Source organism: Spea bombifrons, chromosome 4 (genome assembly GCF_027358695.1).
Source record: "Spea bombifrons isolate aSpeBom1 chromosome 4, aSpeBom1.2.pri, whole genome shotgun sequence".
Classification (NCBI taxonomy): Eukaryota; Metazoa; Chordata; class Amphibia; order Anura; family Pelobatidae; genus Spea; species Spea bombifrons.
In genome coordinates this window covers 35371183-35659540 of record NC_071090.1, presented here as the reverse complement: position 1 = coordinate 35659540, position 288358 = coordinate 35371183, and the positions used below count along the sequence as shown (strand labels likewise).

General features: G+C 40.3%; 11 protein-coding genes and 2 long non-coding RNA genes across 15 annotated transcripts; 5 read left to right on the top strand and 8 right to left on the bottom strand.

Annotated features, from left to right (window-relative positions):
* Positions 1-31700: 31700 nt before the first annotated feature.
* On the bottom strand, positions 31701-33519 carry LOC128490140 (alpha-2Db adrenergic receptor-like). Its single transcript, XM_053461884.1, has one exon. It carries the CDS (start codon positions 32901-32903, stop codon positions 31716-31718), a length of 1188 nt encoding a protein of 395 aa, XP_053317859.1. The 5' UTR covers positions 32904-33519; the 3' UTR covers positions 31701-31715.
* Positions 33520-46905: 13386 nt separating this feature from the next.
* On the bottom strand, positions 46906-54270 carry LOC128492311 (amiloride-sensitive sodium channel subunit beta-like). The gene is made up of 10 exons (XM_053464814.1): positions 53918-54270; positions 53581-53717; positions 52782-52945; positions 52027-52131; positions 51262-51382; positions 51105-51177; positions 50393-50450; positions 49469-49527; positions 48848-48923; positions 46906-47380 (listed from the first exon to the last, which is right to left on the bottom strand). Exons 1-10 carry the CDS (start codon positions 54253-54255, stop codon positions 47072-47074), a joined length of 1440 nt encoding a protein of 479 aa, XP_053320789.1. The 5' UTR covers positions 54256-54270; the 3' UTR covers positions 46906-47071.
* Positions 54271-55428: 1158 nt separating this feature from the next.
* On the bottom strand, positions 55429-80677 carry SLC34A1 (solute carrier family 34 member 1). Its single transcript, XM_053465058.1, has 13 exons — positions 80556-80677; positions 75873-75990; positions 73384-73581; positions 71949-72077; positions 70509-70652; positions 69966-70077; positions 68289-68484; positions 67480-67575; positions 63368-63470; positions 62996-63163; positions 61147-61263; positions 56940-57064; positions 55429-56848 (listed from the first exon to the last, which is right to left on the bottom strand). The coding sequence occupies exons 2-13, from the start codon at positions 75976-75978 to the stop codon at positions 56276-56278; spliced, it is 2067 nt and encodes a 688-aa protein (XP_053321033.1). The 5' UTR covers positions 75979-75990; positions 80556-80677; the 3' UTR covers positions 55429-56275.
* Positions 80678-108926: 28249 nt separating this feature from the next.
* LOC128490624 (uncharacterized) lies at positions 108927-112852 on the bottom strand. Its single transcript, XR_008353966.1, has 5 exons — positions 112732-112852; positions 110805-110909; positions 109929-110000; positions 109792-109848; positions 108927-109215 (listed from the first exon to the last, which is right to left on the bottom strand). It is a non-coding gene; the product is annotated as an uncharacterized LOC128490624 (long non-coding RNA).
* Positions 112853-130622: 17770 nt separating this feature from the next.
* On the bottom strand, positions 130623-167868 carry RGS14 (regulator of G protein signaling 14). 2 transcript variants are annotated; one of them, XM_053462972.1, is made up of 16 exons: positions 167793-167868; positions 164153-164281; positions 156762-156783; positions 153614-153774; positions 152974-153066; positions 151803-151946; positions 151055-151219; positions 146036-146165; positions 143740-143846; positions 142934-143137; positions 138825-138901; positions 137939-138065; positions 133311-133389; positions 132780-132832; positions 131961-132096; positions 130623-131214 (listed from the first exon to the last, which is right to left on the bottom strand). In XM_053462972.1, exons 1-16 carry the CDS (start codon positions 167814-167816, stop codon positions 130784-130786), a joined length of 2082 nt encoding a protein of 693 aa, XP_053318947.1. In that variant the 5' UTR covers positions 167817-167868; the 3' UTR covers positions 130623-130783. The 2 variants fall into 2 exon arrangements, with proteins under 2 accessions (XP_053318947.1, XP_053318948.1); XM_053462973.1 differs by lacking the exons at positions 164153-164281; positions 167793-167868 and adding an exon at positions 160835-160959.
* Positions 167869-173298: 5430 nt separating this feature from the next.
* Positions 173299-185641, top strand: LOC128491337 (dynein assembly factor with WDR repeat domains 1-like). The gene is made up of 12 exons (XM_053463652.1): positions 173299-173441; positions 174158-174336; positions 175556-175761; positions 176249-176386; positions 176607-176790; positions 178952-178971; positions 182880-183021; positions 183746-183836; positions 184164-184258; positions 184496-184650; positions 184819-185002; positions 185478-185641. Exons 1-12 carry the CDS (start codon positions 173339-173341, stop codon positions 185592-185594), a joined length of 1614 nt encoding a protein of 537 aa, XP_053319627.1. The 5' UTR covers positions 173299-173338; the 3' UTR covers positions 185595-185641.
* On the top strand, positions 177542-179253 carry LOC128490877 (uncharacterized). The gene is made up of 3 exons (XR_008353984.1): positions 177542-177604; positions 178952-179050; positions 179162-179253. It is a non-coding gene; the product is annotated as an uncharacterized LOC128490877 (long non-coding RNA).
* Positions 185642-188494: 2853 nt separating the features above from the next.
* Positions 188495-193816, top strand: LOC128490869 (ADP-ribosylation factor-like protein 3). Its single transcript, XM_053462980.1, has 6 exons — positions 188495-188635; positions 190427-190579; positions 191379-191495; positions 192465-192515; positions 192755-192940; positions 193658-193816. Exons 1-6 carry the CDS (start codon positions 188618-188620, stop codon positions 193697-193699), a joined length of 567 nt encoding a protein of 188 aa, XP_053318955.1. The 5' UTR covers positions 188495-188617; the 3' UTR covers positions 193700-193816.
* Positions 193817-195954: 2138 nt separating this feature from the next.
* On the top strand, positions 195955-200100 carry NOP16 (NOP16 nucleolar protein). The gene is made up of 5 exons (XM_053462981.1): positions 195955-196155; positions 196995-197103; positions 198516-198573; positions 199057-199163; positions 199594-200100. The coding sequence occupies exons 1-5, from the start codon at positions 196049-196051 to the stop codon at positions 199720-199722; spliced, it is 510 nt and encodes a 169-aa protein (XP_053318956.1). The 5' UTR covers positions 195955-196048; the 3' UTR covers positions 199723-200100.
* Positions 200101-200120: 20 nt separating this feature from the next.
* On the bottom strand, positions 200121-203915 carry ARL10 (ADP ribosylation factor like GTPase 10). The gene is made up of 4 exons (XM_053462987.1): positions 203685-203915; positions 201582-201750; positions 200926-201101; positions 200121-200587 (listed from the first exon to the last, which is right to left on the bottom strand). The coding sequence occupies exons 1-4, from the start codon at positions 203823-203825 to the stop codon at positions 200351-200353; spliced, it is 723 nt and encodes a 240-aa protein (XP_053318962.1). The 5' UTR covers positions 203826-203915; the 3' UTR covers positions 200121-200350.
* Positions 203916-206111: 2196 nt separating this feature from the next.
* On the bottom strand, positions 206112-229290 carry CFAP43 (cilia and flagella associated protein 43). The gene is made up of 38 exons (XM_053462985.1): positions 229155-229290; positions 227869-228122; positions 226952-227048; positions 226419-226586; positions 225445-225592; positions 224828-224978; positions 223915-223997; positions 223634-223765; positions 223139-223255; positions 222976-223056; positions 222037-222185; positions 221553-221656; positions 221126-221284; positions 220886-221046; positions 220126-220281; positions 219773-219903; positions 219188-219344; positions 218099-218197; positions 217849-217926; positions 217264-217389; positions 216833-216937; positions 216046-216162; positions 215215-215418; positions 214875-215081; positions 214571-214660; positions 213471-213551; positions 212914-213039; positions 212466-212585; positions 211839-211946; positions 211122-211208; positions 210958-211046; positions 210556-210763; positions 209853-209965; positions 209279-209438; positions 208722-208886; positions 208317-208397; positions 207443-207596; positions 206112-206818 (listed from the first exon to the last, which is right to left on the bottom strand). The coding sequence occupies exons 1-38, from the start codon at positions 229184-229186 to the stop codon at positions 206646-206648; spliced, it is 4971 nt and encodes a 1656-aa protein (XP_053318960.1). The 5' UTR covers positions 229187-229290; the 3' UTR covers positions 206112-206645.
* A 219-nt stretch (positions 229291-229509) lies between these two features.
* Positions 229510-238445, top strand: KIAA1191 (KIAA1191 ortholog). Of its 2 annotated transcripts, XM_053462978.1 has the most exons (9): positions 229510-229665; positions 231503-231610; positions 231744-231829; positions 232678-232868; positions 234464-234581; positions 236099-236223; positions 237570-237673; positions 237951-238078; positions 238221-238445. In XM_053462978.1, the coding sequence occupies exons 3-9, from the start codon at positions 231802-231804 to the stop codon at positions 238430-238432; spliced, it is 906 nt and encodes a 301-aa protein (XP_053318953.1). In that variant the 5' UTR covers positions 229510-229665; positions 231503-231610; positions 231744-231801; the 3' UTR covers positions 238433-238445. The 2 variants fall into 2 exon arrangements, with proteins under 2 accessions (XP_053318953.1, XP_053318954.1); XM_053462979.1 differs by lacking the exon at positions 231744-231829.
* A 1450-nt stretch (positions 238446-239895) lies between these two features.
* SIMC1 (SUMO interacting motifs containing 1) lies at positions 239896-251203 on the bottom strand. The gene is made up of 10 exons (XM_053462975.1): positions 250735-251203; positions 244736-245413; positions 244042-244250; positions 243512-243581; positions 242736-242878; positions 242374-242466; positions 242161-242289; positions 241471-241627; positions 240635-240719; positions 239896-240134 (listed from the first exon to the last, which is right to left on the bottom strand). Exons 1-10 carry the CDS (start codon positions 250888-250890, stop codon positions 239920-239922), a joined length of 1935 nt encoding a protein of 644 aa, XP_053318950.1. The 5' UTR covers positions 250891-251203; the 3' UTR covers positions 239896-239919.
* Positions 251204-288358: the final 37155 nt, after the last annotated feature.

Genomic DNA, 288358 nt, shown 5'->3' with positions numbered 1-288358 from the left:
AGGTGACACCACCCGCCAATCAGGAGGCTAGGGCTGAGGGGCAGCCCCTGATTGGCTGAGCCTAGTCAGCTGACTCCAGCAACCAATCAGCAGCCAGGGCCGGTTCGCCTCTCCCTGATTGGTCAGCCCTGGTCAGGTGACACCACCCACCAATCAGGAGGCTAGGGCTGAGGGGCAGCCCCTGATTGGCTGAGCCTAGTCAGCTGACTCCAGCAACCAATCAGCAGCCAGGGCCGGTTCGCCTCTCCCTGATTGGTCAGCCCTGGTCAGGTGACACCACCCACCAATCAGGAGGCTAGGGCTGAGGGGCAGCCCCTGATTGGCTGAGCCTAGTCAGCTGACTCCAGCAACCAATTAGCAGCCAGCCCAGGTTCTCCTCTCCCTGATTGGTCAGCCCTGGTCAGGTGACACCACCCGCCAATCAGGAGGCTAGGGCTGATAGGCAGCCCCTGATTGGCTGAGCCTAGTCAGCTGACTCCAGCAACCAATCAGCAGCCAGCCCAGGTTCGCCTCTCCCTGATTGGTCAGCCCTGGTCAGGTGACACCACCCACCAATCAGGAGGCTAGGGCTGAGGGGCAGCCCCTGATTGGCTGAGCCTAGTCAGCTGACTCCAGCAACCAATCAGCAGCCAGCCCAGGTTCGCCTCTCCCTAATTGGTCAGACCTGGTCAGGTGACACCACCCGCCAATCAGGAGGCTAGGGCTGATAGGCAGCCCCTGATTGGCTGAGCCTAGTCAGCTGACTCCAGCAACCAATCAGCAGCCAGCCCAGGTTCGCCTCTCCCTCATTGGGGGAGTGTTGGTGACACTCACATATTTATCAGTGTATAAACCATACAATGGTTCAAATTTGATCTAACATGGTACTTACGGGCATTTTGGATTTTCTTATGTTTCAAATCTGTACTTTGATTACATACCTATGCTATACTGAACAAAACATTGTATAATTATTAATAAACGATAAATAAATATAAATATTAATAAACGAAAGAAGGGTAGCATGTACACTACAGACACTAGCAAACCTGTCCACTGCAAACAATCCATTGGTTTTTTACTTCATTGCAATCTTCTAGCTTGCCTTCCTCCCAAACAAACACACCAAATAAATCAATTGGAGTGAATTAAACCCAGAACCTCAAAAACAAAATCCAACATCTCAACCATTGCACCACAAAGAACAGGTATAAGGCCCTACAGAAACAATCCTTTAGTTTTTACAGTCCTTTAGTTAGCCTGACTCCCGAACAAATGCACTAAATAAAGAAGGGTGGCTTGTAAGGGCAAAGACAAGATGGCTTATGTTTTGGTCTATGTGCTTACTTAAAAACAAAAAAAAAAACAGACACAGACACAGCCTAAGGGAATTGAACTTAAGACCTCAAGTCCAACACCTTAACCATTAGGCTACATAGACAGGGCATAAGGGGTGGAGAAAAATAATCTGTTAGTTTTTCACCCCAATACGGTGCTTTAGCTGGTCAGACTTCCAAACAAATACACTAAATAAACTAAAGAATGGTGGCTTGTAGGGGTAGAGACAAGATGGCTTAAATCTTGGACTACGTGGTAATTCACGTAAAAAATAAACCTTAGTGAATCTATGTGCTTCCTTAAAAACAAAACAGACAGCTTAGGGGAATTGAAGTCAGGACCTCAAGACACGAAGCTCAACAATTTAGCCATTAGGCCACAGAGACAGGGCATAAGGGGTGGTGAAAAATAATCTGTTAGTTTTTCACCCCAATACGGTGCTTTAGCTGGTCAGACTTCCAAACAAATACACTAAATAAACTAAAGAATGGTGGCTTGTAGGGGTGGAGACAAGATGGCTTAAATTTTGGTCTACATGGTAATTCACGTAAAAAATAAGCCTTAACGAATCTATGTACTTACTTAAAAACAAAACAGTCACAGTTGGAGCCTCGGGGAATTGAACTCATGTCCTCGAGACACCAAGCCAAACACCTTAGCCATTAGGCTACAGAGACCAGACATATGCGGGTCAGAAAAATAATCATTTAGTTTTTCACCCCAGTCCTATAGCTGGCCTGACTTCCAAACAAACACACTAAATAAACAAAAGAATGGTGGCTTGTACGGGCAGAGACAAGATGGTCTACGTGGTGAGCCTTAGGGTAATCATCTCTGACCTGGAGTAGTGGTTAAGGTGTTGGACTTCCATTCCGTTGTTCGTGAGTTCAAATCCGGCTACAGCCATGGCAAAACGGGTGGTAACCAACCATGTTGCAATTACATTGTTGCCCAAAAATTCAACTCATTATTAATGATTCCTTTAACAGTTTAATAATTCATAATAATTAATAAATAATAATAAAGTGCCAATAAATCTCCCTGATTGGTGTCAGCTGAGGGGCAGCCCCTGATTGGCTGAGCCTAGTCAGCTGACTCCAGCAACCAATCAGCAGCCAGCCCAGGAGGCTAGGGCTGAGGAGCAGCCCCTGATTGGCTGAGCCTAGTCAGCTGACTCCAGCAACCAATCAGCAGCCAGCCCAGGTTCGCCTCTCCCTGATTGGTCAGCCCTGGTCAGGTGACACCACCCGCCAATCAGGAGGCTAGGGCTGAGGGGCAGCCCCTGATTGGCTGAGCCTAGTCAGCTGACTCCAGCAACCAATCAGCAGCCAGCTCAGGTTCGCCTCTCTCTGATTGGTCAGCCCTGGTCAGGTGACACCATCTGCCAATCAGGAGGCTAGGGCTGAGGGGCAGCCCCTGATTGGCTGAGCCTAGTCAGCTGACTCCAGCAACCAATCAGCAGCCAGCCCAGGTTCGCCTCTCCCTGATTGGTCAGCCCTGGTCAGGTGACACCACCCGCCAATCAGGAGGCTAGGGCTGAGGGGCAGCCCCTGATTGGCTGAGCCTAGTCAGCTGACTCCAGCAACCAATCAAAAGCCAGGGCCGGTTCGCCTCTCCCTGATTGGTCAGCCCTGGTCAGGTGACACCATCTGCCAATCAGGAGGCTAGGGCTGAGGGGCAGCCCCTGATTGGCTGAGCCTAGTCAGCTGACTCCAGCAACCAATCAGCAGCCAGCTCAGGTTCGCCTCTCTCTGATTGGTCAGGCCTGGTCAGGTGACACCACCCACCAATCAGGAGGCTAGGGCTGAGGGGCAGCCCCTGATTGGCTGAGCCTAGTCAGCTGACTCCAGCAACCAATCAGCAGCCAGGCCCGGTTCGCCTCTCCCTGATTGGTCAGCCCTGGTCAGTTGACACCACCCACCAATCAGGAGGCTAGGGCTGAGGGGCAGCCCCTGATTGGCTGAGCCTAGTCAGCTGACTCCAGCAACCAATCAGCAGCCAGCCCAGGTTCTCCTCTCCCTGATTGGTCAGCCCTGGTCAGGTGACACCACCCGCCAATCAGGAGGCTAGGGCTGATAGGCAGCCCCTGATTGGCTGAGCCTAGTCAGCTGACTCCAGCAACCAATCAGCAGCCAGCCCAGGTTCGCCTCTCCCTCATTGGGGGAGTGTTGGTGACACTCACATATTTATCAGTGTATAAACCATACAATGGTTCAAATTTGATCTAACATGGTACTTACGGGCATTTTGGATTTTCTTATGTTTCAAATCTGTACTTTGATTACATACCTATGCTATACTGAACAAAACATTGTATAATTATTAATAAACGATAAATAAATATAAATATTAATAAACGAAAGAAGGGTAGCATGTACACTACAGACACTAGCAAACCTGTCCCCTGCAAACAATCCATTGGTTTTTTACTTCATTGCAATCTTCTAGCTTGCCTTCCTCCCAAACAAACACACCAAATAAATCAATTGGAGTGAATTAAACCCAGAACCTCAAAAACAAAATCCAACATCTCAACCATTGCACCACAAAGAACAGGTATAAGGCCCTACAGAAACAATCCTTTAGTTTTTACAGTCCTTTAGTTAGCCTGACTCCCGAACAAATGCACTAAATAAAGAAGGGTGGCTTGTAAGGGCAAAGACAAGATGGCTTATGTTTTGGTCTATGTGCTTACTTAAAAACAAAAAAAAAAACAGACACAGACACAGCCTAAGGGAATTGAACTTAAGACCTCAAGTCCAACACCTTAACCATTAGGCTACATAGACAGGGCATAAGGGGTGGAGAAAAATAATCTGTTAGTTTTTCACCCCAATACGGTGCTTTAGCTGGTCAGACTTCCAAACAAATACACTAAATAAACTAAAGAATGGTGGCTTGTAGGGGTAGAGACAAGATGGCTTAAATCTTGGACTACGTGGTAATTCACGTAAAAAATAAACCTTAGTGAATCTATGTGCTTCCTTAAAAACAAAACAGACAGCTTAGGGGAATTGAAGTCAGGACCTCAAGACACGAAGCTCAACAATTTAGCCATTAGGCCACAGAGACAGGGCAAAAGGGGTGGTGAAAAATAATCTGTTAGTTTTTCACCCCAATACGGTGCTTTAGCTGGTCAGACTTCCAAACAAATACACTAAATAAACTAAAGAATGGTGGCTTGTAGGGGTGGAGACAAGATGGCTTAAATTTTGGTCTACATGGTAATTCACGTAAAAAATAAGCCTTAACGAATCTATGTACTTACTTAAAAACAAAACAGTCACAGTTGGAGCCTCGGGGAATTGAACTCATGTCCTCAAGACACCAAGACAAACACCTTAGCCATTAGGCTACAGAGACCAGACATGTGTGGGTCTGAAAAATAATCATTTAGTTTTTCACCCCAGTCCTATAGCTGGCCTGACTTCCAAACAAACACACTAAATAAACAAAAGAATGGTGGCTTGTACGGGCAGAGACAAGATGGTCTACGTGGTGAGCCTTAGGGTAATCATCTCTGACCTGGAGTAGTGGTTAAGGTGTTGGACTTCCATTCCGTTGTTCGTGAGTTCAAATCCGGCTACAGCCATGGCAAAACGGGTGGTAACCAACCATGTTGCAATTACATTGTTGCCCAAAAATTCAACTCATTATTAATGATTCCTTTAACAGTTTAATAATTCATAATAATTAATAAATAATAATAAAGTGCCAATAAATCTCCCTGATTGGTGTCAGCTGAGGGGCAGCCCCTGATTGGCTGAGCCTAGTCAGCTGACTCCAGCAACCAATCAGCAGCCAGCCCAGGTTCGCCTCTCCCTGATTGGTCAGCCCTGGTCAGGTGACACCACCCGCAAATCAGGAGGCTAGGGCTGAGGGGCAGCCCCTGATTGGCTGAGCCTAGTCAGCTGACTCCAGCAACCAATCAGCAGCCAGCCCAGGTTCGCCTCTCTCTGATTGGTCAGCCCTGGTCAGGTGACACCATCTGCCAATCAGGAGGCTAGGGCTGAGGTGCAGCCCCTGATTGGCTGAGCCTAGTCAGCTGACTCCAGCAACCAATCAGCAGCCAGCCCAGGTTCGCCTCTCCCTGATTGGTCAGCCCTGGTCAGGTGACACCACCCACCAATCAGGAGGCTAGGGCTGAGGGGCAGCCCCTGATTGGCTGAGCCTAGTCAGCTGACTCCAGCAACCAATCAAAAGCCAGGGCCGGTTCGCCTCTCCCTGATTGGTCAGCCCTGGTCAGGTGACACCACCCGCCAATCAGGAGGCTAGGGCTGAGGGGCAGCCCCTGATTGGCTGAGCCTAGTCAGCTGACTCCAGCAACCAATCAGCAGCCAGCTCAGGTTCGCCTCTCTCTGATTGGTCAGGCCTGGTCAGGTGACACCACCCACCAATCAGGAGGCTAGGGCTGAGGGGCAGCCCCTGATTGGCTGAGCCTAGTCAGCTGACTCCAGCAACCAATCAGCAGCCAGGCCCGGTTCGCCTCTCCCTGATTGGTCAGCCCTGGTCAGGTGACACCACCCACCAATCAGGAGGCTAGGGCTGAGGGGCAGCCCCTGATTGGCTGAGCCTAGTCAGCTGACTTCAGCAGCCAGCCCAGGTTCTCCTCTCCCTGATTGGTCAGCCCTGGTCAGGTGACACCACCCGCCAATCAGGAGGCTAGGGTTGATAGGCAGCCCCTGATTGGCTGAGCCTAGTCAGCTGACTCCAGCAACCAATCAGCAGCCAGCCCAGGTTCGCCTCTCCCTCATTGGGGGAGTGTTGGTGACACTCACATATTTATCAGTGTATAAACCATACAATGGTTCAAATTTGATCTAACATGGTACTTACGGGCATTTTGGATTTTCTTATGTTTCAAATCTGTACTTTGATTACATACCTATGCTATACTGAACAAAACATTGTATAATTATTAATAAACGATAAATAAATATAAATATTAATAAACGAAAGAAGGGTAGCATGTACACTACAGACACTAGCAAACCTGTCCACTGCAAACAATCCATTGGTTTTTTACTTCATTGCAATCTTCTAGCTTGCCTTCCTCCCAAACAAACACACCAAATAAATCAATTGGAGTGAATTAAACCCAGAACCTCAAAAACAAAATCCAACATCTCAACCATTGCACCACAAAGAACAGGTATAAGGCCCTACAGAAACAATCCTTTAGTTTTTACAGTCCTTTAGTTAGCCTGACTCCCGAACAAATGCACTAAATAAAGAAGGGTGGCTTGTAAGGGCAAAGACAAGATGGCTTATGTTTTGGTCTATGTGCTTACTTAAAAACAAAAAAAAAACAGACACAGACACAGCCTAAGGGAATTGAACTTAAGACCTCAAGTCCAAAATCTGAACCATTAGGCTACATAGACAGGGCATAAGGGGTGGAGAAAAATAATCTGTTAGTTTTTCACCCCAATACGGTGCTTTAGCTGGTCAGACTTCCAAACAAATACACTAAATAAACTAAAGAATGGTGGCTTGTAGGGGTAGAGACAAGATGGCTTAAATCTTGGACTACGTGGTAATTCACGTAAAAAATAAACCTTAGTGAATCTATGTGCTTCCTTAAAAACAAAACAGACAGCTTAGGGGAATTGAACTCAGGACCTCAAGACACGAAGCTCAACAATTTAGCCATTAGGCCACAGAGACAGGGCATAAGGGGTGGTGAAAAATAATCTGTTAGTTTTTCACCCCAATACGGTGCTTTAGCTGGTCAGACTTCCAAACAAATACACTAAATAAACTAAAGAATGGTGGCTTGTAGGGGTAGAGACAAGATGGCTTAAATTTTGGTCTACATGGTAATTCACGTAAAAAATAAGCCTTAACGAATCTATGTACTTACTTAAAAACAAAACAGTCACAGTTGGAGCCTCGGGGAATTGAACTCATGTCCTCAAGACACCAAGCCAAACACCTTAGCCATTAGGCTACAGAGACCGGACATATGTGGGTCAGAAAAATAATCATTTAGTTTTTCACCCCAGTCCTATAGCTGGCCTGACTTCCAAACAAACACACTAAATAAACAAAAGAATGGTGGCTTGTACGGGCAGAGACAAGATGGTCTACGTGGTGAGCCTTAGGATAATCATCTCTGACCTGGAGTAGTGGATAAGGTGTTGGGCTTCCATTCCGTTGTTCGTGAGTTCAAATCCGTCTACAGCCATGGCAAAACGGGTGGTAACCAACCATGTTGCAATTACATTGTTGCCCATAAATTCAACTTATTATTAATGATTCCTTTAATAATTCATAATAATTAATAAATAATAATAAAGTACCAATAAATCTCCCTGATTGGTGTCAGCTGAGGGCAGCCCCTGATTGGCTGAGCCTAGTCAGCTGACTCCAGCAACCAATCAGCAGCCAGCCCAGGTTCGCCTCTCCCTGATTGGTCAGCCCTGGTCAGGTGACACCACCCGCCAATCAGGAGGCTAGGGCTCAGGGGCAGCCCCTGATTGGCTGAGCCTAGTCAGCTGACTCCAGCAACCAATCAAAAGCCAGGGCCGGATCGCCTCTCCCTGATTGGTCAGCCCTGGTCAGGTGACACCACCCACCAATCAGGAGGCTAGGGCTGAGGGGCAGCCCCTGATTGGCTGAGCCTAGTCAGCTGACTCCAGCAACCAATCAAAAGCCAGGGCCGGTTCGCCTCTCCCTGATTGGTCAGCCCTGGTCAGGTGACACCACCCACCAATCAGGAGGCTAGGGCTGAGGGGCAGCCCCTGATTGGCTGAGCCTAGTCAGCTGACTCCAGCAACCAATCAAAAGCCAGGGCCGGCTTGCCTCTCCCTGATTGGTCAGCCCTGGTCAGGTGACACCATCTGCCAATCAGGAGGCTAGGGCTGAGGGGCAGCCCCTGATTGGCTGAGCCTAGTCAGCTGACTCCAGCAACCAATCAGGCCAGCCCAGGTTCGCCTCTCCCTGATTGGTCAGCCCTGGTCAGGTGACACCACCCACCAATCAGGAGGCTAGGGCTGAGGGGCAGCCCCTGATTGGCTGAGCCTAGTCAGCTGACTCCAGCAACCAATCAAAAGCCAGGGCCGGTTCGCCTCTCCCTGATTGGTCAGCCCTGGTCAGGTGACACCACCCGCCAATCAGGAGGCTAGGGCTGAGGGGCAGCCCCTGATTGGCTGAGCCTAGTCAGCTGACTCCAGCAACCAATCAGCAGCCAGCCCAGGTTCGCCTCTCCCTGATTGGCCAGCCCTGGTCAGGTGACACCACCCACCAATCAGGAGGCTAGGGCTGAGGGGCAGCCCCTGATTGGCTGAGCCTAGTCAGCTGACTCCAGCAACCAATCAAAAGCTAGGGCCGGTTCGCCTCTCCCTGATTGGTCAGCCCTGGTCAGGTGACACCACCCACCAATCAGGAGGCTAGGGCTGAGGGGCAGCCCCTGATTGGCTGAGCCTAGTCAGCTGACTCCAGCAACCAATCAGCAGCCAGCCCAGGTTCTCCTCTCCCTGATTGGTCAGCCCTGGTCAGGTGACACCACCCGCCAATCAGGAGGCTAGGGCTGATAGGCAGCCCCTGATTGGCTGAGCCTAGTCAGCTGACTCCAGCAACCAATCAAAAGCCAGGGCCGGTTCGCCTCTCCCTGATTGGTCAGCCCTGGTCAGGTGACACCACCCGCCAATCAGGAGGCTAGGGCTGAGGGGCAGCCCCTGATTGGCTGAGCCTAGTCAGCTGACTCCAGCAACCAATCAGCAGCCAGCCCAGGTTCGCCTCTCCCTGATTGGCCAGCCCTGGTCAGGTGACACCACCCACCAATCAGGAGGCTAGGGCTGAGGGGCAGCCCCTGATTGGCTGAGCCTAGTCAGCTGACTCCAGCAACCAATCAAAAGCTAGGGCCGGTTCGCCTCTCCCTGATTGGTCAGCCCTGGTCAGGTGACACCACCCACCAATCAGGAGGCTAGGGCTGAGGGGCAGCCCCTGATTGGCTGAGCCTAGTCAGCTGACTCCAGCAACCAATCAGCAGCCAGCCCAGGTTCTCCTCTCCCTGATTGGTCAGCCCTGGTCAGGTGACACCACCCGCCAATCAGGAGGCTAGGGCTGATAGGCAGCCCCTGATTGGCTGAGCCTAGTCAGCTGACTCCAGCAACCAATCAGCAGCCAGCCCAGGTTCGCCTCTCCCTGATTGGTCAGCCCTGGTCAGGTGACACCATCTGCCAAACCAGAGATTATGGGTAATAGGAGGAAAACAATGAGAGAGGATAGGCTAGAAGAGTAAGATACCGGCCTTGGGAAAAAGGAGGAAGACAATGGTGAAAAGAAAAAAAAAAGTAAAGAAGAAAAAAAAAAAAAGGAGAGAGAGAAACGCTGAAACGGCAACCAGGGGGTCTGAAGCACAGGGGACACATTGGTAAGTCTGGGGAGCAGAGTGGCATATCGGGGGCAGTGGCATATAGGGGTATAAGACATATCAGGGTGGCAGAGTGCCAAATAGGGGGTATAAGGCATATCTGGGGGGCAGAGTGGCATATAGGGGATATAAGGCATATCTGTGTGGCAGAGTGGCAAGGAAGGGGGCAGATGTGCATAACTGGGGGCAGGGCGGCAAATATATGGAAATAAAAACATGAAATGCATTTTTCTCAATCATAGTTTGTATTAAGTATGAAAAAAATAGTTTACATGTGAATTAATATTTACTAGTAAAACTTTTTTGCTATAGGGTAGCCTTTTATTCAGACTTTTAATTCTAAATTAATATTTAAATTGTGAAGTCGTCTTATAATCAGGATCGTTTTATAATCGAGCAAATGCGGTAATCTCATTGGGTATTTGCTGCTGGTCAACGAAATATGACCAGTTAATGCAAAGTATATGCATGTAAAAGTCAGCCCTAACATGACACTAGATTGGTGATATGCAAATGACCCTTGTACTTAAACTAGATTACATACTTATTATATTTTGCATGTTAAAAAGGCTATGTGGTGCTTTTTTGTGAGGGTAAAGATTTAAAAAAATCATATGCAGGGCGCCAGGCTCATCAAAGTCAGTCATTATGTCACATCTGCTATTAATCTGCATTGAAATACACAAAAAGGCATACAATTGACGTCTTTAGTTTTGTGTATTTATAGCTCAAAAGAGAAGGGAATAATTACACTCCCCCCCTCCAGCCAAGAAAGCATTAATCCCACAGCAGGGGTCTAAATCTATTCTATCCACAGCAAAAGCAACAGGCGTAAAATACGCACTTCTTTCAGAGAAGGTCTGCTGCATTGTAAACAGGCAGCAGAATTCAGTGGCTGGAAAAGCACAACTGTATCAGAGAACAGTTGCCCAAATACTTTTCATGAAGGAATCAGCGCACGTTTTAAACATATCTGCACAGGTCACTACTTCAGTGCTTTGTATTGTACCATTTGTGAAATAATTTGCTTAATGTATTTACTAAGTCTTCCGTCAATGCAACTAACATGTAATATTTGAAGATTACAAGAGCAGGACTATCTTTTTCATGTTTGTCAGTATCTCCCAATTAGGGCCGGGTTAGGGATTAAATATAGCCCTGGCACTATAAAACTATCAGTCAATACAAGGAAATAGACACAGTCACATGCTCATAAACTTTTGCAGCCTGCTACTATGCACCTAAGGTTAAGATATGCTACAGGAGTTGCAATAAAGAGTTGTGGGAAAAGCTATGAGGGACCAACTTGCCAGACACAGAGACATGCGTAAAACAGTTATGGTGTCCACGTAGAGAGAGATCTTCATCTATGCCTTTCTTCTTCATTTCAGCCTTCATAAGTAGGATGCAGTTGATACCTCTCTAGGGACATCTGTTATTCTTAGTCCCTAGAATTTTCCAAAAGAACAAAAATGGATAAAAAGTGTGACTAGTGCAGCCGAGAACAGAAAACATTTAAATAGCTTATTCTAAAGTGAGTCCCTAGGGAGTGTCTGAAGATTTCTTTCCACCAGAGATGGGCTAGGCTTGCACTCTCTCAGGTTACTGTTGAAGCAAGTAGACCCATAGACACAGGCTGTCGTGGATGGCCATTGGGGAAGGGGATTTATGTATGCAACATGGGTGTTCAGTTTACGGTGCATTGCGGCAGAGGAAACTTTACCACATTTGTTATGGCAGTGACGAGGGGTGCATTAACGACGTGGCAAATGAGGCAAGGGGGTTACTTGGAGTGTCACGTATGTACAGTTGTGAGAAAAAGAAAGTACACCCTCTTTGAAATCTATGGCTTTACATATCAGGACAAAGTAACAATCTGTTCCTTAGCAGGTCTAGAAATTAGGTCAATACAACAACACATGACATATTACATGATGTCATGATTTATTAAAAAAAATAAAGCCAAAATGGAGAAGCCATGTGTGAAAAACAAAGTACACCCTTACTGCTTGCATAGGAGATTAAGAAGTAACAGCCAGGTGCTGCTAATCAAATGTCCTTGATTGTTACTGCCCATCAATCTGAGAAGGGTTATAAGGCAATCATTCTACAATGAGAAAGATTATTCAAGTGGAAACCATTCAAGGCAGTTGCCAATCTCCCCATGAGTGGATGTCCCAGCAAACTTACCCCAAGGTCAGACTGTGCATCATGTTAAATGTTAAAGTTCATGACAGTACAATTAGAAAAATGTTGATCAAGTATGGTTTGTTTGGAAGGGTTGCCAGGAGAAAGCCTCTTCTCTCTAAAAAGAACATTGCAGTAAGGCTTAGGTTTGCATCTGAACAAACCACACTTCTGGAACAAGACCAAAGTGGAGATCTTTGGCCATAATGCACAGCGCCACGTTTGACAAAAACCAAACACAGCATATCAGCACAAACACCTCATACCAGCTGTCAAGCACGTGGTGGAGGGGTGATGATTTGGGCTTGTTGGAAACCTTGCAGTCATTGAGCTGTCCATGAACTCATCTATATACCCAAGTATTCTAGAGTCAAATGTGAGGCCATCTGTCTGACAGCTAACGCTTGGCCAAAATTGGGTCATGTAACAGGACAATGATTCCAGGCACAGCAATGACTGACAAAAAAAAACAAGATGCTGGCACAGACCTCAACCTGAATTAAATGCTGTGGCAGGACCTTAAGAGAGCTGTGCATAAACAAATGCCTGCAAACCTCAATGAACGGAAGTATCGTTGTAATGAACCGTGGTAAAATTCTACCACAACGATGTGAGAGACTGATAAACTCATCCAGAAAAAGATTACTTCAAGTTATTTCTGATAAAGGTGCTTCTACAAGCTATTGAATCATAAGGTGTACTTAGTTTTTCACACATGCTTTCTCCATTTTGGCTTTATTGTTGAATAAATCATGACACAGTGTAATATGTCATGTGAGGTTGTATTTACCTAATTTTTACACCTGCCAAAGACCCAGACTGATTATGGGCACCAGTGATAGCATAGTCAGCTTTCTACTTCCTGTCATGTGGCAGGATTGGCCCATAAAAAAACTCCTTCTGTGGCCCCATTTTGCAGTGTGTCAATGGAAGCTGCACGGCTCTCTGTAAGGAAAATGGAAGGGTGAGAAAATTTTTGCTTAAGGTCATGCTACATATCAGTCTTATTCAAGTCAAGGCTTTGACCAGGCCACTTTTCCACCTTCATTTTGTTTCTTCTGAGCCATTTAAAGTTGGACTTGCTTGTGTGGTTAGGATCATTGTCCTGCTCATAACCCAACTGGGCTTGAGCTTTAGGTCACAAACTGATGGCCAGACATTGTAATGGTATCATGTTCTTATTCTGGAATTCTACGTTAGCTTTACGCCAGATATAAAGGGACCAATTTCTTATAAAAATTTCAAGTTTTGACTCATCAATTCACAGAAAATTATTCCAAAAGTCTTGTGGGTCGTCAAGATGATTTTTGGTAAATGTAAGCCAAGCCTTTGTGTTCTTTTTAGTCAGCAGTGGTTTTCATCTTGTAGTTCTCCCATGGATGCCATTTTTGCACAGTTTCTTTCTTATTGTGGAATCATGAACACTGAGATTAACTGAGGTAAGTGAGGCATGCAGTACTTTACATGTTACTCTGCTTTCTCTTGTGACTTCCTGGATGAGATGTCAGTGCGCTCTCTGAAAAAAAATTGTAGGCTGCCACTCCTGAGAAGCTTCAACGCTGTTCCAAGTTTTGTCTATTTGTAGATAATGGTTCTCGCTGTGGTTTGCTAGAGTCCCAGAGCCTTAGAAATAGCTTTGTAACCCATCCCAGACTTACCGTATTGGCTCGAATATAGGCCGCACTTTTTCCCCCCACTTTAAGTCTTTAAAGTGGGGGTGCGGCCTATATTCGGGGTCTAGCGCCTGACGCCCGGGACATGCAGTCCCGGGCGCCGGGCTGGCAGCGGGGTTAGGATACAGATCCCCCGCAGCAGTGCAGGGGACCTGCATCCTACTCCCCGATAAGCTCAGACAGCCTCCCCTGCCAGCACTTCCCACGGGGGGGGGGGTGCCGGCACGGGAGGTTGTCTAAGCGCATCGTGCGGACCGTCCGCACGATGCGTTTTACCTCTGCCCACCCCCGACTTACCGGAGCAGAATCCCGGGTGTCTTGAGGGGCCGGCGGGGGACATCTACGCAATACGCGTATACAACTTCCGGTGCCGGGAGTCTGCTCCGGTAAGTCGGGGGGGGGCAGAGGAGGACAGTGGCAGCATATCTCGGGGGGGGGGGAGGAGGACAGTGGCAGCATATCTGGGGGGGGAGGAGGACAGTGGCAGCAAATCTCGGGGGGGGGGGGAGGAGGAGGACAGTGGCAGCATATCTCGGGGGGAGAGGAGGACAGTGGTAGCATATCTCGGGGAGGGAGGACAGTGGCAGCATATCTCGGGGGGGACAGAGTGGCAGCATGTTTTTTTTGGTGCTTTTTTAAAGAAAAAAACTTTTTCTTTAAAAAAGCACCAAACTTTTAGGGTGCGGCCTATATATGGGGGCGGCCTATATCCGAGCCAATACGGTATATATTTCAATTACTTCTCATCTGTTCTCATCTCATTTCTTTAGATTGCAGCTTCAAGTGCTGTTTTTGAGACCTTTTAGCCTTTCTCACTTTGTAAGTTCAAATCTAAGTACACTTTGGTTTGAGATATATATATACGTATCTTAGCTTTCTTCCCCTTCTCCTAGCTTCAGCAAATTAGAGCTTATTTAAAGCTGATAACTCTAATTTTAACAAATCTACCCTTTGATAAATCTCCCAAATTGCCATATTTTTTGTTGGTGTTTTGTTTCAAATACATATATCCATTTAGCAAATTAAGATGATGACCAGGCAGGTCTACAGACAAATAAGGCATACTGAATCTTTTAAACCATGTGACTCAATTTTCTAAATCTGCATGTCTTAAAATCAGATCTCTATCTTATTTTGCTCCAAATTCAATCTGTACTTTTCACTGACCCCTTCAGATGTCATTACTGACATTGGAGGCATTTGTCTTCACATATAATGTGAACTGAATAATAATCCTGATACAGTTTCCTTATAAGGATAAATCAGGAGAGAACATCATAACACAATTACTGCGTAGCCCTCTACAGCAATAAGGATACAATTTCTCATTAAGTTGAGAATCTGTGTCTTAACTTTGGAAATGTATTTTCCTTCTTTTTTCATTGTTTGATTGTCTAGTGTTTGCCTGACTATATTCTGTATATGCAGTAATGGGACTCAGATGTCAGTCTGCACGTTTTGTGCACAGACCTGTGATACAATGGTCACCTATAAATATATCAGTGGTGTCTACCTTTTGGATGGGGTTCTTTGTAACCTGAATGGTGCTTTAGGTTGGGAAAACCCGAATAAAGTGCTAAGTACTGTCACAGCCACTAATTTCCATTGCTTTGTAGGATTGTTACATGTGACGTTGCATTGTGACTGCACTAAGTCACTAAACAAATCTACTGAGTAAACATGTACCCTCTACTCGATGTCTACTCATAGGTACTTGCACAGTGTTCACACCTACATGGACACAGGAGGGGTTAGCCTAGGGTTAGTGGCACTTGGGTGCAGAATTTCTTTGGTGCTCCCACCGGTAACTAGCACACTCACACACCATAAAGACCCTTGGCATAACTTCCTCCCTGTCCTTCCCATGCCCTACCCTGCGTGTGTGAGCTTCCGCCCTATTACCTTGTGGTCACATAACATTGGCGTTACGTGACGTGGTTACGTGGTTACTGGGCATCTGGATGCCATGCATCTGCATCGTGCCCCTGGGATATAGGAAGATGATGCTCAAGATCAGCTTCTGCTGAATCAATGTGGGCAAATTTATACAGAACAATATTGTTGTAAACTGGTAAAAGTGTTGTAGTCACCAATGGATACAGTGGAATGTTCATGCTGAATTTAAAGTTAGATATTTTTGGTATGTGTTACTTTAGTGTCCACCAATGCTAGAGTTTTTTGTTTTGCAATAGTCCTGGATAATGCAATAGTTCATAGAATATCCATTATTTTACCATTGATCTATGGGGCCAATAACGTGACCAAAACTATTGTAAAAATCTTTAGTGAGGTAGTGGTGCTCTGCAGCATGTGTCCATCCACTAGTAGTATTGATCGTTTTTGTTGGGGGGTTATTTAAATTGGACCATTGTATTGGTTGGCATGGTGATAATGACACTTTTCACCATTTCAACAGAATGAGTTTTTACATATAACCCTCCTTTTTCCTGTAGCACCTATACCTTTGTGTGGCTACTGTTAAATAGCATTGCATTAGCAAAATATATCAAACTGGTGCTCATTACAGTTAAATTTGCTTGCTGAAGATTATTTGTTAGTAAATTCTGATATGCTATCAGTAATATTAACCTGTATCACAAAGTTAAACGTTCTGTTATTTGACAATTGATACTTTCTGTGAAACAGTTTCAGCCTTTGTTTACTTTTTATTGTGATACTCTTCTTGATGTCTTCATAGTAATGCAGAACCTAAACTCTAAATAAAAAAAGTGCTTAATGCTATATGATCAACACCAGCTGAGGGCGCCAACAGTTAATTCTTAACATACTCAAACATACTGTATATCTCTGATCCTGAACTTATTAGAATTTTCAAAAAGGACACTTCTACGCAAACTCACAAAAAAGCTAAATGTCCAATTCTATACAGTAATATATGTGACTGATGCAAAAGATTGAGGGGTCTTTCTATTTATATATATTTGAGAATACATTACTCAATGTGACCAATATAATATGTGTATATGAGCATGGGTGGCATTGGGTCGGGTGTATTTGCTAAACTGGTTGTTTAGTAAGTTAAATATGTTTGATATTGTCATGCATCATATAGCACCAGTCCCCGTGTAATGCACTCACTGGGTTTGTCCAATCATAATTGATAGTGAGTTCAAGGGGTTAACATTTTCAATGCATATGTAAAATCATTCACATCTCAGCTTAATTGGGGTTGCTGCCCATAACCCTGGCTCTTCAAAGGTACAATTACTGTAGCTGTCTCTGATGAAAGAGAGTTCAATGTGAAATACTGATAAAAAAAAATACTTTGTTAAAACCTGCGGTAGTCATAGATTCGGGTGGAGGAAATAACAGGAAACCTACCTAAAAATGAATTTTTTAGCTCATAACCCATTTTAGATATGCTGTTGCAAAGGTGGACAGATTATCAGACTTGCATCATATTATCACAAGGAGGGCCATGTTTATGTGTATAGTAAACACCAAAAAGAATGAATCTCTGAGCTGTCTTTAAATTGACCTGTAATTCACAATTATTTCCTGAGTGAATGCAGAACCCTGTCAGTCACCTTTATGTGAACTACTTATTTTTCCAGATAACAACCCTCCCATCTTTGGGGGCCCTTCTTCCTAGACAGCGGGGAGTAGTAGGACAACACAGATAATTTGTGAGGTCAAGCATCCAGACCCGTCCTCTAGGCGATAAGAACTATTTAGAATGTCACAGGAAAGATTTCCTGTGTTGCTGCATCTGGGACCCTAATCCTTCTGTATAGTGCACATTCTCCAACCAGCCGCCATGGATCATCTAGAGCTTGTAAATGAACACAGCTAGCACATTCTTTACCACCAGTAACACGTTCTTGGCTAAATGATATAGTACTATATAATAAAGCCCATGGCATTGGGGACATGATGGTATAGAATGTTTTACTTAAGAGAACCAAGAAACTCTCAGTGAAAGTATGAAGATTTTTCCAAAAATATATTCAGGCTTTGTACCACGGTAAATTCAGGTCCAGGTTTTTTTATAACCTAGGGACTTTTGTCATTTTTACCATATGTTCGTTAAATCTTGATTTCCCTTTTCCATACTTGATGAACCCACATAAATTATTCATCATTTTGTCAATGACTCTAGAAATGCATGAAACATAATAATTATTAGTGAAAATACATTAAAAAACTAGAGCAAGTGAAGAATGCTCCTTGAGCTCAGATTAAGAGCCGCTTCTGAGAAGGCACTCCCAATGGAGACCCCCCCCCCATTCCTTCCCTCCCAGACATTAGCCTGACGGAGGGACGGATCTTCTTGTCCATCCTCCTAACGCAAGGAGGAGGACCACTGTAACCTTCAGGAAGAGGTGAGAGCCACAAGGCCCACTAAAAAGCAGGGATCTGGCTTCACTGCGACATTTCCAGTACACACACAAGGTGCAATTGTGAGGTAAATTTAAAAAAAAAACATTTAAGGCACAAGCCCTTCAGCCAGTATAAAATGTTTCCTCACAAGGCACAGAGGGCCTTTTGGGTGATCTTCATGCATATATTTGCTCCACACACTGAATCAGAACTGTGAGTGCGCCCAGGAAACAGCACTGGGGGTTTGAAGAAGGCACCTTAGGCTTCTGGCTTCCTCTGCCTTAAGGCCAGAGAACCAAGCTTTCCACCGTCACAGGTACCCACTTGATCTTAGCCAAGAAAATGTTCTTCTATACTGTAGGTGACATAGCTGAACAATGACCCAATTTATGTTCAACAACAGCTCCTGATTGCAGTCATATACCACATACATATCTTTTTATGTTCAAGAGGGCTACATATCTTTAATACTATTGGCCTAAGGGTTTTTGTTTTAAAATAATTTTTTTAACCTTTAGTGGAAGGGCACTTTTAGATTTTAGAACTTTTAAAATTGTATTTATTTTATTATTTTCCATTTTTGTTGCTTGCACTGTTCCTAGTGCAGTAAGGCTCAAGATGCCTTTGAGGATTTCTTATGCATTTTTATTTTAAATGGTGCTTACTCATAAGACTGGAAGATCGCAAATTTCATAGAAGTTCTCTGCTTTGAACAAGCCACACTTGTTTGGGCAAAATGTGTTGCAAATGTTGGATTCCAAAGGCACTGGGGAAAGGAAGACAGACACCAACCTAGAAACCTAGAAAAAAAAGTCCCAAAAAAGGTCCATAGTTGACCTTGATTTGATTTGAGGAATGTATGGTTGTCATTTTGGGTCTTTGAGGTTCTCGTCCATTAACCTACTGTAAAAGGCTGTAAAGAGATGTGGTGGGATGGAATTCGACATAGACATCTGTTTGCACTGTCTCTTGCTTTGTGCAGTATCCAAAGAAAGCTTTTTAAATCTATCCTCAGAGGTATTTTTTGTCCCTTCTCATGCCATAAGACTTTTTTCCACTGACTAATCCAGTAGGACTGGAAGCTGTGTATTACTTTGTATATAATATCACACATGTAAGAGTGGCAAACAGTTTCCTCTAGGGTGAAGATACCACCCAATATTTAAAACTGTATTGTATCCCTTAAAACTTAAAATTTAGGATCTCATGACAGATGGGGACATTCCCAAAGCTAACAGTGTGTAATGGTTCCAACTTCTTTTTTTTAAATGAGATAATAAAATAAATATTTATGGAAATTAGGAAATCAGAAAAAAGTATTTTATCGATTTAAACAATTTGTAAACGAACATACAGTGATTGTGTCTCATTGCTGTGGATCATTTGATCTTAGCTCCTAGACAGACACCAGCATAGCGAATATAAGCAGCCAAAATTATTTCCTAAAGGGCAAATGTTTAAGCAAAATAGGCGTACACTGGGGCATGACGTGCTCTTTGATAAAATATTTAATGATTTCTTCTTTACAAAATACTGAAAGCTAGTAATAACCAATATAATGAGATTAACCTAAGTGTCAGGAGACCAAGATAATACACTCCAAAGGTTACTGGATTACTCAATAGAACATAACACAACATTTTACATTAATAAATATGCCTGGTGTGTGAAGCTCAGTGTCTTTCATTGGAACCATTTTATAAGAAGAGACAGGAGATGGAGTATATGGATTGGGTTTACCAGCAATAAATTGTTCCATGGGAAGCGGAAGCTGAGAAGAAAGAAAGCAAGCAGATGAACTCTCTAAGGAGAGGTGATGTATCATTTCCTGTTGCAGTCTATATGACCCTGGCCTGAGAACTATTTCCAATAAATCCTAATACAAAGTAAATGGTAAAACAGAACAAACCTCATACCAGCTGCACCTCATATAATGGGAACCCACCAGTATCTACAGATCACTTCTCCAGTGTATTTGTTTATCCGATACATGTTACTGTACCAGGCCAGATTCACATGCTTCACAGCAGTGCATGTTCTTCTACTTTTAACTGTTTAATAGCTGGGGGAGTTGTACATCAATTTGTTACATAGACTATGTCTAAAGCAATGATAAATTCAGGCTAAATACTCTAAAACATTGACTAAGCAATGCTAGGACTATGGCTGTGAGGAAGAAAAATGGGCTCTACAATGGTGAACATGTGGAGTGATTCAATGCGTGTGTCCTCTAAATTGGTAAATTGGTTAGTAAATAGATTAATGACAGATTCCCATGCTCCCCATGTACACCCTTCCTAACTATGTAAGCTCTAATCATTGGCTATGTCTAGATCCGCAAGCAAATTAGATAATAATAATTATTTATTTATAGTTTTATATAGCGCCATCAAATTCCACAATGCTGTACAATGGGTAGACAGGACATAACAAGTAGCATGTAACATAACAATATGATTTACAGAAACAACAGGTGAGGAGGGCCCTGCTCAAAGGAGCTTACAATCTAGAGGGAGTTTGGGTGTATTACACAACAGGTAAAAGGTAAACGTGTCAATGTTAGGGATGGACCAGCTACACTAGTGTATGTATTGCAGGAGAGGGACTAGAAAAAGGTGAGCTAAAGGAATATGGGAGGGCGTCAATGTGTAATGTTATAAGCCTCCTTAAAGAAGTGGGTCTTGAGGGATTTTTTGAAGGACCAAAGGCAGGGGCAGAGACGGATAGACGAGGGGAGGGCAATCCAGAGGATAGGGGCATCCCTGGAGAAAGTGTGCATGAGAGCTAGAAATCAGAGGAGAGGATAGAAGGAGATCATTGGATGAGCACAGAGATCGGTTAGGAGTGTATTTAGAGATGAGTGAGGAGATGTAGGTAGGGGAACCGCTGTGAAGGGCTTTGAAAGTTAGAGTCAGGATCTTGAAATGAATCCTGAAGCGCACAGGTAGCCAGTGAAGAGACTGACAGAGGGGAGAGATGTTAGTAAAGCGATGTGAGATGAAGATACTTCTGGCAGCAGCATTCATGGTGGATTGTAGAGGGGTGAGACAGTTAAGAGGAAGGCCAGCTAAAACAGAGTTACAATAATCTAGGCGCGAGATGATAAGGGCACAAGAGCCTTAGTGGCATCCTGTGTTAGGAAGTGTCAGGGTTTCGGCCTACCTGCACTGGCTTTCCTCCTCATGGCTCTCTGTTTGTTAGGCCGCGCCCCCTTCCTCTTCCAACTTTATGTCCAAGTTAACCCCTCCTCTTCCTGCAGGCCTCGACTATATTAACCAGCTAGTTCAGTTGCTGGTTGCCCTTTCGTGGTTCCGCACCTGTGAGTGCGTGCTTCCTTCCAGTGTTTGATTCTTGTGTATGACCCGGCCGGTCTGACTCCCATTCTGGTGCTGACTCCTGCCTGCTTTTGGACTACGTGGATTTCTGGACTCCTGACCTTGGCTCGTATGACTACCCGTTCTGGCTCCTGACCTTGGCTTGTTCTACGACCACCCGCTTGTCTTATGTTTTGGATTCTTGTTATTATTTTATTTTAATAAACATTTTGACCAGTACCTTTTTGCCTCCGTCCTGATTCACTGGTACCCTGACAGGAAGGGACGGATGCGGGCAATATTTTTAAGATGGAGACGGCAGTTTTAAGAGACAGACTGAATGTGGGGGGTGAATGAAAGGTTGGAGTCAAGGTTGACACCAAGGCAGCGAGCATGAGGGGATGGAGAGATGATAGCACCATTAACATTGAGGGAGTCTTAGCATTGGAGAAAGATGAGAAGTTCAGTTTTGAAGAGATTGAGTTTCAGGAAACATGCAGACATCCAGGTAGAGACAGAGGCGAGACAGTTAGTTACATGATCTAAGACAGAGGGAAAGAGATTAGGAGAGGATAGATAGGTCTGGGTGTCATCAGCATACAGGTGGTATTGAAAGCCATTGAAAGGATGAGATTAGTTTGCCAAGTGAGGAAGTGTAAAGAGAGAACAGAAGGGGTCCTAGAACTGAGCCTTGGGGTACCCTGACTAAGAGGGGGAGGAAGGGGAAGTGTTATTGGAGACAGAGACGCTGAAGGTACGATCAGAGAGGTAGGAAGTGAACCAGGAGAGTACAGAATCACGGAGACCAAGACCATGAAGAGTTTGAAGGAGAAGACGGTGGTCCACAGTGTTGAAAGCAGCATAAAGGTCCAGTAGGATTAGCATGGAGTAGTGGCCCTTGGATTTAGCAGTGAGTAGGTCATTAGTAACTTTAGTAAGGGCAGTCTCAATGGAATGTCGAGGGCAAAAAGCAGATTGAATAGAGTCAAGTAGGGAGTTGGAATCAAGAAACTTAGTTAATTGGGTATAAACAATTACTTTAAGAAGCTTGTAGGTGAGAGAAAATAGGGAGATGGGACAGTAATTAGACACAACAGTCGGGAGTCAAGGGAGGGATTTTTCAAGATTGGATTAATAGTAGCATGCTTGAAGGAGGATGGGACAGTAATGAGGGAGAGGTTGAATATGTGAGCTAGAGTAGGGACAAGAGTAGATGAATAAGCCTGGGTGAGATGGGAAGGGATCAGGTCAAGGGGGCATGTGGTTGGACAAGAAGAAAGAAGAGCATGTACCTCCTCTTCAGTGACAGCAGAGAATTGATTTAATGTAGTGAAGAGAGAAGAGGTCAGTGGGTAGGAGGGCGCAAAGTCAGAGGGAGGGTGAGGGCAGGGTTTTTACTGTGCAGATATGTCATATCTGATAGTTTCGATTTTATTATTGAAGTATGTGGCAAAGTCAGAGGCATTAAGGTTAGTGGAAGGGGTAGTAGGGATAGGTCGAAGAAGGGAGTTGAAAGTGCTAAAGAGTCGTTTAGGGTTGTGAGAAAGGGAGGATATGAGGGAGGTGAAGTAGGTTTCTTTAACAAGGTTGAGAGCAGAGTAATAGGAATGTAGCATTAATTTATAGTGCAGAAAGTTAGACATGGAATGAGACTTCTGCCAACTACGTTCAGCAGTGGGGGAACAATGTCGTAGGTGTTGAGTTACTGTTGTGTGCCAGGGTTGGAAACGTGAACGACGTGAAGAGCGAGTAGTAACTGGGGCTACAGGCTCAAGAGCAGATAAGAGAGTAGTTAAAGAGAGAGGTAGCGTTGTTAGGGCACAACATGTTTGTGATACGAGAGAGAAGAGGGAGTGAATTGGTTAAGAATTTCTGAAGGTTAAAAGAGCTGAGATCTCTGGTTAGGCGAGGTTGAGGTGCAAGGGCATAAGTAGGAGCAGGGCCGGCCCGACAATGGAGCCGAGTGGGGCAACCGCTCCAGGCAGCTCTTTTGAAGGGGCGGCACTTCGCCACCCCAAGCCCTTTTTTTTTTTTTAGCGAAAGAGAGAGAAAGGGGCGCCGAGTGGTCAGTACCCGCTCGGTGCCCCTCTCTCCTTTGCGGAGAGTCTCCCTGTTCGGTCTCCGTGCCGGCTTGTAATGCTGAGTGCCGGAAGATTTCCGGCGCTCAGCATTACAAGCCGGCACCGAGACCGAACAGGGAGACTCGCCGCTGGACTGCTGAAAGGTAAGTACAAGGGGGGGAGGGTAGATAATGGGGGGGGTGGCAGGGACGGAGGGTGAGGAAGGGTAGATGGGGGGGTGGCATTTTAAAATTCGCCCCAGGCGGCATTTTGCCTTGGGCCGGCCCTGAGTAGGAGACAAGGTTAGAGAGCAGAATAGGAAGTGGTGGTCAGAGAGGGGGAATTAGAGAAGTTAGTGAGAGAGCACATGCTAGAAAAAATAAGGTTCAGGGTGTGACCATCGTCATAAGTAGGGGAGTTAATATGTTGTTTAAGATCGAAAGAGGAGGTTATAGAAATAAATTTCGAAGCCATGGGACTGAATAGGCTGTCAACTGGGATGTTAAAGTTCCCAAGGATAACAGAAGGAACATCAGAGTAAGAGAAGAAGCCATGAGGAGAAGTGGTCAAGAAAGATTTTAGCCGGGCCAGGGGGACGGTATATAACTGCAATGCTTAAGGAGATGGAATTAAATAGTCGGATACATAAAGTCTGTAAATTTAAAGACGCTAGACTAGGTGGTCTAGAAATATTAGCATATTGTACTGCAACTGGAACAAACTAATGTCAATGTGATTTGACTTGTAATTTATCTGCACAATGGCTATATCTCTACATCTCTATATCGGATTGGATTTATTTCCTGCTTGATGAATCCTATTAGTCTACTTGGAGGAGTACTCCTGTGGGAACGGATATGCAAAACTGTTCTGTTTTTTTATTTGCTCGATTATTGGGTTAAAATTATAGATTATGTTTAGTGCATTAAAATCCCTTTAGGAAATGATGAATATTAACCAGTTTTAAGCATGATCACTTGAAAAGGTCAACGAATTGACTGCCCCATGTGTGCCGTCCAAACCACACACTCCATGAGCATGTGTTTCTTCTGTTACTGCGGTTGCAGAATGTATAAACAGTTAGAAAACCATGCAAGAGCAAAATGCAGGGAATAGGACCAAAAGCAATAGACACTGAAAGAATTTTAAGAGAGAGAAATATAGTAATTGTCAGAAACATTCTATAATTCCCTTTTACTAGGTTAATATAAAACTTTACATAACAATACATTTGCTAGATGTAATGCAGCATGTATAATTTTAAAGCAACACCTTGATAATAATATAACTCGTCTTTATTAAAATATATATTAACTTCCTGTTTGTGTTTTCTGCTTTTCTTTGACTTTCATAATTAGATTGGAAATATCATGTTGCAAAATGCTAAACAATGTTTCTTGTTTAAAGCAGACAGCTATCTACTTATCAAACAATAAGAACTAGCTATTTTATTACAACAAAAGTTGTAACTATTGGTACTAACCCATTGTTTATAAAAAAGATGAGATAATATTTGCTCATGCTTTATGGGCTGTGACATTTGCTTTATGGGATGTGACAGTAATGTCTCTTTAACATATATATATATATATATATATATATATATACACAGACACATAGTTGTGTGAAAAAGAAAGTACACCCTCTTTGAATTCTATGGTTTTACAAATCAGGAAATAACACAAAGTATCTGTTCCTTACCAGGTCTGAAAATTAGGTAAATACAACATCAGATGAACAACAACACATGCCATATTATACCATGTCATTATTTATTCAACAACGATAAAGCCAAAATGGAGAAGCCATGTGTAGAAAGCAAAGTACTTACTGCTTCCATAGGAATTAAGATGTTACATAGTAGACAGGTGCTGCTAATCAAATGCTCTTGATAGTTGTACCTACTATGTCCGCCTGCATGTGGAACAATAAAACCATCTGGATGAATCCATTTATACTTACATGTAGTGAAACATGCGTATTCTATATATCCCCTGAAGCAGAATTTATTAACAAATTTATCATGTCAGGTATTCAGGGGTCAACATGTTCTATGACTCAATGGGTAGATGCTTTGTAGTAACATGGTGGTAGATGAGGCCAGGGCTTACCTAGAAATGGTCCAACCTTTCAAACCATAGCTTGGGTAGGCTAGTGGGAGGAAGCAGGGAGATCTGATTCCTCTCACACTATGCCATTCTGTTACAAGGCATCCTCATTACTATGTCTACATAGCCTTTCCAGTGTGGTCCATACATACATACATGCGATTTGCTGCTGCTACTCCTATTCTAAAAGGGACTCCAATTCACATAAAATCATCAATGTATAAAACTATAAAAAGAATGATTCATACTGTCACATTTAAAGCTCTGCTTGTGTGAGACTGAGAAGCAGGGTGATCAATGGAAGGAATATAAACCAAATGTAACATACAATTATTGGGGACTAGAGCTGGCAGAGAGGCCTTTCAATAAATATTATGGTGTGACTGGAGTATGATGAAAGGTGCATTAGGGCAATCACTACCTAATGTTGGGCTTAAGAAGTCTAAAGAAGTTACAAATTAACTCATTTAATATCATTTGAAAGCTGGCATAACAGCAAATAAATCTAAACTTAAAAAATAGTTTTAAATAATCCAATATAAATGTAACTAACATCTTTTATCGTTACACATGGACCCTGCTGGCATTCCCAGGTACCAAATGATGCAGTAAGAAAGTAGAGCAGTGTAGCTGAAGTACTGGAGTGTATAACTGACTTTGTATGCTAGAGCAACTGAACACCTCCAGGCAGGGGCGTAACTAGAAACCATGGGGCCCTGGTGTGAAAAATTGTCCTGGGTCCCCAAACTTTAACAGCTGATCTGTGCCATCATTGCCGTCACACAACTGGTCTGTGTCTTCTTTGCATATTGCCCCCCCCTCCAACATATTTAAACACACTTACACAAATTAAACACACTTACTCATACTGACACACACTCCATCTCACCCATCTTACACAATTACACATCCATGCTCACACACACATACAGTTACACATCAATGCTCACACATACACACGCAAGTATATGTATGTGTCTATATATATATATATATATATATATATATATACATATATATATATATGCCAAGGGCGTCCAACATGTGGCCAGCAGGCCAAATGCGGTCTGCCGGACCTTGAGAGATCTGCAGCCAGGGCAACCAGGATCGCAAGGGCCCTGCTGCTTACCTGTGAATTTACGTCACATCACATGACTCTGCTCCATTCCTGCTTCAACGCAGAGGGAAGCAGCGGCCCCTGCGGAAGTCTGCAAGCGACACCGAGAGAGCTGAAGTGCAGGTAAGGGGTGGGGGAGGGTGTATGAATGAGTATGTGTGATTGTGGGAATGAATCTGTGAATGGATGAATATATGAATGAGTGTGTATGTGTGATAGCATGGATGTGTAAGTGGGGGGGCATGGCACAGGGAGGCTGTAAGTGATGTGCAGACCCCATACTGCTGGCAGCATCAATACACAAGGGGAACAACTAGCCAGGCTTCAGCATGTACTGGCTGACTTGGCATGACAGGAGTGTGATTTCTAACAGCAATCACAGTCCTATCATGCCCAGGTTCCAGCATTTACTGGTTGCCTGGGTATGATAGGAGTGTAACTGCTGTTAACAATCATACTCCTATCATGCCAAGTCAGCCAGTACATACTGGAACCTGGGTATGCCTGGGAATGACAGGAGTGTGATTGCTGTTAACAATCATATATATATATTTATATTAATATTGTTATTTAATTTTTGTCCAATTTTGGTGTGTTAACCACACTTTTATTAAAAGTAACACACTAAAATTGGACAGAAAATTGGTGAGAAAAAGTGCTACTGGAATGAGGATAATTCATAATATTCATCATACTGTGTCCAGCTTGGAAAAAACCTGGAGGTCCCTGGAAAACACTCACCGGTGTCAACCAAAAGTCCATAACGGTTACTTTTACTTTATTAAAAACATCAGAATGCACAAGTTCTATCTTATAAAAGTGCTAGAAGTACAATTGCAACATGGTGTCTGAGTACTGAGAAACAACTTTATAGAGTTTTAATTTTATTCAAAATACTAGGACTAGGACTCACTACCTGACTGAAGTGTGTATTACTGCCTTGAAGAGTTGAAAAGTTCCTTGGGAATTCCTTGTTAACAGCGTTTTGTGTTAAATATTATTTTAACTACCCCTTAAAACTTTCTAGTCTTTCTTGTCAAACACATTTCCATGCACATGATACACTGATAAGATTCCAGCCTGCAGCGATTCCTGAGCAGTTCTGGAGCTAACCGGCAGTAAGTATGTTTCAATGGGAGCACCTTCCTGCCACTGATTTTTCATTAGTAGGGGTGTCAGGGACAGTAAACTATTAATTTAATGCTGTGTAACCGCATGACTGATAAATGTAGCTATGCATTACGCATGAGAAACTTGTCAGCGTTAGCTCTTAATAATGTATAGTGAAGTCAGTGAATTGAAAACAAACTCTGCTGGAAACTCCTGCTTTAGGAAATTAACTATTTAAAACTATTTTTATTTAAACTATTATGATTTTTTTTTTGTTAAATCAAAAATGGTACACACGTCTTGAAAAATATATAAATATATATATTTTATTTCATTAGTTCATCTTAAACGAACAGCTGTAAATGAAAGCTGCTTAAATTGCCTTTTTAAGGTACATGCCCGAATAAAAAAAGCACGTGTGATTTGCAGGTAGTTTCATGTTCTAATAAAATCATCATTTTTATCCTCCTTCCTTCATACCCAGCTTTATGCTTTTGTTTCGCTGACTCCATGTCAAATATTCTATATCCGCTAATAATAGGAGTAGCTCTTCAAAGAGGAACTTCCACAAATCTTAATTACCGTATTTGCTCGATTATAAGACGACCCTGATTATAAGACGACCCCAAAGGAAAAAAGTTTTACCAGTAAATGTTAATTCATGTAAACTATTTTTTTTAATAAAAGCTATGATTGAGAAAAATATTTTTTTTGTTTTTATTTCTTGTATTTTCCAACCTGTCCCCCAGTTACGCACATCTGCCCCCAGGCTTGCCACTCCAATATGGCACTGTGGCCCATGATATGCCTTTTAACCCTCTATATGCCACTGTGCCCCATGGTATGCCTTTTGACCCCCTATGTGCCACTCTTCCTCCAGAAAAGCCTTATACCCCTATATCCCATTCTGGCATTTAGGGGGTTAAAATGCATATTATGGGGCAGAGTGGCATATAGGGAGGTATAAGGCATTTCAGGAGGCTGAGTGGCATTAAGGGAGTTAAAAGGCATTGTATAGAGCACTCTGCCTCCAGAAATGCCTTATACCCCTATATGCCACTCTGGCATTTAGGGGGTTAAAAGGCATATTATGGGGCAGAGTGCCATATAGATAGGTATAAGGCATTTCAGGAGGCAGAGTGCTCTATTAAATGCCCCCTTAACGCCACTCCAGAAATGCCCTATGCCCTCATTTAACACACACCGCACACCCTATACTCCCATTTAACTAACACACACTCTCTCTCTCACCCCTCTCTGCCCTCTTTCTCCCCTCTCAGCCCTCTCTTACCGGTGCTTCCAGCCGGGGCAGCGGGTTGACGTCGCCTTCCGCTGCAGCCGGAAGGAGGTGGAGTTGGCACCGGGGGTTTGTATGCGTCCGTCGCGTAGACCTTCCCCGACTGTCAGAGATCAAAGCTCCCCGCACCGGTGCGGCACCGGTGCGGGGAGCTTTGATCTCTGACAGTCGGGGAAGGTCTACGCGACGGACGCAGACAACCCCCGCTGCTAGCCACACCTCCTTCCGGCTGCAGCGGACGTTGTCTACGCGGATCGCGTAGACGTCAACCCGCTGCCCCGGCAACACAGCAGGAAGCACCGGTAAGTGTGTGTATGATGGGGGGGGGTGAGACAGGAGGATCCAGGTCCCCTGCAGCGGTGCGGGGGATCTGGATTTTAGTCTCCTAATCAGACCTCTATTTGAGGTCTGATTAGAAGACGACCCCGATTAGAAGACGAGAGGTATTTTTCAGAGCATTTGCTCAGAAAAAAACCTCGTCTTATAATCGAGCAAATACGGTATTTAATGGTATGAAACACATGATAAATCTGCCCCAAAGTAACTATTAACTACACTAAGTATACAGAATGGACCCACCATTAGCCTGGGGCATGTTATCATTAGGGACAGACCACAGCATTGCACCTTCCCTGACCGTGCAACTGCACACTCTCTCCTTCCACTAATTTTCTTTTATTAAATTGCAAGAAAAGAAAATATGTGTGATGATCTTAAATTGGCACTCAATATTCGATTAGCTTTACTGTTGACTATTTGGTACGCTCTGTTAACAGGGTTTATTAATTTATTAATTATTTTTTGAACAGAACTACTAAAGATTGTACCTGTTCCAACATGTTTTAATGCCTTATCTATAGTCCTCTTAGAAACAACTAATGCAATGTTAATTGCAGACTGCACATTCCAGGAATTAACCTCTCCATGTGTCTGAATTTTAACACACACAACATTACAATTTTATCACTACAGTGTGTTTTGTATAAAAATGTTTTCAAAGAGTAATATGTTGTGTGACGATGTTGAGAATGCTTTAATCTATTTGTCTAGCATTGCTTATGCTATGCATGATGACAAGACCATGATCTTTTAAATACACAGTGCGCACAGCAAATGCACACAAGGCAAGTAATTAACACAGTATGATGAAGAAAACAAATACATTTTCTACGGTTGACAGCGGCTTTCAAAATCAGCTTTTAGTGATGCAACATGTGGGCTGTTCCTTAAGGTGGCAGACTGTACTGCCTGGCTATTTGCCTATTATTAAGTGCATAATCTGGACCAGGTTTTGGAGGCGACCTGTCATGCACCCAGGTGCATCAGAAGAGTGAGTCAAGTTTGGAGTTTCCAAAAGAGAGGGTGTCCTGTATAGTGAATTCCTGTCCTGAAGAAGGAATGACAGAAGACCCATGACCAGGCAGAGCTGGACTGCCATTAACAGTAATGCTCATCATAAGGTAGCAAGTGGATTAGATGCCCATCTTGTTAGTAAGGGCTTAAAGTTGAGTCAGGCTCCATGGGAGCATAGCTATTTGTTATTTTTGTTTCTGATGGTTTGTTTTGTTTATTAAATTCATTTAAATGGAAACAGAATGTGCAATTGTCTGTGCCCCTATGCTATAGCATCTAGCCCATGTGTTAAAATATTGCTATTGAGAGCCTCAGAGGTCACATTTACAGGTCATTAAAGGATCACATAGTGCACTCATGGAAAAGTTGACAGCCACAGTGGGTAATTATTTGGGAGACACTTAAAAGTTTACTTCATGCAAGCAGAGATTGGTGGCAGCCTGTAGGAGAATCAACATCAATGTCCTGTCCTGAAGTTTTCCTCCTTTTCCTCACATCCATACTATGGCTGTCTGAACCAATCAAAAACAAGCACCAACTTAATAAGAATCATGTACATCCTGACAGCAGGATATAGTCTGTTTATTCGCATATGTAAAAACATTTGTCTAATGTATTGAACTGTAAAATTTAGGATTTGGGGAAAATGAGTAAACTGCTTTAATAATAAATCCTAGAACAGTGTGTCCCACAGTCTCTACGTGATCAGTTTCGTCTTAAAATATTCTCTGGGGAAACCTTAAAGCATTAGGGCTTTTGAAAAACCCTGAATGGATCACCTGTGCTCAAGGAGGGACCCAGATATGGCTTAAATGATGTATTATGCTTAAATAAATGGTGGTTCATAAATTAGTAATAAAGACAATTCTAAATTTAAGTAAATCTAAGTAAACAGCTGTGCCACGTGTATTGGTATATCGTGTTCTAGTCTAAACAAAAATATTAGAATTAAAAATAAATCTGTTCTCCTTCAGAAAGTGTGAAATTTGCTTCAAATTACCAGCCACAAAATGATAAGTACCAATAAATCATTTGCCGCAAACTATTTCAGTAGTTATTTGGAAACAGATCAGGATTTCTGTATATGCTGCTTGAGAGAGAATTTGGAATGACGGACACATCTTTACCCACCTGTAGCCAAGCAAAGTACAGGGAAATGATCTTTGTGATCCTGGAGTCTGACACAATTTCATGAATAATGCCAATATTTAAAGCCTTATTTATAAAATCAAAAATAAAAATTGTTGGAGAGACCAATGTCACAGGAGTTCTGACCACATTAAACATCCGAATTTCAGTTCCCACAGCACCCTCCCAATAAACATGTCCATATTTTACAAATGAAGTAGGCCATTTCTGAAGTAAAATAAAACTAAGCAAGATATATGTCACGTGGTATAAAAAGACATATATATACACTAAGGTGAACATTAATCTCAAGTTTCAGGTTCCCATGTTTTGTCACATGTTACTTTTATGACCTCGTGTGAGGAGCTTCCTGAAGGCTTTTCGGAAGTCCCTATTAAATGCGGTGTATATGACAGGATTCAGGCTGCTATTGCAATATCCAATCCAAAAGAAGAAGTTGAAAAGACCAGCAGAGATGCCACATTTCTCTTTACAAACGGAGTCTAAGCTATAAGTGAAGAAAAATGGAAACCAGCAGATGACGAAGCCACCAATCACCACAGCTAGAACAAAGGTTAATCTCTTCTCTCGTAGCTGCGTCAAACGAGACTGAGAGATGGAGATCGACCTATCTCTCTTTTGATGCCCTCGGTTTAGGCTCCACGACAGCTTTGTTTTGGTGCAATTGGCAAATTCAGCCACTGTTTTTTGGGGTGGGTCTGAAGACTTGTGAATTGAAGATGTGCTCTCTTCCATATCTAATTCCTCTACCTCGTGTTTGTTGTGTCCATGCTTTATAGACTCTTGGTGGGAACAGGTACTAGCTGGCACATTGTTGCAATCGTTCATACCGTTTCTGAGATTAGGCACCGTAGAGACCCGATGCTTGGCTACGTGGTAAATTCGGCAATATAGCAGGATCATGATGAGACATGGAGCAAAGAAGGATACTGTGCTCGAAAACAGTACATACCACATTTCGTCGTTCAGGTTGCAGTGCCACTCTTTATGGTTGCTTTTCAGCAGTGGAGGTAATGAAGTTATGGCGGACACCACCCAGATGACCGCTATCATACTCTTTATCCTTTTGGGAGTGCGCTTCAGATTGTACTTGACTGCTTTGGTTACAGACCAATAACGGTCAATACTGATGGCACACAGGTGGACAATAGAAGAAGTGCAGAATAAAATATCCAGTGCCAAGTACATGCTGCACCACAAACTCCCAAAGTACCAGTAGCCCATAACTTCTTTTGCCAAAGAGAAAGGGATGATTAATGCGCCCACCAGGATGTCTGCTGCTGCAAGTGATACCAGAAACAGGTTCTGTGGGGCTCGCAGAGCACGACTGGTGAAGATTGCCAAAACCACAAGAATGTTGCCTACCACGGTTGACACAATAATGGAAACAACGGCAAAGATAATTAGGGAGCACTCCAAGGCAGTGTATGGCCAGATCTTCAGCTCCTCCTGAGTAGAGTCATTATAAATACCAGGGGGAGGAAAACTTGTTACCTCCATCTCAGTTGCATGTTGCACAACCTGAGCAGGTAACCAGGCAGTTCTGTGTGTGGTCACTCAAGTAAGACAAGCAGTATAAGATGAGGCAGGAGATCAGCTAATGCTGAGTGAGGATCTGAGGGTCAGGGCTGTAAAGCTCCATGATGGGGCATGATTAAGTCCAAAAGCGAGGACAGTGATCATGTTCTACTCACAGTCCAAACGGGCACTCCGCGTTTTCCCCTAGTTAAGGCAGGATACATGTCAGGAGCTGAGCCATCTCCAGCAGCTCATCCAGCAGAGCCTTATCTTGCAGACGAAAGTCACGTTGAAATTCCCTCTGTAGAGTGGATGTGACATGCCTCGGGAGGCTGCTTTCTGTTTGCCTGTCCTACTTGGCTGCAGTCTGAGTACATTTCCCTTTGCGCTTGAGTCAGGAGCTGGAGGGGAGGGTGCAAGAGCCTGAAGTTTTTAAATCTCCAGATCTGAGCTACTGAGTGCAGCACCTCTCACCGCAGCCTCTCCCCACCCATGAAGAGGGGCTTTACATACGGGACTCTTCCCCCACCCTGCTCAGATACCACCAATCCCACCAATACAGGCTCAGAGTAACCCCTTGATTGCTGGAGAGAAGGGCTGCACACAGGTGAGCTCTGGCAAGTCTGAGCAGAGTCAGGAGCATCTCATAAGAAATCATCAGGTGCCTGTTATGGGAAGGAATACTCTAAAAGGTGTTTAGGATAGACAGGGGCATAATCAGATGCCAGGAAGAATTTATGCAATAGGCTTATGTTTTATTACATTGGTTTAAGGTAATTTAAGGCTTTTCTCCATTCTGTCATGATCACCATTCCCTTCTACAGTAATGTCTATAGACCATATCAGAGGAAAATGCCTCTAGGGAAATCCGGGGAAATAATTCTCTGCAGAATAATTTATATCATCACTGTATGCATACGATGATAATCTTTATGGGTTTCCTCCTTAGTGATGTTTAGGGTATATCATGCACCATCAAAAGTATATTTTTACATTTTCTAAAAGTATGTAAGGAAAGAGGTCAGCAGCAAAACATGAATTTATTTTCTGTAGCCATGCAATATACAGTATAATATCTAATAAAGTGCAATAATTCTGCATGTATCTAAAAAACACATTACAATTTTCCATCTGCTATGTGGACTAATATATATATATATATATATATATATACAGGAAAACAAATGTTATTAAGAATACTTGAAAGATAATTAAAATAAACATTGGTTATTTACATTTGTGTGTATGTTTCTGGACAATAGGTTAATAGGTTTCTGGCTGCCTTTATGACTTGATTAGCCACATTTAAAGTAACTCCTAAAATGTGTCCATGATGATCCCAAGTCTTCTGGGTCTTTATTTCTTTCCTGTAGATTATTTGTTGTTGAATACGAACAGCAGAAAACTTACTGGCTGCCCAGTGCCAGAAGCTACAAGTTATAAAGAGCATGTACACTCCAGTTTTCCATATTGTGCTATGTAGGAAGCTTAAATCTGAGACTCAGGGGGCTTAAGGTCTTCAAGAGGTCTTTCTAGAGGTTGGGAGCAGATAATCTCCACTTACCATGCTTTCCTTTTGCCCCAAACAGATTTGAGCAACTATTAAGTACAGCTTTGGGAAAAAAAGATAGATACCTTGCTGCTTTTTCAGTGACTGAGGAGTTAGCACCTTTCTTTTTATGATGTGTCCGCAGAACAGATTTTACCAAGGATTTTTAAAGTGAATGCATAACCCAGTAAATGCTACTTTATACTTATTATGGAGCGCTGTGTTACATTCATATACATAGAAAATCCAAAACTCCTTGAAAACAGATACTGAAACATAATAGGGGCTGGATGATTTGGAACCCATAAAGGGACTGCCTCTCCAAATCAGGAATATTTGGAAGGTTTGTAGACTTTAAGGCACTGCTTTAAGTTTTTTGCTAGATTACTACACCTATAATCCTCAGCTAATACCCATCGCTGTCATTATATATTTGTTAGAATCTCAGTAATAAAAGAGAGAGTTAAAAGTATCAGTCATACAGAGGAATATATATATATATATATATATATATATATATATATATAAATATATCACAGACATGGAAAATGGAAGCAGAAATGGAAAATGCTACCTTTGGAAAACATCTGTGTGCAGATGGAAAACAGTATTCAGAACACATCTTTGTAAATAAATGTTAGTTCCAGTCTGGTAACACTGTGGTGCATGAGTCAGTCATTTAGGACGTGTATAACAATCCATTGTCTTTGCCAACTAGTGCCAAACTAGTGCCAGACCCCTGTATACAATGTGTACACACACCATGCCTCCCACTGCTCTCAATATACATGTAGCAGCTGGGAGTCTAAAGGTTGGCTTCCTATAGCTGCACAGGGCATTGATACTTCAGAGAGAAGGTCTGGTTGAATTATCTTTTTTGCCTTACACATATAGTACGTTACCTTTGTGTCGGTAACCCAGGAACATGACATCTCCAGGCTAGTAAGGTATACATAATTAGATGAGTGGAAACTTGGCGATGATTATGATATCAAACCATGAATGTATTAGCTAGACAATTGATGAGGGTGTGCAGTAGAGGACTTATCTAGAAGTTAATACTCATTATTATCACTTTGAATATGTAAATATAATGTGGCATTAGATGTTTAATAAATCCTTATTGAAATCATGTGACATTAATGTCTTCTTTAAAGAACGGTGTATAATTTGAATCACTTCAAGCAAAGTTGTCCGATGAAGATCTTCTTGACATTGGTCCAATCCTGCACCCAGTAGCATCAGCCAATACGCTGGGAATGTAGGTGAGTCATTTCAGACCTTTTCAAGGTACTACCAACAATAAACCATTACTTCTTTTATCTTTACCACTAATAATGACCTTTTGAAAAAACTGTTAATTTATGAATACCTTTGCCAGGGACTAATGCTTGAATGGCTTGGCCTATGCGACACTGGAGAGTCTAATATTTTAGCTTATTTGTGTAATTGCACAGTTTCCTGCAGAATAAACTTGCCTTGCCTTTTATTTCTAGGCTAAGCTCAAATTTGAGACTCTACTGAGTGGAGATTTACTGTGAGCAAACTTTATAAGAGATGTCGACCCTTAGCTGTTAGTCCTTTTTTATACACCGTTTAAATAACAGAGCAGTATTATTGTGATTGTTGTTTCTTTTATTTTTGTCTGTTCATTTATAAACTGATAGCTTGTGTTGATTTTAGATTTCTAGCTACAGTTATTTAGTTATAGTTATTTAAATCGCTTAATTTTCACAATCATCCGACGATGTACTGGTGAGCAAATATCACGGTATGCATTGTTTTTTTAGCAGGGCTATCAGAGTCCGTAAATTTTCCATTTAAAGTCAGCAGTCATGCTCTGTGAACTTTATTCCGCAATCACCTTGTGAGCTCCATTTGGAGACCACAAAGATAAACACCAAAGTCCTAAAAAAAACTTTACCGCTTTTTTCAGATCTTAATTCAGATGTAAGAACAATGTAATAAGTCAGTGATCGTATGTAGTTAGGAAGAGTGACGCTAGGTCAAGGAGCATTTGAGGATTCTCGCAGTTATGTATTAACTCGTGCTAATTCAACATTGAATTGTAGGCAGGAGCTAATCTCACAAGAGTGTGAAACCGAGTAACCACTAACATAATGTTAAGATGTTACAGACACGATTAAAGTACATTTTGTTTCCCTGAATCCTATTTTTATGCCTTTCAAATAGTACTTTACTAATTCACCACATGATCAAGAAAATAGTGAAGTTGGTGACTATAAGAGCTTTATATACCACATCATATTATCATGGCCTTCTACTAACTCGCTTTATGGTCACTTTGTGGAACAAGAGCAAATGGTTTCAATCAAAGTGTCTGACCTCTGCATTTCCAATATCATCTTGCTCTCTCTCATGGACTCTACATGTGAATCTTTTTTATATCCCCCCACCCCCCCGTTGTACAAAGTGTTCCACTTGCTTACAGAACACGTCCCAATTGTCCTCTGGAGCTGGGACTGAAGTACATAGAATAGGAATAAGAATCAAAACACAGTATCAATACTGGTAAATATATCAAATAATCAGAACTAAAACAGAATAAATAAGAGCGGCAATGGAAAGACACCAGGCATACTAACCTAGCGTTTTGGCAAGTAACAGCGTGTAATGGCACAGTCTGTCCTTCCCATCCTTTGAAGGGTCTAAGAGAAATATTATGTTTTGCTTATACAGTACTAATCCAAGGCTACATCTCCCCTGACTGATTGTGCAAAACTGCGGGTTATTCTAACAATCATATAATAGAATTTTTAAGGTGCCACTTTTTGTAAGCTGTTCTGGTTCTTAGTAAGAAAGGCGCAAAGAATGGGAGTACCAAATCTTGTACATGTTAACAATCGCATTTACATAGCTCGGGGTAGCCATGATAGTCCAGTAGTGTAAATAAAAAAAAAAAAAGATTGCTGCAATATCAAATAATACCTTTTTATTGGGGTAACGTTCCATTTTAAGGACAACATTTTGCTGCTGACTTGATAAAGGGACGTTGACACCCTCGAAAGCTTGTCCTGAAAATGGAACCTTACTCTAAGAAAAAGGGTATTATTTTACATTGCAGTACACATTTTACTTTTTTAAAAAAACTATTTATGAAGGAATGTTTTTGAACATTAGTTGTACTAATATAATAGCCTGTTTTAATACTGAGGTAATATTTTCATATTTAAATTTACAAGCAGGACTGCTGAGTAAAAGAACATCTTTGTGAAATTGTACATAGCAATTAATGATTTGGAAAGTGGTTGTTTTGTTTTTGGTACGTAGGACATGGAATATTTCTGTATCAGTAAATATATCTGTACTTTTGGAGGGATCAGAGGGCTACCCCGACTGGCCCACTGAGCTGTGAAATACATAGGGGTCTGTGCTTTTCTATGCAATTCACTAAGTTTGCCAAGCATTATGAAAGCCCAACTCAAGAATCTGTTTATAAACAACCATGTTTTTTTATTTATTTCACAAGAAACAATATTCCCAAAGGACACGGTAGGCCTTGAATAGATCCTGAGACCAGAACCAGTCGTTCTGAACTCTCCTCCAGTTCCCTGGGCATCCACACAATCAATATAAAATGCCTCTCCTCTAAAAATAGATTTAAAGTGAGGCTTTCTGCTTGCTTTCATGATCGGCTATCTGATCGTTTTCTAGAGGGCTTACTGAATGATACACAAATCACACTTACTCAACCTGTAAGTAGGGATATTGTTTGGCTATTTCTCTGATGGTTCCTCTAGTTCCTGGAAACAAAAAACACACAATCATCCATTAAACAATATTTATCAACCTCCATTTATCATTTTGTAAATATAATGTGAGGTTATGTTGTGAAGCATTCCAGAGACAGACACAAAATCATTCAACGGTAAACACGTTATATTCTAGAAGATGTTGTAGCTGAACACGCAGAAGAACAAGATATGAATTATCCATATTTGTCACAATAGCTAAAGTCCTCATTGCTTATGTATCTTGACAAAGTATATTTTGGGAATAATGATGTTGACCAGATATTGAAGTAGATTTATGTCTTCTGTTCGTTTTCTTTCCTTCCTCTGTCTTTTGCTATGTTGTCTTCTTTGTACTAGTTTTTTTTCTGGGAATTCATTCTTGTAATTGCTTGTAAAACATGGTTCATATGTCTGTTGCAGGAAGATAGAATGTATTTTCTAGTTTCATGCTTCCTGGAGCAGATCTTAGTGTTTGCGTTAACAAGTACACATACATCCCTGTTACCATGTAGGGTTAACTGTGCCTTCATATTACATATGTGTGCACTTCTATGTTTCTGTATGTGTTATATGTGTGGAAAGCACAACATCAGCTGATATGTCAGGGTGCTGGTATGTGGCTGCTCAACCCAGTTGCCCTGCATCAGGCCCTGTCCAACTCCTCTACTGCACTATACCTCCTGAACACAATCTTTGGGCCCTCTGGGTCTTTACAGTCGTCTGCTTTGAAAAAACTAAAATGACTTTAGAATCTATTTCTTCTATCTCTTAAGAAGCTAGGCTCTGAAGTGATATATCTCATTGTGTCCCTCGGATTACTTAAGCTGCGTGACAACAGCCGTTCTAGTATATGCTATGGGATAAAAACGGTTTGGGACTGCATGAATCATGCAAATACAATCAGATCTGGGGAACAAATAATAACTGAAATCCAGTCAAGATGGATGCACACTGCGAGGCTTGGGGAATGTTTCACGTCCTATCCACTTAAGTGGGGATCACTATATACCGTTTTACATGCAATGATGAATATTAAGTTGTAAGAGGAAAGAGGTTAATTTGCATCCTGAAGGTCACCCCTGGTGTAGGTCCTAGCAAAGAAGTTATATTTATTAGTACAAGAATTGAGGTTGTTGGCTCCTCATCTGGTTGCAGCTTGCTGTCCAGGGGTTAATAGGGAGGAGGTTTAATTGCACCTCCCCCAACACATTAATAAGGTTTTGGTAGCAGTATAAACTGCTTTGTGTGCCCACTATGTAGGAGGTGAGAGTAGGTTCTCACCCTATTGCGAGTGTGCCTTGACGCTGCGGGTGAGCTTAATTATGCTTTGGCCAATTCATATAACCAAAACCTCTCATTTATATTATGTTTATATATTTGTTGCCAACTTTATTAGGGTAAGAAGCGCAGACAGTTTTTGTTTCTTGTATACATTGTACAGCCAATACACTGTTTCTTGCAGCATGCTTCCACCTGTTTGGTAGGCCTCGTATTACACATTTGTATTATTTGAGCCTGAGACTAGCTTAGCGCACCGACATTTTTTCTTTTCTATATTTATTATGTTACCGAATTTGCCTGAATGAAAGGTAAATTGATAATCGGCCAATCCAGCAAACTTTTAACTCAAAAAATAGCAAAAATGACAGAATATTAGGCAACCCCCAGAAATTGGTGGTATGACTCCTACGCGTACAGTTCTCCAGAATGTGGCTGGGATTTGCCACCCGCACATCTCTGTCTATTAATGCATGTCAAAAGTTAATGTGCATGTTGCCGCATCTGTACGTGTGGCTAATCGTTCAGGGACACGAGCTGAAGCTTTGACATGAAAATCCACGCAGGATTAATAGAATCTAATTTACTTAACCCTTTAAGTGATAAAGGGATATGCACTGCTCACCAATCTATGTCTAGAACGGTAAGTCGATTGTTGGCAGGAATGATTTTGTTGGCTGTGTTTGCGGTATTGTAGGCGGAATAACGTTATGATATATGCATTTTACATATGTTTCCTCTTGATAGCAGTTACAGCCGGCATCTTGTGTATTTTCACCCTTCCTAATCAGATCTTTCTTTTCTAAATAACTAAGTAAACCATACATGTAACGTAAATAGCTTATGGAAGCCATTGTGATGAGTTTGAATATTTATTTGCATTCATATGGTGATTAGGTTGCAAAAATGTGCAGAAAGTCTGGATTTTATGTAAAGATAGCATACACTAAACAAAACAAGAAACAATAAACTGGTTACAGGTGGTACAAAAGCACATCTTAACTAAATAAATAAATAAAATTAATCAAGACACAGCTGGAAGTAACAGTATACTGGAAGGGCTGCAGTTTCATTAGCCATGAGATCTTCAAATTAGTAAGAGTGAATATGTCGAGATCAACACGTTAATCTAATTTTACGCTTATCATATTGCAAATAACAAAGCTTTCTGCGTTTTGTCAATGAGAGGGGAGACACTTGATCCTCTGGTTAAGTCTGGATGAGGTCAGAGGTGCTTCTGAGCCCCATGGAGGTCCTGCTTGGGCAAACTCTTTTTGTGAGGGGTACACTGTTTCACTATACTTCAGAGCTGCAGATAATCCTACAGAGCACTTTTGAACACTTCAGCTACACCTTTTATTTTCCTCACCACCACTGGCTAGTGGAGGTTACCAGACAGGGGTTAGGGTGAGAAATGGCAATTTTTTCCTCACAAATTGCATTTTGCATATGTGCTTCTAAGTTGTTTTATTTTCACATGTAGATGAAGTATGTTGCATGAATGCACTGAAAGTGCCACAGTGGAGCAGGGTCCCTGACGATTTGGGTTTTTAGTGGAGAAAGTGGGCTGGTCTTTCAACTGGGGAGAAAAAGAGGGAATTGCACATTCCTTCAGGACGTGCAATTCCACAATAATCAAATATTTGGGAATATGAATGACAAGTGATATATAGTGCATGTATATGATCTTAAAATTGTATATATATATATATTTTTTTGGAGGGATACCAATGTAGAAATATTTTATAGAGTGTAGGGCTATCTATACATTACAGGGCCCGGTACATCCCTCAACCCCATGGAACCTCCACTCGGCCCAACCGTACTTGTGCACATGAATGTGGACATCTGTGTATCCCCTGGCACAAGTAAGAGCTGAAGGAGCAAAGTGTCATTATAGGAGCAGAGTGCTTGTCCTTAGGATGTACACAACTTCATCGATGTCACTATTTCTTGCATCACACAGCACCCGGGAGAAAGAGACCCACTAAATGCAGCATACAAGTGGCAACACAGACCAAGCCTTCTCTGTTTTGCTACAGATAGTCTAGTCTGCAAGTGGCTATCTATAGTCCATTACCATGATAAAGCTAGTACGAGTAAGATCTGCTAAATGTTACTTCACACTCTGCCCCTTTGTTTCTTCTGTACATTGTCAAGAGACAGATGGTGCTGGTATACATCTTTGGGAACAATACAATGCGCCATAATGAAATAAAGTATCTTCTCATAGCTGATGACGAATGGATTGTGCTAATGACTACTGGAGAAGTGTACAGTTAGAAGTGTAGTGAAAGATGTTATTATGAGAGTGTTAACGGCCAGCATTTTAGCATGGTTGTTTGTCCACCTGGATAAGAAATTCGATTAGCAGAGGCATAAGTAATTGCTTTCTAAAACAATTTCCCATTCACAAGGCTTTTCCTGGCAACATCTCTAAACTAACTCCCACATGCAGCGAGTGTTTGTGTACCTTCTACTGTTTTTAAACAGGCTTTGGAAAATTTACGGTTTTATTACACGATCATAAGTAGGTTAACATTAAACATACACCATCAGAAGTTAACAAATCCAAATACGTAGTGTGGTTTTCTTTTTCTTGGAAACCTGTGGTTTTCTTTCAACAATAACAACCTTTTTTAAGGAGCTATCAGGGCCGGCCGAAGACTTAACGCCGCCTGGGGCGAAGTTTAAAATGCCGCCGCCCCCCTCACCGAGGGGGGGGGGGGGCGGCGGCATTTTAAACTTCGCCGACGCCATTATCTACCCCCCCGGTACTTACCTTTTAACAGTCCTGCGGCGAGTCTCCCTGCTCTGCCACGGTGCCGGCTTGTAATGCTGAGCGCCGGAAATTCACGTCACTTCCGGCGCTCTGCATTACAAGCCGGCACCGAGACCGAACAGGGAGACTCGCCGCAGAGGAGAGAGAGAGAAAGGGCGCCGAGCGGGTAAGCAAAAACCACTCGGTGCCCCTCTCTCTCTCCTCCGCTTCAAAACAAACAAACAAAACCCGCTTGGGGCGGCAAAGTGCCGCCCCTTCTAAAGTGCCACCTGGGGCAATTGCCCCAGTCGGCTCCATTGTAGGGCCGGCCCTGGGAGCTATGATGTTGTACATTATTGTATAAAACATTTCCTAAATATATCTTCTGCATGAATATGCTACTGGTTTAAATATAGATGACTAAAATCTGAACGTTAAGGTCAACTTTAAAAACAGGATTTAACTTCCTTTTCCAAATTAAATGGAAAGTTACTAGTTGTTAGCACGGATCTCTTCATGCGTCGGGGTCTAGCTGAGGATAATGGTAGCTGATTTGCATTTCTTGGAACACCAGTGGTCGATTATCCATGTATTTGTGTGTCCTGGGATCTTATCAGTGAAGTTTAGTACTTACTAAAGCTATGTTTGGAGAAATATGAATGTCTGTAGCTGAACAGATTCAACCTTGGCTCTGAGCACAGATTCCATTCAGCATTGCTTGAATGCTGCGTTACCGCATTTTGTGTGTTGGATTACCCCCCCTGTCCAGCGTGCCTCCTGTGTGTCTGCTTGATAGTATCTCTGCTGCCCTTAAGTTTGGATCCTAACTCTTGGTGTCACTGCCACCTGCATTCCAGCTCAGTGGTGCAGAAACAGATAAGTGACAAGTGATGGGAAGGTAAATATTAATAGGCATTTCCAATTCTCTGGAGAGGATATAGAGACCAAAATATGCAAATACCAAGTAATATGCCAAGAACAAAATCCATACGTTTTGGGCATATTGCCATGCACTGGAAATGTTCTCATAAATTCTGAGCATGTTTACTTCTTAATTTATTTGGCAGATGTATTCCGGTGTGGTAGATGTTTAATTCTGTTTAAATATTAGAGTATGAGAAGCCAAATATATTTAATTCTCTCTGTGTGTATATATATGTATATATATATCTATATCTATATCTATATATATATAGATATAGATATATATATATACAGGGCAGCAGGTCGCCATGTTGATAACAAGTCCCCTCCGGGCACCTAGAGTTTTTCTGGACATTCTCCAGGAGTGTGGGTAAAAAGGCAAGTCCCAACTGCCAGACAGAGGTGGCCCTTACGTGGGTCTCTGTGGCTCCATGGGACTCAGGCATGTTGGGCTGCATTTGGGGTGCTGTAGACTTGTGCATTAGGATTTGTACAAATTGTGTCTGTTTTTTTTAAACTCAGATGAATGGGGGACAGCACTTCATCCTTGGACCCAGGAAGCAAAATGTCTTGGCTGGCACAGCTGCCTCTTTTATGTCCCTGATTTCAAGGAGAAGGTGGGGTCACATAATGTTGTGTTGCGTGACACTGCTTCCGAGGGTAAGAGAATTGCGTGTGTATTGTGTGTCTGGGGATATTAGTGTTAGGAGCTAAGGTGTAGCACTAAAGGACAGGAATGCACCTAACTTCGTTTGGTGACTACTAATGCAGGCAATTGGTTAATCCAAAAGACAGTCAATATAGCAGGCAGCTGGCAAAAGGTTAAGCCAAAGGCAATCCAAGTTTCAGCAGCAGAGAAACAAAGGGACAGGAACACAGAGGTAGGGACACAATGTAGCCCACAGTGAACATCAGAATATCTGAGCCCCATTAACAGGGAGTTTGTAGGCTTTATATGGCTTCTGGACGTGACCTCATGTATGACGTCCAGACTCCAACGTCTTGAACATCCATCTAGATCTCGATGTCAGGGGAAAATGTCCTGCCGACCCCAACGCATTTTGCTTTTTGGGACCTGTGACCCCCACCCGACATGATTCTGGGAGTGAAGAATTTGATGGCGGAAGTGGTGAAGGCATAGGGTGGTCACTTTAAATATTGATTTGATTTGGATTTTTGTTCTTTCCACTCACTTTGCATTTTGTTAAATTGCATTACAGTGTTGTCTCACACCTGCCTAAAACTTTTGCACAGTACTATATATATGTGTATATATATATATATATATATATATATATATATATATATATATATATATATATATACACATATATATATATATATATATATACACATATATATATATATATATAATTTTAAAAAAGGACAAGAAATTAAACAAATGAAAACTGTTTGTCACGAATGATAACATGAATTGTGAAGATATTGTACATATCCTGTAAAGCAATTGTTGTGAAACGAGTAATAGACCTTGGTACTCTAGTTCTTGAATACCTATGTTCTTGAATACCTCCTTCCTGGTACCATTGAATGTTTAAACCCCTCCTAGAAGTAATTCTTCAGTTATGTAGGGATTTTATAATGTTTCCATGAGGACCTAGGCAACATCCCCCAAGAAATAACTTAAGCCATTTCTCTGTAATTGTACATGCAAGCTAAAACATTGTGGACGCACTATAGTTGTTCTCAAATCTTTTACCATTGAAAGAGGATGTGTGATCACCTTCCCCATTTATATTTTTTTCTTCAGTCTCCACAGAAAACCCACCTTACATTTGCAGAATGTTTCTGAACAAACAAGCTGAAATCATTTGCAGTTACTTCTGTTTTATGATTTTGTTACGTTATATTTTTTCCAATGTATCATGTACAATTGATGTAGTTCTGTTTTCAAGATTCTGCATGATTCCTCCCCATTAACTTACCTCACTAACATAAGGTAAAATGTCCTTTGCATTCAATAGCAAAGAAACAAATAATAAATCCTTCTTTGATTTATTTGTGAAATATATTGTTATAGTGTGTTACTCTCTTTCAGTCCCAGGAAAGTTCTATATTTAGTCACTACTTCTTACACATGGAGTCAATAAACAAGTAGATGCTACGTCATTTCTTTAAAAATAGCTATTGTTGATCGTAATCTCTTTAAATGTGCTTTTATGGTTAGTTGTGTATTGTAGAAATCAGTATATAACCTGGAATGGCACGCTTGATTAAGTTCCCATCTTTTTTTATAGGTATATGCTGTTTATTGTAATCAGGGTAATCAGTGCTATTATCTGTGACTTTGCCATTACCTTCTCAGCCATTGTTATGTTTTTTGTTTGCAGAATTGTTGTTCTGTCCTGTTTTTAACCCCTTAATGACAAAGCCCATACATGTACGGGCTCAAAATGCATTGTTTTCAATCCCACTGTCCTTAAGGGGTTAAAATTAGAGGACATATTTATGTGAATGGTCTGTTATATAAGTCAGGGTGAACTGTGGTGCAGCCAAGACACAAAATGGAAATATTTATTATTAAAACTTCACTTTTATTAATTTGCAACTTAAATAATGTAACTAGAATGTAAGAGGGGAAACAACCAAAATACACAAGAGATGTTCTCTATACGCTATGGTTTCCATAGAAACTAGGGATAGAACCCAACGCAGTATATTTCCCTTCCTTTATGGGCGCACCACAATTTGCATGTTTCTGACACAGCTATTGTTAGTTTTGTCAGTTTGTTCCACAGGTTGCCTGATAGGGTAGGTGTTACGTTCAAGCCAGGGTTTGGCTGGAGGTGGAGGGCAGTTAGGTGGGGTTAGGAAAGCATATATTGGCTCCATTATTCTTTTTAGTTTTGGTGCAGGTGGTCGAGGGGGCTACGAGAGGCTTTCCTTGTGGGTGCTGGTTATCTTCAAGCAGCCAGTTGACAACAAGCTTGCAGGGGTTCTTGCTTGGTTTTTCCCACCTGTGGTGTCACTGCGGAGACTTTGTCGGTTGGAGTTGTGCCAGGATCACAAAAGCATGGGAAATCCAATATGTCTATATTTATAGTGTTTGGAAGTTTATATCAATTTAAACATGCTTAATACAACACCCTTGCCTTTAAATCCCACCAATGACTCTGCCACTCCTTTTATGACCAAGATGAACGAGCAGATGAATGGTGCCATGTCATGTGTGTCTTTGTGTTATATAGTTTGCATTTTGCTTTTTTGATACTATGAGTTTGCATATTACAAGAAATGTTATTAAAAGTGGCCATAACTAATTGGTGATATTATTGCTCAGAAGTCTGGGTTACTGCTTACTTTGTGCTAGTACTGGAAGGTGCTATAAGTAGTAAGGCATGTAGTGTTGTATAGCGATACAGAACGTGTCATCCTTCTGAATACACACAATATAGGTCAAAAGTGTAGACTTGGGTTTTCATTAGTTTGTGCTAAACTTTTTGGTAACTCATGTCACGTTCAGGGATGCTGTCACTCAGAGTACTGGGAAATTCAACATACAAGAGAAGCTCCCAGCATGATGCCTAATTTGCCCAGGGGTTAAAAATCAGAAGAGCTAAACTGGTTTCCTTTGGGTTTTCCAATGAGGTCAGAAGTTTTTATTTTGGGATCATTCTCTGGCAGTGTCAATCAATGATATTGAGTTAAAGTATTATGATCATCTTTTTACATACTGACAACCTTTATGTTTTTGTTTTTCTCATCTTAATGTTTCTTGTATCCCAGTATTTTTATCTAAAAAGTTAAACCCAAGTTGCTTTGTATACCCCCAAACACCGGAGCTCTGCAGTATCTTCTACGTTTTGAACTCCCAAAGTTTATATCTAATGTATGTAATTTTTGGCAGTGCACAGCATTCTGTTCATACATCGTAAAACTCGTATGGGTTGTTCATGCTCTGGTTGTCCTCAGAGTGTTCTCCCAGTAGACTAGATATATCATCAATAGTATCCCATGCCAAACTTTGATTTGTTGGAGATACAAGAGAACATGCCTCAGGTTGTGGAATTATGTATGGATTTTCAGGTGACTCCCGATCTCTTTTTGGGATTTGATGAATGACAAATGTCAAAAGGTTCAGTATCAGCTCGAAAAACTCTGCTACTGTGCAGACAGAGACTCCGATCCAGAGACCAACCAAGCCTCCAATACTAGAAAATAAGTCCACCAGCTGCAGGAAAACAAAATGACATGAATATAGACAGGCCACCTTCATATGAACTTGCTTTTTCCAACAAAGTTAACTAAACTAAGTATAGTGTTAACTATGTTTAAAAATACTACACTTGACCTAGAGATACCATTGTAACATGCACATATTGTCACAGTGTGCTGTGGTTAAAACATGGCTTCTAAGACAAAGTATATTTGTGGTTTTCAGATCAAAGTGTTGTCCTGGAAGCTGTGGCAGTTGCAGCTAATGTCCTCCTGGGCAGGTATATCTTGCTCCCTCATGTGACAGCATGAGAAAGTTGATGTCAATAAAGAAGAATGCCTATACCTATATTTTATAGCCCTGGGTTAAAACGTTTTTATTAAAAACATTTAAAAAAACAGCTTGCACCATTTTAAAAAATATGAACTTTTCCAATGTCATTTTATGTGTTGTTGGTAAGCGCTAACATTTTCAGCTAACTTAGTTTGACTGACATAACTCAACAATAGAAAGTATACAGAGGTGTATTTAAGCCCATATGTATTTCTGTCTTATAATTGTCCCTGAAACAAAGGTATGCATCTTAGCAATGCCTAACCTTTACCCTCCATTCTTTGGTCAAATGGTCAAAAATATGAAAAAACCCTGTGGGCCCTCCAAACTTACAACTGCTGTGGGCCCATAAGGAAAGACGGTGCTTGGGCCGATGCCCCATTTCCCCATGGTAAAGAAGGCCTTATCAGCCAGTCAATAGCCATTTGAAACATCATTAGATGTTAGAAAGACTTCTTGCCATATACAGTATACACTACATGGACAAAATTACGGGGGTACCAACAGGGACTTTTATGACATTGCATCCTAAATACATAAACTACATAGACATTAAAATGTAGTTGGACTCCCTTTGCATCTCTAACAGCTTCCACTATTCTGGAACAGTTTTCCACAAGGGTTTGGAATATTTCTGGGAACATTGGATGAGAAGGCCTGGCTTGCAATCTTCGTTCCAGTTCATCCCAAAGGTGTTCGATGGGGTTGAGGTCAGGGCATTGTCCAAAATGTCTTGGCATGCTAAAGACATTTTGTACAATGCTATGCTCCCAACTTTGTGGGAACAGTTTGGGGAAAGCCCTTTTCTATTCCAGCATGACTGTTCCCCAGTGCACAAAGCAAGGTCCATAAAGACATGGTTGGATGAGTTTGGTGTAGAAGAACTAGGCTGGCCCACATAGAGCCCTGACCTCAACCTCATTGAACACCTTCGGAATGAACTGAAACAGAGATCGCGTGCTAGGAGTTCTTGTGGAAAGGCTACTGAGAAGAGAGGAAGCTGTAATAGGTGCAAAGGGGGGAACTAACTACATATTAATGTCTGTATTTAGAATGCGATGTCATAAAAGTCCTGCTTGGTGTTATAGTCAGGTGTCCCAATATTTTTGTCCGTAAAGTGTTTATGTATATATATCTTATTGGGCTTACCTGCATGGAAGGGACTTCTTCTATTAGCTCATAGTTCAGCTGCTGATAATAAACCACAACTTTAACGACATTGTCTCTGAGAAATAAGAAATTATAACACAGATTAAATTATATTACATACAACTAGCGTATCTAAAAGGCTCTCCATTTGGGACACGTTGCTAGACAGTAGCGATAAAGGTATCTGTTAGCCTCCATTGCACAGTATTAGTATTATAGATTGTTTTGTTTTGCATAACTACACATATTAGCTGCTGAATCACCATTTACTTAGTATTTTAGACATTTATTTCCAAAGACTTCTATGATTTGCTTAGGCAAATTATTTTGCATACATATAAATAGGAAATATATATATTGCTTCATGTAAAATAATTACGCTAATAGGTTAGTCTTAGTGTGTGTATATATACATATATATATATATATATTATGTTCCTTAGCAGGTCTAAAAATTAGTTAAATTCAACCTCAGATGAACAAAAATACTTGACATATTACACTGAATAATAATGAAATTATTGGACTTACATGCATTTTCATCCTATATAAGCTATGTAGCATGGAACTGAGTTATTTCCATTTAGCTCTAGAGATATGCATCATATTTATCTGTTTTACCTAATAGTTTGCATACGCTGAGATCCTTTTTTGCTGCGGAGACGCTTAGCGAAAGAGTCCTAAAAATATAAAATGAGACATTCAAATATGAAAAGCAAACTTTGGATGTAGGTGCATGGCGTGAGGGTGGTTGGTAAAGATACATCCAAAACATATCTAAGTCTTTTTATCATTTATACTAATCGTTGCTTTATCATATCCCCTTTGTGTTCTTTCTGCCGTTTCCATTGTATGCAAATGGAATAATTCTGAAAGTGGATATGTATACCGCAGACCAACAAATGTATTATGTTTCTTATGCTAAGGCCTCTAAAGTGCATCATGAAATAGCTGTGCATACTAGCAACTAACGTCACACAACATGCACACGGTTATGGAATCAAGCTTTTTTGTTTTTACACATAAAAACACATTTTAACCGGGAAAGTATCAGGAATCAGGGTCTCAGGATAAAATTAGCATCATTAACTATAATGAGATGACAACCCATCACCTGTTTGGCTTTGGGATTTCAAGGATGAACAGGAAACATCTCCTCTTGGGGCTTTATCCCTTACGAAAAATTACTGCAGTTTTTCTGAAGTAATACTGCAGTTTTTTGGACATGAAAAAACTGTAATACTGCTCCCGGGGCCCTTTTACTGTTTTAGGATGGGGTTCTGAACAATAAATTCTTCCCCTTAGCTGTTAAACACTTTATTAAGCATGGTGTTGTTAGCTCATTTGCCAAATTGTTATGCATGTAGCTTTAAATGGCCATTCATGCCTAAATACTGGTCTGTATTATTTTCTTCTGACTTAGATGGCATCCGGTCCCTATTCTGGATGAATTTTTCACTTTGTTCCTGCCATTTTGTATTTTGTATTTTAGCTTTATGTTGATATTTATTCTGTTCCTTGTTTGCGATAGATAGCAAGGCTTACCAAGTACATGCTGCTAGGCCACTGTGATGAAGACATAGTGAGTTCAAAGTTCTCTTCCCTGGTTGGAAAAAGACAGTGAAAGGAACATCTGTTAAGCGCAAACCAGGCGGTTGTCTAAAGCACGAATGATATAATGGAATGGTTAAATGCTGGCACCTGTATTTAATATCTAAGATTTCCACATTTTCAACTAATGCCCATTTTATACCTCCCCACCATTTAAATAAAAACAGTACTCTGCAGTAATGGTTATCATCACCAAGATGATACGAAAAATGTATGGTAAAAGATGAAAAGAATGGCAAAATGGTGAACTCAACAAAAATGTAAGTAGTATAGCGCTAACCCAGGCTTGATTTGGCATGTTTATTTAGCAAATTAGTCATTGCTTCCCATAAAATATCACACTTAAGGAGATAAGTAAAGGAGATAAGCTAGAATTATATGGGTAGCCCACTGTAGAACTATTTGGTTCATATTTTCATTAAAACGTTTTAGGTTATGAAAGGGATAGTTTTTTCCAGTTTTTCTGTGAGATTTATAATCCTAGGCGTTATCCTACAATTTTTTACTTCACCAAATAATACACTTATAAGAGAAGAATCATAATAATAATGATAATAAAAAAAATGTACCTACCAGTTGTGGGGCTTTAGGCATTTATGGGTATAAGGAAAGAATATAGATCTATTACATGATTGCAGATACTCACTCACACTGCAGTGGACATTGACATTTGAGTTGATCGTGGGATAGTTTATATTCATACATTTCCACACAGGTATCTGCCAATAGAGTAGATAGGGCACCAGTTGTTAGGAAAACGAATAGGAATGGGATGAGCTGGATTGGCAGATTGGCACACTTACTAACGGATGGTTCACTGATGTTACACAGAGGGACATCAAGCCCTGGAGGAGCTGGAAACTCCCACATTCTGCAACCACAGTTCTTGATCATTTTAGCTTGGGCACAGCTCTTCTTACAAGCGTGGGAGAAAGTCACATACGCTATATTAACTACCCCTTAAATTTTATATTTCATACACGAACTTATGTATTTCATATGGCTGCCTTGACATGGTTGCCACAGTGGGACTTTTATCTTAATGATGCCTCTGAACTCCAGAAAAGACAGAATCATCTGCATTATTTTAAATAGATCTCAGGTAAGAGAAAATCTTAATATGTATATGGATATATCAGGTAGATTTCTATCAAAAACACAAAACAGCTAGCGGAAACATTTGTTACGGGTGATACTTAATTCATTTTTATGCCAGGAGAAACTATTCTGTGTCTGAAATGCTGAGGCATGCCTTTTATGGTATTATTATTCTCTGAAGGGGTATGGAAAAGGCTATTATTTTGGACACTAACCAGATGTCTGATCTGAGTAAGAAGTGAAGGAGGTTATCTGGATACAAGGGATATCTCTGATCTCTTCAACCAGCCTATTGAAACTATGGAGGACTGTGCATATTGCTATTAGCATTCCATTTTAATGAAATGGTAGGAGAAAAAACAAAATATTCAGATGTGCATTGAGTGCAAACAAAGATACATGATGACGTTTAAATGATGCATCTCCATGATACGTTCCAAAAGCTTACGGTGAATGTACAAAGTGCACACCTCTCGGCTGTAGTCTGTCCCATATACATCTGCATAATAATTCCTGATGTTCTCCCCACTGCTACACCTGCTATTATAGGGTTTCGCCAGCCGCTTGACATGAACCTGGAACAAATGCATATTTACATAATGCATACATCATATTCAAAAAACATTAATAATGGATATATTTTGGGCTACATCCTTTTTACTGATATGCAGACTATGTATATATCTATATCTATTCTGTCTATCTATCTATCTAGATACATAAGGAGCACTGTCTTATTGTCAAAAGCTCAGTCTAGTTCCATTATTTACTTTTTTAAATTACAATTTAATTGTGCCAATTTCTGAACGGTAACCTGTACATAAACAGATTTTTAGAAAGGTTTATTATTTAACAGAGGAGAAGCAGAGGAGCTGATGGTGATATTGGGGGGTTTACAATTTTCTAATACAAGAAATTCTTGCTCTAGGGCTTTTCCAGTTCTTATATATGGGAGGTATGCATTTTGCATAAGCTTTGTTGGAAGGCTGTCCTCTGGGTTTATGGGGCCAGCGGGGTTTGCGGGGCTCCTTTGTCCTTAGGAACGGTCCCTGCATTTTTAAGAGAATCAGGGCGCTGGAATCTGGCATAATAATCTCTAGCATGAGAGTGAGTGATAGGAAGCAGCACTGTGGGGCCCTCCTAATTGTTGGGCCCATATGGGAGCCATAATTGTTGTTTTTCAGGGGATCTGGTCAAGTGATATTGAATAATGGGCTTATACTACCTTCACTACTCCAATGTCTGACTCCTGACCAGGTGGAACATTCACTCCTTCATCTTCTGGGAACGGCATCTTCCCTTGTCCATGCAGTACCACCCTTAGCCCAGCTGCAGTACTTAGACTACTGATATACTCATTCTGCTCTATGAATAGCTCCATCGTAAGTCCTGTTGGGAAAAATAAGAGATAAGTCAATCCTGTGCAAAAAAGAGAATGAGGATAATCACTTCATATTGATGAAAAAATATGCAGAGATAATTACTGCAAACCATGTATTGGAGAAATAAAAACCAACTAGTTAATTTATGTTCTTTTAATCTAGAGTGTGCCTTGTAGTTTAAGGGGAAAATCAAATAGTAATTTAGCAGTGGTTTATAGTTATGGAATATTTCTATCTCTCCTCCAGCCTTGTTCATATTAGTAGGTGGACTCATCTAATGTAGAAACGGGCACACCTAGAAGGTTACTGGGGGCAGCAATCTTGTGGAGTAAGGTTATTTTTAACAGTGTACCATTTAATATTATAAATAATACCTTCATATATACCAAACATACCTTATGAATTAAGAAAGTAGTGTAAAACCAGGGATCTTATAGCAATGATCCCCCAGCGATATAAATACAAATATGTTACTTCTTAATTAATTTTGTTTTGCAAGGCAACTACAACAGAGTGATTTGATCCCATTAAGTGCTAAATGGTTTACTGCAAACACAGCTTAGCACTTATATTCACCGGCTATTATAAAGTATTACTGCATTACTTATGTTTTGGTTAAGTTATAATGAGAATGAAAATCACCATAACTAAATCCAGCTTTGGTAGCATTCAGGACAGCCGCTGGCTTCACAGATGATGTGTCCTGGAGACTTCTGTGTCTCAGCCCGTTAAAGGTGTAACAGCTTCCAAGTTTAGGGTTTAAGAAAGGTGTAAAAAAGCTGAAATAAAAGGGATAGGTTACCCTGATTCTCCACAGCGACAACACCGTCCTAAACAAAGAGTAAAAAGAAGAATGCGAGTTCTTATAGTTAGAATGGACAAAATGAATTAACTTTCCATGTTTTACACTCAATGGCATGATCTTTAACCACACACTATTCAATACTACTCTATGTAAAATCTAAATAGAAGAACTCACCTTTCATCACAGACTTCATCATGAAAGACACAGGATATCAGCATGTCCTGTAGTTGGTGCCCCAGGGACATTTGTTCCTCTGCACTTAACTGAGAGAGTGCAAAAGCTAAGTACCTTTCTCTTGCATCATTCTTAGGAGTGTCCTCATCACTACCCTCGGATAGGTGGTTAGCTAGAGATTGATACTTGGAGGCATTCAACTGAGACATACGAGCGCGGTTGAGGTTGCATAATGTGATGGCTGGGAAAGGTAGTCTAGCACTATTAACCAATGTTACCCTCTCCTGTGTGGGGTATTGTAGATAGGTGGCCGTCAGCTGGCTACACTGCCAGATCATGCAGCACAGCACCAGCAACACGAATGCCGACCAGAAACAGCTCCTCCATCGACTCTTAGAGTGTATTATGTTGGGCACTCCATGTGCGCTTGTATGACGCAGAGTGCGGCTGCAGATTGTACGCAAAGAAACTTTCTGTTGGAAGCTCATGGGTGTTAGCTCAGACTTTCCCTGTCTGCTCCTGTCTGCTCTTACACATAGCTTTTCTTCTTTCAAGGTATATGGCGTGTAGCTGCTTTTACACCTAGTTTCAGAGTGGAGTTTCCAGCCTCGTCAGTGTATTGAGATGAGCAGAAGCTTTGGTTTATATAGGCCAAGTACTTCACTTAATATCCCATGAGAGGCTACCATGTGCTTAATTAGCAGGAAAATAATTAACACTCAGGGGTGCCAGCTTTAAATTATCCTTTACGTTGCCTTTGTTCGGCCAGGGATAGATAGACTCAAGTTGTCCAGCTGCTTTTTTTTTTACCATAATTCTCATTGTGATTACTCAGCATCTGGTGAAACAGAGAGTGCTTCTTCAAGGGTACTGGATAACTATAATGTAGGGGCAATAATGCAGATTGTGAGCAAACAGGTCTTACAAGTTGTACTTACCACACCACCCCCAAACCAGGGTGTATATGCCACCCAGTTTAGGCAAATCCAGTAAATTTCCAAGAACTTAAATAAGAACGCAAGTGTTGTCCACCTTGCTTCCTAGCAGTTAAGCATGCATCTAACAGGATACATAGCGATGGGATAGAAAACAAAACCCTTTTCAGGTTACACATCATAACATAATTGTAATAATCATGCTGATATATGCTGGAAACCTTCTATAATTCTCCACAGAATCTTAAAACTGCAGCGCAGGAAGAAACATGTAAATATACAGTACATATGGGTTAAACTAGTACATGGATATGTGTCTTCAATATGTTCATATGTGTCAATTTGATGTGAAAATGTATATTAATGATATTCACTTCAATATTATTTGTCTAGTTTTTCTTTTTTTTCCACTGTGTTTTTCTGCTTTACCAATGCAGCGTTTTTATTTTCTTTAAATAATATTGACTTTAGTTCCTTATTATACCAAACAGTATGCTCTTTTTGTGTCCCTCTGCATGTTTCTCGAAATAAACCAAATGTATAAAGACATAAAAAATAATACGTATGAAAAGAAAATGTCAAACAATAACTTGTTGATGTCTTTATTAATTCATTAGCTCTTAGACCTTATTGGAGAGATGCTAAGCGCACAGTAATACTAATGCATAGACAAAGACCTGGCTTTAAAAATTGCACATACAATTACATATACATATACATTTTTTTTTACAGTCAGCACCATCGGTTTGAATTATGAATTCTTTACATGTACATTTACCACCAGAACTGCTACTAAACATGTTCCTTACGCAGCTCTCAATTCTGCATGAGAGAAAGTGGATTCATCTAGTCATACAACAAATCTAATCCTTTTCACTGTATATAATCCCTGTGTGCTGATGGATTAAGAAAACCGTGAGCTCCCACACCTTTACAGAGAGCATTTTACATCTCTTTCCTAATTAGTACAATATCTATCAGGGTTAATCCACATAAGATTGTTTCTTCCCAGAGTCAAAGACTGCTACCCAGTGAACAAATGACACGTGGGATATCATTCATCAAGTGCCTGCAACTGTTAAACCATTTATTCTCCTTCAAAGCATGAGTGAGATATATACTACTTGTTTTATTGTTTATAACTTCAGGCTAGGATAAAGCTGATTTACACAAAAAATAATACGCTGTCGCTTACTTGTAGGTTTCCATAGGCACATCCAGTAACATTTCACAGATGCACACTACATTCTATACATACTTGAATGAAATGTATAGCCAACTTTTTTTTTAATTATGCTATAAGAGAACAAGGTTCTTCCTCTGACATGTATGACAGTGAAGAGGATTCTGACGTGAGCCTTGGAGATAGCCGAGTCTATTATGGTACCCCAGTGACTTCTATAAGTACTTGCTTTAAATGAAACTATAACTGTGTAACACTCTGGAATTGGATATCACCCCTTATCACAGGTGGTATGGAGATCGGGGCCTCATCAATGTAAGATATAGCTGGATTATCATAGCCCGTCCTGGCTTTTGGTTTTGGAGATCTGTCAGGTCCAAAGATAGAGTCAGTATCTTCCTGTTTCTGTGAACAGGTGCAGTGGTCAGTACAGCACAAAGTGGCACTGGTTATGATGGTATCCATAGGCTTTAAAGAGTGCATCCATGCTGGGAGGAAATCCCACGTCTGCAGCCTTTTTGGCAGGCGGCCTGGGCTGTGGATTTGCAGTAAGTTGACAGCACCGATGAAGAACAGCATACCTAGAAAGGGTGCCCCAACACCTACAAGGACCTGCCAACCAGCCATGGAAATGCCAAAAATCAGGGATGGCAGCAGCAAGAAACAAATGATCAAGTAGAGAACAGCAAACCAGCGGTATTTGGCTGTACGCTTTCCAAGGGTCTTCGCCATGCGAATAGGGAGTCGCGTAAAGGGTAAGGGATACCACAGTAAGATGCCAGAGATGTTGAAGAAGAAATGGCACAAAGCAATCTGTGGGTTAAATGGAAATTGGTTAATTTGCTTTCAATTTCCTGTGCAAAAAAAAAAAAACATGGGACACAAACTATATAATACAGATTACCTGGAAGGCACTGGCTAGTTTGTCACCCGGGCTTGCGAGAGCTGCCAGTATAGCTGTTGTGGTTGTACCAATGTTAGAACCGAGTGTGAGAGGATATGCTCGTTCAATACTAATGACTCCAATTCCTAACGAAATCAAAGACGGTATACATTTTATTGTAAGGCATAACAAATAAAATCAATTAAAATTATATTGGCACATGGTATTAATTATACATAATTCTACATACCACATTTAGTGTATTCATAGGTCTTCTGTCTGAAATGACAGATCTGGTCACTGTGCCTACATAGTTTTTTATTGTCACATGTCAAAGTACACTAACAGCATGAGGCATTCTACTTAATGAGGAACATCCACTGTAAAAACCATAATTGGGGCTGAACATCACCTTTCGCGTGTGTTATTTTTATTTAATGTTACATTTTGAGTTCCACAAAATTTTCTTGACATTGAGGAAAGGCATAGTCTCTCCCACTTTATTTCTAACAATAGATGGTACATGGAAGTCCTCTCATCAATTAACCAAAGGAACATGGCCAGCTCAGCCCTTCTTCAGGAAAAGCTCACTGGGGTTGGCCACTCAAAATGAATATTAAAGCGGGGGAGTTACAATATTCAACTGAGAAAACATCCCTTTTGCGATGCACTTGAATGCACAGTAAGCTGCTCTTTGTATATTGTATAAGCACAAGTCTTTTCTTGAGTTTCTCTAATGTACAATCTAATATATGGCCCTATGAAGTTGGCAAATAATAATAATAATGATAATTTGTACATTACATGTCATAGACTAGGGATAAGAAGCACAGGAGCTGTATGCAGCCAAAAGCAGATGGAATGCTTACCATCCTTATCTTTCATTGCGTGCTTGGTGTCCTATTTTAAAACACTTACATATGTATAACTGTAGATTTTGACGTATAAATTGATTAGTTGTCAGAAGAGTGGTTGTAATGTAAACTATGTTTTTGTCAAAGATACATACAACTAGATTTCCTAGAATATGAAGCGCCATATGGTTAGTAACATTTGTAAGTTTACAAATATAATAAAACAACATCGTGACACATGATTTATGAAAGAGGCATGGCAGATATAATAGCTGCTTAGTCAAATAAACATTCTTCTTTACTTCCACACGCTGTTATGCTTCCCATCTTGGGTGGACAACAGGATGTAGTAGTACTCACAACAACATAATCTGGACTGCTGACCAGACCCTTCGTGGCATTGAGCAATTGACACGGACCATCGTAAACTCAGGCCTTGCACAAATACACCATATGGGGGGACATATAAGGGGACAAATGAGGGTGTGAGAGAGAGTCAGTAAGAGAGCATGAGTGTATGAGAGTATGTGAGTAAGAGTGAGTGAGAGTGAAAAAATAAAGAAATGCAAATGAAAATTTAGAGCTCTCTGCTTGGTTTTTGTTTGTTTTGTTGGCGTTCCTCGTTCTTTGCAGAGCCCCCAGACCACCTACCAATCTCCCTGGAGCCCATTTTGGGACCTCTACAACTGGGTTTTTATACCAATGAGGGTTCTGGTTTGATGACACTTGATTTTTCCACATTTAAATTTCCACTCACATGCTTTATGTTGAAAATTCCAATGTGCATTTACCTTATTTAGTGAAATAACCCAAATATGGAAAGAGCTGACGCGCCTGAATATCTCTGTGCAGTTATATGCCATCATAGAAAAACAATAAAACCTTTAGTATCTTTCTATAATCTTTTGCCTCTTTGTGTACTTACAGTACTGTATTACAACTCATCGGTAAAGCAAAGCACACATATAGGTTTACAACCAGGAGACATTTGGCAGATATAGCCACCTGTAGAGGAACGTTATAGTCTCCGACAGAGTGTTATTGGCCTAAGGCGTAATGTGAAGCCAAATTGTCCTTGTTTAGCACGAAATTCCAGTTTCTTCCTGTGGTTCCTATGCTAATACTGAATACTTTCATCTTGATGCGGAATACTTTTCAACCTGTACCCACTATGTTCCTAGCTGCCATACGTGATTTAAGTGCTTTTAAACACACAAAACTGCCAATCTAAACAGTTTGGGACATATGATGATATAAAAATAATTCCCTTTAACATAAGTGTGCCACTACAACACTTATAGTATATAGTATAGCGGTTATAGTGAATAATGGATGTTTTATTCTGTTAGTACTACCTTTTACATTTTGCTACTTAAGAAGTAAACTATCCAGTTTGATTGTTTATATACAAGACAAGTATGCATAACGGTTGCTCTGTATTTTATTGCTAAAAGACAAACATTGTTCATTAATCTTGGCATAAATTAGCCCACCTAATTCCTCCGTGCCTGTGGCGTGATGCCACTTTTGTGGAGGCTGGACCCAAACCTCAGGTGGCTGAAAAGAATTCCTCATATAAAACCACAGATTCATATACACTTTAATGTTAATGAATTTTGCCTAACTCGAGCATTTGTATGAAACTGAAAATAAGGAGGGATCTCCAACGAAACAAAACGAAAAAGAAACCTCCGAATATACTAGTTTTGGTGCTCTTTCAGAGTAAAAACTGAAAAAGGGTTGTGTGTAGGAGGGTACAAAATAAGTGATTCATAGATAGTAGCCAACATAATCCTGACATGAAGTGCCGTCAGCTCATCTCCCATACTACTATTAGTGTAAGTGTACACTTTGGCTCTCTGCGGCAGCCAAAGAAGCCATTTCTTCAAATACTGTTGCTATATTACAAAACCAGTAAAGCTTCACATTTTTCTAGAGCACAACATAAGTTTGTGCTGTTGTGCTGTTATTACGGCAAGCTGAAGCAAGTGGTTGTGCCTGTGTAGTGTGTCTAAGCGGTCCTTTAGCTGTACTGTTGTCTGCAGTTTTGTGCACTAATTCAAGTTTTGGCAGGCATGTACAACAAAGCAGTCAGCTGAACCCTGGTACACCAGCCCCAACTAGACAGAAGCCTTCTTACATCAAAAGCACTACCAGCTGCATACAGCAGCAGTCCTAGTCCTAGTGGTAAAATCTTCTCCACCCTACCAAAGTAAGGTGCAATTTTAGTTACTACCAAGGCATCACAAATAGGACATGTATTGGTGACTTGGCAAATTCAGAGGCGAAGATTGCTTGTAATCTATTCTATGGGGAAGTTAAAGGTGACGTACAGATTAAATCTACTACCAGTGCCATCACAACCACTGCTGGTGCCACCACTTCCTCAAGTACTGTTAGTCCTGTAATGTATCCAACTCCCCAGAGCAAAAACAGGACGGTACCAGTGGATGATAACAGTAGATCTAAGGCCAGAAGACAGTGAGGAAGAAGAGGGAAGGTCTAATCTTGCAGCAGAAGTAGGCCTTACTCCTACCTCTGCCAAAGTAAAAAAAGTACATGGTCATCAAAGACATCAATGGCAACAACCTGAATGTAGATTTTGAGCCAGAGAAAAACAAGTGACTCATCTAATAATTTGTCTGTTAGACCACCACCACTCACCATGTAAAAAAAAACAAAAAACACTACTACCTCACCTGGTCTACACCATCATAGTAAAGTGTGGGATCATTTTGAGAGTGTGGGAGATGAGAGCACTGCAAGTTAGAAATTGTGTCATAAGGGAGTGAGCCGGGGTAATGAGGTAGGACCTCTCACCTATTCACCTATTCTTGTATGAACCAGCATCTACACATCCACCACAGTGTAGTTTTGTTTCAGGGGCAAACTGGCAACACTGCCACCAACAGGAGGGCAAGAGAATATTCTTGCCTGGAATGCCACTTTGTCCAGGATTGGCCCAGGTGGCAGAAATTATATTTAGGTTTTCAATATTTTCTAGTTCTGATTGCCATTTGTCGCAAACTATCAAATGTGTTAGGGTAAGTCAGCCATTGATTCAATAATATAAAAAGGAACTGAGCTAATGAGCTTTTTTCATTAAACTTTTTCAAGGAAAACATGGTTAATATGTAGCTGTAAATATGCAGATGTAATTATTAAAGTTATGTAGAATGAATAAAAAGGTAGAATGACATCCTGTAGAATGATCTGAAATTTGACTTTTTCCCTTCAAGGAATTGGCCTTTTTTAGACTTACATATACATATATTGACAAGCATGTATTTTATTCATTTTAATGAAGCATCCTAATGAAATATGGTCCTTAGAGTGTGAATTTACCATTACAAACGTATCATACCAGTACTCACCAATTAAAGGTGTAATTGCAGAGGTGAACACAGAGCTGCTTTGTACAACAAAAGTCATCCCAGCGCCAATAACCATTGCAAAATAACCCGTTAACCATGTAAACGGATAAGGGAAATCTGAAAGCAGATACAATTAGTTCAGTATATGTTCCTATTTACTTTTCTTCTAAGAACTACGATATGTACTCAAAATGTTGTACCAAATCAGGAGTTAGTATGTTACCCCACTATTCTGTCCTGCTGTGAATTTCCATATTGTTTTCTGTATGCCAGTATTAATAAAAAAACATTAGTAGTAAGTATCAAAAACCTTTCACGGTGCGCTTTGCTGGAAAGGTATCTATGTAAATTACAAGAAGACCTTCGGCTAGTGGCGTTCTTGGGGGGGGTTGTCTGCCCTGATGCCACTCATTGGGAGGGAATGCCACAGCCAGCACAAAATTGTTCACAAAGAGTCATACCAGCCATTTCTGAACAATTGCACCTCAGTGAGATAAATGAGGTATGAGAGGGTAATGGAGAAGTGAAAGTATATAATTATTTGTGTGTAAGTGTGTATGTATGTGAGCATGTATATATGTGTGTGTGTGTGTGTGTGTGTGTGTGTGTACATTTGTGAGCATTGATATGTATGTGTATTTGTCTGTGAGCATGTTTAAGTGTGTAAGAATGAATGTGTGTGTAAGCATGGATGTGTAAGTATATGTGAGCATGGGTGTTTATGTGTCAGTGCGTGTGAGCATGGATTTGTATGTCTAAGTGTGTGATAACCGATGTGTGTGAGCATGGATGTAGATGTGTAAGTGAGTGTAAGCACGGGTGTGTATGTGTGTGTAAGCATGGATGTTTATGTGTATAGATGTGTAAGCATGGATGTGCACATATAAGCAGGGCCGCCCCTACAATGGAGCCGACTGGGGCAATTGCCCCAGGCGGCACTTTAGAAGGGGCGTTTTTTTTGGTTGTTTGATTTGAAGTGGAGGAGAGAGAGAGAGGCGCCGAGTGGTTTTCGCTTACCCGCTCGGCGCCCCTCTCTCTCTCCTCTGCGGCGCGTCTCCCTGTTCAGTCCCGGTGCCGGCTTGTAATGATGAGCGCCGGAAGTGGCGTCAATTTCCGGCGCTCAGCATTACAAACCGGCACCGTGGCAGAGCAGGGAGACTCGCCGGCAGGACTCTTTAAAGGTAAGCACCGGGGGGGGGCGGCGGCATCTTAAACTTCGCCCCAGGCGGCGTTAAGTCTTCGGCCGGCCCTGCGTATAAGTGTGTGAGTATTTGTGTATGTGAGCATGAATGCGTGTGTGTGAGCATGGGTGTGTATATGTAAGTGGGTGATAATGGATGTGTTCTTTTGAGCAATGTGTTTGTGCGAGCATGCATGTGTAAGTGTTTGAGAGCGTGAATGTGTATGTGAGAATGGATGTATATGTGTAAGTGCATGTTAACATGAGGGTGCAAGTGTGTGTTAGTGAGTATGTGTGTGTGCATATGTGTTAGCATGAGTGTGAGTGAGTATGTGCAAAGCGACAGTGTGTGAAAAATGTGAGCCAGCGCATATGTTAGTTACCAGGGGGGGCAAGGGGCCAATGGGGGTGCCAAATGAGGGCCTGCCAAATACTCTAGGGCCCCTGCTTTTACAGTAAAAAAAACACTTGTTTTAAATAACACTTGTGATGCTGGCACCTTTTTACATGTTTAATACTAATTAAATGCAGGCTGACCCACCCCTACTGTACAAAAATTACAAAATCTGAAATCAAACTATTGATTGAGACTAGCCTTCCAGATTAGCTTTCCAGCACTATGCCTTTGCATTGTTACTTTCGATGTGCACCCGTAACATGTGCACTCACCAGTATTAATCACTTTCTTGATGGCTTTGGCAACATGTCCCTTTAAGACAGAGTTGAGAATTTTGACCAGCATTACCAGACAGGTACATAGTATCACCAGGGATCCAGCCAATAAAATCAGTCCAACAGCCAAGTCAGGCAAGCTTGAATTAACAAATAAATGGTTACCTAGAAATCAAAATAGACATAAGCAATTGTGAAGACGTCAGTGATATTATTAGAAGCCCAGAATTTCATTACATCAAATGCAAATTACCGGTACTCTGTGTATAGATATGCCCATTGTTCTATACCGGAAGTAACGCGTTTGGCATTATCCCAAGGTACTGAGCATATTGGCTGATTATTTTATAAAGGTACATATTCACTTACATTTTTCTGTCTCATGGTTGAATGATGTGTTAGCCACTTCCTGCCAGCATTGCCCGGAGGTATTACAGTTCTGAATATTTTCCTCGGAGGCATTCGTGAAAATCTAAATGGAATGTGAATTTATATATGTTAAGAATGAAACAATAAAGGCCTTTTACCTGAACCAGTATGGTCAGTTCACTTTTAGGAAAACGTGGTTCCTGGTACAACTTGGTAATTTAAAGAAATCAGAAACCAGGAAAGTTTTTGTTAGCTATATGAGAGTTTTCTATTATATTCAGGCCTGGATTGACCGGGGAGCACACGGAGCAATTGCTCCAGAGGCCCTGGGCGTTCTGACAGTCCGAACATGTCCCATGAAGCAGTGGTCTGTTCGAGTCCTGTGACGTGCGGCACTCATCCTCCCTCACTGACACTGCGCACCCGGAAATGACATCACTTCTCAGTTCGTAGTGAGTCGGTGAGGGAGGATGGTTGCTCACAGGACCCATTTGGATCGCTGCAGGCAACAAGGAACATACAAGAGGGAATTGGAGTATTGTGTGTAAATACATTGGGGGAAAGCAGAGAAAGGGTCCTTCCTGTATAACTGCTCCAAGGCCCTAAACTCCTTAATCTAGCCTTGCTTGTATCATTATGTTCTCACAAAGTGTTTGTACAGTAAGATACAGCAGTTCTATTAGGCTGGTTATTGTCTGCATTTCTTCTACCATCTATGCAGTAATATTGATGGTTACTATAATGCCGACTATAATGATGAAAAGGCTTTGCCACAGGCAGGGCCGGACTGGCCCACCGGGATACTGGGAAATTTCCCGGTGGGCCGGCAGATCCATAGGACGGGTGGCTGCCCGAAATCTAATCTAAACGGCCGCTGCGGTCGGCGCTACTTCAATTCTTTTTTTATTAAAGTATTAATGCAGCGCCGGCCAGCGGCATCACCACTCAGTGGCCGTGTGCAATGGCCGCCTACTGATGGGAGCAGCGTGAGGGGAGAAAGCTCCGACCCCCTTGCACGGACCTTTCACCCCTCACGCTGCTCCCATCACTATGCGGCCATCAGAGTAATGGAAATGTAATCTAAACGGCCGGTGCGTGCTGATGCCGCCGGCCGGAGCTACTTTAATACTTTTTTTATTTTACATTATATGGCAAGCCGACCCGGCATATTAAATAATAAAAAAAAAGTATTAAAGTAGCTCCGGCCGGCGGCATCAGCACGCAGCAGCCGTTTAGATTACATTTCCATTACTCTGATGGCCGCATAGTGATGGGAGCAGCGTGAGGGATGGAAGCTCCGCCCTCTCGCACTCAGACTGCTAGAGCACCGGATGTCGCATCACTGACATCCTGTATACATAGAAAACGGCGGCCTGCAGCTACCAGAGGACGGAGGCCAGGATAAAAAAGCCCCAAAGTGGAAGAAGTAGAAGGTCAGTAAACAAATGTATTTTTTGAACAAACTGTATAATATTTTTTATATAAAAGCCTTATACCCCCCCATATGCCACTCTGCCTCCCTGATAGGCCTTATGCCCCCCTATATGCCACTCTGCCTCCCTGATATGCCTTATACCCTCCTGTATGCCACTCTCCCTCCAGAAATGCCTTATACCCCCTATATGCCACTCTGTTCCATGATATGCCTTTTAACCCCCTAAATGCCAGAGTGGCATATAGGGGTATAAGGCATTTCTGGAGTTGGAGTAGCACATAGGAGCTACAAGGCCTTTCTGGAGGCAAAGTGGCATATAGGAGGTTAAAATGCATATCATGGGGCAGAGTGGCATATAGGAGGGTATAAGGTATATCAGGGAGGCAGAGTGGCATATGGGGGGGCATAAGGCTTTTCTAGAGGCAGAGTGCCCCATGGTATGCCTTTTAACCCCCTTTATGCCACTCTGTCTCCAGAAATGCCTTTTAACCCCCTATATGCCACTGTGCCTCTATAAATGCCTTTTAACCCCCTATATGCCACTCTGCCTCCAGAAATGCCTTTTAACCCCCTATATGGCATATAGGGGGTATAAGGCATTTCTGGAGGCAGAGGGGCATATAGTGAGTTAAAAGGGGGCAGAGTGGCAAGCCTGGGGCAGATGTCTGGCACTCCACCAGAATTGATCTGTGTTTTTTTCTGGATGTACCCTGCAAGACGAAAAGACATCAGATTCTACTAACTTAATCAGATTCTATTAACTTAAGTAATGGAAAGCTCCTTGACATGGGGCTCTGTGCAAAAGAAAATAAAAAGGGGGTAGAAGGGGCTGTTGGTAACCCTATTAGAGGAAGGGAAAGATTGCATCAGGTTCTGGGCAACAGCGACTCTGTCCTGTGATATGCCTTTTAACCCCCTATATGGCAGAGTGGAATATAAGGGGTATAGGGCATTTCTGGAGGCAGAGGGGCATATAGGGGGTTAAAAGGGGGCAGAGTGGCAAGTCTGGGGCAGATGTGCATAACTGGGGGGGCAGGTTGGCAAATAAAAGGAAATAAAAACAAAAACCAAAAATGTCTCAATCATAGCTTTTATTAAATAGGAAAAAATAGTTTACATGAATTAATAAAGAAATAAAATTTTCTTACAAGAATATCGTGAAGAATAATGTGATCGCTGTTTTGTTCCACTGAATAAAATGGAACTTTTTCATCTAAAAATGTTTGCAGTAGTAAATGTTTTGATTCTATTATGTGTAATATATTTCATTTATTATGGCCTTTTAACACTTTCTGGTATTTTACTATAAATAATATGATAAAAAGAATGTTTTATAGTTATTTGTTTGGTAAATAGTGTGACTCGGGTATGTATAAGGGGTGTGTGTGGATATAAGAGCTTCACCGTGAGATAAACTATATGGGGCTGCTCTCCAAATGTTTCCAGGGCTGCTTTTCAGTCCCAGTCCGGCCCTGGCCACAGGACACATAAAAATATCAGAATTCACCCACTTGCACCCTATTGTCAGTACAGCATTAACAAGGAATTCAGATTAAAGATCAATAGAAATTGTAATGTCCATATAAGGATTTGAAAGGACGTTTTAAGGAGTCTATGACTAGATTGACCCCATTCAGTCTGTCACACTTATAATACAAATCTTACATCTGGAAAATTGGTTGCACATGATGAAAACAAGTATGTTGTTGTCATGGTGCAATTTTGCCTTAGGCTGTGTAAAAGCCCTTTAACTCATGAGGATTGACCAAACATGGCTATAGCTGCCTACACATGTTTCTGTTCATACTCTCAGATCTATAACTATGTTACTACATCATTTTATTTTCTTTTTTTTGTTGGAGGAGGTTAAAAAAACTACTTAAGCAAGCAAGGTAACGTGGATCTAGATGAAAATATGATTGCGTTGGAGTCAAGAAGGATTTTTCTTGCCTTGTTTTGGGACAATATATGATTAAAGTCTGTCTCCTTATGGATGAACAGATAAAGGTACTTGGAAGAGTTGAACATTATAGACTTTATGTCTTTTTCAACTGTTTCAAGTTTGTGGATGTAGATCAAGGATGCAAAGTATGGTTAATATGCCAGTGACAAGGTAATAAAGGGGAAATCCAAAAGCAATAAATAGTCCACTAAAGGTAGCAGGAAAACGGAATCCAGGAATAACCTACAGGATACAAATCTTCACCAGGACTGAAGTATAGGACAATATGAGCAAAAGTCTTGGTTCAGGTAGGCTTATGTGCCGTCCAAAGAGGGAGCAGGTAGTGGTGCTAATTGGGATGACTAGCAGGTGTGTTACCACAGGTGCAGCAGGCCAGGAACAGCAGGATGGATATTAAATAGTGCGGAAAGAAGGCTGCAGCATATGACGTGCTGGTGGCAGATAGACAGGGAGTCTCCACACAACCCAGAGTGAACCTGGTTTAAGACCTAGCCTGACATCAACCTACCTATTTATGCAACTATGAATATCCAGGGTGAGTGCAATTAAGGGTTCATGCACTATTTGCCGGTAATTGAATTTAGTGCATGGGAAAGATAAACATTGTGAACAGTGAAAAAAAAAACCCCAACAGATCAATGCACCTGTAAAGCCCAAGATCAACATGTTTGCTTAATGCATGCTACCGATCTCAGCTTCACTGGCATGTCTTACCTGGGTAATCTTCTCTTTGCATATGACTCTGATCAGGCTTTTATTACGCAGACTTTCATCTCCAGTGGCAATGCCTGTGATTACAGTCTTGTCAAGCTGAGTGTGGAAACAGTTATTTGTCAAATCATATTCTTTTTTTTTGAGTGGAAGCAAAATGTAAAAAAAAGAGACCTGAAATATTATGAAAATCCAGTATGCTAAAGTTTTTGTTTTGTTTTCTTTTTGAAGATTGGGTATGCCTCAAGCCTACCTTCAAAATCAAGATGGGTTACGTTCGCCATATTTTCTTAAATAAAAAAATAGCAATTTGTTTAAATTGAATTAATACTGGTCACAGGCTAGGTGGTAACATTTTGGAGGTACCATAAGACTTTTTTCATTTCACTTCATTCCACCACTGCTCAATCCACAAACTTTTTAGTTTATATTTCTTTAAATATAATAAGTAAATAACAACCAACTCAATGTCTTTTGTCTAGCCTTTTTTTAACATGACCATATGAGCTTTCATAGTTTTTGCATATACAATTATATATTTGAGTGAAGAGGACATTGTCTTAAGGAGATACCTACTGAAGGATTTGGTTATTTACAACTCTTGGGACTGCTTATTTTGTATTGAGTATTATATATATATATATATATATATATATATATATATATATATACTGTATACAGTATATTGGATATATTTACATATTAATTTAAATTGTTGTGCTCGACACTTAGGATACTTAGTATTAACTACCTTGTGTCTGTGAAAATTAGATTACGTACTGACCTGTAATTCACTGGTTTCGGAAACTCACCTGAATAATTAGCTTGGTAAATGGTTCTGTGATAATGGTAAGAAGAGCAGGAGCATCTCTACCACTTTGGATCTTGAAAGAGGCCACAACAATTTTGGTTACTTGATGTAAGTAGCCAGTGGCTACCTCCAGTGGCAACAAAACAAGCACTGAAAGCCAATTAAAGCAGTCATGCACTGTAGCGCCTGCAAATGCCCTGGAAAACAACAAAAAAATCCTAATATGTACATAACAAGATCTTCTACAGACCCTGTCTTGTAATTTGGGGATATTCCCCTGCCTCTATCTCTTTGATTCCTTACCCTGGGCTGTCCATGTATGAAAGGTTGCATATATGCCCCATTTTCTTTAATAACTTTATTATGGTTATCAAACTCTGGGTGTAATTTCTAGAATTATTATGTGCAGGATCTGTTTATATTATATTTTCATAGCACAGTCTTTACATTTAGATGGGAAAAGCTATTACATAGGTTTTTCTTTTTTAAATCATTTTTCTTTTACCTTTTTTTCTTTACAATTAGAAGATTAATTTCATTTCATTAGTTTCATTATTGGCGGTTCTGTGGAACCCCATGCTGTATCAAGTTCTAGGTGTATGCCAAGTGCTCCTTAACTTCCTGCTAATTGGGATATACTGATATAGGTAGATATGCAATGATTTGAAAATGAAGCATCCCATGTAATACACAATGAATCTTTGTGCCTTTTAAGAGTATTAAGTTATTTTAGAAATTAATTGTTTTCTGTAAGATCACTCTATTGCTTGCCCAGAAGCCCAAGAAGAAAGTCAGGAGCAGGAATGCAGGCAAGAGAGATGGCAGGGAGAATGTGTCCTATGACACGGGTCTTGGTGTAGAGCTACACCTCTCATGAGTAGGAGCTAGACAGGACTGTTAAGGAATTTGACACTTAATGTCATAAATAATTAGGGCAGAGCTCTAATCATACGTCAGGAAATCCTGATTTTCTGTTACAGAAAATTAGATGAAAGGTTAAAATAAGGAACTGCCCTGCAATGTGATCTGTCCTCATTGTAACTAGGATTAGCATTTTGCCACCCAAAAAATTAACTCATTTCTAGCCCAAACTTTGTTAACCTTTTCAAAATATTAATTCCATAAATGTATATGTAGACCTTGATGTTATAGTTTTGAGCTTAGAGATGGGCTCATTAAATGTTTTAAGGCAAGAATGCATCATGGATATTTGGAAACGCCTGATCATCTGAGTGGACATTCCCTTTGTTATCCCTGTGAGTAAAAAGAAGATTCTGGATGCGGCAATCCAGGAGGATCTTATTCAATTTCTATGTATATGTTATGCTATATCATGCTTTGTAGAAGCGAGAGGATTGTCCAGTGTGAATTTTGGGGACTTGCATGTGCAAAGTATGCTTTTCATGGTTATTTTGTTACCAATATGCCCATTGGAATGTAGGCTAATAAAAGCTTAACTAGCATACAACATGCAGGAACATAAGGCATTTTGGTTATCAGGTTTTCTATATATTGGGCTAACACAACAATATCACATTTACCTGGGGGTAAACACAATTCCTGCAGTATTGATAAATTGCTGAAGGATATATTTTATATCAACATGCCATTACAGTGAGCATGCGCCTGATAGCATTCAGTCGATTATACAAAATGCATGTTATGTACAATCGCTTACCTTTTAAACTCATTCCTGTCACCAGCCTGCATCAGTGCAACAATGGTATTTGTGACTGATGTGCCAATGTTGGAGCCCATGATAATGGGGATAGCTGATTGCACACCCAGCACTAAAGGAAAAAGAAAGCACATAATCACATATGGTGCTAACATTTAACATTTAACATTTAATTTTCTCTTTCTTTTGCATCTTTGTTGAACCTCAATTTGACATTATATCGAATATTGATAGGGTTAATCCAAAACCCCAGTTCTGCCCAGCCTGTCTTGCATTTTTTTGCTATATAATAATCTTCTTATAGTTCAATATTGCCATTTTTTTGTTTTAAATGGTAAGACTTCAAAACATGTACTGTATGCTGCCTTCTTGGTCTACTCTTACTTTCTTGACATAATCTAACCTTCCAAGACAAGCCTCTGTTCAACCAGTAAATTGCCTATAAACATTGAGCTTTGTCACTAAACAGAATACTTAGGATTTGACTTTTTTTCTTGACTTAGTCATTAAAGCACGTATATTATTTCTACTGCTGACACTTACATCCAGATGATACCATACTGACAATGATTGAAGTGGAGGTACTGGAGCTCTGAACGAGTACGGTGACCAAGATGCCCACAACAAGGCCAGCCACGGGATTTGATAGGATTGCATTGTCCTTGAAAATGTCACCAGCCACCTTTCCTACCAAAGAAGAAAATTGGTCTGTTAGTCCCATAAATTATAGAAATCAATCCAAAGAGCTTTAATCTTGGTATGTAGATTTAAATTCAGTAATAAAATTACATTTTATTTATACAGCACCAATAGATTTTGTAGTTCTATTACAATAGGGTAACAGTAAAAAAACAATACAATTGCTAATATACAATTTCACGATAAGATTAACTGGTAGAGAAGGAGAAGAAGACCCTGACATTTTACACAACAATCTGCAAAATCTTATACACAGTAACTTTTTAATAAATATTTATTGTATTTTGTTAGTGACATTGTTGTACAGCTCTACAAAATATATTGGTGACATATCATTAATAATGATATGAATCCAATAATTTTAATGCATATGTTTCAAACCAGTTCATCAAACTTAAATTGAAATGTTAAATTAACTTGTTTCACTGCAACCAATGGATCCATGTGGTAGATTTTGTAGGACCTATAAACTGTAATCATTGAATCCAGGAATCCAGTGGTGTATTGTTGGGAGTCTCTACCTAAGGTCTTACCCAGGGAAGCACCCCCAGGTACCCCATGACCTACCTCTAGAGGGGTCTCTTGTTATTTATCCTCTGTTATTGTTATTTACCATTGCACTGCCTCCAAAGTACATGCAAGGGAAGAGATACTACATATGCCGTGCTGTCTAGGCACATTCCTCCATAGTATTAAAGGAAATTTATGATCTTTCCAACCGGGCCACCTGCCCCTGTAATGTAGCATGTTCAGCCGGTGCCATAACACACTGCTGAGGTGCATGGTAATATAATTTTACCTTTATGCTTATTATATCTTTTTATCTATAAACGTACTCATAATTGAACTAGCACGGTGTGTAGATAACATTTTATACCAAAAAGAACTGGTCACCCACATCATTTTGGATTCTACGTCCACTTAAAGTAACACAATCCATACACTCTGTAAGATAGTATTAACTTATATTGAATGGTGAAGTTTCTGCAAAACCTTTCTAGCATCCAAATATAAACGTATTCAGAAATTACCAACAAATTCAGCACTGCTGTAAATTTTGAAGATATAAAATACAACTAGTTGGGGGCATTAAATGGGCTAAACAATATAAAGTTTGTTCATCCCTGCATAAATTTTTTTATAGTTGACATACATATACTATCGTTAACACTGGTGCAGTTAGAAAAAGATCTCTGTTTATAATTATAACAGCTCTGTTTGTTAATGTCATGAGTAATTAAAGAGAGCAGAAGTAGAAGTTCAATCCTAACATGTGAATGTTACCTCCAGCCAGCTGGAAGGCCGAGCTGAGCACGTCAAGAGAGCAGACAAACAGATAAAGGAACCCAAAGAGCATTGGAATCTTCAGCGCAGACATGCTCATAGACTTGACCCTCTCCCAGCTTCCACGCTCTGCAAAAAGGGTCAGACATTCCAAAAAAGAAAAAAATTACAAAAAACACATTGTCTGATTTACTGACACTTTCTGCACTCTTAACGCTACATATATGGTTACATTTTTTTAAAAAAAGAAGACACCTAAGCATCTTTCATAGGCTTTTATGCTGCAGGCAGATGCTGAGTACATGGGGACACATATCGCTGTGTCCCTGACAATTAACATGTGCAGTTGTTTATTACATATGAAATAAATAGTTCTCATATACTATTCGCATAGGATATTACCTAAAGGCCACTCCATCAAATGGCAAAGTAGGGGGTCTTGCTGTGTGTCCTTAGTTTGATACTCTACATAGGGCATTTGGATCCTCACAGCAAAACGAATGAAGTAACAGGCTACCCTGGAAACAACTGAGGGGAATGACAGCATGACCAGGCTAGACAGTGAGCGAATAGGGTTAATAAAAGCAAGAGAGGTTTCCTTAGAGGGGGTTGTGAGGTCAATTGGGCCACAAGGAAAGCGGTGAACACTTCCACCGACCTTCCCATTCTATTGGTAGGTGATTTTGGTAGGTGATTTCTGCCACAGTAGTGGGGTGAGCAGATGTGGCAGGTGAGAGACCTGAAATTTGGAACAACCTCCACACAGAAGCAGTCAGCATCCTCCAGGCAAGTTGCTCCCATGACTTCAGCTTAATGTGTGTGTCATGTGCCGGGGGTGACTTGTGAGGTCTCATTTGAAGTGGGACTGTTTGCGGACATTGGCCTCAACTGCAAAGTGTTAAGGGACATCTGTTCTTCCACAGACATGGCAGCTGGTTTATGGTTGATGGGTGAATTAATCCGGCACTCAGTAGCTTCTGGTACTTGGTCATCGTATATAATGGTATAGAGGAATTTTGAGATGTTTTTAAGGACACTGGAAATTCAGCATGGGATGAACCTAAGGAGGACATGTTTTTGTGGTATGTAGGTCAATCATATACTGAGGGCATTTCGCATGCAGCTTTGTTAAGGAGGATAACGGCTGTGCCAAGTAAATATCTCTCTTATATAGGCAATCTCTGGTTGGAAAATGGTAAGCCAGGGGTTAAGGACAGACAATTACCCAGTAAAATGTGTGACAAATATTGCAAAAACATATGTGGTGAAAATTACATACACAAATATGGTCACATCACAAAATATACAATTTTCCATATTTCTTACTAGATTCCGTTTTCATGCAAAATCCGAGATATATGAATTATCCTGGATCAGAGACACTACTTTCTTTGGATTTGGAAAACATGATCCCATTTCTCAGTATTCCTCTTACCAGATTTTGGGGAATCCTCCAGTGGCTGCAGGGGATTCTGCCATGTCTTGCCAGGAAGCGTATCTATTTCAAATCTTTCTCCTCTATCAGGTCTCCTTACTGCTGGAGAGCCAGAGCATAAGCAGCACAGGTCTGCCTGCGTCATTGCTTCTAGTGTGTTGAGGGTATACGGCATGACACCCGGGACACTATGCACACCTAACAGAACAGAATAATGAAATGCAGAGTGTGTCTGTTAGAGACATAATGTTTTATTTATATGTAGATCAGTTGTGTAAAAGTGACCTTATTGCCATAGCATCCAATGGCATGTTCCTGTTGGGTAGACCATTCCATTGGTTGCTCTGGTGAGAAAGCAGAAAGAAATAATGAGGCAACACAATGCTATTTGATATAGAGAAGAATAGTGCCATACCTCCAAAGACTCTACATGGCCAGAGAGGAACACTTCTGTAATAGGGGAATTGCCCTGGCGTAGGGCTTTGCGAGGCCTGCACTGGCATCTGGCACACTGAGCAAATGCAGATGGCCTCATGTGTATTATATGGCGACCACTGGCCTTAAAGTGCCAGGTCATTTAGCCGTCCCTACTCTGTATTGTAAGATGTATTTCATTCATATGTTTGGGTACACATTAATGTGATTGTAAGGGTTGTAGAACAATATGATTCACATCTGGGGGCAACAGGGAACCTGTCCCCACTGAGAAAGGCAGAATACTCCAGTCCTATACATAAAGAGGTAAATCCTGGGTAAATCTGGACTCCCCTCTTTATTCCCTAATTTCAAGAAGGAGGTCACGTCAATTTGTGTGACCTTGCGGTGTTAGCGTGGCACCTTGCACTGTGTGTGAGCTGCAGTAAGGACAGGCTGAGGCTTCTCCATGATAAGTGAGTTGTGTGTAACTGTGTGTCTGGGTATGTTAGTGACTGTGTGTCTGGGTATGTTAGTGTGTATGTGTTTGTGTATGCTAGTGTGTGTCTGCTTATGTTTGTGTGTGTGTGCGTATGTGTGTGTGTCTGAGTATGTTAGTGTGTGTCTGTCTGGGTATGTTAGTGTATGTATGCTTATGTGCATATGTTTTGGAATGTGAGTGTGTGGGGTGGTGTATGTAAGTGTGGTGACCGTCTGTGTCTAGATATGTTAGTGTGTGTGTCTGAGTATGTTAGTTTGTGTGTTTGTCTATGTTTTGGTATGTTAGTGTGTGTCTGCTTATGTGTGTAACATACCCACACACACACATATACACACGCTAGCATACTCACACATACAGTAACATATCCAGATACACCGATGTGTGAGTGTATGTGTCCAGTTGTCTTAGTGTCAGTGTATGTGTTAATATGTCTGGTTGTGTATATATGTTAGCTGTGCATGGCCGGTATGTTAGTGTGTGTGCCTAGGTGCATGTGTGTCACTATTGAGTGTCTGTGTTAGTGTCAGTTTCTGCGTGTACGTGAGTGAATGTTGTGTTAGTGTCTGGTGGTGTTAGTGTGAGTGCCCTTCCCTAGAGCAGACTCTGGATCTGCCCATGGTGTTACGCTTATACTCAGCAAACATTCTGAGCTCCAAGAAAAGTGGAACATCGTGGAACAGAGTGATTTCTCCATTCCAAATAGCAAGTAAGACTTGACTTCTTAGTATATTTTTCTTCAGAGACATGTTTCCTTTCATATTCTCATGATTAATATGCACAGGGCATGCATAATCAGCCTTTTATAGTAATACAGCTGCTCTATTTAATATTCACTAATTCATTGATGACATCTGGAAGGAATATAGAAGCCACTTTTTGTGTGTTTTAAAATAAGAGTAGCGGATGTGACCCTATATATATATATAAAAACATTTAGAAAACATATGTACCGTATGTCTAAACAAATGTCATATGTATTTCATTGCTTAAAATAATATAATTTGGTCCCAGTGGAGAGTTATTGTAAGTCATAAATACTGTTAAGCCATGCAATGACACACGTATCTCTTTGGTCTGCGGGTGAAATGTATACATTCTTTTATGTCATGGTATTGCAGCGAGAGGATGGAGGATTTATGCTTTTTAATTAAAGGACGGTGGTGCCCATTTGTTGAAGGAATCTATACTGTTCAGTTATGTGTCTTCCAGCTGCTTCCTCCTAAGCCAGAGAGGTGCACTGGGTATCTCCTTGTATTCACCTGCCCCCTGTGTCTATGCACAGACTTTGGACTTTATGACTTCTAATAACATCCGCCTCAAACTATCCACGCAAAAGCCCCAAAGTAGGGAAATGGCTTCCAATTTCATCCAAAAACGCCACTTGATAGTCATACAAATTATATATTTAATATCTCGAAATCAAATAGAGAGCTAAATTTGCTAAATGGTATAATGTATTCCATTATATTATTGGTATTCACCCCCATGTAGTGCCTTAGCAGCTCCACCCTTCCTATATTAATTTGGGCAAAAGTTACAAATATTTTTTATTAAATATTTAATAGTGTCCCACCGGTGAATCCAGGGGAAGAACCAGGGTGTGTTCCATGTAGGACTCTTCCTCTTGCTCCTGCAGGAATGTGTGATGGGCCATACAGCCTGTCTTCGTAGAACTTCATTACTTCTCAAATCTGAAAGCACAATGACAAGCACAAAGTCACCAACATTCCCTGCCTTTATTCCACTTGGTTTGGTTGCATACTGAAGGCTCATTAGGAAGCACAAGAGGATGGGTCTGATTAGTGAAGGTAGGGTGTTGTAGGGTGTTGTAGGCTGAAAGCAGGTGAAAGTTTGTGACATATCTGACATAGTTGATTGTTCCTCCCGGAGATAGATAATGAAGGCAGTCAAATCATGTCAGATGCTTGACGTTACCGCCTTTAATGTGATTCTGTTCGTGGAAATTGTGCATTGCTGCTGTTTATATGGATAATGATAATTCTATCTGGTTATAACATGATGGGATTTATGGGGTTTCACCTAGCAGGTAGAATGTTTCTATATGTTCTGGGAAGTAAGAGTGCAATACAATAATTGATATATATATACTATGGTATGAAGTGGGTGAATATCTATTTCTGTTACTGTATCTGCAAATGCTGAAAATGTCCACATCAGGCCTTACTTAAAAATGTGTTCTGTGTTAACTAAGTGGGGTATATTTGATAAGTAAGAAGTTTGCAGGAGAGTTATATGGGAGTTGAAATGTACATCACATATCACAAGTATTATGAAGGGCAAACTCCAATGAGCTTCTCCTGCAAGAAGGTGTCTGACCTTGTTTCTTAATGCATAGTTATTGTTGGATTTTTCTTAAGAATATATATATATATATATATATATATATATATATATATATACACATAAATATGATATAAACATAAACAACATCAATATTTGGTTGGGTAACGTTTTCTCTTGTGATCACTCGTTGCAAAGCAATTTGTGTCCTTAAATGATGAAGAATTATTTGCCAATCTAAATAATCTGCATTATTTTAAAGTCCCTTATAATGTTGTCATTACACACATTTCAACTGTCAGCAAACAGGTTCTATTACGTGATCAATGGTCTAGAATGGTACAATGTTGTCCATTTTGTGGAGGATACCATGCCAATCAGATGCATTGGTTTGGGTCCGAGATAAGCAGATACTGATGTAGTGGGTGCAAGACACCATTGCCCAGAGATAACATGGCCCACTTATAATGTGTTGCTTTCAAGTTATTCATGCAACATGATGCTGTATGGTACAGTTCCATCACTTTAGACAATATAAAATTAGAAGCCATTGACATATTAAGGTCAATATTCTCTATATTGTTTAAAGTGCTTTTCAATGTTTCTGTAATTTAGTTTATGTGATCGTCTATGTTTCTATCCAAATAATGGCTCTTACGTTGCATTTTCACCTCTTTGGTATTTTTTCCTGTAACTGTATCCATGGTTGAATGTTTGTTGAGTTCCATCGTGTACTATATGTAATTAGCATTGAGTAAAAGACAAATAAAACATTCACAATAGCCAAAAAATACAGAGCCAAAATTCCGTTCTCACTACCAAATATGAACAACAGAAAGGGGCCTCAGAATAAAAAAACTAGAATGTTGTTTGACATTGTCTTAGAAAACTGTCCTTCTGAATACAGGATCAAAATCTAGATATATCTTTTTGAGGATATATATTTTTTCTATTTTGTGCTACATGAGAAAAAAAAAAGATTTTTCCCATCAACAATTCAAACTAATCAACCAGTCATATTTTGTAGCTGGAAATGACACGATATTTCCATTCCATACCATTTCAATACATATGGGATCTGCAGCTTCATAATGATAAACACATTGCTTCAAAATAAGACTCAACGTTTGGCCAACAAAGTTTCTCAAACTAAAATCGTTTTTTTTTTGTTTAACATCACTGCCAGAAGATTTGTTATTTTTAACAAAATAACATAATTGTCAAACCTGTATAAATATTGCAGAGTGCAGTATAACAATGTGGGGTTGGTATCAATCAAAATCATATAATGCAAGAAATAATTTCTACATATGGGGATGTCAATATTTGGGATCTCAATGTACAGATTGGAGAAGAGAGATGGGATAGAAACTTTGAAATACATAGAGGGGCTTGACAAAATACAGGAAGGAAGTAAATTTCAAAGGAGGTGAAATGCCATAAAGACCATAAACTAAAACATGAGGCTTAGATGTAATGTTACTGAGTGGGTGGTAAATAAGTTGGACAACTTCCCAGTCACAGTCTCATAGGAATTTGTACATGCATAGGATAAGCTCATGACTATCCTGAATAAAAGACAAGGCCGATGACTTTACAGTCTTTACAGCTAAAGTAACAGGCAGGCTAGGTAGACTGAGTGGTTCTTATCTAGGGTTGCCACCTGTCCAATTGGACAGTCCCACAATGAAGTGGGTAAGTACCAAGTTACCTCTTGTCCAAGAGATACTAGCCTAGTGGCCATATTAATCCACATTTTGCAGTGACTCCAGCAATATACACAGTATACACAAAACACACACTCACATACTACCATCTCCCTCCCGCTGGACGCCTGCAACACTGCTGCCTGTCTTCACCCATTGTGAATCTTGCGCCCTATGTATTAATGTGGGGGCACAGTGAAGTCACTTTCCCTTAGGAAAGTATTGAGTGTCAGATTCACAATGGCAGCTCTGGCCAGTTTTTACTCCCTTGACATGCAAAACCCTGGCCGCCATGAAGCGGTTTCCAGTTGCTATGGTGGCCAGCGCCAAGGGTTTGTCGATGCCAGAATTAGGGAACTAAGTAGACTAGACAGTGAGCCATTCATAATACACATAGAAATGGAAATAAGAGGGTGAAAATGCAAAATATTAAACTTTAACCTCTGCAAGTTAATATAAAATTACAGTCTCAATAATCTTCGTAAAATGGGATCCAGCATCTGTTACAAGTGGCAACCCCATTCTTATCTGCTGTCAATTTGGTATTCTTGCTCTAAAACAGCTTTAGAGCTGCCACCTCTTTTTGTTCTTTTACACATTATTCGGTTTTGTGCTATATTTTATGGTATATAATCCGTCAATTTTATAAAAGCTACAAATTAACATTTCTTATAACAATTTGTGTAATAACAAATCTGGTGAATAAAAATATATACAGTATATTTTGACATCCTGTCAAATGTTTGTTTCTCATATTTTTTATTTTTCACTATTTCTCCCTTTTTGACTTTGAGCACCGGTTCTGCTGGTCACACAGTGATTAGTAAACATTGCTCCATTGCCCTGCTGATCGTAGTGCCTGTGAGGTCTCAGGTTAGTCTGGCAGACCCTCTGGGAACCTTTTTACTGTGAATGTTGTTTCTGAGTGTCGTGACATTCTCTGCTATTATGGTGTAATTGACGCTTGCGTCAAAGGCCGTAACATAAGATCAGTAAGCAGGAAGTGCAGAAACGTGCAATTATGTCCTTGTCACCTAGGGCTTGTAATAGAAGTTCCTAAGGGTCACAAATGAAACACATGTATATAGTAAAGTTACATGTGCCAATATGTTGTCATGTTGTCTTCTGATACAAGTTTCATTAAATACTTCCATTTACTGTGACTGTCTGACCTAGGGTATAAATTATGACCACTAGCAGTAATGCAGCAAGAAAATTAATATTACCATTGTATTAATAACACAAGAATATCACTCACATGCATTTGTACACTGTCTCTTTGTTCTGTAGTAAAAAACACCTCTGCTAACCTTCATGATTACTACCAAACCCCCAAACATAGCTGGAGGAAGTCTCATCATCATCCCTACCCCACACTGTCATTCCCCCTGTGTCACTATTGACCACAAAAAGTCATCCACCTGCTCATATTACCTCTATTTCAATAAACTGCCACCTGCATCTTAAAAACATTGCCCAAACTTGCCCATTCCAAACTAGTTGCAACCAAAGCCCTTGTTCATGCGTTCATCATCTTTTGTCCTGGCTATTGCAACTCTGTCTTAGCTGGTCTCCCTTATACCCATCTTGCCCCATTACAATCTGTCATGAATGCTGCTGTCATGCTCATCTTCCTTACCCACTACTCTAACGCTTCTCTCCATAATCTCTTCACTTGCTGCTATACACTTTAGAATTTAATTTAAAATCCTTACTCTCACCTAGCTATTACATCTCACCACGTATTTCCAAATATACACCTAACCAGTCCCTTCAATGATCTTTGCCTGTCCTCTTCTCCAGTCTTCACCTTTCATGCTTGTATACCAGACTTCTAAAGGGTCCTTTGAAATTCCCAACCTTGGCTTATCAGACCTTCCTATAATTTCCAGTCCTTCGAAAAATTCTTAAGATCCACCTTTTAAGGAAAGCATATCAACTGACACTCCTGCTGTGGGGCATCTCCCATTGTACCTTCTTACTCTCCATTGATTTTTTATGTATGCCATGTAATAATTTTGATTTGTTGAAAGTGGGATGCAGTTTTGTGGCTGATTCATTTCAAACATTTGCACTTTAACATGCTAGTGCAATATACCACTGCTCCCTATAGCTCGTTTGAACAGGGCTCTCCACGCCTATTGTTTCTGTGGGTCCAAATTGATAGTTTCCACACTACTTTTTATGTCCATTTTACCCATTGTACAGAACTGCAATATATGATAAATAAGAATAATAATATAATTTACCTTTAGGATGGACGTTCAAATATGGTTTGAGGCAGAGTTTGTCCTGGTTAAAATGTAGGAGAAAGACGCAAAGGGCATTTTATACCCACTTACAACGAGCAAAGTCTGGACATGAAGCTAGTTATTCTTCCCCTAATAATATACATCAGTGACTCTATGTGGAATTTCTGTCAGTTAATTTATAACTATCCTGTTTTCCAATAGAAAACGTTGTGGCAAAGAGTTTAGGAAAACTTTAAAAAAAAAAGCTAAATTTGTCTACTAACTTGATTTCAGTGATTCTCTAAATTAACATTTTTTTTAACAAAGTTTTTTTTAAGCATAGCTATGTAAGTGTTTGCAAGTTTTTCTTTGAAGTTTCATATGAACATTGGCTTTAAACTATTAAAACACTTTAAACTTTTAAACACTACCTGCTTGGATCATCAATGTCTTTAAACATTTGAACTATTAGTAGATACTGTAAAATGACAAAGTGTTTACATTGTAGTTTTTGTTCCTTGGCAGGAGAACAGTTTCCATTCTGTATATAAACCATTAGTTTTATAAAATTTTCAAGAATTTTATACAGAGATATCTTAAATGTTCCATTTTTGGGGGTGCACATTTTGTCTCTGTGTTTTAGCATTATTGGCCTAGGCATGGGTCTATAACAAAGTGTTTGTCTCTGGGTCCCAGGGCAGAGCAGTAGGGGGGCAGCCGGTGCAAGGCTCCGGGGCCCACACCCATATGGAGACCGGTGAAAGAGATCATAGGATCCCTCTCCACGGGCCTCACTTGGGTAATAGAGGTCACTGCATTGTGGGTGCCCTGCCAAGCAGGGGCATCCAATGACAGGGCTCAGACTCAGTGAGGTAGACCGAGAAAGTCCGAGAAAGAGGCGAGAGAGCTGTTAGCAAAGTTAGTGGTGTGTATAAGTATGTTAGTGTGGTAAGTATGTTAGTGTGTGTGTGTAAGTATAAAGATGTGTTCGTATACATGCTTATATAGGTATGTGTGTATGTAAAAGTGAATTTGTTAATATGTATATGTGTGTGTCTAATTGTGTATATTTTGAATTACTGTGTATGTTTAGGTTAGTGTATAAAATAATGTAAGCAAGGGTGAAAGAAAACAGTTTACAATACAGGGGATGGGGAGGAGGCAATACAGGGGCTGGGGAAAAGGTAACTAGGAGGTGGGGGTTATGATACAGGCCTGAGGAACAAGCATATAACAGGGACAAGGTATTTGACAGGAGGCTGGGGCAAGGAATATGCTGGGGAAAAAGGAATCTGACAGGGTGGGAAAATGACACAAGGGAGATGTGTGGTATAAAACATGGAGGCGATGTAATGGTGAAGGCTAAACCAAGACTAAAAGAGCAGGGCAGGTTCATAAAAAATGAAAGGATGAGACATGAAGGAGGGAACTAATTTTGCGATTCTCTTGCACGTCCCTTGAAATTCTCACCAATTTACCAATAGATGTGAGAGTGTTTTATGTTTTCAAGTTATCTTGCGCCAAGGCCCTTAGCTCACCAGTTCCGCCATCACTAGAACCAGATCATAACTGGATTAATTTTGTTAGTATGTGTTTAACAGTACAGAGTGAATTTTTACAGTTATGTGCCCAAATATTTTAGGGTAATTGTCACATCTTAATCACATTTGAAATGTGTATGTCAAGACCCCCATTATAGGCTTTGTTTTAGGTACACAGAGTCAGGGGATATATTGGGATAAGAAGGGCCTGACACATATTGCTTATAATCGAAATTAATCATTAAATCAATGTATTACTACCTACAGGGAGTTAGTCTTTAGGCTATCAGTGTAGCTATTAGAGTAAATTAGTTTAGAAGTTAAAGATTATTTAATGTCAGCAGAGCTAAATTTGGAGGATAAAAACCTTTATATAACTAATTATACCCCCTCCCTTTAATTTGTCTTTCTAAGGCTGTAAGAACCAGCTTCCACAAAAGAGAATAATAATTCCTATGAGAAATATTTTTTTTATAGAGCCCGTGGTCCGTGCTCTTTGTCATCTACTGCCGTCCGTGTGAAAACATGGTGATCCGTGCTCCAAAACTTTGTAGGGTCACAGTGGAGGCGAGCCCCTTCCTTCCAACCCCGGCAGAAGCCTTGAGTGGGCCGGATCCTCTAGGGTTTTCACTCCACATCAACAAACGAAAGTTGTCAGGACTCAGTTCCACTGTGACTGTATGTGACCCAATGCTACTTAACTCACTACCGAAACCTATAATCACATGTGCTCTAAACCGTAAAAAAACTGAAAAAAAATTCTAGTGCAAATCAAGTGCAAGTGAAAATATCCACAGGCCCCAGCCATTGGCTGGTAGAATAAAAAATTCCCCCCTCTACCACCAGCCATAGGTCAGGTCAAATTAAGGGTGAGTGCCTTAATGAGTGAAAAAAAATGTGCCCCCCCCCCACACCTCTCAAAGTGCCGATTGTCCAAGCGGATCCATGCCAGGGGACACTATAACAACCTCGGACTCTCTGACGCTTTTCCCAGCCCTAAGGCTAGAGGACCAAGTTTTCCCTCTCTCACAGGTATTTACTTGATCTTGGCAAAAGGTCCTGGCAAATTTAATTTTACTTGCCCAGTGGGGTCCATGCAGCAATATAAGGTGAAAAGTAACTGTAAACATGCATGATTGGTTCTGCACACTGAGGAATACAATTGCCTTCTATATGTTAATGTAATCAATATTTGCATTGCTATTTATCCGGTCAGGGCTAATATGAGCTATCAGCAGTGTTCCAGTGATCACTAATCAATCCCATTTAAAGACACGACATACCTGGCATGAAACAAACCCAAGACTAGGGGAAGACTTTGTGAATAAGGTAAACAGCGCTGAGAGCAGTGGCTACTATGGTTTACAAATGTGCAATAGTCTTCTTCTTGGTTGGTGACCCCAATAGGGTTACAATGTAACACACAGAGGGGTGTACCAACTCATCATGTTTTTTTTAAACTTATTAGCAGTGGTATATTTACTTTTGGGCCTGAGAGGGACTGCTGCCACCCTGGACCTGCCGCCCTGGGCCTATTCGACCTAGGTTGGGATACATCACTGCTTATTAGGTAACCTATTTGGAACTCCAAAGCAAAATTCTTCATCCAAATACGGAGGCAAGGGTTGTTTTTTGACATAAAGTAGAACATTGTAATCAAGGCAAATATACTTTAATAACTCATCCATAAATAGCATAAAAAAGGTAATTTGTGTCAAGTATTTGAGCATGTTTTTCCAATACAGTTGAAATCAGAAAAATGGAAATATACCTTATTTAGACATTCTGTACCATAAAAATGAAAAAGTAACATGCAATCAAGATGCTTCCTGTGTTTTAATGTAACTGTGTGTGCTGATAGCTATGGTATTCAGTTTCACCGGAGATATAAAAACATTAACTGAGACATATTATTATTCATATACAGAAATGAACCTTAAATTAGGGCACATTTTTGGGGGGTTTGCAGATATTAAAAAAATTCTTGCTATATCTGGTATACACATATACACTTATCTCTCTTTATTTGGCTCACATTCAGTATCACTGATGACATAACTGTTCCTAATTGTACGGGATAGTCCACCAGAAGCACTTATGACCTCTGGCTGTGTCTCTCAATTGTTGAGTCTGGGCAGGAAATGGGTGGGGTGGAAAAACATTGGTAGGTATTATGACAATACCTACCATTGGTAGGTATTATGACAATACCTACCAATTCTATATATCCTTATACAATATTTACCGGTGTATATTTAACAAGGCAAAAAATATACACCGGTAAATATTGTATAAGGATATATAGAATTGAATTGGAAAAACACCAAAAGTTGGCTGCATAAGTGCACTAGGAAAAAGGTGCATGTCTCCTTTTTTGCGCAATATAATCACACCTGGGAACTCTCAAGGTTTCGCCTAGATACACAGAGAGAAGCACTGCTTCTTCGGGTCAACACCTGTATCCTCTTGGTCACAGGAGTGGGGGCCAATTAAATGGGGGTTATTTCCTGTGATATCAGCTGGAACACCTACTGATGGTGACAGGAAAGCCCACTGATGTCAGTGGCCGCATCCCGCAAGGGTAGGCTCCGGGTAGCCAGAGCCTAAAAGCTCCCAAGCATGAATATAATTACCTTGGTTTAGCAGCATATGTGACAGACACAGTACCCAATTGGACACATTTTACTGTGATTGTAAAATCAAAGGGTTAAAGCTTCTTCAATTCTTTGATTTACAAAAGAATAAAAAAAACTTGGTGGTGTTCTTAGCTGAAAACCATGTTCAGCATTCTTCTTTGCTTTAACTTTGGCTTTGTTAGAGCTCTTGGCCATCTTCTATCAGAGCCTGCTGCATGTTTTGGTAAAGAGAAGTAACACATTACTAACAGAAACAATAATGCTTTCTATATTCTTCATTAGGTCTGTCGTTTAGTAAGCTCATTGTAACTGGATGCATTCAAATCACCTACAACCAAATTGAATGGAAATAGATAGTGAGTGGATTAAATAATCAAGTTAGCGTAAATTTATAGAGGGAACAGAGAACACAGATACCATTATTAGATTATTAATATTAGGGCTGAAACAACGAATCGATAAAATCGATAATAATCGATAACGGAAATCGTTGTCGACGATTTCCGTTATCGATTAATCGAGTGATCGATTCGTTGTTGGAGCACTCGGCTCCATTCACACAGAGCGGTTCGCTCTGTGCGAGTGGCTCCATTCGCACAGAGCGGTTCGCTCTGTGCGAGTGGCTCCATTCGCACAGAGCGGTTCGCTCTGTGCGAGTGGCTCCATTCGCACAGAGCGGTTCGCTCTGTGCGAGTGGCTCCATTCGCACAGAGCGATTCGCGGGGGTGGGGGTCCACGGCGGGGTGGGGGTGGGGTTTCAGGGGATGCAGGGCAGGGTGTGAGTGGGGGTGCAGGGCAGGAGACTGGGTGCAGGGCAGAGTGGGGGTGGGGATGCAGGGTGTGAGTGTGGGTGCAGGGCAGAGTGGGAGACTGGGTGCAGGGCAGAGTGGGGGTGGGGATGCAGGGCAGGGTGTGAGTGTGGGTGCAGGGCAGAGTGGGAGACTGGGTGCAGGGCAGAGTGGGGGTGGGGATGCAGGGCAGGGTGTGAGTGTGGGTGCAGGGCAGAGTGTGGGGGCAGGGCAGAATGTGGGGGCAGGGCTGGGTGCAGGGCAGAGTTGGAGACTGGGTGCAGGGGCACAGTGCAAAGTGCCAGTGCTGGGTGCAAAGTGCCAGTGCTGGGTGCAAAGTGCCAGGGCTGGCTGCAAAGTGCCAGGGCTGGGTGCAAAGTGCCAGGGCTGGGGCAAAGTGCTGGGTGCAAAGTGCTGGGTGCAAAGTGCTGAGTACAAAGTGCTGGGTGCAAAGTGCCAGGGCTGGGTGCAAAGTGCAAAGTGCTGGTGCAAAGTGCTGAGTGCTGGGTGCAAAGTGCTGGATGCAAAGTGCCAGGGCTGGGGCAAAGTGCTGGGTGCAAAGTGCTGGGTGCAAAGTGCTGGGTGCAAAGTGCCAGGGCTGGGTGCAAAGTGCTGGGTGGAAAGTGCAAAGTGCTGGGTGCAAAGTGCTGGGTGCAAAGTGCCAGGGCTGGGTGCAAAGTGCTGGGGGCAAAGTGCTGGGTGGAAAGTGCAAAGTGCTGGGTGCAAAGTGCTGGGTGCAAAGTGCCAGGGCTGGGGCAAAGTTTCTTGAACAGTAATAGTCCACCTCTTTTCAGAATGTTTGGGGTTATTTTGTTTCATAAATATTGTGTTTGGGTTCTTGTACTTTGAAAATATTGTTTTTTATTACATCATAACAAAATAAGAATGTTAATGTAAATTTTAAGTTGTTTTTTAACATCCAGTTCATTAAATTATTTTAAATAAACGAAAAATTTGCATATTGTTTTTTTATCCGATTAATCGATTAATCGAAAAAATAATCGGCCAACTAATCGATTATTAAAATAATCGTTAGTTGCAGCCCTAATTAATATATTTTATCATTTATTGTATGAAAAGCTATAAAAAACTATTTTTATAGTCATAGGATTCCAAATTTGTCACGTAAGTTTCTAAAATTTCTGCCCTTCTAGATGTGCTAGACTGTAAGGCCTATTATTGTGAGGTGGAAGTTTCTAGGAGTAACAACAGTTGAGCCACGAATTGGTAGACCACGCACCCCCACAGAGCGGGGATGCCAAGTGCTGAAGCATTAATCTTGTAAAAATCACCTGTCCTCTGTAGCATCACACACTACAGAGTTCCAAACTATCTCTGGAAGCAACATCAGTACAAGCACTGTGTGTCAGGCGCTTCATGAAATGGGTTTCTATGGCAAGTAGCTGCACTACTATACACGATTTCAAGCATTGGCTGGAATGGCATGAAGCACACCACCACTGGACTCTGGAATGGTAGGCAATTCTGGTTGGAAGAGGGGTTTTCAACTATGAGCTATGGAAGGATACTTCAAGCTTGACAAAGGCCCTGTTTGGCCGAAACTTTGCTTTTTTTGTTTTGCTTTCTCTAAATAAAGTAACCTAAGGATTGGAAGCTGTTTGGAGTGCTGGGATTCTTTTCTGTGTTATTATGTATGGTGTGACTTGATAAAACATGGCCAGTGCAAGGGTCATGAAAGATGTGTAATGTTAAAGTAAGAAAAATATAAAAATGCAGATGATATGTAGATTTTATGGTCAATAAAGAAATGCATGTCAAGGAATGAGTAAAAATGTTTGTATTAATGTAGGTCTTATATATAATAAGTTTTAATACTTTAATTGGAAGTGCAGAAGTGTGTTACAAAGTCAGAAAATACTTTTAAATGGTGAAATGTAATCCTATTTAAGTACCAGTCTTTATTTAAGTTAAAGCTTTAATGCCCTTGAAAAGGTTATAGATAATGTATCTTTTCTTTCATTAACCCAAATGCAATAGACCCCAGTGTAGATTCATGCATATGACCAGGGGCGTAACTAGACGCGTCAGGGCCCGGGTGCGAGAATCTGTTAAGGGCCCCCCCACCCCCCCTCAACAAATTCAATTTACATATTGAATCATATCTGTAAAAAAATCAAAGAAAAAGGGGCGCATGTACAAAGGGCATAATCCAGGGGTGTCCAAGTTTTTTCTGCAGTGGGCCACGTCATCAGAATTGTATACGTGCGCGGGCCGCACTCATTTTTCACTGTGACAAAAAATATGGCATTTAATAAAATATGCAGATTAAAATAAAGTAAAATGACACAAAACCTTTATTCTTCCTCTCACTGATTTCTGGGCCTAGAAAGTTTTGCGACTACAAATTCAGGATTCCCTAGAAAATTCTGGACCAAAACATTCAGGGTTCACTTAGCCAAAACCGAAAATGACCCCCACCTTTAAAAATAATAATAAAAACTCACATTTTTAATAAAAGTAGGTAACACAATTGGACAAAATTAGCACTATGACTTGGCATGATAGGCGTGTGATTGCTAACAGCAATCACACTCCTATCATACCCAGGCAACCAGTAAATGCTGGTACCTAGGCATGATGGGACTGTGCTCGCTGTGATTGCTGTTAGCAATCACACTCCTATCATGCCAAGTCAGCCAGTACATGCTGGTACAGGGTGGCTGTAAGTGATGTGCAGACCCCATACTGCTGGCAGCATCACTACACAAGGGGGGCAGCTAGCTAGGTTTCAGCATGTACTGGCTGACTTGGCATGATAGGAGTGTGATTGCTAACAGTAGTCACAGTCCCATCATGCCTAGGTTCCAGCACTTACACATCCATCCAGTAAATGCTGGAACCTAGGCATGATGGGACTGTGATTGCTGTTAGCAATCACACTCCTATCATGCCAAGTCAGCCAATACACGCTGGTACAGGGTGGCTGTAAGTGATGTGCAGACCCCATACTGCTGGCAGCCTCAATACACAAGGGGGGCAGCTAGCCAGGTTTCAGCATGTACTGGCTGACTTGGCATGATAGGAGTGTGATTGCTAACAGCAATCACAGTCCCATCATGCCTAGGTTCCAGCACTTACACATCCATCCAGTAAATGCTGGAACCTAGGCATTATGGGACTGTGATTGCTGTGGGAAAATCTGCCCACCTTGGGTAATTCATTAGAAAATGAATGTTTCTTTAAGGGATTTCTAACTTAGTGGTCATATGATATGACCACTAAGTTAGAAATCCCTTAAAGAAACATTCATTTTCTAACGAATTACCCAAGGTGGGCAGATTTTCAAATGTTTTACATTTGTTTCAACAGCACTGTCTTTGAATGCAGTTTACCACATGTTACATCCATCCACTATGGCAAAGTCATCTTGAGATGGATTCCAGAATTTCAAATAAAAGCAACATTCCGCACTATTGCATTTTATGAATGTCCCTTTATATATCCCTGAATTCAGTAATCAATTTCCTGTACAAGGACCTGCGTAAACCCAAGGTGGTATAAAACGGCAATTTGGAGTACTGCACCAGTTACACTGTGGAGCAAGAGTATTTTGTACCGCGTGAGGAACATTCAGAGCCCTATTTACTTTGTGACCAGAAACAGTTACAGCACCTTGTGCTGTGTAATAAAGCATGTAAAGTGCCAAATGAAATATGAGGAGGAACATTCAGAGAACGATATACTGTGTTACATGCATTCAGTGCACCACGTACTCCATGAGGATCATTTAGAGCACCAACTGCTATATGAATATATATGAATGAATATTCAGCACAGCATATACTTTATAAGAAAGAACATCTATGTGCTACATGAAGAACATTCAGAACACCGAGTGTGCTGTGTGTGAAGGAGCCTTCAGTGCACCAAGTGATATTTAAGAAGGAATTTTCAGAGCACTAAAAACTGTTTAGGAAAGAATATTCAGAGCACCATGTATTGTATAAGAAAGAACATTCAAAGCACCTAGTGCTTTTTGTGAAGTACTAAGAGCACAATGTGCAATGTAAGAAGGAACACTCAGAACACCATGCACTGTATATGAAGGACCAAAGGGAACATTAAGAGCATTTGGTGCTGTATGAGAAAAAATATATTTGGAGTTCTAAGTGCTGAATGAGGAACATTTAGAGTACCATGTGCTATACGATAAGGAACATCCAGAGCACCATGTGCTGTATAAGAAGGAGCTTTCAGAGGACAATACACTGTATTACTCGGTGCTGTACGAGAAGGAATATTTGGAGGTCCAAGTGTTGAACAAGGAACATTCATAGTACCGGTTGCTGTGTAAGAAAGAAAATTCAGAGCAATGTGTACTCTATGAGAAGGAACATCCAGAACACGATGTACTACATGATGAATGATTATCCTTATTTTTTATGTATGTGGAAAATTCTGAGCACCATCCACAGTACATTTGGATTTCAAAGTGCTATGCACCATGGAGTGAACAATCTGAGTGCCATGCACCATACACGACTGCGGGACCATCTATAGGCCTTCCTCTAAATGAAACACAGACACCAACATAACATTTTTGTAAAGAATGGGTGCCAATATGCCCCCCCCCCAGTATCCTCATCCCACCACTTAAAGGGCCCTGCCTATCCAAACAGGCTGCCAATCCACCCAGAGTTAACCCTTTACAACTCCAAATTCCACCCCTTCCAGGGCTCCTCTGTATGTGCTATGTACTGTACAGTGACCATTCTAAGCATAATGTAGTGAACACAGAAATTCCTGGGCACCAAACAAAGTGTTATTCATTTATTTAATAATAGAAAAACAGAAGTGTGAGTTAAATGCATGAACAACTCACTAATGACATAAGGTGTCAGTGTGTTAAAGAAAGATTGACTTGTTACGTAAATAGCAACAGAGGTCACTGAGGGTAAATCTATAATGATACCAGCAATAATCAGGACAAATATAACCCCCCCATACATACATACACCCCCTTTTATATAGATGTGTATTGGTCTTTGCTCGCATGGAGCACTGGGAAATGTCATGTTACTACATCCTGCAGTAGGGTATAATGATTGCCTCTAGTGATAGCATACATTCGTGACAAAATGATTAACCCAATAAGGGCCAATCTTTAGAGATTCTCTGATTTGTCCAAGCACCCTACTGGACCACAAGCCTATCGGTGGGAACCTGAATGGATTTACAAAGGCCGGCCCTGGTAAACTACCACTTTGGCTGGTTGAATTACAGTTGAATTTTTACATTCTGTTCTATACTTTGTAGCCAAGTCACAGATTTCAGTGGTCTGGAGGTCTGGGCTAGTCAATTGTACTGAAGCGATAAAATGCAAGACAAGCTTAGCATTTTTTTTTAAAAGTAAAAAACAAATAAGTGAATGTAATACAATACGGTATACCTGATGATGTGAAAGGTATATGCTAGTGCAGTAACATACACTTTCCCTCTGATTGAACTCTATCTTTCCACTTGTGATGAGTTTACTTTGGATGAGTGCACTGCATTGTTGTGCCAAAGTGTTGTGTTAGGCAAAGGGCCTAGAGATTATAGGGTACATCAACAATTTTTGTTTTTACATTTTACCATTACCAATTACAAATAATCTAGACAGGAATACACCAAAATTTAACCATTTCAAATCAAAAGACAGAGGGTGAGAATGACAAATAAGGAGTTCAGAAGCAGATGATAAATAGAGGGTGAGAGCATGAAATAAAGGATTTATATATATATATATAAATATATATATATATATATAAATGCTGTGAAAAATACCCCTCGTCTTATAATCAGGGTCGTCTTATAATCAGACCTCAAATAGGTCTGATTATGAGACAAAGATCCAGATCTCCCGCAGCGATGCAGGGGACCTGCATCCTCCTGTGTTATGCCCCCCCCTCCAACTTACCGGTGCTTCTGAGTCCCCGGTGCTTAGTCCGGGCAGCGTGTAGAGCTCTACGCGATTCGCGTGGAGCTCTACATGCTGCCCGGACTAAGCACCGGGGGCTCAGATGCAGGGGACCTGGATCCTCCTGTGGTATGCGCCCCCCCCAACTCAGAAGCACCGGTAAGTTTGGAGGAGGGAGGGAGAGTGTTAAATGGGGGGTGTAAGGCATTTCTGGAGGCAGAGTGCTCTGTGAAATGCTTTTTAACCCGTTTAATGCCACTCTGCCTCCTGAAATGCCTTTTACCTCCCTATATGCCACTCTGCCCCATAATATGCCTTTTAACCCCCTAAATGCCAGAGTGGCATATAGGGGTATAAGGCATTTCTGGAGGCAGAGTGGCACATAGGGGGTCAAAAGGCATATCATGGGGCACAGTGGCATATAGAGGGTTAAAAGGTGTATCATGGGGCACAGTGGCATTTAGAGGGTTAAAAGGCATATCATGGGACACAGTGGCATATATGGGGTATAAGGCATTTCTGGGGCAGAGTGGCAAGCCTGGGGGCAGATGTGCATAACTGGGGGGGCAGGTTGAAAAAAAAAAAAGGAAATAAAAACAAAATATTTTTCTCAATCATAGCTTGATTAACAAACAATTGTTAACATAGTTTACATGAACGAACATTTACTGGTAAAACTTTTTTCCTACAGGGTCGTCTTATATTCAGGGTTTTTCTTTTTTTCATAAGTTAATATTCAGATTTTGGGGGGTCGTCTTATAATCAGGGTCGTCTTATAATCGAGCAAATACGGTAATCACGTATTCAAGCAAGCAATATCTAAGACAGACCTTTCGTCTTGCAGGACCCTTCAAAATGCACAGAGAGGTCAGTGCTGTGGAATGTTTCCTACAACACACAGTGTATGACAGATGTGGATCTGTGTTGAACCACTGAGTGGTACAAATAATTGTATATTTTTGTGGCTTATTTTGCAATGTAGAGATGTTCAGCAATATGGGAAAAGTAGCCATTACTAGCAGGCAAGAGAAAAAGAAAATGTAACACAGCTGTGTTTGACTTTTTTATGTGAACTGGTGATTTAGGAAGGTCATCTGGATTTTAGAAGAAGTATTTTCTCACACTGTACATTTTTATTTATCCTTTGGATGTCAAAACATGTGCCACTTGGTCATGTTTTTCACTGCTAATTTGTAGCATCTAATCGAGCCATATCAGTCACTGTAGGGTCTTCATAGGGAAAGCAATTTAACCTTTTAACAAGCATTTTGATAAATTCTGAAAATGTGGCTCCTATATCAACTGTTAGTCTGGAGTTGTTAGGCTAGCTCGAGTGTCTAAGAGCTACTTACTTTGAAAACGGTGTTTGTTATCTTCTGCTCTGTATTGTTATAACGTGTACAATAATTAATCTGATTTGTGACTGCTCACTCATTAACCAGGCTTTTGTAATTTGGTGGGTGTCTGAGCAAAGTCCCCCAATTGCTAAATAGTGTTGTAGAATTCCAGCCACATAATCACTGCATATTTTTTATGCATACCAGTTGGCCCGGTAAACAATTAATTTGTTACAGTACAGGAATACTTGAGCTGCTTTGAACAGTTTGACCCAATGAAACCTAATCCACAGTAAGTTGAAACATATCATCTAATTAACTATGAATTAGGAAGGTTCAACCCTGGTGAGTTTGTCCTACAAGAAAAGGTAGGCCCAGCAAAACGCCTAGATAGTACAGACAGCTATTATATTTCACATCACTGAAAGTCACCTACAACCCCCTTTTGAATAATAATCCCCAATAAGGTAAGACTTTTGTTTCGCCAACACCACTTTTCCCCTTTGACCTCACTACTTGCCTTTGGCAGCAATGAGGATGGGAAAGTTATACCCAAGAGCTAAAGGCCAGGAGTGGAAAGTATAACTGTGCATTGGAATAGGCATTCCAAGTAGGGGTATAGTAAAGTTCAAATTGACATGCCTCCCTATAACCCCGCTTACACACCATTCCTTCCTTTAGTTTAACCAATTTTTTTTTTTTTTTTTTTTTATTTTACTCATTTTCTTTTTTTGATATCACTGTGCACCATAGTGCACTTGTGAACTATTGTGAAACTTTGGGGTATGTTACTGGACATTTCATCATGTGCCAAGGAACTTTATTTTCGTCGGCATTATCATAATAAACGGTGGTCAAATATTCTGTCACAGTGCCACAAATTCCTCGGATATATTTCCGAAGGCTGTGACTTATATAGTTGCCAACCTGAATTATTTCCACCACAGCTCTTTTTTACACCACTTTTTCTGTGCTTCTATTACATTCTTCTATTACAAACCCACAATATTATTATTATTAACCAGAAAAAGTACCTTTTTATTGCACAGCTATTTGCCGAGAGGTTTCAGAGCCAGAACTAGGGGAAATAACTCAAGCAACATAAAGTTTTTTTTACTAAACCATCAGACTCCCTTTAGTGAATAAACCACTGACTTCTGAGGCAGGCCACTGAGAACTTTTCTCAGCCATGCTCCACTATCTTTTAAAAGCTCTTCTCCCATGCTGAAAAACAAAACAAAGAAAAAAAAATGGTTAGTGAGTTAAAAAAAAAAAATCACTAAAATAATAGAAAAAATAATAATAATAATAATAATAAAAAAACAATAAAGTGGGCTAGCACCTTTAGACATGGCTTCCTAAGCAAGTTTGTCAACTGCAGCTCACAGGACCCTCAAGTGTACAATGCTGAGAAATACCTGGGAACTCTCCGGGTTTGACACGGAGATTGCCAGGTGAGTACTGCTTGTCGCGGGAGCGGAACCTTGACACGCCCCGCTCCCCGCCCAATTTTCCTTTAAATGGAGGTATTTCCCGCTGCCGTCAGTTGGAACGCTCCCCACGTAGAGGGACCGCCCACCGACATCAGTGTGTCCTGGAGGCATCCCGCAAGGGAAGTTCCCAGGTATGGAAATAGGCGTGTATGGTAGAGTCACTCAGAGACGATGAAAAGTAAGCAAGTGTCAGATTTGATGCTTCTCCCACTGTCTGTACCATGTCCAGTCTGTACAATCCTCCCACTGGTCATTCACCTACCCGACACACAATGACAGCCTCACAAGTGGGGTATTTATCCTTAATGTTATATCAGTACCTTGGTTTTCACATTAGCACCAGGTCTAGAAATATTTAGCTGCCAAGTAAGTGCAGTTGCCCTAAGTGATCTTTCCTCTACTTATATTAGTCATGACAAGACACTGACTCACTGTTCCTTAGTAGAATTAAAGCCATTAAATAGCTATGGATCACTGGATAGACTAAATTAGTTATGTTTTGTTTTCATTAAAGTATTCTGTAATCTCCATGGCCAACTTGCTTTATCTGTTTATCCTAAGGGCAGTTGCCCAAGTTTAGTTATAATGCGCTTGTGTGTTTTTGAAATTTGTTATTCACTTTTGAGTGCAATGCAAACTCATTCTTTATGTTTTAATACAAAAAAAAAACAGTTGCAATTAATGTGAAGGTACAATATTAGTAAAAAGAGTTACTAGCCTGGGAGAGGAAGCACTAGTTCCATAACCTGCATTTAATACGTTTCTGTACTTGAAAATTAACTTGGTTCTAAATACAGGTTATGTCCCGTGGAAGAGGTTTCACTCAGTGACCAATGTGCCAAAGTCAGAGAAATGCAAGAGCTTACAAAAGGCCTGCAGTCTGTCTGGATATGCTATATGTTTGATCACATTAAATAATGCATTTGTGTATCATCCGTTATTTCTGATATTACTGCTTACTGTACATTTACACTTACTGAGTTCAAATGTACAGTGCCAGATACGAGTAATATATTCTGGGGGAAAATAACACAAACATACTATGTATGGCACTTCCTGTTTTTAGTGTTTAACAAAATTTTTTTACATATGCATGAGCTCAAAAGTGCAGAATTGAAATAACTTTTTTTTATATATGTATATATATATATATAAACATTAATAACCTTTACATAACCTTTACATTCTGAGAGTATGCAGATATAGAATGGTAACTTTCATGGGGGCAAGTGGTCACAAATGGCCAAGCAATAATGAGGGCTGGACAGGATCTATCAGACAACAACCTAAAAGCTGCATTACTACCACTCAGGGGCGTACCTAGAGTATTTGGAACCTGGGGGGATTCTGTATGTGGCACCCCCCCACGCACACACACACTTTAAAACTGCATAGCTTCTATCGTTATATAATGGCCCAGACATTGAAGGTGATACAGCATTACTGTTATCATTATATACTGAGGCAGACATTGATGGTGGTACAGCATAACACCTACCGCTATATACTGAGGCAGACATAGACGGTATTACAGCATAATACCTATCACTATATACTGAGGCAGACATTAACGGTGGTACAGCATAACTGTTATCATTATATACTAATGCTGTACCCTGTCAATGTCTGTCTAACACCTATTACTATATACTGAGGCAGACATTGACAGTAATACAGCATAACACCTATCACTATATACTGAGGCAGACATTGACGGGGTACAGCATAACACCTATCACTATATACTGAGGCAGACATTGACGGTGGTGCAGCGTAATCCCTATCACTACATTGAACCAGACATTGACAATAGTGCAGCATAACCCCTATCACTATATACTAAGCCAAACATTGATGTGGTGTAGGCCTACCACTTCAGTGTCTAGCTTAGTAAGTAGGGATGCACCGAAATGACAATTCTGGACCGAAACCGAAAATTCAGCATTTACTTGGCCAAAACCAAAAATAACCCCCCTACCATAAAAAAAAATCTCACACTTTTGTTTAAAGTAAGTAACACACAGTTTCTTCTCATCCAGTAGTTTAGGCTTGTAAAAACTCCCCATGCATATCAGGCCTGATATCCCGGTGCTATGCTAGCATCCTGGATCACTTTACAAACAACAAACTGCCACATAAGGTGACGTGGGAGAAAGAGTTAGGTCAGAAATCGACCATTTGTCCTATGAAGAGGCAGAGGAAACAATGAAGGGGGTTTCTTCGGAGTGCTGGAGACAATGTGGTCAGAGGGGTCAATGCTGCACATATGGTGGCATTGCCCAAAGCTCCACGCAATGTGGATGGACCTATTCAAGACCATAAACCCTGTGCTAGCCCTCCACATGCCCTGCGCCCGAGAGGTGGAACTGTTGCACTTTTCTGCTGATGCCCTTCCCTCTTGCACTAGAAAACTACTCATCTTCTTCCTACTAGCTATAGCTCGAGGGGGAAATCTACATTCCCTCCAACCTTATCCGAAGTCCTCCTGATCTTGGAGGGTCACAGGATGATAGAAAAAATGTCACACTCCATAGCTTGGCCAGCATGACAAAATCTGGAAACTGTAGTTGAATAGGAAAACTAGCATTTCTGTAGATTAATGCTGTCCTGTAGTGCAAAAGATATGCCTTAAAAGGTGTCCTAGGAATTGGGGGGCTGGGTAGAGGCTGACCTTGTTCAATACTGCTTTGAAAATCTTTATACCCCTTTTTTATTTTATTACTTTTTTGAATGTTTTTCATTTTTAGTTCAATTTTCAATTTTGTAAATTCGTGTTATAATGCATTACTTTCAACATGTTTTAACTGAATTGTCTCAGTTACTGCAATTTCTTGTTTGTTCATACTGATATATTTTATTATAAAAAATATCTTGCATACCTGATCATATTGTACTAGCATGGTATTTGATCTGTTATGTTTATCTGTACTGGTATTGATCCGTTTACTAGATCCCCTGTAGGCCAAAACACACAATACTCACCACGAGAGCTTTGATAAGGAAACACCACAGAGATGAATGTTGACATTATCAAGGCTCATCTGCTGCCCCTCACCTTTTGTTTCCAGGTATATGTCAGGAATCACGAGACTTGAACACTATGGTCACTGGGATTCCTGTCTGCCCAAGTCACTGTCAAGTGTGTATGTCAGGTTCAAGTCAGGGCCTTCATAACCAGTTTAGACTATAATGTGCCTGACATACATAAGAACCTTATATGATACAAAAGGTCATGTGTACAGATCTACGCAGAAATTAGATGAAAACACTGAAACAGGATTTCATCTACACATAGGCAAGGAGAGGAGGAGGAGATATCCTCTTGGATATCTGAGCATCCAGGGAGATGTAGCTGTCACGGCTGTTGATCTTTTTTGAGAATATGTTGTATTGTGGTGATTCATAGGGTACATATAACACTAGATATGCCTACTAGCAGTTAAATTATCATATTTAATATTTGTATATAATTGTACGTGACAGGAAAAAAAATGTTTTTATGTACATTGTTTTTATGTATTGAAAAGCATTAGTTGTTGTGAACAGCCTAAGCAGAAAACTAAGCCTTCAATTACAGAAAAGCTGAAGAGGCACCCTGTGGCGGAATTGTGTGCCAATGATTTGATGTACAGCCTGTAGGCATTGTTCTGTTCCTGGCTATTGTGTACCCAGAAAGCAATGTTTACTGTTCCAGACATGTGAGCAACAGATCATTGAGGGCATTTTTCTTTATTTCTGCAGCTGTTAAAAGGTACATTAGAAAATGTCTAATTGGAAGTGAGACAGTTTAAGTAATAATTGACAGCAATGAGCAACAACATTTAAAAAAATGCAGTAATCTAACTAAAAAACAAAAGAAAAACTAGTGCCGTATGAATAGACATTGGGAAAAAAGGTAATGAGAGACATAAAATGGGGAGCCAAGGAAATGCATGGGTATGTGTTGTGTGCTGTATGTAGTCATTACATCCTGTATGTAACCCATTAATGTTCAGTTCAGTCAAGGTCATGTGACATGAGAGAATACTGCCTCTACCACCTCTCCTGGGTGGCTGTTTGTATCTTAATATTAAACAGAACTCACTATTCACATTAAAAAAAACAATACACACAAATATCAATACTACTTCTATAGACCCTAGGGTAATTAGAACTTTAGGTAGCATTTACACCATGACTAGAGCCACTCTGTGCACCTATTAGAGGCTTTCTATGTATTATCTTTTTGTATTTGTTCTTTGTACAGATCTGGATCGTCCTGATTGAGTATATCACAATGCAGACAATACCATTGTTAAGGGCCTAATAGATATGACTTCATAACAACCCTCCACACATAACATCACATATTGATTTGATGAAGCTAAGTGAGCCAGAGAGAGAAATGTCTAGGAGGGAGAGAAGTGATCAAGAGAGAGAATGGAAACAAGAAAATAGAGGCAAAGAGGGTGGAGAGAGACAATAGAAAGAGAGCACGAGTGGGGGAGATACAAGATAGAATAAGAGATAATTGCAAGCTTAATATTGAAATAATTACAGTGACAGACATGGCCACTTATACAAATAACAAGTGCACATGCAAGTAGACAACACCATCACCCCATATCATTGAGCCTTGTATCCATACAATTAAAGACAGAACAGCCGTACCGGGGTATAACATGCTATTTATGCCACTGAAGGTGGAAGAGATAATGACTGTGAAATTCGAGAAGCAAGAGTAATTCCTCTTTGGCTGTGCCCTCCACTCTGAATAATCACCAGAATCATACACAATGAGCCAGCAAAATGTCTTTTGTTATTTTATGCAAAGCTGGAATAAAGGTTTTACATACAGTATGCTCTGTCGTATTGTCGTAGCTGTGTTTACCCTCATAACCTAGATAATTAAAATTTACGAGATGTCCTAAACAACACAAGGAGTTTTCATATAGCCAGCTCATTACTGTTGACATCTGCGCTCTCATGTAGTAATCTCATGTAGTAATTATTTGCATATGGATTATATGGGGATTATATTAGGGAACAGTAAATACATTTGCAAAGCATTTAATTTGACTATTTGCACAATACTGGATTATTCTGTATAGGGAATCTGGCTACCGGCAGTTGTCACTTTAAGGGAATAAAATAATGCCACTTGATTACCCCAATTACTAAAATATACATTGTAAAAATACAATATAAACTTTTATTCTTGCCACAATTCGTTATTATTTTGGGTTGAATAAAAAAGTATAGGTATATTTTAAAGGGACACTCCAGCCATCATATGCACTTTATGTCAATGACAGCCAGCACTGGCTTGCGCAAGAGTTCCAAGGGGTCTAATCCGACTCCTCTCATGTATGTGCTTCTAGCAACCTAAAGTGACGTGAATAGTGGATAGCGTAGGAGGCACTGCACTGCAGTTTGGGAGCTGCAGCTTCTCTTAAGTGTAAGCAACTAGATTTTCCCCTACAGATAAAGAATCCATATTAATGTACGTACAACGTACTTTTAATATGCATTATATTTTGAGGAGTCCGTCCTTTCAAAGAATGTGGTCTGAAGTATTGTCTCCAATTTGATCTGCTCCCCCTGGTCAATAATAATAACACAAACATCAAGTTATAATAATAATAGTAAGTCAATAATATCCTCAGTACACCTTAAAGGGATACTCTAGCCATCATACACACAGCTGTGTGGTCCCTTACAATTATTGTGGTGTCCCCCTTACTAATGCATGGGGAATTATGCAGAATCTCCCAATGTGTATTTACCATTTTCCCCACCCCCAGCCATTTTATATGCACAGGAGATGAGTTAGACTGAGCACATCTAGATGCCCATGATATACCGTACTTATACGTAAGTCTACCTGTTTTCTACACTTCGTTACCCATCTTGGTGAACCTTCATGTCCAAAGATCAGAATGCGATTATTGAAGCTTCACGGGTCATGTAATTCCATCTTGCAGATGTCAGCATTTCTAAAACCTGCACATTAGTTAGACTTAACCATGTTGTCTCCACAACCTTTACCTTAAGTACACTCATTTATTAAAATTACCGTGTGTGCCCCCCCCTTGTCAATTAATGTAGTTATTTTCAAGAGGCTAAAGGTAGCCTGGAGCAGTAAACAACAATCAGCAACATAACTAAGGGGCAGAGGAATGGCAAGTAAATGTAATGCTAATATAGATCACCATTGGCCACCATTATTTTCAAGCACTGCCTTAACCCTCTTGGGCATGGAGTTCACCAGAGCTTCACAGGTTGCCACTGGAGTCCTCTTCCCCTCCTCCATGACCACATCACGGAGCTGGTGGATGTTAGAGACCTTGCGCTCCCCCACCTTCCGTTTGAGGATGCCCCACAGATGCTCTATAGGGTTTAGGTCTGGAGACATGCTTGGCCAGTCCATCACCTTTACCCTCAGCTTCCTTAGCAAGGCAGCAGTGGTCTTGGAGATGTTTTTGGGGTTGTTATCATGTTGGAATACTGCCCTGTGGCCCAGTCTCCGAAGGGAGAGGATCATGCTCTGCTTCAGTATGTTACAGTACATGTTGGAATTCATGGTTCCCTCAATGAACTGTAGCTTCCCAGTGCCAGCAGTAGACCCAGACCATGGCACTCCCACCATTATGCTTGACTGTAGGCAAGACACACTTTTCTTTGTACTCCTCACCTGATTGCCGCCACACACACTTCACCATCTGAACCAAATAAGTTTATCTTGGTCTCATCGGACATGGTTCCAGTAATCCATGTCCTTAGTCTGCTTGTCTTCAGCAAACTGTTTGCGAGCTTTCTTGTGAATCATCTTTAGAAGAGGCTCCCTTCTGGGATGACAGCCATGCAGACCAATTTGATGCAGTGTGCAGCGTATGGTCTGAGCACTGACAGGCTGACCCCCCCCCCACCCCTTCAACCTCTGCAGCAGTGCTGGCAGCACTCATACATCTATTTCCCAAAGACAACTTCTGGATATGACGCTGAGCACGTGCACTAACTTATTTTGTCGACCATGGCGAGGCCTGTTCTGAGTGGAACCTATCCTGTAAAATCGCTGTATGGTGCTGCAGCTCACTTTCAGGGTCTTCAGGATCTTTTTATAGCCTAGGCCATCTTTATGTAGAGCAACAATTCTTTTTTTCAGATTCTCAGAGAGGATCTTTGCCATGCGGTGCCATGTTGAACTTCCAGTGACGAGTATGGGAGAGTGTGAGAGCGATTACACCAAATTTAACACACCTGCTCCCCATTCACACCTGAGACCTTGTAACACTAACGAGTCACATGACACTGGGCAGGGGAAATGGCTAATTGGGCCCAATTTAGACATTTCCACATAGGGGTGTACTCACTTTTGTTGCCAAGGTGTTAGACATTAATGGCTGTGTGTTGAGTCATTTTTAAGGGAACAGCAAAGTTACACTGTTACACAGGCTGTACACTCAGTAGTTTACATTTCTTCAGTGTTGTCTAAAGAAAAGATATAATAAAATATTTAAATGTGAGGTGTGTACGCACTTTTGTGAGATACTGTATTTGACCAACAAATTGTGGACACCTGACCATCACACCTATATGAGCTTGTTGAAAATCCCATTCCAAAACCATGGCACTGATATGGAGCTGCCCCAACCCCCTTTGTGGCTATAACAGCCTTCATTCCTCTGCGAAGACTTTCCACAAGATTTTATAGTGTGTCAGTAGAAATTTGGGCTCAATCAGCATTCCAATTCATCCAAAAGGTGTTCAATAGGGTTAAGGTCAGGGCACTGCCATTGGATCTGCCAAACCCAGATTCATCCATCAGCGCTTCCACCGCTCTAGTATCCACTCCAACTGACACTTGGCATTTTGTATAGTGATCTTCAGCTTGAGTGCAGCTGTTCAGCCATGGAAACCCTACAGACAGTACTTGTGCTGATGTTGCTTCCAGAGACAGTTTGGAACACTATAGTGAGTGGTGCTACAGAGGACAGGGAGTTTTTACACGCTATGCACTTCAGCACTCAGCAGCCACAATCTGTGAGTTTGTGTGGTCAGTTGCTTCATGGCTGAGCTGTTACTCTTAAATTAATTTTTCTAAATGTTTTGTATGCTTAAGGGGACATACCAAGACATGGTGGGCAATGGTATGCCTCCAACTTTGTGGGTAGATCTTTTTATATTCCACCATGACTACACCCCAGTGCACAAAGCAAGGTCCATGAAGACAGGGTTGGATGAGTTTGGCGTGGAAGAACTTGACTGGCCAGCACAAATCCCTGACCTCAACCCCATTGATGAACTGCAACAGAGATTGCCAGGCCTTGTGAGGTCAAACATCAGTGCCTGACCTCACAAATGCTCTACTAAATGAATGGGCAAAACTTCCCACATAAAAATCTTGTGGAAATCTTTCCCAGATGAGTGGAAGCTGTTATAGCTGCAAACGGGGGACCAACTACATATTAATGTCTATGTATTTACAATGCAATGTCATAAAAGTCCATATTTGTGTAATGGTCAGGTGTCCCAATACTTTTGTCCATATAGTGTACAGTATATCTCACTAGAAATCCCTGTGTATTGGATACATAAGTGTGAGTAGGCAAATACCAGGAATGGTGTACCCCATTTTTTATACCCCTGTACTCCCACTGTCTGCAATCATATAAACATATATGTTACATAAAGAAACAAAAACTGTCTGCGCTTCTCACCCTAATAAAATTGGCAACAAATATATAAACATAATATAAATGAGAGGTTTTGGTTATATGAATTGGCCAAAGCATAATTAAGCTCAGCCGCCACGTCAAGGCACACTCTCAATAGGGTGAGAACCTACTCTCACCTCCTACGTAGTGGACACACAAAGCAGTTTATACTGCTACCAAAACCTTATTAATGTGTTGGGGGAGGTGCAATTAAACCTCCTCCCCATTAACCCCTGGACAGAAAGCTGCAACCAGACTGATGTTACCTAGTTTCTCCCTCAAAAACTACTGGAGACTACAGAGATACTGCACCTGTCTGTGAGTGAGAATCAGACGAGGGGGGCTTTGTGGTGTTGAGAAGAAACATGTGTAGCGTGTGTAAATACACTGATGCACAGCTTATTGGATAACAGATGACTCTATGTTAAATATAATATAGTCTCACACATTTTCCATCCACAAGCTGATATACTCGGGTGATAATGTCTCAACTTTGAGCTTTAAATGTCCTAACCCTTAATAAAAAGGATGCCCCAGTGATTTCACTTTCACTGATGGTTGGGTTGATCTTTTATTATATAGGTATGATATGATTTTTTAACCCTTATATCACATTTCTATTTGTGAAAAAGAACCAGATGGTTAATCCATTAAGTACTAAGGTTTGACTAGGTTGCAACGGTTCAGAAAAGCAGTAGTTGCCAACTTTTTTTGACCCATATACAAAAACTTTCTGTATGCTTTAGTTAAACCCAGTATCTCATCATAGACCAAAGACTGAACACGGTAGGGGCCAAGATGAATACAGGCAGATTGCATTTCACATTGATGAATATCTAACTTTCTCTGTTTAGTGACTGATTTTGTTAACTAATGGAATGGACAAGTGTGGAATTTGTTCAGATGCCAGGGATTCATTACTGCAGACATTAATATATATCAGAGAAAAGAAATACAATACTGTTTATTTACATGGTGGAAAATATTGAAAATGAATCTTGATTTTACGTAACCTTACAGCACAGAACACTATTCAGGGATTAACCCTCCTTATAGTTAACAATGTATTTGGCAGAACATTTGACTGGAGTGTCATATTCCACAAGGACTCATAAAAGATAGAAAACAAACAAATGAACGTTCAGATGTTATAAACTGCATTTTGGATTTTGGCTACGTCTATTGGCTTAATTACAATAAACATTCTGCAGTTATTTTATAATTAAGAATTTCTTTTGCCAAAATGTTGTAATACCCTGTAAATTCCTCATTAAGGAAACAGTAAGTGCTTAATTACATTTCATTTATTTATATAGCGCCAGCAGATTCTGTAGCTCTTTACAATCAGGGTCAGTAGAATAAATTTAAAATCACAAACAATAACAACCTGGTACAGAAGGAGAAGACTGACCTACTCATGTGAGCTTACAATCTAGTCGGTTGAAGGGGAAGTGAAACAGTAGGAGAGGACTGCTTGGATGGGGATGAGTTGGTCAAGTTAGGATGAGCTGTAGAGGTTGTTGGTCGCTCAGATGACTTAAACAGGATGCTGGCTGAGAGTCTTATGAGAAAAGGTTGTATGCCTCTTGAAAGAGATGAGATTTCAGCGAGCTTTTGAGATTTGCATTTGAGGGAGAAATGTATGTAATGGATTTCGGTACCCCGAATGGGTATATCCGCTAAAGTCGGCTTCCTCTGCTACTCTGACCTCTGAAGCTCTTGCTTGTTATCGACCGATATGAGAATATCGCCCGCTAACGCCTAACCCTCAAGAAATATCAGCCAAGACTAGATGCTTGAAGGTAAAATTAGGAACTTGGTTTAATGGGAAACACTGGTATTTAAAATAGAACAAGGGGTTAATTTACATACAATAGTCACAGCAAAACACAAATAGTTCTCAATCAGGCCTTCCTTTGCACACTGCTCAGTATTTTCACTGTGCCCACCTCAGCCCTCTAGGGTGTCACTATTGTATACTTCTGGCCAAAACCAGTTTAAAACTGCTGGATATCAGTTCTTGGAGCAAATACTGGCCATAGAGAGCTGTCCTGTAAGTTCTGACACAATGGAGAGTAAAACACCACAAAACCCCCTCCCAAAATGCAAGTACCCCAAATCTGTATCCAGAATCCACAGTCTTTAGACTCTGTACTAGGGTGAACAAGTAGTCCCAACAGACCCCTTGTACCCACCTCCCCAAAAACCAAACCCCTTCTAAATGCCAGGGCCCATAGAGGGAGGAGGATGGCCCCCAAGGCTCTTCCAGGAGCCCAGGGTACGGATGCTTTTGTGAAGAGGTAATTAAGGTAGATGAGAGACGAAGGTCATGAGAGGAACAAAGAGGGCGGTTAGTGGTATATTTGGATAGGAGGGTGGAGATATATAGTGGGTGCAGAGTTGTTAAGGCCTCTGTAGGTCAGGGTCAGACGTTTGAATTTGACTCGGTTTGAGCCAGTGGAATGATTGGCACAGATGAGGAATGGTGACAGAGAAAGATTAGTCTAGCTGCAGTATTGTCACAAATAAAGTCGTTCAGCACTCCAGTAGTTCAGTGAGGTATATTTCATTCAGCAACACAGGCAGGAGAGGGAAAGACCAATTAGTAGGGAATTGCAATAATCCATATGAGATATCACAAGAGAGTGGATTAGTATTTTGGTACTTTCTTGTGTGAAGCGTGAGTGAATTCAGGTGAAAGCAGCAGGATTTGGTGAGGGAAGGATGTGAGAGAGCAGAGTCAAGTGTCAAGTGGTCTGTCGGTTGGATAGTGGAGTTGTCGACAGTGATAGAGATGTCAGGAATTGTGGATACAGTAGATTGTTGGATTACCATAAACTCAGTCTTGGAGATGTAAAGCTTCAGCTAATGCAATGCCATCCAGGATGGTACGGTACTTGTAGTGAGTGCTGTGGGGGAAAATCTGTCAGATGTACAGATCCACTTGCGTAGACTGAGGGGTATGGGGCGAGGATGGCATGGCTTGGGGAGGGGGATAGAGATCCCAAAAGGTGAGATGGAAAGAATGTGAGTATCCGAAGGATGGTTATTTTATTATCCTGAAACACTCCACTAAACAAAAATACTTAATTTTTTTTTTATAATCCTTATAATAATATACAAACATATAATCTAATGGCAGAACCATTGGGCCCATCTAGTCTCCCCATTTTTTATGATCCCCCCTCCATGCGTCTGCAAGGAGGACACCACATAAATGTAAATGGACCTCTCAGCAATCATATGCATGAAAGTACATATAATGGTACTCCTTTTACATGGAGAACACTCCTTTTACATGCAGATAGTTTTCATATCCTTTTTATAAAAATACTCTTGAGTTAATGTTTGTTTATCAAACACAAAACTGCAAGCTTGCCTTGCTTAATGGCTCGTGGCCATGAGATAACGATAATAAATCATCCATTCAGAGTTTTTCTTTTTTATTTCTAAATTATTAAGTTTATGTAGCTTTGTAAAGATGTAATGGGAACTACTGAGAATTCTGAGATGGGAAGACCTTGACTGCAGAGATATATAACAGAAGAATTCACAAGTAACATCATCTGAATTAGCAGAGAGCATTTACATTAGCCATACAAACAACAGTGTCCTGCTGGCAGATATACCTAATGAGTTAACTCTGCTTTCCAGGATCAATATTAGTTTGTGGTAGGTCCGACCCTGCTGCTAGCAATAACAAAGAAGTTGGAGTTGAATGCCAAAAAGGCCAAATTCATGATAATTGGCGAGGAACAACCAAGTGGAGTTCATGGCTGAAAACAAGAAGACTGGACATATTGAACACACAATTATCTTTCATTCTGGCTTAACAAACATTGGAACTTTAGTCAGAAAATAAAGATCTGAATATACTCTTCATGAAAATGAAGAAGAGCATGCGAGGCTATCTTCAAGAAACTGCAGGTCTCTGAAATATGGGTTTATCAAATCATCAGGCAAATGTTAATTAAACAGCTGTGTGCATTGTGGTAGGTAGTATGCTCTTGTGCGCAGTTAAGTTACATGCAAATAGAACAGTTAACAGTTAAATTTAGAGCTGCGCCAACGCAAGCTGGGGCTGTTGGTTGGTTCTCTTGTGCAGAGGGGGCTGTTGGTTCCCTTGTGCAGAGGAAATTTAACTCTCTTTTCTGGTTCTGGACTGCCATTTTGGGTGTGGTGAGACTGATATGTGTAAAGGCACAAGAGGGAAAGCACCGTTGGGCAGGCTATGAAGCAACTGTTCTTGGTGAGCATCTCATGTTCTTTTTGTATGCCATATATATATATATATATATATATATATATATATATGTCATTGCTCCCAACTGTCTCGCTTTGTGTGGGACAGTCCTGATTTTGTTACTCTTTTTCCACAACCCTACTGTCCCAATTTCATTCCCCGGTGCCTGGGACACTGGAGAATGCATACTGCGCATCCGACATCCTAATTTGCATACCGGGGTCGGTATCCAAATATTGATAATAATAGATGGCTGAATTGTGAATATAAACCTATAATGCTCATTTTATTGTCTGTCATGACAAAGATCATAAAGTCTTTCCCAAATGGTCTACATCAGGGGCGTCCAACATGCGGCCTGCGTGAGATCGGCAGCCAGGGCAACCGGGATCATAAGAGCTCTGACTCTGCTCCAGTCCTGCTTCCTCTGTGCAGTACAAGAGAACGCAGAGGGAGGCTGCGCCCCCTGCTGAAGTCTGTGAGCGGCATCGAGAGAGCTGCAGTGCAGGTAAGGGGGTGGGGGAGGGTGTTTGAATGAGTATGCGTGATTGAGGGAATGAATCTGTGAATGAATTAATTAGTGTGTGTGTGTGTATTAGCATGGATGTGTAAGTGCTGGAACCTAGGCATGATGGGACAGTGATTGCTGTTAGCAATCACACTCCTATCATGCCAAGTCAGCCAGTACATGCTGAAACCTGGCTAGCTGCCCCCCTTGTGTATTGATGCTGCCAGCAGTATGGGGTCTGCACATCACTTCCAGCCACCCTGTACCAGCATGTACTGGCTGACTTGGCATGATAGGAGTGTGATTTCTGTTAGCAACCACACTCCTATCATGCCAAGTCATATTGTTTAATTTTTTGGTCCAATTGTGGTGTTACTTACTTTTAATAAAAGTGTGGTTAACACACCAAAATTGGCCACAAAAATACAATAACAATATTAATTTATATATGATTGTTGACAGCAATCACACTCCTATCATCCCCAGCCAACCAGTACATGCTGGAATCTGGGTATGCCTGAGATTGCTGTTAACAATCATAATATATATATATATATATATATATATATATATATATATAATATGTGTAACTTACTTTTATGAAAAGTGTGGGATTTTTTTAATTATTTTTAAAGGTGGGGGGGTCGTTTTTGTTTTCGGCTAAGTGAACCCTGAATTTTCGGTTTTGGTCTAGAATTTTCATTTTGGTACATCCCAAGGATAACTAGAACTATTTCATTTTTACTTATCCAGAATCCTGAATTTATAGTCACAAAACTTTCTAGGCCCAGAAATCAGTGAGAGGAAAAGTAAAGGTTTTGTGTCATTTACTTTATTTTAATCTGCATATTTTATTAAAGGCCATATTTTCTCACAGTGAAAAATGAGTGCGGCCCTCGCACGTATACAATTCTGATGAAGTGGCCCACTGCAGAATAAACTTGGACACCCCTGCTCCCACATGGAGTAGTGGGAAATGGGACAATAGCTGCAAGGGCTGCTCAGATTTAACCATTTTGCGATACCATCTGCAGCTTTTTTTGTGTATTTTACTTTGCAAATCCACATATTGCCTTCAGGATCAAGAGTAACAAGCAGGTTTGGGCTGCTTTATTACTTTGGCACTTAGCATGAATAGCCTCCATGGCGAATGTTACCAGCACTCCATTGGAGGAGTAATACATATGTTTGCACAGGCTTTATAGAAAAAAAAACGATATTAAAATGTTCAGCTGCTACAAATACTTTTTTTTAATGATTTGTGTTTTCTGCCTATAGCAGGAAGAGAGATCTCATAAAGCTTGTAGGATGATCCACGTTTATACATTTATATACATACAAACTTACACACAGTAATATCCACATGAAGGCACAAACACCGAAAGAGAATGAGTGAATTGTATGACAAGAAATGCCGTTTCTGAAATCCTGGCAAGCGTTCCTTTCGTCAATGGGATGGTTGATCATTACATGTTTGCTCCTTTGAAGAAGCCTCCTCTGTGGAGTTTCCAGGCTCCTGCAGGAACAACAAGCAGGACAACAACATGCAGGCCAATGAAATATGAACAAAATATGTAAAATTATAGACAGACCAGACACACCAATTGTCTATTAAAGTACCCAAACATTTATCAATGTAGATACCAGATTTTCTGGTTTGTGGTTAGGTAGAAGACCCGATCAGCCCAATTAATAACATAATCTTTATTAATCTCCTCAAGCAGAATTGCTGTTCATCCCTATGTTCTCATACTAGTTACCGACGTAGGCAACACAGGAATATGAGCTATACAGTCCTGTTTCTTCGAGGTTAAGATAAGAAGTAGCATTTCCAATATATTCATCTGATACATTTTCCCAATGTCTACCATATTACCTCATCTGATGTCATAGTGCTACTAGAAAGACATTTATGTTTATAGTTCAAATCTTTCCCATAAAAGACCCTGTCTTTAAAGTGTCATGACATGGAAAATAAGTACTGCTGCCAGTGCTTTTCAGTTGATATATCAATATATCTCATCAAACAGGAAAGAGACCTATGTATTAGTATGTGATATACTTTACATTAGGGTATAGCTCTACTCCTCACCTGAACGTTAGCTTCTTCTCCTGTGCTCGGAAGAGACTTCTGTGTTGTGTGAAATGCCTAAGAGATGAATGAATAGATATATATCAGAAAACCATTACACCATATTTCTCTTTTAAGGGTAAGAGAAAGTACCTCACCTTCTTTGCCTGTTGGATCTCTTCTGTTGATCTGGAACGTCCCTTCACGCCGTGCTTCTGTGGAGAAGAGGCCTGTCCGTACACATAGAGTTAACTTCTGGAAATGAACATTTATTCACAAAGCAAATGGCAATATACGCACGTCATCGTTTTAAATTGACTTGTCCTACAATAAGTCAGATTTACAACATGGCTCCATTTTGAGCCTGAACTCAAGTCACCTCATGGTAGATCCATGTTTACTTCTATGGGTATCAGTAGGAGGAACATAACCCTACTAGTATCATGAATTCAATATAAAAACATATAATAAAATCATGTTCAGCTAAGTTTGAGACTTCAATGGCTTGACCCTCCTACTGTGTATTTTTAACAAATAAAAATGGAAAAATAGACTATGGCGTCTACTGCATTGTACAGTAACTGCATTACAAAGGAAGGGAACAATACTTCCTATGCTCATATGATTTGAATAATTTAAGTCACCAGTAATTTGTTAAACATGACATTCTACATACTGCCATGGGTATGCTTGTAAGAGGCAACGGCAAAGAGAACTTTAAGCATCATTCCCAGTCTCTGTACATGTAAATACATTGCTCTGTTACCCACTATCTGGCTACAAAAGTGACAGATGTGAGAACACACAGATTCAACAGTCATTAAATATTTAAAGCAAATTACCTCCAGAATCAGCTGGAATTGTATTCCTTCATTAAAAACGCATTAGTCTAAGAATTATGCAGACCGAATGAATCTTTCAAAAGTATTACTTTAGAGAAAACCATTTTAACATTCTGGAAACCTATAATGAATGCGCTGATTATGATTTCTTTATATCCTTTGTAAGGATATAATAGCAGTGATGCATCTCACCTTTGGATCCACTTCCATGGCTGCCACGTCACAAAGGAGACAATTATGGAACAGGGTAGCTTATCTTATTCACGTAGGGACACTGATCTGAGGATTTGCTTTCAACTGCAAAAAGAAATGGATTATGGGAATTATACTCTTTAAAGGAGCAATACACATGGGAGTAATATGGAGACTGTTAAAATTCTTTAATGTTACAACGTGTCACTGCTGATGCATCACAGTTAACTAAAACCTGGATAACTGGCTAGACCCAATCCCATACCCATGTTGAAATATAGTATATGTTATGCTTTTATTCTCAGCGCAAGATTGCTAACGATGGTATTTAAACCTATTATAATGGTGTTTTTTAGAACTATTTACATTAATATCAATATATGAAAACCATCAGCCCCCACCTGTCTCCAGCCTGGTAATAAATGGTAACCAAGTCAATGGTCTGTCGATGCATGGCATACTAGCCAGATCTCCAGCAGAATAAAATGTTTTCAGACACGACTGCATGCCTATTTTTGCCCCTACATTTTCTGGTCGGCTACCTTCCAAACATAATGCTTTTCAACCTTTTGCAGTTGATACCTTTTATTCGGCCAACATAGAAAAATATGTATGTAGAATAACATAAAATTTGTGGACCTCAGATGTCTCTTCTTTAGAGGTCTCTTTTTAGGTGAAGAACACAGCTTATGTGACGCTACACTTTTTTCTTTGTTGGCCCAACAAAACATATCACCTTTAACCGTAGACCTCACAACAAAATGGCGAGAAAGGTTAACAAAAAGCTACTGAAGCATGTGTCAGAGATGATCAATGCTACACTCGCATCTCATTCGATATTCCTTTGGGCTAGAAAATGTTCTCCGTTTCATCAAGGACCCCTCTCTGAGACCTTAAGTTAAGAATAAGCCTGTTTGAGGAGGGCCCTTCTTTTGTTTCTGTAAGTCGGAATTGTTATGCAGTACTTGTAATAGCCTGTTTGTTCATTGTACAGCACTGCAGATATGATGGTGCTTTATAGATCACTAAATAATAAGAGTAAGGAAACTTATAGCTAGAAGCTTGTGCCCCCCACCCCATCTGTAAACTGAAAGAGGAGGGAGTTTTTTTAATATATTTTATATTTTTATTTAATAAAAAAATACCTTATATATTTTGATTTATTCAAATAAATAAATATTTGCATTTATTGTGCTCATGCATTATGACCTCAGTCAGTGATAAACCTTTACATCAGGAAATAAAGGAGGGCCTTTTCCCAACTCTCCAGGGCTGTGGCGGTATAGGACAAAGCATGGTGTGGCCTGAGTTTGACTGTCAGACAATACAAAAGGTCAATCAGTCAATTGGGATGTGTGAAAGAACACCAGGGTCTAGAGTCTCATGCCATAATCTTATCCAAACCCTAGATTTGGCAGGGAGCTTATACAATACTAATTGGCGCATCCTTCTCAATTTGTCACAAAGACCAAACAATAGTAGAGGCGCCAGTGGTTGAATAAATAGAGCGGGCTGCATACTATAAATTGAGATGGCAGAAGCTTGATTCTTAATTCATCAGGACAGAAGCAGTCTACCAGAAAATCATTAACACGGTCTGTGCAAGAGTCTTATCGGGGACGCACTCTGGATGCACATCTATAAAGAAATTCACGTACATATATACAGTATATCGCTTGCCTATAATTATGGAATTATTCATAGATGAATTCACACACAGAGTCTGCTGGTACAAGAGATAACAAAATCAAATGCTCGAGCTTTTGACAGCATGCACATTGTTGCAAAGATTATACTCTGCCTGGCTGCAAACTAGGCAAATATTTAGACAAAGAACTGCCACCCAACACTAAGCATAATATCCATTTCCAATTGTATCTACTCGGTTCTTTTGTCCTTCACTGCGAGGTGGCAGGAGGCTCCTTACCTGCTCGAGAGAGCTTCCTGAGGTTTACTGCTGGATCTCCAATGCATTCTTTATGTAGATTCCAATGCACAGAGAGCTCTCAGACAGCCCAGGCAGGCACTGAACTGTCACATGGTTCTCAGAGCCAGCCAACAGAATGGCAGTGATGGGCTTTGCTCTTGTTAGTCTTAACACCTTCACGACTGGAAGGGCCTGAGTCATACAGTGTAGAACAATAGAACTGATTGAACAATGGTTCCAAAGGACATTACAACAAACAAGCAACTGCGCCTTATTAAGTGTATCATTTTTCACAAATTGATGTTATTACTTATTTATTATTTTTAATTTCACATTGATGGATCTCAGTGCTGATTGCTAATCAATAAATCTATTTTAATTTGCTTTTAGATTTTCACAAAACAAAAAACCCATATAGGAGCTAGAAAAACAATTACACATCTGTGGTTTGCAGGCTTCTGTTCCCATCATGCTTAGAAAATAAAAAGCCAAACGGCATCAGTCCCGATACATCATTGCCCTAGCGTACTGCCCTCTTAAAACTTATCCCATGCTTGTGACGGAAATGCAAACGTGGCAGTGGTAAGTGCCGCTGTAGGTGCTCTCGGTGCCCAATTCCCGACAGGGTAGTGACACTGTGACAGAGGGAGACAACATAGTGCTCCAATTTCAAAGATAGACTCAGTGCTATACAGTGAGAAGAAATGAGGGAATTGGTTTAACCCCTTAATGACAAAGCCCGTACATGTACGGGCTCAAAATGCATTGTTTTCAATGGGTTTAGGGACTGCCCATTGTCCTTAAGGGGTTAATTATAGTATGATTATTTATTAATGGTAGATTTATTATCATGCACGAAAAGGCATTACATTTCACTGATAATTGAGAGTCTTCCCTAATTGTAATCTCTCTATAGCTCTCATGGCAGCACTAGACAATCCATTTAGACAATCCAGTTTGAAACAAGTTAAGTTTTGTTACCTAGGTTTGCTAGTATTTTAACATGATATTGATAACATGATAACATGATAACAACCTGATATTGCGTCTACACATATTAAGAATTTATAGGCCATCAGTGTTGTAATGGTGAAAGGTGGCGTGGACACACTAGGTGTACTAAACGACTGGCGCTCCACTTTAGGACGCTCTGAAAAGATACTGTGGTCTGTATAGACATGGTGTAAACGGATCATTTTTAAGGGCGATCTCCCCAGCTGGCCCATTAAGCCACAAGTAAAGTAAAGTGGTCCAATGGCTGCCATTGCACTGGGCTTGCTGCAATATTCCAATTCAACATAATCCAGAATATGTCACAGGACGCACCTTCACCAGATTTCCTCCTGTATAAAGTATTCATGTGCATGCGGGGGGGGGGGGGGGGCACGTGAGATAAAGTGTACTACAGCCTTCCGTATGACAGGCAGCCCCAGATAGCATGTGTTGAGTTAACACATAACATGTACCCCATACCTGACATGTTTAAAACACAGTGATGTAACACAAAATGGTTTCCTACAAAAATTTGAGCCCCCTCCCCAGTTTTGATTTTAAATGTCTGTTTCTATGAACATAGGCACATATAGGACAACTAAGGCACAGATTTTACCCTAAAAAACAGTGATATGATAAGAAATACCTTGTGCATGTCTGACAATAAATAATTTATTAACAGCATATATCATAAGATTACCCCTGTGCACTGTAGAGGGAATACATTTTACAAGCTATTGAGGTTTAACACCATGCTAGAGAAAAACTTAAAATTTGGAGTTTTTGACCCAACACACAAAAAGAAATCATACATGGGAAGTGGAAATCATAAGTAATAAGTAACGATGATGGTCAGAAACAGGGCCGGACTGGGGACAACTAAGCGGTCCTGGCGTTTTAAGGCCGCCAAATGACATAAGTGCGGCCGATGGCAGGATATATTTTGTTTCTATGCTCTTGCAGTGGGCAGTGGTGCTTATCCAGCTGGCGGCCACACTGCATGACCTGATCTTCCACTGGAGCAACAGTATCGGTAAATGAATGCCAGATGGCCAGTCCAGGCCTGGTAAGAAAATATAATCTTGTCACTGACTAATGGTAATATTCCCATTAGAGAGGCAGGGTCTCGCAGCCTTTGGGACCAAGAACCCAATTCCATTTCACCAATTTTCTTATTAAATAAAGAACGGTGATTCCCTTAATATATGAGAAGCAGGAGGATAAAAACACAGCGACCACCCACAACTATTTGATTTATTGTATGTTAAGGTTTTCTTTTCTTTCTTAGTTTCTTCCATTGTCTATCACTCTATTAATCTCATATGTTACTCTTTTCTCTTCCCTTCTTAACCCTCAGCACATAGGCTTTCTCTTTATTTTTTCATCTCTCTATCATATGAATTATCTGTGCCAATTCTTATATTTTTGTATATCTAATAAAGGAGAGCCATGCGTACAATAGCCTATTTTCCTCTGTCAACACATTTTGCTTTCCTTTAGATAAGATATTTAAAATATTACTACAACCTTCTTGTAAAGTCAGATACAGAATACATATTACGCCAACATTATTTAAGAATGTTTCTGAAACTTTTTCTTAAAATTTTCATAAACTGGATTTAGCATCTGTAAATTGATGTATAGTTGTTTTATAAGTGGTTGTTTTAATAAGATCAAGAGATTTTATTTTTTACCACAAAGCAGTATTATTATTATCTTTTATTTATATAGCGCCAACAGTTTATGCAGCGTTTCATACAATACATATATTCAAGGGGTATGAATTCACAGACCAAGACAAACCGATACATTAGGTGGTGAGAGTTTACAATCTATGATATAAACCTAGAATATCTGTGTAGTAGCGCCGACATGGCACATCTAAACACTTAAAAAACAAAATGCAGGTTACAAACATTGTATTTAATGAAAACTGCTGGTTGAAACAGAGAATGAAACTATATTTTTTTAAATTGCCTTTATGTGATACTAGTATTAAACACACAAAAAAAGAATAATGCTATGATTTCTCTTTAAGTTGAAGTATTACTGTCTCTTTGATCAGGACAGTGTCTCTATTCCTATGCAAACAAGCCACAACATTAATCTGATTATTACACTGATCAAAAAAAAAAATAACTCCACTTCAAAAAGTTGAAGAGTACTTAAAAATCACTGTTGATTTGTATCATTTGTTTTCTTTTGTTACATTGATACTATACAACGCCAGGTTAGTTGATACAATTTTATTATTGTAATATGAAGTATGCTGTGAGGACCTACTGCGTCATGAGCGATGTACTTGGGAATGCACTGATGGTATTGTGGCCGTGATGACCTCATACGCAATTACAGAGCGCACATCTGTGCATTTAGAATTCATTATTTTTTTTCTATGGGAAAATTTAAAAGACTGTCAATCTCCTAAAAAAAAATGGAGGCCTGCACATTATATAAAAGTAATAACGGTACATTGCTTATAGATTTAAATCAGCGCCTACAGGTTTTGACATTCATTAATGATTCACTGTGATCACTTACTGCCTAGACTCTCCCTTTGGACCAATTTAATTTGAATTCATTTATTCACCAAAAGAAGGGGAATGCTGAAACAAACTGTAGAGGAGAATGCTGGTTTTAAGAAGTACATTTTTTTTCTATTCATGTCCAGCTCACTTTCTTTACCTAGGTATATCATTTAGGTATTTTATAGGTATATAAAAGGTATACAAAAAGGGTGGGAAGATCCCTGACAAAATAGTATGTTACATTTAAAGGGGAACACTCTCCATACCTTTATATATCATTTAGGTATTTGCCCATGGTTGTTTATGTAGTATATAGATAGTATTTGCCGCAAGAAAGTCTCACAAATAGTAATTTTATAACTTATGTTTATGCTTTGTGTGAGTACCAATCCACCCATAATTCTGTGGTGTTTTGAGGAGCTAGTTATCACAATCCGAAGGCCTCTTGGAGATTGGGCGATAGCACTGATTATGTGACATCTGATGCAACATTCATCATGATTGTATACATATTTGTAGGCCACAAATGGCACAAGCCATATAATTGTGCAAAAATACCAAAGGTGTCTTTTATTTGTGACAAAAATCTGCTTCACAAACGGAATGTCTGATGTCAGCTCAGGCTAGCAGCTCCTAGTGTCTGAATTCTAGCAATGAACAGGGCCACTTTAGCAAACATGGATGAACTACATGTAAATCACACTGTAAAACAGGAACCAAGGAACACTCATAACAAACCTTAGGTGAATTTGCTGGCTCTCCTGCCTCAAGTAAAAAAAAAACCTACTTAGCACGCATTGATATGCACCCTTCTGACAATGTAAATATGTCAGATACAGGGGAAAAACCGAGTGAGTGCCAGAACCCTGTTACATAAGAAACAATCCCTTCCATTAGGTGTCAGCAGACACCCACCAGAGGCTCTTTGAAGGAGAGGGGAGGTCCAGCAGCTGGGATCTCCGTTTGCCCAATCAGCAATGCAAGGCTATGGAGCCCTGCTTGCTGATCACAGTGTGATCAGTGCATGGGAGATCAGAGGGAAGAGAGTAAGAAACAACATTTCTCCCTCTTCCCACAAAAGGAAAAAGTAAAAAAAAGTGTTGTTATTGTTTTTTTTAATTAGGCATAAATATATTTATTTATTCATAATAAAAATTTAAAAAAGACATACTATTGCCCTAGCACTACATGTAAAAATTATAACCTCCATCATTCACTACTCCCAAAACTCTTAAGCCAGAAATCTTAAACATACTACCCTAGAGGGTACTATTTAAGGGACTGATGTGGCCCTCTAAAACATAAAAAAAATATCTATGTGGGGTATGTCTGTAATGCCTGTTGTCGAACATAACTTAGGTCATTGTTCATCAGCGGCACGTATTGTGTAAACAAAAATTTTTTGCTTTTAAATAATTGCACAACCTGCAGATGATTTTTGACATGTCATTTAGGTGTGCTAGAAAATGACTGATTCATTTCTCCACATATAAACAAGGTACTGATGCCACTACCATCATCTATAAAATGGCAGGTCAAGTGGTAGCCTGGCACAAAGCCTGGTGCCAGCCAATTGCATGGGGAGGAAAACCAAGAGTCTGTGCAGAGGAAGAAACATATTCCTCATTATCTGGCTCTGAACAGAAGGCTCTAATGGATAAACTCGTGTTACTGATCTGTCTGTGGAGCCATGAGTCACTTCTCAGAACACCTTTCAAGGTGAAATCCTATCAGCTTTTATTACTTGTATGGAAGGACAGCCAAATGTTAGTCATTCCAAAGCTGGATCTTTCCCTTTATATAACATTAATAAAATGATTAAAAAAATGTAATTTGGTTTAACTGAGCAAAACCAGCCTGTATACCATGTCAACGCAACGCCCTAATACAATGTATTATAAAGAAAAGATATACATTCACTAATTTAAGGTATCCAGCCATAGGCCAGGGTGTAAATGAAAGCCCCGCAGGCCAGTGGTCATTTTTCATACGTGTCAGATGGTCAGTCCAGGCGTGAAGTAAATGCTGCCTAAAATCCTTGCTACCCTAGGATAACACTGCAAGAATTAAAAAACACAATGTGACGCTGGCTTATAATCATTAAATCATGATTTTTCCAATATCCCCTGACAAGCCTACCCTGAGTTAAATTGGAATATGTATGGAAGGGATGGAATCTATGTTTATATATTGTATATTGCAAAATATTTTTTTTATTGTGTTTCAACCCACAATTACACGTGCGTGGACAGGTTGGTGTTAGTCTTGAGCATATAGAGATGATATTTTCAAGCATTGGATAAAAAAAGTTTACCAAATCAAAATACGTGCATAATAAACAGCAATAAAAGAGTACTTTCTGCCCATGGAGATCCTCAAAGCTACAGTATGTGCTTCTTCACGGGGCTGAGCTTGAAGGGGCCAACATTTATATCTTTGGTAATAAATAAAAATCCGTAAGAAGCTGTTTACCATTAACAAGTGTGCTCATTAACGCTTATCTAGAAACTTGTGGTTTATCAAAACGTGCTCATTAACTTTAGAAACTTGCCCCCACACTAGGTGCAATGATGCGTTGGTGTATGTTATTTCAACATCATCTTGAGATAAAGTTTCTGTTTTACACACAAGTTGAAAAACAACATGCCTTTCTTTTAACCCTTTCGTTGAGAAACTTTACACCAACATGCCTTCATCACACTACCAACTCTTTCACATCACAATTCTCTTCAAGGCACCACGTATGGTCTGAATAATTTAACCAATGGATTTTTGGTTTTATTTGTGATAAAACAATAAGGTACATTTTTTTGGCAAGTATGCATTTATATTTACCATTTCAACTGAGATGTTTTGCATGTCTCAATACCAATAAATTGTTCAAGCTCAGCCTTTTTTTACCACCAGTCATCAACATGAATAACTGTAGAATAGAAGTTCTTCAACATCTGCAAACCTGTCCAGGTCAGTGAAAGGTGTATCACGAGCTCCTCCAAGTTTGCATGAGGATCTGCAGAGGGAAAACTAAGTAAACGGACCAAGACCTCATGGAAGTCATGGTTAGCTGAAAGCAAATTAACAGCTTTTTTGCCCCTCCCCACACATTTTTCCCCCTACATAATTTATTTTTTTCCATTTATCTTTCCCTTTCCTCATGTCAGATAATCATTTTCCACTTTAACCTTCAATGCAGTTACCCAACTGAAAAGGTCCAGTAAGGTCAATGTTTCTAAAGGGGGGGCACACTAGAAGTTAAAGTACTTATTATTACAATTATTGTACGCATTAGTATATAAAAAAGAACTCCCATCTACTGTTGGCTTAATAACTTTTACATAGCTGGAGAATTTATTTGCAAAAAAAAAAGAACCGTTTGGTAAAATATATACTACTACATTAAAGTAAATGAAATAAACGTATTTTATCCGCAGGCTGTTGGGGTGACTTCCCTTGCCCACACCAAAACCACGCTGAGCTGATTATTTATAATACTCATAGTCATCCATTAGTCAGAGTGTCCACTTAGGTGATTAGGGCTGTTATTTACCATAGTTAATTTGATAAGGAGTCAGGGAGTTTTTTGGATGGAGCTAAAATAACAGAGCTAAAATACAGTTAAAAAACTAATATGCAGCTCTGTGAAAAAATACACTATACTGAAACTCAAACTTTTAAAAAGGGAACTTTATTGAGGCAAGTCTAAGTAGAATATCGAGAGCAGAAGAGTGAAGCGGGTCAAGTAAAGTGTTGTAGTGAAGAAACTTTGTTGGGTGTATACAATTTATTCAATAATTGTGAAGGCGAGAAGAGTTAGAGAGTCGGGATTGGTCGGGTCCAGGGAGGGCTTTTTCAAGATTGGAGATTTGCATGTTAGACGGAGGATGGATCAGAAGAGAGGCAGAGATTGAATACAGGAATTAGTGTATGGGCAAGAAAAGATGCCTATTTGGGGATAAGCACAAGGTTAGAAGAAAAAAAGATTACTTGCTAAGCAAAAGAAATTGGGGACAGTTAACATGTGGAATGCGCTGCCAAGTTAAGTGATTTTGGCAAATTAAGTTAATACTTTATAAGGATTTTTTTTTACCTCTTTGGCACAATTGTGCCTAAAATTCTTATTTGTTTTATTTGGCTAAGGGTCATACATGGTAGACTTTATGATTTTTTGAGTATATCCGCAGGCCAGATTTTTCCCTGTAGGTTGACTCCCCTTCGGTTAGGGCCATATAATTATATGTGTGGCCATGGCCGCCTATGCACCTGCACAGAGCGCAACCTCTGACTTGACATAACCTACTCATTTGCCGAGGGCTTTTCATGTTGCTTGCCAAGTTCCTTAGCACTTTCATCTGCTTAACAGTGTATCTATCTGAATGTTACATTATGTACTCTACCATCACAAATCACCATACCTGGGAACTTTCTAAATGAGCTGACCCTGAGACTCTTAAAATATTGCCATCGTGAAGATTCTATTCCAAATGCATTAACCAAGTGGCTGTAATACTACTTCCCATGGAAACCTTGACTTACAATTATTTAGAGGAAGACTTAGTTAAGTCACCTGCACTCATACGGATTCATAATGATAGTGGTAGTGGATATGAACTAATTGATATCAGCTAGTCAGCACTTTATGAATCAGTTTTCATGAATTAATTTTGATAACTTTATATACACCCCAAGCACATCTGTGCTCAAACACACGTACACATCCATTCTCACACACGTACACATCCATGCTCACACACGTACACATCCATTCTCACACACACGTACACATTCATGCTCACACACTTACACATCCATGCTCACACACATACACATCCATGCTCACACACGTACACATCCATGCTCAAACACACATACTTGACTTCCTTTACTGTGTTATTTTGTACAACCTTCACTGAACGTCTAATACTGGCCCTGCGTTTTCTCTCATGTACTCTAGTTCCAGTACTCCTCTTTTTTTATATCATGTTTCCCTCTAGCATTCCTCTTCCAGAATATATGAGGTTTTTAAATGTTTCCTGTTATGTTTCGTTAATAAGATCCTGTGCCATTTTAGTGACCTCTCTTTTAATTCTTTCTAAATTATTCTGTCTTTCCAAAGCCATGTTCTTTAGAACTGGACACTGTATTCTAAGCGACAGTCTAATGTCCCTGATAACCCTACTATAGAAGAATTCATATTAAAGTACTCTGTGAGTAGCCTCCAAAGCAAACCAATAAATAAAAACAAAACACAAAATGTAAAATCTTAATGAGAAGACTTAACAGTCAGACTGTACACAGCGTTCTGCACGCAGCGTTCAGCAGAGCAAGTGCTGGATCTGACTGAAGGTGAGTGGATCACATTCTGTAGAATCCCCTCAAGCATTTGCAAAACAGACCATGAAATGTAAAAAGACCATGCACCTATAAAATGTGTGATCGCCTTCTTGAATGAGGTTTTTCAAAGACTGGACATACATCGACAGCTTCACCATGTATATACAGGCATATATTGTGTACAATCAACATCTGTACCATCATGAACACTCATTGTAAATACACTTTTTAAGGCTACATCATCCTTGCCATCCCTAGGACCTTGATAAAGTCTGTAGTGATGTGAAAGACAGGTCCTAATGTCCAGCATCTTCTCTGACTTCCCACAGTTGACCATTACTCTTGAAGCATTGGTGAATTATTTGTTTGAGTTCTCTCACAGACTGTGATTTGCACAGAAGAGAGTAACAATGTACATTGGCTCAACATAAAAGCAGAACATCTTCCTTAATCCAAACCTTTGTAGGACTTTATCCATAAACCTGCTGGAAAAACAATCAAAAGCTTTCTCTTGAGCCCAGACCTTGCAGTCAGGGGCATACCTAGAGTATTTGGCACCTGGGGCAGATCCTATATCTGGCAACATTCACACATATATGCTTACACGTACACAGTTACACATACAGATACACAGTAAAACTAAAACACTTACACATAAACATCAAGGTTAACGCATTTACCCATATTCATCCATGCTCTAGCACATTTAACCATGCATTTCCATGATCACGCACGTGTACATCCATGTTCACACACACATACACATCCATGCACAAACACACATACACATCAATACTCACACATATACGCATTTATGCTGACACACACACACATACATACATGCTCACACACAAACACTTATACACTCTAACATACAAACAGTCATACATGCATACTTCCCAGTTCCCAAACATGCATAAAGGGCCTTAGGGGGGAGGCCTCCTTTAATGGCCATGCATGCCATGACTTTGTGTCTAGTGGTTAGCCTGATCGATGCCGCATTAGCAAGCATACCTCATATAATCCACATATTTCAGTAAAAAAAAATCATGTTATTAAAAACAATATTTAGAAAGCACAATGAGATATCAACACTACATACCACTACATGCCTCATGTTCACAATTTACACCTTACCCTTACATTGTTATGCTTAAAACATGCCATGTAGGTGTTCAATAATATTTATACAATATGTCTTAATTCTACAATTGTAATTATTTATGAAGTACATTACAGAGAATTATGCACCAATATGAATTGATATAATAAACTAAGGTGTAAATAAAGAACAAAGAATGTGGCTTCTGAATATTGTTATTAATTGTTATTAATAACATTAAATAAACATATTTTACTACAATGGAGAAGTACGTGGATTATATGAGGTATGCTTTCTAAAGGATACACACTTAGTGTTACAAATGCCATTTTAGTATTATCACACCCTGTGGATATAATTGTTATTGGCAGAAAGGACTTGACATAAGTTAAATCTACTCCCAGCAGTGCTACTTGTTACAGTAGCTTATCTTGGGGATGTAGGCAAGCATTAGGTCCAACACATACCACTAGTGTTGTTTTGGGGCGCACGCTAACACATACCCAACCGCTACCACCTGCTTGGGCTGGCAAGAGCACCAGAGATAGACGCACTTCCTATGCACTTGTATACTTTTGCTGTTGGTGGTTTGATTTGTATAATTCCAGCCAGCTAGAGGTGCAGGCCTTGAAAGCACTTTTTCTTTAAGGTTTTTCCATCTCACATTGCACGTTTTTCTGCATGGGTTTGTTTTTTTATATTTATATATATAGTATGTATTTCGTTTTTTATGTCAGTTCTGTTTTTTTTTTCCTGTAGATTCGCCTACTTTTTACACAACAAATCTAAGAACGACACCCAGGGCCGGACTGGGACTGAAAAGCAGCCCTGGAAAAATTTGGAGACCAGCCCCATATAGTTTATCTCACGGTGAAGCTCTTATACCCACACGCACCCCTTATACACACCCGAGTCACACTATGTGCCATTCTTTTTATCTCATTATTTGTATTAAATGCCAGAAAGCAAAAGTGTTAAAAGGCCCTAATAAATTAAATACATTACACAGAATGGGATCAAAACATTTACTACTGCGAACATTTTTAGATGAAAGAGTTCCATTTTATTCAGTGGAACAAAACACTGATCACATTATTCTTCACGATATTCTGGTAAGAAACTTTTATTTCTTTATTAATTCATGTAGACTATTTTTTTCCATATTTAATAAAAGCTATGATTGAGACATGTTTGGTTTTTATTTCCTTTCATTTGACAATCTACCCCCGAGTTATGCACCTCTGACCCCAGGCTTGCCACTCTGCCCCCTGATATGCCTTCTAACCCCCTATATGCCACTCTGCCTCCAGAAATGCCTTATACCCCCTATATGCCACTCTGTCCCATGATATACATTTTAACCCCCTTTATGCCACTCTGCCTCCAGATATGCCGTTGACCCCCTATATGTCACTCTGCATCCAGAAATGCCTTATACCCCTATATGCAACTCTGGCATATAGGGGGTTAAAAGGCATATCATGGGACAGAGTGGCATATAGGGGGGTATAAGGCATTTCTGGAGGCAGAGTGGCATAAAGGGGGTGAAAAGGCATATCATGGGGCACTCTGCCTCCAGAAAAGCCTTATACCCCCCTATATGCCACTCTGCCTCCATGATATGCCTCAACCCTCCTATATGCCACTCTGTCCCATGATATGCCTTCTAACCCCCTATATGCCACTCTGCCATATAGGAGGTTAAAAGGCATATCATGGGACATTTTTGTTTACTTTATATGGCAAGCCGATCCAGCTTGCCATATTAAATAAAAAATGATATATGCCACTCTGTCCCATGATATGCCTTCTAACCCCCTATATATGCCACTCTGCCATATAGGGGGTTAAAAGGCATATCATGGGACAGAGTGGCATATAGGGGGTATAAGGCATTTCTGGAGGCAGAGTGGCATGAAGGGGGTTAAAAGGCATATCATGGGGCACTCTGCCTCCAGAAAAGCCTTATGCCCCCTATATGCCACTCTGCCTCCCCGATATGCTTTATACCCTCCTATATGCTCCTCTGCCCCATGATATACCTTTTAACCCCCTTTATGCCACTCTGCCTCCAGATATGCCTTTTGACCCCCTATATGTCACTCTGCATCCAGAAATGCCTTATACCCCTATATGCAACTCTGGCATATAGGGGGTTAAAAGGCATATCATGGGACAGAGTGGCATTTAGGGGGGTATAAGGCATTTCTGGAGGCAGAGTGGCATATAGGGGGACACACTTACATACACACACATGCCGATTTTTTTTGTTTTTAACAAATACAAAAAACATACAGTACAAAAAATACATTATTTTACTCACCTTCTACTTCTCTTGACTTCCTGGTAGCTGCACACTGTTCTCCTATATGCTCCTATATGCTGACAGGATGCCACTGACCTGACATCCGGTGCTGCAGCAGTCTGAGCGCGAGGGGGCGGAGCTTCCACCTCACGCTGCTCCCATCACTATGCAGCCATCAGGCTGCTGGGAATGTAATCTAAACGGCCGGTGCGTGCTGATGCCGCCGGCCGGAGCTACTTTAACACTTTTTTTTTTTATTTATATGGTAAGCTGGAAAAAAAAGTATTAAAGCAGAGGCGACCGGCGGCATCAGCACGCATCGGCCGTTCAGATTACATTCCCAGCAATCTGACGGCCGCATAGTGATGGGAGCAGCGTGAGGGGTGAAAGGTCAGTGCGAGGGGGCGGAGCTTTCACCCCTCACACTGCTCCCATCACTAGACGGCCATCGCACACGGCTGCTGGGTGCTGATACCGGCCGGCCGCATCAGCACCCAGCGGCCGCTTTGATTAGATTTCGGGCAGCCTGGGGGGCAGCTCAGCGGCTGTCTTCATGGCCGCCCAGCCCACGGACCTTCCGGCCCACCGGGAAATTTCCCGGTATCCCGGTGGGCCAGTCCGGCCCTGCATTTAATAAAGTGTGACATGGCCGCTCCCTGCATGTTGAATACTACTTTGATACTTACATAGATAAAAATCTGGAGCTATTTCTGCCCCCCCCAAAAAAAAATGGGGTAACAGTCCAATGAGTGGACTATGTTACAGTAATCAGCTGGCTAGATTGTGTGGGAACGTCTTATGAATCATTACTCCTTTGTGTATTATATTCATCCTCTATGAGAGGTCTGCAATTTAGTTTATTGCCAAGTTCTTTCCTAAGAGTTAACTGCAGATTTATTTTTAGTGTAAAATCTTCTAGGACCAACAGAATAATGTTGGCACGTCTGTTTTATCAGTCTCCGAGCGATTACTTTTTGGAATATCTCCTAGAATGAACAGGAGTCAGTACTAAAGGCTAACAGATAGAAATGTTTTCTTATTAGTAACAACTAAAGAGGATTTGTAAATACATTTAAAAATGTTATGTGTTTAAACAACCTCTTCACAATATCTTGTGAACAGTATTAGTTAATATATGCTTGTTTGTTTTCCCTATGTTTTTTTTGCTCGCTAGAATGAAATCAAAAGTCAATAAATCAGACTGATTGCATTCAGGCTCGGAATATTATATCGAAGACCTTATGGTCACCCCTTAAGCATAAAATGCAAAATACAAACATGGGTCCCTTCCCCTGACTTTATTGAGGATTGGATTGTAGCTGTAAAGTTGGTCTTTTTGGGTGTATACAAGAAGCCTGTTTCTGGGGTGTTATTAGCACTGTGTATGCTCTGATGCGATGATAGAGAATAGTTCTCCTGTAATGCCAAAATATCAATAGTCGCTCACAATTGAGCCTTTCTGTTTTGCTGTTTTTTGAGCTAGATTCTGACACATTCAGAAAAAGCTTAAGGTTCTTCAGCAGTTGCTTGTTGTGCTGGGTAATGGGGGGGGTCCTGGAATATGACATTTTAAATTGATCAATGCAACCTATCCAGTCCAATACATAAATGATCTCTCTAAATTAGGCAGCATAAAAAGTCACCCTACCTAAAAGTGGCCCTACCACTTTTAACACCTTGTTCACATCTTCATATCAGACCGAGGGAACCACGATTCACCTTGGGCTTCAACATCGACAACAAATGTCACTAGATGTAGTATGCTAGTATTCATTACACTCTTGCCAAGTGGTGTTAGAATGTGCTAGTGGCATTTTATGGGAATATACAATGAGGATGACACATAAACTTCGATCAGTTATCTAATGGATTCACTTTAAGGACATTGGATGCCAAAGCATAATATTGCAAAGTGCAAAAAGTTTATATATTTTATATAGGTGTTTTATAATAAGTGCCTTTGACACATCTCCAAAATACTGTAAAAGAAACGCTATACTATACTTTGTATCTGCATGTATTATGCTCCTCCAGGTGATGGGAACGGTGATATAAAATGTATCATGCAGGGCAACGCTGATTTTAACCCAGCAATATTCATTTTCTGTGGGTTTCTGCATTGGCCATTGGGTCCTTCTGTCACAAAGCCAAACCCTTCCTGTCTCTTATCAGATAGCTGATAATAGTTTTCTGCTCATGGTTGTTTCATGTTTGTAATTTCTCTAGGTTTTGAAACATACAGAAAAAGAAAATTATCCGTCTCTGCTCTCAACAGTTATTTCTTTTTATGTTGCCAGAACAAAATAAAAAGCTGTGCTCTCTATTACAACACAACAAAGCCTATTAGTCCAATCTTTCTCATTTCCATTTGAGAGTCTTATTACTTTCACTTCAAATACCCCTTCATTGAGATAGAATTCTATTTATTTGAAGCCTTGAATCTTGCTTGGTGCAGAAACCAGCCTGTCACGGTTTTTTTTTTTGTACAGAGTGAAAAATGTCAGATATTCTTCTAAATTGCCTTGTGGTGCCATACTATTGTTTCTCAGAACACTTATGATGACTCCTGCAGACAGTTATCATGTTTGACACATCACTGCTAACGAAGATTATGATTCTGAACAGACATTTTTACTCAAAACTTGCATCTTTTTACAGGAAACGGGTTAATATATACATACTTTATATAGCATCAAGGCTGTCAGAGGCATGAGTGGTATATTATGAGAGTTTAATGAGTTACAACCAGAATCAGGGGTTGCTACGTGTTTACCCTACCTTTATCAACATGTTATACGCAAAAGACCAATCTCGGGGTCCAAAACATAATGGGTGAAACAAACACCATTTATAAAGAGAGAAAGGAAAAAAATAGTTATTGTCCAATGTCAATGTGAAGGAATATTAACCAATCCTAACCCTGGAATAATTTTGATGAACATTTAAACCTTGACTTGATTGGGTGACCTTGAAAAAACAGCCTAGTTGCCAAAATGTTATTTTTACTTTTTAATGCATGTTGGGCATTCTAGTAAATAATGTCTGCACCAATTTGCATGCAGTAATAGTATAAAAAAAGCCTGGAGCAGGGGCGTAACTAGAAACCTCAGGGCCCCGGTGCGAGAATCTGTTAAGGGCCCCCAGCACCCTCCCACCCCCAACCCATCTATCCCTTTCTCACGATCTCCCCTCTCCCTCCCTAACCCCCCTTCTCACAGTCTCCCGTCTCCCTCCCTACCCCCCCTTCTCACAGTCTCCCCTCTCCCTCCCTACCCCCCTTCTCACAATCTCCCCTCTCCCTCCCTAACCCCCTTCTCACGATCTACCCTCTCCCTCCCTACCCCCCTTCTCACAAGCTACCCTCTCCCTCCCTACCCCCCCTTCTCACAATCTACCCTCTCCCTCCCTACCCCCCCTTCTCACGATCTATCCCCCCTTCTCACGATCTACCCACTCCCTCCCTACCCCCCCCTTTGTAGGTCACTTACCGTCAACTCCTGTGTTGGGAGCGTGAGGCATTTGTCTCGGGTGCCGGCGCTTCACTGCTGAGCGCCGGCATATGACGTCATATGCCGGCGCTCAGTGTGAAGCGCCAGCACCCGAGACAAACGCCTCACGCCCCCAACACTGTACTCTGGGGAGCGCTGAGGCAGGCGGCGGCGGCGGCGACGGGGAGCAGAGGCATCCTGGATTTCTGTCAATCAGGGGGGCCCAAGAGTTGCCGAGCGGTCGTTTTCAGCAACCGCTCGGCACCCCTTGGGCCCCCTGACTGGCAGAACTCCAGGGTCCGGTCGCAGTCGCGACCCCTGCGACCCCGGTAGTTCCGCCACTGGCCTGGAGTGCTTCTGTAAAAATGCTTAATGATTCTGAGGATAAAAGCATATATTATTATTTCTGAACCTTTTTCTCAACCCAGGCTATTAAACGAACTGTTAAAGAACAGTCACAACTTTGGATTTCCAGTTCTTTTAAAAAAAAACAGTAGTTTTTTTAATTTAGTGATTCTTATTTTATTTTTATTATTTTTATTTTTATTAAATATATAAAGCTCCTGAAAGACTATGCAGCTCAGATTCGGACAGGTCAATGTTGGGAATGAACTTTGGTTGGATTAGTTGTGTGTGGAAGGACTTGACTGGCGCGCATAGAGCCCTGACCTCAACCTCATCAAACACCTTTGGGATGAATGGGAATGAAGATTAAGAGCCAGACCTTCTCTTCCAACATCAGTGCCTGACCTCACAAACGCTCTACTGGATGAATGGCCCAAAATTCCCCCAGAAATACTCCAAAATCTTGTGGAAAGCCTTCCCAGAAGAATGTTGTAGCTCCAAAGAGGAGCGACCTGCTATATATTAACGTCTATGTGTAGAATGCAGAAACTTAGTTTCTTACTCTCTTCCATCTGATCTACCATGCACTGATCACAAGCAGGGCTCAGTTGCCTTGCATTGCTGATCGCAATGGAGTTGCAACCAGAGATGCATGCTCACGTTCACCATGACCAATGCAATTGTCATTAATGGGATGTTTTAAAGTGGCTAACAATAGAATGGCTCATTGTTAATCATCCAGATCATAGAGGAAATAATTCAGCAGGACTTCATTAGCATTGCCACAAAAATCAGCTTAGTGTGGTGTTTGAGCGAGAAAGTCACCCCCTAGAAGGGGCTTGCACAAGGCCCTATTATAATTAAATATGGCCCTCTCCAAAGGTCAGCCATGACTAATAAAAGTAAAGCCAGACTAAATGGTGGCAATAGAACAGGCACATTTAGAGACATGTGATTGCAGAATACAGACTTTTTAGCATTTTCTGTTTCTTTTGCCTTGAGAGAGGATAAAATATGATCAATTTTTTTAATTTTATTTCCCATATCTTTAACATAATGGCCACCTCCTATACACATTTTCTGATTTAAACTTAATAATAAAGAGATACAAAAATGCTTTTCATGTGCTTTTCCATTCATTCAGTTTTTTATTGAATTTCTTCAATTTTTGGTATTTGAAATTAGCATTCAATTTCCTAGTTACAAGTATTGTACCAATACGTGTCCATTGCCTGTGGGGGATAACGTATATCCATAAATGAAAATTACACATTTACTTACATTCATGTTAAAGTGCTGTACTGAACTGTGTTCCTATATATATTGTGGATGTTTCATGGGGGATTATTGCATTAACGGAGGATGGCTTAGTTGAGTAACCGTATATATATTGCTGTGAAGGTCTATAAATGGAACATAACCAGTTGTATTATGTATACAAATTGTTTAATATGTCAAACATAGGACATAAACTCTTTGTCTACGCTGCTTTGGTGTATATTTTCTAACATACAAAGACATCTACCTAGATGTTCTGATATTCCATACATTAGGGTGTAAATGCAGGACAACATATTCATTTCCCATATGTTCTGAGATGCATTTATGGAAGCACCACCTCTTCTGTACCACCTCTTCTGTACCACCTCTTCTGTACCACTTCAGTTTTTAAATCCTATGATGTAAAAGCGTATTACAAAGTCATCATATACTCCACTGAATGCTACGAATGCTGCAGATAAACCTGAATTTGGCTGTCTCTGTCTTCTCTCTTCATCATATATAGAAGAAGCTTTTACACATCGTTTTGGTTGATTACTATATACAAGATTGCCGGTTTATGTGATGATCTATGACAAATTGTTATATTTCCCTGTACAACATTTTGCGATCACTTATTTACATCCATGATTTCACCACAGGGAGTGCAATTGCTACAGGAAAATGGACATTTCGGTTATTACAGTGGAGAATCAAAACTCTCTGTTTGGATTTGGTTGTTAGCTGATGGAGGTTGATGCATGGAGTTCAATTCAGAAATGATCTCCTTATGAATTGTGTCTCTATTTATGCGAACCCCATCTTTCAGGGCGGCAGTGTTGCTTGTAATTTGTTTTTGTGATGATGTAAAAGACTCTGGCGATGAAGATCTGGTGTCTGTACAAGGTTTGTGTTCACTGCAGATCTCAGGAGATAATGATACATCAAGGCTACAGGATGGCACCTCTGGACTTTCTATGGAATCATTCAGACCTGTCATGTCACATGAATCATGTCTATTCACGGTGGGAAGCTTAAGGAATTCTGGTAACTCCAGGTCCTTCTTGGACAACAGGCCTCGTTGGTCTTCTGCTCTGGAGCTCTGGACTCTGTTAAGCAGCTCAACCAATCCTGTATTCAAAACAACACAGAACAGACCTAATCGTTTCTGAAATGTCTATTAAACAAAATGTAGCAAAAAAGAAACCATGGTATGAATGTATTTGAGAAATAAAGTATCGTAATTGTATGCTTAGTTTAAGTAGCTGTGGCAATAACATTTTTCTGAAATGATAATGTGCATTTTGACTGCCAGGGAAGCATTATGAGACACACTGACAAAAACCTGCATTCATTCCTGCTTGCAAAGTACTTGCACCTGGGACTCAGTGTGGTGTCTGAAATTATTCATACAAGCTGTCTGCCATAACTCACCTTTTCACAGTTAAACATCTCCTCTTATTGCTCATTGTAGGATCTATTCACAAACCTGTTTTATATAATCTCTTTTCAAAGCTATAAACTGTTTTCTTTCTGTCAGAGCTCAGCGTAATCTCTAGTGGGTGTTCGATGTGCTATGTAACTATTTGTTTACACCACCAACACTCGCCATGAATAATTGTTAATTTGTATATTTTCTCCAGAAATAATTGAACACCGTTTTGCGTCTGCCACGTCAACAATAGCACATCCATTTTTTACTACTAACCACCTATATTTTTTTTGGGAAAAAAGCACTAGTCTTGGTAGTTTTAGCACGGGGGGATTCAACTGCCACATGAAGTGGGCAGTTGTTTGTTACCTGGATTAAAAGAGACATTAAACACTGGCCTAAATTCTGTATGTGGTTGTGCAGCAGTGATGTAGAAAGAACTCACCTTCAATGTCGTATGCTTGATGATGGGGCTTATTCTTCACTTTCCCAGAATCGCCTGGTATGTGATTTATGTGGTTAGTCTGCCTTCGTGGCACTGGTATATTTGTCTCTCTGATCTTCTCCTTTATGGAGTCTTTCTGTAAATAGTTTAACGGCAAGTTGATTTTGAAGCAAATGACAGGTCTCACAGACTAACCAGTGTCACGGTCTATATATAGACAAGGCAATATCTAGCATGTCTGCACTGTAACAAATCAGCCTTCCAGCGGTTTCAAATTCATAAAACCATGTTATGTTTTCACTATATATCCTGCCAAGTGCGCCACGACTTCAACTGGTCCACTGGCCCATTGCTCACCAATCTGACACTTTATTTGCCACCCTGACCCCAATTACCAACTACAGATGTAACACCTTTGTACCCAATGTACTTCTCTTGAATTGCATTGTGGAAACTGCTCTCACTTTGTAAATAAACGTTTTGTTGTGGTGATTGAGGTTATTTTTCAAATGGAATGGAAATTGCCCATTTTTTTCAAGACTACAGAAAAAGTGCGTGTGAAATCGATAGCCAAGAAATCTCATGGGGTGCTGCAATGCTGCTCTGTCAACCCCTTCCTGCTCAGGAACTTTATCCCATACTGTTTTGGTATCAATATTTAATCCTTGTTTGCAAGTTTTCCAAAATATACACACTTCAATTTATTTCCTCAATAATGCAAGCTATCGAGCAGCGGCTTCCCGGCACATCTTATTTATATGCTTTTTTTATGGGAGCCATTTTTAAAGATTTGCTATATATTCTAGTCAGACAAATTACCTTAGTTTGATGATTGACTGCGTTTCCTGTCCGATTAGGAGCCTCCTTTATGTCTGCAGAGTAATTAAAGAACATCAATAACAAAAAAAAATGTCTTGATTTTATTCTGTGAGACATGATATTCCTTATGGATTTTACCCAAGAAAATGATTGTATACTATTACTATTATATACCGGTAGTTTCCAAATATATAATAATAATATCCAAAATATAATATAATATTTTACTTTAATTTTACGCCGGCGCACCTTTCTTTTCTTTGGTTTCCTGGTTATAGATTAACATTTCTCCGTACCTGTATGTTATTATATGGTACTATATGTCCAATTTGTACTATTCTTTAATAAACGGAGAATTGACAAAGTATAATATAATATTCAAGATATAATATCCAAAATATAATATAATATCCAAATAATAACATCCAAATAATAAATAAAAAGTGATTTAAAAAGAGAGGCTAGATCAGTCTCTATACGAACACACATACACAAACAGTGTACTTGGTATATTTTTATTTAGGGTCTTACCTGTGACATCTAACATAAGCATCTGCCCAGCTACCTCATTAACAGAACATCTTTGATCCAAAACTTGTGAGTCCCCAACCTACATACAGACAGAATACTTCACAGTTAATATAATGAGGATTATGATCTCATAATGTTTACAATTTAAAAGAAAAAAACAAATAAAAAGTGAAATTGATTTTGATAAAAACTAAGACACATTTTAAACATATCCTGTATTCACTATAAACATTGCATTTAGTTTTGATCTGTCACTAAGAACTTCTTACACTGGATAAGATAACAAGCTCTACAAAATACTTTATTTTAATTTCTTACAAAGACATTTGTCTGCTTTATCAAGAGACAGCGACCAGATGCCTTTTGGCATAGGAACACAGCATTTAATGGCAGAGGAAACGCATCTTACCCACTTAGAAAGCCTTTCTGCTTAAATGGAATCTCCAATAAAAAAGAGATTGCAAGTTTTACTATCAAATGCAGTTAAAAAGGAAAATAGCAGTACTGGCAATGAGTGAGTCTGCCATGCCTGTCTTCTCTACTGTCTTTACTGATCTCGAGTCCCCCTTTAGGAAGGACGGTCCTACACTGGGACCTAAATTCTTCTGTCCTTCTTTATTTGCTCTATAATTTGTATCTAAATTGTGATTCCATCACATTATATGGCCATATATTGCTTAGCCCACCACTACATCAAGGTACCCCAGTTTTGATGAGTCCCATCTGATTCAGCAGTCCTGCGGCAAGTCTCCCTGCTCTGCCCCAGTGCGCACCTCTTTACTGCTGAGCGCCGGAAATGACGTCATATTCCAGCGCTCAGCATTACAAGCCGGCACCGAGACCGAGCTAGAGGGCTCGCAGAGGGGAGAGAGGGGCGACGAGCGAGTACTGACAACTTGGTTAGCGAAAACCACTCGGCGCCCCTCTGTCTCCTCCGCTTGTAAAAAAAAAAAAGGGTTAGGGCGGCAAAGTGCCACCTCTTCAAAAGTGTTGCCTGGGGCAATTGCCCCACTCTGCTCCATGGTAGGGCCGGCCTTGCTTCTTCTTCTAAATGCCTTGCTCAGTTACATAAGTGCTTGCCAATAAGTCGGAAAGTCAAACAGTACTTGGCTCGGTAAAGCCCTGCCTCATACCTCACCCACTAAAACAAAACAGGCCCTCCTTCACCACTGGAAATACCGGGAGTGGATAGCCAAATGGGTGTACTTGTTCAAAAACCACCAAATGAGGCCACACCAGATTCTAAGGAGAATCAAAACGTGCATAGTTTGCACGTCATCCCTTTTCCAATATTCTGAAAGATTCTTCTTTCATATATAACCAACTGACTTCACAGCGCATAATAAAGTATACCTTGCCGGTTATCTTATATTCAGTATCTGATCAAGGGCAGTGTGGTTGGTCTTGTATCTTATATGGCATTCAGTTCCTTACATATTTTTTTTAATTTGCATGTGTTAATCTGGCCCCTTTTTCTTGATGATAGTGGTAACCTGTTCATCTAGAATCTCTAATATAGATCATACACACTATTCTGCTTTTGTGTTTTCTTCCACAGAAAGTCAGGCTTATTTTTGTGTCTGATACTTTTACTATTTGTCATCAAATATTTATATTATTTCTGAAGTTATTTGATTGGAATGTGTATGATCTGGTGTTACAGGCTATTCATTGGTTGGTCTTATTTGGTTGTACTGACAATTCATGGGTATCCACTAAGGTCTTACAACGTGAACTTTGGCTGAGTACCATAGAACGAGCTAATGGAGGAGAAAAACCTGGCAATAAACCAAAGCTACAGAGTTTGCGGTACAGCTCTTGGAGCAAGTTAATCAAGGGGGTCTAAATCTTTCGCTGTCTACTGGCTCAATGTGGAACTGCTGCATAATAACCAACATTCCCTTCCTGGATCCTGGGACCAAGGGGCGGAGCCTAAAGGGGGCAGGGTCACTCTATGTGACCCTGCAGCATTGAGCTTTAGGCTACCTTGGGCAGATATTGGGTAGTTTGGAGCTCATTTATAAGGGTTTAGGCGCTGCGTGTCTTAGATATAGACAGTTAAAACACAATGCTGCCTGCGCACAGTGTAATGCAGTGTACATAGGCAGTATATTTATGCCAGGACAGACCTGGATTAGATGGGACAGGACCCAAAAAGTGCGACTGTACCGGGAAAAGAGCTGTCGGTTTTTTTCACCTATCCTTTGCAGTGCTCTGTGTACTAAATATATTTATTATGGAATGCAATGCAGCAATGTCAGCTTGAACTAACCTGAATTGAGCACACATCAAACCAGTCTTTCGATAGAGACATTTTCTGGAATTATATAATTTCATATTTTGTTAGCTTTGCTCATCCTCCTTGCATTGAATGAGATAAATTAGAAAGAAGTAAAATAACAAATGAATCTACAGAACATTTACTTTCAAACGTACAACCTGTTAGGGTCTAAAAACATCTTACATTTCAAGTAATAATACAATGGCTGCTACTTATCTGTGGACAATAAAAACATAATTTTCTTACAGGAACAATGGGAAATATAATAGCCCTAAAGGAAATTGTGAAAGATTGGGAAATGTTTTTGTTATGCTATGTATGGCCAACACAAACTTTCAAAATCCAAGCAGCTATTCATAGCTGTTGTGCCTAAAACATGCCCTGACTTTCCTTACAAAAATAAAAAATCTGAAGAGAGTTTCTGTAGCCTATGAAAGTCCAGTGATAGAGATATAAATACAACCATTTAATGTATATAAAGTAGATATAGCTTACGACATTAAGAATCAATCATGCGGTTTTATTTTTGAAAATGTTAATTAAAGTCTCTGTTAGCACTGTGGCCTCTCTGGTACTTATGGGGTTGTCTTGGACAGGGTACTGCCGTAAAGCTCTACTCCCCTCTCCATACCTCTAGATGGCTAATCTTGCCTCTGCTGCCATTTGAGAAGGTATGGGTTGCTTGATGCAGTACTGAATTCACCCACCAGGGGGAAGCACATCCAATGAATATGCATGCACAGCGACTCAGTATAACTCTTTGCGTATCATATTAGTACAATATTGAAGTTTCTATTTATTGACAACATACTTATTTCTTGACAAATATCTATTAACATTTGATGATCATTATACATGTATGCCATTCATCATATAATTTGGCTGTAATACACAAATATAAATAACCAAAGTTATGGTGGGTAAAGGTATTGGAAAACCCTTCCACTTAAAATTAAGGGGGTAGTAGAAGCATTATTTAACACTCATCTACAGACACCAGACAAGCCAGAAGGTGCTGCCACAACCACAAGGGATTTTGGGTAGATGCATGCAAATAAGGACAACTATACACAAATATAACAGTGACAAGGGGATACAATCAGGGTTACTATTGGTCTAATAGATCTAAAACAAAGAAAGAGTTACTGTCAAACTACATACAAGACCAGAAAACCTTTTAGGTCAGTTTATGCATTGGGTTTCTGAGTATTTGCTCTCGGCATGTCCTTTACAGGTCGGGGTGTTGTATGATTTCCTCAATGTATTTCCTAACATTTTTTTACATTGAATAACTATTCAAGATTCAAAGGACATTTCAAAAACACATCATCTGCTGGTATATAATTATAGGTGACAGGGAAGTGAAAACTCTGCATTCACTTTTCAGAAGGATTTTTTTCTATGATTCCAAGTTCGGTGACAGGGAGGGATTTTGGTTAAGTACACCCGTCTTGATGTGATAAAGAAGGGGTCAGGTTTGAAGTGTGCAGAGTCAGAGGTGAAGCCACCCACCTGCGATCAGCTTCACAGTGTAATAAAGTGGCCATGAAGGAGCTACAATGGAGCACAGACCTCCACTGATTTGACAGCTCCTTGGGTCAGTCAGGGAGAAATCAGAGGATCTCCCCAACAGACCCGTGATCCCCACTGCCTGGAGAAGCAGGACTGTCCTGCAAAAATTATTACATTTGGGGATATGCATTCTTTAAAAGGACACCAAACTCATGCACCAAAATTATCTTCCATAATATTGCGCTAGAGGTGCTGGTACTCTATTTTTGCTGAACAGAAACATTAATGGAAAGTAATTACCTGGCTGTGAAAATAGCAAGGTTCCATGTCATGAAATGACCTTCTTCAGCGTGTAATCAATTTAAAGCAATAAATGAAAAACAAAACTGTCTCTTTGTGATCTGTGCATTACTCTCAGTCTTACATAATGCACATACACTATATAGACAAAAGTATTGGGACAACTGACAGTTACACCAACCATGACTTTATGGACCTTGCTTTGTGCACTGGGCACAGTCATGCTGGAATACAAAAGGGTATTTTCCCCTTCAGCATACTAAGACATTTTGGACAGTTCTATGCTTCCAGGGAAAAATGACGGGTTATGTTTCCTGTAATGCAATAATGTATAAAGCTGCTTAAATGTTTCTGTCAGTGTGGCATGGCTTTAATCCTTTTAGGTGCGGTGAGCCAGGGACCCACGTCTGGGCATACCCTGAATAACCTAACATGAGAAAAACTTATTTGGCTGAAGTTCCCTTCAGTCATCTTAAATGAACAATTTATAAAGACAGATAAACAATTGCATAATGTAAAATTGCAAAATTTCTACCTTATGGAGGACAACATGCTGATTCTCCAGGCCATATTTCTTCATAGTTGGCTGTATTGCTTCTTGAATAGTCTTTGTGGACTTTGACACTATACGAACATTCTTATTTAGGCATTCGATTTGTAAACTACAGACGCCAAAAAAAAAATTGATTCGTTTTTAGAACAACCACGATATCAGATGTGGAGTCATCCGTTCCTAGACATCCAATAGTAATACCTATGCTTTTGCAATGCAAACTAAGAATTCTAGGGATCAATTGATGACTCAAAACCGGACAATGATCCATTTACTGTCATCATGTGTGTTTCGTTAACAAACAATGCATGTGGTTAAGTGTCCCAATACATAATACGTAGTCCAGTTAGGGAAAAGCTTATGTACAGCCTAAACCTGCCTAAAACAGGTCTGACAAAGAAAGTGCATGATACTGACACTTATAGTCCGGTCCACGTATGAAAATGTTGAGAATCGATGGAAAACATGAGCTTCAAAAGGTGTAACCTACACGGATTGGGTGGTTTGCTACAAAATGTTTGTCCATTTCCTCCTGGGACATCAGATATACTTAAAGTTCATATTTATTTTTAATACATGGAATTCCAGGTGATTATTACAGGGTAGCAACATTGATTTAATTTACAAATCAAGTTGGCAGCCAGTGTGGGACTAATTCTGGGTAACTGTGAAACGCTATGAAAGCTCTGTTGCAAATAAATGATAAATTGAATTATGATGTAATTATTTAAACAGTGTTTCTAAAAGTATGCAGCATTACAGTGTGTATAAGGTGTTTGTCTTCTGTTAATCTGTTTTCTAGTTACTAAAATGAATCATACAAATATCCATATATTTCCAAAGGGATCAAGCCAATAAATAAACTCACTCGAAGTGGATTCTGTTCTCCAGCCTCACCTCCTGGTCTGTAAGAACTTTGCATTCCTGATCCAGTGCCAATGCCTTCTGAGGGAGAACAATATAAAAGAATTCTGTGTGAGTTATGTTACCACGAACCCATTAAAATTGCTTATGTTTTACAAAGTGCCTTTAAGAGTGAGATAAAACTGTTTTGCAACTCATTCACGTATCTGACCGGTTTGGGTTCTTATATCATGGAACTATCTACAGCCACCTGTCAGGGAGTTAATAAAGGACTTTCCAAACTCCTTCAGATGACTAAGACCTCTCTTAACCCCTTAATGACAAAGCCCGTACATGTACGGGTTCAAAATGCATTGTTTTCAATGGGTTTAGGGACCGCCCATTGTCATTAAGGGGTTAATAAGGTGTCACTTGTGTGAGGCCACTTGATATTGGCTCTGTTCACACCAGTGTGGGATAACACTGCTCTCTTGTGGTCACTTGCCTTTACTACAGGAGAATTTGCGGCATTCACTTTCAAATCAAACATTGCCAATGCTTGCATCCAGGTACAGGGGCTACCAACAGACTCAAGCTATTTCTTGTTTGCTATTTTTCATACTTTGTCATCTTTGCAATATGTATATATATTCACATGTTTATTCTATTTTTTCATAGTATGTTTTTAAAAACATCTAACCCACTACGGTACAAGGAAAAAAAGGTTTAAATATACAGTAATCCAAGTATGTCAGAAGTTTTAATGTAAAATAATAACGTTTTATTTTACAGGGTGGGTGTTAGATAAATGGGACAGCCTCCCATCAGCAGTGGTAGAGGCTAATACAGTGAGGGAATTTAAACATCCATGGTATAGGCAGAAGGCTAACCTGAATTTAAGACAGGACTAAGGACTGATTGAGGTCTGAGATTTCTATGTCAGGAAAAATGGGCAGGCTAGGTGGGCCAAATGGTTCTTATCTCCGTCAAATTTTAAGTTTGTATAAATGTATGGAAAGTGAATTGGTTTATAGGCCAAACATGCTTTTCCCAATTCTCGGCCAAATTGCCCAAGAACATATGTATTAAAGCATTGATAGCTATAAGTCTAACAGTGAATAGAATAGGATATTATTATTAATATTATTATTATATTTTATTTCAATAGTGCCAACAATTTACGCAGTGCTTAATTCATTACATATATTCAAGGGGTATGAATAGGCGAGAACTGACAGACTAAGTAAAACGATACATTAGGTGGGGAGAGCCCTGCTCGCAAGCTTACAATCTTTATTATTGTTATGATACAGTTTGTTCATTAAGATAAGCTCTTAGCCTCGCTGTTACAAAGGGACTTCCTGTGAAATCCTTTCAATTTGAAATCAATGCAATACTTTTTGAAGTATGGCTTCAAAAAGTCAGTTCCCAAAATAACAATGTTTCCTGGAAGAATAGAGCAGGCACATAGAAAAGAACTTTAAATAGTTTAAAAAACTGAATGTTTTGATTCCACAGCCACAGGAATGGTGGTGATATGAGAGGAGATGTTTACTTTAGTTTGTCACAGAGGAGAATCTGTTGCAGGCAGTTGCTGGAAGATTGAAGACTTTAATTATAATAGGTCTGCCCACTGACGTCAGCAGATGGTCCTGCTAATGTCGATGGGTGGTCCTGTGCTGTTGGTGGGCGGTCCCCTGATATCAGTGGGCGGTTACCTGATGTCGGTGGGCGGTCCCCAGATGTCAGTGGGCATTCCTGCCGACATCGGTGGGTGGCCCCTGCTCCCGTGACCCGGAGGATTCGGGTATTGAACCAGAGAACCGGAGATCTCTGGGTCAAACCCGGTGAGTTCCCAGGTATGATCATTAGGCAACAAAGCCTAAGATACCATTGCTATGCAGGTGACACACAACTCTACTTCTCATTTTCCCCAGAAGACCCAACATGCCTCATCAATAGTTGCATAAGCAGACCTCATAGACTGGATGAATGCAAGGTGGCTAAAAGTGAACCCAGACAAAACAAACATACTTTTGCTGAGGGGACCCTGGGCAAAAAGACTATGTTATAATCACCCAACTGACCTTAAACTTGGAGGCTCTCAACTCATAAGTTCAAAAGAGTACTGACTGATTCTGGACTGCCATTTAAAAATCAGATTTCTTCTGTAATAAAACCTGCCTTCTTTTATCTGTGAAACATAGCCAGGACATGACGCCTAATTCCACTGGATAATATGCCAACATTAATCCATGCATTTGTGTCATCTTGTTTAGATTACTGTAATGCACGTTACATGGACCTCCCAGAGAAAGAACTCCATCGCCTACAGGCAGTATAAAATGCAGCAGCCAGACTATTAACCAATTAAACTCACTCATGTCACATAACACCGGTTCGCCACTCCGAAAGAGCTCCTCACACCCTATATTCCATCTCAGTCTCTTCGGTCAGCCAACGTATCCCTCCAACAAATTCAGGTTCCTGGGCATTAAGCCACACTGCCCCAAAACTCTGGAACTTGTTACAGGGCTCAATCAAAGAGGCATCATCACTACAAAATTTCAAAAAAAAGACCCACCTCTTCTATCAGGCATTCAGTCAGCTAATCTGACCATCAGAGACCCTTCAATTATATGTTTGCATATATATATATATATATATATATATATTGTACATTGCTTTGAGTCTCACATTGATAAAATTGCTATAAAAAATGCAATTTATTATTATTATTATTATAATATTATACAGCTTGTTTCAACAATGTGCACATTTAAAAGCATGTACGCAGTAGTGCCTGAATAATCACAGCACTCCCCTTGGAATTGCACTCGCATGTCTTACAGCCAGGGCCGGCCTTAGGGGTGTGCGACCTGTGCGACCGCACAAGGCGCCATGGTAGCAGGGGCGCCTGCCCGGGACTTAACTTAAAACAAAAAAAACTCGATGCTTTAATCTAAGTCCCGGGCAGGGGAGCCGAGCGGTTGCTCGTGAAGTTCTCAGCAACCGCTTGGCGCCCCTTACTCTCCGTGACTCCGTCGCGGTGCTGGCATCTCATGTTGAAATGCCGGCACCGCAGCAGAGCGAGAAGACGGAAGCCTCCCGCTCTCACCGCAGGACTCCGGCAACAAGGTAAGGGGGGGGTGTAGATTGAAGGGGCAGAAGGGGGGGTGTAGTTTGAAGGGGCAGAAGGGGGGGGTGAAGTTTGAAGGGGCAGAGGGGGGGGTGAAGTTTTAAGGGGCAGAGGGGAGGGGTAGTTTGAAGGGGCAGAGGGGAGGGGTAGTTTGAAGGGGCAGAGAGGGGGGGGTAGTTTGAAGGGGCAGAGAGCGGGGGTAGTTTGAAGGGGCAGAGAGGGGAGGTAGTTTGAAGGGGCAGAGGGGGGGTAGTGAGGGGGGGCGCCAGAGGAGTAGTCCGCACAGGGTGCCACAACGCCTAAGGCCGGCTCTGCTTACAGCCATAAGGTACCAGCTCTAGTATATGCAAACATTATGGGATCTCAATTCCCACCATCAGCCGGATATCTGGAAATCTCAGGAAATGTACAATAACAGGTATAGCTACCTATAGAAAAAGTACATACACATTGGAGAGGAGGGAATATAGAAAAAAGCCGAGATGAGATGGATGTCTTAATTTAGATTTTGAGTTGCATCAAAGTGCATCAATTTCCTAGATTTCTGTATGACAAACATTTTTTCTGCTGCTGTTTTATTTCATTTTTTTACATCTTGTTATCTTGTACCCTAGGACATAGGAGCTCTATATATAATATTTACTGTTCATTTGTCCTATTCTGTGGTATTTTAACATTTATTTTTTATATGAGATGTATGTTGGCTTCTAAAAAGCTCTGTGATATAAATTAGACAAATTGTATTATATTTTTTTGATTTTTTTTTGTTGTAATTATTGCATACAGAGCCACACATGTTGTTTGTCTTTTTCTTTTTGCTTTTACATGTACACATTGTTAAAACAAGTTGTATAAAGAAGGACTGGTTTGATAAGTGTTTTGGATCTAACACATGCAGAACACTTTTTTGCATTTTAATTCTGTTTGTGTTTTATTACTGCTGCATGTTATAAGAGAAGGCGCTTATATCACTCATGTGTTATTGTTTATAGTACCTGTTCGTTGCCTGCTAGGTAGACTTTCACATCTGTCGGATAGTAGCCACGCTTTTCACAGACCCCAGCAAGCATGTCCCTGATGGTCAGGCCAGGTTTCACTGCTGTAAGTGAGGCAGTGCCATCAGGCAGATAAACACAGCAATATTTAACTGGTTTGGCTTCTGCTTCAGGTTCAGCATTGCTGAGACTCCCATCATCATTCTAGATGAAAAATGGACATGGAACAAATGATTCTCCGCGATCTTTACTTTTCATTATTCCTATTTATAATAATTTCAATGTTAACATGTTAACCAAACAATTTGCAGATATGTTACGCTATTATTTTTGTCTATGCAAAAGACAATAACTCCTCAGGACGTCCTTTGTAAACAGCATTCATGTGCGCAACGCACACATTATGAGAAGGATGTATACAAACTCAGATGTGGTGAAAACTGAAATAAACATATCGCCAGACTAAACATGTGAACTTGGTGAGGTCTGCTGAGACCTGTCATGTCCAACAACAGGTGTAGATCACTCATATCAGTGAACTCAGGAGGAGCATAAATTGTGTCTGAGTCTTACTTTGAGAGTTTGCACTTGTCACAGTCCCATAATCACAATAAACTGTACACACAAGGTTATTACTTACCGCTGTCTCTTATTTAAGCAGTCATTTGTTTGAAGGAGTTAATGGAAAGATCCACATTTTTCTATGGAGGGTATTTATGAGGCTCAAAGGTATCTTATCACTTAGAAAAACTTTGTTATACATTTTGTAGATCAGGGTTAATGTTGATTCTGGTTATATCAGCTACCTCTGACTTGCTTGCATTGGAGGTCAAACTCTGGTCCAGGCTAGTAGTGGAGTTGAAAGATGTCTGAGACTCACGGCGGGATGAGAATCCATTGCTTTCCAAAGACTCTGTAGGAGGACACAAAAAGCCATGCAATAAGCACCTAGTTCCATGTTTATGAAGACATTATGTTTATGGAACTAACTGCCTAACATAGAACAATCCTCGTGAGTATCAATGGCTCCCATAGTGATGGCTTCCAGGCTAAACATTCTAGGCCACTAGCAAAAGCCTTTTTTTGTGTATTTGACACAAAAGCGTATAGCATAACAAAGATTCTATACAGCATTTACATCCTATCTGGATCCTCTCTGTGCTCTTATTGTGGGACCCTTTTTTCTATATAGCCTCTTTTGATGGCTCCATGTTGAACCCTAAATACGTTCCCATCTGCTATGTTGACTTTTCCCTCTGATTGGATGGTACTAGCCCCTGATTGTCCCATAATCACATTTCAGCCGTTACTGTCAGATTCAATGTAAATTAGGACCTCAAACTATGGTCCTCATTGCAACAAGTTCCGGAGCCAATATGCTAAAACATTTCCTTTAAATTCTTTCATATTGGAAGTTTGTCAAACTGACCTGGATATCAGAAAAATATTTTTATGTAAGGGATATATTAATTACAGCAGTGGTTATGTATGACAAGTTATGCTGGTACAAAATATGCACCATAATCAATGGAAAGGTTTAAAATGTAATCAATGCAAATATGAAATCAGCAGGATCATTTTGCTGGTTGCGTTAGTCATCAGACCACTTCTCAGTTGTTCATTTTTATACATAACTCTCAATGCATGGCTCAGCGTGCATAAAGTCACCGATATGACTTTCCTATTTAAAGTATATCATATAAACTAAAAACAAATAGTAGTGGTTAATCTGTTTTTAATTAAAATATGAAAAATGGTTTGGGGATGACTTTTAAAGGATAATTAAACACCCTTGCAACTAAACCCCCTTGCAACTAAACTAAATGTCCTTTACTGCCCACTATTTTGTTTTAAATACATATTTGTATGGAGTTTAGCTTGAGATACCATGCACAGAGAAGACAGGGCTGAGGTTACGTGGCATTTCAGCTACTGAGAGAAAAGGAAGGCCACAAATGTCCAGGGACAATGAAGCTAAGCGTAGGTAGGTAACAATTACTCGGAAAATACAATATTTCGCTAAGACGCGATTTCACATAATTTTCTTGATATATGAACCAAATAAACCAAATGAGAGAGAGACAAGATGCTGTTTCAAAATATTGATATTAATATAGATTAATTTACATTTACAAGTGTAACAAACACTTAACGGACACTTAAAAATAGTAATCTAGAAAGTAACCCAAATAGATGAATAAAACGGCCCCTGTAGTAGGGCTTTGTGATGTTGTCACTGCAAAAGTTAAAAAAAACTATACAAATTGATTTACAACAGCGTTTGCAAGCACTTGTATGCAGGATTATACATTCACAGCACAGAGCCTGAAATTAAAGGAGTTGTCTGAAAGGTGCCACCTGGTTGCTGGTTATCTTCACACTGATGAGAGTAATATTCCAAGCAAACAATGTGTGTCTGACAAAGTGTACTTTGGAACACTTTAATATCAATGTTTATGCTCCCAAGGGCAAACTTAATAGAAGGCAAAGGTTGTTGTGTTAAAAACCTTTCCACATCCACCAACAAGAGAGTTTGCAGGAGAGTTACATTTTCAGCTCCCTGGCATCACTATGGCTTATGGCCATCTCCTGCAAGATTGTCTGACCTGGCCCTGCAGACCTAATGCAGGTAATGACAGATTTTAGCATGTAGAGCCAACTGAGCCCTTTTTCAAGGAGAAGCTCACTAAGCTTTGCCCTTCAAAATGCATAACTGAAGACTTGAAGCCGAAAACATGAACATGACTGTCCACTTGACTACTGTTAAAGTTGCCACAATTCAAGCCACCTTGGATGCCCAGAAGCACTAAAACGCACGTCTGTTTACAGAAATTAGAGATGAGTTTGCATTTGAGTTGTGAATACATAGGTTCTATTCACCAGCATTAACTTGCACTCTACCCAACTAGAGAACTCGCCTCTCTGGAATAAAAGCAAGCAAATGGATATGTAAAGGCAAGTGCGGAATGGCTGGGCCAGTGGATATGCAGAACGTGTCTCATGACTGAATTGTATTGGTAACCTGGAAGAGACGTTTGGGTCTTTTTTCCCCAAGAAAGTGTAAGATTCTGAATTCCATTGAAAATGAAAACTGAATTTTACCTCTACAGGTTCCTCTTCTGTCCTTCTTCTTGAAAGATCTTCTGGTCGATTTGGAGACAAGATCTGCAATGTTCTCGACTCCAGTGACTTCAACTCCAAGTGGGAGAGACTTTCCAGGTCTCAGCTTCTTCTACCAAACATAAAATAATAGCTGTTTTTTTATAGTTTAGAACAAGTCAACCCAGACATTCGGTAGATAATGTTGCACACTCATATTCATCGTCTGAAACCTAATGATAAATACACAATGCTGTGTAAATAATAGTGGTGGTACTACTACAGCAATTATGTATTTTTCATGACAGGATGTGATTGATATATTATTATTTATGCACTTCTGGCGTTCTATATGTCACAATAGTAACATAATAATAACAAATTCTATTAATTAATAATAATTAATTCATAATTTTAAAAGTGGCATATTAATAATCCTCATATTTTCTAACATGTATCTTATTGAATGTAACAATACAAATATTGTATGCACATTGTTATAGATTTTAATAGCGAGTTCCCATTGATTATAGCCATATATAGTCATATAGGTCATCTAATAAAACAGAAACATTTTATAGGAAACATACAGTATGTAACAAACACAATAAACTGACCATAGAAGGATATAAACTGTTTATCTGATACACAGCTTTGTTCAACAAAATATATCTTCATCAAGGTAGTTAAGTGAGGGGAAGAGGAAACATGACTAGGCATTTCCTTTAATAAATAGATATGTTTCATTTCTTGAAGGTTGAAACATGTAGGAGTCATTTATCCCATCTGTCAATCAAGAGATGCAATCAAAATCTACATCTAGTGTAACGCTTCCCCATGCGCTGGCTGGACTTGTTTATACTTTGTCTTATTTATTTCCTGTTTCCAGCCTCTAGTGGCCACCCTTGCTATTCAGAGCCTCTCAGACTAATTATCAGGTCCAGCTGCAGTTGATCTCATGATCAAATCAGCCTTTATAAACCTGCCCAGCCCTGCAGTCTGGGCCTTGACTGTAATGTTTGAGGACTACCTGTTTGGTTCCTGATTTGTTCCAGTACCTTGCCGTGTTCCAGTACCTTGCCGTGTTCCAGTACCTTGGCGTGCTCCAGTACCTTGCCGTGTTCCAGTACCTTGCCGTGCTCCAGTACCTTGCCGTGCTCCAGTACCTTGCCGTGCTCCAGTACCTTGCCGTGCTCCAGTACCTTGCCTTGCTCCAGTACCTTGCCTTGCTCCAGTACCTTGCCTTGCTCCAGTACCTTGCCGTGCTCCAGTACCTTGCCTTGCTCCAGTACCTTGCCTTGCTCCAGTACCTTGCCTTGCTCCAGTACCTTGCCTTGCTCCAGTACCTTGCCTTGCTCCAGTACCTTGCCTTGCTCCAGTACCTGCCTTGTTCCAGTACCTGCCTTGTTCCAGTACCTGCCTTGTTCCAGTACCTGCCTTGTTCCAGTACCTGCCTTGTTCCAGTACCTGCCTTGTTCTAGTACCTGCCTTGTTCTAGTACCTGCCGTGTTCCTGAGTTGCGGCCTGCGCCCCACTAAGTGGACTCCCAAGAGGAGTACCCTGCATCGCGACTCCCAGGATGACTGCCAACTAGCGGACTACCCTGGTTGAGTGCCCTGCAAGTGGGCAACCTGCCGTGTGCCCTGCAAGTGGGCAACCTGCCGTGTTCCTGAGTTGCGGCCTGCGCCCCACTAAGTGGACTCCCAAGTAGAGTACCCTGCAAGTGGGCAACCTGCCGTGTGCCCTGCAAGTGGGCAACCTGCCATGTTCCTGAGTTGCGGCCAGCGCCCCAGTAAGTGGACTCCAAAGTCGAGTACCCTGTAAGTGGGCAACCTGCCGTGTGCCCTGCAAGAGGGCAACCTGCCATGTTCCTGAGTTGCGGCCTGCGCCCCACTAGTGGACTCCCAAGAGGAGTGCCCTGCATCGCGACTCCCAGGATGACTGCCACTGGCGGACTACCCTGGTTGAGTGCCCTGCGAGTGGGCAACCTGCCGTGTGCCCTGCAAGTGGGCAACCTGCCGTGTGCCCTGGAAGAGGGCTTCTAGTCGTGTGCCCCGCAAGAGGGCTTCCAGCCGTGTGCCCCGCAAGTGGGCTTATCTGCCGTGTGCCCCGCAAGAGGGCTTATCTGCCGTGTGCCCCGCAAGAGGGCTTATCTGCCGTGTGCCCCGCAAGAGGGCTTATCTGCCGTGTGCCCCGCAAGAGGGCTTATCTGCCGTGTGCCCCGCAAGAGGGCTTATCTGCCGTGTGCCCCGCAAGAGGGCTTATCTGCCGTGTGCCCCGCAATTGGGCTTCCTGCCGTGTGCCCTGCAATAGGGCTTCCAGCCAAGAGTCATTCCTTGCTTTAGTTCTGCTTCCTTTATGAGGTCTGCCCCATCCGTGTGTTCTGTTTGTCTCAGTCCAAAGGTATGTCTCCGTGTTATGTGTTTTGATTACATGTCTGGTTTGTTCCGTATGTCTGTCATGCAGGGATTAGCGTTAGGACCCACCGTCATTGGAGTACTTTGGCGTAGTGGTGGGCTAAGCATACTATGGCCATAAGATGTGACGGAATCTCCAATACTTATCAAATAGTCCTAGGCTAGTTTCTGTATAGTGTGTCCTGTCTTGTTCATGTCTGTTGTATGTTGTATCCCCTGCACCTGGGCTCCTTATCCATCTGTGTCCTCAGCTCGTGACAGAATGTCAAGGCCAATACGAGGAGTCCGCGGGGATGCCTGCAGTACTGGAATTAGTGGTGAACACGAAGACCCAGACACAAAGAGACCACAGGTCCCTAAGCATCCGGGGGCTGCTCCTTGCGGTGGGGGTATGTAACGCTTCCCCATGCGCTGGCTGGACTTGTTTATACTTTGTCTTATTTATTTCCTGTTTCCAGCCTCTAGTGGCCACCCTTGCTATTCAGAGCCTCTCAGACTAATTATCAGGTCCAGCTGCAGTTGATCTCATGATCAAATCAGCCTTTATAAACCTGCCCAGCCCTGCAGTCTGGGCCTTGACTGTAATGTTTGAGGACTACCTGTTTGGTTCCTGATTTGTTCCAGTACCTTGCCGTGTTCCAGTACCTTGCCGTGCTCCAGTACCTTGCCGTGCTCCAGTACCTTGCCGTGCTCCAGTACCTTGCCGTGCTCCAGTACCTTGCCGTGCTCCAGTACCTTGCCGTGCTCCAGTACCTTGCCGTGCTCCAGTACCTTGCCGTGCTCCAGTACCTTGCCTTGCTCCAGTACCTTGCCTTGCTCCAGTACCTTGCCTTGCTCCAGTACCTTGCCTTGCTCCAGTACCTTGCCTTGCTCCAGTACCTTGCCTTGCTCCAGTACCTTGCCTTGCTCCAGTACCTTGCCTTGCTCCAGTACCTTGCCGTGCTCCAGTACCTTGCCGTGCTCCAGTACCTTGCCGTGCTCCAGTACCTTGCCTTGCTCCAGTACCTTGCCTTGCTCCAGTACCTTGCCTTGCTCCAGTACCTTGCCTTGCTCCAGTACCTGCCTTGTTCCAGTACCTGCCTTGTTCCAGTACCTGCCTTGTTCCAGTACCTGCCTTGTTCCAGTACCTGCCTTGTTCCAGTACCTGCCTTGTTCTAGTACCTGCCGTGTTCCTGAGTTGCGGCCTGCGCCCCACTAAGTGGACTCCCAAGAGGAGTACCCTGCATCGCGACTCCCAGGATGACTGCCAACTAGCGGACTACCCTGGTTGAGTGCCCTGCAAGTGGGCAACCTGCCGTGTGCCCTGCAAGTGGGCAACCTGCCGTGTTCCTGAGTTGCGGCCTGCGCCCCACTAAGTGGACTCCCAAGTAGAGTACCCTGCAAGTGGGCAACCTGCCGTGTGCCCTGCAAGTGGGCAACCTGCCATGTTCCTGAGTTGCGGCCAGCGCCCCAGTAAGTGGACTCCAAAGTCGAGTACCCTGTAAGTGGGCAACCTGCCGTGTGCCCTGCAAGTGGGCAACCTGCCATGTTCCTGAGTTGCGGCCTGCGCCCCACTAGTGGACTCCCAAGAGGAGTGCCCTGCATCGCGACTCCCAGGATGACTGCCACTGGCGGACTACCCTGGTTGAGTGCCCTGCGAGTGGGCAACCTGCCGTGTGCCCTGCAAGTGGGCAACCTGCCGTGTGCCCTGGAAGAGGGCTTCTAGTCGTGTGCCCCGCAAGAGGGCTTCCAGCCGTGTGCCCCGCAAGTGGGCTTATCTGCCGTGTGCCCCGCAAGAGGGCTTATCTGCCGTGTGCCCCGCAAGAGGGCTTATCTGCCGTGTGCCCCGCAAGAGGGCTTATCTGCCGTGTGCCCCGCAAGAGGGCTTATCTGCCGTGTGCCCCGCAAGAGGGCTTATCTGCCGTGTGCCCCGCAAGAGGGCTTATCTGCCGTGTGCCCCGCAATTGGGCTTCCTGCCGTGTGCCCTGCAATAGGGCTTCCAGCCAAGAGTCATTCCTTGCTTTAGTTCTGCTTCCTTTATGAGGTCTGCCCCATCCGTGTGTTCTGTTTGTCTCAGTCCAAAGGTATGTCTCCGTGTTATGTGTTTTGATTACATGTCTGGTTTGTTCCGTATGTCTGTCATGCAGGGATTAGCGTTAGGACCCACCGTCATTGGAGTACTTTGGCGTAGTGGTGGGCTAAGCATACTATGGCCATAAGATGTGACGGAATCTCCAATACTTATCAAATAGTCCTAGGCTAGTTTCTGTATAGTGTGTCCTGTCTTGTTCATGTCTGTTGTATGTTGTATCCCCTGCACCTGGGCTCCTTATCCATCTGTGTCCTCAGCTCGTGACATCTAGATCTCCTTGGGGGTCTCTTTAGAACTCAGGTATTTTCTTATAACAAGATTTTTTCTTATGATGTTATGAAAGTACGTTACAACAATGTAATATGTTTAGATCAGCCCTTGCGGTGAACAGTTTTTTGTTTTTTTTACAATTTAACGATAAAGCTGCTAAATCTATCTTAAAATTTAATACTTTTTCAACAGTACAATTTAGTTTACTTGCCATCTGCTCAGTGACATGGTTACGTGTTTTCATAAAGCAAGTGATTTCCTTACCTTTACCGCTCCAGATGTGAGGTTATTGCCGTCTGTACTAATGGCATCAGGTGATGAACCGAGGCTGGGTAACGGCCGACCTTCCACCTCGGACAGCATGCACTCCTGATAAAGGGATGACTTTACAAAGCGAGTATAGCTGTCAAACTTCATCAGGTTGAAAATCTAAATTATATAAATTGATTAGATGTAGCTTAGATGTAGCGTAGACCAAAATGCACAGGAAATGGAAATGCGTCAGCTAAAGAAGTCATTTTGCAAATTGCACCAGTTATTCCCTGCTTCGAGATCAATCTAAAACATCAAAATAACTAATTTAACTGAAGATAAATGATGAGGATGATAAACAATTCTCACATTAAAGGATTGAGAAGAAATGTTAATACCATATAGTTTGTAGTTAAATGTTAAAAATTAAATGTAAAGATTTAAGGAATAATTGATTAGAATTTGGTAAGTACTAAGATCTCCCTTTTCTCTCTTCTTCAACACAACAAATGGGTGGGCCATTAGGCCCTCTGCTTTATCTCCAGAGGTGCAAATAAAAAATGGCGTTCTAGGCACATCCTTACTCTGCCATGTACAAAATCCGGCTGGATGCCATGAATTTAGTGTAAACTTAGAACAGGGATATTGAAGCAGCACACGTGTTGCAATAGGTCTAACCAGTTGTTATTCCTATCCTTAGAATAGACGTTCCATTGCTGTCAGGATGTAGTTAGAGTCATCACAGTAGATGTGTTATAACCTGCGTCTGATGTGATTTGAACATGTCAGGGAAAGGCTTCTGCAGCATTTCCTCTGTGATAAGGGCCTGATGATCTACATTGACTGGACACAACGACTTGCTTGACAAGAATTCATTGTAAATGCTCCGAGACTCTTTTAAAAGCTGTCAAAACAAATGATAGACTGATTAGCGTGACATATTAAAAGCGTTAACATCCACATTACTGGATTTTAGTAACATAGAGTTGAGTTGCCTTCGTATGAGTATATTAGCACAGCTTGCTAGGTAATAGTGAATTACTTACACTTTGTCTGAGCAATAAAATAGTGTGAGACACAGTGGAGTCGTTCAATCCAAACATCTGGACAGTCTACATAATGCACAACGCAACTAAAGTGCAGAGAAGGTCTGCCTTCACTCACAATATCAGTCATACACACAACGTTTATGAATAAACACTTAAAATGTATCTCTCATGTTCCTGTTCCTGCGGAGGACTGTAATCATCCAGAGCTGTCTGTACTCACACGCACTCTCAGGATTTGCATGCACTGAAATGCATTGTACTCATGCAAAATGGACTCCAATATGTATTTTACATACAAAACGTGCTAGAGTGGCCCTTAAATAATACACAGTGAGCCACCGATTTAATTTTCCAGTGAACAGTTCATTAGTAGCAGTATACACATGGAGCTAACCGGTGGAAACACACAGTTAGTAAGGTTGTTGCTTCACCGTAGATAACACAGACACACACCCAGGAAGAGGCTTCTGTCTCAGCTTCACCATTCACTGAGGTGTTTTTAAGGGCTTCTCTGAGGTTAACCGCTTAAACTAACAGTAGATATATTATCCCACAGTAAGGGAACTGTAAACATAAGAGCAGATATGTTCAGTGTGCTATATTAAAGAAAATATTTTTCATGCTGCCCTAGAATAACCGTGGTTCTCCAAACTGACCACTTTCCCGTTTCATTGTTCTTTTTTGACAGATTGTAGTTGAAGAATCGAGAACCTAAATATTGTTATATTTCTTTGTTTGCTTGCATTGCATTTAAAAGTCGGTTCCTTATATTATAATTACATTTTGAGTAATAGTCACTTAGACGTTGGAAAATGTTTCAGCATACAGCACCATAATCGGTGGTTCCATTTTTTGCTAATCCAGCCCAGTCATCTAACATACTTGATCTGTGTTGCCAGCAGGAATGCTCTGGAACTTCTCACATGATTTCCAGAAAAATATGTTCTCTGCACTGTATTCCTTTTTCAGAAACTCCTGCAGTAAGAAGGTAGGTTTAAATAACTGACATTACCAGCAAAAAATGTCATGCTGTTGTATCAAGAGAGGAGACAGAATCACCTAAACATTGGGCCCGCATCAACTCAGAATAAGTTGACACCTACCCTCCCAGCTATGGCTGTACTGAAGTATTTTTGTCTAAATATAGTTCTAAATGAGTAGCAATCACCATGGAAACCAGTGGAACGTTTCTTCTAATTGTTGTTTTAAAATTGAGGGTTATGTATAAAAAGTTATTATTTAAAACATTAAAACAGTGGTCTTATCCCCATGACAACCAATGAGATTGCCTTTTTTACTACTACTTTATAATGGTTGCCTGTGTGTGATAGCACATGGGATGTATTCTTGGAAAAAAGCTAAATACATTTCCTTCCCGTGAAATGTGATGAAATATGAGTTAGTTTGGGTAAAATCCTAAATGAAGCCTTAATGCAGTAACTGGTCACAATTACGGTATATAATACACGTTGATGTGTACAGATCTGCTGGTTCCAATGATTTGAAAGTCTTTTTTACATACCGTAAAATAGTCAACCCCAAGGGGGTCTTGCAGAAGCCTCTCAAATGACACAGCCCAGCTGGCCACTGAATGTTCCGATGTAAGTCCAGTCGTCTGGACACTAGGCAGGCTGTTCAGACTCTGGTCGCTGCCCCTGCCATCTTTATCAGCATTATTTAACTCTAAAACAACAGATTTACCAATGTCAGAGAAACATGCATTACTATAGCAACTGGCTTGTGTACATTTTATATTGTAGTTATTTACATTTTATATTGTAGTTATTTACATTTTATATTGTAGTTATATTGTACATTTTATATTGTATTTATTTACATTATTATTTACATTTTATATTGTAGTTATTTACATTTTATATTGTAGTTATTTAAGAAGTGTTTTAAAATATGGAGGAATGCAAATCAATACAATGAACACTCTCTACTCACCTCTATGTTTCTTGTGACCATAAAACAATTGGAACTTCCAAATATCCGCAATACAAATAAGTGATGAGGGAAACATTTCTTAGAAGATGTTATGAGGCAATTATTATGTAAGTGTAGATTAACACACTAATGCCAAGCAGCAGTAGGCACAGAAAGGAAAGGTTTTTCTTGTTGTTGACTTTTTTATCTCCAAAACACTGACAGGAGAATTTTAGAGACAATGGATTTGTGTTTAGTGTTCGAAGTTGCTGAGGGATGCAGTGCAAGGTGCTTGTATTTTGGCCCAAGGCTAACAAGATCCCTTTACATGGTCTGTTTATAGTCTCTTTCCAAAAGTCATTACAAGTGGTTCATATTTATAACAGCTTTAAAAACACTAAGATTACAATTTCCGTATATATCTTAAAATATCACACCTTTCCTTTAGATTTCCTTCTTCAACCTTATTTTCAGGCTGTACCTAATCATAATTTACTAAAATTCACACTATTCTTTATATTTTCGCTGTCTTATTAGAGCTTGGGGTCCTGTTTAGACAATTTAATTGCTTTTTTTCAGAAACACCATGAAGGGTTCCTTATACTTTGAGGGCTTTGGCTGCCTAGGATTCTTCCTCCTCTTTTTAAATGAACTAAATGGCAAATAGTATATTGCTTTCATGTTGTTTAATTGCAAAGCTGAATCTGTCAATTCACCATTTCCTAGAGCCACCGGTGCCTTGAATCATTATCCACTTGAAACATGGTAGCTGTTGTAGGTACACTCTGAAATGTTAGCTCAGAGGACCAGTTGATCATATGGAAATCATTTTTCATTCAGATCCTACTGATCACCCCACTATAAACTATATACACTGCAAATTGCCTAATGGTCTAACAAAAATACTTAAGTCCAGTAGAGTTCCTCAATCAGAGTATTTAGAGTAACATTTCTACATGAATAGATTTTAACATCTCAGGTGATAAAGCAAAGTCATCCTTACAAATGCAGTTGATGATTTTTTGCAAACTTTTCTTTAGTTGGTGAACCTATTTCCACATAAATTCTATAGAAGTGACCATCTGAATTTCCAGCCCCCCCCCTTTCTCTGCTTCCTTTTTTTCCATCCCTGTACAGCCGTCTCCAAAACCTCCAGACCTAAGGAGCAGTTCCCTCTCCAGACATGGTAGTGGTAGCACCTAACAGAACCAAACCAAGCCTACATTTTTTAATATAATTTAAAGTGATGTATGAGTTGGATTTGACCTTCCAAACTCTGTCCATGAGTACCTTGGAACACTACTATAACCATTTGTAAATAAGTTAGACTAATTCAGTTAAACAACAACTGCTGAAAACCAACCAGGTAGTCTACAACTTACATGAGCTCAGTGATTGACATTTACATCGAGCCTCTATGTTAGATTACATAGTTACATAGTTACATAGGCTGAAAAAAGACATGCGTCCATCAAGTTCAGCCTTTCCTATATCTGTTAATTTGTTGCTGTTTGATCCAAAAGAAGGCAAAAAACCCCGGATTCGCTCTTTCCAATTTTGCACTAACCAGGGAAAAAAATTCCTTCTTGACCCCAAAATGGCAGTCAGATTTCTCCTTGGATCAATAAGCTGTTTCCCCATAATTAAAGATTATATCCCCGAATATTATGTTTTTCCAGGTATCCATCCAGTTGCAGTTTAAACGTCCGTACAGACTCTGATAAAACTACCTCTGCAGGCAGAGAATTCCACATCCTTATTGTCCTTACTATAAAAAACCCTTTCCTCTGCTTTAGACTAAATCTCCTTTCTTCCAATCTAAATGCATGACCACGTGTCCTATGCATAGTCCTGTTTATGAACAGATTTCCACACAATGGTTTGTATAACACAGGACAAAGTGATCTTAAGTTACATCAAAACATTGACATACATAGAAACATAGAATTTGATTTCAGATAAGAACTGCTGGGCCCATCTAGTCTGTCTGCACACGTAAAGACTCAGACCTTAATTACTCTTTGTTCTTGTCTGAGATTCAGGATAACCTTCTGCCGATCCCATTTAAATTCCCTCACTGTATTTAGCCTCTACAACTTCTGATGGCAGGCAATTCTATTTATCTACCACCCATTCAGTAAAGTACAAATTCTCAACTTCTGACCCTCTAGTTTTAGATTAGGACCTCTTTCCCTTCTTCAAAGAAAGCTTCTCTCCTGTCCTTTGTTAAAGTAGTTAAATGTTTCTATCACATCTCCCCGCTCTCTTCTTTTCTCCAAGCTATACATATTGAGCGTCCTTAGCCTTTCATGGTCATTATTACATTATTATCCTGCATGATTTTATATATATATATATATATATATATATATATATATATATATATATATATATATATATATATATATAAATCCTTTTTTGCATTGTGTTTTCTCTAATGGAACACTACTATATGTCACTCACTAAGAAAAAACCCCAGGCACTTTAACTCTTTAAATATCAGTGTGTAGGCTTTGTCTTTAATAACACAGCATGTCACCATCCACAGACGACAAAACCAGTTAGACCATACAAGTCATGACGCCCGTGTGTGGGCTGTGACGATGGCAGCTGCTCTCTATGCATCCAGTTTCTATTTATACATCTGCACACACTTTGTCACTGCCCTTTCATCAAACAAGCTACAGAAATATGTTCCCCAAAGTGCTTGATTTCTTTCCACAATTAAGTTTGTGACTCACCTCCATCAGAAACCGCCAGCACCTGAAACAAAATCAGAAAGCGCAGAGTGAGGTCATTAAGGGTAAAAGCTGTATATATTTATGCCTGACACACTAGCATCCTGTGTTATCACCGGCATTAATAGTGGAATTACGGTGCATTTATTAGGACACATAAAATAGTTTTAGTCACATAATATCATTTAAAGAAAAAAAACTTTACATTTTAGAAAAAATAAACAAACCTATTTATTCACTGAATACTAAAACAAGCCATTTATGTGTTGTTCTTTTTAATAATTATATGTGTATATTTGATCTTACCAATAATACAAATATCAGTGTTGGCATCTTTTAACTTTAGAAAATTAATTAAATCTAGGCAACTATTAATGTATTAATAATTATTGCCATTTTTGGTATTATTACCAGTGGTGATTAAATGATATCCATTTGCACTGCATGTATGTTTATCAAAAGCACAGTTTCTAATTCTTCAGTTTCTAATTCGTCACTTTTGAAAGGCTGAGCAATATTTGATTTGACAAAAGATAATTGTGGTTACTGAGCAGAACAAATCTATAACGTTGAGTACTTTTATAAGGGTCTTTATTTTTGGCTTCTGCTGCAAACCGAAAGCCACTAGATGTCAAAGAGTATTTCTATTTAATGCAATAAGGTTTTCAGACTCATGGGGGGTCTTATTCAATTATGGATGACGGTATATATTTAATTTGACATAGATCAAAACAGATCCATTAGTCCAAAAACTTATTTTCATATGTATAGGTTACTTCATGGGACCACATGAATTATCCATTTACTTTCTTGGCTCCGGCTACCCAGAGCCTTGCCTTGCGGGACACGGCCAGGACTGCACACTGACGTCAGCGGGCGGTCCCGCTGACGTTGGTGGGTGGTCCCGCTGACGTCGATGGGCGGTCGCGCTGATGTCGGTGGGCGGTCCCGCGGATGTCGGGGGAGTTCCCGCTGCGGGAAACACCCCCATTTAATGGGAAAAAATGGGGGGGGGGAGCATGGCGTGTCAGGAGTTCCCAGGTAAGCAGGTCACATTTTATAAAACAAAATATGTAACTACACCAAAACAAAAGTAATTTGCTATTTAACCATGTATTTAACCAGATTGGGTGCTTGGTATTACTAAACATATCCTCTTTGTGCTCACTGGAGTACACTACCGCGTATACCCACTGGTAACAGGACGAAGAAGGCACCAACCCTTATGAGTTCTACAATCAGTGAAGGGAATAATCATGACACATCAGTGTTATAAGGTACCCTATCCCTTACCAATGACAGAACATTGGGGGTCCTAATTATATTCTCTGGGTTTTAGAGGGGATATGATAACATTATATAAATATATGCAGGGCCAATCTAACGAGCTCTTCAGTGACATGTTCATTAACAGAAATGTACAAAGAACAAGAGGTCACCCTCTGAGACTGGAAGACGACAAAGGAAGGGATTCTTTACAGCAAGGACACTAAAGGAGTGTAATTCACTGCCAAGGGAGGTGGTGTTATCCAATACATTAGATGCCTTCAAAAGGGGTCTGGATATTTTCTTAGAAAGGCATCACATACAGGGCTATAAATAGAATTAATATTTAAGAGCTTCTTGATCCAAGGAGAAATCCAATTGTCTTTTGGAGTCAAGAAGGAATAACGTATTATGCTACTCAATGTATCTTACCAATAGAGGGCAGCATTGTGTCCAAAGTTATAATAAGTTATCATGCGAAGTTAAATGTCCGTACTAGCGACTTTGTTGGTCACTGGCATGGACTTTTAACTGTTGCAGCAGGGACCCAGGTTTTTTTTTTCTGCATAGCAACTAGTGGTAAGGGGCCGTGCGAGTGAGCCTATTGGTCACTTGCACGGCCCTTTAACCTACGGATTTCTGCTCCCGTTATCCAACGCAGCATCGCAGGGGTTAACGGGAGCGGAAATCAGGAGTTAAAAAGGCTGTGCGAGTGAGCCTATTGGTCACCTGCAGGGTCTTCCTCTGGCATCAACCAGTTGGTTGATGCCAGAGGAAGACCCTGCAGGTGACCAATAGGCTCACTCTCACTGCCCTGTAACCCCTGACGGAGAACCTGCGGATTTCCGCTTCAGTCAACTCCTGCGTTGCCGTGAAGATAAGATAGGCTAGATGGGGAAGGGACCGGGGATATTAGTAGACGAAGACGATCACGAAGATTCTTCGTGTGTGTGTCTTCGTCTTCGCCTACGTTTTACCGGCACTGTCTTCTCTTCTACGTTTCTTCGGAACGCACAAAAAAACGGACTCTTCGTGTTCGTTTTCATGTTCGCCCGAAGACGAATGCACAAGTCTAGCAGCGACCTGCGTGGCTCAGTTGCCTGGGGCAAGAATAAGAATATTGAATATGCTAATTCTTATATTCTTAATATTGAATATTGAAATGCCAATATATTGGCCCACAATTCCTAAACTTCATCTGTAAATTGTATGGTCTGGATGAGCAGGGATGTGCACCAGAGTTGCTCCCTTTCACATCTGCTCTTCAACATTTGTCTGGACCCTTTGATTAGAGCTCTATATAACTCAGTGGACTTTGTCAGGATCACACTAGGGTGCAGGTGACTTGCTACTGTATGTGACTTATCCGGATTGTTCTTCTTGGGTTTGATAGCGTGGTGGGGCCTGGTGGCAGGATTTAAAATGAATATATCTAAAACACTGGGACTTTACCTGCACCTGACTCAATGTCCTCCACACACTGTTCAATTAAGAATCAGGTGGGCACCGCAGGCAATTAATTATCTAGCTGTTAAAGTGCCAAGAAATCCTTGGAATTTATATAAGCTTAAAATCACTCCAGTATTAACAAAAATCACTAAATAACTTAGGCAGGGTTGTGTTGATTAGGTTGATTAGCTTCCCTAGGTTATATTATGCTTTGCAGGTGTTACCCATTATTCTATTGTCAGCTAATATTAAGGCCTTGAAGTTGTTGTTAGTAAATAACGCTGCCATAAAATAGGCTCTTAAATTTAGGAGATTCAGACAAAGTTGGGACTTAGCCATATCCTTGCCTTCTTCCGTGCCCAGAAAAATTTCAAAAACTTACATCAACTGCCCACTCCAACTAAAAAGGTGAATCCAGACATTAACCCTTTTGGCTTTCTAGAGGGATACCAACCGTACCCTACTGATGAGACCAATAAGGGCCGAAACCTATGCCTGTGGTTGGTCCCCATTGTGCAGGGAATTTCTTGCCTCACATTTCGGTTCTGGGCTGTCCTTGGGGCAAGGTCGGCTCTTGCTCTTGTCAACTACAATTCTATGATTCTGGGCTTATCTTTGGCTTTGGGAACCATACCTCATTGATTTTTGGTTTCAGCTTTCAGCTGAATGCAGAAATGAGAATGTCTTCCTATAAAGTTCAGTCCTTTTAGCTCTCCAACTAACATAGCCAGACCAAGCACGGAAGAGCAAAGGAGTGAGGATAGAATCCGTTGGCATTGATCTCCAACCCACTGGGTTACATAGCTCCACACCAGCTGGAGAGGTACCAGTTGGCTTCCCCTGATTCAGAGCATCACAAAAACACTCAAATATTAGCAGTGTGGATTCACCGGTCACAATGACTAACATATTAGGAAGTAGGTACAAGTTATGAATTTTATGTAGCAGAAAAAGAAAATATCATTAATGCTGCATTTATTTCATTTCATGAAATATGCAGTCATATGTCCTTATTCCTTACAACCCCCCCCCCAAACAGGCAAGCAGACAGATGTTGGCATGCTTCTATCTGTTTACAAGTTTTTGTCTAGATTTTTAGATTACTACATAATGTGTTTACTGCATAGTTGAAACTTGCAAAAAAAATCTACAAGGACTTTGTAAACATTCTCAAAAACATTAGAATGTAGCTCTTGGCTCACGGCATGCACAGAATGATTAGAATTAAACAGAACTTAGCTGAGTGTGGGCGGCATATATAATAAACGGGAATCCATGGCTAAGTAGATAGACGTTTGCTCACAAGGTAATGCCATACCTGCTCTTGTCACCTGCCTCTAATGTTTTAATGAGTCACTTACCATTCGGCCCTTAGGAATGTCCAGGTATTTCATTTTCCCCAGCATCCCCTTGTATTCTGTTTTAATGGTTCATCGTTTAGACGAGAGTATTTCTTAAGTGGAGAAACTAACACCACCCTGCTTTGTCAGTCTTTGGCATCCTCAAAAGCCACACTACCTCTTTCCATCAAAGCCACAGGAAGTGTTGCCATGGAAACCAGCCCACAGCAGGAAGTTGGGTTTGCAGAAGAAGAAAAACTCTTCCCTTCTCTTGCGTGAAAATTATAATCATGACATATGTGACAAACGTGGATACGTTACAAAGCTGTATCATAATCACCTCTCATGTTTCTTTCTTATTTTCCACGTAAAGAAATATTGCTTCATGCTTGCAGCTATGTGAGCTACAAGTGTACTGATTCCATCACCCATGATTTAATTTCCTCTGTTTAAGCCATTTTTATAAGTACATGATGCACTGTACTCTGTACTCTGTCCACTTAAGACTCATCAAACAGTAATTACAGAACGTAGCAAATATGATAGTGCCATGAGTACAATGTGTTACAAAGACATATTTAGACCAATATATATGGTTAAAATTCAACTATGACCCAATAATTACAAAACTTTCACAGGATATAGAAGAAAGAAACTGTCTCAATTTCATAAGCCATATCAATATAATTAACCATTTAAAGTAACGCCAATGGCTCCCTTCATAATCTACACCGCTGATCTTCTATTAATACAAAGATCCACTCATCTTCTAATATTATTTGTTTAAAGCTCTTCCCTGAGGAACATTTTGCTAGCCCCCAATGTTCCATCCATCATGTTTCGGAGAGATAGATACTCAATGCAATAATACTTATTTCATATGAAACTCAGTTTTCCACAATTACTACTTTCACTTTTCATAAGCAACCCTATTTTCAAGACTTGCAGCCAGACAAGTGTTATATGACATTTTAAATCTATGGGGTATCACAAAACCCATGCCCTAACCACAAACTTTTTTTCATAGCTTAAAAGAAAAAAAACATATAAGCAAGTCAGACATGGTCTATCTGAGACTCTTCCCTACATGCAAAACATTTTCCTACCATCCTTCATGGCAGACTAGATCTTACCCACTTGGCATTACATTTACAAGGTGGCTTCAAACAATGGTTAAAAAAAATCTAATTATAATATACTACAATAACAAATGTCTGAAACTTCTTTCCGTAATTAACAAAACCCCTATCATCAAGACAGCTGATTTCCTATGTTGTGTTTGGGACTATCTCAGGGAAACTTGTTGACAACATACAGAGATGCTAATTGCAACCATGTTGTTTCACTATTGCACAAACAAGAGTCTTCTCCTTTACCTAATTATACAAGATTAAATCCAGGAAAAGGTCACTCCATCAATTTGGCACATTCATTTGCTACTAAGAAGAACTAAGTAACAAAAACATGTAATGTCTAGACTTTATTTTTTTATTTAAACACTAGACAATACTAATCAAATTGTAATGGACGTTTCAAAAATTCAAGACTGTTTGCTTTTATGGAATATCTTATCTGAAAATGAAGCATTCACTTTTAATGCCATTTTTATCCTGGGAAAGCAACGCACAAATATTGCATATTTATATTTTTATGGCTTTTCATTTTGTATTTTCTTCTTTCTGTCTTTCATCGTGCTTCTTCTGTGCAGTCAATCTATACTACCACACGTGCAAAATTTCCACGCAACCCTGCCCATCAAAATGATGATTACTTTAACCCTATCAGTCTGGAATGTGCAACGTAGCAGACAATCTCATGATTGCATAATAATAATTTTGCGGACACATATCAGTATTATTTCCTGTACCATCTGTACAAGTGCATTTAGGGTGATTGTACATGTGGGCTGTGATCTAGATGATCTATATATGATTCAACACAACAATCTTTAGTATAATATGTAAAATTTGCAATGCAAAGCTCAGACTTCAGCCTCTTGCTCTTCTTTCTTTGTATGCCTTTTCTCCCACTAAAGTTCAGCCTATATAAAAAAAGGGCTACTTTAAACACCCACCTTCAGTTACTCTCAAATTAACTCTTTAGTTAACGGCTACATCTCCTATCAATGTCTCCAATTCTACTGCCTAGCCTAGGTGTCATTTTCAAATCTTGTCTCTCCTTAAGGGAGCACTCTGGCACCCATTGAAGTAAATGCACAATGTAGCCCATGTTACTCCAATGTATTTACTGTATGCACTATCCACTTGTGTTCTGCAGCACATATATATGCAAACTGAACTCCTACTGAAATCAATGTGAGTTCACTTTGCATACTTGCATGTGCAGGCAGTGTATGCTCCAGGGTTTGTCTCCTCTGCCTGTTAGTTCTTACAGTTTTATGCGTCTCGAATGTGTACTGAAGAAACTGGCAAACTGATGGATATCTATTAACAATCAAGAGTCAAAAGCGTATGCCATATGTGCAAACAGCTGTAGGGATAATGCCAAAACATTATTAACAAAAAAAAAACAACCAAACATGACTCTCATTTACAATCAGTGTAAAAATTTGTGCCCCAGAAAGCCATGTGGGTTATGTTGGAAGACTGTGGAGAGAATAAAGTGGACAACTCAAGCTAATGTTATCTGTGGGTACATTACGTCTCTTGGTCCAAATCTGACACAAAAGTAAAGCAGCTCTTCCAAGTGCTCCAAACAGTTCTTGGTCATTTTGGTATCCTCTTTATACAAAGAAAACAATTTATTTTTCCTAAAGTGTCTTAAATGAAGCAGTACAGTCTCCCTGCAAATCGTCCCACCACACCACCAGGAGTACATCTTTGTATTATTGCTAAAGGCATCTCTGGGAATGTCATGCTCTTATCTGTGTCTTTCTTATTGGCATATTCACAATGTGGCTTAGATCATCTGTGGTTTTTACCAAGTTCTGTTAAAATGATACTTTATTTTGATGTGAATCTTGTGAAATTGCAACATAAAAACTGCAGAGGTTTGTGTTCTATGCTTCTCAATACTCAATATTAGTAGAAGGAAATATGTGCACCATAGTAACCCCCTTAAAGCTTCTAGTGATACCTACTAGATAACCTTTATAATATCCTACCTGTGTCGGAAAATAATAATTAAAGTAAGAGATAAAGATAACATTACAGAAAAAGAATTACTATTAGCATCCCTATAGTGACTATATACAATACACTGGTTTTCTGTTTTAAAATGGCTCTTGAAAAACAGTGGATTTTTGTTTGCATTACCTTAACAGTCTACAATGCAGTGGAGAACTATAAGGCACAACAAGACCCCAGGCTTTTTTATTACCTCCCTTGTCTCCAGTGAGCGGTTGATGTAGAAGGATTTAGAAGCTTTGAACTTCTTCCTCAACGTGGACAGACGGCTTCTGGAATTTCGGACCTCCCAAAATGAGAACTCCAAAAACTGAAGAGAGCACTGAGAATAAAAGAAAAGAGCATCACTGAAAATAAAAATAATGGCTGGTCCTCGGGTTAAGACATTCAAATCAAATATTTGGATTTGAGTCAACTTAAATGACAAACAAGGCTTATGGAGGAATTGCTAATATAAGAGGGAAATACACAATACCATTGCTTACCATATTGTTATCCTCTAAGACAGTTGTGCTTCATCTACTCTAATGTGATTAGAGTGTATTTCAATTTATTACACTATAGCACAATGCATCCTGGGAAGGCTTGTAGAGAATATTAGCTGAGCTATTTTTTAGCTTTTACTTTGTGTTTTCTTCATCCGTTCTTTCATAATACCTCTCCTGTACGGTCGATCTGTATTGTCATACATACCCAAACTTTTCTGCAACCAGCTACATCCAAATCACATTTACTTTAGCCTAACCAGTCTGGAATCTGTAATTTATCAGATAATCTGGATTGCGTAATAGCAATTTTGTGGATACACATTAATATTATTTCCTGTACCATCTGTACAAGTGCATTTAGGGTGAATGCACATGTAGATTGCGGTCTGGATAGTGAGTACATGATTAAATACAATCTTTATAACAATATGTTTCTTGATTAGTATATTTTAGAGAAAGATCAGTGTTTTTGTCTCTTTGCATTCCTTTCCTCAATAATAAAATGGTTGGCGGGGTTCATTCATAATTTGTGTGTGTGTGTTTTTTTCTTTACCTTGGATGACCCCTTTCTCTGTGACAGCTGTCACTAATGGGAGGGGGACATCAAGTCATAATGTAGGTTGCTGCCTTGTATAGCCTTTAAAATTGGCAACAAATACCAGAATCCCTGCTGTAATCATGTGGCCATCACTTAAAATTTCACAGTTGGCACTTAACATTTTCTTCTAATTTTTAGTTTAAAATTAATCTTAACTTGAATTTATTCTTGCTCCTAAATTGTATATAAGATTGTTCAATAATATTTCACTTGACTGTGTGTGCCCGATCACAAGAGAATCATCGCATAAGTTACATTATTAAACAATTTCTTGCTAAATAACACATAGGGGTTACCTATAACATAAGTGATTCTAACGCAAAGTCATAATTCTGCTGTTATCACCATGGCAACCAATGGAATGGTCCTATTGATGGTCATAAGGTGACTTTTTTAACGTTATATTTTAAAATGCTTTGCAGGATATATTACATCACAGAGAGTTCAGGACATCCAGATGGGAACAAGAGATACATGACCCGGAATCGCTGAAATACAATGTGAATGTATCAGTGAATGTAAGAAATACAATGTGAATGTATGCAATAAAAGTTGTTATAGACAAATGAACATGCCAAATTAATTGTAATAAAGTAAAAGAATTATCAATCTACAGCATACATGTATCAAATATTTAGCTTTTGTCAGGTATCACTGCTTACCTGCAAGATTGTTCTAATTAAAAGATTTTAAATGTATTAAAAATAAACAAGAACTAGCTAATCATACACAGAAAAAAAGACAATAAGCTTATGTAAGTAAGTAAAAATGATACGGGGGCCCAACTTCAGAGCTGGTTAGCCCAGATGTAACCCACTGTTGGCACATGGGAGGAACGACATTGAGAAAAGAGATTTCTAACCCCACAGTCATAGTCATTTTCCAGCAAAACCTTGAGAAGATCCATTTCTACCAATAAATATGTCAAACACTTTTCACAAATGAGATATTTTTTATAATCTAGAGCACGGATAGTGGGTCAGCCACTTCCAACGATGGACTATTTCTTTTTTAGCCAATATTTTTATATATCCCAATAATTTTGTCAATAGTCTAGAGAGACCTTCAGGGAAAATGTGGAACAGTGCTATCAAAGGATCTCTATCCTGGTCATCAGGTCAAAAATCCATGTCCAAAAACCATCATATGTGATTGGGCCTCTTTCAAAAATATACACTAAAATCACAGTGCATCAAATGAAATGATACTTGATAAATAGGTAGCAGCACATTTACAAATTAAACTGTCCAGGATATGATAATATTGAATCGTGTCTTTCGGCATACATTATATTTATTACATTATTTTTAGATTTTTAGCAAAGTACAGCAAGTTCAACCTTTCTTGCTTCCTGTGGCAGGTAAACAGCGTTCAAGCAGATTGTCCAATATTTGTTCAGGAAAGTTGCCATGACAACTTGTTCTTCCATATCTGGCGTCAATGAGTGATACCGGGGCCCTCAGTCATCACTTAGTGACGGCTAATTTGTACCATGGCAACCAAGCTCCAGTAACATTACTATATACTATTACATTGCAAGGTCACTATGAAACGTGTGACTCGATGTATTAAAAAATGTATGAATCAATAACACATACATGACTTTCACTCTATGATTGAGGATCTGCATGTTGTTACGTAGTATGTAGTGCCAACAATTACAAAATAGTAAAGTCAGACCTCCAATTTCTAGCAATGGTCTTACCATATTGCAGCTAGTATGACAAACAGCCGAGACAGACTAAATAAAATAAAACTAAAAGTCAAATAGACTTTGGAAGAATACTTCATGGAGTCCTTTGTATGAATGTATGCACCGTATGTATATGTGGAAGTCATCCCACAATAAAGAACATTTTAATGTATATTTCAGTAATTTGCAAGAATATATACAGTTTTCTTAATAATGAGGACACTCTTTCTGTGTTTTCATTTTAGCATTGTATATATATAAACATTGTGGCATTATTTGATTAATGTACATCATTGGATCGTTAAGTAAAAATAAAGTGGTCATAAATATGGTGCTTTATTTAACATAAGCACAGTTCCAAATAAGCAGGTAGAAATATGTGGCTATTTTATAAATGACTCAATTAAAACATTCCTGGCTAGTGATCAGCAAATATCGAAACCTTGCAAAAGAGCTTACTTTACTATTTTGATGTGTGGTAACCTGTATACCGCACACATACAACTGCACTCAATATTCTGTGTTGTTTTCGCCTATTAGTATGTGTCCTTAAGTACTAAAGTTTTAGCAAAATATAATAATAATATACACAAGATGTCATTTACTGTAAAACTTGAGTGTGTCTCTAACACATTTGAGGAGCAACACAAAAACCATTTTAGATGACATCATTATTATTTATAAACAAGTTCCTAAGCTATGTCCGGTTTAATGTCAGAATTTGACGGCAGATAAGACCTATTTGGTCCATCTAGGCTGCCCATCAGGCAAAGGATAATGGAAGTTTGTAAATCGCTTGCTGTTTGTAGTTCACTTGGTGCGTTATGGCTAACTGTGAGGTAACAAATTAGGCTGTAATATCTAGAAACATTATCTAAGTTATCTAAGAAGAGGAGTTATTGAAGAGAAGTCTGGTAACACTAAGGTCATTAAAGACAGAGTGGCAATACATGAACAGACAACAGCTCAAGGGAACCTAAACACCATGTGTGCTACAAAGAAGCAGGTAGTGCGGAGCGATGAGCAAAAATATATTATAAATAAGGAGCTTTACCTTCCTCTCAGGTTCTGCGAACATCCTTGATGGCAAATGATACTCTTCAGAGCAGAGAATATGGTGAACATCAGGACAGGAGCAGACAGTAGTGTAAAAAGGGAGAGACTTTTGAACTATGGAAAAAATCCTGCAGATGCTGACGTCTGTAAGAAGCGTGCAAGCTCTCGCTCTGTCAGGAAAGTAAACAACACTGTGATTATGGAAAGAAAGTACCTTGGACCAAAACAAGCACTGTGCCGGGGCTAATGCACTGAGCCCTATCAAGTGTTTGAGTGCTCTGCTATTACTGAGTACTAAAATCAATCAGCCCTTTCCATAAAAGAACCCTTTAACATAAGCATAATGATAAGATGTAAGTGAGATGAGGCTCTTGAAACACGAACAGGCTTAGGAAACTCGTTTAATATCCAAGCAGAGTCCTCAAAATTTAATTGGGCGCACTAGTTACAAAAATGAGTATGTTTAAGTTTTAACTTAAAAACATAGACTTTGATGGCAGATGACCATTCAGCCCTTCAAGTTTTCAGATTATTTCTAAAGAAAAGGCTCAAACCTAAATCATAGAAATATTCAATTGGATGGCAGATAAGAACCATTAGGCCCACCTGGTCTACTCGTTATTCCTGCTGAAGGACTCAAACTTAACTCATTTTAGAAATTTAGATTTTGAAAGCAGATAAAAAACATTTGGTCCACCAAGTCAAGAGTAAATGGACTGCACATTAAATAGATGGAATGTCTTGACTTGCTGTACCTTTCCCTGTATAAACAGCAAAAAAGAATAAGCTCATCAAGTCCATCATGTTCAACCTTGCTGTTTGTCCAGAAGAATGGTGTGTCCAACAGGGGCAAATCCTTCTTGAATCTGATTTCTTACTGGATCAACAAGCTATAACAAACCCTGTCCTTATAACCAATTATATCTGTATATTTTTCTTTGTTAAAAAAATAATCTGGCCCATACTTAAAGGTATCTATAGCACAAAGTCTGTGAGTGGTGTATTCCACGTTGTTTTTGTTCTTGAAAATTACTTTATTTAAGTCTGAAACAATTATGTTGTCTTCTTTGCACACTCCTGTTAATGAACAAGTCACCAGAGAGCAGCTTGTTTTGTCCCATATGTATTTGTATAAAACTATCGTTTCCCCTTTAAGATACCATAGTTTTGTAGTGGAAATAAATTCAATTCTCTAGCCTCTCTTCATAACCTTGTAGCCTAGACCTGCACCGCATATTCAAGGTGGGGTCTTACCATTGACTTCTCCTGTTAGTCAATACCTCTGTTTACGCATGCCAATATCTGTAGCTGCCTTACATTAAACACTGTTGCCAAGTTTATTGTCTACAATTCTTCCCAAGTTCCTTTCATTCAATTACTTCCCTAACACAACCCTTCTTTAAGGTATTATTTGTACAATGATTTATTTTACCAAAATGCATAGCTTTGCATTTGTCAGCATTAAATCTCATCTACCATTGCCCAGTTCTCCAATTTCACTAAATTTATTTAGACAAAAGCATCGGGAACCTGACCATTACACCAACAGGGACTTTTATGACTAGAACAGCTTACACTCTCCTGGAAAGGCTTTGCGCAAGATTTTTAAGGGATGTCTGTGGGAATTCACTCTTATTCACACTCTCTCTGTTACTCACGCTCTCTCACTATCTCACCTTCTCACTCATTTTTATTCACGCTCTTTGATACTCTCACTCACATGCTCTCACACTCACATTCTCGCTCTCTCACTCTTATTCACACTCTCTCACTCTCTCTGATGCTATGATCTTCGATATGCATTTCTCATTATCTACTTAAGCTGTTCTGGTTTTCCTTTTTCAGTCTTTGTTAGCATCTTTCTAGTTTGTAAATGATGCAGCTCCCTTTGTGCTTTAAATCTCATTCTCTTTGTTTCTTCCATTCTGACTGACTGTTCTTTTCAGCCACCTTGGGTTTAATTTTCTTCTTTTGTATCTGTTACCGAAGGAGACATGCTTATAAGTGGATTTCATTAATGTTAGTTTTAAGAGATTCCTCTGTGTTCCTTCCTGCAAACAATCCCAGTCAATTAGCTCCATGGATTCTCTGTTTTGGTGAAGCTTTTATTAGTTGGCTTTTGTGAGTTAATTGCCAGTGTCATCATATTGTGTTTACTGTTTCCCAAATGCTCCCTTACTTGAATACTCAACAAAAGCTCTATGCTGTAAGTTCTCCATATCCAGACAGGTGTATGTTCTAGTTGGTGTCTCTACTAATTGTGACATGAAGAAGTGAGTTAACAAGTACAAAAACTATAAAGATTAAGCAAATAAGTCCACATGTGTTTAAAACGTTAAGAGATTGTGGAGAAAAGATCTGTGTATACTACTATACAACACCTTACACCTACATCGTTATAGGATCATTAACAGTGTTTTGCAGGTACACCCTATTTGTCTCCAGATAAGATTTTTACACCTTCCACCTTTTTGTCCTATATTTGTACTAGCATAGTATATAGATAATTTTTTAAAGTACATCCTGGTTTCCCTTCTGTCTATGTTCCATTAAGTTTCTTTTATATAAACCATTTCAATTCTATAGATGAATGATATGGCAGAACAAAGCCTACAATGTCAAGCATTAAGGAGGACAGCCTACATTTATTCTAACAAAACACTTATAATCAAATTAAATAATTTTAAATAACTAGATATTAATCCTAAAGTAATGCTTTCTAAAAAAATGTATTATAATCATAAGAAGAAGGAGTGTTGTGTATCAATTAAGATGAGGTGGGAACTTCTGGCTAGTAAGGTATTGGACAGGACGGAGACACTCACTACAACAACCCTAGAAAGAAGATTCATTTGTAAGAAAAAAACAATTATTAACAGTCAGATCCCCAGACTTTAGATACATGCATTATTAATGCACATCTGGAGAATACCCAGCCCAGTGGACATGTGCAAATAAGTGGCCCAGTAATGAGACTTTGTAAAACACACAAGGCACACAACACACTTATTGGATTTTGTTTGTTTTTAAACTTGCAAAAGATCTTTACTGTTGATAATTGCCACGTAAAAAGAAGTACAATGTTTCTGGCAAGACATATACAATGTAACACTTGTGGCTAGAGAGAGCGATTGCTTACATTACCTGAAGGAAAAGGACTAACATATGATTCTTAAACAAGCTTTCGTCACATGTATACAGTTATATATTTTGTAACTGTGGACTGTGTCTAATCGTGTAGAATCTGTTGAGCTTAAGTTTACAGACTTAAGGCATCCCTTCACATGTAGTTCTGCCATTAAAGACAAAATGAAGAGGAAGAATAATTATCCAGCAAGGTAAAAGAAGAAAAACAAACAAAAAGGGATGTGTGAAAAGGCAGTGATATACCTCAAGAATGTATAAAATGTATAAGATTTAGAAGACATTCCACATGGGGGCTCTATACCATGAACTTGTATAAGTGGTTACCAATTTCAGATAATATGTTTTCAGTTCTTAAATTCACAATATGCAATATGTTATGTATAATGTGTATTACCCCAATCTGTCTTTTCTCCTGCTGTCAACACAGAGTCAGATATTAGCATCCACACTACCCAGGGGAGTCTTCTCAAACCTGTCTCACCTGTCCCCCTGTCTTCTGGGCACCCCCTCATCCAGCCCCTGTCTTCTGGGCATCCCCTGCCCCCCCCCTCAGGTGCTCACCAAGGAGCTATACTGATCTGAGAACAGCCACATTGTCCATGTTTTATCATAGACATGTTGCATATTATAGTATGAGACATCTTCTCCATGTGACTGTGGAGTTCTAATATGTCCAAGATATCCACTACTACTGAAAATCTTTCCTTCTTCCACTTTTTAGCCAGGCATAATTTAGTGGCAATGAAAATAATTTCATTGCCACTAGGGTACAAATAATTTCCTCATCCCAGAGAGAGTGTCCTCCATTAAGTGCAATAGGGCAACACCTAGAGTTTGCAGGACATCACTGCCTGTGACCTTGCAAATAATTTGGACTTTCCTCCACAGTCCCTGAATATTGGAACAAGCCCACCATGCACTTATTGCATTTATAATCATTCCTGTCCAAAATATGTTAACAGAAAAGCAAACCATAGACACACAAGGATCCAGTTGCTGCCTAAAGTCTTTGCTACTCTAGACACTCTGGTGGTTTATATATGATACGTTAAGTAAAACACCCAAAAAGACTTAAGTAGAGATCAGGGTGCAGTTGCCTCCTTTGCTAGCCCTCCTATAAAAATCTTCCTCTACAGAGGAACCATATGTGGTTTTTAGGCAGACCTTCATGTTAATACTAAAGGAGTGTAATTAATATGATAATGTAACAGTGTCTGTATATTAAAAGATAATCACTTTGTGGATTTTTTATGACTGTTAATGCTGGTGGAATGCTTTTGTTGACAATCATGTCTTCTGTTGACATGATCCATACAACATCTGCAGTAGACTTGACCTAAGTCAGTTTTATAGAGGTATTTAATAGCTTTAGAACAACACAGCTGAACTATTAAATGTGGCTTTGTTTCCTAGGTTCTGGCATTGCCTTCTATGAACATTTTTAGATTTTTGTTCACAGCCATACATTTGTACATTGTAAATGTAGGGTATCAGTTCTTGACATGATTGTTTGTGGAGTGTTGCACCTTTCCATCTCCTTTTAAGTGATAAGCAATGTGCTAGCTGTCCAAACAAATCGGAATATTGAATGTCCTAACCCGTGAGAACTATCGGCAACTATAGTCTTGGGACATTGTCTTTATGAGGTTGTGGGCGGGGGAACAAAGCACATTGTCTACTTGGCTGCTTGACAATGAAAATTAGCAAAGTTTTCAATGCAGTGTCTGGTTCCCATAGCAGCCGGAAGTTAAACAATTATGCCAAACACAAGTACACAAAACGCAGTAGGTGCAGCATAGCTAACCCTTGTCACACGATCTGTAAAGGTGAAGCAGATACTGGTTACTTCTGATTCAGGTACTGCCAACAAACTGGCTTGGGGGGTCTCATACTCATTAGATGGAACTTATGCTGCTTTTTCCTCTGTAAGTTATGAAGTAGTGTGAGATGGTGCATGGGTGCTGAGATTACCTGCTGGTTTCTAAGTCCTATCACCTGAGTTTGCATAATATTTATAGTAGTATTTACTTCTATTGAGAGGTTTTAGCATGGGTACCACGGTGTATATTCTGTTTATCCTTAATTTTGCTTAAAAATAGAGACTGCAGGAGTGGCACTGTTATTTATGTTTGCGAATAACTCTATTTATGTTTGAAATAAACCCAAGAGTATCTGAACCTAAGGACAAGTGTTCATTACAGGGTGGTTCATCTTGACAGAACTGTTGGATAATATTTATATTTAGTACTGTATTATACAGGCATCTCATGGAAAATGGGCAAACCTTCCATATGGGTCATAAACACTACTGTTCAAAAGTCTGCATTATTTAAGATGCATTTTTTTCTAGACTCGCATAGAACAATATTTGAAAGCAATCAGAAAACAGATAAAGTTATGGCGATGCAGAAACACCTAAGCATTCGTGATTGCCACCCTCGAGCCATTACTGCACTTGGTTTCCATTCTGCAAAACGGGAGTTTCTCACTGGTTTTGAAGGTATGAATTCTCATAATATACCACCCAAATATACCTTTTGAGGTGGAACAGTCGCTTTAATCCCTCTGTTTGTTTTTTCCCCCTAAAAGCCTGCAAATATGTTTAGAAATGAAATTAGAGAAGTAGATTGTATGCAGTTATATAAACAGCTATCAATAAGTCACAAAAGCACATAATAAAATAAAAGATTGCACCTCCCCATACCCCAAAACAAAAGTGTCCCTCCAGCCATTTGACATGTTGTGTTGTACATCATGTGTTATGTTCTACATTGAGTGTCAATTTTTCTTAAAAGAAACATTTAAAAAAGATAGATGGGTGTAGGGTTGACAAAAGAAGCAGAAGGCCAGCTGCTTTGACCTGTAAGCAAGTAAAGTTGGTCCTAATTACATGCTCCAGCTAGGCAATTGTGAACCTTCATTTTGGCTTTTTTCCCTCCAAAATCTTGACAATAATTGGTACCCTGATATGTCAATTTAATGGGATTATACTTAGAAATAGTAATCCTAAATTGAGGATTAATGTATGTGTAGGTTCAATATATATAATAATGTTCAGGCTTTCTTGTATATGACAGAGATTGTTGTGGACTATTTCCACATATTAAAACAAGCTTTACCGGCTTCATAAAGTATCCCAAGTTGCATGCAAATACATTTATTTGCTGTATGTTTTTTGGTTCTGATTAAGCATTATCACCTTGCCTCTGTTTGTAGATGGAGTGATAAAGTGGTGGGACCTGGACAGTGGGCGTCTGTCTCAGTCAGCTTCTGAACACTCTGGAATGGTCACTAGTCTGTTGTACTGGGCACAGACTAGATTGGTTTTATCTTCTTCAAATGATGGCTTTTTGATAGTGTGGACCTCAGGAGCTGTTGTGCTAGACAAGATCAAGGTATGTTATACATTTGATCGGAACAGATTACTTAATAATGTGGAATGGTGTTTTCTTTAAATAAAAGGAATGTTTACAGAAATGTTCAAACTAGGATAGGTGACCATACACTAATTAGCTGATCTCTAACAAGGGAGGTTCACTGAGCTTGCATAGGAGTGCACCCCATCACAGCCCTGGACTAGCTGTCTACAGTGCAATCTGAAGCTAAGAGTACATATAAGCCACGTGCCAAAAACTGACCATAGCAAGGTTGACTGGATTTGTTTACTAAATAGCAAAAGTTCCAGGGTTGCCATCAGGGTATACAACCAGTACTATTGTACCAGGCTCGGTCACCTACTTGACCGCAGGGAAAAATGGCCCCTACCACCACTACTGCTAGGTAGGCACTGTGGGCTGCGCTTCCTCAGTCCCAGCACGTCAGAATATCACATTATTCCACTTACATAGCGTGTAAGGCCCTTGAGGGTAGGTTGTGTATGTGTAAGTCTAAATAAATATGTACATGTGTGTAAGTATATTGCTGTATTTTGTGTAAGTGTGGTGTTAGTGTGTGTTACCATATGGCATTAGCATGATTGTGTATATCCGCATGTTGTGTTAGAGTATGTATGTAATGACGTATGGGGTTAGCATGCCAGTGCATGAGTTTATGGTGCATAGCATGTGTATTACTATAAGGTATAGTATAGTTTATGTATAGTTATAGTGGGTGCGTGTATGGCGTTCGAACATTTGCTTTTGGTGTGTCAGGGGTGAGCTGAGGGTTAGTGGTGCCTGGGAGGGCAAGAGGAGGAGCAGGAGAAAGAATGTGTGTGTATTCATGTCTACAGTGGTAGTGGGTGTTTAAACGAATTTGTGTCAGTATGTGTGCATGTTAGTTATAGGGAAAATACTGCACCCAGACATCACTTAGTCTAGGCTTGCCTCTATTCTTATGAGACGTGCTTATGGGAGAATCTTAAGGCAGAGTGATGGGTGGAGCAACAGGTGGGACAGGGGAACATGGACATGGGGCTGGCTGATGGGAGAGGTACGAGGGCCCAGGTGTAAAGCATATACTGCCTCCCAAAATTTCTAATTGTGGCCCTGAGTGAAACTAGAGTGAGTTCAAAGAGATGAAAAATCTAACCTTACAGGATGGGACCAACAAGTAATGTTATCCAACAAAGGACAATCTTTCAATTACTGAATTATAACATGTATATGTCTATAGTTGGGAAGCCCCATCTTCAGCATTGCAATCAACTTGAGGCGACATCTCCTGGTGTGTGGTTTCAGCAAGCATCTTTCTGTCTACCCGTTGGATGAGCAGAAAGCTTCTGGCCACATGATTGACTTGAAGAAGAAATTCTCAGACAACGTGCACACTGACATTGTGTCATGCGTGTTGTGTCTAGACAGTCAGATCTACACAGTTGGGTAGGTAAATCATTTGGAAGAAAGTTAAGCCCAAACAAGGGTGTAGAAATAATGCAGGGCAGCCATAAAATAACCAAGCAACCTTAATGCTGCATCCAAGGCTAGATTGAGGAGCTTTGGGCCCTGGAACAACTACACAGGAAGGGCCCCTTCTCTGGATTTTCTGGCTTTAATAACCTGTTTCCCCCCTCTGCTTTCTGCCTACCTTTTGTAGTTTTACATTCTGTGTGAAACATATTCCCAGTTATATAACATCCACAAACATTTCCCTTTCTCATTCTCATTCTTCACCTACAAAGAATGTATGTATTAGTGCATTGGTCACTATTTTACCGTTCTGTTAAATTATTGTTGACAGGCATGCCTGTCTAAAGGAGCCATATTCAGTCACTTGTCAGCTGTATGTAAGGATAACAAAACACATAATACAAAATATGACTGGAGAGATTATATAACCGTTTCCCTATTCATTTCTATTTTTGTTCAGATACGACAGAAAATTTATAATATTTGACACTTACCAGACTCCCGAAAAAATGTGTCTCAAAGTTGTCCATTGCAATTCTCATGCACATGAAGCTGGCATCACGCATCTCCTGCTTGTCCGGGAACATGAGAGTACAAGGTATACTGGTCAGAAAAGGCCCACAATATGAGATAAAGGACTTCAAGAAACGTATTCACTATAGTTATATAGTTTTTCACGTAGCATCTATTTAACACCAGTTCTCAGTCATGATGGATCCCATGTAAAGAATATGTAGGGCATATACAGATGTATAAATTATAAATTCGATATGGTAGAATTCAAAACAAGTAACATAATACTCTTTTATTTGTGCCAGGTTCTTGACAGGGTCTTTTGATGGCACTGTTGGTGTGTGGTCTCAGGATGGGCAACTGATTCAAAGGCTGCGAAACTTCACTGGTGTGATCACTGGGATATGCTATGTGGCACCTGTCAAAACGGTGTGGATCACTAGTGGTATCGGTCATCCTCTTCTGCTGGACCCACGCTCTGGGGATATTGTAAGTAGTCTTTTTGGTTATTTGGAACAAATGTAATGTGTGAAAAAGTTTCATTTATACCATTGTCAGACACTAAGACTTAGAATAATGTGTTGAAAACAATATTCAATGAACAATGGATGTTCTTGTTAGTTTACCACTGATGGGTTTGTACCCTAAACAGAGGTTTTTTACAATCCCTCTTTCACTGTTCATAATGTTCACAAAACATGCTTTACACAACACATTGGACACCAAGTGTCTGTGATGCAACCTTCTATGTGTGCTTGTGGAGAAGTTTTAGGAAAGCCTGCCAGAACAAGTAAGGGGATGTCTCCTGCTACTATGCACTGTGGGCAGTGTCTATCACTGCACAGCCCCTCACATGCATAACTAGACTTAGAAGATGGCCTTACATTCAATGGCTTTCCACCAACGAGTTTTACATACAAATGCTTTCATAACAATCAATTCCTTAAAACGGTAGCATGTTCAATATCTATACCTGAACTATTAGCGTTTTCCTCATCCATGTGTGCTTTTATTTATCAATGTAATTTTACTTGGTGGAAACCCAAATAATTAATTCTGCATTCCTTCAGTCTTCTGAAGGAATAATAGAATAATGTGCTGCCTAAGTATGATGGTATAGCAGATAAAGCCTCAGAAATAGATATGCATAATTCATATATGTGTTAATAATACTTAATTTTGAAATCTGGCCGATTTGTATTTTTCTCCTAGATTTCGGATTTTGTGGATGTTTTCCAAAACCAAGACAATGTTCCCCAAATAAAACGGCTAGTATGTATTCCTGAATCAAGTCATGTGATTGGTATGCCATCATTTAAATTATTACAAAATTACATTTTTTCCCCCAACATAACACAGGAGTATAATTAACACATACTGAGGATAAATTAAATCTTTTAGCATGTGCCATATACAAGCATGTGCCATACACAAACGATATGGTGCCTTTTTCTTTAGGGACTCAACTTTAAGCTGTCTCAAAAAACGAAAGTGAAAAGTAGATTACTAATGAATTAATTATTAATTAATAATTGATCAATAGAGTGTAATCTTGCAAGGCCCACTTCTCTTTCACGTTTTTCACTCTTCACAGTTCATGGTTTAAATAATTACATGAATGTTGTCCATTCATGTGTAATTTAAAGTGCATCTATACTTTTTCCTCTCCTTTTTTGTATATAAAGAAAATTTCAGGATAGTCTCAGTAAGTTAAAATACAATGCAGTGCTACAGATTTAGCTTCATATTAAGCAATATAGCCATGTCAGGATTAGAAGGAACTTGCCAAGACTGGGGTACTTTGACATAGTTTTAGGCTAAGGAATACATGGCCGTATAGTGTGACAGTATCCCCAATATTTATGCTTCAGAAAGGTACTTTTACATAGCGTTTGCTGGGTGTGCACTGATTCCTTGTTTTCTTATAGCAATAAATAAAATGAGAAATAATGTAATGTATAATATGGTGAATTAGAAATGCTAGTCCTCTAGTCTTCTAGTCTTTAGGCTGGGGAGGCCACTGAGCCCAAGGTATCCCTGTGTGTGTTCTGCGGGGTGCACAACACACATACTAGCTGTTTGCCAGATAACACAATAATAAATTAACTCCGTCCTTGCCAGCCCAGCTTCCATACTTGTAACCACCGAAGGTACTCACCTCCCCCCTCGTCCAACATAACAAAACAGCTCCCTGTGCTGCCATCTACTAGTGCTAACCACCAGCCGACCATAAGCTCGGTGGGCACGACCTAGGACATTGACCTTACCACAAGTGGTTAGGGGAGGATTGAGACCGGCCTTCCATCCTTAATACCACCTTCCATATCCAGCAACACCAATTCCTGACCGGCAAGGTCACGCCACCCGCCTGCTGTGACAAAGAAAAGAAGTGAGAAAAGGGAAAATGACATAAGAAAAACCATAGGGAGGGAGGGAAGTGACTGCTAGCCGGCTATCAAAATGGCAATGCCCCAGGTCACCTAAAGTTCACCCCTATATCCCCTCTGAAATGCACGCCCCCACGCCATGCACCCACTAATCACTACCCACTCACCCACACTCATATATGTGCCCTGTACATTAAGCTATGCTAATTCCTGGGGGCCTGAACAAACCTATAGTATCATTATGTCTTTGCTCCTTCCTGTAGGATCCAGTCGACACAACCAGGTGACAGTGTGGAAGTATAATAATATGGGTTGTGTTACTGTCCTTCATGCAAAACATCCACTTGATTGCCTCTCATACAGTAAGTGGTCAACATACTAGCTTATATTCAAAATAATATATATATATATATATATATATATATATATATATATATATATATATACAAAAACATTTGTGTTTTTTTTTAAAGCTGGAAAGAATGTGGTCTTACTCTTTTCTGGTGACAGCAAAGGCACAGTTGACAAATGGAAAAGAAATGATCTGTCTCCTTCTACTTATAGGTAGGATGTACACAAGTCCCATTAATATATTTGGGTGTAAATAAAGCAAATACACTTTATGTTGTTATATTAGGGTAAACAAAAATAAATCACCTTTATCTAAGAACACAGAGGAAAGGTTCATTGAAAGACCAGGAAGTGTTCCTGGTGGAAGGGAACATGTGCTTACTTTTAGGTCTCAAATATTAAATAGGTCTTTAATGGAAACCTAATGTTCCCTAAAAATGAATCATACACAAACATGAGTCTTTCTGTCCCGGATATATTGAAAGGACTGCAAGTTTAAAAATATAATTATAGGTATGCAGGGGACAGGGATATAATACTAAAACATTAAAGTAAGGAGCAGGGAAGTAAATATAAATAAAAAGAAAGAAGTCACAAAATGTTGCCTTCTAATTACTGTTTTAACTAAGATAAATCATATATTTAAAACCACTTGAGTTATGTTATAAAAAAACATTACACACCATGTATATAGTTGCAAAGTTAATAAACAAATACATAAATATATAACCCGATAATAACTACACCCCAACTGACCCTGTCGCTAGATGCGGAGAAAGCCTTCGACAGGGTCAGCTGGAGATTTATGGCCGAAACACTCAAAGCCTTTGGATTTCATGGAAGAATTCATCAGGCAATAATGGCCCTGTATAATAAACCTATGGGCAAAGTAGTGGGTCCGGGTATTAAATCGTTATGGTTTCCTTTCACTAATGGCACACGTCAGGGCTGCCCTCTATCTCCACTCCTTTACGTTTTAGCCTTGGAGCCACTTGCAAGGGATATTAGAGCGGATCAAAACATTAAGGGATGTGGAAAAGAGGGCACACAAAAAATAAAACTATATGCAGATGACATTTTACTGACGGTTAAAGACCCATTAATATCAGTTAAACACATTATGAAATGGATAGATCAATATAGTTATGTATCTAATTATAAGTTAAATATTGATAAATCGATTGCCCTTGCGTATAACCTTGATAGTACTCAAAAGCAACAAATCGAAACATTAGGTTTTAAATGGGCTGAAGACTCTCTTACCTATTTAGGAATAAAAATTAACAAAATACCAAAATCTTGGATGGAGATTAATCTCCTCCCTCTAATTAAAGATATGAATGCCTCTTTTAAAAGCTGGCGAGGATTATTTATTTCATGGTGGGGCAGATTAAATGTAGTTAACTCATATATCTTGCCAAAATTTATATATATATTTAGGATGATTCCACACATGGTCCCTACAAGCTGGTTAGATTTAATCCAGCAATACATTAACAAATTCATATGGGGACCTAAAAAACCTAGGTTAAAATGGCAAATAATGGCAAAAAAGAAGAGTAATGGTGGCTTAGGACTCCCCCTCGTGAGAGAATATGCTCAAGCCGCCTTGTTTACACATGCTATTCAGATACAAAATAATAAAGCGCCACAGGAATTTTGGTATAGAGAAGAATTCCCAAAGAAATACCCTCATAAAGAACTACAGTCTTTGTTCTGGATCTCCTCTATGAAAGCTATAGAATACACCGAATCAGGAACTAGCCTAGCTCTTCAACATCTTGTAAGAAATTGGCATTGGGTTAAAGCTAAACTTGGACTTGCGAATTTGATAATAACTAGCCTCCCACTAACTATAATAGAACATACGAATGAAAATCTAAAGCTTTCCAGTTGGAAACAAAAGGGTATAATATTAATAAGCGATTTAATGCAGGGAGATACACCTAAGACTTTTAACCAACTTCAATCAGAATTTAATCTCCCAATAGAGGAATCCTTTAGGTATTTAAGGGTTAAGAGCTATCTCTTAGACTCCTTACCTCAAAATACGGATTTAACAGTATATAACTTGTTCAAACAAGTAGTAGAAGGAGAGGATAGCAAGAAACTACTGACAAAAGCCCTAAATCTGATCAGACTATGTAAAAAAGATTATATTTCTCCAGCACTAGCAAAATGGGAGAAAGACTTGGATATTAAAATCAAACCTGAAGATTGGAACAAAGCCTTAAATACCACTTATAAAAATATACATTGTTTAAATTTAAACGAGTTACAATTTAAAATTATGTATAGGTGGTACTTGGTTCCTACTATCTTAGTAAAAATGTTCCCTAATAATCTCCCAAATTGCTGGCGCTGTGGTGCAGAAAGGGGAGATATGCTTCATATTTGGTGGAACTGTAATCCAATTCGAAAACTTTGGCAACAGATTTCACATAAATTAGTCCAGGCATTTGGGAAACAGTGGAAATTAACGCCCGAAAGAGCGTTACTCCATTTAAATCTGCCAAATAATGGAAAAAACAATATAATATTCCTTCTTCATTTATTAACGGCAACCAAAATAGTGATTGCTAGAAATTGGAGATCCTCGGCTCCAATTTTATGGACTAAAATAAAAACTCAGTTAATACATCAATGCCATATGGAAAAAGGAATATCAGTTCAATTTCTTTGGAATCCTGAAAGATATAAGCTATGGGAAGGGTGGATAGACTCAGTGAATGATGGTAAATTTGACCCTGAAAATGAAAGAAACTTATTTAGATAACTCCATAAAAATCACACACTTTTGAGTTTTGTTTTCCCGTTGATAATAAACCTGGTAAAGACAAATAGAATCAACTGTAAGTCCTGTACGTCTATGTGATGTTATATTTTTGTTGTCTTCTTTAAATGCAGAAGTGATAAATGTTTATTTTTTCTTATGTATAATATTTCTGGATATCATGATGTTAAGATGATTAGTCCTCAAGTTGTTATCTATTACTCTGCATTTTTGTTTAATAAAAAAAAAAAAAAAAAAAAAAAAGAAAGAAGTCACAAAATGTTGCCTTCTAATTACTGTTTTAACTAAGATAAATCATATATTTAAAACCACTTGAGTTATGTTATAAAAAAACATTACACACCATGTATATAGTTGCAAAGTTAATAAACAAATACATAAATATATAATTAAAGGAACAGCCTTGATGTTAAAAGTATGGTTCAAATGAACACTTTTATTCCTCCAAGTTGATAGCCAGTTGCAGCTGAACTTACAAGTTCCTAAGAACTTTAAGTGCCCATTGAATTGAGTTGAGGTCTTAGAGGGACACTCGAGTGTCCCAGGAACCCCCTAAACAAATATGGAATATGAAAGTGCTAAGCATTTAAGTGCACATGATGGCTGGAGTTTTCCTCTATGATGAACATAAGTAGGGATCCGGTACCTTTAAGTTACAGCCAGATGCTACCTAACCATGATTCAACTTGACAAAATTTAGGAAAGAATCATACAATATGGAAGACACACGACCGCAGAGGAACGGGCTACAATGTTTGCAAAAAGACCAGGTCAGAGAACAGAGCAGAAGGCCCCAATCTAGGCTTTATCGAGCAGGAACTGCTGGTTTGAAGAGAAGGGGCATCGCATTCAACAATCAGCAGGCAGACTGTGTGCAGAAAAACAGCTGTGGGTACACAAGGTTGGTGCTACATCATGCATCTCATAAACCAATGGTAAAGTTTAAAATCATAGTTAACATCATACTTACAAAGTTATTAAATGTCTCTATGTGAAAGCACACGTCTGTAAATATATCTTAGTAGCCACTTCTAAATAACTGGCAGGTCTCTGTTTACCGATGAGATGGATGTGTTGGTTATGGCTGCAACGAATGGGGACATCTATTTGTGGGAGTTTGATGAGTCAGAGACCGCTTCAATTCCTGATGAAACAGCAGAGCCAGATGACTCCCAGAATCTAATGAAGGTACTATTATTGCAAATACAATGTTGTGTTTAAAATACATGCTGCCAGAGGCCTGATGCAGTGTTTCTCCTTCATCCTCACACTTTGACTTCAGTTCCTCTCTCACTTGAATCTGTTTTAAGGTTCTCCCTAAACCCCATCTGAATCTTTCATGTTAGCCCACCTTTACATTCCATCCCTTTACTCACTTTTATCTCCCTTCACCCACTTTTTTACATGATTGATCACAAGAACATTCCCACACACACATATTTCTGAGGTTACCATTCATGCTTTTTTGGAATATAGGTCTTTAATGGGCCAGTTTTACAAGGAGGCAGAGATCCCTTTCTAGGACTGTGGCATGCTTTCTTGTGGTCCTCGTACAACACGTCATAATGTCTAGTTACAAAATGAAGCTGTAAACGGTTATGAGATATTTTTCTATGTGAACTAGATCACAGCTGTCTTGGCCTCAACAACTGAACGCAATTGGATTACTCAGCACTTAGGACCACATAGTGTTTAACAATGAATATACAAACTGCTGCAGTGTTCGGTTGTTTATGAAGTTGTGCCAATGTAGTTCCTGTCTTTCCCAATTAAATTAATCTTAACCTCCATCAAAGTCAATGCGGCCTGTGCTCAGGAAAGTCTTTGTGAAACTGCAAAGAGTAACATGAATATTATTGTTGCATTCACCACAAGTTTGCTTAATTTATAACTGAGTTTTTCTCGTGTACAGAAGTATGAACATTTTCTGGCTCCAGAATCTATAGCAGAAAGCCCCATAGGTTTCTCCAAGAAAAGTCACGTGTTAAACAAACATCTAGTAGGTAAGTGTTACTTTTATTGAATTTCATCAGTGTATTCAGTCTCAAAGAGGGACATTCTGTATATCGTCTGATGTACACCGGTGTACGTGTATGGACACTTTGCCTACCCCTGAATAATGGGGTATTTCATAAGCATTCTACATAGCATTGAAGCACATAAAACATCTGTCAATCTGATAGATCCACCTGTTAAATAAGAAATTTGGGGGCTTAAGATTTATACAAATGACTACCCTTTGTATAACTATATATATGTGTGTGTATTTGACATATATTGCATCTGCTACTCTGTATTCACCTGCTGTTCTATGTTCTTGTGATGTACAGGTATGACCTGCAGGAACGTGTTGGCCGGTCATTTTAAAACTGTGACAGCTCTAGCTATAATTGGAAAGGAGTGCGGATTTAACACTGTTTATTTGGTGGGTATTAAGAATTCTCCAGGGGTACAATAATTGGAAATGCTTATAGACACCTTTAGAAACTAAGTGATTCCAGCCAAACATTTGTATATAACTTATTATTACGGCACATTCCATTTTACAATAAATAGAGCAGTATTTTACAGAACATGCTGTGTGGATGTACTAGTAATGCAGTGTATTCAGCTTACCAAAGTGTTTATGTGAGCAAATAGTTTATGTTCTGTTTTCCAGTAGCTTAGTGGTGGTTGGGATCGCAGACTTTGTGTTTGGGATCTGGAAAAATGCACCCTCATAGAGACATTTTCAAGACCCGAACAAGAGCAGTGGAGTGAGCTGAAAGAAGTTGCCTGTGATGGATACATAATGGATATATGCTATTCCCCAAAGAGGTTAGTAGATCTAACATGAACAAATAACTTTTCTTCCAATATGTACTTTACGATCCTCGTTTTTTGAATTCACACAGGACTAGGTTCACTAGTCAAAAATCCCTTTTTCAAGAAAAATGTATTTCTATTATATATATATTAATATATATAATAATTTATATGTTTTAGGAAAGAGTTTGCCTATGCGTCCAGCGATGGGAAAATTTACATCCGCAATTTCTCCACTGTCAGCTCTGAAATGACACTTGTCAACATCCTAATAGGCCATGAAGCAGAAGTCACAACAGTTATATGGCATCATCTGATAGACAAATGGATCAGTGGCTCTGAGGATGGAACCATCCGGATATGGGTAATCTAGCAAGCTGCTATATGACTAAAAGTGCTTTACAGATCTGAAACTCACTATGAAGCCATTTCCCAAGTACGTTGTTAGATGTAGTAAAATATTTATACAGCTGCAAAACTGTAAGGGAAAAAAAGGAGTGGTTTCCCAATCACTCCACCAAGTTTGAAAACAGATTAAAAAAATGTAATTTCACAGCAAAAAAAAATAAAAGATAAAATCAAAATATAATAAAACAAATAAAGTACATACTAACACAGAAAGAAAACGCAGGAAGACAGCTATGTGATTAAGAAAAGAAAAAAAACATCACCAGATTTCATGTCGAAACATGGAGGAATCTCATTATTATTATTATTATTTTCTATTTATATAGCGCCAACAATTTATGCAGCGCTTCTCATGAAAACATGAACATCCTTGACTGATGCCTGGTGGGAGCTATTCTAACATAATTTGAGTTTTTGGGGTTTTTTTGCAGAGTGAGCATGGGGCACACTGTGAGAAGGTCCTTGTCACTAAAGAAGTTGTCACTTGCCTATGTATTGACAAGGTGAACGGATGCATTGTGGCTGGAGTCCAAGACACAATTCGGTAAGATGTGACAAATAAAGGTACTCGTAGGGTAGAAAAGGAATCAATCTTTACATACATATAGTGCCATTAATATAGTTGCTCTGAAATCCATCCAGTGCGTCCATCATAAGTATTGTGATCAAACTTTGTATCATTTCCAGTGAGTTTCCATGGAAGCCCATCAGCCAGGCTAGGGTGCAGATTTAAGCAAAAAGTATAAAGGCCTTATTATACCGTGTTTCTTGCAGAAATATTATTCAGTAGAACACTTCTCTGTCAGGTCCTCATGCAGAGGACATTAAATCCCAAATCCAGCGGCTGTGACCATATGTGAGTTCAGTAACCAGAATACAAGGGAGAACACAATTAGACTTTTTTAGTCTCCAAATCTGGCATCTACATTTTGTATTGTTTTTGTCATCTCACTTAGTGTGAAGAGAAATTTTAAAAATTGGTGTACACATCTGCCAGGTTATATGGATAACTGCTTCTGATGTCAGCTCTTTTCCCCAATCAGGGGTTATAGAAAGGATATAGGCACCTACTTAGTTTATAGAAGTTCTGTTTTCTTTTAATATTCTTTTTAGGCTACACCAATAAAAGTTAATTTTTAATTCTGTTTAGGCTACACCAATAAAAGTTAATTTTTATTTTCCTAATTTTTTCACATAAGGTCACAGAAGTTTTATTCAGAGTTAAGTAGAGATATTAAAATAACACAATAAATACATGACGTTTTCTGTAAATAGTTTGAGTACAGTCCTGTTGTATGTGTTTTGTCTATATCTTCTAAAAGCTATTTTAGTGTAATGGGACAGTTTTTTTGTATCTATCAGGGTGTATGATCCAGATTCTATGCTTCAAGTTCAGTGTAACCTGGGGCACAAGGACCTAATACGCTGTGTTGTTCACATTCCAGAACTGAAGCAGGTACAGTTACAACATAATTCTATGCTTGTGATTTAATCATGTTTGATGTCCCTTCTCACATCGTACACATGCTATGTGATGCCTGATATTGTTTACAGCCAGGAGTGAACGTGTGATTATGCCAATACCAGACATTTTTTTAGTTACTCAATCCTAATCTCATTCATTGTTTAAACTGTAAAGTCTTACCCATTTTTGACCATAAAGTAAATCCTGATCGTAACACGAAATCTTCTGTAGCTGATTCTTCTGTAATCTCAGTTCATCTTATTATTGTGACAGAGCTCAAAATGAAACTCTTGAGATGCGGTCTACCTTGGTCCCTAAGCAGATCAAAGTGGGGCAGACCCATTCCTGAAAATGCTCTTTTGACATAAAGCTCAGACATGAGTCCTGGAGATTTGATTACGATAAGAGCTCATTGCTACTCTTGTTAACACTAGTGCTAAAGCCTGGCATGTTTATTGTATGTATATAAGATAGAGCCTTTTTCCAATTCCAAAGTTGCTTTAGGGCTATGTATGTATCATAATGCACACTTGCCTAACTATCAATTATGTTGATCGTTCTCTTTGCAGTATGTTTCCGCTTCATGGGATAGCACTGTGAGATTGTGGAACGCTTACTATAAAGCAAATAACCACCAAAGTCCAGGAATTTAAACAAATACATCCAGGACCTATAACAAGCCTATCTGGACCAGGGAGTTGAAGAGATTATTTTCTTTGTTCCCTGTCTGAGCGATCCAGGGGAACCTGATAATAAGCATTGCCAAGAGAACTCAAACATGGGAAATATAATATAAGCAAAACCAGCTAGACTGGCGAGTGGAGATCGTACCCTGGTCTTGGTGGAGTACAAAGACTCTGGATAAATATTTAAAGAAGAGGAACACCAGCGTACAGTTGTTGAAAATGAAGTAAAATTAAACTAAACTATATTTCTCTAAGGAATAAAATACAGTATTACACGGAAGAGTAAAGTATTGATTGTACATTATAGCCAATGCTAAAATTACACTTGTTCAACTGCTATACCTTAACAATAATAAAATCATTCATCGTGAAATGATTTGGGCTGGGTATGTTTATGCTTATTTTTTTTTATAAAGAAAACGTCCATGTTAAATTTTGTGCTACATAAAATAAATAAAATACAATGAATGAAATGATTCAATAATATAAAATTAAAGTTTTAAACCAGATTCTATTGAATATATTATGTTATTGAGCGTTTGGGCATGTACAGAAGCTTTCGTATTTCCTGATTGTTGCACTGGTTATAAAGCATAAAGTTATATTTTAATAATTATATTTAAATTACCAGCAAAGCAGAACTGTCAGAACCATGTTGGGAAATAATATATATTTAAGCAGAGGAATCAAGTGATGTTAATAAAAGTGTTTATGAAAATGGTGTTAACCAAGCATCAGCAGATAGAAAGATACTGTCATTGATGATTTAGCAGGGCAGAGCAGCGAGGGACGCGGCATGGAGGTCTCTTTTCCTGCCACAGTCATGTGGATCACCAAGCAAAGGGTATAAATACTTTGCCTAGGGTCTCAGTAGTTGCTACTTCAACCACTGTACCTTTACAGTTACAAAACTTACAAAACTGAAAGCTGTTACTCGACACAACACAGATTTGTTATATGCTTTAAATACGAGCATTGCAAATTTTAAATATAAGACAAACAACTGAACAGTATAGTAGGCCATGAAACCAAAGCTAGTTCGGAGATATTAGTAACCGCTGGCAAAACTCACTAGACACATTAGGATGGTAAAGAGGCATGCTTACAGTCAGTGCTTACAATTCGATCAAATCTTCTGGGTCCACGTGTGATTAGAAAGAGATTGTTCCCTGTCTAACTACCTTTCAAATGGTAGCAGATGGCAGTGGAATTACCCAGATAATTATTTAATGCTGAGACAAAAACAGCAGCTAAGTCTGGCTTCCTAATCCTCCCTCTACCCCTCCTATTTGGAAAGTGTACAAAGCACTGAACAAATTGAATGGGCAAAGGAAAGGTCTGCAAAGCTGCTATTTTACACCAAGAAGTAGTGCGACCATTGCTTGCCGCAGGAAGACCTCTCTAAAGAATGTAACAAAGAATGGGTGACGTCCAAAAGGTATGTGCTAGTAGAGAATGACATAGTCCTATGACGGAGCAGTGGAAGCCTGTGTTTGTGTCTTTGGACAGATGCCTCTAAGCAAACATCCTCATACAACTTCTCACTGCATAACATTCGGTTCCACTATCCTTTTTAGTACCCTTACTGCACGGCACACTATTCCATTATGCCTTTCAGTATCCTCACCGCAGAACTTACTATTTCCCTGCCCAACACCCATACTGTACTACAAACCTTCCCCACTTTCCTATTTTTCCGTGAAGAATTGCCTTATCGCTACATAACCCCTTCACACAGCCGAGATTTCCTACCATGGGCCATGTCATAGGCAATACATCCCATTTGGGGGTGATTTACTATACGGATTGTTGGCCCAAGAGTTGTGGAGAGGTATCTTACTTTGCTATTCATTGCAACACAAGCAAAGAAAGAGACGTCGAACATCTAGCTTCCATGTGTAAAGGTCAAAATGGAAAAGCTTGACTTCTTCCACTCTAGGGATTTGTGCTAAAAATAAGTTCTGATTTAATTATGAAAAATACATGATACAGACAAAGCAGAGTAGACGCCTCCCTCTGGCTACTGTTCGCTGAGCCATTTCCAAATCAGTCTGACGCTGCTAGAAGAGATGGAGTGAAGTCTCATCTGCCAATAAAGCCCTGTTGGCAGTGTCTGTAAGTGCGCAGCCCCCTAATATGCATAAATGCCCTTAAGGTGAGGCTTACCTTAATGGCCATACATGACATGCCCTTGTGTCTAATGGTCAGATTACTGGATGCCAGATTAGTGCAAATATTTTCTCCTGTAGCATCAGGGAGGAATAGAACCTGTTCCTTGGCTGTGATGACCAATGGGCCACACTAGGGGACCATATGTCCAGCTTAACACCATCTACTTGGTGTTCCCTCACAAACTTTACAATGTCCATGGAAAACAATGGTATATTCCCACTGTAATTTAAGACATGGAGCTGTCTCGGTTATACTACTTCAGACCTCTGGGGTGGGGGGTGCAAGTAAAAACCTAATAACTGAAGCTGGCTCCACAGCCTGCACAGGAGTATTTCCAACAAACCGATTGAATGGACAGGCCACTTCTGGCTTCAATCCTGAACCCGCACTCTAGAAGTGAACACATTTCCCCCAATGAATAAAACAGTTGAACTGCAGAGTTAACCCCTTAATGTCAAAGCTGTACATGTACGGGCTCAAAATGCATTGTTTTCAATGGGTTTAGAGACCGCCCATTGTCCTTAAGGGGTTAAACATTTAGTTATGAAGTTCTATAATAATTTTTAAATGCTGACATAGGAGATGTACAATGGAAACGCATTTAATTTGAACATTAACAGTACTGTTTTCAGTAGTAGCTAAGAAAACGCCACACTGGGTTGAGCGTTTATGTCGATGTTAATGAATTCCTGCTTATTCAAAGAAATCCTTTCCTCCTCATCGTGAGTCAGAAGATGTCTATGAATGATTACAACAGAGCTATTCTATTTTTTTTTTCACCACAATGCGGTATTGTAAGAAGTCAGTGTGTTTTTGTTGTTGACTGGACTAAGATAACAGAGCTAGAACACATACACATAAAGCATCTGCAGCTGTCTAAAACATTACATTTTGTGAAGGTAACAATGGGTTGTAAACAAAAAACAACACAAAAATGACAAATATATTTATAAATGAATGTTCAATATAATATTAATGAAAAAAAATACATAAAATAAATTGACGGGTGGTCATTTTTAAGTAACATTACACCATAGATTCCCCACTGTATCTCCAGGGTTTGTTTTCACTTGTGCAAGAACTGAAAAAAATAGATGATGTGGATGAAAACGGGATAAGGATTATATTGCTGGGACTGGACAATGCTGGCAAAACCACCATTCTGACCAGGCTTGCCTTGGAGGAGATCAGATGTATAACTCCAACTCAGGTAAGTTAAGAGGGCAATAAGCGCCCTTCCAAAGAGTGACAGTACATTTAAAAGGACAACTGTCACTAAAATTACAAAAATTAATTTAATGATGTCCTTCTTCAAAGGCCCTAACAGGAGTACCTGCTGGAGCACTAGCAGGACCATCCTAATTGACTTAATATCAGGTGTTAACTGTTAAAAGACAAATATAACGCATGTGTGCTACGATGTTACCCTTGGAATGCGATATATAGCCTCACAACAGTTTTAAAAATGGATGAGCGTTTGAAGAGGATATTCATACAGATAACAATTTCACATAAAATTTAACAAAGAGGTAAAATATGATTGGTCTTGGTGTTAAACAATGTATTCCTGATAATAAGTATCAACTGATAGATTTTACTACTTTTTTAATAAATGATGAAATAAAACCAGTGGATTGAGTTGCCCAGGTACAATCCCAGTGTAATTTACTGGATTGTTATCTGAGAGGTTTCATCAGACTGCAGCAGTCATTGGAGTTCTTTACCACGTGAAACTATAACCAACTTAAAAGAAGAATCTTTAAGAGCTACTATAAGGATTGGAACTGAGGATCAGGTACCCGCTGCATTGATTGGGGACCATACTTGGCTGCACATTTTTAGCGTGCCCATGACCGAACTCAGCCTGTAATATACCGTATATGATTTTAATAGAATTAATAGCATTATAACTATTGGATGCTAAAATAAATATCTCTTCTTTCTACTGTTTCCCTGTGGCATACACCATGTGACTTCCCTCCACTGTTATTTGTTTTGTTCTATTCCAGGGTTTTAATATTAAAAGTGTCCAATCGCAAGGTCTGAAGCTGTCAGTTTGGGATATTGGGGGTCAAAGGGCAATTCGCTCACACTGGAAAAAATACCTTGGCAATACTGACCTACTGGTGAGATATCCTTCTAGAATGCATAAAAATATAAATACGCTACTGTATGAAATAATACAACTTGTTCAAAGGCTATATAAAGGTGCATTTACACTTCCCATGGCAGATGAATAAACAGAAAAGGTTTTCACATTTGTCAAGGTATGGAAGAGTTAAAATATTTACTTCTGAATGCTAAAGAATGCCTATTTTAACCCAAACATATATTGTATGCTCTAGTTCACATGTATAATATACATATAGTATACCAGGGGTCTACAATTTGGTCTGGATCTAGGAGCCAACTTTTTCCAATCATGTTTTTATTTTCATATATTACCCCTGGTTTGCAGTTATAGGATGTGTATTGGGTTAACGCAATATAAAACACACTTTCTTCATGACAAAGGGTATTTTACACCATAAAGTCTAAAGCTTGTATATTTAACCAGTATTCTTACACTTACACGCACTAATGCCGTACAGTAACAAACACACACATGCTAACATTTTATTCTGGCATACACACTCATGCTAATGCCATACTGTAACATACACAACACCATACATGCTTATGCTACACTCTTAATAAGCACACACTATCCAACGACATACACACACTGGCTAACATACGTATATATATATATATATATATATATATATATATAAACACACACTCTAACACTGTGCACGCATATACACGGAATCTGGCACTACAGACATACTGACTCTAGCACTGTACATAAACACACTGGTACTACAGTTTCTGCACACACTCACACACTGACTTCAGCACTATATATACACACTGACTCTGACACTAGAGTATACACACAAACATCCCTGAAGTATACACTTAGGCAAGTGGATTCTAAGTCATTATAACAACTGCTGATTGCATATGTTCTGGTTTATTTTAGGTTGTCGATCTATCATCCCTAATGGTGAACAACCTTATAATCCCATGTTTTTCTTTTTTTTTTGCTGTAGATATATGTAGTGGACAGTGCAGACCGGAAACGTTTTGAAGAAACCGGACAGGTAGAATCAGAATCAGTATTTCTTACTTATACAGATTGGGAGGATAATCTATAAAGTGGGTAATCATGCCCAGGAATTTATGGAGTGGCAGCAGTGGCGTCACTCATTGCAAGACATATCATATAGAAGAATTACTTCAGCACAGAATCCAACAGTATGACCATTTGTATACAGGCATAAATGTTAAGGCCTTCATATTAAGATATTAGGAGGTGAAATGTTGGTTTTGTTTTCCTTAGGAGCTGGCAGAGTTAGTAGAAGACGATAGCCTTCTAGGAGTTCCCCTTTTGGTGTTTGCCAACAAGCAGGATTTGCTGAGTGCAGCCTCAGCAGCCGATATCGCCGCAGGACTAAACCTACACACTTACCGGGACCGTACATGGCAGATCCAAGCTTGTTCTGCACTGTCAGGTGAAGGCATCCAGGTAAAAGGGCTCAGTGTATGAATTACTTAATTACTCCTGACTTACGCATATGTATATGCATTCGCCAAGAGGTCATTCTTGAACCAAGCACTGAGACTGCATGCCATCTATATATCTTACTCTCTAGGACATCAGTGCCTTAGAATTATTAGATCCTGTGGAAAGAGGGTATGAAGGAGTAAAAACTCTGGGGGGGGGGTCATGGGACACAATGAAGGATGCATCTGAAGGAAGAAACAGGGTTTTTATGACTGACATCTGGTAAATTTGGGAGGAGAATGCATAGGGGTGAAAGCCAGAAAGTCACAGGAGTCACCAGATGGCATCAATACTCCTGGTCTGTCTGCTGTCTTTGAAATGTTTGTTAGGAAAGTGGAAACAGCTAATTATATAAATTCATGTGCACACTTAAACCACTAATTTACACAATTTGGAAAACAAATCCAGATTATAGAAATGTTGCTTTATTAACTCATAAAGACAGTGAGACAACAGTAACGCAAGCAATGCATATCTTGACAGTTTATCAAGTACAATGGTATTTACACAATGGCACGTTCCAACTGGTAGACACAAACTGACTGTTACATTATTTGCTGTTTAGTAAATAAGATGGTCTTGTGTTTACCTTGTATAGTGTGCTTTTCATAAATGTATGTTAAGGCCCTCTAATTTTCAGCTCATTCATGGTCATTTTCCCCTTTTTTTTCTCCTTAGGATGGAATGGACTGGATATGTAAAAACATCCGAAAAAAGTGAAAATTATATTGATGTGAAGATGTGAAGACTCTTTGTGTACCCGCTGCGCTGTGCCCAACCGATGCTTTTTTAATAAGAACCTATTTTACATGCAGAAAATAAAATGTATTGAGCACAGGTGTATTTCTTTGTCTACATCCGTATAATACTAGATGCAGATTCCTTTTCCTTTCTATAATCCAGAGAAACAATATGTACGGTATACACAGGGGTCATTAAAAAAAAGCACTAGAAAGTATTCACATTACCAATAACCTTGTGAAAGTATTCACCCCTTTTGGAATTTTTCCTATTTTGTAGCATTACAACCTGGGATTAAAATTGATTTTTATGTGGATTTCATGTATTGGACAATAAAAAATGGAAAAGTGGTGCATGCATATTTATCCACCCTCTTTGCTATAAAGCCCTAAATAAGATCCGGTGCAACCAATCACCATATCTGGGAACGTCTTCACTCCGGCTAACCGGAGCCTTCCCTTGCGGGACGCGGCCAGGACTGCCCACTGATGTCAGCGGGCATTCCCACTGATGTCAATGGGCAATCCTGTGCCGTCAGTGGGAGTTCCCGCTGATGTCAGCTGGAAACTCCCCCATTTAAAAGAAAAATGGGCAGGCACTGGGACGTATCAAACCTAGAGAGTTCCCAGGTATGCCAATCACCTTCAGAAGTCACATAAATACTTTAAAAAAAGTCCACCTTTGTGCAACGTGTCATATGATCTATCACATGATCTCAGTGTATATATATATATATATATATATATATATATATATACACACCTGTTCTGAAAGGCCCCAGAGTCTGCAACACCAATGAGCCAGTGCCACCATGAAGACCAACGAGCTCTCCAAACAGATGAGATCAGGGTTGGGTTATAAACAAAATATCATAAATCAGGATTGAAGGAATAATGGATGGTGCTAAATAATTGAGGGGAAACTTGGTTCAGTCTTCCAGAGATTTGAGGCTGGGATGGAGGTTCACTTTGGGGGGTGAATAGTTAAGCACACTCAACTTTTTTTGTCTAATTTTGTGTTTGTTTCACAATAAAAAAATATTTTGCATTTTCAAAGTGGTAGGCATGTTTTGTTTTGTAAATCAAATGATACAAACCCCCCAACAAATCAATTTTAACTCCAGGTTATAATGCAACAAAATAGGAAAAATGCCAAGGGCGATGAAAACTTTTGCAGGGCACTGTATTGGGAATTACAGTAAGTTTTAATTGTAATAGTGCAAGCATACGGGGCTATAATTTGGTCAGAGGTCCAGTAGGCATTAACTAATCCATGGAAATAATCCATTTTAGAACATTTTATGCTACTCTTGATTGGCAAAATATACATATATTTATATGTTGATTATTCACTTTTTTTTATCAAAAGAGCAACTACACTACCTGATATTTTGGATTTTAGTGCAATTCTGGTACCAGAATACTGGCAAACAAAAATATTCTATAAATGAAATTGCCATGTCTTTTACTCCTGCGCAACTAACGCGCCTGTCTGTGAATCATATCTGCCCCCTAAACATTTCAAACCACTAGAGAGGCTTTGTTTGTTTCTGCAGCTTTGCCCCATATGCATTGGCCCCTATGTGCGTCAGGTATGTTGTGCATGCCATTTGGCGGCAAATATTGTGGACTGTGAGGTACTTTTGAAGGGGGTATGCGTGTTTCAGTTTGAATAATTGTGGCAAAGTTTGGCCAGTCAAGAAGTTGACATTTAAGTGTTTTTTATGGGGAATAAATTGAATCTGTATTTTCAGTGTACCTGGATTTTTTTCTTTAGTGGTAGGAAGTTGGGGGTATAATTAAGGTGGTGGCAGCAACATGGCGGTGGTGGGGTATTTTTCTTTTCTGGTGACTTAGATCCCTCTGATATCTGCCATAGCACAATGAGATATGGAGCTGGTATTTAATTATTTTTTATTTTTATGCAGTAATGTGACTGAATTGATTGCTTTACATATTTCAATTTTAAATATCCCCCTTCAATATATATATATATATATATATATATACGGTATATATCTCACTGTGAGAAAAGCGGGACATCAGAGGGAGGAACGAGCTACATAGGATATGAAAGAAAAAAGCATTTGAAATAATAAAAAAAAACTGATTGAGCATTTTAAATTTACACAAAGTATCTTGTTAATAGTCTATTAGATATCACCCACAAACAAAACAGCGAGCGCGAACTACATTTACCAGAATCCTCTGCGGTTGTGCGTTGACGTCACACTTATGCGTCCTTCTTCCTGTAGCTCTACGGTCCTCGTGTTACTGAGCGGAGAAGCTGCTTTACTCTTCTCGGTCTTCTCGGCTCTCAGTCTAAATCATGCCTAAAGCCAAGCAGAAGAAGCGCAAGAACACCTTTCAATACAACGTGAACCGAAAGAAACTCAATCGCAAGGCGAAAAAGAAATCCGCTCCACGGATCTCATGGTGAGGGAGTAAAGCAAATTATTTCTGTCGTATCGTTTAATCGTAGGCGATATCTCATATTAATGGCTGAGGGTCAGAGGATTAGATATAATGTAAGGGAGTTTTACTTTATGCAGATGGTGGTAGATAAATGGAATAGCCTCCCAGAAGAGGTAGTAGACTTATCAGTCATCAAAATCCTAACAGGGCTTATAAGTTGCTTTGTAGTGTTCATTGCTGTATTTAACGTTAAATTGTCACATTGTGACAAGGATGAAACCGAGGGCTGGATGTAATGTAAGAAAGCGTGGTGAATAAATGTAAGATCCTGTAGAAGCGGCAGACGCTAATAACAGTGAGGGAATGCAAGCGTACCTGGGATCTGCATATGGCCGTCCTGTAATATAACACAAGATCAGTGACTGAGTTCGAGATTTACAGTAGGAAAAACTTGATGGACCCTAAAATTCTGCACTTTGTGCAAGTGCGATTTTAATTTTTATTTTTTTATCTTTTTTTTTGGCTCCTGGGTGCCAGTGAATAATAAAATGAATACGTCAGCCATTATTATGATGTTAGAGATATAGTTACCGTTATCCAAGCTCATGCAGAAGTTGTGTCCAGTTAGTAGTTGAGAAACTCAAGCTAAGGCGTTATTATTCATTTTTTTAGGGAAATATTAGATTTGAAACTACATAGCTTATTTGGGATAAATTGAAAACCCCAGGAAATCGTAGTTTTTGGAGACAGTATATTGGTAAATATTTTTAAAACTAGCTATGAAAAAAGCCGCACAGTATAAGCTTCTTAGATTATAAGATTTTAAGATGTATTTTATGTTTTATGTCCTTTTCTTTTAGTGATCAGATCAGAAATGCCTGGGATGACTCGAAATCTGTGGCAAGTAATTTGGCAGACATGGGACTGGCGGGTGACCCCAACAAAGTCCTCCCGATTCATGCAAACCCGGTGAGTAGGATTGAACCCTGCTTATGATAAAAACTAACTTTTTTTTTATTATTATTGATAAATATCACACAAACCCTAAAAACGGGAGAAATTACTTAAGCAGTGGCGATAAACCCCTAAAATCTTAAATAGGGCTGCAATTGTTGCCAACGAGTTTCATTATCGATTAGTTGTATTGATTTTATGAAATATAAGCAAATGCTCTGAAAGAATACCCCTCGTCTTATAATCAGACCTCAAATAGAATTCGGATAATAAAACTGCAGCGCTGCAGGGGGCCTGGGTCTTTCTTTTTGACAGCCGGCGGGCGTCTGCGCGATGCATGCAGACATCCTCCGCTGCTGCCAGCCCTTCCGCAGGGGTTTCCATGACGGAGCGCCAGCGTGACATGGCCTTTCCGGTCCTCGGTGTAGAAGCTCAAGCGGAAGTGCCGCAGCAGCAGAGGTTTGTCTACGCACATCGCGCAGACATTCGCTGGCTGTCCCTACTAGACACAGGGGTGGTAAGTCTAGGGGGGGGGCAGAGTGGCATATCTGGGTATAATGCATATCAGGGGCACAGTGGCATATAGGGGGTTATAAGACATATTTGGTGGTGTATTTAGGGTATAAGGGATATCAGAGGGCACTGGCATATAGGGGGTATAAGGCAGATCTGGGGGTGAGAGGGGCTATATCTGGGGGTATAAGGCATATCAGGGGCACAGTGGCATATAGGGGGTTATAAGACATTGGGGAGGCAGAGTGGCATGTTTGGGGTGTAAGGCATATCAGGGCACTATGGCATATAGGGTGGCATAAGGCATGTCAGGGGGGCAGAGGGGCATATCAGGGGGTGGGGTATAAGGCATATCTGGGAGGCAGTGTGGCATGCCTGGGCTCAGATGTGCATAACTGGGGTGCAGGTTGGGAAATAAAAACAAGAAATGTGTTTTTCTCAGTTTTTTTTTTATCTTTTTATTCTGCTGTTTGTTCTTAACATCCAGTTTGTTCATCAAATTATTTTAAATAAATGAAATATTTACGTAAATTTTTTTTATCCTATTAATTGAAAAAGTAATTGGCCAACGAATTGATTAAGAAAATCAATGCATGACAATTAAGTTCTGGCGCACATCCCATGAACAATGTGTAAACCGGACCATCGTTTATTCAGCTGTGTAGAAGCAACACTGTCGGGGAAGGCGGGAGCGAAATAACCAACTTATTTAGACAGCAAAATAAACAAATTTGTTTTAGCCTGTATACTTTTCTATTAAGGCGGTACTTAAAACAGCATAGAACCATACTTGGTTAAGTCTTTCTAAAAGTATACATTTTTTTAATATTAATTTCTGCTTTAAAGTAGCCGTTTTCTTGTATTCCATTTTATATGGCTTGACGTGTTATTGTCATCTTATTTTCTTTCTTTAGGTTAAAGAGACAGATGTTGAGAAGACACGGATCATTCGTAAGCCGTATGTAATAGAAGGTGAGCAGTCTTTCCACGGAGTTCTGTGAGGTTGTACATGTGTTCTGCGCTGGGTGCTTGTGGTTTTCTTAGAGCCACAGGAATTTTTTATAAAGGGACACAATGATAGTTTTTTGGGGATTTTATTTTACTTAAATGTGTATTCCTGCTTTTTCAGCAGCACTTTGTGCTGAAGTGGGATTTTATTTCATTACTGTAATGTAATAAAATGGCCAAAATAAAGGCAGAGTACGGTCATCATATCTAGAAGACCTACTTTGAGACATCTACTGTAACGTTGCGTGTGAGGTTATTGAGATAGGATTGTTGTATCTCATATCTTTTTGTATCGCGATGTGTGTTATGGGCACTCTTGCTATAATATAAGGAAGTAGTGTTTCTATCAATTGGTTTGACTTGGTGTAGATTTGCACATGGAGTGTGCTTGTGCTGTACCGAGCCACTGGCTAGCATGTTAAGATTCCATGTCAACGTTTGTCACAGGGCTCAAAGTCGCAGCCAGTGTGCCATCCAAGAAAACTATGGGAATATCTTCTGACATGGTCCAGTATGTCCGTTACATGGTGGAAAACTATCGTGAAGACTACAAGGTAACCTGATTTATAAGCACAACGGGGTAAATTATGATGGGGGGGGCGGCTGCAGTCATATGAAGAATGGGCAGGTGTTTGGAGAATAGGAGTTAAGACAAATAGCCTTATTGACTACGCTATGCATTACAGAGGGTAAATGCCAGCTAATGTCTCACGGGAGGAGTGCAGAGCAACATTTGTGGTGCAACATGCAATTACGTTTACACAGAAGCATGTTTTACTCAAAATTAACACCTTTTCCTTAAAAACTTTAGTTTATTACCCCTTGCTTCCCCTTGCAAAACAATCATTGTATAGGAAAGCACTAGTGGTGCTCTGATTTCCTGGTAGTAAAAAAAAACCCTTCATAATCAAAGCAAAATGTACATATGTTATGCCTTTTAAAGAGCAGCCAGCTGCATTCAGGTTATCTTTTGAACTCCCGCAGGCCATGGCTCGAGATGAAAAGAATTATTACCAAGATACGCCCAAGCAAATCAAACGCAAAGTCAATCTGTACAAGCAGCATCATTTAAAGGACTACGAAGCTCTGCTTTCCTCTGTTGCAAAGCCATAGACAATTCCACGTCTAGTAGATGACCAAGACTGCGCATGGGTGCGTGCTCCTTGTTGGTGGTCATGAACTAGCCATGCTTGAAGTGGCACGTGGGAGCAGTGTCTTCTCATGCAAAGAAGTCACCCTACAGACCGGTGAAGATTGTATAGATATAAGTTGGACTCTGCTGTTGACCAGAGACTTTATTTACACCAATAAGGGCTCTGGATTCTCATTCATTCAGTCATCAAGTTTAAGATAGCTACAACCACTGATCAACACCTACCTTAGTCCATTTTAATATGGATTACGTTTAGTGGATTACTGGCATTTACAGAAACAGACCAACACTTTCTAGGTTCCTGTAAAACGATATTTTAAAGTAAATTTTATTATGAGTTCTTTGTTTTTTTTCACCCTCATTCTCATTTATAAAATAACTTATTTTACTAGCAGCAAGGGCCATCTTGCATAAGAGCAGATGAGGTATTGTGGGCCAGCCCACACCGTGCTCCGTTGTGATTATCCATGAGTTCGAACGCCGCTTACTGCGTCAAACCACAGAGAGGAAGAGTGCGCCCAGATACAAGGTGCCAGGATCAGTCGCTCGAGAGGACAATTGTTCATAACGCTTGTTTGAGTGGCACACTCATGTCAGGTGATTTGTGAGTGAAGTTTGTTGATGGTTGGTTATATAGTGTAGTGGTCCTTTTTCTGTGTGTAACGTCTCTTCCAGCAGCGATCTCACAGTCTGCATGGTGGTACTGCCCCCAGCACCATCTGACACGGCGCTAGTCCCCAGTAGAGTAACATGCCTCTGTCCTGCTATCCGGTGAAGTGACAGCTCCGTGTGAATGTCAGAGAGCCCAAGCGCGATGTTACGGTCCTACGGAAGAAAACATTTGATGTTTAGTTGAGAATTATCCTTCTATATTTGTTGGCTGTTTTCTATGAAGCTGGTCTACAAATGCTGTGATTATCAACCATATTATTATTATTATTCTTATTAGCGTGCTTGGGGATGTCTGATATCTTAGGATCTAAAATCACCAGTAGAACCAATAAGATAAATCTAAGAGAAATAAGATACCTTATGGCTACTGCAGGAAAAAGTCATATTGTAGCAGGTGACTGAGTAGTTCTTCTAACCATTAGAGTTGCCTGTTTTTCTGGTTTAATACTTAACATGAATTAACAGACAACCCATTAGCGCTGTGCATTCACCTGTTTGTTGGCCAGCACCACCAGAGGCAGCCCAGGTGCTTCTTCCAGAAGGCGGTGAAGTTCGTGTCTCGCCAGAGGCAGGCGTTTGTCATCTGTGGAGTCCACTACGAAGACCATGACATGGGCATTCTTCAGGTACTGGTTCCAGTATGTTCGAAGATTCAGGCTTCCCCCAACTAGCCAAGAGAATGAGAATTCTGCTTATATGCACATGGTTACAACTGTGAAATCCCACAACATGACAAACTTAAGGCTTTTGGCCATCATACAGCTTGTATAGGCACCACAACAACCCACAATGCATATCAGTTCCTTGTTCTGAATATAATCCCTGTGTGCTGTAATAGCAACGCACAGTTTTAGACCAGGTGACTAACCCGTTATTCAACAATGAATTGTGGCAGTGATTTAGGTGGAGCACTCAAGAGCTGGACACCCTAGTTATCTTGGTCATCTCTTCGTACAAAATAAATCTTGTGTATACAAACAGTGATTTAATAATTATAATAAGTCTTAGGCGTGTGCTATTTCAGAGGCTTCTCTCGCTCTGTTACCCAGCAGGAGCGAGGAGGGTTCAATTGACATCTGTTTTAATGGTTTAAGAAAAGGCAAAAAAAAAAAAAAAGTGTTCGACACTATTATGGATTTTTACTCACCCTCTAACAATTCAATCCTCAAGCCCTGGCTGAGGATTTGGGCTGAGTTGAAGCCATGGGTTGGTGCCGATCTCGATCTGGTGGTGTTGGTGCTAAGCGCGTGGATGATGCTGCTTTTACCGGCTCCGTCCAAACCCAGTACCAAAATCTGCCGGTCCAAGTAATTGTTCTGTTTGAGGAAGGAAAAAAAAAGATTTATGTTAAACAAGTAAAAACCGTGCTCATGGAAAGGGGTCTGAAAAGGCATTACACGGGCTGAGTGTCCAGTGTCTTCTGGCTGCCTACAAATTGCAGGTGAACCCTCATGAGATATTGCATGTGCTAGAGTGTCCCGGACAGCTGCTTACAGATAAGTGACTAAGCGCATAAGAACATGATGTTGAGAGCACCATGGCAGGGCCACCCTAAGTTCCTCATGTATTTGGTATGGCCGTCGTTCTTTGCAGCAGTATTGAATTGGAGAAGGTTCTCTCCTGCATTCTACAGACGACAAATATATATCTTCACATTGTATGGACCAAGAGTTATGGAGGTCAAAAAGTTTATAATATAGCATGTCTTGCTTTTTGTATCCCCCCTTTCACTCATCCACGATAGCAAGATCATTGTTTAATGCCTCTGTCCCAAAACACAATAGGGTTTAAGGTAACAAAAGTTTAAGTGTTCTCTCAGCTACCATTAACCATGTCCCCTCTTTCCTTTTAAGCAAGTTAGTAAAGGTGGATGCGTAGCAGCTCAGTGGGAACCTCTGAGGTCTCCCAGCACACGGGGTGCTTCACGGGGAGATTCTGTTGTATGTACCATGAAAGCTAACAAAAAACAAACAAAAGTAATTCATTTTACGCATACATTCATAACGGCGCAGCCGCTCTAGTATTAACGGCTAGAACAGCAGATCAGATCGTATATGGATGCAGATAAAAACCATTCAGCCCATCTTGATCCCAATGTTTCCCGATGTAAAGACTCAGATCTTAATCAGCCCTTGGGCTTGTCTTAGATTCTGGATAGCTTTATGCCTATCCCATGCATGTTTAAATGCCCTCACTGTATTAGCTGCTTCCGCTGGAAGGCTGTTCCGTTTATCCACCACTCTAAGTGAAACATCTTTACAGTCCATATAAGCCTCTGACCCTCTGGTTTTAGGCTACGACGTCTTGTTCTAACATTCCTCCTCTGAAATAAAGCCCTACCAAGTGTAACCGGCAGCAGCCGATTGCGATGCAGTTACCAAAACGTAGAGGTTCTCGGTTGTTCAAACTCAATAACAAACCCAAGCGCAGCAACCAATGCTTCGGAAACCAGCAAAGCCTGCCCCGCGGGGGATACCGCGGGTCACATCTGCATGACAGGGGAAAGGTTCATTAGAGCAAAGCTGCACTGGGGGTGGAATGTTATCGCCTCCTCTTATCTTTACACAAAGGAAGCTGACAAGCCAAAGATAAGGCTGCCAGATGTGACGGGTGCCCTATGTGCACAAGAACAGCTCAGCCATTACAAATCATGTGACATGGTGTGTATTAGAGTCACTTGTTAACTGCCCCCCTTCCTCATGGTAAATAATCCTTTCTTACATTTCCCCTATTCTAGGGACAAGGGAGGGCTAGCATGGGGCAAATGCTCCTTGGCTGTTCTCATTTAGTACATTCTGGGCCATTAGCAGAAGCCCTTTCTCTGTCATTTACTTCAATATAAAAGTGTCTATATTAACAGGGATTTCGTGGAGCAGTTACACCATGTCTGAATCCTTTCCATGTTCCTACCATGGGATCCTTATTCTATTTTACCCCAAGCTGCTGTGTTAATGGGGCACCTGGCTAGGTTTTGAGTCGTGCCTGTCCGGGGCACGTTACATTGTCACACTGTGTATAATTATATATATATATATATATATATATATATATATATATATATATATATACTTGCTCCTCGTGTGTGGCTGCAAGTAGATGCTGCATGTGTCGCCTGCATTATCGTGTGTTTTAGGACCGGCACTACATGCATGACCTGCTCGTATAGTATGTAATGTTTACATCGCGACCTGCTTGTCTTGAGTACCCAGGGCGGGGTCTGCCGCTGTCCTCATCCTCACCCCATACAAACCTCTGTCTGCGGGCTGAACTCCAGCTGGTGCCGCTTCGTCCGCTGCCAGGGGAAATACCGGCTCCAAGCGATGAACAGAACCGAGCCGAGCGCCGCAACCGCAGCCCCGATAGCCATTGATAGATTCCTCAGCGCGGCCATCCGTCCGCAGCGCCGGCAGATCGGAACAGCCGGGCCGTGACGTCACGAACAGGTCTTTCCCCCGCCCCTTCACGTTAAAGGGCCCTTAAGGGGAACAGCACCCAACCACGCTGAGTGCCAGCGCTTCCTGTGCACGCACTGCGCATGCCTGGCACTGACACAGCGGTGCCATCCCAGGTATACCCAGCAGTCACGCCCTCATTCGCTGGTTGGATCCGTTCCAATCGGGTGACAATAACGCCTCCCAGCTCCCTGTTATCCTACCAATGACTTCCCTGCCTGCTGCGATTGTCATAGTTACTGTTGTGTATGTATGGAGCCTGAGGCAATCCAGCTGATCAGTAAACATTGTATATCCCTGATCCTGTTTACTGGAGATTTTGGATTTACTATCAGAATTGTGGATGTAGAGCAGAAATGACGTCTGACTTGATCCAGAAGATGGCTTTAAATGTCATTGTTATTAAAAGGCACATGCTAAGTGTTATCACATGCATATGCTAACCATGCATGTACATGTTTCACTCATAAGGCCATTTACATTCACGAAGACGTTCACATCATGTTTACATGGCTGTTGGGGTAAAATGCCGTGTTCTTGTAGCTTTTTAATCGGCGTTCTGCCTTTTTATTTTATAACCTTGGCAGCGTTACAAATAATTTATCAAACACGTCAGTGACTATTTTATCTGCTGTTGGCAAAGCCAGCAAACTCTTTATCTCATGTTGGTATCATATAATGAGCTCTCTAATACTTAATAAAATGTTATTCTCCCTTCTAGCAAAAGCAGAGACTTTCACCTCGTTGGCATGGCATCCATTCTATATAAAGTATTCTTCATTTACTAACCCAAAGCGCTGCGGAATATGATGGAGCTATATAAAACAATAAATAATAATAAACAATCCTTTCCCAATACATACATCGCTCCTGTGCTACATTCTTCATCGATTCAAAGCCACAATCCTTTTGAGATTATACAAAAATTCAAGAGAAGACTGAGAAGATGGTTGGAGGACATTTTAAACTAGGGTGGGGGGGAGGTGAGGATAGAATTAATGGTGGATCTAGTGTAGGTTGATGGTAGGGCTTAGGGAATGGTGGAATCAGCATAGATAAGGGAATAAAGAAACCACAACATGTTCAAAGTTTCTTAACACAAAGCAAGATAAAGACTGGTGGTAGCCTGACATGTGACAAAAGACAGTCAAACAAAATGGGGAAACGTGAGTTCCTGGTAAGTGAAGAACATTATGACCTAATTGGTTTCATGGAAACGTGCTTGGCGTATGCTCATGACTGTGTAGTATATAGGAAAGGGTAGGGGTATGTTTTTGTTGGACCTGAGTTAAGGTCTAGTATTAAAGAAGTAGTATATGCTGATATGGGTGATAACATTTTTATAAACGTGCACTGCTTACACTGCTCCAAACGCCAAATATTAGTATTAAGAGGGGAGACATCTGCTTCTACCACAGAAACTTAAAGAAGCTGCACATTCGGGTCATGTTTTAATTACACAGACATTGACTGGAACAAGTAGTTCAGCAAAGGGGAGCAGGTTTTTCAACTTGTTAAATCACTGCTTCATGTCACTATTAGTGAAAGGACACCTGCCTGTATCTGGTAATAACTAGCAACATAGAGCTTTTGTTGAATATTAACGTAAGGGAGCATTTAAAGAACGGTAACCATAACATAGTGGTACCGGAGATTTATTCACAAAAGCAAACGAGTTAGAGACTCCACCAAAACACCGACTTTTAGGAAGACTATCTTTATAGGTTAAGGGAGCTAATGGAATGCGGTGGATTGTTTACAGAGGATAAGCGTGTCCCCTCGGGTAAGGATCATTTATAAAATACAAAGAAGCAAACAATAACTGCAAAAGGGCAATCAGAACGGCTAAAGTAGTTAATGGGAAACAGCCACTAAAAGAAAACAAACTCCCTTATATATGTGCAACGTCAGGCAGCTGCTGCAAGGGCAGGTAACAAGGTATTGACAGATGAGATTATATATACACACACATATATATATATATACCTGGTGCTGGCTCGGAGTGAAGGAGGGACTCTCCTATCAGGAAAGGCTTCTGAACTCTCAACTAATCAGGAAAGTTGAGGAGTCTCTCCTGATTGGCTGAGACCTCCTTTGCTCAGAATTATCATTCCGGGACAATGTAGTCACCCTAAGACCCCGTCTTGAATAGTTGAATTTGATTACATTAGAAAAGAAGGCATCTTTGAGGGGATTTGATAGCATTATACAAATACATACGGGGACAAGAGCAAATGCGCTTTAATGACCTGTTCATTAACATGACTCTGTAAAGAACATACGGTCATCCATTTAGACTTCCCAAAAAAATACATTTTCACTTAAAGCAGTGAAAAGGGTTAATGTTTGTTGATCCAGTGATACATCAGGTTGCCATCTTAAAGTTAAGAAGGAATTTTTCCCTTTTTTCAAACTCAATTGGAAATCGCTACAATGTGGGGGTTTTGCCTTCTTCCGGATCAATATCAAGTTTTAACTTTTTTCAACCTAAATTACTGTGTTTCTATGATACGGTGATATAGTAGTTCTGAGCAACAGACACCTGCCTAAAGTGTTGTGAACTGCTAGTTTCTGGAGATTAAGGATGGAAAATCATTTTGAGTCAACTTATTATTTTTTAACAACTTTTGATTAACCACAAGAAAAATATCTGCACTTGTTTTGCAGATTACATTAAATAAAACTTTACAAAAAGAACAAAAACATAAGTCACATCATTCTTCTGTGATATTCTTTACTGCTACAGTTCCTTGTATTTTCTAGTATTCCATTTGTATTAATGCAGGGAAGGTTTTCATCCTAAGCCTATCTACTTCGGCTCGGAGAACTGAAATCTCATGGGCTTGTGTGTTTGCAAGGTCCACTAGCTTCCTTCGACGTATAAGGTCCTTGTACCGCTCAGCTGAATGCTTCTCAGAACTTTTCTCTGCTCCTGTAACACAAGTGAATTGATCAAATATGAATACTTTCTACTGATCAATGAGCATACAAGCATCAGGGCTACCATCCGAGTTTTGGTGCCTGAAATCAACTAAAGACTTGGGCTCTTACCCCATTATGGCTCATCATATTAACCCTCTAGGTGCCCTCCTTGAAAAAAGCCCCGCCCCCCTTGAAAGACTAGCTCCCATACAGTTGCATTGGCTGTACCTCCCTGATGGCAGCACTGTGTGCCATAGCCTGCCACAGGGGCCAGCATGGTTTGTGGAGACATTATCTCTTAGCCCATAATAGTTGAGTACACCTTTAAACATGTATTGCAAACATTCTGATGACTATTTCCCAAATGTTTGATATCACTATTATTCTTTTACATTAAATCTGCTTTATGAAGCAATGCTTTTTTTAATACTGGGTGCATCTAATGAATATTCTCTAATGCACGTATGTGAGTCTAACCCTTGTGTGTTCTAGACCTAGGACTTTACACCCCTAACATCTATTCCATATAATTTAGTCTTGATGCTGTTGACAGATCCTGCAATACCCTGGCATATTTGCAGATCACTGGGTTGTTGTAATTTGTTGTTATGCTGTCAGCACAGTGTGTACTCACCAACAACTTCATAAATATGTTTTCTTTCTGAGAAAGAAAGCAGCAAGTCATGCAGATCCTTGTCAAGTTGGACATTTGCCTGCATCTTTTTATTAATGTCTTTTTCTATGTCCTTTACAATTCTTTTGTAGCTCTTCACATTTTTTTCATGATGCTGGATAAAGTGAAATGAGAGGATTGATTACATTAAACTCAACGAAAAGCTAACAACAGAAATGGAATATATTTAATTATGAATATTAGACAAGGCCTGAAAGGTATCCAGTTTTCCACTTGTACAGTTCACCCTTACACACATATAGTCCTAATATAGCTAGCCTAATATAGCTAGCCCCTGTAGTGTTGAGATGTGGTTTGCAGTAGCATGAGTGGTGAGAGAGGGAGTGTGTGTGTTAGAATGAGTGTGTGCGTGTGTTAGCATGTGTACATTTGTGTAAGTGTGCTTACATATGTGTGCCAAAGCGTATCTTGGAGGGGCAATGATGGCACAGACAAGCTGCATGGGGAAAAGATGGTACAGATAGGCTGTTTGGGACACTGACAAGCTCGGGCAAGGATGGCACAGACAGGTTGTTTGGGGGTTAGGGTGGGACTGGTAAGCTGCTTGGGGCAAAGGTGGCACTCACAACCTACTTGGAGGGAAAAGGTGGCACTGATGAAGATGGGGGCCCCGGGGCAATTTTGGCACAGAGGCCCTGTGGTTTTCAGTTACGCCTCCAGAGTGTTCTAATATAAATATAACCAGACAACCTTTGTTATCTACACCACCCAGCAGTTCTAAAAGAAAGCGGGCATTTAAAACGTGGCCATGTAAACTTGATTTTGGCTGAATTACTTAATACTTTAGCTTAGTTGTGTTTCCTTTTAATCTTACTTTTTCTTGAACATTAAGAGTTTCTTCCAGGACCGATAGCTGGTCAGATACGCGCTTGGAATAATCGGACTCATTCAGGAACTATGTGGAAAAATAAGAATTAAACCGAGCTGATGATAGCATTACAATTTTCACCAATAAATGAAATATCAACTAGAAAATATGCTGCATGCCAGCTTGTCCTTCATCATAAACTACACTAAATAGGCTGACAGACTACATAAGGGCTTATATTTCTCATCTGCCCTCAAATACTATGTTTCTGTGTTCTTATACTAATCATACAAATACTGACTGTATCTTCGTTTGCCACCATATTTGCCAGAGATTTAAGTATCCTGGAAGATATATTAACCACCATTATATTTATTTCACTGATGGACAGAAATGATCAAAATATCTTACTATTTGGAGTTCTTTTGAGACACGAAGCATAGTAATGTCCCTTGATTTCTGCTTTAGATCTTCCATTTCCATGCGTATTTTCTTATGCTCCCATTCAAGCTGAACAATTCCTTTTCGGAAATCTTTACTTTCTACCATGCTTGCGATTTTCTGTTCTCCAAGACCCTAAACAAATTATAATGGATGTTGTGGGTGATGGTCTAAGGAAATGCAGGCTACAAATATGACAATTTATTCGTAATCATTGACCGGTTTCGGTTGTACTGAGTTTTTCAAGGTACAATGGCCTCAGATTACCTACTGATGGCGAACAGTCAAGCCACAAAATAATTCACAGTACATCCAAGGCATCAGACTACCAGCCAACCAAAGAATTCCTTCTAGTGGCCATTGATACTACATCAAAGCTAAGAAAATAATGTTTCCAGTTCACCTTTTGCTGTCTGCTTCCTTTTTTGGCTTGCTTAGATTTCTGGCCAAAAAGCTCTGTTTAAAGAACATTTTTACATGAAAGATTTATTTAGTGAATATATCAGTCAATATATCTTGACACATACGCGTATTGTGCTGTTTAAGTCTTCAACGACACTCCTGTGAAGCAGCAGGGCATCCTCAAAGTCAGGAATTAAATCCTTGTTCTCCACTTCCACCTGTCCTTGTTTAAGAAGGAACTGCACAGTGAGATCCAGCTGAAATTTCATCTTCTCATTTCGCAGCCTAAATCAAGGAGAATCGTTAACAAACGAGTCTGCCAACTACCGAGAAGACCATTTACGTTCTTAGTGCACATGAGACCAAGTAGCCAGTTCAAGTATGCATGAAAATCAATTTAACTGAAAACCCTGTAATTGTTTTTGATTGACAGTTATTTGAACACTGATAAAGACAAATAAATATGCTTATCATCAAGTATTGCTATCACAAATAAAAACTCAAAGGCCAAATATGTAACAGGTTTTGGTTTGTGGAGAACCAAGTGTGGACCACAGTCTGTTGTTGGATGCCAGATGCCATCACTCTCTGAATTAACAAGACAGCGGGATATGATCACAGAATTATGTGATGCAGTAAGAGATGATGACAAAACGGATAAGGTTTATCTTTCCAAAACCGTATAGTTTGTATAATTACACATTCAGCTCCTGCATGATATTCTCCATATCTTGACGTGTCTTTTCATCTTCTGCTACGCGCCGCTGCAGGAATGACTGCATTTCGGCTAAAATCAGGGCTTTGCGTTTCACCTAGACAAGTACATAAAACAACATTGAAGTATAACGTGTGGTCTTCCTACATATTATAAAACAAGTTTACTTAAACAGCTAGGGTAAGTTTATTTCTAGACAGACCTTAAAGACCTCTGAACTGAAAAAAATATTTAAAAAACATATGTAATTATGGTAAGTTAATATAACAAACTTTAGGTACCGGTATTTAACTCCAATGTTTTACCAAGTGAGCATCCTTAAGGCAGGCATTTAATCCAACGTTCATTGCACCCATAACCCTTGAATAATTATTACTGTATATAATTAATATATGTAGGCACTTGGTATTTTTAATTAATATTGATTCTTTACATTTAATTAATATTTTTATTTCAAACTAGAGTTGGCCATTGAAAACACCTGTGAATTCTCCACACTGTACGTCAATCCAACAAATGCCGCCCAGCAGTATGTAAAGCTCATACAATTTGCACGCACTGAATGGAGTGTATGGTTTCCGCAAACTGCATTTGTCAGACTGACTTGTTGTCTGTAGAATCCATAGATGTCAAGTGGCCAAGGTGGCTATTCTTTTTCACATCGCTGGTACAGGAAGGGATACACACTTGCTGTTCATACTCCATTTTCGATCTTCTTGACAAACAGAAACGTTGCCACACTGACAACTCCAGTCCATCTGGCATGTGTTCTAAAGCATCAAATTCATCCATCGCCCTCATTAACTGAACAATTGACTCATTATATGCTTTTGCTGATCCTGGGCGATCTCCAAAAGGTGATGCATTGTCTGTCTGCGTCCTCAGGCGCTGTACTCTGTAATACAGATCAGTGTATTTAAACTGTTGACGTGTACGTTTCTATAGAGCTGGCGCCTGGCAGGAAACGCGTTGAAAAGGCATTGGTTTAGTGTATATAGACATTTACCGAAAACATTGTCTAGATACCTGCTCATGATTGCAGTGCCAGCACTTTAAGTACAATTATACCAATGAATGCCACTGAAATACCTTGGCCTTCTCTTGTAAAGTTTATAAAGTTGATCAACTTGATGAGCCGGGATGTCTGAAAACTCCTTCTTAAATCCTCGATCTAAAAGCTAAAATCAAAATATGACATAGTTACAACTGTCTAATTTCACAGGCAACGATTAAACACACTCTTATGGTTTTACCTTATCTTCTGCCACTAGATTATCATAAGCCTCCCTGAATTCATCCACTTGAGCCTTGAAGGTCTTCATCGCCTCAGATGTTTCACTCTGCAACACACAAGATGACTAGCATCATTTCTCAAACACGGGAAGACAAACTGAGGAATTTTGCCATAACTTCCAGAATTTTCTCTCATGAAATGGTCACGGGTTGCAACATTATTGCAATTTATTAATTTCACATGGTGGTGAGGTATCGGTTTATAAGCCTACAAGATACCACCTTCTGCAACTGTTTATTCATTTATACATGAATCATAACCCACTGCGGCTGTCATTTGTTTTTTGGGCAACTTTACCCCTTTATATATTCATTATTAAATTGCAAGGGTGACATTATTATTTTTTAAATTGGATTCAAAAAATATCCAGATATGTAAATATACAGTACTGTGCAAAAGTTTTAGGCAGGTGTGAATAAAATGCTGGAATGTATGAATGCTTTCAAAAAAAGACATATTAATATATATTTATTTTTATCATTTAACAAAATACAAAGTGAGGGTACAGAAGAAAAATCTAAATCAAATCAATATTAAATGTGACCAACCTTTGCCTTCAAAAAGGCAAACTCGCACACAGTTTTTTAAAAGAATCGTTTAGTAATTTGTAAACTACCGATATGGTCACCAAATCAAAAGGTTAGAAATTGTTAGAGTATGAGCTTTTTGGTCAAACCTTCTCTTTGCGCTTCTTTTCCAGGATGTGATTGAGCTGGGTCAGCCTCGTGTTCATTTCCTCTTCAATCAGAATCGAGAAAATGAGATTACTGATTTTCAGCTCTTCCTGTCGCGAAAAAAAAAGTTTAGAAAAAGAAGTTTAGAAGATACACTAAAAATGTTAAATATTGTGTGAAAGTTCAGCCTTCAAGAATAAAAAACTTTAACATCAGGTGATAAAAGTGAGAAAAGAAAAGTGAACAGACAAGGTGGGCCTGTCAAATCCTGTGTTTCTAAGGCTGGGCTGTCAGAATAAGAACTTGAGGAAACTTCTGCTGCCTGCTTGATGTATTATGGCTCGGAAAACAATAGCGATGTTCTTCAAATGTAATGCCAGCATAGCTGTCACTAAAAATTATTTAATGAATCCTCTAAAAAAGTAAGCGCATCACAATTGGTGGAGGACAACATTGACCACCTATGGAAAAGATCCCATGGAGAACTCATAGGTACCTCTTATATAACTGCGTGACTGGAAAGAAAAAGAATGGGGGGAACCTACCAAAAACAGTGATTTGAGTTTGAAAAACTTTACATTTTATAAATGGGTGGAAAAAGGTTTACACAATTTGCGTTTGCTTCTTACCTGGTAGATAACCATTTCTGATTTCACCTTCTTTTCAAACAGTTTGGTCAACATGTCATCAAAACTTTGAGTGGTTTCCTGTATAGATGACTGCAGCTTTTTCATTTCTGCCTCTAATACCTTAAAAATAAGAATACATTATAAAATGTGTTTGGCAGAGGCTACCGCAGAACAGAGAAACTTTAAAAGGATTATCAACAAATCCTTACATAATAAATAGGACATCAATATAAAAACGTATGCTTACAATGGTAACCGTATCTATCTATGTTTGTATCATCTGTCTGTTTTGCATTTGTTATTTACTTGATATACACTGTATGTTGTGTACCTGCTGTCACACTGGTATCAAAGAGAACAATATTACTCAAAGCACAGAACATGAAAGTGTTTCATCCCGATCACTATCACACCGTGTAAAATAGGATTTCATTTCCAGCACACCCACCTTTCTGTATTTCTCCTTTTCCTCATTAAGCTCCTTACATTTCTTCTCATATTCTTTGAGCTGCTTTCTTTCATCTTCGTTCCATTCTGCCTCTGACCTGGATAGGAACGCTGGCTCTGGGACCGCCTGAAAGCAGTCGGATGAAATAAGTGAGAACCTTTGGAAAGACAGCATCTTACCTGATAAAGCGTGTGTATTGGGACAGAAAATGTCAGCTAGGACTTCTGAGAAGAGACATACAAGAAGAAGATTCTACACATCTATAGTATGTCAGCTTTAAAAATAATGTTTCGGGGAATATAAGCTGTTTTGATACACAGCAATATAGAATTCCAATGTTAGATTTAAAACAGCGCCAAACTGTTAAAAAGTTGGTAGAAATTACTAAAACTTTGTGAGGGCAGCTGAGAGGAACATAGAAGACTGCTTGCCTGGAACATCTAAGTGCAAATAAACGACAGGACATGTTGTATATTCTCCTGAGTGATATTTATCACAGAATTGAAAGACGGTTAGATGGTAGAGTGAAATATTATGGAACAATCAATTGATCTCACCATTCTCAATATGTCTTCCTTCTTCACCTCCAGGACACCTCCCATCATATCATTGAGGGCGCGCTCTTTGGCATTATCTCCCTAACAGAATAATAAACCACACACGCTGTAAATCACACAGAGAGATTGCTTAAGCCATTTCGGACTAGGGGTATTTTACGTTACAGAACCGGGGCAATTTGCATGTCTTTACTATAGCTTCAACCATTATCCCCCTCCTTCTCATTTAGTGTACCCACAAAAAAATTATATATTTTTCTCTCGACAACTAAGGCTTTTATCTTTTAAAACCATATAAATATATGTAAAATTTTACATAGGTTTTACAGGTATATACATTTTTTACGCAGCTAGTATACATGGGGAAAAATACAAAAATATAATGGTTAACATGCCCTGATTTGGAAACCACACTGTATAACAAAATGATTTTCATTTAGGGGGGACTTAATAACTATGTATAAATATATAAGGGGGCAGTACAGAGATCACTCCCAGGACCTATTTATACCCAGGACTGTATCTATAACAAGGGGACATCCTCTACGGCTGGAGGAAAGAAGGTTTCTACACCAGCACAGACGGGGGTTCTTTACAGTAAGAGCGGTGAGACTATGGAACTCTCTGCCAGAGGAAGTGGTAATGGTAAACTCAATAAAAGAGTTTAAAAAGAGCCTGGACGTGTTTCTTGAAAGCAATAATATTACAAGTTATGGATAGTAGATTAATAGGGACAGAACGTTGATCCAGGGATTTATTCTGATTGCCATATTTGGAGTCGGGAAGGAATTTTCCCCCTGGTATGGGGCAATTGGCATCTGCTTCATAAGGGTTTTTTGCCTTCCTCTGGATCAACACAGTAGGGACACAATATGTATATAGGTTGAACTTGATGGACTTTGGTCTTTTTTCAACCTTATGAACTATGTTACTATGTTACTATGTATTTATTTTTTTCTAGGTTTTTATTCTTATATGTTTAAACATCTACCTACCAAATCCCTCACCAACTAGCCACCCACCACAATATAAATAATAATAAACATATGTTTATCTGATACTGGTATTACAAATCGTACACACCATACAGTTGCACTTACCTGTGCAGCAAGACGCCTCTCTTCTTCTTGTTTCTGCAGTTGCTCTGTTTTTGCTTTCTGTTCTGGCGTTAGATATTTTTGTACTTTAACCTGTATTAATATTTAATAAAAACTTCGTATAAATCAACAAACTTATAATAAATTCATGCTCAGTCCCTTTTCATAATCCGTATAAAATGACATTTCAAGTGCATTGTATTACATTATTGAAATTGTCATTAAGATATGCACTTTAGATGGTATTGTATTTTATATGCAAGCTCCTACCTGGATTGTATCAATACACATGATAAGTAATAAATACCTCGTTATCCTCCACAGTCAGAGCCCTTTCTGGTTTCTCATTATCCGTAAATTCTGGATCTAGAGTCTTCTCTTGCACACTTAGTTCTGACATGATTTCTAGAATTCTCTGGTTCCTTTCCTTTACACGAGTAACTTCTTGTTCTTTTTGTTTGCCAATCAAATCAAATTCTTTGTTGAAGGCTTTCTTGACGTTGTGAATTATGTCCTGTATGAACACAAAACAGCTTGAAATGACAGCAAGCTTAATATGAATTCCATGTTTATGTTTTAGCAAACAGTTAATGACTCTTAGTCCGTGAAATTTTGAATTGAGGTTTACAGTGAGGCTAATGTCTTACTTGAAGCAGTATTATCTGGTTTATTTTCTCCTCTCTTGTATGGAGCGCCAGCTGGCTGTACAAGTTTGATGTATCTCCTCCATACTGATCACTCAGGCTTCCAATCAGCGATGTGCTCTCTTCATTCTGCACACTCTCCTCCTCTACTTCATCTTCTTCGTCTGGTCCAAGTTTTGTCTGAAATTCAACAATCTCCTTTCGGGCCTGAATCAGGAAATAACAGGGTCGACCTTTAGTATAATATAATGTATATGCTAAACATTTTAGTATATGTTCTCATTAAATAAGGGAGAGGTACAGAAATGTTTTAAAAATGTATCAAAGCAACAAAAAAATTGCAATCTTTATTGGCGAGAATGAATGGGGCATTGGGAGTGTCTTCTCATATAGCTAGTGTTGAATAGTAATTTAAATTATCAACCACGCCGCACATATTTCAACCGATGTTACTAAAAATAAGTACATAATAAAAACAATGTTAAACACACAATGCACAAAAGAAACAAAAATTAGAGAGAGGCTGCCTATGAAAATCCAAGACAGTTGTCGGGTATCTATACGGTATACATGGACTTCTTTAATGTAGTGATTTTTGGCCAATGACCTTAGTCTGTATTTTAGGACAAGATGATAATCCTCTCTTTTAGCCCTAATATGTTCATGGGATATTTGGGAAGTGGGAATGAGACATGGTCCATCTTCCAAACTATCTTTTGGATATAACCCTTGGTACCTTGAATTAGTACGAAAAGCAACACAAACGTACAACAGTAAATTAAAACAAAATCAGAAACATGAATTTAAATGTACAGCATTTATGTTATACTTTACTTTAAGATCAACAGCTTCAATCTTCTTTGTATTTAGCACTCTTGCAAAATCCTCTAGCTCACTAGTGGACCGTTCTTTCAAAGGATAATTGTTCACTTCATATTCTGTATGGAAAGCCTTAAATAATAAAACAATTATTATTAATCAATGGTGTTAATAACTTAATAGAATACTCTAATAATATGCACTTTAGTTTTAGATCTTGTGATATTCAGAGCATTGACATTGATAACTCAGTGACTGCCTTGTTGGCATGCATGAAAAAATAGACACAATTTAGAATCATCATTCAAGCAAAACAACATAACATATTATTTTACATAACAAAGGGACAGTCAGTACCAATTTTATGGTGAACATTTTGTTTTCTATTACTCTGAAGATTCCATAAAGAGCAAGACATTTACCGGTAGTTTGTCTGAACTGAAATGATGCTTTCTGGGGCAACAAGATTCTGGAAACACAGATATCGAATAGGGATTGTAAAATTGAGAATGGCTGCTAAATGAGTGATCTCACCTTATGTTACAGAGCTGACTGTGGCAGCCACCTGGGTCATCACCCAAAAACTGGAAGCATTCCACTCTTTTCTAAAATTGTAGTTTGTTCATGACATCATGGCATGATTTCTTGTGTGCTTACTAAGTTTTCATTGTTGCATATCCTTTGATAGTCCTTGTTTTATACGTATTCATCCTTGCCTGTATGTATCTCTGTGCATTGGCCTCTACTATTTCTCGTGTTGTAAATACAAATAATAGCAAGAATTGGAAAAAAAAGTATTTACCACAATTGAACGTCCCTTAACTGCCATGGAGTCCCAGCATTCCTGTTTGATGATTTCACGTAGGTATTGTTTGGACAAGTTCTCCAACTCAATCTCTTTGCGCACCTTTCCAGGGAGATCATCACAGAGGCAGTCATTAGTACACCATACACCCTTGTAGGATACACCAGTACCCAAATAACAAAACCTATACAATGGGAATACAACTGTGACTGTGTCGCGGGGATCTGTTTGCACCCCTAGTGTCTATAAACGCCCCGATAATTTACCTTTTGAGTGAAATAGCAAAACCTGTCCTTGCCTAGGGAGAGATCTGCCATTGCGGCTGCAGTCACTTGACCATGACCATGGATATATCAAACATGATAGTCTAGAGAAAAGCTGTGTGTGAGCTTTAGCACATCTGCTTGTATGGAGCAGTTCCGACTTACTCTTGCCACTTCTTGTTCACTCTCTGCAAGCAGCCTCTCCTGCTCCTCTGTGTCCAAGTTAAACTCCTGTTGGTCCAGCTTTTCAATGTCCGGTAGCGACTCATTCTCTCGCATCATTGCTTGTATCTACAGTAAGACACAGAAGCATAATAGAATACGTAATAAAATATACTCTATCCAGATATATATCACAAGGACACATACTGCTCCTGAGTGTATGGACATCTAGGGTGCTTCCTTACAAAAAAATGAGTTTTTGTCGAAAAACAGCATCTCCCCTCGTTGACTATGCATGAAGAGACGGCCATTTGCAATCTGAACCAAACTTGTACACAACTTGTTTTTCCCCCACAATTTTTCACAATGGCATATGAAGCGTCTTTTCCCACTTACATATTCTTAGGCTTAGGTCATTATTAAAATACATACTGAGTTTGGAAAAAAAAACAAATACAGAGCAAAAGCAGGTTAGCTAAAGCTTTTATGAAGTACACCAGAAGAGGTCACTCTTTCTCCATCTTGTATATTCTCTTTCTTCTGCGTAGGGATATGTCATTTTCTGAAAAATAAATCTTGAGTACTCACAGTTTGCCGGAGCTCTTTAACACCATCTTTCAATTTCTTTTTCTCGCTCGCATATTTTTGTGTCTCTTCGTTTACTGCCTTTTAGTGAGAAAAGCAAATTAGACATAAGCTAATAAAAAAAGTCATTCTGTGAAATACAAACAGTATTTAGTCATGCTTTCCATTCTAAAATGGACACAGATCTTAATTAGATCATGGGTTTATATCAAATCAAGCATTATATTATGAAAGAAAATTGAAGGATTCATACCTTGATCATTTTTTGGTCTAGCCAAGTAGGGTCAGCTGCGAGAGATGGATTAGTGTAGCTGTCATCTTGTGTGGTTACCTCCACATTCATGGGTTTATCCTAAAGAAAATACATGCTATTAAGACAAAGCGTAGACACAAAGCATAGATTTAAACATTCCTATACTATGGCTACCTGGAAGGTGACTTGTTAGTTAACATATTATAATTTTGTCTCATTTTTATCTTCCTATGTGGAGTACTAGCAGATGATATTGGAAGGACATACCGGCAGATTTATGGCACATATGACCATGGGCGCAAAAGTGATCTGATGCTTCGCAGCCCAAAAAAAGATAGGCAAAATAAAACTAAACAAATGTATAACTTTGGGGAGAGACTGTATGTAACACGGTTTTAAACACACAAAATATATGTAAACAGGATTGTGGTTCCAGTTTGAAGAGCAGAGGCGTTAGTCCGCAGTGCTACCATTAAAGGAGATCTCTTAATTTTCCCAAATGTTTACACATTTTTTTAAAAAAAGAAAAAGGGACAAAATGTCTAGACAGGAAGTCGATTAGATAATTCTGGCGCTGCCACAGGTTGCTGTCAATATCAGCTTCCATGACATAAACATTTAAAACTATCTATAAAACAGTTATACTGTTTGCCAAACAAAAGGCACAAGCTATAGGTAGTTTTATTATTATTATTAGAACGTAGTTAACGCAAAAAGATGTGATATTGACTATTTCCCTTTCCGCCATCAGATCCCCAACAAAGATGGCAACAGAGGCTTTTGGCACGTGGTTACGGTAAATCTGGCCCTGCTAGTATAATGCAGCTAGTAACGCTAATGCGTGATAAAGATTTATATCCAGTATTGTTATCACTGGCATTCAGCGTTTACCAGTCTTACTATATTCATTTCTAGGCAGCATTTTTTGATTTTTTTCTACCCAAGATGTATAAAGAGTCCTTAAAATTTAGCATTATCAGTATTCTGAAGGTAAAACATTGAATTATTATTAGTAGTATCATAACTTGAAATTTGGTAAAATATGAACATTGTTAACTGCAATAATATGAATAACCAAGATGCACCAACCTCTAGTTCTTCTCGTTGTCCAGTGGAATTATCTGGTTGGAATGACCACAAGGACATTCTTGTCAACGCCTCATCCGCGCTTGCCATAGAATTACTCAAAAAGCGTTTGAGAAGATATCCATAATCAAATGATGCTTTCATTTTGTCTATGTTGGACCTAAAATGCAACCAATTTCATAACATGACTGTATGTTAATGGTTTAGTACCTTCTAACAATACAGTAATCTAATATTACCTTAATTCTACATCTAACACCATATCCAGCAACTCTGAAGAGGGTGGGCAGATTCTACTGCAGTGAACACAAATGCATTCTTTAAAGGAGGCCCATTTTCTTTTTAGATTCTTATTGGATAGTTACTGTTTAGTAACTTCAAGGTATTCTTTTTTTAATACTAAGTTCATTGACAACTACCTGCTGAAATGTGCAGTCTACCCAATATATCCATGTTCAATATATAGGCAGACCTCCTATTCATTTAGAGTGTGTTTATCCTGTAGTAGACCAAGAGATGCCCTTTTCTGGTTGACCACGACATGTTTTTAATTCTACTCCTCCGTATTATTTGCAATCGTGTACTCACTTCCATCTCAGATACACAAGTGTGCCATCTCCTATCCCCGTGGTGACAATGCTATGTCCATCCAAAGAAAAAGCCATTGAGCGGATCCCCCCTGTATGGTAAGAATGACAACAGGGCTGTGCAAAGCCTTCCTAGAATGTAAGAGAAGACAATATTACTCAATATAACACATACAGCCAAAATAATTCACTCATCTCACATGCGACTGCAGTCTGAAGCCCTCTTACCAGTGAAAAATATCATATTTATAGAACATTTTCGCTTTAGCTATCTCTACAACAGATTCTACAGAAAACTCACATAAATGATTACAAGAATAGATAGATGTTATCATCTTATAATACACCACTTACTAGATTATATGAGTCTTGAAGATACAAAATACCATCTTTTGCAGATACTGCGAGCCATTTGTGGTGTGGAGACAAAATAAGAGACCCAGGTCCAAGGCGACTTCCTCGCACTTTCCTCTCTACATTTAGAAAGACCACGGGACCTGCAGAGGTTTCCTGCAATAAAGTATTGAGTATCATCATTATGAAATTTCCACTCGCCGTATGTTTATAAAACTAAACAGGAGGGGCAGTTGGCAAGCTATAGCATTATTGATCTTCTGCTCTCAAAACTACAAATACCTTTTCTTTTTCATAGAAACACATGTTATCTTTTACATTTTAGCAGTTGCATGTTTATATGTAAAGACATTTTGTATCATTGTCAGTGAAAAAAAGTTAATACTTACTTGCTGGTTTGCTGATGTACATCTGGGCAGTATTATATTATACTATATTATATTTATCTATTGTCTTTGTTTGTTCATTATCTAACTAGCGGCCCTATTGCTAAGCAAACCATATGTGTGTTTTGCTGTCAGACTCATGACCTAAAGGAAAAACCCATTTTACTTTTAATAGCGTCCAGCGATCATTATACAAATAAAAAGCTCAGTGACAGGGTGTAATAGAACGTTGATGTCGATGGCCACTAGTGCCCAGCATTGTTGAATAAATATTGACTGTAGCCCATAGCTACAGCCATGCGGCTGTGCTAGACTATGTATTCTGAGTGTAAGGTTATAACGCTTACAAGTGTTCTGATAAAATAAATATATACCTCTGGGATTAGAAATTTATAAATAAATGGTGAGTAACTGCTATATCCAAAGACTGATTTGGCATTGCTCCCCAATACTGCTGAAACGAGGGGTTGTTCCACTTCATAAAGACACTTCAGGATCACACTGTCCTTAAACATGCCTCTATCATCAGAGCGGCCTATAAAGAGAACAAGAAGTTACTGACCCAGACCTCTGTCATTGATGCTTTATAAAGCAAACACTTGGGTGAGTCTTACTTGATATCAGGATATCTGATGGCAGAGAAAACAGCACCAACCGAGTTCCCCCTTCCTCTTCATTATTCTGTCCCGTGGGGCAGACAAGGGCCAACGTTTTAACCTGCTGTGAATCCACATAGCTCAGTGTTGACAAGGACAAAATGTCTCCACCAGCCACTGTGAGAAATAACAAAGATCAACATGAAGTTCCGTGACAGTAAATATTACCATGGTGGATCGTAATATATATAAAAATATATAGCTCCACTGTTTTTGAATGAGCGCTTCAGCTCTTCATACCAGAAAATCCACACTGGAGTCTGTATTGCATTAACTTTTCATGGGTAACTTCAGACTCATTTTCTTGCTCTTATGCCTGAATCCTCTGATAAATGGAGCAGCCCATTCGAAAAAATGATATAAGATTGTATTGTTGCTTAAATACCTGTGCATCCAAGAACCTGAAAAGAGCAGGATGGTCTTGCATCCAGGATGAAAATGTATCCATCAGCAGCCCCGGTTAGAAGAAATTTACCTTGTTGGTCAAAACTAGAAAAGAAATGCATCACTGAACATATAGGAAGACAAACATATATTCAGACAACGCTACAACCAGTCAAATGCATGCAAAGGGTAATCAATCTCTTCTGCCTCCGAAAATAGCTCTAAAACCATTCATACAAAAATGGTTACTTTATTGGTTGTGGCTCTATTTACAAAATTATTTTGTTAAAGTTGTTGATATTTTATTAGACCAATAAACATTTATAATCAACATTTACATTATAACATAGACTAATCTCAGTAGAACGTGTGATAAGTCACTATTCACCCGGCACCTATTAAGCTTCCCATTGGGACCCCTTTATTTCAAAGCAGCTCAGGTTATGGTTGTCGAGACATTATTAAGTAACTTTGTCATCGCTTACTGTAGGTGTTTCACGGACAGATGATAAAGCCTGGTTCTTTGGATTATTCTGGGAGTTTCTATGTTATTAAGATCAATGAAATAGACATGCCCGGTGTTACTTCCGACTGCGGCGTAGTGAGATGATGGACAGCACGCCATACACGTTGCCTTAAAGAGAAGCAATTTTCATCATTAGGAATTATAACAAAGTAAAAAGTACCTACTGCAAGTTCATGGAATTCACCTATATAACAATAAAAAAAAACATAAAATCTAATCAAACAGATATGTATTTCAGGTTACATATCTTGGCAAGCCTTCCAACCAATAGCTAAAAAGATATTTCTTAACGTCATACAGGAATGATAAGAAACGCTTGGCATCAATAAAGAAACAATTAACCCAGAGATCATTGCTAGCAGTATAGTGGGATTTTTCAGGCTTTGAGCCAAAGTTGGCCAGATTCTTAAGAAGAACCTGGTACCATCTATCGCGAGCACACAGTCCTACAAATGTTTATATACATAAAGACAAAGTGGAGTTTCTAAAGCAACGTGGCCTCTTAACCCAGCTTTCCCCAGACTCCATGTCCATGTCTCACAATGATAAAGCGCATCCTACTCTTGCAACTTTCCCATCTCTTGTACGGACATTCTTCAGCTAATACGTTCATTCTATGTTCACTATTCTGTGTGCCATATCATTCTGGATAGAAAAAAACTTTCCTTTATGGAGCATTTTAAAATATTTCCACTACTGCAGGATATGAGAAGCTGCACTTATTTGTCATCTGTACCAGCTGTATATATATATCTATATCTATATATATATATATATATATATATACACAGTAGCTGTATTACTGAACTATACACACAGACCACCAGTAGCAATACTGATGTAATACTATAGCCAACACGTATGTGTGGTGGACTCATTAAGAACATGTAATAAATACCTGTATGTTAAGATTCAGACCCCCAATGCTTCTTCCATCTTCCACAGACCACACCTGCATGTCTCCTGCCATTCCTAAAGTCTTTAAAAACACGTATGTAAATAACAATTGATTAACCATGCAAACACACACATACAAACATATTTATCTGTGAGTGACTTACCAAGCAATACGTGTTTCCTGTGGTCACAAAATCAGCAGCAAGCCAATCCTCACTGTATCCACTTAACATTTTCAGTGTATCTTCCGGGCGATGAGTATTATATAGGTACAGCGAGCCCTGCAATAGCCCAAATAATGTCAGTGGCAGTTGTTTTCTCAAATGCATACCCTTTAAATCTGAAACTAAAGACTACTATGTACTATAATGAGTATTTTAAGAATAAATAATGGTCCTACTAAGCAGTGACTTAAACAAAGGCATTCGTAAGACTCAATACGATGAACTATATTAATATGTTAAATATTACAAATGTAATATGCCAAATATTACAACAATATACAACTTGCAAGTAACTTGCCTTGTAACTAACCCTGTAAAACACTACACCCGGATGGATTTAGTATATACATATATATATATATATATATATACACGCTAGTTAATACTAATAGGAAGTAATTAGGAGGAGTATATTGGAAACAGTCATGCCCCTACCTTACTGGTAGCCACCGATAGCATTTTGTAATTGGCTGAAACGCTGATACTCTCGATGGGCTCTTTTGCATCCCAACAATTTTCCACTTTGAACTCGGTACCTTTGATAGAACACCGTCGCAAAATACCATCCTACATTATGAAACATCATCACAAGGATTAGTAGATCATTAGATATTTTAATTACAAGACAGTATAGGCCCTAAGGCTAACAATTAGCCTTAGGAGGGTCACGTCAGTCAAGGCAAATCTGTAGCATCATATAACAAAAAGGTTCTTACACTTCCAGCAATGTATAGTCCGTCTCTATGAAGCGCCATCATCGTTATACTTCCTTCACGCAGAGCGATCCTAAATGAGTCTTCTGAAACATAAATACTGGCCATGTAAATGTAGTTTACAAAGTTAATATGCCGCAGTTCAATGAATTAGGGAGCCTAACGGAATAAAGAGATCCTTCACTGGCTTTACCAAAAAGTGCCTATAGTTTCTGCTTTTTGTTTGTGAATCGGTTAAATTGTTTGATTGTTTGAGAGATACCAAGATACCAGTTATCTTCAATAAGCTGTGAATTCTGTGAATAAATTGCTGAGAAAGCATATCATTTCATTTCTTGGCCTATCTACTTTCTGCTCCCCTACCTATACAGCCAGATTCCGCCAAAGAGGAAGAGTAACTCAAGAAAAGGAAACTATCGCATTTAGTTAATGTATCTACTATTCTAAGGGCCCGTCTCCACATATGTTTTAAAATACATGAGTAGTATGATCTTGCAAATAGCAGCATCATGTATACAGACATCCAGCATCTGGACCCAGAGACTCTTTACATATGAACTCTTTAACAGCCCATGATGGTGGCCAAATCATGTTAACTTAACGGCTCTAGTAGTAGTAGTGGTCTACATGGAAACCTTGGCTTGTGATTATTTTAAGATACATTTCATTGTTCCACCTGCACTCAAGCAGGAATATCAACCATAACATGCTGGTAGCAAAAGCACCATCTGGTATGATCATAGCAGTGCGGAATAGGAAGGAGTCCGTTCCAGACTGCCCTTCACCATGAGGTTGGCACGAAACCCATGAGATTTAGGATCAACGCTTTAGTGTTCCCAGGTATGTTCATTATCTTCCTACCCCTAAGCCACTTTGATGTTACCAATGGAAACCCCACTGACAGATTAGCGCTTACCTGACTGCTGTTTTTGGCTTAATACAGTAACCGTCTGTGTCTCAGAGTTGATAGCTAGAAGGTGTCCTCCTTTGCAACCCACATATATATCAGAAGCTGAACTCCAGCAATGGGAACTAGGGCTGACCACAGGCTTCCTTTGCTCTTTTGGCTTAATTATAATAAAATATTAAAAAAAAACAAGTCTATATAGTGTATTTTGGAGACTCCTTATGTAATATAGCAAGGGTGTGTGAACAGACAGAGTATTTAAGACAGTATAAGTGATATAGACATAACATACTTACTAATATCAGATACCCATAATCAGATGTACCCAAACAGAAAAGGACAATGGCCACAAAGGAAATATTGGGGGCCCTAACATGTAGACCCTCAAAAAAAAGTCATCAGAAAGAACTGTTCTGAAATATCTACTTAAACATATTATTCTCTGTAGAAAATACTTGCTACTTGACTGTACGTGCTACGGACACATATGGAACTTCAAGGTTTTGATGTACCGCTCATACATCAAACATCAGGGTGTTGATGCAGTGTTAGCTCTATTTGGGACTCAATAAGGTGTATGAAATCCAGTTAAAAGATATTAAAACTAGAGAACCATCTCCACTTACAATAAATGTCCCTGCGCTATCATCCACTAAGCCAGCAATGGAAGATATGGGCATCAATGGTCCATAATACGAGAGGTTGGAAGTGGTATGAAATCTCTCCTCCTCCTCCACAGGTATTGTTCCCTCTTCATTGGGAAGTCTCACTGGTCTATGGTGGTAATAAAAACGTTTCAACAATAAGGTTATCCAAGGTATTGCAAACTCTACACATTCGTTTGTTTGAGGGGTATATTAATATATCAGATATATTAATGGTGGTTATTCCCCATGCAAGGCATGATTAGCAGGTATCTCTGTGGATGCACTCCATGTAAGGTGCCAGGTGCCCCAGCATTTGCACATAAACACAAGATAAGTCAAACGCTGAATAAATGGATACACAAAAACCATCTACTGCATCCATCAGGAGGGGACTGAGTCTATCTGTAATCCTGCTAATAAAGACAATTCTAACATGCCTTAAAGTCTCAGTTACCTTTACAATACCCTTTGTACTTGACAACATATATGCCATTTATTCTTGGCCATTTTCTGCTTGGTTACTATGGTGAATTGTCCAATTCTGTCACATTGCCAAAACCCCCAATATGCCATAGGCATAGTGCTGCCATTATTATCTTGCAGGTAGTGGCAAAAATGGCCAGCCCGACAATTCCTATATGACATCATCATCTAAAATAGGGATTGAAAAAGTGCATAAAGCACAAACGGCATGGGATTTGCTGTTCATATAGAGCTGGGGGTTACCAGTTGCCCATTTCTGATCTAGAATTATTACACCTCATCTTTTATTATACAGCTAAGCTTAAAAACATAATTCAAAGAAGTACCATAAATCCAAAGACACAGACCAGTGGTAGGGTATGGAGGCAACTTAATTTTTGCGTTACATAAAGTTCTGCGTCGTTCATGTTATGTTCCTTTTTCTTTCTACTTGGCTGTTAGTATGACATAATATGGTACAATTTACTTACAGTGCTTGTAGCTGGTACACGGTGTCACACACTTCAATGTTCCAAACACAAATTGACGTTTCATTGGACAAACACAGTTGAAACGTGTTGAAAGGGTTAAATGTCAAGCTGGTAAAAATGGTACTAGATTCAGATCTGCTGCACAGAGGAATACCTTCATACCAGTTCCTGTAATTGTGAAACCAATGCAACATCTATCATTCAAGCTGTCGTGCAGAAACAGTATTAAACTAGTCGAGATGCAAGATAAACCTGGAAATGGAGATTCTTGCCCTATAGGATCTATAGGGCGTGCCTACAGACTATTAGTGGTAATTGATAGAGGACAAATCCGTTCTTTGTGTATGTTCCATTACACGGTTAAAATTTGTGTTCCTTGGATTCTTGCGCCATACATTATTGTAAAATGATTTTAAAACAAACCAATAATGATCACATCTTGGGCCAAGCAGGGCCAGCTGGGATTTGCTAAAAAAAAATTCCAATGTATGTTTTGTTAGATGTTAAACTGTAAAACAAAGAAAAACTCTTACCAGATCGTAAGCGTGTGGTCCGGGACAGAAGAATAGCTTGCCAAAAAGGACCCGGAATAACTGAATGCAATTAAAGAATAATCCAATTCAGCTCCCCCTGGGAAAAAATAAAGAATCATCCATTTAAGGAACGTGATTATGAATGAAAATCACACATAACACCCACCCCAATATCTAAATATACTGTAAATATATATATATATATAAATATATACTGTATATATACCAGCCCTTTAGACATCTCTTTGAATTTCCTTTCTGTATATAGCAATGCTTTTCTTTGCAGTCAGTTGAGACATTTTCCAAAACTGCTAATTCTTGTGGATTGATTGCTACTTGTTATGTCCTGTCTACCCATTGTACAGCGCTAAGGAATTTGATGGCGCTATATAAAACAATAAATAATAATATGAAATGTGCTGACGCTTTATAATCAGGCAGCAGTATTTTGTGTGGCACCCTCGGTGTTGTCATTACAGCTCGGTGGGATTGGTGTATGATGTACTTCCATATGTTTCGGAACAGTCTGACCTTAGAATAACTTACTTGTGTATGTAGGTTCTTGTATGCGCTACAGATTCTAAAGCTTCCAGATTATATCAGTGTCCTTCACAAAGGTCGAGATAAATCAATATTGAAAAATAACCAAATTTACTAATGATGGACGATCCTTGTAAACTGGACATTTAAGAAGGTGACAGACCCACTTGTACAGTAATCAGCAATGTATTGAGTTGGCCTAGGCCTGGGGCAACAGGTCTGGAGGTGGAGGCCACCAAATCTGGCCCCTGCTTCACTGTTCCTCGAAGGGCTGGTTATAAGAGAGATCTCTGATCTTTCCAACAAGTCCATTTAGACTGCCAAGGACTGTGCCAAACTTTCATACACAAAACCTTTTAACGTAAATAAGGAAGTACCTTTTAGCTGTGCTCTTTTAACAAATCCCGGATAAGTATACACATAAATATCTGGTTTAAGTTTCTGATCGGAGAAAGCCACCACCTCGCTGGTTATATTTACGGCGAAGGCTCCAATGCTGCCTGTTGTGCATTGAAACAGCGACTGTTTTCTTGTCTCTGCGTCAATAAAAACAATGAAATTTCCACACGGGTAACACACAGTGCTGTCATTCATAAACGTGACATTCCTCTTATTAAGTCCTTGCACCCATCTGAAAAGAGATAGAAAAAGAGATTGGTTATGAGCACAGGATAAATAGATTCTGTAAAACTGTAACAAAAGTGAAGTGAAAACTAATAACGTAAACACTACAGAAAATAGACAATAGCATTAAACGCACATTAACACATACTGATACAGCCGGAGAAGAGGGTCCTGACCTTGCAGGCTTACAATCTATTAGGAATGTCCATCATGACGCAGTGATATTATTTAAAGATGTACTTATACCACAAAAATGTTTCAAGAGGTCAGCGAGGAAAATCTCACTGGGAAGCTTTGATGACTTACCCGGAAGCTGCCTCCCAACCTTCATGTAAAAGCCCTGGTTTTATTGTAGCTCGGAATACCATTTTTTATTATTTTCGTCTATATATGAAAAGATAAATGTTGCTGCGCATTCTACACGTGCAAAAAAAAAATGCAAAATGCCCTAATCTCTCAGAAACCTCCTTGGATCCATGCATTGAACTGATCAAAGATGTGTTCTGGAACTGTACTCAGTGGTCTCACTCCCAAAAAATAATTACCAGATGTGCCCTTCCAGCGTAAGGGCTTTTTTTTTATCTTTATTTTGATCCTTGCTATTGTCAGTGCTGGACTCCATGCCATGGCCACTGCCACTTGTGTCCAGACCCATGGTTACGGTTGGCTATGACTGGCCGGAGGTGATGGACAGGGAATCTAGTTTGGAACTCTTCAGTCCAGTAGTATTTAAAAACGGCAGCTTTACGGTGTTTTTCACCGGACTGTCCGCTACTTGAGCTCTGCATAGAGGAAATACCCCTCTTACCTTTGCTGTTTGAGTGATATTTGTTTCAAAGGCATCTGGAAAACGTATGGGGTATATAACCTGTTTATAACGTATAAACAGCTCCAGAGAAGTAGACGTGCAAGCGTAATCTATGTGTGTGTAGTGCCTTTCACAAGTTCATACTGCTCTATTGCAAAAAGTACCGAAACTGAACAGTAAAAGACGAACTTTTATTTAACTCGTTTTAGACGCTGAAGGGACACTAATTACCTGACTTCCAAAGAGCAGTCCGGGTCATCCATGACTACAATGGGGTACCCCTAGGCTCCGCAGCGATGCTGTCAGGAAACTCCAAGCAGTAGTTTACTGCAGTTGCTAGGACACATAAAACACTCTCATACCATTGACTACGCGAGCAGAATTTTCATTGGTAAATTTTCTGAAAAGGCGTGGTTATTAAGTTAGTAAGTAGTACGCACGCGCAGTTGTGTTTTTCCCGTACGAATGATGGTAGTTACAGCTTCAGCGATATGCAATAACCAAGTTGGTTTGGAAACGCCCGAAAGTTTCAACGCGACGCATGCGCAGTCCTTCTCGATGGTTTGTTGCCCTGGTCTGCGCATGCGTACCCTCCTTCATTATTGGTCGCCATTCTGCAACGGATAATGGGTGCTTCTGTCGTTCTACGGCTTATCAGCGGCGGTAATCGGTTTATGATTTCAGAAAGAAGTACTAGGAGTTGCTTCTAGTACAGAAGTGGTTGGGTACCACAGGTCTATAGGTGAGTACCCCGCGCCAGAAATCTCTGTAATATTTGCAATCCTATTTTAGATTACCAAGGAAGGCCTGCCTCCTGTAGCAAATGACTATTTCCTGGGAATGTGGAAGTTAATACTGTGCATAGCAGTTGGGCTACCAGGACTTTCATTAATTAGACCGGCCGGGCGGGTTATTTCTGTATCTTGTCAAAGTGCGTTTACTTTGTCTAGAAGGGGCGGTGGCATGTGTCACTTTTATTATTGTCCAATCCGGCCGCCATGCCACATTTTCCCTCAAACGTCTTTTAGTCGGGCTATGCGGTAATGTCAAACTCAGAGGTTTGGTCCAGCGGACAGCGCGCGAAGGATGCTGGTCCATTGTGTCAAATCTAGCAGATATGTAAGGGGGGTCTGTACACGGGTGGGCATGCCAGGTCAGAGTCTCTGGTGTACTGTACATGGGTGGGCATGCCAGGTCGGGGTCTCTGGTGAATGCTGGTGGGCATATCAGGTCGGGGTCTCTGGTGGGCATGCCAGGCCGCCTTAAATCCCTGTAATAACCCTAACTAGGCACATCCTTACTTACGGTAACGTCCCACTGCCTGCCTTTGAAATGTTTCCATGCTCGCAGTATTTATGTCCTCTCATACCTTTTCTATGACGCTTTACATAAATTGGGGTTAACTGGTGGTATATTTATGAAACGGCCTTCACGTTGTGTTTTTGTTTCTGTAACTTGGTGATCTTTGGTTTAAAGTGACTGTGTTACCCTGTGGAAGCTGAGAGCCGAGACAAAGCTAGAATAGCATTTAGTTTAATGTCCTGTCTCAGTGGAAGAGAAGATCTCTGGGGCAGAGAAAGTCGATTGGTCTAGCGGAAGCATTATACCCTTAAATCTGAGATTTTAGATCAGTAAAATAACCATTCGAGACATTTTGTATATCAGCCCCTATGGATATACAACTCAAGATCACCCTCAAGATGACAATATTGCATGACCAGCCTTTTTTGTGAGGCAAGGAGATCTCCCTTCTGCTGCAGGAGACATCTGGTTATCTGAATACAGCCTGGACTCTCCCGTGTCAGCAGAAGCTACGATGGCTTGTTCTGTGGTGACAGCTCTGGTGTACTGGTGCTCACCGCGAGTGCTGGTATACCGTTACTGTTTGAATGCCGGTTTGGGTGTTTCCTATCTCCAGATCCTGCGTGGATCTCTGATCAACCCGCAACTGATTTATGACTCCTATTGTGATCAGAAATGTAGGTCTCTGCAGCCCCACCTCCTGATGACTGTGTGATGAGATCAAAACATAAATGGTAATAGCAATGATACTAAAAAGTGAAATAATTATTAACCCCTTAAGGACAATGGGTGGTTCCTAAACCCATTGGAGACAATGCATTTTGAGCCTGTACATGTGCGGGCTTTGTCATTAAGGGGTTAAAACAATCAAACTATGGCCTCCACTAGTGATGTCACCATGCTATAAATTGGGTCCACGTGATGGATCCACAAGGGGATACCTATCCATCTGACAATGGAAGCAGCACAGAATCAAAAATAGGTTAAAACTATGAAAATGTGCCCCTAGAAGTAGAAAACGACAAAAAAATTGCTAACGTCAAAAGAAGTGTTAAAAATAGAAATGATAGGAACTATATGGCCATTCCAGAACAAAACTGTGTATGAAGGGTATTACTGTTATCATGAGATGTTATGAGAAACCCTCGATCATGAAGGCGTTTAAACAAACTGTCAAACAATGTCTAATAAGTTTTCTCTCTTGACTTGGGACTATACGATCCAATGTAGGGCTATATGGTTATAACCCACCTTGTCCTATTTGTTTCTGTCCTTAGGTACCCTGCATGGACCTCTTGGAATCTCTTCCCGCAGTCAGCTTCATTTGCACTATGCTTAAGCTTGGCTTTTCTGCTTCCAGTTAATCGTCATAACCCAGTGGCCTGGTAAGACAACGTGCCTTTGCTTCAGTGACCCGTGCATTCAGTTTGAATAGGCCTGCTTTGCGAGAGCCTGTCATTGCATGTCCTGCTGTGTTTCTGTTTGTTTGAGCAATAAATAGATTATTGTTTTTACTAGGTAACACATTTATTCTGGATTTCCATAGCGAAAAAAAGCATCAAATCTAACCGCTATAATGGCATCGAGACAGCCTGATGTACCTGGTAACAACTCTTTTAATCATGGCTCTCCTTAGTGAAAGGAAACAGATGCGTATTTATACAGCTTGTTATGAAGCAGAGAGTCTGAGTTATCTGTGAATCGAGGAAATATCTCTGTAAAGGTCATCTGCTTCTGTTGATCATACGAATTTAAATGCCAATGAAGCAAAGAGAATTGAGAGCAGGTTAAGCGGATGCTACCCATCTTTATGTTTAATTTTTTATGCACCCTTTGTTGTAAAAAGCAGTTTATAGAGAGTTTAAATGCAGACTGTTGTACATGCCAGAACAAACTTATTTTTATTTATTAACTTAATTCTTCTTAGTGTTATGGTGCATGTTTTATCTGGAAGCAAATGAATAGGTTTGGTGTTTAGAGATATATTTTTGCTTTGTTGTCAAAATTGTCAGCTCTGTTTGTACCTTTGTGAGATTCTTTTTTTCTCTCCTCCAGATCGTAAATGATGTGCCTCATTTATTAAAATATATTATAGGCCAGGCTCTGTTATGAAGGACCAGTGTCTGAAGTACTGAATAGACAATGTGCCTTCTTCAGTAACCTATGATGTTTATTTGTGTGACCTCAAGACCTGAGAATTATGTTGTCCATCAATATAACCACTGTACCAATACAAGAGATACATTACGCAATGTCAATGTATCGCTTGATCAACAATGGGGAAACCTGTTGGCTAATGTGTTCTGAGCAGAGGACCTATTGTTGAGTTGTAGCTGATGGTATTTAATATGCATCCGACTTAGTGGGACATGGAGATGTTTATTGTAAGAGATAGTGTAGTATTTTGTGTGCAGTTGAATCCTATATTAAGTGGCTGGCTCTCTGTCTTCAGCTATTGAGCACAGCACAGGTGGGTTACTGGGAAAGATGTCCCTGCCTATTGGGATGCACCGTCGAGCTTTCAGCTATGACGATGCTTTGGAGGATACCGCTCCTATGACACCACCGCCATCGGACATGTGCGCTAACACACTGTGGAGAAAGCCAATTATACCGGAGCGTAAATATCACAAGCTATCAAAGGTATGCTGTAGACAATTCTTCAGTACGTATTCGTTTTGCACTGCCTAGCACTATTTTTTTTTATTATTCTTGATATCTATACATACACTTAAGTCCTAAACTATGAGAGGGCATCTTGGTTCTCTGAAGCAAATTTAGCTATTGGAAAAGATTGCCCAAGACAGATTGAGAATCTACATGGATATTGGGTAGAGAGGGCCCTGCTTACAACCTTGAGGGAATGGGGTGAGGACAAAATATAATTTGGTCACCTACTGCAGATGTGGAGAGAGAGGTATGATGAAGAAGAGTGCTATATACCGTATTGGCCCGAATATAGGCCGCACTTTTCTCCCCCACTTTAAGTCTTTAAAGTGGGGGTGCGGCCTATATTTGGGGTCTAGCGCCCGACGCCCGGACATGCAGTCCGGGGCGCCGGGCAGGCAGCGGGGTTAGGATACAGATCCCCCGCAGCAGTGCAGGGGACCTGCATCCTACTCCCCGATACGCTCAGACAGCCTCCCCTGCCAGCACTTCCCACGGGGGGAGTGCCAGCACGGGAGGTTGTCTAAGTGCATCGCGTGGACGTCCGCACAATGCATTTTACATCCCCCCCCGACTTACCAGAGCAGACTCCCGGGTGTCTTGCAGAGCCGGCGGAAGACATCTATTGGGTCGCAATACGCGTATACAACTTCCGGTGCCGGCACTTCCGCTGAGTGCTGGCACCGGGAGTTGTATACACGATGTGCATAGATGTCCCCCTCCGGCCCCGCAAGACACCCGGGAGTCTGCTCTGGTAAGTCGGGGGGGGGAGGACAGAGTGGCAGCATATCTCAGGGGGGGGGACAGAGTGGCAGCATATCTCGGGGGGGGCAGAGTGGCAGCATATCTCGGGGGGGGGACAGAGTGGCAGCATATCTCGGGGGGGGGGGAGAGGACAGAGTGGCAGCATATCTCGGGGGGGGGGAGAGGACAGAGTGGCAGCATATGTCGGGGGGGGACAGAGTGGCAGCATATCTGGGGGGGGAGGACAGAGTGGCAGCATGTTTTTTTGGTGCTTTTTTAAAGAAAAAAACTTTTTCTTTAAAAAAGCACTAAACTTTTAGGGTGCGGCCTATATATGGGGGCGTCCTATATCAGAGCCAATACGGTATATTGATTGTTTACTTAAATACTGGTAATACCATTACATGATAGGAAAACAAATACATGTGTATTTCAGTCATAAGAGAAGTCCGTAAAACATGATTGTATTGCGAGTGTTTTTTTTGGCGCAGTCTTATCACTGCAGCAACCACTGAAATCATCCAATGGAACATTGCCACTGGTTTTTGTGGTGAAAAGCCATTTCAAACTTTGCACCAGAGCTGCTGATTACAGCAATCTCTACATTGTCTATTATGGTGCCATAAAGTGGGCCGAGGGTAGAATCAGACGATTTGAAACAACCATTTTTAGTGGCCTTGTAAGAGAAGTCACTCCAATGGTGATGTGTTGGGTCGCTCTTCATGGGGTATGTTTGAAATATATGTAACTCCCCCCCCCTTTCCTAATTCCAATACTGACCTTTCTTTTCTCCTCCTTCCTTCCCGATACCTTATTGTCTTGAGCAGGTTGAGGAAGGGGATAATAACATGCCCCCACCTGCTCTGCCCCATTCCTCTTCCACTGAGAAGGCCCCTGTGGTGAAAGCCAAAGCCACCTCTGTCATCATGAATTCTCTGTTGACAAGTAAGGATGTTGCTTTTACTGGTTCTATAAAGTGGCTAAAAATGCAAAGATTAAAGCGGGACTGGGACTCGATTATACTATATAATGTATCAATCCATAAAATGTAATGTACCGTAACAGTGTGAATGTTAGAACTCCTCTATGGTTTATTTCTTTTCCATGTCATGCCTTCATTTTATTTAGTCTCTTCTCAGAGTTTTATCATCCAAGCCTCCTCTTAAACCAATGAACCTCCATCTTCCTGAAATCACCTAATACCTGGCTAATCCTCTGGCCACATTTTCACACCTTTTAATCTTTTCTTTTTTTTTTTTTTTAATTTTCCATTTATTTTTCTTTGATAAATGAATGTATCGGGGAGTGGCTTGGTCTTTGCTTTATTGGAGCGAGCGCCTTCTAGACCGTATGCTCTGATTATTCACGGTCGGTTTATTTGAAGAGATTTGTCCTCGCCTAGCTGGACTATGACATGTCTCTTTGCTTTGCTGAGGATGCATTGTTTATTGAATAGGCGATTGTGTCTTGCATAATCAGCGTATTGGCTCCTATTGCCACCTGTTGTATATTTACATTTGACAGTCAGGACACAATGGTCTTTTGCGCAGAATTTTTTTTTTTTTGCCTCCCCCATTGCATACTAAAGGCTTGTTTTGAGGGTATGCTTAAGGGACAACAATCAGTTTTCTTATTACTGTATTTCTTTCAGATCAGTATAGATGCCATATTTCCTAAAAACGGTAACCTCTGGGGTCTTTTGTTTTTTTTTTTGTTTTGTTTTTTTTTTTACATTTTCTGAAAACCAAAATCAATCCTATTTGGCTACATTAGTAGGAATAGAACGCTTGGATTCATTATGCCTGGTTCCCCTTGTAGCCTTTTAAGAAGTTCAGGGGGGCCAAATGATTAGTTAACAGCCAAAGCAAAGTGTGTGCTTTTTCAACACTTATGCACTTAAGATCACTTACATAAACACCATAAGAGAGTTATTAGTTAATTATTTTTATGGATTTGCTGCAGTGCTTGTCTACAAGGTGGGATTTATTTATATGTGTGGTATCTTCAACTTCAGATTTGTGATCCACAATAAGACTGTATGGGTGCCATGGACTAGAACTCAATCAAAATAATGTAATTTCTGTAAGAAAATGTGGAAATAAAAATTGCCAAAAAATCTATTAAATTATCAAGTTGTGGGTTCTTTAGCTCTCTCCATACTAAGTAGCACGGGGTATCGTTCACCCAATGATGGTGACCACATAAACCCTATCGAGACACATCCTCCTTAACAATGCGGGTTGGGTGTGCTGGCCCTTATAATACGTCAGGTTCCTCACATTTGACATCGCTTTGTAGACATTATTGGTGCCTATAACACATGATGTGATGGTTCAGGTAATAGCATATAGTTCTCTGTGCGACATACGCTGTCCATGCAACATACAAGTATTACGTGGTTTGGAGGAGTAAAGCTATGACACGTGCTTGAGTGCTGTGAGTGGAAATGTCTCCCTTTCCAGAGCATACGCAGGAGAGTATTCAGCGCTTCGAGCAGCAGGCCGGCCTCAGGGACGCCGGTTATACTCCACACAAGGGCCTCACTGCTGAAGAGACCAAATACCACCGTGTGGCGGAAGCCCTGCATGTAAGACCTTCCTCTCCCCTGTGCTTTACTCTCATGCTGAATATCTGCCGCTCTGTACTGAATCTTGATTTATCTTCACCTGCCATATCATGTGTGTCAGTGTTGCTTTCACCCAAATTGCGTTGCGTATGTATTGGTGTGTTTTTGGCTTCTGATTTAGTTTTTACATTCTTATTCATCAAATCATCTTTTTGGCTGGTAATGCAGTAGATTTGAGCTCAGCCTGGAAAATGGTAAACCCAAAAGGAGGTGGATATGCATATGTGTCGGCAGGAGGGAACCTGCTGCTTTTCTTGTAGGATTGTATGGGAAACGTTGGCTTTCAGTTAAATGCATTCCGGACGTACCGGTTATCGTTTGCTGGTTAATCAGATCATGATTGCTATAAACTTGATTTTATAGTGGTGACTTTGCTGTTTTTGCTGTGCAGTAATCAAAACACATTGTATGTATGCCCTAGAACTCTGGTGCACGTAGATCTGAAGGTCCTCTTCATTATTCCGTTATTGGTAATTATTCTACGTTGAAATGTAACAAAGTAATATGGTCTTTTTGTTATTGGTAGTGCTATGAACTATGAAGGCCGGCGGTTTTTAAAGCTATGCTGTAAATGGCAAGCCCGGATATATGTAATTAAACGTTATTGATGTGCTCTGTGTTTGGTTCTCTGGTGGAAGACGCTGAGCTGCAGGATGGAGGAACACATCTATTATGCCTGCAATGCTTTTTAAAGGTGGCTTGTGTGTGACCCTCTTCTGGAAATTAATTAAAGGAAACCTTACAATTTACAACTATCTTATTCAATCCGGTCTGCAAGAAATCTGAGGTAGAAATACGCACAGATCTTAGGAGCCATGACCCCTTAAGCGTCTAAATTGGCCAAGGAGGCTTTTCCAAGGGCATTACTGTTTCTGTAACACGTATGTTCACAAGTGACCTTGATTTTGTGAGTTTTGAAAGAGGTTCATGCTGAAGGGCACATCTGCTTATCCGACTGTCGTATTCTTGTTTTATTCACATTACACCATTCTCAGCCTCGCTATCTGCAGAGTATAGCTGGTGATCCAGTGGATGCTGGTTTTGTTTGGGGAGGGGGGGGGGTTCTGATGCGTCACTGAATTGTTATGTTTGCTTTCACTTTTGAGAACCCATGCTGTTAAAACCTGAAAACTAGTTTGCAGGTTTTCAGGCTTGTTGATCCTGGTTTATCGGCACTGCCTTTTTGCCATTACTAAAGCATAGCTTGTTGTCATTGTTTTTCTTTTTCTCAGACTGTTGTAAGTGTTGGAGATTTAATATAAATATAGGAATGTAACTTAAGTTTTTTTTCTGTTGCCCTCTTCCAGAAGCTAAAGATGCAGACAGGAGAGACCACTGAAGACAAGCAAAGCTCATCTGCTCAGTCCACCCCTTGCAGCACTCCAAGTTCATCTCCCAAGCCGATGCGCAGGTAACATATGCTGCTTTGTAGAGCACAAATTCGGTGGACATGTACGTCGATCTCATTCTAAGCCAGATGGATATTGGCTTTGTAAGTAAAGCACATCATTACTACTGCCGTAATGATTTCAGCTTTGTCGTGTCAGAGTCACATGAAGGTTTTACTCTGGCTAGTGCACACAGAGGTTGTTCAACGGATTTGACTGGCTCAGAAGGGATTGTCGGTGTAATGTCCACTTTTTACGATTGCCATTCTGCCTAGTGATGTATACGTTTTCCTTTTTCAGATCCTGGTTTAGCCAAGGCTCCACCACTTCCCTCCCAGCTGGTGAGATCAGCAGCTCTGAATCAGGGGGAGCAGAGAAATGGAGTGTTTTTGGCCCTCGCGCTGTTCAGAAATCAACTACAGATCCAGGTAAAGTTATGCCAGCTGTCTGCGTCAACTGGGCAGCGTGCTTAATAACCTTCACGGATGACTGCAACTTGTGTATGGCTTCCAAACTTACACTAGTACTAAAAAAAACTCCAGTGTGATTCAAATGTATTTTTCTCTGCAGGTGGATTCACTATCCAGTCTTATAAAGGTGCCCAAAAACCAACCCCTATGGAGCTGATGCGGGCCCAGGCTACCCGAATAGCAGATGACCCTGCATCGTTCAAACCACCCAAGATAGAAGCATCATCTTTTGTTACAGAAAACAATAAAAATTCCCGTGGCCACAACCTGAAACCACGTGACATGAACATACTCACTCCCACTGGCTTCTGAAAGACATTTCACTTGAAGTAATCGTCTTACGTTTGGGCTGGAAAGAATTATTGCTTTGGCCTGGTTTTTCATAATGTGGACATTCCAGTCGCCCCTAGAACCTTGCATCAGTGTTCCAAGTTTAAACTCTGATCCTTAAATATGGCTGTTCTATAGATACCAAATACCTGGGACTATGCATTGAGGTTGCTACGCACTCCAATAGCTGTCGCTGTACAATCTGTCTGTTGTTCTTCTGGCAAATGAAGTGAATGGGGGAAGCTTATTATATGTGATGCCTTCTACACTATCAGCTCCATGTATAAAAGTGTCTGTTCAGGGCTGTGGACTTTCTGTGAGTAATAATCTAGCACATGTGTTCATGGATGAATAATTGCTGTAGGATAAACAGGGATTTTTTGTAAGTAGTTTTATTTAACTGCACAAGGCTGGCTTTTTATTTAACATGATGGATTATTGCATAGGGATATCCTCCCTGTGGAGAGATAACCAGCTCTTTCATTTCATCTCCCCACAGGGAGGATGGTAGGAGATGTAATAACAAAAGCTGGGGCTCTATCCTTGGGGTAGGTGCCAAGGTTTGCATGCTCTCGAGTGTTAGGATAGCTGTATAAGCTACGCATTTGTATCTGAACACTTGGTGCATTTTATATTCCAGAAAAAAGGGAATTGCCTTACACGGTTTAAATATTAATTTCTATTGCGATACCATTGTCTTAGGGGTAGGATTTCACAAGGACCATCCCTTCTACTTCATTTAACTCACGTTTTGGGGTATCCCAAACCGCAATATTTTTGGCATTCCATGAAAGTAAAGTTCACAGTGATATTGTTGTAGCATTTAATTTATTTGTATACAGTTCATTTTCTCCATCCTTGTGCATGTCATGTTTTTTTGGTTGCAAATAAACATTTAACAAAAGGAGTAGTTTGATTTTTCACGTATATTAAAATGAAGGCAACAAAACATCACATCTTGTTCATCCTTTTCTGTTAGTCTGGTGGTAGATAACACAGACAAGCTGCGTAACGCCTCACCGCTTCAAGCTCTTTGCAGATGTAGCGTATCCAAGGCCGCCGCTTGACCGTGAAGCTTCATCTACCTCATCTAATCTAGCTACCCTAGAAAATATACCATCTGCTAAGGAGCAGAGCATCCATCATATGGGAACTGTCTTTCGGAAACAATAAATGGTTAAAAAGAACAATTATAATACAGAAATTGCAAAGTATTGGTAAAGTGCATAGGGAAAAATTAGTGTACATTACCCTAGTTTTAATATAAGAAAATATTCCTAAGCCTGTGCAAACAGCCCTTTCAATGGTGAGAGCGAAAGGGCATTGTCTGGCTGTGTATACCGGAAAACGATACATTAAATCTGGGCATCGTAGGAAATATATTTGGTGCTTTTTTTTTTTTAATATGTATATTTATATATATATATAAACCGTAAGTAATTAGCTCTGTGTAAGTCAAGCGGCCGCAGTTATGCTTGGTGTCTGAAAGCGCTGGTCAGCAAGACTTTCAACATGTGCAGCCTGGCGTGGATGGCAGATGGAATCGCTGCACCGTGACTAATACGCATCTTTAAGTGATCGAGATGAGTCTCCACATCATCTTCTGTTATATCATCGAGCTGGAAATGCTGCTTGGTCTTCTGCATCTGATCTATGCGGTCTGTCACCGGTGTAAGTAAATTATCTGGTGAGGGGAGGAAACAATTATTTATAAAAGGTATTTTTAGGGATCTAAAGGCTACGGACCATTATTAATATGGATAAAGGACAAGTCCACACGCTGCTGCGGATGGTCACATTTCATTTTTATATTGGGGAAACAAACATACAAGGTTGCAAGGGGCAAAACATTGTGTCTTCTTGGTACTGAGATGGGAACTAATATATTTATAAGCTGGCAAGATTTGTTTTATTTTATCCTACTTCACAGCAGAAAGCACTGATTTCACACGTAACAAATGAACAAAACAGGGAAACATGGCCCGCAAACTTGCAGCGGACCCCAAGCCCTCTCTTTGTTACATCACCATAAGGATACCATTCTCCCCAAAAACTCATTTTTAACTAATAAGTTCCATATGAAAAGGTATAAAGGGTTAACCGCATGCCTTTTCTTCTACTTCTCTCCTGCTCCTGGTACCATTTTTGGCTTCCCTGTTTAAATAAATAAAAAGGAATTCATACCTAATAAAATTCTTTGGTAACTGAGGAATAGCAAGCAGATGTGATGCATCATCTCATCCCATCTGTCCCACTCTGTTCCTGGGCCCTGCAGAATACAACCACAAAGTACAGTCGGTGGAATCAAAAAGGCCTCGCGAAGCCACATCTGAATGTATACCAGTTTCCAAATGCAATGGTCGGCTCTGATCAAATGTGTATATTAAAGTACATTTTTAATAGTTTTTTTTATAAAAATATTTGTATTAAGGTACATAGCTTCATATATTCTTTTTAAAAAAAAAATCATCAGTATGGCACAGTATCATGTAATTTATACATTTCCAACAATAATATTTGGACCATGTCTTATAAGGTGCTGTTTTTCTTAAGGACCTACCCAAACTATTTTAGTAGGGTTCTCTTTTGAAACCGTGCTTATGTGCAATGTGTAATCAGTTTGAATTAAATCTAAAATAAATGCATAAATTGGATTTTATTTTGGTTTTGTTCAGTCCTACCTATTAACAAATGCATGCTGTAATCACATGGGTCCATCTAACCCCTTTTGTGGATTTATTATGACATTCCATGCCATCATGATTTTCAGGGTACATTATAACCCATCATGGAAGCCCAGATATCTTCGGGGTTCCTGGTGCAGGGGCTTCCTTCCAACCTACGCAGCCTGTGTGAACCAACAGGCCACTTGGCCATTGTAATAAATGCATTGCAACTATCTTTCCTCTCCCTACCTTACCGTGAGAAAGTAGTATTGTACAGTTTTGGGGGTTTCTAGTTTTGATCATCTGACGTAACCTTCCTAGCTTTAGTTGAGTAAGAATTAAATACTCATTCACCTGTTGTTCCAGGAAGAGTGTGGAGTGCTCTATGAAGAAAAGGATCTTGGCCAGTGACAGTGGAAGCGTTACATTTTTCTGACAGCTATGAAGGAAAAGTTCCTCAAGAATCTTGGCCTTCAGCATAGGGCTTTCAATGCTGCTGAAAAACATCTCCCTATGGATAAAAGCAAGAGAGTTAATTACAGATCAAAACAGGCCAATCTAGTAGGCCAACATTTGGACTGATGTAGCCCAGTGATATAAACAAAAAAAAAAAGGCCCGATCACCTACAAGCAAATATAATACAACAGAGAGTGTGCACTCTGGTTCCAGTACACACCTGGCTCTCCATGCAGAACCTAATAAAGTTAGGTCGGTTATAGCAAGGGGAAGAGTTACAATATGAATCTAGGAAAAAAAAATTATATTAGCAGCTGGTTTCCATGTTAAAAGCACCTTCGTACTATATGCATGCCTGTGCAGGCTTGAGCCCAAAGCCAGGCTTGGTCCGGCTTTGCCAAGAGAGTACAACCTGAGCAGACTCAAAATCCTCCTGAGGTCAGGCTTGGCCCAATGCCAGGCAACAGCCAGCTTACCATTTAATCAGTTTGGAACCAGCAATTTCAGCCTCTTTCAGATAGGAAGATAATTTACATTGTGAAGCACTTAATGTCTTCTCAAAGAACATATCGCTTTCTCTGGTTTACCTCTGGTGTCGTGTATTCATACTGATCACAGAGGGAAAAACATATCCTGCAATCTTGATTGAACTGCAAGCAGGCGAGTTGTCCACTTCCACTGCGATGTAGAGCATGTGCTGAAAGAGGGAAATGACCCTGTAAAGAGAAAAGCGTGCATATTGGTAACCTCGCCAAGCTAACTGAAATAGTGTAAATAGGCAGCAGTTGTGGCTTGCTTACCTTTGGCTCTCACAATCCAACGCAGAATTGTACTCTGCCTTTGAACAACCGTCAGAATTCATCACAACTTCCATAAGCCAACTAATGACATCTCTGTAATATCATGTAGAAGAAACTATAATTATATGAAGCTTCATATTTGTCACATTAACGATAGGTTTAGCAAGGTGCTTCTAACTGGTTCTACGGAGGCCAAATTTACTGCATTCTACTACACTGGAGAATGTTATATTTCCATAGAACAAGAAACTTTCAGGTGTTGCTCATTATTGTCTCCTTTTTGGAATAATCCAAGCATGGCACTTCAGGCGTAATAATAATAATGCATACCGTCTCCAGGATCTGTATGAATGAACACTTACTTGATGTTATTTAAACTTTTGTCACACGATAACATGGATTTGGCCAAACATTTCTGTAAAGATCGGTGGCGTAAACCAATGTGGAAGTCATCATGTAATGTTTGGACAACATACTGTAGGAAGAGCAGGTAGGCTGGGTGCTCCTGGAATGATAAGAATCACAGAGCTTTAAACAAAATAACAGGACGTGGGTTTCACTTGGCAGACAGACAGGACTAAGATATGATATTTTTTTAACATGCTAATGTGGCGAGCACGTGGTATTAGGCAGAATCAAACACTATATGGAAAAGAATATTGGTACACAAATAGGGACAAATACACATATATAAATAGGTTGTTGGTCCCGCCTTTGCAGCTATCATTTCCGGTCATCGTGTATGTGTTCCACATTGGACACTGCAGCCCGAGCAATACTCAACACCATACCACCAACGAGAGAAGAACTTTTGGGCCCTACAGACACCCAGCACTGACCCACCAATGCGTTGAGGACCCAAATGTTATTGTACGCAGCAAAGAAGGAGCCACAAACTATTTTTATTATTGCTGCTGTGCCATTTTACATTTGGAAACCCATTTTTAGTAGAGGGGCTATCTCATTTAATAAATTTACTACATTATATAGGACCTTTTTGTGTGTGTCGTGCTTGTGTTCCCTTGTAGTACCAATAGTTTTGTCCATATAGTGTATCAAACATCTCAATCCCTCATTTCAAGCATGTTTAGGGCAGGCAGTCATTGTAAATGTTTTTTTAACTGATACATTGTTATACCTTTTTCTCCACTGCCTCTGTGAGCAGGCTCCAGTCCCAGGCTACCATCTTTAGATCAGCAGGATGAAGCCTAGAAGTTTCAACAAACAAAAGGGCAAGAAGAATCCGCCATGAAAAACCAAGATGTTGGGACTGCCCTATTTAGGAAATATCCTACACAAAGCTTACACTTGAACTCTATTGGGGTTTTTTTCTGGACAACTCAAGCTATTCGTATTTATCTAATTAAAACTAAACAGTGCATGAAATATTAATTTAACGTTTTGTTACAGAAGACAGTTCAAGATTTGGCTTTTTATTTGTTGTAGGGCAACAACATGACCACTGCATTCTGGATCTCAAAATGTAAAGTATGCCGTTTCCGTCATGTTCATAGAACCATCTGGACAATACTGTATAATTGAGCATTGTACTGGTGAAATGGGCCCTAGAAGATATAAATGCATGTATTTCTACATCTGTTCTTTTAATGGTTTGGTTTCCTCTAGAACTCACGTTAAGGAAAAATAAGAATGCCAGTCTTCACCTACTCTTGTACTTTCATAAGAAGTTTGTATGCCTCATTCTTGATGCTCAGTTCTTCCTTGCCCAGCAGGACAGATCTAATGACATGGCAGAGGATATCTTTGGGTGGGTAGTAATAACTGGATACAAACTGTGTCAGGAGATGTAAAGTACCCTGTGGAAAGTTCTCTTCTTTTGTACTGTAGACAATATTCATCCTCCTTAAGGGGATAGGCTGTAATAGATAGAACTGTGAGGAGGATTTCACCATGCTGCAAATTCACAGTTACATAAAATGTATTTTAAAAAAATAAATAAAAAACCCAGTAATTAACAACCCGGCATAATCCATAACTACCTGTTTCATATCTCTTTCTAATTACTAGTAGAACATCTTGCCCTTATCCCAGTGGAACACAACTTCCAGTAATCTCCTGGACTACTGCAATGTTGGGAGATAGCACTTCTTAGCCAGTAGCCACAAACTCAAAGCTTACAAGACAGACTGATCCTGTCTGCTGTAACTTTACAATACTCTTAGGGGTTCCTAAAATTAAATTGTGTTGGTTCTGTACATAACCTCACAGTTATATCTTTCAGCTTTCATTTGCCCTATTTAAACAGCCCCCCCCCCCTGTGTAATAATTACTAAAACAAGCACATGGAAATACAGTCTGGACACTGGAGTAACCACATACATTTTTCATTTTTTTTGACTACCTTCCTGCCTTCTTGTTCTTGCCTCAGCTGCTGGAAAAAGAGGTGATGCACAGGGGGTTTCTTAAAATATCGAAGTTTGTACAGCCAAGCTTTGTTGAAAGTTGGAGTTTCTTCACTGGGACGTGGATTATCATAAGAGTTCTCTGGTGGTAATACTTTAGAAGAGCTTGCTACAGGAATGGACCCAGAATCCATTGTGTCAGAGTCTAGCATTCTTACAGCAGATATTGAAATAGCTTGGGACTGAGACTTTTGGAGGACCTGAGGTTTTTCTGCGGAGGAGTCTATATTTACTTCATAATTAAGACAATCATCTCTGCTTTCAGTAGAACTGTCTAGCTCGCCAAGAGCTTCGGATGCACTCTGTAGGGATTCCATATCACTGTTAACAGTGGTGGTGCTGCTGCTTCCTCCTGTACCTTCTTCAGAAGAACAGCTTTCATCCATGATTATTTTTGAATCTCTATCTGCAATGAATGAGCTTTCCTTGGTTAAACCAGGGTTATTAAAATGGGACTCGGGTTTTATCCACTTAGCAATGAAAGGAGGAGGGCTTTCTTGGTGGTCTTTGGGGAACATCTCTAACATGTCCTCGTTTCCAGTCAAATCGATGACACTGCTGGTCTGGCATGGAGAAATTTCCACTGCAAAGTCTTTTTCAGTCAAATCGATGAGGTCCTGCACAGGCAAAGCAAGATGAATTAAATTATAAAGAACATACAAAACAGTTACAGTTAAACCTTGGGGTGTATTCGCTAAAGAGCCAAGAGAGTCTGCAGGACAGTTGTAGTTTCAGGTCACGGATTTTACTTTACATTAGGAAGAGGCCACTCAGCCTTGGCCCTGTATAAAGGCCAATAATATTTAAATCAGTGAAATTACTTGAAAGTCACCTCATTGATTTAACTATATAATCTTAAAGGATCAGTTCATATCATCTATATATTCTTGTTATTATACAATGCACCAAAATTATTAGGCAGATACAATAAAATTATCTGACATTAGTAACTAGTAACCTAATTGGTAAACTCCACTTTACTAGCGGCTATCTTGGCTCAGTTCGGTATGACCACTATACAGATTGTGATGGCAGGTACAGTATATCATTACACAGATGTCTAGAAAGGTCTGCTAGCTTAATAGCAGTAATGCCACATTAGTATTTATACATGTTTTAGTAAATAGAGAGTTGAGGCAAAGCCAGTGTAAAGGGGAGGTCTAGCTACAATAAGGCATTTGTTGTTATACAAAGCTATTAAATCATACACTTACATATGTATAAACCACTTGGCATAAGTTACAAGTCCTACTACACAAGAAACAGCATGTTTTATATATGATATGATATCTGGTCAAATAGTAACCACACTCAAGTTTATGAATTCAGTGTACAAAAACAACTAAAACCATTATAAATATAAACCTCCCCATGACAGTGCTGCATCGGTATCTGAGATAAAGATTCAAGACAGACGTGGTGTTTTAGTAACGTCAGAGTATACCCTCTCACAGAGGCATTTTTTAAAAGATAGGTGGCGCTCTCGTTGGCTGAACGAAGAACAGCGATTTCAAACCAGCATCATCATTAATACTGCAAACAAACAAAAAAGCGGAGGGTTGTAGGTGGCACATCGTCGCATGAGAAACGAATACAGCTTAATCTAGGGGTATAACAACTGGCAAACTGAGCAATGGTTGGAAGGACCATGAATTAAAGCTACAATATACAGTTTATAGATAGATAAGATAATTGAAAAAATAATTTGAAGTACTCATCACTAAAATGATTCATTATATATTTCTGCTGTATCTTTGGAAGTGTTGACTGAAGTGTTTCAATACTTAGTATAATATTTACATAAACAAGCAATGGTCGTGTTATACAGAAAAGAAGGGATTTTCTGATCACTATTAAATCCCTTTCACCTTAACCTGAAACAATGTTTTGGGACTCATGGATGTATCTGCTTCTCACCAACCATGGCAACACTGGTTTTATATGCGATTTAACCTTCAGAGGAAACGATTAACACAACTGGTAAGGTCTATTTGCCTGGCATTCTAGAGGACAACTGAATAAGCACCTTTTAGTCAGATGATGGTGTATCCTGGAAAAAAATTTTCCTTGAACTCCAACTGCAAACAGACTCTCCAGATGAGACAACTGACCTGAAATTGGGAAAATTTGGACAACTTACTGACCTTAACGTCCCCTTCAAGACATGTTATAAGAAGACCACCATGAGACGCAGAGATCTACCTGCAACTAGAAGACGTCTCCATATCTCCTCTGATATGCTATCTACTCTAACTGTAATCATCTTTACTAAAATACTTACCACTGGACATGTGCTTAAATTACAACTCCCACTACACTATATGGACATCCTGCAACCACAACTGTCACGTTGATAAGTTCAGTGTGGGGAAAAAAAGGCAACTGTTGTACTTTTACCTCAAAATATCCGGTATCTGGGAGCCTCTACTGCAGAGATCAGATGAAGGGGGTACGTTATTTTAGGTATGGAACTTTAGCACAGAGTAATTTTTAAAAAATGAAGCGTTCATTGGCTGAACGATGAATGGCAATTTCAAATTATCATCATACGAAAGCGTAAGACAAGAGGGGTTGTAGGTGGCACATAGAGTCACAGGTCAGTCAGTATCTCTTGGAGAAACTGTCAATGTGCAGGCTGAACAACTGTCACATTGGGCATTGGTTGGAAGGGCCCTTAATTAAAGCGGTGATCCACAGTTTATAGAGAGGGCTTGATGTTAATATGAACCAATAATTTCAATGTAACAGTATTGGACACATTTTACGGATTTTATGAGCCAGATTTATTAAAAACAATCTTGATAGCTCTTGCAATGCTTGCATATTTGGCAAATGTTGCACACGGCAATCAAATTACCATTATAAGAAGCAAAACACAAATGTAAAACTTTATTTCATGGTTTCCCGATAATAGATGAGATTTTTCACATTAATCACAATTCCGGTATATCATTATCCAGACGATGTATCCTCAATGTCCCCCCTCTGCATAGTTTATGATTCAAATAAAAATGCTCTTCCAATACTTCTATTAACACATTGATACAGTATTTTCTCCTTGTATAACGTTACCCCCTACTAGATCACAGTCATTCCAATGCCACCTCACATAATATAGCACAGGGGTGCACAACTCAAACAGGCCGCAAACGTTTGGATATCCTACCCTGAGTGCAGACACCTCAATTAAAGTTGCATTAAGCTACTTGTGATAAATAATACCACATAATACTTCCTGAGCATGTAGTATAAGATCCATAAATCCTAAAAGCCGAGTGTGAAGGGAACCAGAGCTGCAAAGGTTAAATCCTGCATGTTGTTTCTGGTTATACCTCAAAGGTCCAAGCGGAGCTCTGCTGCTGTATGCGAGTAGTAATATAGCTCTTCGTATCAACCAGGAACCAGCTGACACGTGGTTAAAGAGGATTAGTAGAGAAAAAAAAACACAGCCATTTATCCAGCGCAGATCAAACGAGACAAACAGTAAATGGTTAAAATGTGGTATTAGGTTTAGGTATTAAACAGCCAATAAACAATGAAGATTACATTGAACAACATGGATAGCGGCAGGTGAGAAAAAAAAAAAAAAGGCACCCAATGAGGTAAGACTCTTTTTCCAACGAAGACCAATCAAAGGGTATCCTACTCTCTCTCTGATACTCATTGGGGAGCGGCAACCAATAAGGAGAATGCCCATCCTGTCCGTGTTACCCTACCGTGACGTTCAGACGCTGATCCCACGGACACCCTTGTGGATGTAGCATGTAGACAATGTCTGGCACCTTGGGGAGCCTGATAAAAATCCTAATACTAAAAATGACATAATACAGTCATTATAGGTGTAAAAAGGAGTTATAAAGAACATTTGGCCTGTTGATTCAACACAAGATTTGCCACGATCACGAAAAGGGCAGGCAGAGACTTTTAAGTACAATTGTAGTCTCTTGAAGGCGATGTCAATATTTTTTTTATATTTTATATAGCGCCATCATATTCCGCAGCACTGTGCGATGGGTAAGCAGCTATATGTTACGTGGATTTTGGCATTTTGTGGTTTGGTTATTAACGTTGGCGGCTAAGCCTTTCCGGTTGGGCAGCATGGTGCCAGCTTCTCCTGACGAAGCCAGGACCTTCAACTGGCGAAACGTGTTGAGGAGTTTTAAACCTTTTACAAGTAATTTGCATCCTATTTTGTATGTGGAAAATAAAATAATAAAGTAAATAATAAAAGAAGGAATGGAACTTTGTAGTGCCACCAAAAAGGCTTAAAGGGATACTCTGGCCATCATATGCACTTTAATGCATACAGAAGTTGAGAGGTCCATTAGAATTTCTGTGGGGGTCTACCTTGCAAATGTATGGGGGATTCTGCACAATGGTTGTGTCTCACCACCAAGCTATTTTCGTGTAGATGATAGACTTACTAGTAAGTACATATTACGTATATTAACCAGTTTTGACCTTTCCATTTAACATTGTCAGGTATAGGCACAACTACTCAGCACCTGTGGTCAGGGACAGCATTCATGTTCTATTAGTGTATAGTACAATCTAAGCATGGGTTTTGATTTTAGCAGTAGTATTGGTTACCCCTTGCGCACACAAATACAAAAAGCTATTAGAATTGCGGGATTTGCAAGGGTTTCCGAACGTTGAACATTTCACTGTCACTTTTTCGAGCCCCATTTGAAAGATGCAGAGATTAAACTGCTTCTCTCCTATTGACTCACACTTTAGCACTGTGCAAAGGTTTTAGGCAGGTTTGGAAAAATGCTGTAAACTAAGAACGTTTTCAGTAGACCTGTTAATAATTGCAAAGTGGAGAACAGAAGTAAAAGCTAAATCAATCAATATTTGGTGGGACCACCCTTTGCGATCAAAACAGCATCAATTCTTCTAGGTACACTCGCATAGAGTTAAAGAACTTGGCAGGTAGGTTGTTCCAAACATCTTGGAGAGTTGACTACAGTTCTTCTATGGATTTAAGCAACCTCAGCTCCGTCACTCTATACACACACACACACACACTAGCGTATATGCCCGTCATTAATATAGTGTGCGCTGTTTTTCTTCTCTCTTCTTCCATTTCTCTGTCTCTTTTTTCCCTTTCTTTCTTCTCTTAACCTTTTTTCTTTTCTCCCCCCTTTCTCTTTCACATAACTCACTCCCTCATACCTACTACACCTCACTCCGACTTCTTGATTTAGCAAGGCAGGTGAACGTGTCACACATGGGAACTGCGACACTGAGCGCGTAGGGGCCAGTCATAGAGCATCATGGGTACTCTTGATTGGTCCTTGCTTTAAGCGTTCCCACAGTGATAAGGCTATTATAATATAACCTACCGATAATATTGATTTTCAGCAAAAGAACATATGTATGCTCTTAGATCACACTATGTGGGAGGAGTGCGACACAGACTTACATCACGTTCACATTCTGTCCGAACGTTCAGCGCAGAATGTTGGCAATTAGAGAATTTTAAATTGCATTACAAAAGTTACTCCGGTTACCATACAACAGAACCTACATGTTAAAGATATGCAGTTATAGTTTCATCCATTCATAGCAGTGATGCATTATTACAAAGATCTTAACTGCTATGTCCATCATTGTCAGCAAGGAAAAAAAAAGATTTTTAAAATCAAATTTTGGTAGTTTTATACTCCAGCGTATTCGCTCACAAATTTCACACTGATCACTTGGGTAGACTGCGGTAAAGTGACCCTGCAGCTGTTGCAGGATTGCCATTCCCATTAGTCTAAACCATACACAAGGTGGCGGCTGCAAGTGAACCAATTTGCAGGTCACAGACTGATTAGCCGTGATACTCTACACCGGTATATAAACCCTGGATCACATATGTAACATCATTACACCATGTACTGACGTCAGCCAGTGCTTCTATCGGTATGTACTACTTATCGCTCAAGCTTACCGACTTTCTCCTAGACGTTGAGGTGCACGGGTCAGGTGATAGATCCGACTGGTTTATTTCCTGCCTCTCACATCTTTCTGGAACTACTAGATGTTCTCGGTAATCTGTAGCGCTGTCCGAATCCGAGTCGTCCGAGATAACAATAAAATTATTCATACTCCGTTTCCCAAGGATTCCCACTGCATGACACCAGGTGTAACGCCAAACTTTCCCAAAGCTACCTGGAGTAGGAGAGCATAACTCATACACACAGAAAACGATCACTCGACTACCGAGCCGACGGCTCCAGGCACTGCTAGCCGATAGCCGATCACTTCTCGTGCTTTCGCAATGGGATTGGGTGGGTCATTTAGGTTTCTATACAGAACCTTCCCATTCTGCATTGGGAACGGGGTCCCCCGGTTAATTTGTTCGGCTATCGCACGTTATAGTCTTCCGTAACGAAGGGTAGCCGCAAGCTTAAGCTTTAACCCTGCCATTGATATATGAACGCTTCCGTATACTTCCGGAACCGGGCCAAAGTGAAACGAATTGAAGTGTTTGCATCACATTCACACACAGACATATTTATTACCCTTAAACCTGGTTCTATAATGAAAGTATATTAGTAAATCAGGTTACTCAAACAGCCTAATTGTAAATGAAAATAAAAAAGGCAATACTTAGTATATTAATGTAACATTACAAATATACAGTTCTAAAATATTTATCAAATGTTTCAATAATACTTATGAATACCTCCCAAGTGTCTCTTTCAGGCCTGGAGTCCTATTCACAATATTTCCTATGTGTGAGTGTATAGCCGTAAAAGTTGCACATTTACATATTATAATACGTAAAGAAAACTGTTTTTTTTTAAGTTTTACACAATTCTATAAATAGCTTTAAATAGTTCACAAAGCCGCATAAAAAATTTGTCCTCTACCCACACCTCTGATCGCACGGCTTACACATGTGGCTCTACTGCTATTTGACATGTTGAGAGGGATCCACACAGTCCACACATGAGGTTGTAACTTACAATAAAACTCGAATAGTTTACACACTATTAAAAATAGCTTCAAAAGCAGCTCTGTGTTCCACCTCTTGACAAGCCACCTATGGGCAGGTTATCAGGGTCACACAGTTCAGCAGTGACCAGTACACTTTTGTAGCAGGCGCAGCCCGCTAATGGTGTGGACTTGGTATGGATATTTGGTCCAAACATGTAGCATAGATCCGGTACTGGCACAGCATCCTGCTATCACCACTACAGTAAGCTGCTGAACAGACCACTTGGCCGACAATGAGGCTCTCAAACAGGTAATCTTCTAACATAAGGTAGGCAATAAACTGAGGGGCTGCCTGTCAGTTACAATTAATCCCTCCTGCTGTATTACAGTTCTAACCGTGTTTGAATGTGGGAGTGAAACTTCAGTTACACACAAACTGACTCTGGTAATGGAGGGAAACCGCTGCTAATCCGTGATTGATAACAACTCCTTTATAATTATACAAAATCTGGTCCCTGCCTGCACACAAAATATAGGACTATCCCTTTAAAATCATCTAGGCCACTTAGCATCAGTAGTGATATCATAAAGAGAAAATATCCTGACATCACAATGACAAGCACCGATAACTGCTGCAACATTTCACCTACCACAGACACATCTGAGGCTGTGACGGTGCTTCCCCTGCATGAATGGTTTGTCTGCAGATGTGGATCTTGAATACAGTATCAGCCTTACAATCTTCCAAGAGGCAGGACAATCCTTCAAGGCATAGACCCAGAGGTTTCGTGAGTCCAGAGGTAGCCTTTATTTTGGGTTTATTTATGGCATTATTAACAATGAGTTGCTGTATAAGGATTTGTCTGGGAGATTAACTCTAATTTTGTAAAAAGATTAGGGTAAAAGGAAATGGAAAGGAGGGGTAGAAATGGGGTATGCAAAGATCCACATCTATGTGGAACAGCACCTTTAAAGTACTTGTCTGCACAGAACAGGGAACTCCCTTTAACTGTAGAACCACAATAAAATCAACCAATTCTGGTACACATAAATATTACAAAATTGCTTTTTATTTGTAACTTTTTTTTAAAGAGGGATATTTTTGTCATTGAGCGTCAGTCTATTACCTGCTTATTTTGTTTCCAGTCTGAAGTCTGGCAATCAGGGTCACACAGTTTGGGACTCATTCTTATTCTACGCTGCTGTTATCATATAGAAGACTCCCAACTAGTGCTCTTGCTGCCAGTATGTTATGAGGGATATTCCTGCTTCCATGCAGGTGACCCAAGTAAGTAAATCTTTAAATAATAACAAGCCAAGGTTTCCACGAGGACTGGAATTAGAGCCATTTGGTCACTACATGGAGGTAGCAGGATGGGCTATTTAAGGGTTAATATTTAAGTTAATGTAGTTAAAGTTCCCAAGTATGATAATATGTTTATAGGTTGTCAACTGAACACAATCCTGTATACATAACAAGTTTTAGCTGCAAACACGCACAGTCACAGTTCATATTGCTATATTGGCCTAAACAACCTGGTTTTTAATCAATTCATACAGTATTTTCTTTCTATATTTAAACATTATGGTCAGAAGTATATAAATGAAAATGTAAGTTCACACCTGACATGAAGTATGTTAATAGTTCATACTGTATGAAGCAATATACGAGCACAGAAAAGCAAAAAAAAAAGTTTTAATCAAAATCAAGTTATTTCTGAACAAAATGACACTGTGATTCGGAATGTCACATGATATTCAAAATTATTAATGGCACTAATACGATATATACATATACTTATATAAATATATAATGTTTCATTCAGTGTGTTATACGTACGCAAGTACAAATACAAACACTACTTGTACCCACCGCACCTCACTTCATGAGTCCTGTTTTATAATGCACATTACGTGACGCTGCTGGACACTTTAGTAACCGGATGCCTGGGCACAGTTCATCCGCGGTGCCTGTTTCAGCGCACCCCTCCGGACAAACAGAGGGGCTCTTAAAGGAGTGATCAGGAAGTCCGAGACCCTCTGTTCGCCCGGAACCAGTACGCGTGTAGCGGGCGCATCTCTCCAATGGCGTAACTTGGTATGGATGTTTGGTCTGAAGACGTGCCTAAAGGATAGATCTGGTGCTGGTAAGGCATCCTGTAATAATCACAATGAAAAAAACACAAGCCCATTAGACACTAGCTTGGTGAACAGACCACTTGGCTAAACACAAGCCCATTAGACACTAGCTTGGTGAACAGACCACTTGGCTATTAATGAGGTTCTTAAACAGGTCATCTACTAACATAAGGTAGGAAATAAGGTGGGGGCTCTCTGTCAGTTACAGCACATCCCTCCTGCGTCATAAAATTCTAACCTTGTGCCAGCAAAACTTCAGCTACACACAGAAACTGACTCGGGTAATGGAGGGAAACTGCTGCTAATCAGTGACTGATAACAATTCCAGTATAATTATACAAAATCTCATCTGTGCCTGCACACAGAGATCAGCAAATGAGTCCGAAAGATGAGAGTAGGAGAAGGGGTGGTCTTCTTGAATATTGCTGATGTATAGCTGTATCAGCTAAACAGTCCCCCCATGTATCACCCAAATAAAATGAGTATAAAATAAGCTACCTGTATAAATACCGGACAGATTACAGGGACATAGTAAAAATGTTAAAATTGCTCTAGTCCTGTAGTGTAAAAAGTAGTGTCCAGGTCCTTAAGGGGTTAAACTGTTTAAGTCGGTTGGTTGAAACAAACACACTTTTTATATTAATATAATAGTAATGTAGACTGTAAATTATAAGTGTATCTTTTAGATATTGAAATAAACAACAAATTAAATAATAACAGAAAATATGGGACTATCCCTTTAACATCATCTAGGACACTTAGCATCAGTAGTCCATAAAGAGAAAATACTGTGATATCCCAATGGGAAGCACTGATAACTGCTGCATAAACTCCATTTACCCCCAGACACATCTGAGGCTGTGACGGTGTTTCACCTGCATGAAGAGTTTGTCTACAGACTTGGGGCTTGAATGCAGATCCAGCCTTACAATCGCCCAAGAGGCAAGGCAATCCTTCAAGGCATAGACCCAGAGGTTTCGTGAGTCCAGAGGTAGCCTTTATTTTGGTTATATTTATAGAATGTCTAACTTTATCCAAAACACCAATGAGTGTTCTGGCAGATTAACTCTTATTTTTAAAGGGAGGAAGGAAAAAAAGAAATGGAAAGGAGGGGTGGAAATGAGATATGAGGGAATGGGAAAATGTTAAATGAGGGGATGGGAAAGGGAATTACATAATGGGGACAATGGGGAAAGGTGGGCCATATGGGGGTGGGATACGTGGGGAAATGTGAAACATATGGGAAAGGACTGGGAAAAGGGATGAAATGGGGAGGAAAGTTGAAACAAGGGGATGAAAAAGGGAAATGAGGTGATGGATAACAAAAATAGCAGAGGAGATGGAATGGAATATTGAGGAAAATGGGAGGGGAAATCGGATATCAGGAATAAATGGGAGATTGGGGGAAATGGGAAATATGTGGGTGGGGAAGTAAATGAAAAGGGAGATAAAAGAGCAGAGCAAGTATTAGCGAAAGGACAACAGGGGATGAAAGAAAGAAATGGGGAGGGAATGGAAGATGGGGAAATTGGGGTAAAAGAAGAAGAGGGGAATTGGAAGAGGGGGTGAAAGAAGAGGCTAATGGGGGAGATAGAAGAAGCAGGGTACTGAAGTAGAGGGAAATGGAAGTAGAAGAATACAATGATATAGGGAAATTGAGAAGGAACAGATGAAGAGAGACATAGGAGTGTAATACAAGAAGAGGGAAAGGATGGATGTAGGAAGAGAGACATTGGGTATAAGAAGAGGGAAATTGGATGGAAAAAGGTAAATAGGGGATAGAAGGGAAAATGTGGTAAAATAAAAGGGAAACGGGACAGGTGGAAGAAATGGGGAATGGATAAAGAGAGTAATAAGAAAGAAAAAGGATGAAAGAAGAGGGAAATGGGTGGTGGGAAAAGAGGACAACTGGGCATGGAAGAAAAGTGAAATAGGGGGAATGGAAGAAGAAGAAGAAGAGGGAAATAGGGGGAATGGGAGAAGGTGGAGAAAAGACAGGATTGATGAAGACAGAAAGGGGGGAATCGAAGGAGAGAGAGAGTGTAAGAAGAGGGAAAGCAAAATGGGTTGCAATTGAACAAATGGAAAATAAGGGGGGTTGAAGGGGGATGGGGGAAGAAGCAAATTGAAGTGGGAGTGGAAGAACAGGAAAATGGGAGGGATAGGAGAAAAAGAAATGCCACAATGGGATAAAAGAGAAATGGGAAAGAATGGAAGAATAGTGCAATGAAGGAAGAAGATGGAGATGAGGTTGGAAGAAAGGGTTAATACAGGAGGAAGAGAAGTAAAGGGAAACAGAAGAGAGAAGAGAGAAATAAGGGTGAAAGAGAAGAAAATTGAAATAGTGGAATGGAACAAGAGGATTGGGAAATTGGAAAAAGAAAGAGATGATGAAGATGGACAAAGCTGGGTATTGAAGTCGAGGGAAATGGGGGTAGAAGAATATATTATTAGAGGGAAATTGAGAAGGAACAGATAAAGAGAGAAATAGGGGTGTAATAGAAGAAGAGGGTAAAGGAGGGATGTAGGAAGAGATAAATTGGGTATAGGAAGAGGGTATAGGAAGAGGGTATAGGAAGAGGGAATTGGGTAGGTTAAAAAAAACAGAGAAATGGAGCCAGAAGAAGAAAGAAATGTTGGAGAATTTAAAAAAAAAAAAAGAAGAATGGGTGGAATTTAACAAATAAAAAAAGGGGAGTTGAAGAGGGGATGGAAGAAGAGCATAATGGGGGCAATCGAAGAATAGGGAAATTGAGGGGGGGAATGGAAAAAGAGGGAAATGGGAAAGAATGGAAGAGTGTAATGAGGAAATGGGATGGAAGAAAATGGAGATGAGGTTAAAAGAAAGGGGTAATGGAGGTTGAATAGAAGTAAATGGAAACAGAAGAACAGAAGAAGAGAGAGAAAAGGGTGGAACAGAAGAAGATTGAAATAGGGGAATGGAAAGAGTCATTTGGAAAAAGAAGGAAACGAGGGAGATGGAAGAAGTTGGGTATTTAAGTAGATGGAAATGGCAGTAGATTAATAGAGGGAAAAAAGAAGGAATTAATGAAGAGAGAAATAGGGGTGTAACAGAAGAAGAGGGGGAAAAAAAGGGATGTAGAAAGAGAGAAATTGGGTATAAAAAGAGGGAAAGAAGTGGAAAAAGAGGCAAATAAGGGGATGGGAGAAAAATGGGAGAATGTGGAAGAAGAGGGAGATGGGTTATAAGAAAAGGGAAATAGGAGGCGGTGGAAGAAATGGGGGATGGATCTAGAAAGAAAGAGGGAAATGGGTAGTGAAAAAAAGAGGACACCTGAGGATGGAACAAGAGGGGGAATGGTGGGAATAGAAAGATAAGAAGAGATATGGGGTAAAATAAGAGTGAATTGGGATGCATGGAAAAATTAAGGGTGGATGGAAGAAGAGAGAAATGGAGCAAATGGAAGAATTTGGAGCAATGGAAGAAAACGGAAAAGCGGGGGAATAGAAGAAGAAAATTTGGGGAATGGAGGAAGACGGGAAAAGGAGGATTAAATAACTGAGAAGAGGGGGCCAGAAGAACAGAGAGGTGGCAGGGAAAGGAAGAAAAGAAAAATAGGGTGGAATAGAAGACAAGGAAAATAAGGGGGGAGGTGAAACTGAAGGATGGAAGAAAAATGAAATGAAAGAGATGGAAGAAGGATGAAATGAAAGAGATGGAAAAATGCCGAAATTCGCTGAAATGAAAGAAGTCGGAAATCGAGGAAATGGAAGTAAGAAATAGGGAATGGAAGAACAAAGAAATACGGGGTATGGAAGAATAGTGAAATATGGGCTGTGAAAGAAGAAACAAATGTAGGAATAGAAGAAGGAGAAACAAGGTGGATGATAGTAGCAGTGGGAAATGATGGGGTGGAAAAAGATGCCTCTCCCACATCACCTTTCCACTAGCGTCTACACGCCCGCTGCACTCCTTTTACTGGAGGCCAGGGATGAGGCGCAACTCGTGATGGAGTGGTAGCACGGCGTGTGGCGTAGGCAGCAGGGGGAACAACAAAAGGTTGGAGTCACCGGAGCGTACGTGAAGTGGGCCTGGGAGCCTGACAAATAGATTAATAGAGATAAATGGAGACAGAACAGATGAAAAGAGAAATAGGGGTGAATAGAAGAAGAGGGAAAACGAGGGATGTAGGAAGAAGAAGAAGAAGAGGGAAATGGGGGAGAGGGAAATGGGAGGGGTGGAACAAATGGGGGGATGATGAAGAAAGGGTGGAATCCAAGAAGAGAGAAATAGGTTGAAAGAAGAGGGAAATGGGTGGTAGAAAAAGAGGGAATTGGGAGGGGTGGAAAAAAGAAGGGTGGATGAAGATGAGAGAAATTGAGGGAATTTAAAAAGATGGAGTAATGGAAGTAAACTGAAATAGGGAAAATAGAAGAAGCTGAACATTTTGGGAAGAGAGAAATAAGGCTGCAAGGGTGTGGGAAGAACAGAGACATGGCGGGGAAAGGAAGAAAAAAGAAATAGGGTGGAACAGAAGATGAGGAAAATAAGGGGGCAGGTGGAAGTAGGGGATGGAAGAAAAATGAAATGAAAGCGATAATAGGAGATGAAAATCGAGATAATGGAAGGGGTGGAAGAAATAGGGGATGGATAAAGAGAGAGAAATGAGTGCGATGGAAGAAGACAGAAATGGAGGAATGGAAGGACAAGGAATTGGGGAATGATGAAAGAAGATGGAAATTCAGTAATGGAAGAAGTTGGAGTAATGGAAGAAAACTGAAATAGGAAGATGGAAGAATAAGTAAATGGGTGAAATAGGAGAATATGATTTGGGGAAGAGAGAAATAGGGCTGCAATAGAAGAAAAGGAAAATGGGAGAATAGAGGAACAGATGAGTAGGGTGAATGAAATAACAGAGAAGTGGGGCTAGAAGAACAGAGAAATGTAAGAAGAGGAAAATGGGAAACGAAAGATGAGAAACTTGTAAGGGTTGGAACCAAAGGGAAATAATGCATAGAAGAGGGAAATAATGCATAGAAGAGAGAAATAAGGATAGAAAAAGGCAAATGTGCGAATGTAAGAGGGAAATGAGGGTAAATGAAAGAAGAGGGAAATATGGTGGAAGTGAAGAAAAGGTAAATGGTAAATGGAAGAAGATGGAAAGGAAGAATGTAAGAAGTGTAACGTTGGCAACGGAGAAGGAACCCAGTATGCAGAAGATGGTGGTGAATGAGGTAAGTGCTGAAGGTTGAGGGTGACGAACTGCGCCACGGGACATTACAGAAGAGTGTAATGAAGGAAATGTGATGAAGGAATATGGGGTGGAAGAAAAGGGTAATAGACGAACAGAAGAAGAAATACGGGAATGGATTAAGAGAGAAATAAGGGTGGAATAGAAAAAGATTGAAAGAGGGGAATGGAACAAGAGGGTTGGGAAAATGGAAAAGAAAGAAATGGGGGAGATGGAAGAAAGGGGATTGTAGTAGTGGAAAATGAAGGGGGTAGAAATAGAGGACAACAAGGGAAGAGAGAAATGGGGGGGATGGAAGATGGGGAAATGGGGGGTAAAAGAAGAGGGAATTGGAAGAAGAGGCTAATGGGGGAATGGAAGAAAATGGAAATTGAAGTGGGAATGAAAGAAGAGGGAAATAAGAATGATAGAAGAAAAATAAATGGGGAACAGAAGCAAAGAGAAATGGGAAAGAAAGGAAGAAGAGTGTAATGAAGGAAATTGGATGGAAGAAGAGGGAGATGAGGTTGGAAGAAAGGGGCAATGGAGGAGGAATAGAAGTACAGGCAAACAGAGGAACGGAAAAAAAAGAGAAATAAGGGTGGAAGAGAGGAAGATTGAAAGGGGAATGGAACAAGACAATTGGGAAATAGGAAAAAGAAAGAAGTGGGGGAGATAGAAGAAGTGGAGTATTGAAGTAGAGGGAAATGGGGATAGAAGAATAGATTAATATAGGGAAATGGAGAAGGCACAGGGGTGGAATACAAGAAGAGAGATAAGAAGGGGTGTAAGAAGAGAGAAATAGGGTAATGAGGGAAATGGGTGGTGGAAAAAGAGGACAACTGCGGATGGAAGAAGAGAGAAATTAGGGGAATGGAAGAAGAAGAGGGAATGGGGGAGAGGGAAATAGAAGGTGTGGATCATAAGGTGGGAATGGTGAAGAAAGTGTGGAATGAAATAGGTTGAAAGAAGAGGAAAAGGGGTGGTAGAAAAAGAGGGAATTAGGAGGGTTGGACAAAATGAGAGTGGATGAAGATGAGAGAAATGGAGGGAATGAAAGAAGTTGGTCTCACGACTGAGGTCCATGCAGACGACTGTAATGACCCAGAGCGCTCAATGATGGAATTCAGGAGTCACAGTGCAGGAGCAGAGACACAGGGCCTGGTGCAGGGTAACCAAATTCCCCCTGAGTGTTGAGCCATCAGGATTGTGCAGCCACATCCCAGGACCCTGAAATAGCAGTGGGAGGTATCCAGTACAGGTAACAGGATTTAGATATATGCTGCAGGCAATGACAGAAAAGGCAGACCAGAGCCAGAGAAGTAGAAGCAGGTTACAGAATTAAGAATACAGGTTACAGGGACAAGCTAAACACAAGATCAGACAGAAATAGGACAGTACACCCATCCCTCAGGACATGACACCCCTCTAATGGGGCTCAGGACATGACACCCTTCTAATGGGGCTCAGGACAGGACACCCCTCTATCAATGCTCAGGACAGGACACCCCTCTACCAGGGCTCAGGACAGGACACCCCTCTACTTGGGCTCAGGACAGGACACCTGAATGGACATACCTTAAGCTGGACAAACAGAAAACTAAACTGAAACTCAGAGCACACGGGTATAGCACATATAATTATACAAACAAAGGAGGCGCAAAGGAGCAAAGCAAGATCAGAAACACAGCAAGAAGGAAATTCTGGAGAAACTGCATACTGCCTGAAGAGCCTGGCTGAGCCTTCACTCCGAGTGGACGTTACAGTTAGAGTAATGGGAGAAAACTGAAATGGGGGAAATAGAAGAAGATAACAATTTGGGGAAGAGAGAAATAGGGCTGCAATTGAAGAATAGGAAAATAGGGGAATGGATGAAGAGGGGAAGGGGAGTATGAAATAACAGAGAAGTGAGAGTTGGAAGAACAGAGAGATTGCGGGGAAAGAATAGGGTGGAATACAAAAAAATAAGGTGGAATAGAAGAGGAAAATACGGGGAATTTGAACTAGGGGAGGGAAGAAGAATGACATGAAAGAGATGGAAGAAGATAAAAATTGAAGAAATGAAAGAAGGCAGAAAGAGAGGAAATGGAAGAATGAAGAAATAGGGGGATGGAAGAACAGACAGATGCGGCATAGACGAAAAGGGAAATAAGGGTGGTGGAAAAAGAAGCAAATGTAGGAACAGAAGAAGGAGGAACTAGGTGGATGATAGAAGCATTTGGAAATGGGGTGGAAGAAGAGAGAAGTCAGGGGAATGGAGGAAGACAGAAAAAAGGTAAGTAGTAAAAAAAAACATAGAAATGGGGACAAGAAGAAGAAGAGAGAAATGTAAGAAAATGTAAGAAAAGCAAAATGGGTTGCAATTGAACAAATGGAAAATAAGGGGGGTTGAAGGGGGATGGGGGAAGAAGCAAATTGAAGTGGGAGTGGAAGAACAGGAAAATGGGAGGGATAGAAGAAAAAGAAATGCCACAATGGGATAAAAGAGAAATGGGAAAGAATGGAAGAATAGTGCAATGAAGGAAGAAGATGGAGATGAGGTTGGAAGAAAGGGTTAATACAGGAGGAAGAGAAGTAAAGGGAAACAGAAGAGAGAAGAGAGAAATAAGGGTGAAAGAGAAGAAAATTGAAATAGTGGAATGGAACAAGAGGATTGGGAAATTGGAAAAAGAAAGAGATGATGAAGATGGACAAAGCTGGGTATTGAAGTCGAGGGAAATGGGGGTAGAAGAATAGATTATTAGAGGGAAATTGAGAAGGAACAGATAAAGAGAGAAATAGGGGTGTAATAGAAGAAGAGGGTAAAGGAGGGATGTAGGAAGAGATAAATTGGGTATAGGAAGAGGGTATAGGAAGAGGGAATTGGGTAGGTTAAAAAAAACAGAGAAATGGAGCCAGAAGAAGAAAGAAATGTTGGAGAATTTAAAAAAAACAAAAAAAACGTAGAATGGGTGGAATTTAACAAATAAAAAAAGGGGAGTTGAAGAGGGGATGGAAGAAGAGCATAATGGGGGCAATCGAAGAAAAGGGAAATTGAGGGGGGGAATGGAAAAAGAGGGAAATGGGAAAGAATGGAAGAGTGTAATGAGGAAATGGGATGGAAGAAAATGGAGATGAGGTTAAAAGAAAGGGGTAATGGAGGTTGAATAGAAGTAAATGGAAACAGAAGAACAGAAGAAGAGAGAGAAAAGGGTGGAACAGAAGAAGATTGAAATAGGGGAATGGAAAGAGTCATTTGGAAAAAGAAGGAAACGAGGGAGATGGAAGAAGTTGGGTATTTAAGTAGATGGAAATGGCAGTAGATTAATAGAGGGAAAAAAGAAGGAATTAATGAAGAGAGAAATAGGGGTGTAACAGAAGAAGAGGGGGAAAAAAAGGGATGTAGAAAGAGAGAAATTGGGTATAAAAAGAGGGAAAGAAGTGGAAAAAGAGGCAAATAAGGGGATGGGAGAAAAATGGGAGAATGTGGAAGAAGAGGGAGATGGGTTATAAGAAAAGGGAAATAGGAGGCGGTGGAAGAAATGGGGGATGGATCTAGAAAGAAAGAGGGAAATGGGTAGTGAAAAAAAGAGGACACCTGAGGATGGAACAAGAGGGGGAATGGTGGGAATAGAAAGATAAGAAGAGATATGGGGTAAAATAAGAGTGAATTGGGATGCATGGAAAAATTAAGGGTGGATGGAAGAAGAGAGAAATGGAGCAAATGGAAGAATTTGGAGCAATGGAAGAAAACGGAAAAGCGGGGGAATAGAAGAAGAAAATTTGGGGAATGGAGGAAGACGGGAAAAGGAGGATTAAATAACTGAGAAGAGGGGGCCAGAAGAACAGAGAGGTGGCAGGGAAAGGAAGAAAAGAAAAATAGGGTGGAATAGAAGACAAGGAAAATAAGGGGGGAGGTGAAACTGAAGGATGGAAGAAAAATGAAATGAAAGAGATGGAAGAAGGATGAAATGAAAGAGATGGAAAAATGCCGAAATTCGCTGAAATGAAAGAAGTCGGAAATCGAGGAAATGGAAGTAAGAAATAGGGAATGGAAGAACAAAGAAATACGGGGTATGGAAGAATAGTGAAATATGGGCTGTGAAAGAAGAAACAAATGTAGGAATAGAAGAAGGAGAAACAAGGTGGATGATAGTAGCAGTGGGAAATGATGGGGTGGAAAAAGATGCCTCTCCCACATCACCTTTCCACTAGCGTCTACACGCCCGCTGCACTCCTTTTACTGGAGGCCAGGGATGAGGCGCAACTCGTGATGGAGCGGTAGCACGGCGTGTGGCGTAGGCAGCAGGGGGAACAACAAAAGGTTGGAGTCACCGGAGCGTACGTGAAGTGGGCCTGGGAGCCTGACAAATAGATTAATAGAGATAAATGGAGACAGAACAGATGAAAAGAGAAATAGGGGTGAATAGAAGAAGAGGGAAAACGAGGGATGTAGGAAGAAGAAGAAGAAGAGGGAAATGGGGGAGAGGGAAATGGGAGGGGTGGAACAAATAGGGGGATGATGAAGAAAGGGTGGAATCCAAGAAGAGAGAAATAGGTTGAAAGAAGAGGGAAATGGGTGGTAGAAAAAGAGGGAATTGGGAGGGGTGGAAAAAACAAGGGTGAATGAAGATGAGAGAAATTGAGGGAATTTAAAAAGATGGAGTAATGGAAGTAAACTGAAATAGGGAAAATAGAAGAAGCTGAACATTTTGGGAAGAGAGAAATAAGGCTGCAAGGGTGTGGGAAGAACAGAGACATGGCGGGGAAAGGAAGAAAAAAGAAATAGGGTGGAACAGAAGATGAGGAAAATAAGGGGGCAGGTGGAAGTAGGGGATGGAAGAAAAATGAAATGAAAGCGATAATAGGAGATGAAAATCGAGATAATGGAAGGGGTGGAAGAAATAGGGGATGGATAAAGAGAGAGAAATGAGTGCGATGGAAGAAGACAGAAATGGAGGAATGGAAGGACAAGGAATTGGGGAATGATGAAAGAAGATGGAAATTCAGTAATGGAAGAAGTTGGAGTAATGGAAGAAAACTGAAATAGGAAGATGGAAGAATAAGTAAATGGGTGAAATAGGAGAATATGATTTGGGGAAGAGAGAAATAGGGCTGCAATAGAAGAAAAGGAAAATGGGAGAATAGAGGAACAGATGAGTAGGGTGAATGAAATAACAGAGAAGTGGGGCTAGAAGAACAGAGAAATGTAAGAAGAGGAAAATGGGAAACGAAAGATGAGAAACTTGTAAGGGTTGGAACCAAAGGGAAATAATGCATAGAAGAGGGAAATAATGCATAGAAGAGAGAAATGAGGATAGAAAAAGGCAAATGTGCGAATGTAAGAGGGAAATGAGGGTAAATGAAAGAAGAGGGAAATATGGTGGAAGTGAAGAAAAGGTAAATGGTAAATGGAAGAAGATGGAAAGGAAGAATGTAAGAAGTGTAACGTTGGCAACGGAGAAGGAACCCAGTATGCAGAAGATGGTGGTGAATGAGGTAAGTGCTGAAGGTTGAGGGTGACGAACTGCGCCACGGGACATTACAGAAGAGTGTAATGAAGGAAATGTGATGAAGGAATATGGGGTGGAAGAAAAGGGTAATAGACGAACAGAAGAAGAAATACGGGAATGGATTAAGAGAGAAATAAGGGTGGAATAGAAAAAGATTGAAAGAGGGGAATGGAACAAGAGGGTTGGGAAAATGGAAAAGAAAGAAATGGGGGAGATGGAAGAAAGGGGATTGTAGTAGTGGAAAATGAAGGGGGTAGAAATAGAGGACAACAAGGGAAGAGAGAAATGGGGGGGATGGAAGATGGGGAAATGGGGGGTAAAAGAAGAGGGAATTGGAAGAAGAGGCTAATGGGGGAATGGAAGAAAATGGAAATTGAAGTGGGAATGAAAGAAGAGGGAAATAAGAATGATAGAAGAAAAATAAATGGGGAACAGAAGCAAAGAGAAATGGGAAAGAAAGGAAGAAGAGTGTAATGAAGGAAATTGGATGGAAGAAGAGGGAGATGAGGTTGGAAGAAAGGGGCAATGGAGGAGGAATAGAAGTACAGGCAAACAGAGGAACGGAAAAAAAAGAGAAATAAGGGTGGAAGAGAGGAAGATTGAAAGGGGAATGGAACAAGACAATTGGGAAATAGGAAAAAGAAAGAAGTGGGGGAGATAGAAGAAGTGGAGTATTGAAGTAGAGGGAAATGGGGATAGAAGAATAGATTAATATAGGGAAATGGAGAAGGCACAGGGGTGGAATACAAGAAGAGAGATAAGAAGGGGTGTAAGAAGAGAGAAATAGGGTAATGAGGGAAATGGGTGGTGGAAAAAGAGGACAACTGCGGATGGAAGAAGAGAGAAATTAGGGGAATGGAAGAAGAAGAGGGAATGGGGGAGAGGGAAATAGAAGGTGTGGATCATAAGGTGGGAATGGTGAAGAAAGTGTGGAATGAAATAGGTTGAAAGAAGAGGAAAAGGGGTGGTAGAAAAAGAGGGAATTAGGAGGGTTTGACAAAATGAGAGTGGATGAAGATGAGAGAAATGGAGGGAATGAAAGAAGTTGGTCTCACGACTGAGGTCCATGCAGACGACTGTAATGACCCAGAGCGCTCAATGATGGAATTCAGGAGTCACAGTGCAGGAGCAGAGACACAGGGCCTGGTGCAGGGTAACCAAATTCCCCCTGAGTGTTGAGCCATCAGGATTGTGCAGCCACATCCCAGGACCCTGAAATAGCAGTGGGAGGTATCCAGTACAGGTAACAGGATTTAGATATATGCTGCAGGCAATGACAGAAAAGGCAGACCAGAGCCAGAGAAGTAGAAGCAGGTTACAGAATTAAGAATACAGGTTACAGGGACAAGCTAAACACAAGATCAGACAGAAATAGGACAGTACACCCATCCCTCAGGACATGACACCCCTCTAATGGGGCTCAGGACATGACACCCTTCTAATGGGGCTCAGGACAGGACACCCCTCTATCAATGCTCAGGACAGGACACCCCTCTACCAGGGCTCAGGACAGGACACCCCTCTACTTGGGCTCAGGACAGGACACCTGAATGGACATACCTTAAGCTGGACAAACAGAAAACTAAACTGAAACTCAGAGCACACGGGTATAGCACATATAATTATACAAACAAAGGAGGCGCAAAGGAGCAAAGCAAGATCAGAAACACAGCAAGAAGGAAATTCTGGAGAAACTGCATACTGCCTGAAGAGCCTGGCTGAGCCTTCACTCCGAGTGGACGTTACAGTTAGAGTAATGGGAGAAAACTGAAATGGGGGAAATAGAAGAAGATAACAATTTGGGGAAGAGAGAAATAGGGCTGCAATTGAAGAATAGGAAAATAGGGGAATGGATGAAGAGGGGAAGGGGAGTATGAAATAACAGAGAAGTGAGAGTTGGAAGAACAGAGAGATTGCGGGGAAAGAATAGGGTGGAATACAAAAAAATAAGGTGGAATAGAAGAGGAAAATACGGGGAATTTGAACTAGGGGAGGGAAGAAGAATGACATGAAAGAGATGGAAGAAGATAAAAATTGAAGAAATGAAAGAAGGCAGAAAGAGAGGAAATGGAAGAATGAAGAAATAGGGGGATGGAAGAACAGACAGATGCGGCATAGACGAAAAGGGAAATAAGGGTGGTGGAAAAAGAAGCAAATGTAGGAACAGAAGAAGGAGGAACTAGGTGGATGATAGAAGCATTTGGAAATGGGGTGGAAGAAGAGAGAAGTCAGGGGAATGGAGGAAGACAGAAAAAAGGTAAGTAGTAAAAAAAAACATAGAAATGGGGACAAGAAGAAGAAGAGAGAAATGTAAGAAAATGTAAGAAAAGCAAAATGGGTTGCAATTGAACAAATGGAAAATAAGGGGGGTTGAAGGGGGATGGGGGAAGAAGCAAATTGAAGTGGGAGTGGAAGAACAGGAAAATGGGAGGGATAGAAGAAAAAGAAATGCCACAATGGGATAAAAGAGAAATGGGAAAGAATGGAAGAATAGTGCAATGAAGGAAGAAGATGGAGATGAGGTTGGAAGAAAGGGTTAATACAGGAGGAAGAGAAGTAAAGGGAAACAGAAGAGAGAAGAGAGAAATAAGGGTGAAAGAGAAGAAAATTGAAATAGTGGAATGGAACAAGAGGATTGGGAAATTGGAAAAAGAAAGAGATGATGAAGATGGACAAAGCTGGGTATTGAAGTCGAGGGAAATGGGGGTAGAAGAATAGATTATTAGAGGGAAATTGAGAAGGAACAGATAAAGAGAGAAATAGGGGTGTAATAGAAGAAGAGGGTAAAGGAGGGATGTAGGAAGAGATAAATTGGGTATAGGAAGAGGGTATAGGAAGAGGGAATTGGGTAGGTTAAAAAAAACAGAGAAATGGAGCCAGAAGAAGAAAGAAATGTTGGAGAATTTAAAAAAAACAAAAAAAACGTAGAATGGGTGGAATTTAACAAATAAAAAAAGGGGAGTTGAAGAGGGGATGGAAGAAGAGCATAATGGGGGCAATCGAAGAAAAGGGAAATTGAGGGGGGGAATGGAAAAAGAGGGAAATGGGAAAGAATGGAAGAGTGTAATGAGGAAATGGGATGGAAGAAAATGGAGATGAGGTTAAAAGAAAGGGGTAATGGAGGTTGAATAGAAGTAAATGGAAACAGAAGAACAGAAGAAGAGAGAGAAAAGGGTGGAACAGAAGAAGATTGAAATAGGGGAATGGAAAGAGTCATTTGGAAAAAGAAGGAAACGAGGGAGATGGAAGAAGTTGGGTATTTAAGTAGATGGAAATGGCAGTAGATTAATAGAGGGAAAAAAGAAGGAATTAATGAAGAGAGAAATAGGGGTGTAACAGAAGAAGAGGGGGAAAAAAAGGGATGTAGAAAGAGAGAAATTGGGTATAAAAAGAGGGAAAGAAGTGGAAAAAGAGGCAAATAAGGGGATGGGAGAAAAATGGGAGAATGTGGAAGAAGAGGGAGATGGGTTATAAGAAAAGGGAAATAGGAGGCGGTGGAAGAAATGGGGGATGGATCTAGAAAGAAAGAGGGAAATGGGTAGTGAAAAAAAGAGGACACCTGAGGATGGAACAAGAGGGGGAATGGTGGGAATAGAAAGATAAGAAGAGATATGGGGTAAAATAAGAGTGAATTGGGATGCATGGAAAAATTAAGGGTGGATGGAAGAAGAGAGAAATGGAGCAAATGGAAGAATTTGGAGCAATGGAAGAAAACGGAAAAGCGGGGGAATAGAAGAAGAAAATTTGGGGAATGGAGGAAGACGGGAAAAGGAGGATTAAATAACTGAGAAGAGGGGGCCAGAAGAACAGAGAGGTGGCAGGGAAAGGAAGAAAAGAAAAATAGGGTGGAATAGAAGACAAGGAAAATAAGGGGGGAGGTGAAACTGAAGGATGGAAGAAAAATGAAATGAAAGAGATGGAAGAAGGATGAAATGAAAGAGATGGAAAAATGCCGAAATTCGCTGAAATGAAAGAAGTCGGAAATCGAGGAAATGGAAGTAAGAAATAGGGAATGGAAGAACAAAGAAATACGGGGTATGGAAGAATAGTGAAATATGGGCTGTGAAAGAAGAAACAAATGTAGGAATAGAAGAAGGAGAAACAAGGTGGATGATAGTAGCAGTGGGAAATGATGGGGTGGAAAAAGATGCCTCTCCCACATCACCTTTCCACTAGCGTCTACACGCCCGCTGCACTCCTTTTACTGGAGGCCAGGGATGAGGCGCAACTCGTGATGGAGCGGTAGCACGGCGTGTGGCGTAGGCAGCAGGGGGAACAACAAAAGGTTGGAGTCACCGGAGCGTACGTGAAGTGGGCCTGGGAGCCTGACAAATAGATTAATAGAGATAAATGGAGACAGAACAGATGAAAAGAGAAATAGGGGTGAATAGAAGAAGAGGGAAAACGAGGGATGTAGGAAGAAGAAGAAGAAGAGGGAAATGGGGGAGAGGGAAATGGGAGGGGTGGAACAAATGGGGGGATGATGAAGAAAGGGTGGAATCCAAGAAGAGAGAAATAGGTTGAAAGAAGAGGGAAATGGGTGGTAGAAAAAGAGGGAATTGGGAGGGGTGGAAAAAACAAGGGTGAATGAAGATGAGAGAAATTGAGGGAATTTAAAAAGATGGAGTAATGGAAGTAAACTGAAATAGGGAAAATAGAAGAAGCTGAACATTTTGGGAAGAGAGAAATAAGGCTGCAAGGGTGTGGGAAGAACAGAGACATGGCGGGGAAAGGAAGAAAAAAGAAATAGGGTGGAACAGAAGATGAGGAAAATAAGGGGGCAGGTGGAAGTAGGGGATGGAAGAAAAATGAAATGAAAGCGATAATAGGAGATGAAAATCGAGATAATGGAAGGGGTGGAAGAAATAGGGGATGGATAAAGAGAGAGAAATGAGTGCGATGGAAGAAGACAGAAATGGAGGAATGGAAGGACAAGGAATTGGGGAATGATGAAAGAAGATGGAAATTCAGTAATGGAAGAAGTTGGAGTAATGGAAGAAAACTGAAATAGGAAGATGGAAGAATAAGTAAATGGGTGAAATAGGAGAATATGATTTGGGGAAGAGAGAAATAGGGCTGCAATAGAAGAAAAGGAAAATGGGAGAATAGAGGAACAGATGAGTAGGGTGAATGAAATAACAGAGAAGTGGGGCTAGAAGAACAGAGAAATGTAAGAAGAGGAAAATGGGAAACGAAAGATGAGAAACTTGTAAGGGTTGGAACCAAAGGGAAATAATGCATAGAAGAGGGAAATAATGCATAGAAGAGAGAAATAAGGATAGAAAAAGGCAAATGTGCGAATGTAAGAGGGAAATGAGGGTAAATGAAAGAAGAGGGAAATATGGTGGAAGTGAAGAAAAGGTAAATGGTAAATGGAAGAAGATGGAAAGGAAGAATGTAAGAAGTGTAACGTTGGCAACGGAGAAGGAACCCAGTATGCAGAAGATGGTGGTGAATGAGGTAAGTGCTGAAGGTTGAGGGTGACGAACTGCGCCACGGGACATTACAGAAGAGTGTAATGAAGGAAATGTGATGAAGGAATATGGGGTGGAAGAAAAGGGTAATAGACGAACAGAAGAAGAAATACGGGAATGGATTAAGAGAGAAATAAGGGTGGAATAGAAAAAGATTGAAAGAGGGGAATGGAACAAGAGGGTTGGGAAAATGGAAAAGAAAGAAATGGGGGAGATGGAAGAAAGGGGATTGTAGTAGTGGAAAATGAAGGGGGTAGAAATAGAGGACAACAAGGGAAGAGAGAAATGGGGGGGATGGAAGATGGGGAAATGGGGGGTAAAAGAAGAGGGAATTGGAAGAAGAGGCTAATGGGGGAATGGAAGAAAATGGAAATTGAAGTGGGAATGAAAGAAGAGGGAAATAAGAATGATAGAAGAAAAATAAATGGGGAACAGAAGCAAAGAGAAATGGGAAAGAAAGGAAGAAGAGTGTAATGAAGGAAATTGGATGGAAGAAGAGGGAGATGAGGTTGGAAGAAAGGGGCAATGGAGGAGGAATAGAAGTACAGGCAAACAGAGGAACGGAAAAAAAAGAGAAATAAGGGTGGAAGAGAGGAAGATTGAAAGGGGAATGGAACAAGACAATTGGGAAATAGGAAAAAGAAAGAAGTGGGGGAGATAGAAGAAGTGGAGTATTGAAGTAGAGGGAAATGGGGATAGAAGAATAGATTAATATAGGGAAATGGAGAAGGCACAGGGGTGGAATACAAGAAGAGAGATAAGAAGGGGTGTAAGAAGAGAGAAATAGGGTAATGAGGGAAATGGGTGGTGGAAAAAGAGGACAACTGCGGATGGAAGAAGAGAGAAATTAGGGGAATGGAAGAAGAAGAGGGAATGGGGGAGAGGGAAATAGAAGGTGTGGATCATAAGGTGGGAATGGTGAAGAAAGTGTGGAATGAAATAGGTTGAAAGAAGAGGAAAAGGGGTGGTAGAAAAAGAGGGAATTAGGAGGGTTGGACAAAATGAGAGTGGATGAAGATGAGAGAAATGGAGGGAATGAAAGAAGTTGGTCTCACGACTGAGGTCCATGCAGACGACTGTAATGACCCAGAGCGCTCAATGATGGAATTCAGGAGTCACAGTGCAGGAGCAGAGACACAGGGCCTGGTGCAGGGTAACCAAATTCCCCCTGAGTGTTGAGCCATCAGGATTGTGCAGCCACATCCCAGGACCCTGAAATAGCAGTGGGAGGTATCCAGTACAGGTAACAGGATTTAGATATATGCTGCAGGCAATGACAGAAAAGGCAGACCAGAGCCAGAGAAGTAGAAGCAGGTTACAGAATTAAGAATACAGGTTACAGGGACAAGCTAAACACAAGATCAGACAGAAATAGGACAGTACACCCATCCCTCAGGACATGACACCCCTCTAATGGGGCTCAGGACATGACACCCTTCTAATGGGGCTCAGGACAGGACACCCCTCTATCAATGCTCAGGACAGGACACCCCTCTACCAGGGCTCAGGACAGGACACCCCTCTACTTGGGCTCAGGACAGGACACCTGAATGGACATACCTTAAGCTGGACAAACAGAAAACTAAACTGAAACTCAGAGCACACGGGTATAGCACATATAATTATACAAACAAAGGAGGCGCAAAGGAGCAAAGCAAGATCAGAAACACAGCAAGAAGGAAATTCTGGAGAAACTGCATACTGCCTGAAGAGCCTGGCTGAGCCTTCACTCCGAGTGGACGTTACAGTTAGAGTAATGGGAGAAAACTGAAATGGGGGAAATAGAAGAAGATAACAATTTGGGGAAGAGAGAAATAGGGCTGCAATTGAAGAATAGGAAAATAGGGGAATGGATGAAGAGGGGAAGGGGAGTATGAAATAACAGAGAAGTGAGAGTTGGAAGAACAGAGAGATTGCGGGGAAAGAATAGGGTGGAATACAAAAAAATAAGGTGGAATAGAAGAGGAAAATACGGGGAATTTGAACTAGGGGAGGGAAGAAGAATGACATGAAAGAGATGGAAGAAGATAAAAATTGAAGAAATGAAAGAAGGCAGAAAGAGAGGAAATGGAAGAATGAAGAAATAGGGGGATGGAAGAACAGACAGATGCGGCATAGACGAAAAGGGAAATAAGGGTGGTGGAAAAAGAAGCAAATGTAGGAACAGAAGAAGGAGGAACTAGGTGGATGATAGAAGCATTTGGAAATGGGGTGGAAGAAGAGAGAAGTCAGGGGAATGGAGGAAGACAGAAAAAAGGTAAGTAGTAAAAAAAAACATAGAAATGGGGACAAGAAGAAGAAGAGAGAAATGTAAGAAAATGTAAGAAAAGCAAAATGGGTTGCAATTGAACAAATGGAAAATAAGGGGGGTTGAAGGGGGATGGGGGAAGAAGCAAATTGAAGTGGGAGTGGAAGAACAGGAAAATGGGAGGGATAGAAGAAAAAGAAATGCCACAATGGGATAAAAGAGAAATGGGAAAGAATGGAAGAATAGTGCAATGAAGGAAGAAGATGGAGATGAGGTTGGAAGAAAGGGTTAATACAGGAGGAAGAGAAGTAAAGGGAAACAGAAGAGAGAAGAGAGAAATAAGGGTGAAAGAGAAGAAAATTGAAATAGTGGAATGGAACAAGAGGATTGGGAAATTGGAAAAAGAAAGAGATGATGAAGATGGACAAAGCTGGGTATTGAAGTCGAGGGAAATGGGGGTAGAAGAATAGATTATTAGAGGGAAATTGAGAAGGAACAGATAAAGAGAGAAATAGGGGTGTAATAGAAGAAGAGGGTAAAGGAGGGATGTAGGAAGAGATAAATTGGGTATAGGAAGAGGGTATAGGAAGAGGGAATTGGGTAGGTTAAAAAAAACAGAGAAATGGAGCCAGAAGAAGAAAGAAATGTTGGAGAATTTAAAAAAAACAAAAAAAACGTAGAATGGGTGGAATTTAACAAATAAAAAAAGGGGAGTTGAAGAGGGGATGGAAGAAGAGCATAATGGGGGCAATCGAAGAAAAGGGAAATTGAGGGGGGGAATGGAAAAAGAGGGAAATGGGAAAGAATGGAAGAGTGTAATGAGGAAATGGGATGGAAGAAAATGGAGATGAGGTTAAAAGAAAGGGGTAATGGAGGTTGAATAGAAGTAAATGGAAACAGAAGAACAGAAGAAGAGAGAGAAAAGGGTGGAACAGAAGAAGATTGAAATAGGGGAATGGAAAGAGTCATTTGGAAAAAGAAGGAAACGAGGGAGATGGAAGAAGTTGGGTATTTAAGTAGATGGAAATGGCAGTAGATTAATAGAGGGAAAAAAGAAGGAATTAATGAAGAGAGAAATAGGGGTGTAACAGAAGAAGAGGGGGAAAAAAAGGGATGTAGAAAGAGAGAAATTGGGTATAAAAAGAGGGAAAGAAGTGGAAAAAGAGGCAAATAAGGGGATGGGAGAAAAATGGGAGAATGTGGAAGAAGAGGGAGATGGGTTATAAGAAAAGGGAAATAGGAGGCGGTGGAAGAAATGGGGGATGGATCTAGAAAGAAAGAGGGAAATGGGTAGTGAAAAAAAGAGGACACCTGAGGATGGAACAAGAGGGGGAATGGTGGGAATAGAAAGATAAGAAGAGATATGGGGTAAAATAAGAGTGAATTGGGATGCATGGAAAAATTAAGGGTGGATGGAAGAAGAGAGAAATGGAGCAAATGGAAGAATTTGGAGCAATGGAAGAAAACGGAAAAGCGGGGGAATAGAAGAAGAAAATTTGGGGAATGGAGGAAGACGGGAAAAGGAGGATTAAATAACTGAGAAGAGGGGGCCAGAAGAACAGAGAGGTGGCAGGGAAAGGAAGAAAAGAAAAATAGGGTGGAATAGAAGACAAGGAAAATAAGGGGGGAGGTGAAACTGAAGGATGGAAGAAAAATGAAATGAAAGAGATGGAAGAAGGATGAAATGAAAGAGATGGAAAAATGCCGAAATTCGCTGAAATGAAAGAAGTCGGAAATCGAGGAAATGGAAGTAAGAAATAGGGAATGGAAGAACAAAGAAATACGGGGTATGGAAGAATAGTGAAATATGGGCTGTGAAAGAAGAAACAAATGTAGGAATAGAAGAAGGAGAAACAAGGTGGATGATAGTAGCAGTGGGAAATGATGGGGTGGAAAAAGATGCCTCTCCCACATCACCTTTCCACTAGCGTCTACACGCCCGCTGCACTCCTTTTACTGGAGGCCAGGGATGAGGCGCAACTCGTGATGGAGCGGTAGCACGGCGTGTGGCGTAGGCAGCAGGGGGAACAACAAAAGGTTGGAGTCACCGGAGCGTACGTGAAGTGGGCCTGGGAGCCTGACAAATAGATTAATAGAGATAAATGGAGACAGAACAGATGAAAAGAGAAATAGGGGTGAATAGAAGAAGAGGGAAAACGAGGGATGTAGGAAGAAGAAGAAGAAGAGGGAAATGGGGGAGAGGGAAATGGGAGGGGTGGAACAAATGGGGGGATGATGAAGAAAGGGTGGAATCCAAGAAGAGAGAAATAGGTTGAAAGAAGAGGGAAATGGGTGGTAGAAAAAGAGGGAATTGGGAGGGGTGGAAAAAACAAGGGTGAATGAAGATGAGAGAAATTGAGGGAATTTAAAAAGATGGAGTAATGGAAGTAAACTGAAATAGGGAAAATAGAAGAAGCTGAACATTTTGGGAAGAGAGAAATAAGGCTGCAAGGGTGTGGGAAGAACAGAGACATGGCGGGGAAAGGAAGAAAAAAGAAATAGGGTGGAACAGAAGATGAGGAAAATAAGGGGGCAGGTGGAAGTAGGGGATGGAAGAAAAATGAAATGAAAGCGATAATAGGAGATGAAAATCGAGATAATGGAAGGGGTGGAAGAAATAGGGGATGGATAAAGAGAGAGAAATGAGTGCGATGGAAGAAGACAGAAATGGAGGAATGGAAGGACAAGGAATTGGGGAATGATGAAAGAAGATGGAAATTCAGTAATGGAAGAAGTTGGAGTAATGGAAGAAAACTGAAATAGGAAGATGGAAGAATAAGTAAATGGGTGAAATAGGAGAATATGATTTGGGGAAGAGAGAAATAGGGCTGCAATAGAAGAAAAGGAAAATGGGAGAATAGAGGAACAGATGAGTAGGGTGAATGAAATAACAGAGAAGTGGGGCTAGAAGAACAGAGAAATGTAAGAAGAGGAAAATGGGAAACGAAAGATGAGAAACTTGTAAGGGTTGGAACCAAAGGGAAATAATGCATAGAAGAGGGAAATAATGCATAGAAGAGAGAAATGAGGATAGAAAAAGGCAAATGTGCGAATGTAAGAGGGAAATGAGGGTAAATGAAAGAAGAGGGAAATATGGTGGAAGTGAAGAAAAGGTAAATGGTAAATGGAAGAAGATGGAAAGGAAGAATGTAAGAAGTGTAACGTTGGCAACGGAGAAGGAACCCAGTATGCAGAAGATGGTGGTGAATGAGGTAAGTGCTGAAGGTTGAGGGTGACGAACTGCGCCACGGGACATTACAGAAGAGTGTAATGAAGGAAATGTGATGAAGGAATATGGGGTGGAAGAAAAGGGTAATAGACGAACAGAAGAAGAAATACGGGAATGGATTAAGAGAGAAATAAGGGTGGAATAGAAAAAGATTGAAAGAGGGGAATGGAACAAGAGGGTTGGGAAAATGGAAAAGAAAGAAATGGGGGAGATGGAAGAAAGGGGATTGTAGTAGTGGAAAATGAAGGGGGTAGAAATAGAGGACAACAAGGGAAGAGAGAAATGGGGGGGATGGAAGATGGGGAAATGGGGGGTAAAAGAAGAGGGAATTGGAAGAAGAGGCTAATGGGGGAATGGAAGAAAATGGAAATTGAAGTGGGAATGAAAGAAGAGGGAAATAAGAATGATAGAAGAAAAATAAATGGGGAACAGAAGCAAAGAGAAATGGGAAAGAAAGGAAGAAGAGTGTAATGAAGGAAATTGGATGGAAGAAGAGGGAGATGAGGTTGGAAGAAAGGGGCAATGGAGGAGGAATAGAAGTACAGGCAAACAGAGGAACGGAAAAAAAAGAGAAATAAGGGTGGAAGAGAGGAAGATTGAAAGGGGAATGGAACAAGACAATTGGGAAATAGGAAAAAGAAAGAAGTGGGGGAGATAGAAGAAGTGGAGTATTGAAGTAGAGGGAAATGGGGATAGAAGAATAGATTAATATAGGGAAATGGAGAAGGCACAGGGGTGGAATACAAGAAGAGAGATAAGAAGGGGTGTAAGAAGAGAGAAATAGGGTAATGAGGGAAATGGGTGGTGGAAAAAGAGGACAACTGCGGATGGAAGAAGAGAGAAATTAGGGGAATGGAAGAAGAAGAGGGAATGGGGGAGAGGGAAATAGAAGGTGTGGATCATAAGGTGGGAATGGTGAAGAAAGTGTGGAATGAAATAGGTTGAAAGAAGAGGAAAAGGGGTGGTAGAAAAAGAGGGAATTAGGAGGGTTTGACAAAATGAGAGTGGATGAAGATGAGAGAAATGGAGGGAATGAAAGAAGTTGGTCTCACGACTGAGGTCCATGCAGACGACTGTAATGACCCAGAGCGCTCAATGATGGAATTCAGGAGTCACAGTGCAGGAGCAGAGACACAGGGCCTGGTGCAGGGTAACCAAATTCCCCCTGAGTGTTGAGCCATCAGGATTGTGCAGCCACATCCCAGGACCCTGAAATAGCAGTGGGAGGTATCCAGTACAGGTAACAGGATTTAGATATATGCTGCAGGCAATGACAGAAAAGGCAGACCAGAGCCAGAGAAGTAGAAGCAGGTTACAGAATTAAGAATACAGGTTACAGGGACAAGCTAAACACAAGATCAGACAGAAATAGGACAGTACACCCATCCCTCAGGACATGACACCCCTCTAATGGGGCTCAGGACATGACACCCTTCTAATGGGGCTCAGGACAGGACACCCCTCTATCAATGCTCAGGACAGGACACCCCTCTACCAGGGCTCAGGACAGGACACCCCTCTACTTGGGCTCAGGACAGGACACCTGAATGGACATACCTTAAGCTGGACAAACAGAAAACTAAACTGAAACTCAGAGCACACGGGTATAGCACATATAATTATACAAACAAAGGAGGCGCAAAGGAGCAAAGCAAGATCAGAAACACAGCAAGAAGGAAATTCTGGAGAAACTGCATACTGCCTGAAGAGCCTGGCTGAGCCTTCACTCCGAGTGGACGTTACAGTTAGAGTAATGGGAGAAAACTGAAATGGGGGAAATAGAAGAAGATAACAATTTGGGGAAGAGAGAAATAGGGCTGCAATTGAAGAATAGGAAAATAGGGGAATGGATGAAGAGGGGAAGGGGAGTATGAAATAACAGAGAAGTGAGAGTTGGAAGAACAGAGAGATTGCGGGGAAAGAATAGGGTGGAATACAAAAAAATAAGGTGGAATAGAAGAGGAAAATACGGGGAATTTGAACTAGGGGAGGGAAGAAGAATGACATGAAAGAGATGGAAGAAGATAAAAATTGAAGAAATGAAAGAAGGCAGAAAGAGAGGAAATGGAAGAATGAAGAAATAGGGGGATGGAAGAACAGACAGATGCGGCATAGACGAAAAGGGAAATAAGGGTGGTGGAAAAAGAAGCAAATGTAGGAACAGAAGAAGGAGGAACTAGGTGGATGATAGAAGCATTTGGAAATGGGGTGGAAGAAGAGAGAAGTCAGGGGAATGGAGGAAGACAGAAAAAAGGTAAGTAGTAAAAAAAAACATAGAAATGGGGACAAGAAGAAGAAGAGAGAAATGTAAGAAAATGTAAGAAAAGCAAAATGGGTTGCAATTGAACAAATGGAAAATAAGGGGGGTTGAAGGGGGATGGGGGAAGAAGCAAATTGAAGTGGGAGTGGAAGAACAGGAAAATGGGAGGGATAGAAGAAAAAGAAATGCCACAATGGGATAAAAGAGAAATGGGAAAGAATGGAAGAATAGTGCAATGAAGGAAGAAGATGGAGATGAGGTTGGAAGAAAGGGTTAATACAGGAGGAAGAGAAGTAAAGGGAAACAGAAGAGAGAAGAGAGAAATAAGGGTGAAAGAGAAGAAAATTGAAATAGTGGAATGGAACAAGAGGATTGGGAAATTGGAAAAAGAAAGAGATGATGAAGATGGACAAAGCTGGGTATTGAAGTCGAGGGAAATGGGGGTAGAAGAATAGATTATTAGAGGGAAATTGAGAAGGAACAGATAAAGAGAGAAATAGGGGTGTAATAGAAGAAGAGGGTAAAGGAGGGATGTAGGAAGAGATAAATTGGGTATAGGAAGAGGGTATAGGAAGAGGGAATTGGGTAGGTTAAAAAAAACAGAGAAATGGAGCCAGAAGAAGAAAGAAATGTTGGAGAATTTAAAAAAAACAAAAAAAACGTAGAATGGGTGGAATTTAACAAATAAAAAAAGGGGAGTTGAAGAGGGGATGGAAGAAGAGCATAATGGGGGCAATCGAAGAAAAGGGAAATTGAGGGGGGGAATGGAAAAAGAGGGAAATGGGAAAGAATGGAAGAGTGTAATGAGGAAATGGGATGGAAGAAAATGGAGATGAGGTTAAAAGAAAGGGGTAATGGAGGTTGAATAGAAGTAAATGGAAACAGAAGAACAGAAGAAGAGAGAGAAAAGGGTGGAACAGAAGAAGATTGAAATAGGGGAATGGAAAGAGTCATTTGGAAAAAGAAGGAAACGAGGGAGATGGAAGAAGTTGGGTATTTAAGTAGATGGAAATGGCAGTAGATTAATAGAGGGAAAAAAGAAGGAATTAATGAAGAGAGAAATAGGGGTGTAACAGAAGAAGAGGGGGAAAAAAAGGGATGTAGAAAGAGAGAAATTGGGTATAAAAAGAGGGAAAGAAGTGGAAAAAGAGGCAAATAAGGGGATGGGAGAAAAATGGGAGAATGTGGAAGAAGAGGGAGATGGGTTATAAGAAAAGGGAAATAGGAGGCGGTGGAAGAAATGGGGGATGGATCTAGAAAGAAAGAGGGAAATGGGTAGTGAAAAAAAGAGGACACCTGAGGATGGAACAAGAGGGGGAATGGTGGGAATAGAAAGATAAGAAGAGATATGGGGTAAAATAAGAGTGAATTGGGATGCATGGAAAAATTAAGGGTGGATGGAAGAAGAGAGAAATGGAGCAAATGGAAGAATTTGGAGCAATGGAAGAAAACGGAAAAGCGGGGGAATAGAAGAAGAAAATTTGGGGAATGGAGGAAGACGGGAAAAGGAGGATTAAATAACTGAGAAGAGGGGGCCAGAAGAACAGAGAGGTGGCAGGGAAAGGAAGAAAAGAAAAATAGGGTGGAATAGAAGACAAGGAAAATAAGGGGGGAGGTGAAACTGAAGGATGGAAGAAAAATGAAATGAAAGAGATGGAAGAAGGATGAAATGAAAGAGATGGAAAAATGCCGAAATTCGCTGAAATGAAAGAAGTCGGAAATCGAGGAAATGGAAGTAAGAAATAGGGAATGGAAGAACAAAGAAATACGGGGTATGGAAGAATAGTGAAATATGGGCTGTGAAAGAAGAAACAAATGTAGGAATAGAAGAAGGAGAAACAAGGTGGATGATAGTAGCAGTGGGAAATGATGGGGTGGAAAAAGATGCCTCTCCCACATCACCTTTCCACTAGCGTCTACACGCCCGCTGCACTCCTTTTACTGGAGGCCAGGGATGAGGCGCAACTCGTGATGGAGCGGTAGCACGGCGTGTGGCGTAGGCAGCAGGGGGAACAACAAAAGGTTGGAGTCACCGGAGCGTACGTGAAGTGGGCCTGGGAGCCTGACAAATAGATTAATAGAGATAAATGGAGACAGAACAGATGAAAAGAGAAATAGGGGTGAATAGAAGAAGAGGGAAAACGAGGGATGTAGGAAGAAGAAGAAGAAGAGGGAAATGGGGGAGAGGGAAATGGGAGGGGTGGAACAAATGGGGGGATGATGAAGAAAGGGTGGAATCCAAGAAGAGAGAAATAGGTTGAAAGAAGAGGGAAATGGGTGGTAGAAAAAGAGGGAATTGGGAGGGGTGGAAAAAACAAGGGTGAATGAAGATGAGAGAAATTGAGGGAATTTAAAAAGATGGAGTAATGGAAGTAAACTGAAATAGGGAAAATAGAAGAAGCTGAACATTTTGGGAAGAGAGAAATAAGGCTGCAAGGGTGTGGGAAGAACAGAGACATGGCGGGGAAAGGAAGAAAAAAGAAATAGGGTGGAACAGAAGATGAGGAAAATAAGGGGGCAGGTGGAAGTAGGGGATGGAAGAAAAATGAAATGAAAGCGATAATAGGAGATGAAAATCGAGATAATGGAAGGGGTGGAAGAAATAGGGGATGGATAAAGAGAGAGAAATGAGTGCGATGGAAGAAGACAGAAATGGAGGAATGGAAGGACAAGGAATTGGGGAATGATGAAAGAAGATGGAAATTCAGTAATGGAAGAAGTTGGAGTAATGGAAGAAAACTGAAATAGGAAGATGGAAGAATAAGTAAATGGGTGAAATAGGAGAATATGATTTGGGGAAGAGAGAAATAGGGCTGCAATAGAAGAAAAGGAAAATGGGAGAATAGAGGAACAGATGAGTAGGGTGAATGAAATAACAGAGAAGTGGGGCTAGAAGAACAGAGAAATGTAAGAAGAGGAAAATGGGAAACGAAAGATGAGAAACTTGTAAGGGTTGGAACCAAAGGGAAATAATGCATAGAAGAGGGAAATAATGCATAGAAGAGAGAAATGAGGATAGAAAAAGGCAAATGTGCGAATGTAAGAGGGAAATGAGGGTAAATGAAAGAAGAGGGAAATATGGTGGAAGTGAAGAAAAGGTAAATGGTAAATGGAAGAAGATGGAAAGGAAGAATGTAAGAAGTGTAACGTTGGCAACGGAGAAGGAACCCAGTATGCAGAAGATGGTGGTGAATGAGGTAAGTGCTGAAGGTTGAGGGTGACGAACTGCGCCACGGGACATTACAGAAGAGTGTAATGAAGGAAATGTGATGAAGGAATATGGGGTGGAAGAAAAGGGTAATAGACGAACAGAAGAAGAAATACGGGAATGGATTAAGAGAGAAATAAGGGTGGAATAGAAAAAGATTGAAAGAGGGGAATGGAACAAGAGGGTTGGGAAAATGGAAAAGAAAGAAATGGGGGAGATGGAAGAAAGGGGATTGTAGTAGTGGAAAATGAAGGGGGTAGAAATAGAGGACAACAAGGGAAGAGAGAAATGGGGGGGATGGAAGATGGGGAAATGGGGGGTAAAAGAAGAGGGAATTGGAAGAAGAGGCTAATGGGGGAATGGAAGAAAATGGAAATTGAAGTGGGAATGAAAGAAGAGGGAAATAAGAATGATAGAAGAAAAATAAATGGGGAACAGAAGCAAAGAGAAATGGGAAAGAAAGGAAGAAGAGTGTAATGAAGGAAATTGGATGGAAGAAGAGGGAGATGAGGTTGGAAGAAAGGGGCAATGGAGGAGGAATAGAAGTACAGGCAAACAGAGGAACGGAAAAAAAAGAGAAATAAGGGTGGAAGAGAGGAAGATTGAAAGGGGAATGGAACAAGACAATTGGGAAATAGGAAAAAGAAAGAAGTGGGGGAGATAGAAGAAGTGGAGTATTGAAGTAGAGGGAAATGGGGATAGAAGAATAGATTAATATAGGGAAATGGAGAAGGCACAGGGGTGGAATACAAGAAGAGAGATAAGAAGGGGTGTAAGAAGAGAGAAATAGGGTAATGAGGGAAATGGGTGGTGGAAAAAGAGGACAACTGCGGATGGAAGAAGAGAGAAATTAGGGGAATGGAAGAAGAAGAGGGAATGGGGGAGAGGGAAATAGAAGGTGTGGATCATAAGGTGGGAATGGTGAAGAAAGTGTGGAATGAAATAGGTTGAAAGAAGAGGAAAAGGGGTGGTAGAAAAAGAGGGAATTAGGAGGGTTTGACAAAATGAGAGTGGATGAAGATGAGAGAAATGGAGGGAATGAAAGAAGTTGGTCTCACGACTGAGGTCCATGCAGACATCTGTAATGACCCAGAGCGCTCAATGATGGAATTCAGGAGTCACAGTGCAGGAGCAGAGACACAGGGCCTGGTGCAGGGTAACCAAATTCCCCCTGAGTGTTGAGCCATCAGGATTGTGCAGCCACATCCCAGGACCCTGAAATAGCAGTGGGAGGTATCCAGTACAGGTAACAGGATTTAGATATATGCTGCAGGCAATGACAGAAAAGGCAGACCAGAGCCAGAGAAGTAGAAGCAGGTTACAGAATTAAGAATACAGGTTACAGGGACAAGCTAAACACAAGATCAGACAGAAATAGGACAGTACACCCATCCCTCAGGACATGACACCCCTCTAATGGGGCTCAGGACATGACACCCTTCTAATGGGGCTCAGGACAGGACACCCCTCTATCAATGCTCAGGACAGGACACCCCTCTACCAGGGCTCAGGACAGGACACCCCTCTACTTGGGCTCAGGACAGGACACCTGAATGGACATACCTTAAGCTGGACAAACAGAAAACTAAACTGAAACTCAGAGCACACGGGTATAGCACATATAATTATACAAACAAAGGAGGCGCAAAGGAGCAAAGCAAGATCAGAAACACAGCAAGAAGGAAATTCTGGAGAAACTGCATACTGCCTGAAGAGCCTGGCTGAGCCTTCACTCCGAGTGGACGTTACAGTTAGAGTAATGGGAGAAAACTGAAATGGGGGAAATAGAAGAAGATAACAATTTGGGGAAGAGAGAAATAGGGCTGCAATTGAAGAATAGGAAAATAGGGGAATGGATGAAGAGGGGAAGGGGAGTATGAAATAACAGAGAAGTGAGAGTTGGAAGAACAGAGAGATTGCGGGGAAAGAATAGGGTGGAATACAAAAAAATAAGGTGGAATAGAAGAGGAAAATACGGGGAATTTGAACTAGGGGAGGGAAGAAGAATGACATGAAAGAGATGGAAGAAGATAAAAATTGAAGAAATGAAAGAAGGCAGAAAGAGAGGAAATGGAAGAATGAAGAAATAGGGGGATGGAAGAACAGACAGATGCGGCATAGACGAAAAGGGAAATAAGGGTGGTGGAAAAAGAAGCAAATGTAGGAACAGAAGAAGGAGGAACTAGGTGGATGATAGAAGCATTTGGAAATGGGGTGGAAGAAGAGAGAAGTCAGGGGAATGGAGGAAGACAGAAAAAAGGTAAGTAGTAAAAAAAAACATAGAAATGGGGACAAGAAGAAGAAGAGAGAAATGTAAGAAAATGTAAGAAAAGCAAAATGGGTTGCAATTGAACAAATGGAAAATAAGGGGGGTTGAAGGGGGATGGGGGAAGAAGCAAATTGAAGTGGGAGTGGAAGAACAGGAAAATGGGAGGGATAGAAGAAAAAGAAATGCCACAATGGGATAAAAGAGAAATGGGAAAGAATGGAAGAATAGTGCAATGAAGGAAGAAGATGGAGATGAGGTTGGAAGAAAGGGTTAATACAGGAGGAAGAGAAGTAAAGGGAAACAGAAGAGAGAAGAGAGAAATAAGGGTGAAAGAGAAGAAAATTGAAATAGTGGAATGGAACAAGAGGATTGGGAAATTGGAAAAAGAAAGAGATGATGAAGATGGACAAAGCTGGGTATTGAAGTCGAGGGAAATGGGGGTAGAAGAATAGATTATTAGAGGGAAATTGAGAAGGAACAGATAAAGAGAGAAATAGGGGTGTAATAGAAGAAGAGGGTAAAGGAGGGATGTAGGAAGAGATAAATTGGGTATAGGAAGAGGGTATAGGAAGAGGGAATTGGGTAGGTTAAAAAAAACAGAGAAATGGAGCCAGAAGAAGAAAGAAATGTTGGAGAATTTAAAAAAAACAAAAAAAACGTAGAATGGGTGGAATTTAACAAATAAAAAAAGGGGAGTTGAAGAGGGGATGGAAGAAGAGCATAATGGGGGCAATCGAAGAAAAGGGAAATTGAGGGGGGGAATGGAAAAAGAGGGAAATGGGAAAGAATGGAAGAGTGTAATGAGGAAATGGGATGGAAGAAAATGGAGATGAGGTTAAAAGAAAGGGGTAATGGAGGTTGAATAGAAGTAAATGGAAACAGAAGAACAGAAGAAGAGAGAGAAAAGGGTGGAACAGAAGAAGATTGAAATAGGGGAATGGAAAGAGTCATTTGGAAAAAGAAGGAAACGAGGGAGATGGAAGAAGTTGGGTATTTAAGTAGATGGAAATGGCAGTAGATTAATAGAGGGAAAAAAGAAGGAATTAATGAAGAGAGAAATAGGGGTGTAACAGAAGAAGAGGGGGAAAAAAAGGGATGTAGAAAGAGAGAAATTGGGTATAAAAAGAGGGAAAGAAGTGGAAAAAGAGGCAAATAAGGGGATGGGAGAAAAATGGGAGAATGTGGAAGAAGAGGGAGATGGGTTATAAGAAAAGGGAAATAGGAGGCGGTGGAAGAAATGGGGGATGGATCTAGAAAGAAAGAGGGAAATGGGTAGTGAAAAAAAGAGGACACCTGAGGATGGAACAAGAGGGGGAATGGTGGGAATAGAAAGATAAGAAGAGATATGGGGTAAAATAAGAGTGAATTGGGATGCATGGAAAAATTAAGGGTGGATGGAAGAAGAGAGAAATGGAGCAAATGGAAGAATTTGGAGCAATGGAAGAAAACGGAAAAGCGGGGGAATAGAAGAAGAAAATTTGGGGAATGGAGGAAGACGGGAAAAGGAGGATTAAATAACTGAGAAGAGGGGGCCAGAAGAACAGAGAGGTGGCAGGGAAAGGAAGAAAAGAAAAATAGGGTGGAATAGAAGACAAGGAAAATAAGGGGGGAGGTGAAACTGAAGGATGGAAGAAAAATGAAATGAAAGAGATGGAAGAAGGATGAAATGAAAGAGATGGAAAAATGCCGAAATTCGCTGAAATGAAAGAAGTCGGAAATCGAGGAAATGGAAGTAAGAAATAGGGAATGGAAGAACAAAGAAATACGGGGTATGGAAGAATAGTGAAATATGGGCTGTGAAAGAAGAAACAAATGTAGGAATAGAAGAAGGAGAAACAAGGTGGATGATAGTAGCAGTGGGAAATGATGGGGTGGAAAAAGATGCCTCTCCCACATCACCTTTCCACTAGCGTCTACACGCCCGCTGCACTCCTTTTACTGGAGGCCAGGGATGAGGCGCAACTCGTGATGGAGCGGTAGCACGGCGTGTGGCGTAGGCAGCAGGGGGAACAACAAAAGGTTGGAGTCACCGGAGCGTACGTGAAGTGGGCCTGGGAGCCTGACAAATAGATTAATAGAGATAAATGGAGACAGAACAGATGAAAAGAGAAATAGGGGTGAATAGAAGAAGAGGGAAAACGAGGGATGTAGGAAGAAGAAGAAGAAGAGGGAAATGGGGGAGAGGGAAATGGGAGGGGTGGAACAAATGGGGGGATGATGAAGAAAGGGTGGAATCCAAGAAGAGAGAAATAGGTTGAAAGAAGAGGGAAATGGGTGGTAGAAAAAGAGGGAATTGGGAGGGGTGGAAAAAACAAGGGTGAATGAAGATGAGAGAAATTGAGGGAATTTAAAAAGATGGAGTAATGGAAGTAAACTGAAATAGGGAAAATAGAAGAAGCTGAACATTTTGGGAAGAGAGAAATAAGGCTGCAAGGGTGTGGGAAGAACAGAGACATGGCGGGGAAAGGAAGAAAAAAGAAATAGGGTGGAACAGAAGATGAGGAAAATAAGGGGGCAGGTGGAAGTAGGGGATGGAAGAAAAATGAAATGAAAGCGATAATAGGAGATGAAAATCGAGATAATGGAAGGGGTGGAAGAAATAGGGGATGGATAAAGAGAGAGAAATGAGTGCGATGGAAGAAGACAGAAATGGAGGAATGGAAGGACAAGGAATTGGGGAATGATGAAAGAAGATGGAAATTCAGTAATGGAAGAAGTTGGAGTAATGGAAGAAAACTGAAATAGGAAGATGGAAGAATAAGTAAATGGGTGAAATAGGAGAATATGATTTGGGGAAGAGAGAAATAGGGCTGCAATAGAAGAAAAGGAAAATGGGAGAATAGAGGAACAGATGAGTAGGGTGAATGAAATAACAGAGAAGTGGGGCTAGAAGAACAGAGAAATGTAAGAAGAGGAAAATGGGAAACGAAAGATGAGAAACTTGTAAGGGTTGGAACCAAAGGGAAATAATGCATAGAAGAGGGAAATAATGCATAGAAGAGAGAAATGAGGATAGAAAAAGGCAAATGTGCGAATGTAAGAGGGAAATGAGGGTAAATGAAAGAAGAGGGAAATATGGTGGAAGTGAAGAAAAGGTAAATGGTAAATGGAAGAAGATGGAAAGGAAGAATGTAAGAAGTGTAACGTTGGCAACGGAGAAGGAACCCAGTATGCAGAAGATGGTGGTGAATGAGGTAAGTGCTGAAGGTTGAGGGTGACGAACTGCGCCACGGGACATTACAGAAGAGTGTAATGAAGGAAATGTGATGAAGGAATATGGGGTGGAAGAAAAGGGTAATAGACGAACAGAAGAAGAAATACGGGAATGGATTAAGAGAGAAATAAGGGTGGAATAGAAAAAGATTGAAAGAGGGGAATGGAACAAGAGGGTTGGGAAAATGGAAAAGAAAGAAATGGGGGAGATGGAAGAAAGGGGATTGTAGTAGTGGAAAATGAAGGGGGTAGAAATAGAGGACAACAAGGGAAGAGAGAAATGGGGGGGATGGAAGATGGGGAAATGGGGGGTAAAAGAAGAGGGAATTGGAAGAAGAGGCTAATGGGGGAATGGAAGAAAATGGAAATTGAAGTGGGAATGAAAGAAGAGGGAAATAAGAATGATAGAAGAAAAATAAATGGGGAACAGAAGCAAAGAGAAATGGGAAAGAAAGGAAGAAGAGTGTAATGAAGGAAATTGGATGGAAGAAGAGGGAGATGAGGTTGGAAGAAAGGGGCAATGGAGGAGGAATAGAAGTACAGGCAAACAGAGGAACGGAAAAAAAAGAGAAATAAGGGTGGAAGAGAGGAAGATTGAAAGGGGAATGGAACAAGACAATTGGGAAATAGGAAAAAGAAAGAAGTGGGGGAGATAGAAGAAGTGGAGTATTGAAGTAGAGGGAAATGGGGATAGAAGAATAGATTAATATAGGGAAATGGAGAAGGCACAGGGGTGGAATACAAGAAGAGAGATAAGAAGGGGTGTAAGAAGAGAGAAATAGGGTAATGAGGGAAATGGGTGGTGGAAAAAGAGGACAACTGCGGATGGAAGAAGAGAGAAATTAGGGGAATGGAAGAAGAAGAGGGAATGGGGGAGAGGGAAATAGAAGGTGTGGATCATAAGGTGGGAATGGTGAAGAAAGTGTGGAATGAAATAGGTTGAAAGAAGAGGAAAAGGGGTGGTAGAAAAAGAGGGAATTAGGAGGGTTTGACAAAATGAGAGTGGATGAAGATGAGAGAAATGGAGGGAATGAAAGAAGTTGGTCTCACGACTGAGGTCCATGCAGACGACTGTAATGACCCAGAGCGCTCAATGATGGAATTCAGGAGTCACAGTGCAGGAGCAGAGACACAGGGCCTGGTGCAGGGTAACCAAATTCCCCCTGAGTGTTGAGCCATCAGGATTGTGCAGCCACATCCCAGGACCCTGAAATAGCAGTGGGAGGTATCCAGTACAGGTAACAGGATTTAGATATATGCTGCAGGCAATGACAGAAAAGGCAGACCAGAGCCAGAGAAGTAGAAGCAGGTTACAGAATTAAGAATACAGGTTACAGGGACAAGCTAAACACAAGATCAGACAGAAATAGGACAGTACACCCATCCCTCAGGACATGACACCCCTCTAATGGGGCTCAGGACATGACACCCTTCTAATGGGGCTCAGGACAGGACACCCCTCTATCAATGCTCAGGACAGGACACCCCTCTACCAGGGCTCAGGACAGGACACCCCTCTACTTGGGCTCAGGACAGGACACCTGAATGGACATACCTTAAGCTGGACAAACAGAAAACTAAACTGAAACTCAGAGCACACGGGTATAGCACATATAATTATACAAACAAAGGAGGCGCAAAGGAGCAAAGCAAGATCAGAAACACAGCAAGAAGGAAATTCTGGAGAAACTGCATACTGCCTGAAGAGCCTGGCTGAGCCTTCACTCCGAGTGGACGTTACAGTTAGAGTAATGGGAGAAAACTGAAATGGGGGAAATAGAAGAAGATAACAATTTGGGGAAGAGAGAAATAGGGCTGCAATTGAAGAATAGGAAAATAGGGGAATGGATGAAGAGGGGAAGGGGAGTATGAAATAACAGAGAAGTGAGAGTTGGAAGAACAGAGAGA

Coding starts and splice junctions, on each gene's coding strand:
- RGS14 (XM_053462972.1), bottom strand. CDS start 167,816: ATGTTCGCAGAACCTGAGAGGAAG. Junction 153,067..153,613: donor TTGGGGTTGACTATTTTACG/GTATGTAAAAAA, acceptor TTCTTACTGCAG/GAGTTTCTGAAAAAGGAATA. Junction 151,220..151,802: donor TCAAATCACATCAGACGCAG/GTTATAACACAT, acceptor TATATAATTTAG/ATTTTCAACCTGATGAAGTT.
- SIMC1 (XM_053462975.1), bottom strand. CDS start 250,890: ATGAATAATTTTATTGTTATCTCGGACGACTCGGATTCGGACAGCGCT. Junction 244,251..244,735: donor AAGAACAAGAAGGCAGGAAG/GTAGTCAAAAAA, acceptor TATCTATTACAG/CCTATCCCCTTAAGGAGGAT. Junction 242,467..242,735: donor AAAAGTTTAAATAACATCAA/GTAAGTGTTCAT, acceptor ATGATATTACAG/AGATGTCATTAGTTGGCTTA.
- KIAA1191 (XM_053462978.1), top strand. CDS start 231,802: ATGGCATCGAGACAGCCTGATGTACCTG. Junction 232,869..234,463: donor AATATCACAAGCTATCAAAG/GTATGCTGTAGA, acceptor TGTCTTGAGCAG/GTTGAGGAAGGGGATAATAA. Junction 237,674..237,950: donor TCTCCCAAGCCGATGCGCAG/GTAACATATGCT, acceptor TTCCTTTTTCAG/ATCCTGGTTTAGCCAAGGCT.
- LOC128491337 (XM_053463652.1), top strand. CDS start 173,339: ATGGCGATGCAGAAACACCTAAGCATTCGTGATTGCCACCCTCGAGCC. Junction 175,762..176,248: donor AGTCAGATCTACACAGTTGG/GTAGGTAAATCA, acceptor ATTTTTGTTCAG/ATACGACAGAAAATTTATAA. Junction 185,003..185,477: donor ATGGAACCATCCGGATATGG/GTAATCTAGCAA, acceptor GTTTTTTTGCAG/AGTGAGCATGGGGCACACTG.
- SLC34A1 (XM_053465058.1), bottom strand. CDS start 75,978: ATGAAGTTCTACGAAGACAGGCTGTATGGCCCATCACACATTCCTGCA. Junction 70,653..71,948: donor GGCCTTCCAGCTGGCTGGAG/GTAACATTCACA, acceptor CTTCTTTGGTAG/GAAAGGTGGCTGGTGACATT. Junction 61,264..62,995: donor CAAGAAAGTGATTAATACTG/GTGAGTGCACAT, acceptor ATCTGCTTTCAG/ATTTCCCTTATCCGTTTACA.
- LOC128490140 (XM_053461884.1), bottom strand. CDS start 32,903: ATGGAGGTAACAAGTTTTCCTCCCCCTGGTATTTATAATGACTCTACT.
- LOC128492311 (XM_053464814.1), bottom strand. CDS start 54,255: ATGATCTGGCAGTGTAGCCAGCTGACGGCCACCTATCTACAATACCCC. Junction 53,718..53,917: donor GATGAAGTCTGTGATGAAAG/GTGAGTTCTTCT, acceptor CTTTTATTTCAG/CTTTTTTACACCTTTCTTAA. Junction 52,132..52,781: donor CAGACATTGGAGTAGTGAAG/GTAGTATAAGCC, acceptor CATTTGTTCCAG/GTTCATGTCAAGCGGCTGGC.
- NOP16 (XM_053462981.1), top strand. CDS start 196,049: ATGCCTAAAGCCAAGCAGAAGAAGCGCAAGAACACCTTTCAATACAAC. Junction 198,574..199,056: donor TAAGCCGTATGTAATAGAAG/GTGAGCAGTCTT, acceptor CGTTTGTCACAG/GGCTCAAAGTCGCAGCCAGT. Junction 199,164..199,593: donor ACTATCGTGAAGACTACAAG/GTAACCTGATTT, acceptor GAACTCCCGCAG/GCCATGGCTCGAGATGAAAA.
- ARL10 (XM_053462987.1), bottom strand. CDS start 203,825: ATGGCCGCGCTGAGGAATCTATCAATGGCTATCGGGGCTGCGGTTGCG. Junction 201,751..203,684: donor AGTTCAGCCCGCAGACAGAG/GTTTGTATGGGG, acceptor TTCCTCAAACAG/AACAATTACTTGGACCGGCA. Junction 201,102..201,581: donor GAGGATTGAATTGTTAGAGG/GTGAGTAAAAAT, acceptor TCTCTTGGCTAG/TTGGGGGAAGCCTGAATCTT.
- CFAP43 (XM_053462985.1), bottom strand. CDS start 229,186: ATGGATGACCCGGACTGCTCTTTGGAAGTCAG. Junction 223,998..224,827: donor AAGCCAAAAACAGCAGTCAG/GTAAGCGCTAAT, acceptor TTTATGTTTCAG/AAGACTCATTTAGGATCGCT. Junction 221,657..222,036: donor CTGTCCGTGAAACACCTACA/GTAAGCGATGAC, acceptor TTTCTTTTCTAG/TTTTGACCAACAAGGTAAAT.
- LOC128490869 (XM_053462980.1), top strand. Junction 192,516..192,754: donor GTTTTGAAGAAACCGGACAG/GTAGAATCAGAA, acceptor TGTTTTCCTTAG/GAGCTGGCAGAGTTAGTAGA. Junction 192,941..193,657: donor TGTCAGGTGAAGGCATCCAG/GTAAAAGGGCTC, acceptor TTTTCTCCTTAG/GATGGAATGGACTGGATATG.